General features: G+C 41.7%; 1 protein-coding gene across 1 annotated transcript; it reads right to left on the minus strand.

Moving 5' to 3' along the window:
- Nucleotides 1–11,229: 11,229 nt before the first annotated feature.
- On the minus strand, nt 11,230–238,406 carry LOC140206387 (BMP/retinoic acid-inducible neural-specific protein 3-like). Its single transcript, XM_072274752.1, has 7 exons — nt 238,174–238,406; nt 135,692–135,882; nt 132,753–132,931; nt 99,099–99,204; nt 63,285–63,521; nt 45,936–46,158; nt 11,230–12,448 (listed from the first exon to the last, which is right to left on the minus strand). Exons 1-7 carry the CDS (start codon nt 238,404–238,406, stop codon nt 11,335–11,337), a joined length of 2,283 nt encoding a protein of 760 aa, XP_072130853.1. The 3' UTR covers nt 11,230–11,334.
- Between the last annotated feature and the right edge of the window lie 515 nt (nt 238,407–238,921).

A 238,921-nucleotide genomic window follows, 5' to 3' on the forward strand; every position in this document is an offset into this window, starting at 1 on the left:
TTTATTGCATTTATTTTCCATACACAATTTGTGTCATAGCGCTGTAAAGTAAATGTAGTATTAGATGTGTGTTGTTCTGTGGGAAAACATTCAGCTTTGGTCTCTCTAGGAACGTCCAGCTGCCATTGACTTTCAGTTTGCTGCTTCTCTCAAATTCCCACTCACCATGTTACTTTGCAAATTAATTATTGCAGCTCATTTAATTTCAGTGAGGGGACAATGGTACCTCAGGCCCTGAGATTTGACAGCATCGCTGGTCTCCCCAAAGTGCAGGCAGCCAGTCATATGCCTGCAACAGTTCCTATTAATAATCTGGACCTTTTTCATGATCATGAAACACTTCTACTCCTTTAATGAGCAGGCTGTTGTGGATTAAGAGAATCCCTCATGCTGAATGCAATGTTATTGTGAAGCATGATGGTTTCTACTCAGCCAAATCTTTTCCACATCCTGGGGAAAAGTCCTCCAACCACTCTGGCAAAGCACAAGTACAAAAAGAACCAACAATTGACTCTATAATTGTACAGTGAGAGGGGAAAGATTTAAAGAGAATCTGAGGGGCCAGTTTTTCCACATACAGAGTGGAGGTTATAGGGAACCAGGTACTAGAGCAAGTGGTACAGGTGGGTACAATTACAATTTTCAAATGATATTTAGACATCTACATGGAAAGGAAAAGTTTCGAATGCTGTATGCACAACAGACAAATGGGATTAGCTCTGGAAGGAACCTTGGTCAACATAGGCAAGTTGGGCCAAAGGTGCTGTTTCCATGTTGGGTATAACTATTGTCTCAATGACAACAGGTGAAAAGCACTGAAGGTTATTGAAGAGAACAGTCCACTGCCTCCATCAGCGCAGCACTTACTAGGAGTGAAGACTACAATGTCCTGTGTCTCAGGAAATGTAGAGGAGGCTTGACCCAAAAGAAGAGCAGCAGAAACAATTTAGCCATGAGTGAAAACTTTAATAATCCACTGCAAAATAACAACCCACAAGGGGCCACAAAAAAAAAAGAGAGAACTCACAGGTAACAACTGGCTGAGGCTGGCTGGCTTGCTGAGTGAACAAAGGCCGTGAGCTGGGTTTAAACAGCCTACAGATGACGCATTGGAAATGAGTGGCAGGTGATGAATTGGAAATGAGTGGCAGGTGACTCCTGTTGGCTGGGTGGAGACTGAGATTGCAACCCTGCCCCCCCAACCCTACAGGTGTACCTCAGTTCCCAGGGCAATCCTGGTGGGTCTGGTGGAACTCCTTGATGAATACTGGATCCAAAATGCATCTGGATGTCTGCCAATCCCTCTCCTCTAGGTTGTACCCTTCCCAGTCTACGACAATGTGAATCCATCAGCCAGCCAAACGTGTACTCTGAACAGCCTTCCAACATCCCAGGTGCAGGATAATTGGTCTATCGACAATGAAGCAGAACACATGGAAGGTTGTGTTGTGTATTTAATATCTCAGTAATATTTGTGTAATATTGTAAATATATTCTTTGATTAGGCATTCTTTCTTTGTTTACATTATTCATTATTCATTATATAATAGAACTAGGTGAGTGGTATACATCATTATGCCACCATGTCACATGTGGGTGCCTCACTATAAATAAGAAGAACAAAGTAGACAAGTATCCCGGCTCGTGTATTTTTCTTTCAATTAGTTTCTGGAATTATAAAACATAACAGGTAGGTGTGATCCTGAGGGACAGTGGGAGCTGGAGATGGTAAGGGACTGGATGGATGTGATGGGTAATTTTGAAGGGACCGATGAACTGGGGCGAGAGCTTGTGGGAATCAGTACACGGGGCAAGTCTTGGGTTGACAGCCAGACATTGCCCTCAGGCCTGCATAGTCTGGATGGGTGCTGATGCCAGTTGGCCTGGCAACAGTAGGCGCTATTGGCAGCCAGAATGGCCCTCCGTGCCTTCTTCAATGCACTCCAACAGCAGTAAACCAAAGGTCTGCCAAACAGGACCTCCACCGTTAGCTCCTCCATTGGGAACAATAAGGGTTGGTAGCTATGAAGGACTTCAAAGGGTGACATGCCCATGGCAGAGGTGGTGTGTACATTGAGAGACAACCTTGTAGAAGGGTTAGAAGCAGAAAAGCATCACAGAAACCTCTCCACTTGCTGATTGGCTCTCTCTGATTGGCTGTTGGTCTGCGGATGATACCCAGAGGACAAACTCACTGAGGTGCAGATGAGGAAGCAGAAGGCCCACCAGAAGCAAGAGGTGAATTGTGGGACCTGGTCTGATGCAATGTCCTGTAGGAAACACATGGAGGAGAACTGTATGTTGGGTCTGCCTTCTCAGCAGCTGACAAAAGCTAGGGGAGGCCTATAAAGTGGGCCACCTTGGAGAACCAGTCCACCAGTGTCATGATCACTGTGGCTCCATCAGAAGGTGGCAAACTTGTGATGAAACTCTTGGCATGTGTGACCATGGGCGGCGAGAAACCATAAAGGCCACAGTGGAGTGCTGGTTGCAGGAATTGGACTGGGCACATTGAGGGCAGACAGCAAAGAACTGATGTATATCTTCAGTCACGGTGGGCCACAAGAATCAGCAACACAGAACGTCCAAAGCCTGTCATGTGCCTGGATGGCTGGAGAATGATGAGGAGTGGGCCCACTGGAGAGCCTCGAAGCACACAGATCCCGGCATGTTCATGCGGTTCTCAGGTGCACAGGCTGGAGCAAGCTCATGCTGAATGGCCTGGCAGATCTGGTTCTCAAGGTCCCAGACAACTGGGGTGAGGATCTGCAGGGATGGAATGATGGGTCAATCTCCATCTCAGCTGGGTTGAACTATCTTGACAGGTCGTCCACCTCAGTGTTCTTGGAGCCAGGTCAGTAGGAGATGGTGAAGTTGAATTGCTTGAAAAAGGAGGCCCAGTGAGCTTGCCGTGGGTTCAGCTGATGGGTTTGTTACATGGATATGAGGTTCTTGTGTTCGGTCCAGATCAGGAACGTCTCACTGTTTCAGACAATGTCTCCATTCCTCCAAGGCCCATTTAACAGTGAGAAGCTCACTGTCTCCTGCTCAATAACGGCACTGTGTGGAGTTGAATTTGTGGGAGAAGAAGGCACAAAGATGTATCTCTCCACCTGGTCCTAACGAGTGGTAGGTGATTCCTGTTCACTGGGTGGAGACTGGGAGATGCCTACCTTGCCTGTGCAGGCCTGACACTGTGCTGCATAATACAAAATATGAATATAGACAGCAACAGCACCAGAGGAAGAGCAGCAAGAAGATTGGGAACCTGGGGACCATGAGGCAGAACCTAAAAGCAGCAGGAGGAAAGTGGTAACTACGCAGACAATATCTCAGCTCAGCATCCATTGCCTCATCTCCTAGCTGAGCAGCAGAGAGGAGAATTGCCTGCAGTGTAAAGGATGTATTTATAGATAGATGATTCTCTTAAATGAGCCTGAGAAATCATAGACCCCCTTGCAAGCCAATTCACTCTCAACATGGGGCACAAATAATTATGCATAGGTGCTGAGGTAATGATCCCTCACATGCTGCTTTGCAGCTCCAGCTGTACAGATCATTGGGCAGCAGTGGAGAAAGCATAGTGACACAACTGGAAAGCTGCTTCCTCATCGTTCCAGAGGCATACGTTCAATTCTAGCTTCACACACAGAATGCTGGAGGAACTCAGCAGGCCAGGCGGCATCTATGGAAAAAAAATACAGTCGATGTTTTGGGCTGAAATTCTTTGGCAGGACTGAAGAAAGAAAGCTGAAGAGTAGATTTGAAAGGTATGGGGAGGGGAGAGAGGCAATAGGTGAAACTTGGAGGGGGAGGGATGAAGCAAAGAGCTAGGAAGTTGATTAGTGAAAGAGACACTGAAGAAAGAATAAAAGCCGGGGGTGGGGGAGAGGAGCACCAGAGGGAGGCAATGGGTGGGTAAGGAGATAACATGAGAGAGGGACAAGGGGATGGGAAACGTTGAAGGGGTGGGGACAGGCATTACTGGAAGTTTGAGAAGTCGCTGTTCAGGCCATCAGGTTGGAGGCTACCCATGTGGAATATAGGTCTTGATCCTCCAACTTAAGTGTGGCCTTATCCCAACAGTGGAGGAGATAGCAGAATGGGAAGTGGAATTAAAATGGGTGGCCACTGGGAGATCCTGCTTGTTCTGGTAGATGGCGCGTAGATGCTCAGCGAAGCGGTCTCCTAATCTACGTCAGGTCTCACCAATATGTAAGAAACCACATCAGGAGCATTGAGCACAGTATATGACCCCAACAGACTCACAGGTGAAGTGTCGCCTCACCTGAAAGGACTGTTTGGGGCTCTTGAATGGTAGTGAGGGAAGAGGTGTAGGGGCAGTTGTAGCACTTGTTCCACTTGCAAGGATAAGTGCCAGGAGGGAGATCAGCGGGGAGGGATGAATGGACAAGGGAGTCGCAAAAGGAGTGATCCCTGTGGAAAGCAGAAATTGGGGTGGGGATGAAATGTGTCTGGTGGTGGGATCCAGTTGGAGGTGGCAGAATTTTCATAGAATTATGTGCTGGACATGGAGGCTGGTGGGGTGGTCGGTGAGGACAAGGGGAACCCTATCCCTGGTAGGGTGGTGCGAAGATGGGGTTAAAGCAGACGTGTGTGAAATGGAAGAGATACAGTTGAGGGCAGTGTTGATGATGGAGGAAGGGAAGCTTCTTTCTTTGAAAAAGGAGGACATTCCCTTCATTCTAGAATGAAAAACCTCATCCTGAGGGCAGATGCGGTGGAGCCAGAGGAATTGAAGGAATGGGATGGCGTTTTTACAAGTAGCAGGGTGGGACAAGGTATAGTCCAGGTAGCTGTGAGAGTCCGTTGGTTTATAATAGAAATCGGTGGATGAGCTCGCTCCATTGGAGGGTTGAAGATGGGGTGGGGGGGGGGTCATTGATGGGGGGTGGGGAGTCCTTGCCAAAGAAATAGGCTCGGGGATGGAGGCACCGGAAGAAGAGCTGAGCATCTTGGCAGGTGTGCAACTCACTGAGGTGTGGGCGCAGAGGGACAAAAGTGAGGCCCTTACTGAGGACAGAAGGTTCTGTTTCAGAGGGGGGAAGGTCGGAGGGAATGGTTGACAAAGGTGAGGCCCTTACTGAGGACAGAAGGTTCTGTTTCAGAGAGGGGAAGGTCAGAGAGAGTGATGAAAATCCGGCATGAACGAGAGCTGGGATTGGAGGAGGGAAGACGGTTGGTGGTGTCTGAGGAGAAAGGGAGGATTGGAGTGTTCAGGGATCATGAGGGAAGGGGAGACGGGGGATCCAGTGGCGGTGGGTGAAGGCCTGTCCTGGAGGTCAAGGCCGGAGTCGGAGGCTGTGCAATCAGCACCTTGGTGCTGTCCGAGGTCATTGGAACCTGTATTGATGCTGGTGGAGTCCAGGTTTTGAGTTTGCTCTGGAGTGTTACAGCCCTTGAGATCAGCAACAGGGATCGCGGTCTGGAGGCATCCAGGCCTGTCGGCATTAGAGTCAACAGGTTCTGTGGTCTGTAGACGGGCAATCTTCCATTCCTTGCAGGACTTGAGAAAGTTAAAGAACCGATGATTGAAATTGTGGATCTGCCGGAGGATAAAGAAGCATACAGGTCCATTACAAGTGGCGGAGAGAGAATCCCGGAGTGGTGGAAGTGACTGGCATAGGGACACCAGGTAAGTCCTCATGGCAGAAAGCGTGGCACGTAGAACGCGGTGGGAGAAGCAGTCAATTGAATGTGAGTACCTGGGGTCCTTGGAGAGTCCAAATTGAGAAGCTTGAAAATGAGGCTGGAAATTGTGTGGCACAAACTGGCAGCGAAGGCATGTTCCCAGAAAGGATACATGGCTGTAGTAGCGGGTCCGGGTAAGTACGTAGTCAATGAGTTGGAGAGCAGCAGGGATCACAGAGGGGGAGCAGTGAGAGAGAAAGTTTCACTGAACTCCCGTCAAAGGGAAGATGCAAACTTCTTCAGGGTAGGCATCCTGGAAGAGGCTTTGCAGTGTAGTAATCAAATCATAAACAAGAGAAAATCTGCAGAGGCTGAAAATCCGAGCAACACTTACAAAAAACTGGAGGAACTCAGCAGGTCCTATGCTGTCTGTGTGGAGTTGCACATTCTTCATAACCTAATGGGATTCCCCTGGATGCTCAACGTTCCTCCCACATCGTAAAGATGTGTTCATTGGTCGGTTAATAGACCTAGTGTTCAGATGAGGTATGGATTCTGTGGGGAGCTGATGAAATCAAGGGGAGAATAAAATGGAATTAATGTGGGATTAGTGTAAATGGGTGATTGATGGTGTGTAAAGGCTTGGTGGGAAAATGGGCTTTTTCCCTGCTGTACCTTGGTAAGGAACTGTGACATTTGTAGATGAATTACTAAAACAGACCACTTTAAATGTGTTCAATAGTTTGCAGCTCACACTGACATTTTTTTTTATGAGGATATGGAGTTTTGTTTGTGCTTTGCTCAGATGAGTACAGATTCTCACACTAGGAGCCACTTCCTGACAAGCACTTCCTGTGGTGAATCTTCTAAACTCTTCACTCTCTGTATCTTCTACCTGACATTTATCACACCAAGGGGATGTCCATGTTTCATTCAACAAACTTAAGGCTGATTTCCTCTGTCAGCTGAAGTGCATACAGCTTGGCTGCTGCGATGTATGTCGACATCCTTTGTGTGACAGATGCACCACAAATGTTGGAACCCAGTTTATTTAAGTACTTTCCTATCAGTCACAGCATAAGTCCTAGTTCATTGCAATGTTTCTGCATGTAAACCTCCTTTGCAGTCTCAGCTGTCTCTTTTACAATTTTATATAGAAGCCCCAACATGGTGTTAATGCAAAATTTAACAATGGTTTAACACACCAAATAAAGGGTGAATAATTTCTAGTAAGTTACTTTTATGTTTTTCGTTCGGGCGCTGGACACTCGGAGAGATTTGCCAGGGGGTGGGCGCTCGGCTGGGGGCCGTGGTCAAGTGTTCAGTGACTTGGGCCGGCTCCCCCACTGGACTTAGTCTGGTGAGGAGGGCATGAGGACACCCAGCAGGACTAAAAAAAACAAGACCTGACAAAGGGCAGATGAGCTCTTTGTGAGCCAACGGCCATCTACCATGGAAGAGATTAAAGCCTCACCATGTATCTATGAATCGTACGCTATGCACCTAGTTAGAAGAGACATGATGAACTTGGGCGCTGCACCGTGTGCCTGGACCTGCCCAAGGCCTCCGCCTAAGGAAGGGCTGAGCTCAAAGAAGCGGCTGCAGCTGGAGCCCGACACGGCCTCATGCTCGAGTTTGGTGGGGTCGGCGGCAGGCGGTGCCAAGGCGGCCAGCGAGAACAAACTGGCGGACAGGCTGTACTCGGTGCTGTCACGAGATCAAAGAAGTTGGAGGTGCATAGCCACCAACCCCGGATTCGGGACGGCACCTACTGACTGACTGACTTTTATGTTACTTGCAATAAAATACACAAAAGGATGAAGTTAGAGAGCATTGGTTAAATAAGATTAGAAGGCATTTGTTATATAGGATAAATCTGCTTGATTTCTCACTGGCAAATTTTATGCTTTCCGCCATTTCTGTCCACAATTGGTGACATAGAGAATTTAGTGCTTTAGAGGACACTGAACTTCCTAACTCAGGGGCTGTGATCCTGTCATCTGCATCATACCTGGCACCACTTATAAGGAATAAGGTCTCAAAATTATCAGCAATACAAAAAATTGGACAATGAAAAATTTTCAAGGGACTTCATTGTGGCATTGACAGGTTAGTGTAATATCTGGAGAGATTGCAGTTGCATTTTAATGTGGATAAATGTGTGTTACTACAAAGGAAAGAGACTGCAGGCTGGGAATCGTTAGAAAGGACCGGGGGCTCGAATTTAGAAGTCATCGAAAGCGAAAATACTGGCAGATAAAAACTTGACATTTACTGAAAGCATTCTGGATTATACTTGGTCAGATTGAAAGAGTAAAGGAGTAATTGTATACACATGTGTAGTTTGGGCTGTACTCTGAGTGCTTGGTGCTGTCTACAGTACTTCACGCCATATAGGCAAATGTAGACAAACTGAGCATGTGGTACTGATTGACTCAAAGAGTATCTTCTTGCAACCCCAGCAGCTGTGACGGTCAACCCTACTCTCCATTCACTGAGTAAACTAACTTTTATTATGCCTGTCAGTGGGAAAATCCATGACTTTACTGGAGAGACACAAGTGGGAGAAGGCCAGAGATTAGAAAGCTGGTTCTGTGAGGTGCTACTCTGCCACCCGTGAGACAGAGGTGATTAGTGACTAAGATTTAATTCACATTTGCACTGCTTAACTTTCAATCTAGAAATCAATATACAGTTCACTTAGTCTCATTGACTTAAAGGAGCCTAATTTTTGAAACAAAATAGAATGCATGGCTGCAGATCAGGGATAGATTTCCAGGCATGGATATTACACAAGGAATATTATCAATAAATGGTTGAAGTAAGGGAGTATGAGGCTATCGTGGAAAGGACAGGAATGGAATAAATGTTGTATTGTTAGAATCCCAAGGCTTTGTGAGTTCCCTCTCTGCTGTTATCCTTTTGGCTGTTAAAACACCAAATATCAAACATTCTAGCAAAGTACACGTTGTAAAATTTGGATATAGTGCACTAAAACACATGTATGTAGTATGAAATGGAGTAACCCTTCCTCTCTGCAGGGCTCAATGTTAACATGGGACACAAGGAAACACAAATACACAAAGCAATCCCCAGGGTTCCAAATGTGGACTTTTCATCCAGATTTAATAACCAAAAATTAAATGCCCAAATCCTAGATAATACCAGCAATAAAACAAATACAGATGAGTTCTGTACACTCAATTAACAACGGAGCCAGAATCAGTCATTAGAAATATACAAAATGACAGCGCACTGCACCTTTAAACAGCCATTCAACAATCGAGAATGCTCCTACCCTTAAAGATACAAATAATATTTTGCCTCATGTGAAAGTGACTTTACTTTTTAAGGAGATTTCAATATTTCAAGTCTGCAAGTTCTTTCTTTCAAAGGAGTGTTTTGGAAATTTAAGGCCCTGATACCAGATAGAGTGCACACTGCAGAATGCAGTGACAGCATTGCACGTCACCATCAACTAATTTACACAGAACATCCGAGGAGCAAACCACTTCCCTCATTACTACATGTACAATTCCGATCATAGTCTCTTGTGGCCATTCCAGTGAGACCAAATAAAAAGTAACTCAGAGTAAAGGGGCACTGTCTATGTTTAATTAAATTTAGGGAAACTTTATTTTGCCAGGAATGAGACAGACTACAGCTTTGAAGAAAGACCAGAAGAAACCCATTTTTGTCTGTGAAACCATTTTTTTTTCCATTCACTGAGGAGACACTACACTTGTAAAGTTTGGATTTGCCAACCAATCCACCAACATTTTTTGCAGGAATTGGGCCAGAATTGAACCTTCCAGCACTGCGATATAATAATTTCACCTCCCGTTCTTCAGTTCTTCTGTTGTGTTATTCTGCTGCTGCTGCTTTTGATCACTTTCCACTTGTGTTGTCACACACCTTCCAGTTCAAGAGGCAGGTAATATCATTCATCTGCAGGGAAATTTGACTGAGACTGAATTGGGGGCAATCCACAGTGTCCCACAACAGCATAAACAAAATACAAATTACATTTTCTGTTTCACCAAAATGTAACAATTCCTCTTTGAAATGGGAAAACACAGCATAACAGCATACAAAAAAGTTTCTGAATACAGACTTTAATTCAGATGTATTTTGTCAGATTATTCTCCAGTAAGCTTGCTGTCCATATTGTACTGCCCTGGCTAGTGTACTGGCTTGCTTATCACACAGACAGCTGAGATGCAACATCCACGGTTGATCCTGACCAAAGGGGGGCTTCACTCTCCAGTAGCGGGAAAGGCAGCATAAACTAGGAAACTGACTGCACAAGACCTGCCCCTTTTAAGGTAAAAAGTGAAATCTTATATCCAAGGCAGCACAGTAGAGCACCATATCGCACCAGAATGGACAGGTTAACATCCCAACCATCCTGAAAAGCCTCAAATCCACCAAAAAAAGTAGACAAGGTCATCATAACAATTTCGAGACCTGCTGAACCTTTTGCTAACTGGAGTTTAACAATGTAAAAGAACTATCCAACAAAGCTAGCAAAAAAACTCTGTTTAATAAGAAATATTTTCAATAATGCCGTGTGCTGTTATGGAAAGGGAATTGGATTAAAGTATGCAAGTTTTCAAGTCAGTGCTCGAGAAAGAGCACGGACTAACTGGTTCTTTCAATGAGTGAGCTCACGCTTAATGGACCACTTGCCTTTCCTCTGAGCTGCTTGTAAACTATGGCAGCATGCTACCTCCTACCGTCCCTGCTTTCAAAACAAGTTATTTGCATTCCACCAATTCTGAAAGGTGCCACACTTTTGCAGATTTTACCTGATATGATTCTACCAATCTCACTTTCTGTTATTCTGCTCTGTTTAGCACAACCTGAAGGGAACATTAGCAGAGTAGGGAATGGTTACTGTGTGGAGTTTCTCCAAAGTTGTCTACAGCCCTCTAGACATATGGCCTGAGCCAGTCAACGCACATCGGGACACCTTCCCCCCTGCACTCTACCCTTCCGTCCCCTCCACCCTCACCCTGCCCAAATAAAAGGACAAAATAGGCGCCTTAGTGTTCAACTCTAGATCACTTTGCACCATGACTGGGCTCACCTAGAAAAAGGAAACATTACTGAGCAACCACAGCACGCAAGGCTTTCATGTACAGTAAAAACAATACCATTGAAAAACATTAGTCCTTCAACACTGATTATTAATAAAATAATTATACAACAAAAAAATGCATCAACTCATACCAATTTGTTTCTGCGCTGGTGTTTGCTACAGGAACATGGGTCAAGAACGTCATCACAGACGGTGTCATTTTGTTTTAACCACCACATTTTTAAAAAATATAATGGGTGCAACGCGCTACTCCTCATCCTCGCTACCGTTCAGTGTTAATAGTTCCCGTCTGGGAGGGTGCACGGTACAATAATTCTACTTGCTTTTCCAGAGTCCTGGGAACAAGGTAGAATAGGTATATTTGTTGGATAATGAGGCGCACGCTGAAGAGGCTGGATAGTCAAAGGGCTTCAGGTCATTGGTTTGCTCCTGCGATTTGGTGCTTCACCAACTAACTTAGAGAATAAGGACTGGTGCTTGTTGCATGGGAAAATCCATGGTTGAATCAAACAAGTTGTACACAAAAAAACATCAAGGAAAGAATTACCAATTTCATCCCTGGTACTAAGGGGTGCTGGCCATTAACTGCATAATTTGGTGGTTTCATTTTCGACGGGGTTGACGAGTTTGGCATTGAAGGCCTGGAGGGAGGCTTGAATTCTGACCACCTCACTGGTGGTCAGCTTCAGCCGATGGCGGAGCAGGCAGGTGAAGAGGTCCAGCCGCTGGTGGCTGTAGGGGGACAGGCGGTTGACTCGGTCTCGTATCTCCAGCAGCTGCAGCAGGGCGGAGTCCTGCGAGCCCTGGGTGTACGGGTAGTCCAGCTGCAGGATCAAATCCCGAATGGCGTCAGGGTCGAAGTGCATGCTGTAACCGAACACCTGGGCGTGGCTGATCTTCATGTAGCCCAGATTCCTGGAGGGGTCGATGAACTCTAGCGGCTCATAGAACAGGCTCTCATTGCCACTGGACTTGATGCGGCTCCTCAAGTAGATGTGGACCGTTTCAAAGAAGGTCTTCCACTTGTTGCCCAGTATCAGAGTCCAGTTGTAACACTGAAGAGGCACATCCACCTTAGTCCGCTCCCAGTCTGGGTAGTTGTCTTCATTGACGGGCATGAACCAGCTTTCTGAGTGACTACCTCCAAAGGGATTCACATAGATAGCCAGCACTGGTTCCAAGGTACTATTTTTAGTCAAACAGATTTGTATGGTCATGCCCAAGATCATATGGACAAAATTGGTCTTGTACTTGTTGCTCTTCAGTGTTAGGAGCATGCGCTTTCTCCAGGACGGATCGAACCAGCTGTTGAGGCGCATGTCATTGCTGATGAAGATGGCCGGCACGATGATCTTGCTATCTCGCTTCTGCAGCAGGTACCTAATCTCCGTGTCCCGCAGGTCCTGCTCAGTCTCAAAGCCAATGTACTGCTCAGTGGAGTCTGCCACTTCCGGCCGGCAAGCCCCCTGGGCCAGCATGTAGCCCTCGTTGCAGCCGCCGCAGCGGGTGCGATTATCGGCCGCACACACCACACAGGATGTCCCCTCACCCACCACACACGGGATGGGCTTCTGGCAGCTCAGCTGGTCGTAGGGGCAGGTGCAGCTCCGGCTCTCCTCCGAGAAGATCCCGGCCAGGCTGTTGTCTGTGCAGTACAAGAAGGACTGGACGCGGTTTAGCCAATAGGTCATGGCCCTGTGGAGAGGAAACACAAACCAAACACCATGTTAAGATAAAAGTGCACATCATTCGAACAGCAACTTGTATTGGCAAAGCTCCTTTATACCCAAAAATAATCCAACTTGTCAGGAACATCATGAAATGAAAGTATTAGTGTTTTTATTTTTATTTTATTTAGAGATACATCATGGAATAGGCCCTTTCAGCCTTCGAGCTCTGCCACCAGTAATCCGTGATTTAGCCATAGACTAATCATGTAATAATTTACAATGACCAATTAACCTAGTAACCGATACATCTTTGCACCTTGGGGGGAAACCAGAGCACTTGGGAGTTTTTGGGCAGTATTCCCTAAAGATTAACTTGCAGGTTGTGTCGGCGGTAAGGAAGACAAATGCAAAGTTGGCATTCATTTCTGAAATGAGATGAATACAAAAGCAATGATATAATGCTGAAGCTTTATAAGGCATTGGTCAGACTGCATGGTGTAGTGTAAGGAGATTTGGGCCCCTTATCTAAGGAACAATGTGCCGATATTGGAGAGGGTCCAGAGGAGATTCACAAGAATGATTCTGGGAATAAAAGAGTTAACATATGAGGAGTGTTTGATATCTCTGAGCCCATACCTGCTGAAGTTTAGAAGAATGTGGGGTGATATCATTGAAACCTATTGAATATTGAAAGGCCTAGATAGAGCGTATGCAGAGAGGATGTTCCCAATAGTAGGTGTCTGCAGCACCAGACAGCACAGTCTCAGGACAGGGGGACATTGACTTAGGACAGATTTGAAAAGGAATTTCTTTAGTCATGGTGTGCTGATTCCGTGGAATTCATTTCCACAGACAGTCATGGAGGCCGAGATGTTGGGTATATTTAAAACAGAGGTTGATAGGTTCTTGGTTAATCAGGGTGTCAAAGGTTATGAGGAGAAGGCAGAAGAAAGGGGTTGAGAGGGGGAAAGGATCAGCCATAATGAAATTGCAGAGCAGACTCGATGGGCTGAGTTGTCTAATTCTGCCCCTATGTCATGTGGTCTTATGTACACATGCAACTTGATGGGCTGGATCCTTCCAATGTTTCTGTTTTTGTTTCAGATTCTGGTTTCTTTGGTTTTATTGGTTTTCTAGAGGGAAATATTTAAGGAATCCATACAGAGGCAAGAGTCCCGGCTAAGGTCCAACTGCTCATACTGGAGAGATGAAAATCAGGTAGGTGCAAGAGATTGGAATTAGAGAATGGTGGGATTGGAGGAGAGAAGGGAGGGGTATGGCTACCCCTGCAAGCACACAGAGAAAAACTAGTAAGTTGTAATGCCATTCAGAAAGGCTTAATTTAATCATTAGTTTAAGCAGAGCTTTTGGTTTCTAATAATTCCCATTATTTCTTTATGCCATTGGAAACCATTGCCAACCTTCAAAGCAATCCCATCGATCCCAATCCCCCACTTATAGCCTGTAACCTTTGCTGATTCATGTGATCAATATCCACCGGCACTAGGATCATTTACAGTAAGCAATTGACCTACCAACCAGCCTTTTTGTGATGAAGGAACCAAGGCGTCTGGGGGAACCCACGTGGAAAATGGAATAAAAGTGCAAACTCCTCCCAGGCCGCAGCCAAGGCTACAACTGAACTTGGGTTTCTGGAACTGCGAGGCAGCATTATTGTGCTCGGCTAGAGAGGGCACCACAGTCTGGCTCAGCTGCCACCCAAAAGAAAGAGAAAGATTGACTGTGACTCCTGCACCAGCCTTCTGCCCAGACAATCCTTTGCTGTTCTCATAATCTAGACACTACAGGAAGACTGGTCTGAAATCTGCTGGGACGCCACACTCATTCAGCAGCTTGGAGACACTTATTCAGTTTATAGAGCCATACATAAATGATAGAGTTTATTGTTGTCACAGGCTTACATGCACAGGGTTTAAATGCCATGAAAGTGTGCTTTTTGTCGCAGCAGCCCAGTATATTACAAGATGAAGACAAACATAAGTTGACATAAAATAAACAAAATTTACATGCACGTCGAATGAACAAAGACACCAGTATAAGATTGAGTATGAGAGAGAATAAAATAATCTAAGGTAGTGTTAAAGTTTTTCAGGTTAGTTCAAAACAAAGATGGCAGTGGGAGAGAAGCTGTTGTTGCACCTTGAGGTGTGGGTCTTCTGTCTCCTGTACCTCCTGTCTGATAGCAACATTGGAAAGAGGGCCTGACCAGAAACTGTTAAGGTAGGGAACCCATTAAGAACTCCAAAACCATGAGGGGAAGCTTTTAGATGTACATAGATATTAAAGACTAGAGTGAAAAATGTCGTAGTATGATCTGATTGCATGTTTGATTCTGGTTTTGAAAGCTGAAATCTGAAAGACCTAATGCTGTTAATTTTACCTCTGAAGAGCCTGGAAAACAATAGCTACACTCTTGTGAGCTGCATTTGGAAGTATTCATGCTGATTTCCCAATGGTTATAATTTCACCTTGGAGTAGTCATGAGTAATCATGAGTGCAATCTACACTATTTATGCTGAACTAATCTTCTGACCAAGTTATAGATAAAGATGCATGTGCAAATGGGTCCAATTTTTAAGTTAGCAATTGTAAGATAATGGACAGGATCTACCAGTCTATAAGGACAAGGTGTCAAATACAAATCCAAACAGTACTTAGGATTCAAATCCATCTATCTCCCAGCATAACATAGTGCTATGATGCACGTCCTCTTAAGTATAGACAGCACTGCAATGCAGAGATTGCTGATGAATTGTTGAACAAGACTAAACAATATTAAGCTAAAATACAAGGGCCTTTGACAGCTGCAGAGGCTGTGCATTAATAAGTTTGGTATGACAATCTATTTTCTAGTCCAAAGTTTGAAAAAAGCCATTGATAAATTGTGTAAATGGCATGAAATCAATAAGTTCTTTGAAAGAGGTGATGAGGCTGGTTAGTTCTCCTCTATGGAGGAGATTGACAGGTATCTAATTAGTCAGGGTATCAAGGGATATGGGGAAAAAGCCGGAAATTGGAACTAGATGAGAGAACAGTTTAGCTGATGGGGGAGTTGTGGAGCAGACTCGATGGGCCGAATAGCCTACTTCTGCTCCTTTGTCTTGTGATCTTGTGATCTTGTGAATGTAGAGGCAGGGTTAAAAGATGAAGTTCTGCTTTTCTCTGTTTTGGTGTCATCAGGTACATGACTGGGGCAAAACAGAGACTGCGTTACTGTGTATCAGTTCATGGTTCACTTGCTTTCCACAGGGCACAGTACAAGAATCTTTAATCTGACACAGCTGATGCCCTGGCTATGGTCCACTTAGTGTTGACAACCAGTGATAGCCGTAGAAGTCCTGGGATTCATCTTATCACAAGCAAGGAAAAACCTGGCCTCCGTTCCCTGTCCCGAAAATAATTCCTTGTATTTGGAATGGAACAACACACATGCAAGCATGGATGTACAGTTGCACAGACATAAACAAACAAGTACATAAGTTTGTGCTCTGACAATGCAGGTTGTCAGGGACAAACTAAAAAGGTGAACTGAACCGGTAGTCTTAGGCTTTGTGCATTTGCATCAGCTGCTTCCACTTACTTCCAGAAGTCTGGCAGGTATTTAATGGTGTGGTGGTTGACACAGGGGAGAATTTGGAGAAAGCTAAGGGTAAGTGTAACCAGGGATAGTCAAGCTGAAAACCATGCTTACGTTTGTAACCTTGCATTCATGGTAATTCAGTATAGAAACAAATTCAGCAGCAAAGGGTGCATGCAAATCAAGGTGGAATGTTGATAGAAGTGAAGTGGGGCAGTGGGCAGGTAAAATGAGTCTCATTGTTAATAATGTAGAGCACCGCTGTGCAATTAGTTTACCATTAGAATCAGAATCAGGTTTATTATCAATGCATGTGTCAGAATTGTGTTGTTTTGCAGCAGCAGGACAATGTAATACATTAAAATATGCTACACGATACAATAAGTACAGTATAGAAATATTAAATTAGTGCAAAAAGACAGCTAAAATATTCAGATGGTGTTCATGGGTTCATTGTCCATTCAGAAACCTGATGGCAGAGGAGAAGAAGCTTTTCCTAAAATGTTCAGTGTGTGTCTTCAGGCTCTTGTACCTCCTATCTCATGGTAGCAATGAAACCAGGACATGTTCTGGGTGGTGGGAATCCTTAATCCACCTTGTTGAGGCATTGTAATTTGAAGATGAGCTTAATGGTGGGGAGGCTGGTGCCCATGATGGAGCTGGCTGAGTGACCAATCCTCTGCAGCTTCTTCCAATCCTGTGAAGCGGCCCCTCCATACCAGACGGTGATGATATCAGTCTAAACCAGACAGTGCAGATTCGGTGGGCTGGCAGGCCAGATTCTGCACTGTATCACTACATGCCTCTATGACCTTCCCTTTAGTGATACAAGATCTGAATCTATTGGGCTTTTAAACCAGTTGTGGAAAGTAGGGAGGTCCTGTAAATTTTATGACCAGTAAAGATTGAGGCAATAGACCAAAAACCAAACCAAGAAGTATTCTGAGGAATATTTCTGCTCAATTCCTTTCCCCTCACAGATGTTGCTCAACCTGCAAAGTTTCTCCAGCGGAATGCTTGTTGCTCCAGATTCCAGCATCTGCATTCTCTTATGTATTCTGGAACCAGTGTGTTGTTTAACCGAGAAAGGTGGAACAGGGTAGACCTATATCAGCTCAAGTTTAGCAGCACAAGAGTAGGCTTGAAATAGAAGATCCTAAGGCAGGAGTTCCCAGCCTGGGATCCTCGGATAATGGTAGGTGTTCATGGTATAGAAAAGGCTGGGAACCCACATCCTAAGGGGTCTTGACAGGATGGCTGCAAATGCGATGCTTCCTCTTGTGAGAGATGCAAGAATTAAGGGTCATGGGCTCAAATAAAGTGTTTCCTGAGAGAGTCTTTAGAACTCTTCTGCAAAGGGTAGTGTAAGTGGGGACTTGGAAACATTAACTATTTTCAAAGCAGAATTCAATGGATTTGTGATAAACAAGAGCATGAAGTTTGTGATGTGCAGGTGGAACTGTGTGGTTTGTTCTATCCCTATAAATTCCTATCCTCTTACACACACGATTACATTGGCCAGCCCCTTATCCCCTTGTCAAGGTGCTGAAGATACAGTAGTAACCCAGATGGGAGGAGCAGAGAGAACATCTGAACTCTGTGAGTTTGATGAACGGCTGGAGGGAGCTCCGTCCTTCAGAGTGGCAGCTGCTGATTTATTGATTTGAGGTTAGACAGGTGAATAAACTCCAAAGAGTGTGACATGGTCATGGTCATCAGTGATAAAGGCCTTGTGCTGGAGACAGCCTCATTGCTTAATGCAGGGGTTTCCAAACTTTTTTGTGCCATGGACCCTGACTATTAACCACATGTGGGGAACTCCTAGCCTGATGGCTCTTACTCAGTTTAAACTAAAAGAAGGGTCTTCATTTCATTCACAGCTCACCAGCAAAGAGCACGGTAGGGAAGTGTTAAAGTAATTAAAGAGACAAGGCAGCTACACAATATAACTTCACTGATTATGTTTTGTTTAGTTCAAATCACGTGCTCATGTCAGAATAATGGGATCAGAGAGTGCAGAATGACATTAATGATTGCAAGGGAGAATGATAATGGCAATTGAAAAAAATTAGAACATTAAGATATTACAATAATTATAATACAAATTTCAAGGGTCATATACAATCCATCTGTGAAATGAAGTACAGTGTATAATTAACAGGAGACACAGATATGATCAGAAGTACTTGTAGCAGAGTACAGCCATCATGGGGTGTTCCTGACAGCACTGTCCCACAGGGTGTCAAGAGACTAAGCAACCAGGAGCAATGAGCTATTATTACAGGAGATAAATAAACAGTACAAACTGAGACTTCAACATTCAAGAGAGATGCAGAAAAATACCTCACAAAAGAAAGTTGCTTAAGCTCTCAAGGAATGTGCTGACTTTTTGGTGAATTAATCCCACTGTCCTATCCTTTTTCCTACTCCAGCATCTCTCTCTACTCAAATTTCGTTTGATTTGTGCTGATTTCAGATTTAACACTATCTGTGGCAAAACATTCAACATCAGGATAGTTGAGTGCTCCTCTTGCAGGATCTGGGAAGGCAGGGAGACCTGCATTGTCCCTGACGTCCACATCTGTGAGAAGTGCATCCAGTTGTAGCTTCTAGCAATCTGCTTAGAGGAGTTGGAGCTGAAACTGGAACTCTGGAACATTAAGGAGGCTGAGAGGGTGATGGATAGGACATATAGACAGGTAGTTACACCCAGGGTGCAGGACAAAGAAAACTGGGTGACAGTCAGGAAGGAGAAAGAGGTTAAGGAGCCAGTGCAGAGTACCCCTGTGGCCCTCCCTCTCAACAACAGGTATATCATTTTGCATACGGTTGGGGGGGGGAGTGACTTAACAGAGAAAAGTCACAGGTCTTTGGTACTGATTCTGTCTCTGTGACTCAGAAGGGAAGTGGGGGAAAGAGGCACACTGTGGTGACAAGGGATTCCTTAGTTAGGGGAATGGACAGGAGGTTCTGTGGGCGAGATCGAGATTCCCAGATGGTATGTTGTCTCACAGGTGCCAGGGTCTCGGTTACCTTGGATTGAGTCCTCAGAATTCTTAAGTGGAAGGGTAAGCAGCCAGAAGTCATGGTCTGTGTAGGTGCCAATGACATGGGTAGGATGAGTGACAAGGTTCTGGATTGGGAGTACAGGGAGTTGGTTGCTAAGTTAAAGGGCAGGACCCACTGGATTGTGATCTCAGGATTGCTATCCATGCCACGTGCTAGTGGGGCTAGAACTAGGAAATTATACAGGTTAATACGTAGCTAAGGAGCTGGTGTAGGAGGGAGGACACAAAGTTTTTCAATCATTAGGCTTTGGGCTCTCTTCCAGGGAAGGTTGGACTTGTACAGAAGGGACGGTTTGCACCTGAACTAGAGGGGGAAAGTTTGTTAATGCTACACAGTGGGATTTAAACTGGGGGTGTGGGGGATTGGAACCAGAGTGCCAGAACAGTTAGTGGAGAGGTTGTGTAGGCAGATGCTGATAAGACCTCAGATAAACTTGGGAATGAAAAGTTTGAGTTGCAACATAAAAGCTGGACAAAATTGAAAGGGGTAAGTACAGGACTGAATGTGCACACTGTAATCCTGAGCTTCAGCCAGCACGTGTTTGTCTAGGGAAAGACAGCCTCTGGCCCAGCCAAACTGAGAAATCTCGTTTGTGTGGATGCTATGTGATGTGTTGCCCGGTTACAAATCAGAACTGCAAAATATCAGACAGTACACCGTATGCAATTAAATGATTGAATTTTATAAATCTTAATCTGTCTATAGGGTGAGGAAGGAAAATAAGAAGAAAAAGGGCCCATTTTAATGAAATAGTCTAATGTGCGCGTTGGAGCTCAGGAATTCGTCCATTCGTCCCCCATCGACCTCCTCCAAGCGTCGCTGACCTTCGGACCCTCGCTCCTAGTCCACTCCGTCTGGTGGTCTACCAGCTCTCTCCACTCGCGTCTTCCCTTTTCATCTCTCGCCCACAAAAGACTGCAAAATCACTGCTCCCAGACCCACAAGAAAGAACAATATGCCTCTCATTGGCTAGCATTAATTCCAAAGCCCCCATTATCTCTAGTCATAACTCAAACATTGCTGCTACAGAGAAACCATTACATTAGCAGTGAAACCTTACAGCGTGTTACACTCTCCCCCTACCAAATTTAGCCATGTCCTCATAATGTTGAGATAATTCGCCAACCATTCCTGCAAAACACAAAGTCCAATCCAGGTGCAAAAGGCAGTGACATGGCTCCCCAAAACAGTAGTGGTTCCACTGTATTCCCCAAGTGCTACATAGTCCAGCCTATCCGGTGGTGTCCTAATTCTCTGAGACCGCCATTCCCTCTCACCTAACTCTTGAGGTTCAGACACTGCTGGGGATACTTCCAGTCTACCTGATGAGGCCTTACCCGACCTATCACTCGTGCCCACCTGCAACTCAGACCCCTCTGTCCCGTGACCAAGCCCCGTTTCCCTCCCTGCAGGGTCCCGCTGCAACCCAGGCTGCCCACAGATAGCACCCCCCCCGCCACATCACCTGACTCAGCGGGAGAAGGGATGTGAGTCTCTTCCTCAATCAATGAGGAGTTAACAAAAGGCAACATATGCCATACATCCAGGTCCTCATCCTCCGAATCAGTATCACTCTCAGGGGTGGGGGCCAGCCTAACCTCGCCTGCTGTGGGCCCTGCAGTTGCCCTGCGTTTTCTCAGAGTCTTCTTACTAGGTGTAGGCTCCCATTCGGGCTCTGGGTCTACCTGCACCTCTTGACCCAGGGCAACAGGTGGTACTTGTTGTAATGTGAGTATTATTAAAAGTAAATTAATACTAATTAGGATAATGGGGGATTTACTTCCATTCTTTTTACTTCTGGTGTGCTCCGTATATAGTGTTCCTGCCATGCCGTATGGGTTGTGAAAGCCTCTGTGTAAAAAGACTAAGGAGCTGGTGGTAGACCTGAGGAGAGCTAAGGTACCGGTGACTCCTGTTTCCATCCAGGGGGTCAGTGTGGACATGGTGGAGGATTACAAATACCTGGGGATACGAATTGACAATAAACTGGACTGGTCAAAGAACACGAAAGGTCAGAGCCATTTCTATTTCCTGAGGAGACTGAGGTCCTTTAACATCTGTCAGACGATGCTGAGAATGTTCTATGAGTCTGTGGTGGCCAGTGCTATCATGTTTGCTGTTGTGTGCTGGGGCAGCAGGCTGAGGGTAGCAGACACCAACAGAATCAACAAACTCATTCGTAAGGCCAGTGATGTTGTGGGGATGGAACTGGACTCTCTCACGGTGGTGTCTGAAAAGAGGATGCTGTCTAAGTTGCATGCCATCTTGGTCAATGTCTCCCATCCATTACATAATGTATTAGTTGGGCACAGGAGTACATTCAGCCAGAGACTCATTCCACCGAGATGCAACAGAGAGCGTCATAGGAAGTCATTCCTGCCTGTGGCCATCAAACTTTACAACTCCTCCCTTGGAGGGTCAGACACCCTGAGCCAATAGGCTGGCCCTGGACTTATTTCATAATTTACTGGCATAATTTACATATTACTGTCTAACTATTTATGGTTCTATTACTATTTATTATTTATGGTGCAACTGTAACGAAAACCAATTTCCCGCGGGATCAATAAAGTATGACTATGACTATGACTATGACTATGACTATGGCTATATACACAACGGTTTTGACGTTCGAGATAAAGTTGTTTCTTTGGGCATGAAGTTGTCGAGTGTGCCTTTTCAAAGTGGAAGTTACCACAGTTCTGATGGAGAATCTTGACAGGCCCATTCCCATCCTTTGGTTTCACCTGGAAAACTGGTAGGTCTGACATTTGACTCTCCACCACATAGGGCGTAGCTGCCCAACGGTCTGCCAATTTATGTTTCCCAGGCAGTCCCAAATTCCTTATGAGGACTTGATCTCCCAGCAGGAGTTGGGAGAATCTCACCGTTTGATCATACCTCCTCTTATTTCCTTGATTGTGCCTAGCAGCCGTGACCCCAGCTAATTCATAAGCCTTTTTCGGTCCTCTTCTCATGTCAGACACATACTTCAGATAAGTCCTCGGTGGTAAGTCACCCTCATCAGTCCCAAAACAAAGGTCAATGGGCAACCTTGCCTCGTGCCCAAACATCAGATAATATGGCCAGTACCCAGTAGCTTCATTTCGAGTACAGTTGTAACTGTGAACCAAATGTCCAATATGTTGACTCCACCTGCTCTCCTTGCTGATCTCCAGGGTCCCAAGCATGTCTAGCAAGGTCCGATTAAACCTCTCGGGCTGGGAATCACCCTACGGGTGATAGGACGTGGTCCTCGACTTCTCAACTCCAAGCATGCCCAGTAACTCATGGATGATTCTGCTCTCGAAATTCCGTCCCTATCACTATGTATCCGCCTGGGAAGGCCATAATAAATGAAGTACTTCTCCCGTAACACTTTGGCCACCGTAGATTCCCTCTGGTCCTTGGCAGGGAAAGCCTGTGCATATGTGTTATAGTAGTCCGTGATGACTAAGACATTCGCCGTGTTGCTGGCATCAGGTTCTATTGACAGGAAATCCATACACACCAGGTCCAGCTGCCCCACACTCTGCAAGTGGGACAAGGGTGCTGCCCGCGTAGGCAGTGTCATCCGCCATATACATCAAGTTCAAGACTTGCAGTTTTCTTCGACCTCCGACTTCATCCGGAGCCAGTAAAACCGATCTCTGAGCAATCCCTCAGTCTTTTCCACCCCCAAATGTCCAAAATCATCATGAAGTGACTTCAACTCAATCCTCCGATACTTCTCCAGCAGAACCAGCTGGCAACGCCAAGGTCGGTCCGGGGGTGACGTGACCCGGTATAAGATCTTGTTCTGCAACTCCAGCTGAGGCTATTCTCTCAGTAATGGAGGCCCCAACGCGTGTTTCATGTTCTCCGCCTGAGTCATGTCTCCTTTTTTGACTGCTGACCAAATGGCACCTATGCCTGGATCATTTCACTGAGCAGTTGCCACTTCCCCAGACCTCAATTCCGGCAGCTGATTTGTCTTCAGAGCAGTTACGTTATAATAAACTTGGGGGATGGCGTCATCAGAAGCCCCCAATTGATCCATCAGCCAATCCTGCCCCTCCTTTCCCCTGCCTTCACGGTAATAGCAAACTGACACAGGGCCTTCACCCCCGGGACAGGAACGCTCTCCCACTCCTCGTCCCTGACCAGTCCCTCATGCACCCATCGGGACAAAGCATCAGCATCAATGTTCCAACTTCCCGGCCGGCACTTCAGGCTGAAATCATAGGCAGACAGCGCTGCCAACCACTGATGACCTGTGGCATCCAACTTTGCCGAGATCAGGAAATAAGTTAGGGGGTTGTTGTCTGTCCTCACCTCAAACTTGGCCACGTAGAGGTAGTCACTCAGCTTATCCACCACCGCCCATTTCAATGTCAGAAATTCCAACTTGTGTGTGGGATAGATTTTCTCGGAGGGCAACAGACTCCGGCTGACAAACACAACGGGCCTCAACCCTTAGCCCTGATCCTGATACAGGATGCCATCCCACCAAGCCCTCTTGACTGGCATCCGTGTGCAGTACATATGGCAATCAGGGGTCCAAAAAATCTAGCACTGGTGCCTGAGTCAGTAGCTCCTTCAAGGACTGAAAGGCCTCTTCACATTTTACACCCCACCTCGGTCCAAAGGGCTCCGATGGGCTAAGATACTCTCCACCCTTCTGTCCTTTTCTCCCCCTCCCTTTTTCCCCCAAAGGAGGGTAACTGCACAGAAGCCGATTCAATGGGTGACTCACTTTTGTGCAGCTTTTCAAGAACCTCCGATAGTAACCACAGAACCCGAGGAACAAGCGCAGAGCGCTCACAGTCTGGGGTCTTGGCCAAGTGGTCACCACCTCTATCTTAGATTAGTAGCTGCTCCATTTCGTGAGACTATGTGCCCAACGTAGCTAACAGACATTTTGCAGAACTGGCACTTGCCCAGGGAAAGTTTTAACCCTTAAGCTTTCAAGTGGTCAAGCACCTTCAGTAGTCTCGCTTCATGTTCCCCCAGGGTGAATCCAAACACTATGAGGTATTCCAGATGCATCAATACCGCAAGAAAGTTTATATCCCCCGTTGTTTTCTCCATGACCCGCTGGGAGGTTGCAGGGGCTCCCGATATGCCCCGAGGCACCCTTTCGAACTGGAGGATCCCAGGGGATGTGTAAATGCCGTCTTCTCTTTGTCAGCCTCACACTTGGGGATCTGGTAATATCCACTCCTCAAGTCCAGCACATTGAGCCACTTCGCACCACTCAGACAGGCCAGCGTGTCTTCAATCCTTGGGACAGTATACTGGTCAGGGATGGTGTGCCTGTTCAGAGTCCTATAGTCCACACACATCCGAATCTTCCCATTCTTCTTTCGGGCCACTACTATTGGGGACGCATAGGGGCTTCGGGACTCGGTGATGATCCCAGCTTCCTTCAACTTACACAAGTGCTGCTGAACGTCTTCTATGTCTGCAGAAGCCAGTCTCCACGACCTCTTTTTAAACAGGGTGTCCTCAGTCACCCAGATAGTGTGAAGAGTGCTCATGGACCAACCCACATCAGACTCAGCAGTGGAAAAGACACCTTCCAGCTTCAACATCTGCTCCACCACCACCCACTTCCAACCCAGCGGCACCGGGGAATCCCTGAAGTTGAATGACTCAGCGATCAACTTTCCCACTTTTTCCAATAGTTTCTCCCCTGCTTGTCTCACAGGGACACTGGACATTATGGTCTCCAGGAACAGATGCACCGGGGCATCCTGCGCTTGAAGAAAACCTTCCTCTTCGTAGTGTTCCTAATAATCACTGCCATCCTGCTCGCCTGTACAACCGAGGGCTTCTACAGCTTGGGCCTCACCAGTACCCCAGCAGGAAATCCCGACTCCCTCTCGTGGTCTTTCGGAGCGTTCATTAAGAGAGCCCTCCCCTCAGGCACTCTGGAAATTTGGGGGTCACCATCACTCTCGCTACTTCCCCGGGCCGTACCACCATTAGCTTCGACTGGGTGAACCACACAGTTCCTCGTCTAAATTCAGTATCGAGCCTGATGCTGCCATGCACTTCCTCAAAAGCAGCTCGAAACTCCAGGTGCACGGACAATGTTCCCAGAAAGCTCTCACCAGCCTTCTCCTTGCAGGCCCCCATGAGCTTCCTCACAAGAGGGGTGTTGGTCCCCACCAGAACTGAAATGCCACCCTTCTCAATGGGGTCCGGACAAACCAGCACTAATGTATCAAGGACCTCGGCTACTCCCACAGCAGACTCTGAGAATCAGCATCACAAATAAATAACCGTCATATGGATAATCACCGGCACTGAAACCCCAGATCTCCAGTGCACTGATTGGTGTCAATGGTAAATGCTTCAGATACCAGTTGTAAAGCAAACAGCACAACAGTGTGATCTGCGACCTGGTGTCGAGTATGGCTTTAGTATAAGTACCCTTTACCCGTAGCAACACACTGGAGCATGGTCTCACTAAGCCTTCAGGAATAGGGTCTTTTGCTTTCAGGAGTTCCTTGGTATATTGCTGGGAACATGTTCCCCCAGAGACACTGGGCCGTTTCCTCTCTGGGTCTCCAAGTTTCCTGATGCCTCTCCCTGCTTGGGTACCCGGGGGCTCACTCTCCAAGGGGCTTCCCGCTGCTCACAATCCTGCCTGGTGTCACTCTTCACCACAGTTATAGCAGACGATATCGCCGCCCACCTCCCCCCCCACTTCTCGCAGAACCCCGGCCACCCACAGCCCTCTGCGTAGTCTGTCCCTTTAAGGGGTTCCCCTCTCTACCAGTCCTATTATACGGGGGTCCACACCCGCTGTTAACAGCCGGGGCATCTCAGTTATCAGCTGTGCCACAATCTTCTTCACCATCCCTCGGGTTGGGCTAGCCATGGTCACTTCACCACAAGGGGCTACTACTGAGGACTGTACCCTGCTGACAGAGCCCTCCCACGCCTCCGAAGCGTTCTCCTCCTCCCGCATCTCTCTGATCAGCTCAACAAAGGAGGGAGGGAGGCGCGTCTTACGGGACTATTGGAGACTCCAGGCAATCATGTCCTGGGACTGGGCCTCCTTGGCTATCTGGTCCATTCATAATTTAACCACCCCAGCCGCCTGAATGATTCCTCTGCGCTGCAAACAATTTAGCTGCCTCTCGAGCCGAAAAATGTAAGCAGAAAGCTTTTCCCCCTTCTCCTGGTGCGTGTCCTGAAACCCCACTATGAGATCCAGTGGGATCCCTGTTTTATCAAAGATGCCCAGATAATCAGCAAGGTTTGCTGAGGGTTAGCGTGTTTTCACAGCTCTCACCACGTCAGTGGCCAACCTCCTCAAACTTTCAGACAACCCCTGTTGCTTTACATCACCAGGGCACTGCCACTCATCTAACAACTGATAGATCTGCTCCGCCTCTTCCCCCTCGGGGGTGGGTGTTACTCTTAGCTTCCGGAGGGGATCCTCTGCCTGTGCACTGCGTCGCTTATTCACCAGAGAAGTAAGGGCTGATGCCAACTCAGAACTCTCACTCTTCACTGAGGGATGGGGACTAATTAGACATTCCAAATCCAACCACTCCTTCCCCTCACTCCTCAGAAACGATAGAACCCTGTCTTTGATGTCTCCCCTCCCGGCAACGGGAAACTCGATTTATGACTCGGCCCGCTCCTCTACTTTCACCTCCTTCCTGACGGTATGTACAGGCCATGGCCCTGCCTCACCTGGGGCACCGATAGAAGCAGGCAGTTCCACTGCGGTTATGTCAACACTATATAACCATATAACAATTACAGCATGTAAACAGGCCATCTCGGCCCTTCTGGTCCGTGCCGAACTCTTACTCTCACCTAGTCCCACTGACCTGTACTCAGCCCATTACCCACCATTCCTTTCCTGTCCATATAGCTATCGAATTTAACTTTAAATGACAACATCGAACCTGTCTCAGCCACTTCTGCTGGAAGCTCGTTCCACACAGCTACCATTCTCTGAGTAAAGTTCCCCCTCATGTTACCCCTAAACTTTTGCCCTTTAACTCTCAACTCATGTCCTCCTATTTGAATCTCCCCCACTCTCAATGGAAAAAGCCTATCCACGTCAACTCTATCAATCCCCCTCATAACAGTGAAAGGTTTCACTGCTAACGTAATGGTTTCTCTGTAGCTGCAGTGTTTGGGTTATGACTAGAGATAACGGGAGCTTTGGAATGTGCGCCATCCAGTGAGAGCCATGTTTTTTCTTTCTTGTGTGCCCGAGAGCAAGGGTTTTGTGGTCTTCTTTTTTGGCGGAAGATGGAGAGAGAAGATGCCAGAAAGGAGAGGTCGTAGACTGCAGGACTGAGTGGAGTTGGAATGGGTCTGGGAGTCAACGATGCCTGGGGGAAATCGATGGAGAACTAACGGACAGGAAAATCGTGAGCTCCAACGTGTGCATTAGACTGTTTCATTAACATGGGCCCTTTTTCTTTTTGTTTTCTTTACTAACCCTATAGTCAAATTAAGAACTATAAAGCTCAATCATTTAATTGCATATGGTGTACTGCCTAATATTTCGTGGTGCTGCTTTGTAATAGGGTAACACATCATGCAGAATCTACACAAACTAGATTTCACAAGTTTGGCGAGGCTGGAGACTGTCTTCCCCTGGACTAATGCTGCCCGCTGAACCTAAGGGTTACAATTGCATTTCCAAATCTTCATTTCCACTGTAACATTCAAGATGATTGCCGATACTTACAAACCTTCATACCTCCTAACTTGTTGAAGTAGTGAGATTGTTTCATTTTCACTCCTGCTGAGTTCTGGCACCTCCAAGCTTCAATGCTTGAAACCGCAATGACAAAACAAATCTGAATTGTTTTACTGTTTACTTCTTGTCAACTATCAGTGACAAAAATCACTGCACAAGCAACTGACACTATTTCAAATTTCAAAGTAAAATTTATTATCAGAGTACATACATGTCACCACGTGCAGCCCTGATATTCTTTTTTCTCTGGGCATACTCAGCAAATTTATAGAACAGTAACAAAACAGGATCAATGAACAGCAAACTGTGTAATGGAAATATCAATAAATGGCAATAAATAAATGATGAGAGCACGAAATAACAAGATAAAAAGTTCTTAAAGTGAGACCATTGCTTGTGGAAATACCAGAAATAGAACAAGTGTAGTTTTCCTCTTTTGTTCAAGAGCCTGATGAGCAGTAGTAACTGTTCTTGAACCTGGTGGTGCAGGTCCTGAGGCATTTGTACCTTCTACCTTACGGCAGTAATGCGAAAAGAACATAGCCTGGGTAATGACAATCTTTGATGATCGATTATGCTTTTCCATGGCAATGTTTCATGTAGATGTGCTTAGTAGTTGGGAAGGCTTTACCCATGATGTACTGGGACGAATCCACTACCTTTTGTAGGATGTTCTGCTCGAAGGCATAATGCAGCCAGTCAACTTAATTTCTACCACCCCCCTATAGAAGTCTGCCAAGGTTTTTGATAACATTACCAAATCCCCATAGACTGCTGAGGAATTAGAGGTGCTGTTGTGCTTTCTTTGCAATTATACTTCTGTGACTGTTCCAGGACAGGTCCTCTGAGATTGTGACACCAAGGAACTTAAAGTTACTGACCTTCTCCACCGCTGATCCTCTGATCATTATGGGCTCATGGACCTCTGGTTTCCCTCTCCTGAATTCTACAATCAGTTCCTTGGTCTTATAGACATTGAGTGAGAGGTTGTTGTTATAACGCCACTCAGCCGAGTTTTCAATCTCCCTCCCGTATGTTGATTCATCACCCCCTTTGTTACGGCCCACAACAGCGGCGTCATCAGCAAACTTGTATGTGGTGTTGGAGCTGTACTTAGCCACACAGTCATAGGTGTAAAGTGAGCAGAGCAGGGGGCTAAGCATATGTCCCTGTGCTTCTCCTGTGCTTATGGAGATTGTGGAGGAGATACTTTGCCAATTCAAACTGAGGAAATCCAAGATCCAATTTCACAAGGGGGTATTGAGGCCCAGGTCTTGGAGTTTACTGATTAGTTTAGAGGGGATGATGGTATTAAATACTGAGCAGTAATCGGATAAAGAGCATCCTGATGCATGCATCTCTGCTGTCCAGATGTTCCAATGTTGTGTGAAGAGCCAATGAGATGGCATCTGTTGTAGACCTGTTGCTGTAGTATGCAAATTAGAGCAGGTCCAAGTCATCACTCAGACAGGAGCTGATATGCTTCAACACCAGCCTCTCAAAACACTTTGTCACTGTGGATGTAAGTGCCACTAGGTGATAGTCATTGAAGCAAGTCACCACACTCTTCTTGGACATCAGTATGATTGAAGCCTGCTTGAAGCAGGTGGGTACCACACGCCACCGGAGCACGAGGTTGAAGATATCCATGAACACAACAGCCAGTTGGTCAGCACAGATCTTCAGTATCTGGCCAGGTGCTCCATCCAGACTGGAGTCTTTGGATTCACACTCTTGCAAAGAGCCTGTATGTCACCTTCAGATACTGAGGCCAAAGGATCACTGGGCGACATGGGAGGTGCAATGGTTCCTCCCTGTTCTGGTGGTCAAAGCGAGCATAGAAAGCTCTGAGCTTATCTGGAAGTGAAGCTCTGCTGTCCCTTATGTCACAAGATTTAACTTTGTAGGAGGTTATCGCATTCAAACCCTCCCATAGCTGTCAAGCATTCCTTGTTGATTCCAATTTCCACTTCACCCATGAGAAGACTTTCTGGAGATTATACCTGTACCTCTTGTAACTTCTTGATCTCCAGACTTGAATGCCTTTGATCAGGCTCTCAGCGGGTTTCAGATTCCATGATTCATCCAGGGCTTCTGATTGGGGTAAACCCTGAACGATTTTGTGAGAACACACTCAACCACACCTGTTTTAGTACAGTCTGTTATGACCCAGGTTAATCATTCAGGTCCTCAGATGAGTTCTTGAACATGACCCAGTCCACTGACACTGAATCCTGTAACCATCCCTTTGCCTCCTGCAACCATTTCTTAGTTGTCTTGATCTCTGGAGCCTTGATTTTTAGGCTCTGTCCGTATGAAGGTAGTGGGAGTACAGCACAATGGCCCGACTTGGCAAAATGCAGTCTTGGGAAGCCCTGCCCAATTATTACCAGCATGCAACCTGTTTTACTAGGGGTCCAAACACACTAGGCCACTGCTACTCTACTGAATCTATCTCTTCATGTATGGAGTGGTCAGTGTACGCCACCTTAATCACCAGCATAGGAAATCTAAAGTGCTTAAAAAAAGACAAGGTTGCCAAGGTCTGGGTTGGAGACTGCAAAAAGTGTTGTCCTATGGGTTGGAGCCCACTTGAAGTATTGTCAGTGTCTGGTTTGGACCCCACATGAGGTGTTGCCCTGGTCTACATTGGAGCCCGCATGAGTGTTGCCATGGACCAGGTTAGAGCCTACTTAAGGTATTGCCATGGTCTGGGTTGGAGCCTATATAAGGTGTTACCATGGTCCAGGTTGGAGCCTACATGTTGGAGCCTCCAAGAGATGTTGCCATGGTCCGGGTTGGAGCCTATATAAGGTGTTACCATGGTCTGGGTTGAAGCCTATATAAGGTGTTACCATGGTCTGGGTTGGAGCCCACATGAGGTGTTGCCATGGTCCAGGTTGGAGCCTACATGAGGTGTTACCATGGTCCGGTTTGGAGCCTATATAAGGTGTTGCCATGGTCTGGGTTGGAGCCTATATAAGGTGTTACCATGGTCCGGGTTGGAGCCTATATAAGGTGTTACCATGGTCCGGTTTGGAGCCTATATAAGGTGTTGCCATGGTCCGGTTTGGAGCCTATATAAGGTGTTGCCATGGTCTGGGTTGGAGCCCACATGAGGTGTTGCTATGGTCCCACATGAAGCACAGGAGAATTTGGTAAGTGCTGTTTAAAAAAAATGAATTCTAAAATGTGCGTAATTGTACGCGCGCGTGCACGTGTGTATGTGTGTATAAAGAACTCCAGTAGTGTACATATTTATACATTTTGGACCAAAAGCATTGTATATGTTGAGAATTATATTGTATGGTGGAATAAGTGACTGTTGTTAGAGAATGGAAAATGTGAGAAGACTGTAGAGTGGCCTGTGTTTATTTAGTGAAGATGTGAAGTGCAAACCGTTTGGATGAATCCTGTAAAACGCAGAGTAAGTCAGCAAAAGTTAAAGAAGTAAAAGACACAGAAAAAACAGGCAAATGTTAAGTGTCCACCTCAGTATTTGAAAAGAAGCACTAGCAGCTGAAGATGAACTGGGTGCTGTACCCTGTCTTTACTAGGCATGGTTACAACAAGGCCCATGCTAAGTGACAGCTCTTGCCTGCTTAACATTACCTGCTTGTGACTGGTAATTTTTGTTTTGAACAGTGTAGATAAAACTATTCTAAATGTGAAATAAATTCTCAGTGGGTTTTACAGTTCTTTGATCCAACAAACATGGAAGTGGGACAGCGGTCATGGGGATGCCCATGAGGGGCATGTTTTTGTTTGCAGACAGCCTGGCCACTGGGTTCAAAGATGCCCTTGGTGCCAAGGCAACTTTAATGGCAGTTTCTGCCTCCCTCTCCACCATCACCATAGACTATGCAGTTTACTTCAAATTATTTGTTCAAGCATTTAACCATTTTTGCCTTAACAAAAGCCTGCTCTGTTGCAGCAGGGACACTGATTATCATTATGCCTTTGGAGTAGCACATGACAATGGACAATTAAGGAAACTACGTGAGTTTCTCACCTCTTGGAACTCTGATAAAACACGGTGAACTAACTCTGAATCTTTTCTTGCTTTTCAATTACTTACTACAATTGCTGTTATAATTATGTAGCTCATACAAATGGGAATGATGAAATAACTAGAGGGAACAAACAAGCTGACTCATTTGCTAAGGCAGCAACAGCAGATATTTCTGGCCATGTAACACTCCTGTGAGATCAGGCTGCCAATACTTCCCAAAATCTTTTGATGAACTAGTTTAATTACAATGTGATGCATCAGAGGCTGAAAGCAATTTATGAACTGAAGCACACTATGCGCAATATCATGAAGGGTCAGGGGATAATCGAGAATGAGGGATTCACAAGAAAAGTAGCAGCAACTGTATGATTTGCCAAAGACATCATCCCAAAAGACAGTGCTGGTATCTGCTGCCAGCCACTGGGCCCTCCCTCAGGAGGTTATCTGTGCATCTCCAAATGAACTTCATGGGGTTATCTAAATGTATGCAGACATCCCACCCTACAAAAGTTCATTTCAGGGAGAAAAGTTCATTTCCTGAGAAAAATCTTGTGATAATAGTCCTCACTTTACAGGTAAAGTTATATAGAAATTAACAAAGGCCTTGTATTTCACCTGCCCTTACCACTGTCAATCTTACAGGGAAGCTGAAGGACAGAACGGGGCTCTGAAAACAGGTTAGGCCCCAATGACAATGCTCTGTGCTCCAAATTGCGTATCAGGCCTATCTCCGCATGAGATAGTTTGGGACATCTCATGCGCCTGCCAGTCACCCCACCCTTTTAATTAAACAGATGGACATCCATATTATGAGCAAAGGCATGTTGCATTATTGTATAGTATTAGCATTGTATAGACGTAGCGCGCCAAGGTTTAAAAACAGACCGCCATATACAGCGGCCATCGTTGTAGCAGCCATCATCGGAGTGCACTGAGTCAGAGTGGTACGGCTTTGGCTCAACAGGCTTTGACAAGAACAGGCAGAGACCAGGGTAGGTTCCCGTAAGTTTTTTGTTCAGATTGTTTAGAGTAGAGAGAATGCCAGGCAGGATGTTGCAACGCTCCCCTTGCAGGACGTGGGAAGTCAGGGAGACCTCTGGTGTCCCTGACAACGACACCTGCAAGAAGTGCATCCAGCTGCAGCTCCTGACAAAGCGCGTTAGGGAACTGGAGCAGGAGCTGGATGACCTGCGGATCATTCGGGAGAATGAGGAGATTATAGATCGTAGCTACAGGGAGGTAGTTACGCCAAAGGAGCAGAGGACAGGAAATTGGGTCACTGTCAGGCGAGGGAAGAGGAAAGGGCAGGAAGAGCAGGGTTCCCCTGTGGCCATTTCCCTCAACAACAAGTATACCGCATTGATACTGTTGGGGAGGTGACTGGTGACTTACCTGGGACAAGATGCAGTAGCTGGATCTCTGGCACTGAGTCTGGCTCTGCAGTGCAGAAGGGAGGGTGGAAAAAGAGGAGAGCGGTAGTGATAGGGGACTCGATAGTTAGAGGTACAGATAGGAGGTTCTGTGGTCATGACAGAGAATCCAGGATGGTTTGTTGCCTCCCAGGTGCCAGGGTCAAGGATGTCTCTGATCGATTGCATGACATTCTGAAGTGGGAGGGTGATCAGCCAGGTGTCGTGGTGCACATCGGTACCAATGACATAGCAAGGAAGAGTGAGGAGGTCCTGGAGAGTGAGTATAGAGAGCTTGGTAGGAAGTTGAAAAGCAGGACCTCCAGGGTGGTAATCTCAGGATTGCTACCTGTGCCAGGTGCCAGTGAGGGTAGGAATAGGATGCTCTGGAGGATGAACAAGTGGCTGAGGAACTGGTGTAGGGGGCAGGGTTTCAGATTTCAGGATCATTCGGACCTCTTCTGGGGCAGGTGGGACCTGTACAAGAGAGACGGGTTACACTTGAACTACAGGGGGACCAATATCCTTTCAGGGAGGTTTGATAGTGCTATTGGAGAGGCTTTAAACTAGATTTGCAGGGGGATGGGAACCAGAGTGCCAGAGCTGACAGAGTGGCTGGGGTGAAAATAAATGATGTTAAAGGTTCAAGCAAATCCGCTAATAGAAAGGTTGTGAGTGGTGGTAAAAATCTTCTGAGCTGTATATATTTCAATGCTAAGAGTATTGCGGGGAAGGCAGATGAGTTGAGGGCGTGGATTGACATGTGAAATTATGACATTATAGCAATTAGTGAAACTTGGCTACAGGAGGGGCAGGACTGGCAGCTTAATATTCCAGGGTTCTGATGTTTCAGATGTGATCAAGGCAGAGGAATGAAAGGTAGGGGAGTAGCATTGCTTGTTAGGGAAAATATTACAGCAGTGCTCAGGCAGGACAGATTAGAGGGCTTGTCTACTGAGTCCTTATGGGTGGAGCTGAGAAACAGGAAAGGTATGGCCACATTAGTGGGATTGTATTATAGACCACCCAATAGTCAACGAGAATTGGAAGAGCAAATCTGCAGAGAGATAGCAGGCAACTGCAGGAAATATAAAGTTGTGGTGGTAGGGGATTTTAATTTTCCATACATTGATTGGGACTCCCATACTGTTAGGGGTCTAGATGGTTTAGAGTTTGTAAAATGTGTTCAGGAAAGTTTTCTAAATCAATATATACAGGGACCAACTAGAGGGGATGCAATATTCGATCTCCTGTTAGGAAACGAGTTAGGACAAGTGACGGAAGTCTGTGTAGGGGAGCACTTTGGTTCCAGTGATCATAACACCATTAGTTTCAACTTGATCATGGACAAGGATAGATCTGGTCCTAGGGTTGAGGTTCTGAACTGGAAGAAGGCCAAATTTGAAGAAATGAGAAAGGATCTAAAAAGCATGGATTGGGACAGGTTGTTCTCTGGCAAAGGTGTGATCGGTAGGTGGGAAGCCTTCAAAGGAGAAATTTTGAGAGTTCAGAGTTTGTATGTTCCTGTCAGGATTAAAGGCAAAGTGAATAGGAATAAGGAGCCTTGGTTCTCAAGGGATATTGCAACTCTGATAAAGAAGAAGAGGGAGTTGTATGACATGTATAGGAAGTAGGGAGTAAATAAGGTGCTTGAGGAGTATAAGAAGTGCAAGAAAATACTTAAGAAAAAAATCAGGAGGGCTAAAAGAAGACATGAGGTCACCTTGGCAGTCAAAGTGAAGGATAATCCAAAGAGCTTTTACAGGTATATTAAGAGCAAAAGGATTATAAGGGATAAAATTGGTCCTCTTGAAGATCAGAGTGGTCGGCTACGTGCGGAACCAAAGGAAATGGGGGAGATCTTAAATAGGTTTTTTGTGTCTGTAATTACTAAGGAAACTGGCATGAAGTCTATGGAGTTAAGGGAAACAAGTAGTGAGATCATGGAAACTGTACAGATTGAAAAGGAGGAGGTGCTTGCTGTCTTGAGGAAAATTAAAGTGGATAAATCCCTGGGACCTGACAGGGTGTTCCCTTGGACCTTGAAGGAGACTAGTGTTGAAATTGCAGGGGCCCTGGCAGAAATATTTAAAATGTCACCGTCTACAGGTGAGGTGCCGGAGGATTGGAGAGTGGCTCATGTTTTTCCATTGTTTAAAAAAGGATTGAAAAGTAATCTGGGAAATTATAGGCCGGTAAGTTTAACATCGGTAGTAGGTAAGTTATTGGAGGGAGTACGAAGAGACAGAATCTACAAGTATTTGGACAGACAGGGACTTATTAGGGAGAGTCAACATGGCTTTGTGCCTGGTAGGTCATGTTTGACAATCTATTGGAGTTTTTCGACGAGGTTACCAGGGAAGTGGATGAAGGGAAGGCAGTGGATATTGTCCACATGGACTTCGGTAAGGCCTTCGACATGGTCCCGCATGGGAGGTTAGTTAGGAAAATTCAGTCGCTAGGTATACATGGAGAGGTGGTAAATTGGATTAGACATTGGCTCAATGGTAGAAGCCAAGGAGTGGTAGTAGAGAATTGCTTCTCCAAGTGGAGGCCTGTGACTAGTGGTGTGCCACAGGGATCAGTGCTGGGTCCATTGTTATTTGTCATCTATGTCAATGATCTGGATGATAATGTGGTAAATTGGATCAGCAAATTTGCTGATGATACAAAGATTGGAGGTGTAGTAGACAGTGAGGAAGGTTTTCAGAGCCTGCAGAGGGACTTGGATCAGCTGGAAAAATGGGCTGAAAAATGGCAGATGGAGTTTAATACAGACAAGTGTGAGGTATTGCACGTTGGAAGGACAAACCAAGGTAGAACATACAGGGTTAATGGTAAGGCACTGAGGAGTGCAGTAGAACAGAGGGATCTGGGAATACAGATACAAAATTCCCTAAAGGTGATGTCACAGGTAGATCAGGTCGTAAAGAGAGCTTTTGGTACATTGGCCTTTATAAATCAAAGTATTGAGTATAAGGGCTGGAATGTTATGATGAGGTTGTATAAGGCATTGGTGAGGCCGAATCTGGAGTATTGTGTTCAGTTTTGGTCACCAAATTACAGGAAGGATATAAATAAGGTTGAAAGAGTGCAGAGAAGGTTTACAAGGATGTTGCCGGGACTTGAGAAACTCAGTTACAGAGAAAGGTTGAATAGGTTAGGACTTTATTCCCTGGAGCGTAGAAGAATGAGGGGAGATCTGATAGATATATAAAAAATAATGATGGGTATAGATAGAGTGAATGCAAGCAGGCTTTTTCCACTGAGGCAAGAGGAGAAAAAAACCAGAGGACATGGGTTAAGGGTGAGGGGAGAAAAGTTTAAAGGGACCATTAGAGGGGGCTTCTTCACACAGAGAGTGGTGGGAGTATGGAATGAGCTGCCAGACGAGGTGGTAAATGCGGGTTCTTTTTTAACATTTAAGAATAAATTGGACAGATACATGGATGGGAGGTGTATGGAGGGATATAGTCCGTGTGCAGGTCAGTGGGACTAGGCAGAAAATGGTTCGGCACAGCCAAGAAGGCCCAAAAGGCCTGTTTCTGTGCTGTAGTTTTTCTATGGTTTCTATGGTTTCTAATAAAAGCTCTTAAAGTTTCTCATTAACAGGTACTTGAAGCCCAGAAGATCATGCTTGCTGCAGAGTGTCAGATCTACCAGTCAGGAGTTTGTGTACTGGTAAGAGTCTACTGATGAAAGAACTGCCTGTGGGAAAATCCATTCCAAGTGTTGCTGACCACATATAGCGCTTTAAGGGTCCATGTAAAGTCATTGTGGATATATGCCTTGCACGTTAAGCTAACAGTGCCACTGGACCTGGAAGCAGGTGGCTGGAAGAACCATGATGATAAGGACGAATGGACTGAACTCTTGAACTTTGCTAGTTGCCACCACCATTAAGTAATCACTATGCATTACAAGTTTCGGGTAATCTGGACATCTACTTTCTGCCTAAATGCAGAAGTACCCCAAGACACGACTGCTCCTAAAGTTTTTCTTCACCTTAGTTATGAACATGTGTCACATACTAATTGGCCAGGTTGTTTGGTGTGCTCTAGAGAATGTCTGTACATTCAGAACGTAGATTGCCAATACATTTAGATTAGATTAGATTATGAGGACTCTTTTATTGTCATTTAGTAATGCATGCATTAAGAAATGATACAATGCTTTTCCAGAATGATATCATGAAAACACATGACAAACCAACTTAACAACTAACAAAAACCACATAGTTATAACATATAGTTACAACAGTGCAAAGCAGTACCATAATTTGATAAGAACAGACCATGGCACAGTAAATGTTTCAAAGTCTCTCGAAAGTCCCATCATCTCACGCAGACGGTAAACATCCAGCGCCGCCAACTTGCCGATGCAGCATCCGACCACAGTCCAACTCCGAGTCCGTCCGAAAACTCTGAGCCTCCGACCAGCTCTCCGACACCGAGCACTGAGCACCATCTCTGCCGAGTGCTGCGACCCCAGCCCCGGCAACAGACAATAGGCAAAGCCGAGGATTTGGGGTCTTCGTCTCCAGAGGTTCTCGATCGCACAGTAGCAGCGGCGGCGAAGCAGGCTTTTCAGAAGTTACTCCAGGCGTTCCTCCGTGCTTCTCACGGCTGTCTCCATCAAATCTGGATTGTGCACGGCACCCTAATTACACATACAATATTCATTCGGAATGGCCGCGCGCGCTGCGTCGTGCCACCATCTTCTCCTCCCTCCTGCAAGTGGGAAAATCCTCCTTACATTTATACCCCTGGATCCTAGTGAATTTGATTCTGTGTTATACTTTAATAACAAAATTATTACTGTAAGGAGTTGCAATGATTGAATAACCCCCCTGCTCTGAAGTTGCTATATGGGGATGGAGGTGAAACGTGTTATTGTAATCTTCAAGGGACGGGACTAGACTTAGGTAACAGTAAGTACAATGTCTATACTACTGGTGACCCTCTGAATCCCATTAAAGGTACTTACCAGCTATGTGGATATCACTGGCTGCCAAGTTACCCTTTCTATAATGGGAGTTTTGGTCCAAACCAAAACCATGGAGGGGTAATTCTGCTGGGCCTGTGTAGTACCACAGATGTACCACCGGCCCACTCTCTTTCTACATTCTAATGTGGGTTGCACTCAGAGGACTATGGAGACTGAGTGTCTCTGGATTGTAGCGTTCCTGCTCTGGGAACTCAACAAAATGGGTCATGAAAGCATTAACATTGCCTCAGCACTGCTGGAGAAACTGACTACTAACATAGCCTTAGCACTACATGACATGAGCCAGTTCATCAATTATATCAGCAAGGGAGATGAGGCTGAGTACAGGGCTACGGTAGGAAACTTTGTCACATGGTGTGAGCAGAATTATCTGCTGTTTAATGTGAAAAAGACTAAGGAGCTGGTGGTAGACCTGAGGAGAGCTAAGGCACCGGTGACCCCTATTTCCATCCAGGGGGTCAGTGTGGACATGGTGGAGGATTACAAATACCTGGGGATACGAATTGACAATAAACTGGACTGGTCAAAGAACACTGAGGCTGTCTACAAGAAGGGTCAGAGCGATCCTTATTTCCTGAGGAGAATGACGTCCTTTAACATCTATCGGACGATGCTGAGGATGTTCTACGAGTCTGTGGTGGCCAGTGCTATCATGTTTGCTGTTGTGGGCTGGGGCAGCAGGCTGAGGGTAGCAGACACCAACAGAATCAACAAACTCATTCGTAAGGCCAGTGATGTTGTGGGGGTGGAACTGGACTATCTGACGGTGGTGTCTGAAAAGTGGATGCTGTCCAAGTTGCATGCCATCTTGGACAAATGTCTCCCATCCACTACATAATGTATTGGTGGGCACAGGAGTACATTCAGCCAGAGACTCACTCCACGGACATGCAACACAGAGCGTCATAGGAAGTCATTCCTGCCTGTGGTCATCAAACTTTACAACTCCTCCCTTGGAGGATCAGACACCTTGAGCCAATAGGCTGGTTCTGGACTTATTTCCTGGCATAATTTACATATTACTATTTAATTATTTATGGTTTTATTACTATTTAATTATTTATGGTGCAACTGTAATGAAAACCAATTTTCCTCGGGATCAATAAAGTATGACTACTATGACTATGACTATATGACTGACGAAATGCGGCCAGTCCATGATGTGGCACCCGAAATTGACTTGCACCTGACTTTGTATTGTCTAAGAGAGGTGGTCCTTGTACCAGGTGTGTTGCACATACATCCCTGATACCAACAGCACCCTGTCCCTGATGAAACTGTCAGAGAGCTTCAGAGACTGTGCTATTGAAATTCAGCAAGATTTGTGTTGTCCTCAGGACGAAGAGGAGGGGGAGGGAATGTGCAAGTTGCAGTAAGCAAAGGTTAAAGCAAGGATGGCCTGAGGCAGTTGTAGCAACTGAGACTTTCGAAACAAGACCACCAGAGACTCCTCTGCTTACTACTGATGAAATAGGCTGGGTTCACTGCGACAATGTGTACCCAAGCCCGATGAGTGAGGCGACTGTAGTTGCGACCCTTACAGAAAGATCATCCTAAAACATAGCATTCCATTACACATTGAAGAGTGCCAGAGACAGACAAGATAACAGAAGGATGTGAAACATATCTAAAAAACTGAGGCTGTTTTGTCGTTACCAACTTCAAAATATCCTCGACTGTCCACTTGAAGTTTGGATTGACTTTAACATCTCTAGTGTAATGGCGATTGATTTTATGAATTCACAAATATACAATTTACAATGATCAATATCCATAACTGATAAGCCAATTCTGTATAAATATTGCGGTTTTCTGTTCAGATTTCAGAACGGTGTGGTGACAGAGTCCATGCTGTTCTCCTTGTGCATAAGTAAAATAAAAAGAATGTTTGAGTTGTAAGAGTCTGGGCCTAGTTATTTTAGCTACTTATTTATTCATTTTATTAAGGGTGATGACAGCTATATCAACACTTTCAGGAAGCAAATGGTGCAGTGGCAAAAATTAGGGAGCACCTTTTGGATATTTGCAGTTAACTTCATGTCTGTTCCTCACCTAAAGATTACGTAGCATTTATACAAAATCTACAGTAAGCCCCATTACCCTTGTCACTACTTTGGCAGCAGATTATAGCCTGCTGCACAAAACCAGTGAGAAACAGTAAAACATTAAAGTAAAATGTTAAGAAATATTTGAAATGCTTTTTTATGAAAGAATATGCCAAGGAACATTTACCACAGTAATGAACATTTCTCAGTCTCATATTGCAAATGAGGGGTTAGGGAGGCATTCAAAACATTCAAAGATAAAAGTGGAGGAATAACTGAGATTTAAGACAAAGCAGTAGAATTACTTGGCTATTCATTCCTACAAACGTTCACAAGGGAAAATAAATCCAATTGTTACACAAAATAATCAAGGACAGCGCACTTGATATGTTAGGATGAAGATCAGCAATGCCTGGACTAGATATTGATGAAGCATAATGAAAACATCATTCAATTGAGGTGCTGCAGAGTTGACAGAAGCAACTGCAATATGTGCATTGATAAAGATGTGCAAATTCTGTGCAAAAGGTGGAAATCAGCTGAAGATCAGAAGCAGTGAAAAGAACCACACCTAAGTGGGGATAATAATGTGGTGTTCATTATTAAATGTTAGCAGGCTTTCTAGGTCTTAGAAACAAGGTAGACACTGGAAGCCTGTTTGATATAGTTCTGCATGAAAACCTACCAGTAATCTTGCAGAAATATGGGAGAGGATCAGTATCAGACCAAAGAAGCTGTTGTTGGGGCAAGGCCAGCAGGAGTCAGTGCCAATTGGTAGCCAAGCGATGCTTGCTGCTTCCAGATCTACTCCCACTGGTTGTGGGGCAATGTCCCCTGACTGCCCACTCCCATTCCCTGGCTGCAGGGCTAGCTATCCCATTTGCCAGGCCGTGTGTCCAGACAGTTCTTCCTCACATTTCTCTTATTTGCAGTGCTTTTTATTTATATCATGTGACTCTGCCTTCAGTTATTTTACTTCCTCTTTCGAAAGGATCAGATTGGATGTAACTACTACCCCTGTACCACCAGACTGATTCATTCTAATTGCTACCCGCACAGCCCACTGAAGTGTGATTGTCGGTGTCTTACTCAAATCACTTGGGCAGGTTTGATGTTTAATGACAAGGATTCACAAAGGTCAGGCAAAATCCCTTACAACGTTCCCAAAATCATGACCGTCCCCCCCCCCACCATCTTGCATGAACTCTCTAGCTTAGAGAGAGTTCACATCAAATCCAGGCCTATATTTCCATGAGACAGGATCTTTTGAGACAGCTAGAAATACCAAGCAGTTGGATGAGAAGTTCATGTTTCTGCCTGAAGCAAAATGCACCACTAGGCAGTTACGAGCAGCCTCTCTTCTCCCAGCTGGGATATTTAAAGAGTGCATGCAGTCATACAATCATAATCAATGGGAAAGGAGGGCTGGCTCCAGGAATCAGTGGAAACAGAATGAATTATTCATCAGTAAGCAGCTCCTAAGGAAAACTACGCATTTTTTAAAAACTGCCACTCAGCCGTTAGCCTGACTATAAATATAACTACACAATCCTGCAAAGCGCTCACTGGGGACAATGCTCATGGCATTAACCAATGGTTTAAAGATAGGCAATTCTTCCTCTGAATGCTGCAGCTCACTGTATTACTGACTGACGTGTGGCTGCAAACAAGGAATAGAATATTTATTGCAGTACTCAATTAGTGGGCAATCAGTCACTATGTAAACACTTCCAGGAAGGGTAGTAGATTTGACCTTGGGAACATGACCAACAAGCAAACAAGAAAAAAAACAGTGCAGTCGACAGTATCGATGTCAAACTTGGTGCTTCTGAATAAACCAGCTGTGCCACTCAAACAAAGCAATTTGAAAAAAAGGTTTGTCTGGGTACATGTCAGTGGCTCATCTAGTAGAGCCACTTCCCTCAGTACCAGAGACCTGAGTTTGATCCTGACCACAACTCCTTGGTTGAAGTCAATTTGGGTTATGGCTGAGCTGGGCTTTGTTGGACCAATCTGCCACTAGAGTACATATTTATTCACCTCTCTCAATGGCTCCCAGCTACTTTATGTGTGTGGTGCCAATTTGCCACCAGAATAAATATTTGTTTCATCTCACACTGGCTCCAAACTACTTTCTGTGATTATAATTCAGCATGATGTTGGAAAGCATGTCAAGTTTAAAATTGATCTTGGAAGCATGTTGGGCCCTAACAAAGGTATGATACAGGCCCATCTTGATTTATTTATTTATTTCATACTGTAGATGGCTTTACATTGATCAAAGGTCAAAGACCTTTAAGCAAGGTAGTACAGTTACCACCATAGTCCTAATCTACAGTGTTTATTGTTTACTGTTTATTGAGAAACAACATGGAATGGACCCTTCCAGTTCATTGAGCCACCCTGCCCTGGAATCCCCTGATTTAATCCTAGCTTAAACCTGAGACAATTTAGAAGGACCAAATAACCTACCAACCAGTACATCTTCGGACTGTCGGAGGAAGCCAGAACACCTGGAGAAAACCCATGCGGTCACGCGGAGAACGTACAAACTCCTTACAGGTAGCGGTGGGAATTGAATCTGGGTCATCTGTACTGTAAAGGATGGTTGCCAACCACTATGCAATCTTGCTGCCCTATTTATTTATTGAGATACAGTGCGGAATTAGGCCTTCTGGCCTTTCGAGCCACAACACTCAGCAACCCCTGATTTAACCCTAGCAAAACAATAGGGCAATTTACAATGACCAACTGACCTACCAACAGGTAGGTTTTTGGACTGTGGGAGGAAACCGGAGTATTCGAAGCAAACCCGCATCGTCACTGGAAGAATGCACAAACTCCTTACAGGCAGTAGTGGGAATGGTTAGGTTCATGTAAGTTGAAGTTTGGAGAAGACAGATTTTGACCTCTTTAGAACAGTGGCCGGTTAATCGACCTACCTGCATATCTTTGGGACATGAGAGGAAATGGGAACATTCTGGAGAAAACATCATTTTAGATGAAACCCACAGAATCACAGGGAGGATCTGCAAACACAACATAGACTGCACTGATGGTCAGGATCAAGCTCAGGTGTCTGGTGTGTGCCACTGACAAACCTTTTTTTAATAGCTTTGATTGAGTGGCAAACCAGCAAAGGCACTGCCCTACAGCGCTAGACACCTGGGTTCAGATGTTGCCTGTGGGGGTGGGGGGATTACAGAGTTTTCTATTATTGCACGTCCTCCTTCTGGTGTCCCTGTTTCATCCAACACCCCAAAGAACAGCAGGTTGATAAGTCACTGCATTTGATCGCTGTAAATTGCCCCTAGTGGGTAGGTGTGTGACAGAATTCAAGGGGGAGAGGATGGGAATCAGGAGAGAATATAAAATGGGTTATTTATGATTAGTGTGAATTCAGCAGGCTAAAGGGAATGCTTCTGTGCCATGTATCTTTGTGACTTAAGGTTCACTTCCTGACTCACAAATGGAAATTGGTGGTGGACTGTGTTTCAATTCTGAACGTGATGGCTCTTCCCAATGCAAGTACTATGAAGGACGCAGGACATGGCTGTCATGTGTTCCTTCAATCCCTGCTACTAATTCCCAGAGAAAGACTTGTGGACAGGCTTCTGTAGACGTTCTTGTAGACAAATTATCACCAGGTTTAGACCACTTGGAATATTGCTCAGAACTGCTGGTAATATTACAAAAGAGAAATGCATGTAGAATAAATAAAAATGAGATTTTTATGGGATTAGTGTGAATCATAAAGCACAGAAACAGGCCCTTAGCTCAACTGATCAATACTGAACAAGATTCCATTTAAGTTAACCCCATTTGTTCATACTTGAACCATGTCCCTCTAATTGCTCCTATCCATGTACTTTTTCAAGTACCTTTCAAACGTTGTCAATGTACCTGCCTCGTCCATTTCCTCAGCAGCTCATTCCATATATTGACCACAGTCTGGATGGGAAAGTTACCCCTCGGGTTCATTGATTGTCAATGTGGACGTGGTAGATTGAAGAGCCTGTTTCTGTACTGCCTGATTAAGAGAGTATGTTTTGTGAGGAAAGGGTGGGTGAGCTAGGGCTTTTCTCTATGGAGCAGAGAAGGATAGGTGGTGACTTCTGATCTTTAACAATGATCCTGTGTGACATTTCATTCTTTCCATTAAGTAAACTTTCATCAGGAAGATAGTTAAAAAAAAACTCTAGTCAAGGAACCTTTGGTGGTAGTGTAGTTATATGGGAACACAAAAGCACCCTTTGACTATACCACTCACTGGAGCTTGTTTTGACTGTCTAGTGATATTCAAATAACTGTTATGCAATGTTGTGGGGAGGGCAGAATTGGACAAAAATAGCTTTATGCCATATCTTAGATCTTAGTTTAAAACTTAGCTTGTTGTGGCAATTCCTGAATTTAAATGTTGGGAGAGCTTTCCTTTCAGGCAATAATTTCTGGATGCAAATTTTTAAATCCTCAATCCCTCCTAATCCATCTGTCAGTGAATTTAAAACTCTGCCACTTTGTTATTGTTTTCTCTCCTAAAAGAAATAGATATTTCCAGTTCAGTCAATCTTGCCTCCAGTAACTTAACACACTTAAGTTAATTCTCCCCTCAGCTTCTTGTGTGCAAAAGACAACAACTCCAGTCCTCATAACTCCATTTCTCCCATATCTAAATGAATCTCCTCTGCATCTCTGCAACTTTTGCAGTTCCTTCCTTTAGTGTCATGACCAGATCACACCTGACACTTTAGATAGTGCCTAACAATTGTTTTATAATCTCCAGCATAACTTCTTCACTTGGCCAAGTCCCATGTGTCTTCTTTAATCACCTTACCTATCACTCTCACTACCTTCAAAGAGGTACTGGAAGTATTCTTTATAACATCTATCATTTATAGTCTATTCCCTCAAGTGCATTACCTTGAACTTCTCTGGAATGAATTCCACTAACTACTTCTGCAACCAGCCCTGCAGAGTAGAATTCAGTTCAAAGTTGCACAAACAAAAGCTAGTTGAAAAGTGATTCAACAAAGCAATATACAGTATTTTTGGGTCCAGCTGTGAAAATGCAATTGCCAGAGATTGGGTACATTAGAAAATCATCAGAGGTAAGGGATGAGGCAGTATACCCTCAAAACTGTAAGCAAAGGATTGAATGAGGAAATATATTGAAACACGTGTATTTTCATGCAGTCAGAATGAACAAAATGTACAAAAAGATATCAGTTAAAATATAAATTTCAAAACATTACAAGGTTTGGCAAACCTCTCCCCTCTTGTTCAAAATAAAAGATGCAATAAATTTTCAAGGATTTTGTTTACTTTCAAGTTTCATATATGAATATTTATTAGTTAATACTATGTATATTGCAGTATAATACCATTAATACTGTAGTTGTTAATGGAGAATATTCATTACAGGTTGTCTAGTTCCTATGAATGCAAATAAATACCTTTCAATTGATTATTTTATGGAATAATTACAAGATCTGTTACCTGGTACCAACTATTCATTTCTAAGCCAAATCATCTATTTTTCCAACCTTATATTATGTGGCAAAGTCAAGTCTTATCCTTCAAACCTCATAGCGAGTCAATAATGGAGGCAAAGTTATTTAGTTACTACAGTTTGCTGGGTGTGAATATCATGTACCTTTCTCTGGGGAGGACGAATTTCGGTTGTTTCTGGCAGCGCTTACTTAGGCTGAAGAGCTTTCGGACAGTCTTCTGTGCCTTGGTGAAGAGCACCTTCAGAGTGGCCTCCAGTTGCTCATAGCGGTGCTGGAGACTGAAGTCCATTGTCCAGAGCTGAAGGATGGTGGAGCTGTTCAGGAAATACTCAGTCGGCAGCTTCTTCAGAAAGGTCTTGAACTCATCTGTGTGAGGGACCACATCAGAATTGCTTGAATAATTGCAGCAGGACCAACAATGTACCCAAAAAAGAGAAAAAAGCGACAGCACATACTGGAACTTGAGCAATAAACAATCTGCTGGAAGAACTTAGGAGATCAAGCAGCACCTGTGAGGGGGGAAGGGTTGAAATGCTGCAGCAAAACAGAGTAGAAAGGTGAGAGAGTCTTTATAAAGATGAGCAAGGGAGGGATGAGATAAGTCACAAAGTCAAAATAAATGTATTGTCAAAGTAAACACAAAAGATTCTGCAGATGCTGTAAATCTAGAAAACTGAGCCTAAACAGCTGAAGGAACTCAACAAGTCAAGCAGTATCTATGGAGAAAAATAAAGTCAATATTTTGGACCAAGACACTTCATCAGGATCTGATGTCCAATAAGATTGTAGAGGTAGCACTCCTGGGATCTGATAAGTAATGAAGGTGATAATGAGAACAATTAGGTGAGATCTGGAGGTCAGATGGAATCACATAGGGGAAGGGGGGTACATGGTCAATGAAATGTGTAGATAGTAGATGGATTCAACCAGGAAAAGTGTCGGGGGGAGGGTGTGGTGGAATGCATGATGAGGTCTGGGAACGGAACAACATAAGAAACCCTTATGTGATAAGAGAAAAATATCATAATCTGCAAACATCGCTAGATGTATGATGCAAAATCACGTTTGCAACTGCCAAATCTCAACCTACATCTTTTCAAACTCAACTGCCGATCGAAACCAGCTTTTGAAAATTATCTATCTTCCACCATTCAAAGAGCTTTTGCAGGCTCTATGATCCTTTGGCCATGGAAAACATCCAGCCCCTGTATGCTGAAGCTGGACATAGCAAGAAATAGATCCCACCTACAGTCTGTCGCATTTTGTCTCATTATCTATATAGCTGAGGAGGGGCGGTGGGTGGTGCTGGAGATGAGAGTTGTGAGAAAGACAGACAGGCAGAGAAATGTTGGATATATGGAAAATGGAGATAACTGGAAGCGAGACAGATAGCAGGAAGCAAATGGTAATGGAATAGTTGAATGTCTGAAAGAGATATATGAACATCAGGGAGCCATTGACTGTTCAAGAAATTACTATATCAGCAGAGAAATATTTAAAAGGATTAAAAAAGTAGTTTTATTTGTCACATGTACATTACAACATCAACGCATACAGTGAAAAGCTTCAATTTGTGTAAACCTGGGGGCATCCCACAAGGGTCAGCACACTTCTGTCACCAGCAGCAACTTACACCCTAACCCATATGTCCTTGGAATGTGGGAGGAAACCAGAGCACCTGGAGGAAACCAGAGCACCTGGAGGAAACTAGAGTACCTAGAGGAAACCAGAGCACCCGGAGGGAACCAAAGCACCCAGAGGAAACCTGTCAGATTTTGAAATATAGCCCTGGTAACCTTTATCCTGATTGTTCTGCTGACTTCAATTCTGATGGGACTGCCATCAAATTTAAATGGAATTTTAATTTAAAATTAAAATCTATTTAAATGGATTATATAAGGAGAGCAGCCATTTTTTTTGGTGGGGGTTTTCAGTCAGACTGAAACGTATTTACACAATCCTGTTTTGCCTTTCCTCTGACTGAGCCATCAAAAATAATCGTCTGTAAGGTTTGGATTAGATCACAAAGGAGAATGCTGCCTGAGCAATACTGAGCAATATTTTGTGTTAAGATTATGTAAAACTTTATTCCCAATTATCTGTATAGTGTTCAACCAGCCCTGGTAATTAAATGAATGCTTAGATGATATTAATCTTCTCGCATACTTGAAAACTTAGCAGCTCATGTTCTGCATAATTTTGGATATTTTACATTTAAATCTAGCTTCTTATGTTTCTTATTTTTTTTATGAATGTGTGACTTAATCATCCTAAGTTTGCTGCATTAAGTGCTTATGGTACTTTTCTGGTTCTTTCTCTGTTTCACCCTTACTCCATTGAATGTGTGTGTGCTGCCCAGACAAAGCACCTGGAGCTTGGATGCAATACCCTGACTCCTGTGTTCGCTTGAGTGGGGTTTGGCTTACTGCTGAATTGTGTACTTCCCACTTCACACACAAAGAGATAGGTACAAAACCCATGAGGTCATGGGGCGAATATACGGAATAAACCCCAATCGGTGAGCACTGGCTCTGTAGTGAATGTGCTGTCTACTGCGCTACTGTGCCACCCCAAGATAAAAGTATAAATGCAGCGGCAGAAAAATAATGTTCTATAATGTAGGAATCATTCTTAAAGTTCAAAGTAAATTTATTATCGAGGTAAATGTACATATACAACCCTGAAATTCATTTTCTTGCAGGCATACTCAATAAATCTATAATAGAATAATAACCAGAAGAGGAAGATCTTTGACAGTCTTGTGCTACTCATTGCCTACATGCAAGACATGGGGGTGGATACCTGCCTGGTCATCCTGGACCAGGAGAAAGCCCTTGACAGGATATCACACGCGTAAAAGATGAACGTATTCTCCAAGATAGGATTTGGGGATGGAGTCAGGAATTGGATCCAATTGCTCAACACGGACATCTGTAATCAATGGGTGGGAAACAAATAGCTTCCCCAACATGTCTGCCCACTCTCCCCTGTCCTGTTCGTGTCTTGTATCGAACCCTTTGCTGAAGCCATCAGGAAAGGCCAAAACATGAGAGGGGTGACGCTGCCAGGCAGTGGAGAAACCCAAGTGAAAATGTCCCTGAGCATGTTTGAATTCATTGTCTTCTGCTCGGATCCGAGGTCAGTTGGCAGATTGATCAACGTTTATAACCAGTTTGAGCTGGCATCAGAGGCCAGAGTTAACCATACAAAGAGCAATGCCATGTTCTTCAGTAACTGGGCCGAACAATTGGGATTGTGGGGAGGGCACTCCCTATCAATAACTGGGAAGAATCTGATCATCAGGTGTGAGGTGCTCGGGGCTGGGGCACTTGGTGCAGGTGCAGCCCACCCCCAACTCTTCCAGCTTGGGAATCACCCATGCTGTCTTCAACTTCATCGAGGGATCCAGGATGGAGTGGGTCAGACAAGTCACAATGCACAAGTTCCTGGACAATGATGGCAAAAATAGACCCAATGCTGCCCTCATCCCGATAATCAACTTCGTGCATGGCTGCATCAGGCTGTGTGTGAACCTAAATACGTGGCACCAAGTACCACGTACCAAGGTTCTGTCTGTCCCCAGTGTTGCAAAGGACAGGTCTGGCACAACTGCTGCATAATGTCCCAGTCAGCTGTGTGTTGCCACACTACCAGGTGTTGGTCTGGAAAAGTTCTTCCAGATTAAAACCTTTGACTACAAGTCCATCAAGCAATGGTGAACACAACAAATCCTGGAGACACTGTGGACGATTGATGCGATGTACCCAGTAGGGTGGTTCCCTGAGCAGACAGTCCGTCTGGCAGAATGCCTCATCACCAGGCCTCACCAGGAAGTACCAATACCTTGTCTGGGTGCATCACTCTCACTGTGCACTGCCCAGGGATTGACTGTAATGAGGAATAGAGAGCAGCTCACCTCTTTGTGAACTGTGGATTTGCAAAGGGGGTGTGGAGAAAAACGCAAGTGCTTGTGTCGCACTCATCCCAAGCAGTCACGAGCTCTCCCCAGGGACACACAGGGAGACGAACATCATGTTCTGCTGTCAGATCATCAACTCAGTAAAAGATGCTCTTTGGTCTGTCTGAAAGTTGTTGGTCTGCTACCACATCGAGATGTCCGTGGAGGAATGCCGCCAAGTGACACATTCCAGGCCGCAAGAGGGCATGCTGAGGGATGCACTGAAGCTCGGTGCAGCCACCGCAAAGCATCGGCAGGGAAGGTCCACAGTGTAGAGTTCTCCTCCTACTGTAGAAGGAGTTGCCAGACTGGGGGAGGAAGTTCCTCAGTTATTGTAATAGGATACCACGGCAAGGAGCCACATGTGTGGCAGCAGCGTTATTGATTGCTTGATATGTAGGAATGTAATAGAACAGTATGGAAAGCATTGACCTTGAATGTAAATCACGGAAAGGCATGGCACGATTTATTCTTCTAAATATTTTTAGTCTTTAATGTGTGTCACTGAAGTTTATTTTGTTTTACAAAATTGCTAAGGAGACTTGCTTGTGATCTGAAGGCAGAAAGGTATTTGGGGTGATGAGGTTAGTTTTGGCGGGAGGGAAGGAGTGTGATAGAAGAGTGAAAAGGTATACCCGGACAAGGCAAAGCTCCATGAGTGTACAGAACCATTGTTCTTAGGCTATATGTCACGTATCAAAATGTCTACACATAGAGACTGCATCATAGGGCATCACAGTAGAAGCGGTATAGATTTGAGAGCAACATCAAAGTGTAAAGGAACAAGCATTTCGAGAAAGTGAGAGAGAAGACTAAAGTGAAGGAGAAGGCATTTGGGAAGTGAAGTCTGGCAGGGAGATTGAGTCATAAGAAGCTGTGGCATTGAGATACAGGATGGAAAGGATACATAAAATAAGAAAGTTGGGGCCAAGTACAGAAAATGTGAAGATATACAGATAAGGGCAAAGAAACATTATAAAAACAAAAAATACTGAAAACACTCAGCAGGTAAAGCAACTTCTGTGTGAAGAGAAAAATAGTTAATGTTTCAGCTCGAAGACCTTTCCGTAGATGCTGCCTGACCCATTGAGTGATGCCTGCATTTTGTAACCAATCCAGACTGAATTATACTCAATGTAATATATAGTCAAAAAAGAACATATCATATTGTGTTCTAGCTAAAGCTCTTAACCAAATATTAGATGTTCTTACCTCACTTGAGTTGGCCACCAACATCTCTATATTCCTCAGAGGACTTTGGCAGTGATTATGATGAGAATCATAGACACAAAGATTGGTCCCTAAAGCCTTCAATTACCTGATCTTTCAAAGATGTGTCTACCTCCACCTTAAATACTTCTAATGATCCAGCTTCTGGGACAGAGAATTTCAGAGATTTACCTCCATCTGCACCCTCCTCAGTTTTATTGACCAGCCCCTTATCACGATACTATATCCCTAAGTTCCAGACTTTAACATGAAAACATCTCATCATCTGCTCTGTCATGACCCCACCCTCCAGATTCATATTTTCAGCATTCACCCCCTCATTCTTCTAAAGTTCAGAGGATCCAGAGAAATCTGTCTAGTGTCTCTAAGCAGGACAATCCTTTCATCTCAGGAATAAGCATACTGAAAATCAATTTTGGATCACCTCCAATATAACTATATCATTTCTTAGGCAAGACGGCGAGTACTCCAGATCTGACCTCACCAATATCCTGGTATAATTGTAATAAAATGTTTCTATTTCTAAATTCCAACCTTTTGAAAATAACAGCCTGATAGTGATCATATGCATAGTGTAATCATGGAATAACTAAAATGAGAACCAGTCTTCAGCAAATAAACCTGCATGAAATTTAACTTCCAACTGATACTTTGTTGCTAGTGTAACCAAACATATAGGTTTGGGAAATTGTGATTCTCTCCCATTGAACCTACATGGGGAAAGACAATAGATTAACATTCCTGCTATTAATACATTGTTAAATACGTTGAAATTTAAAGAGGTATCCCTGTCACTTAATGCACGGTTCAGGACAGGTCTGTTTTGTGACTCCACCTTCTGGTTTGTTGTATATTTGTGGAGCTCTCCTTCAACATTGTAACACAAGACTGGGTGTCTGCAGTTTGTACTCAGTGGCTTTTGCAACAAACACAGAACTGAATATTGAAAGAGGTTCTGCAAGTTAGGATGTGTTATAATTGTAATTATGTAATTCTGTAAATTTACCTGAGTATATTCAAAATGTTAAATAAGTGACTGTAGCAATTGAAACTGTTATTAGACATTTATTGGTATCTTTGTGTTGAAGAAGTATTAAACGTCATGTCAGGGGAATGAGACTCCCTTGCATCCTTATGGACTCTCTCTCCCCCCCCCCCCCTCTCTCACACCCCTGAAGGTTTGCTCTGAATAAAAACATTAATATTTCCCAGTAAGAACCTCTGTGTGGCTTAGTTTAATCAGGCACAACCGTCAATGTGCCTACTTGCTGTAGATGCCTGCCATCTTTTTTTTCAACATGCACAAGAAGACATGTGATGTTCTTACAGTATATTAGATCAGTTTGATTCCTGGACTCCTGTCTCTCAGTTCAAAAATGATGCACTTGTGCATATGTAATTGCACGTATAGTTTGACGAGGTTTGTGCTAATATAGAAGTGTTAAAATGGCAAGTTGAGAGTTGACATCCTGGTCTTCTACCTTCTCTACTCTCTTGTACCTCCATCACTTAAGCACTTCCAGCTTAAAATCCACTGAAATCTCTTCAAACTTGCCTTTTGATTAGTTCACTTGTATCACCTTGCTGGCCATGCTTTCAACTGTCAAAGCTCTTTGCTCTAAACCTCTGTCTTAATACCTCTCCTTCCTTTTTTAAGATGCATCTTATGACCTAGTTCTATAACAAAGCATGTGATCATCCAGTCCCAGTGTTTTCCTTAGTGTAAAATTCTGGGCGATTGCATTACTGCAAAGCATCTCTTGACAACAGGACAGGGAAGCAACAGAAAAATAAAAGTCCTTGTACTTGGCCACATACTGTAAAGTCAGGGCATGTGGGATGGCAGAGAGGGTGGTGAAGAGCATGCCAAACTCTAGACGAGAGGGAGCATTTATTTAGTGGTGAATCTGTGGACATGGTTGCCACAGGCAGCTGTGGAGGCCAAGTCTTTATGTATATTTAAGACAGAGTTTAATAGATTCTTGATTGGTCACAGTATGAAGGGATATGGGGAGAAGGCAGCAGATTGGGGCTGAGAGGGAAAAGGGATCAGGAACAGCTTTAACCAGCATAGATCGTGAAATTTGTTATCTTTATGGCAGCAGTGCAATGAAATACTTGATAAATAAATATAGAGAAAACACTGAGTTATATTAAGTATATATGTGTCTACTCAATATTTCAGTTAAAATAAGTAGTTCAACAAAGAACAGAAATAAAAAAAGTAGTGAGGTAGTGATCATGTGTTACAATGTCCATTTAGAAATCAGACGGCAGAGGGGGAAAAGCTGTTCCTGAAATGTTGAGTAAGTATCTTCAGGCTTCTGCCATGATGAAATGGTAGAGCAGACTCGATGGGCCAAACTGTCCAATTCTGCTCCTATATTTAACACACGTGCAGCACTGGTCTCATCTTGTGTGACTGACTGCCACACTCTATGAGAAAATCAAATTACATAGTATATACTAGGTGTTAGTAGACCATCAGAAACTCCATGTATCAGAAGGAGGCAGTGAATAGAAAAGACACACTGCTGGAGGTAAGTTTTGTTTATAAATGTTAGCAATATAAACAAAATTTTACATGAATACAAACAATTCAAAATTCCAACATTCTGTTTAGGTTCCAAATTTTAGATGTCAAATAAAAAACAAATTCCTTTTTAGTTAGAATCAGTGAGATTCATTAGAATAACCTTTATTACTTCTGTTTCTCTAACTAATTAGATCTAGTGCTATTCCCTATTTAAGGATTACAGACTAACATTTCCTTTTTATTTATCCCTAGTAAGTTAAGACAACTAATTGAATTCCCATTGTTAAGTATGATAGTTAACTTCAGGCAACACACACAAAATGCCGGTGGAGCACAGCAGGCCAGACAGCATCCATAGGAAGAAGCACAGTCGACGTTTTGGGCTTAACTTAACTTAAGTTAACTTCAGTTTCAGTTCAAGTCAATATGTCTACAAATTCATATTAGAATTCCAATATATTTACAGCTTAACTCCTTTCTTGACAATCCACCAATATCACAACTTTTTAACAAAGTAAGTCTCGTCCAGTAACTTACCAAATTCTTTGCAAAAATAATCAGTTCTTGCCGAAAATCAAATTCAGGTCCTTTGAATGAAAATAAACTTATATGTCCAACTGTACTAAATCCTCTACGTCATTTAATATTTTGTTCCCGCACTTGTTCTTCAATCTTGGGTGGTTCGCCATCTTGTTTCTTGGTTCATTGGATGAAATAGTTGATCAGCCACAGAAAGTCAATTCACAATACTTACACAAAAAAAAAACCTGACAAATTGCTTGGTATGATTTTTTATAAAAATCGGTAAACCTTGTCTTCATCCCTCCACTGGTGGAGCTTTCTAACGTTAAATCTTTGGATTTAATCCCTGGGTTACATATGGTTTTATGGTCTTACCCAGATAATTTGAGATTGATGTTACAACTGTTTCAAAAGCTTGCCATTGCTCTAACTATGCATTGCTGTTTTGGCAAGGGAACAGATCAGTTCATGCTGAAGGTCATGGAAAGGAGGTAAACAGAAATTGTTTCTCAGCATTGTAAAGTTTTACAGCACTGATACACAGCTCATATTTATTACTGAGGCCAAGAGACAGGACAGAAATATGGACATTTGAGATTCCAGAGTCAGAAAAACAGAATGAAAGCTTTAAATGAATAAAATGTTAACATAAAGTGGTGAAAACCTTATGAGTATCAGCAACAACTAACGGGGGTATTGGTGCAGCAATGAAATGGTCTCAGATAATAGGGTACTTAAACAATCATTGACACCATGCCCTGTACACAGAACAAAAGGAAGTTGAAAGGTGGTCTGAAGGTGGAAAGTGGGCCAGAGAGGCTGAAAAATTGTATGGAGAGAAGTGCACAGCTTGAGAATCATTAATGACATAGCCGATCCAGTCTAGCAAGCACTACTTTTCTTTCTTACTTTTCTTTCTTTCTTTTCTTTATCAATCTTATTATTAATTTTAAAAAAGTACATATATACTAACAAGAGGAGGATTATCTCAGATATCTATATCCATAACAATACATATAAAAGGTAAAAAAAATTATCAAGATCATACATAGTGTTAATCTAATAGTATATAATAAAAAATAAAATACTTAATTCTCCTCTAATCATTTCATAAAAAGAAAAAAAAGAAAGAAACTTTTATAATTTTATATAGAGAGAAAAAAGCACTATTCTCTATAAACAAAAATGAAAAATAATAAAAAGAAAAGAAAAAGAAGGGGACTGGGCAGCCCATATTGAGAGTAAGGCAAGAAAAAAGAAAAACTTTCTGATCAAATCCAAAGTTTTGAGAAAGTAACTGGAAGAGCAATAAGTCAAACCATATGAAAATATAGAATGAAAGGTCACCAGGCTTCTTCAAATTTAAAGGATGCATCAAATGTCTGACTTCTTATAGAACATAGAACATAGAATAGTACAGCACAGTACAGGCCCTTCAGCCCACAATGTTGTGCCGACCCTCAAACCCTGCCTCCCATATAAGCCCCCACCTTAGATTCCTCCATATACCTGTCTAGTAGTCTCTTAAACTTCACTAGTGTATCTGCCTCCACCACTGACTCAGGCAGTGCATTCCACGCACCAACCACTCTCTGAGTAAAAAACCTTCCTCTAATATCCCCCTTGAACTTCCCACCCCTTACCTTAAAGCCATGTCCTCTTGTATTGAGCAGTGGTGCCCTGGGGAAGAGGCGCTGGCTATCCACTCTATCTATTCCTCTTACTATCTTGTACACCTCTATCATGTCTCCTCTCATCCTCCTTCTCTCCAAAGAGTAAAGCCCTAGCTCCCTTAATCTCTGATCATAATGCATACTTTCTAAACCAGGCAGCATCCTGGTAAATCTCCTCTGTACCCTTTCCAATGCTTCCACATCCTTCCTATAGTGAGGTGACCAGAACTGGACACAGTACTCCAAGTGTGGCCTAACCAGAGTTTTATAGAGCTGCATCATTACATCGCGACTCTTAAACTCTATCCCTCGACTTATGAAAGCTAACACCCCATAAGCTTTCTTAATTACCCTATCCACCTGTGAAGCAACTTTCAGGGATCTGTGGACATGTACCCCGAGATCCCTCTGCTCCCCCACACTACCAAGTATCCTGCTATTTTCTCTAAACTTAGACAGGACATAATGGAGGAAAGCCAATAAAAAAACAGTAGGTGGATTAGTACTTCTGTTTCAAATTCGTGGAACAGTTGTATTCCCACTTCTGGATTAGCTTCATGAATGAGCAGGAGGCAGAATGGACGGAGTAAAGTTATGGGAAGATGCTGCACCAAATTGGAATGATAATGGTAGACACTGATATAAAATGATTAGAAAGAAATAACTGTGTACAAGTGTACAGCAGCAAGGACAAAGCCATTGGAGCTTGGTGTGAGAGTATGAGTCATAACACAAACAGGCCTGGTCCTTGCAATTTCTTTGTTTACTTGTACAACATGTTCTCTGTAACTGTAACATTATGTTCTGCATTGTTTTCTTTTCTCCTCATACTATCTTGATATATTTATATATAGAATATCTGAAAGAATGGCTTGCACACAACAGACAACCCACCCTGCAAAAACTCATTTCAGGGAGGTAGCAACATCAATTTGAGGGAGACTCCCGGAACTTCTGGGAGAGGTGGGACGTCTGCAATAGAGTAGCTCCTTGGCAGCTAGCCAGCTAGTTTAAATAACGTTAGCTATGCTAATAAACGAATGACACCTGTTAAACTCACCTCAACATGTTTATTACAGTCTTAACCCACAATGAGCAATGAGTCACTGTTGCAAACAGTGCAGCAAACAACACTGTCATTATTTTGACCCCTATTAGGCAGGGGTACACTTTAGGGTGGTCTGGGGTGACATATGTTTTATATTTTGTTTTTTTGGAACACTCTGCAATGGCGCGCTCTCGCTTGTCGTCATCATGCAACATGATAATGATAAATGGTGAGTTTGGGATCAATAATGCGGGTAGGAAGAAAATTTGATCACAGGGGTTCCAACAAGTAGGATGGAATGATTTTTAGGAGAAAGCAGAAGGTTCCAGAGAGAAAATCAGCTTCAGACCAAGAACATCACATTTCCCAGGACTACTAGTAGATCAGAATTTTGTGAAATACACACACACACTCACATAATTAGTTTATATACTTTGGTGATCTATCCATTGGACAGGGTAAAACGTATTGGAATTTTGTTCTTTGATGAGAATTTTAGAACACAGAACTACAAAGCACAGAATAACAGGTCCTCAGCCCACAAAGTTGAGACAAAGTATATAAACTAATGATTCCTAATCACACTAATAACTTCTGCTTGCACATGATCTGGATCCTTCCCTTCCCAGCATATTCATGTTTCTATCTAAGAGACTCTTTAAAACCTCTGTTGTATTTATCTTTACAATCATTTCAGGCACCCGTAATTCTCTGTGCAAAAAAACTACCCCACACATACCCTTCAAGCTTTCTCCCTCTCATCATAAATATATTCAGTCTAGTATTAGACATTTTAACCCTGGGGAAAAACATTGTCCATCTAGTCTACACACATAAAAATTGCTAGTGAATGCAGCAGGCCAGGCAGCATCTATTGGAAGAGGTACAGTCGACGTTTCGGGCCGAGACCCTTTGTCAGGACAAACTGAAAGAAGAGATAGTAAGAGATTTGAAAGTGTGAGGGGGAGGAGCAGATCCAAAATGATAGGAGAAGACAGGAGGGGGAAGGGATGGAGCTAAGAGCTGGAAAGTTGATTGGCAAAAGGGATATGAGAGGATCATGGGATGGATAGGAGGCCTTGGGAGAAAGAAAGGGGGAGCAGGGAAGCCCAGAGGATGGGCAAGGAGTATAGTGAGAGGGACAGAGGGAGAAAAAGGAGAGAGAGAGAGAGAGAGAGAGAGAGAGAGAGAGAGAGAGAGAGAGAGAGAGAGAGAGAGAGAGAGAGAGAGAGAGAGAGAGAGAGAGAGAGAGAGAGAGAGAGAGAGAGAGAGAGAGAGAGATAAATAAATAAATGGATAGATAGGTAGATAAATAATGGATGGGGTACGAAGGGGAGGTGGGGCATTATCGGAAGTTAGAGAAGTCAATGTTCATGCCATCAGGTTGGAGGCTACCCAGACAGAATATAAGATGTTGTTCCTCCAACCTGAGTGTGGCTTCATCTTGACAGTAGAGGAGGCTGTGGATAGACATATCAGAATGGGAATGGGACGTGGAATTAAAAGGTGTGGCCACTGGGAGATCCTGCTTTCTCTGGCGGACAGAGCATAGGTGTTCAGCAAAACGGTCTCCCAGCCTGTGTCTGGTCTCGCCAATATATAGAAGGCCGCATCGGGAGTACAGGAAGCAGTATATCACCCCAGCCGGCTCACAGGTGAAGTGTCGCCTCACCTGGAAGGACTGTCTGGGGCCCTGAATGGTGGTGAGGGAGGAAGTGTAAGGGCATGTGTAGCACTTGTTCCCCTTACAAGGATAAGTGCCGGGAGGGGGATCGGTGGGAAGGGATGGGGGGGACGAATGGACAAGGGAGTCGCGTAGGGATTGATCGCTGTGAAAAGCAGAAAGTGGTGGGGGGAGGGAAAGATGTGCTTAGTGGTGGGATCCCGTTGGAGGTGGCGGAAGTTACAGAGAATAATATGTTGGACCCGGAGGCTGGTGGGGTCTATGTTTCTCATAATTTGATAAACATCATCAGATTGCCAGCCAGTCTCCTCTGCTCCAGAGTAAAATACAAACCAAGGTTGTCTAAACTGTCCTCATAGCACATGGCTTCTCATCCAGAGCCCTGGTAAAGCTGCTTCTGCACCCTCTCCAAAGCCTTCTGTTCTTCCACAATGAGGCAGCCAGAGCAATACTTCAGATGCAGCCCAACTAGAGTTTTATAAAATTGCAACATAGCTTCTTGGTTCTTGAACTCAGTGCCCTGACTATAAAGGCAAGCATACAATCATTTTCCATAAACATCTACAGACACTTTGAAGAAGGCAAATGGAATGTTTTAATATTGTAAAGACCATATTTATCTGAAAATGAGTGGCAGCAGAGCCACAAATTATTGAATGGTTACAACAAAAACAGAAGCATTCAGGCAATCATGACTATACTTGTTTCTCTACTAGAGCAACCTTCCAGTTCCACTCACAAAACTCGTCTTCATAACCATGGAAAATGGAAAATGAGCACGAGTGATATGAAGAAACATAATTAACCAGTTACCCCTTGCGCAGGTAATGTTTTCCAGATTCTGCATTTAGTAGCACTAAACTCACAAGATCCACTCTCAGCTTCCAGAAAGAACCTGAGGGCTAAAATATAATGCACAATTGTGATTACATTGCACATCTAGTACAATCAGTCTAGAAATTTGTGGATGATTACCTTTATTGAACTCATACAGCCACAGCTAGCCAATGTGTGCCAGAGGGTTTTATTAAACTTCAAAATTATTGCCACATTGGAGAAATTCAGTGTCATAGCTTAAAATATATAATAATAGTTATGTTGCAGGATGTCCAAGTTTTATAATAAAGAAGAATGATAGGATATTTTGAATTACCGTAATAAAATTATGTAACATATTCCATGAAGGAAGGGATCTGACCATCAATCCCCTTATCCTCAATTCCATTTTTAATGAAAATGACGTGATTTAGCAATGCACACAGAACACTGGAGGAACTCAGCAGGTCAGGCAGCATCAATGGAAAAGAGTACAGTTGACGTTTCGGTCAGATAGCTTTGTGGAGTTCTTGATTTCAACACAGTCAATCTTGAAGGTTTACACATGAGGATAAAATTGGGTGCGCGCTGTTCTTGTTTTGGATTCAATGAGTGCTGGTGATATATTGCGAGTTGATGTGATCATTGTATTCAAAGGAAAGTTGGAAGGTTTGTGCAAAGGCCTGATGGAAGCTTGTAAAGAGTGAAAAATCTCAAAATCAGTCAATGCAGTTCACCAGTCTGACAGCAGTTCCACCATTGAAAAGCGCAAAGGGGCAGGGTGCTATTGACTGTGTTGAGGCATCTTGCCAACTTTGTCATGTATCAGAACAGAAAGAGCTTTCATTACCTTAATATTCAGTAAGTTTGCAACAATAGATATTGAATCAATCAAATTAACCTTCGTTATCCTGGCCACAATTGAGATATCTTCTGTGAGCAACCAGCATTTCAGGTACTGGACAAATGGAGTGATGAGTACTAGATAATTAAGCTTATGAGGTTCAAAGTTCAAAGTAAATTTATTATCAAAAAAATATATGTCACCATATATAACCCTGAGATTTATTTTCTTTTGGGCATACTCAATAAACTTATAGAATAATAACCATAACAGAACCAAAGGAAGACCACCCATCTTGGACATTCATCCAGAGCGCAGAAGACAACAAAATGTGCAAATACAAAAATAAAGAAATAATAAAAATAACAATAATAAATAAATAAGCAATAAGTACCAAGACCCTGAGATAAAGAGTCCTTGAAAGTGTTTCAATTCATTATGGGAACATTTCAACGATGGGGCAAGTGAAGTTGAGTGGTTATCCCCTATGATTCAAGAGCCTGATGGTTGAGTGTACTAAACCATCAGGCTTTTGAGTTACTCTACAGATTAAGACACTGCTTGCTTATGCTACATTGGAAGCAGTGACATCAGTCATCAGAAGCTGTGCCACGCTTGGGTCCACAGATGTTTGCATGGAAAAGACAAAGCTCTGTTCCACACTGGTGCACCTTTCTGGACCCTTTCCAAGCACCACACATTTTTGATCTTCCTTCTTTGGTCATCTCATCAAACCCTTATTTGCATATCTCTGCCCCTGGTGAGCAGACACCCTCCTCACCCTAGAGCTGGTTCATGGTAAATCACCATGCAGATCCCATATTTTCAGATAACTTCTGTGTTGCGTGAACTGTCAGCACCTTTGATTGTTGCTGTGAATGTAGAGTTGAGGAAGAGCATTGCTTTGCCTTTTTCTGATTCATAACAACATTTTTGTAGAAAAGAAGGACCTCTTGCAATAAAGAAGAGGGAGATGAAGGAAGTGTGCATAAAAAAGTGATTATGCATTTAATATCTCATAGAGAAGGACTGTGGAGAAGAATGTCAAAGGGATAATTAGATATGGGAGTATCTTTGTTATTATAAGACTAACTTCAACAATAAGTGTACTGTGACAATGTGATAGCACTGTATTGTAACAGCCAGGTGGGTAGGAAAGGTAAAGGGCTAGAGAGGAGACTGGACTATAGGAGAAAGGGAAGCAGGAGGGCACCCAGAGGAGGTGATAGGCAGGTGAGAAGGGGTAAGAGGCCAGAGTGGGGAACAGAAGAAGAGGGGAGGGCAAGGGAATTTTTTTAAACTGGAAGGGGAAATTGATGTTCATGTCAACAAGTTGGAAGCTACCCAAATGAAATATAAGGTGTTGCTCCTCCACCCTGAAGATGGCTTCATCATGGCACAAGAGGAAACAATGAACTGACATGTCAGTGAATGGGAATCAGAATTAAAATGTTTGGCCACCAGGAAGTTCCGCTTTTGGCAGATGGAGCAGAGATGCTCGATGAAGCAGTCCGCCAATTTATGACGGGTCTCACCAATGTACAGGAGGCCACACTGGGAACACTGGACACAATAGACAACCTCAGCAGATTCGCAGGTGAAATGTTGCCTCACCTGGAAGGACTGTTTGGGGCCCTGTGGGAGGTGAGGGAGGAAGTGAATGGGCAGGTGTGGCACTTCGGTTGCTTGCAGGGATAAGTGCTGGGAGGGGCAAATGGACAAGGGAATCATGGAGGAAGTGATCCCTGTGGTGGAGAGAGTGGGGTGAGGTAAAGATATGTTTGGCGGTAGGATCTCTTTGAAAATGGTGGAAGTCGTAGAGAATGATGTGTTGGATGTAGATGATCATGGGATGGCAGGGAAAGACAAGAGAAACTCTATTATTCTTAAGCAAGGGGGAAGATGGGGTGAGTGCCAATGTTCGGGAAATTGAGGAGATGTGGGTGGAGGAAGGGAAACCCCATTCTTTGAAGAAGGAATATATCTCTGATTCCCTGAAAAGGAAATCCACATCCTGGGAATAGATGCTGTGGAGGTGAAGGAACTGAGAAAAGGAAATAGCATTTTTTCCGGAGATAGGGTAGGAAGAGATACAGTCAAGATAACTTGGGAATCGGTAGGTCTCGCCAAGATGCCCCTTCAGTTCAGGAGCACATGCTCATGTTAACTGGTGCTTACTATTCAGCAGGATGGCCCTTGGCCTGTAGTTAGAAATAATATACGGGAGGACACAGCACTGTTCATGTGCTTTTCACTGAATAAGTGAGGAGTAATCCACAACTACTTAGTGAAATACATCTTCATCAGCTATCGAGTTCAGTCTTCAACTAGTGCAATAAACTTCTATGAACATACTGTAATTAAACCTCATATTTCATGGGATTTAGCCAATTATCATCCCAAAGCTGGAATAAAATCCCTAATCACCCAAGATAAAACAATAATGTGCATTGTATTTTTGAAGAGCAAACTACTCTGAATAAACCAAGGAGAATTAAAAAGCAAACTGTGAATCATAAATTTCATTGGTGAATGGGGATATATAAAGTTTCCAGGTTTGACTCATAATCTCTTGGAACTGAAAAATCAGCCAGTCATACTTCAATCAATACCAGGTCAAAGGTTATCTAGAGGAAATGCAGAGACATTATGCAACTACAGTGATGGAGACACATTTGTTCATGCATTCCCATATGACAAGCTGCCCAGTCCTGCACCATTTGGGAAATTTCCAAGTTGAAGCATTCTGTGGAAATGTATTGCAAATAACCCACAGTATGACAACAATAGAAATGCTCCAAAAAGGGGGAAAAAAAATAAAGAGACAAAAAAAAAGAGCAAGTGTTGGTGATACACAGGAGATAAGGTAGTATCTGTGAAGAGACACAGAATGAATGACCTGAAAAAAATATAATTTCCTCTCTCCAGAATTGCTGCCTGATCTGCTAGGTATCACCAACTTTTTTTTTCAGTGTTTATTTCAGGTTTCCAACATCTGCATTATTGTGCTTTTCAAGAAGAAAACAGTTCTACGTTAAATCTGATTTCAATTGTCTTCATCACCTCAAAGCCTGGTCTTTGTCCTTTCCCTTCTCACACTGCCGGACAAAGAAATCAATATGTTTCCAAAAAAAAAGACCCTGGGGGAGGAGTATCAAGCCATAGAAATGAGACTGCTCACCCGACACCTCAAATTCTTTGTTGTGGTTGGTCCAGCTGTCTGTTATCCACAGCAGATTGTCCTCCATGGCTTGTATGTCCAGAAAAGGGCAGTTGCATTCTGGATATTTGGCTGTACACTGACACCAGCAGTCATGGTCCTTACAGATGAAGCTGCCTTCGGAGTTACAGGCAATGTAGCTCAGAGCTGCCTCAACAAACCGTTTCCGCAGGTGCACTGGCAAAATAGCTTGAAGGCCTAGAATAACAAAGAACAGACAAAGGTTAGGTATCTACTCAAGTACCCCCAAATCTGAAAACCTGCATTTACCTATGCCAGGCACTAAATATATGAAATTAAACTACAGGTCGACCTTCTCTAATCCAGCACCATTGGCACCTGAGGAGTGCTGGATTAGTGAAAATACCGAATTACAGAAGGATCATATTAAACATAATTAGTGCCGGATTATCGAAGGAACGGGATTACAGGTAGTCGGATTAGTGAAGGTTGACCTGTATATGTTTTGGGAGTTCAAAATAGTATTAGGATTGCAAATGGTTCTGTACTTGGAAGAAGGTGGAGGGTTTATCGCTATAATAAAAATATATCATGTGGAAATCAGGAAAAAGCAGGAATGGATGCAACTGGAATAAACCTCGGCATGGTACCTAATCCCAGGTATAAAATGATACCGCTGCCTGTGATACCTAAATTGGTCACTCAGATTGGCGAATGCCCTGCACCAGCACAACTTAACAATGGCCACAAGTTATTCATTAAGTCCTGCTGCTTCCAGCACCCAGCACAATCTTAGCTCTCAGTCCAGAGATCTGAGAGCAAAAATTTAAACTGACTCTTCAGGTCACTACTGAGGAAGCACTTCTCTGTCTATCAGATGAAATGTAAAGGCGAGGCATCCAGTGCCTCAGAACATGGGACTACTTCAAGAAAAGAGGCTGTTTCCAGTGTAACACACACAAAAGACTGGAGGAGCACAGCGGCCAGGCAGCACCCATGGAAATACAGTAGATAAACAGTCGATGTTTCAGGCCAACACCCCAGAGGGAATTTTTATATACTTACTATAATTCACAGTTTGTTTCCTCTATTATTATGTATTGCAATGCACTGCTGCCACAAAGACAACAAATTTCACGACATATGCCAGCGATATTAAACCTGATTCCAATTCTGATTCTGAACTGTTCATCATTAATGCTAAGGCACTTTAAAGGCGATGCAGAGATACAATATGCAGAGTTTTCTATCATTCAGTCTATGCAGGACAGCAGAAAACAACTTGAATCACAGCCAGAAGCAAAATTACTTACATTAACAATCTGCCTTTAATGAGGCATTCCATAAATATTCTCAGTGTGGGTTTCATAATTTAAAACACTCTAGATTACTTTTGCATTTCGTACCATACTAATAGGTGCTATACAACAGCAGCTGCTGCCTTTTAGCTTGACACAGTTTATCAAAGCTCCCACCATTCTTGCAACCAAAACTCTGTTCAACAGAAGTAGACCATGTCCCCTTGTATCCTGCCTGATATCCGTCCCCACAAACAACATTAAATAAATAAACTAATTGATAGATTTTATAATTCTGTTTGATTTTCTTCCATGTATCTGCAAATTGCAAAAGTACTCCATAAGCTGTGCAATATTTGGGATGCGCAGAAGCTGTCAATGACTATATCCTGGTGCATGTTTGTCCTTTTCTCAGTTGTGAATTTTTACGAGTACAAATTTTCAAATGAATTTTAGAGGGCAGAATTACTAATAACATTGTAAGATATTTCCTCTAGAATAGTGAGCAAAGTTTTCCCTTCAAATTAATACTGAGACCATTTTAGGTATATATTAGATATGGAGTGCAAAATACAATTTCAAAAGCTTCAATACACAAATTTTGGAGGAATAGCAAACAATGCACAGAGTAAATGACTACAAGAGGACATAAATTGGCAGATTGTGCAGGCGAGTGGCAGATGAAGTTCAATAAATGATGATGAATTCTTTTTGGAAGAACGTGAAAGTCTTAGCAAAGATGCAACAGAGTAATTATTGGAAAGGTTCCAATGATGAGGGATTTTAGCAATAATTTGCATCCATCCAATGCATAAGCTAGAATGAAGGGAATCTGGGTGCACAATGCATAACTACTTCAATGTGGCTAGATTTGTTGAGGGAATGGTTAGCAACATTTCAGGGACTCAGTTCTCTTCTTATGGAGAGACACTGAGTACAAAAACAGGGAAGCAACATTGAACCTATATCAAACACTGGTTAGGTTATCAGCTCATTGTAGAAGAACGTGAAAGCTCGAGGAGGACATTCATAGAAAAAGGATTTTGGCTAAGAAGTCAGTCTGAAGAATCCAGGAATGTTTCCCCGGAGCAAAGAAGTTTGGGAGAAGATTTGACAAGTATGGGCAAAATCATGAGAACCTTCAATTAAAGGTGAGCAGGAAGAGTCAGAGAGGACAAAACGGTGGACAAAGACCATCGAGGAGAATATGATACAAAATTCTTCTTAATACAGACACAAAGTCAATCAGGACTTTCAAACAGACATCAGTGGGCATTTGAGGAAAGATAAGCAGGGTTGTGGGAAAAGAGTTGGTGGGGGGAGGTGGAATGGGATGAGCAGGTTCAGTCTACTAAGACTAACTGGATTCTCAGGGGCAAACTGCCTCCTTTCACATCTTAGCAACACTGTAATGCTGACACCACAGCATCAATGTGATATGGAGACTTGGTAATCATACTTACAGGTTAAATGGGTAGAATGGGTTGGTTGGGTAGTCTGAGTTGCTACAGTAACCAATGCAATGCACTGTCAACGACAGTGACTTTAAATGAAATAGTTGATACTCACTTATTCCCATTTTTGGCACTGCCACTGGGGTGATTTAAGGCAAAGGTACAGATATAAAGGAGAGATGAACATGGCTTGTTTAAAATAAAGTTAATGGGAGTATGTTTAGATTCAACACACGCTTACAATAAATCAAAATGGTGCAAACTGACCTACATGTCTAGAGACATGGTAAGCCATAGAGTTGCCGGGTAGAGGACATTGCAAGCTTTCTCTTCTGGTGGAAGGATAAATGATAAATGAGTTTCATTTGGTGATATATTCATCATTGCTGAAGTTGGACAAGATGCTGCATTACCACTTACAGGTAATGGACTGAGTGCAATAATTCCCAGGGGAGACATATATTGTAATACTATTTTCATCAATAGGCTTCAAACTAAATCAGTGCACATTACTTCCTTAGATATCAGAAGTCCAGAGGCTTGTGCAAGGATTCAAAATTGAGCCTCTGCGGAATTGCTTGTGGATAAGCAGCAGATAATAACTTTGTAATGATTTAGTATCTGCAGGAGCTGCACAGGACCAAAGGATTGTTCAATCGCACACCTCAGCAGCATCTTCCTTTTAATGTAACACAGATGATAGAACCACTTGCTAATAGCATTCAAGTAGCCAAGTCAGCCACAAAGAAAGTAGAGAGCACAAGAATAGTCTCACAGGGAACATCTTGCAAGCGAAAGCAAAAAAACGTACTGAAAGATATGCTGGAAACACACACATTTCTTATTGATAATGGAAGGAATAATCTGTAGGGCAAGAAAAAAACAAGATATATCTGATGTTGAAGTTAACCAAAGGCATTGAGATAGATACTTCAATAGACAAGGCAGAGAAGGATCCACTCCAAATCAGAGCAAATGAAATTAGTGTGGATAAGCACAAAGGTCAGCATGGATGTGTTGGACACAATAGGTCAAGGGGACCATTTCTGTGCTATACTATGACTCTAGGAAAGGCAGGTCTGCCTATTTTAGAACCATCCAGTTTATCACGTACTAGAAACTATTAATCCCTTGGTTGTTTAGAGCAGGGGTTCCCAACCTTTTTTATGCTGTAGACCACTACCATTAACTGAGTGGTCTGGGGTCCCAGGTTGGGAACACCTGTGTTTAAGGCATTCCTTTTCTTTGAGAACTTTTTTTTTCTTCAGGCATCTATTTTTCTGGTACTTCAGAATCTAAAATGTTAAGCTATTTATTCAAGAGGAATTTTCTTTTTGCTGAATTTGTTTGAGCGTACCACACCATTCGCCACCATTGTGAATTCATTGTTGTGCTCATTTCCTCATCTACTGGAGCAGAACAAGTGCAGGAACAGCAGCCTGCATTCCATTCAGGACCTCTAGAGGTATAGCAATTCAAAGTCAAAGTCAAGTTTATTGTCACCTGCACAAGCACATGTATGCACGGGTATAATGACAAACTTACTTGTCGCAGCATCACTGCACATACCATAGGAGACATGTTAGAGCAGTGTTTCTCCAGCTTGTTTAATCCATGGACCCCTACCATTAACTGAGGTGTCTGTGGACCCCCAGTTGGGAACCTCTATATTAGAGGGTCATTGTCCTTCCATAAACAAAGTACATATGTGACATTGACAGTTCAAGAATGACAGTGAACCAGTTTGGAAAATTCCCTTTAATAGTACAATACCCTCTGGAGTATAAATTTCTTTGTGGACTACTTTTAGTTCATTTGTGGAAACTTCGTGCTTTGCCTGTTTTAATCCAAGTTAACTTCTTGGATTAATTTTAGGTCCAAGTTTTTGGCCATGTCCCACTACGATATCAACTGTTTTATATGACTGTAGTGCCTGCATAAACCATGCTTCCATCATTAACGAATATCATTTTCAGGCCTCCCATAAGGATCGGATATTAATACAACATTAAATTATGAGAGAGTAACACAGAGCTTAATTGATATAATTGTTGAAGAAAGTGCAAAAATGAGTCTACCTATCAATTGCAAAAAGACAGAATGTATGGTGATATCCAAAAGGAAGGAAAATCCTATCTGCAGGCTGAGAATAAATGGGGAAGACATAAGACAAGTACAGAACATTTGCTACATAGGAAGCTGGGTGACATCAGATGGCAGGTGCGACATGGACATCAAAAGAAGAATAGGGATGGCAAAAGACACCTTTATGAAAATGAAGAGTATACTGACCAACACTAAACTAGGTATGACCTCCTGCCTCAGAGTACTGAGATGTTATGTTTATCCAGTTATGATATATAGCTAAGAATGTTGGACAATATCTGGTAACATGAGGAAACGAATTGAAGCAGCAGAGATGTGGTTTTTGAGGAGGATGCAAAGAACGTCATGGACAAAATGAATATCTAATGAGGATGTCATGAACAGAGCAAACACAAAAAGAGAAATAATGTATGAGATCATGAAAAGGCAACGTAACTTCATTGGACATGTGATTAGGAAAGAGAAGTTAGAGTGCATGGTAATTATGGGAAAGATTGAAGGGAAGAAAGCAAGAGGAAGACAAAGACAAATGATGATGGAAACAGCAGCCAAAGACCTGGAAATGAATACCAATGAATTGATCCACTTGACCCGAGACAGGAGTGTGTGGGCCATGGCAGTCAAAGCTCAAACTGGGCATGGCACCTGATGATGATGATGAACACAGAGCTCAATAAAACTTTTCAGACATCCACACAGAGGCTGCAAAAACATAAATATATTACCAATCGGCTTGTGACCAAGAGTAATGCTTTTGGATTTGCAAGCCATAACAAAGGGAGTCTGAACAGCAATTAACCACAAGTTTACAATGACTACTCCAAGATCAAAATTCCCACCAGCAAAACCCTCCCACCAACTATTTCCTGCACCACCCCAGTAATCAAACTGCATGACCACCATCACCCAGCTAGGAGTATCATTTACTTGTCCATTATGCTACCAACAGCAGCCCACTTAATCCTTAAAGCAAACAAACTTCTAGAGAACTGTAAACATGAGGAATTCTGCAGATGCTGGAAATTCAAGCAACACACATCAAAGTTGCTGGTGAACGCAGCAGGCCAGGCAGCATCTCTAGGAAGAGGTACAGTCGACGTTTTGGGCCAAGACCCTTCGTCAGGGCTAAATGAAGGAAGAGCTAGTAAGAGATTTGAAAGTGGGAGGGGGAGGGGGAGATCCAAAATGATAGGAGAAGACAGGAAGGGGAGGGATGGAGCCAAGAGCCGGACAGGTGATTGGCAAAAGGGATATGAGAGGATCATATTTTAGAGAACTACAGAACTGCTATCAATTGCTTGCATGCTTTCTCCACCCTGTCTTCCCAAAAACTGAGATACTTTTGTTTAGAAGTATAGATTGTCCCAAATAGGCTGCTTTGCCCCCTGCAGAGTTGTGAAATTCTTAAGATCCCACAGAAGGCTATGATCCATACACTAAGCCCTTCCATAAACAGTCCTCTCCTGTATCTATAGTGCAGATTTTAAGTGTTGAAATGATCCTAAAAATGTAAGCAATAAACTAATTCTTTCAGAGTTTCTCTTTCAATGCTTAAAGAAAACTGCCCAAGTTCAACTAAACAGGCTCTCATGGATTGGTTCGGCTGTTGGAAACAACATACCTCCATTGCCACAAACTATGTGTCAATATCCAATCCAATATTCAATGTGCAGCACCCAGTTAAAACGCTGACACATTCACTCTGAACTATTTGAGATGGATAAGCTTCTTCATATAAAATCTGAGTTTAAATGTAAAAGCTAATACATGCAGCATCTGATCTGATCTGATCTGATAGTGTATAAATAGAGTCAGCTGAGAGTTCTAAAAAGGTACAAGAGGTAACTGCATGACTTCTGTTATATCAGGTACATTATGTACCATTTCATTTGTAGGCAGTTACTGTTCCCATATACATTTGATTTCTATCGCACATGAGCTCTTTCACCATGCGATTCAGTGTATCATTTAAACAACGAATTGTTACTGAAACTAATTGCATCTTTATATGCTGCAGTAGTACAGTACAGAGTAGAACACTTCAGATTATACTACAGTTATAGATAATAATGGTGCACTTTACATAATGGAACTTGGACTATATTGTTTTTAATGTTGCAATGTACTCTAGAGTATAAATTCCTTAGTGGGCTACTTTTAGTACACGTGGAAAATTCTTGTTTGGCCTATTTTAATCCAAGTTAATTTCTTGACAATAAAACTACCGCACATAGTATTGAACACTATGTGGAATTACACAGAATATATAGGACAGCAACAAGCCTTTTACAGCAGAGTCATAATGAGAGACAGTGAAACAGCATGAAAACAGGCCCTTCAGCCCATCAAGTTCCTGCTGACCATCAACCATCCTTTTACAAAAATTCTATATTAGTCCCAAGTGGGGTTTATTCTCCCCATTTTCTTATCAAATCCCCAGATTCTACCAACTTGCCTAATAACTAGGGGTAATATTCAGTGTCCAACTAACTGACTAACCTGTGTGTCTTTGGGAAACCAAAGAGGAAACCCAGGCAGTCACAGGGAGAGTGTACAGATTCAACAGCCAGGACTCAACCTGGGTCTCTGATGCCATGAGGTAATGACACTTCTAGCAGCATCACTATGCTGCACCAATAAAGCACTAAAGGATTGATTTTTTGACTTTATTAACATAGACTACAGCCTCTGATATTGTGTACTTATACTTGTAGATATGTTTATTCTTCTATACCAGTTAGTTTCTTATTTTCAAGTAGGGCCCATAAGTTAATTGGAAAGTGACATATTTTTGGTGGATGTACTCAAAAAAAGTTGTGCACTGGATTATCAATCTTCTCTCAGTCATTTCCATTTCAGAAGGTTGTAAATTTCACTGGCATGAATGAAACTTGAGAGCAAAGTATAGTCACACCATTGGAGCTACTATCTGTCAGGTCAGACATTAAAAAACAGAGGAAAACATAACAAAAGCATTACTAAAATTAGATGCAACACACATCAAAGTTGCTGGTGAACGCAGCAGGCCAGGCAGCATCTCTAGGAAGAGGTACAGTCGACGTTTCGGGCCGAGACCCTTCATTAGATTATCAGGCCACTATCTCATTGCTCTTTGTAGCTGTTTGCTTTATCTGCACTTTCTCCCACATTAAAGTAGTAATTAATGATTTGTGAGGTCTCCAGATTGTCAAAGATTAATGCACGTCTCTCACTCATTGTTCTTTAAGTGAATTAATTTAGAGATTAATTGTTGAATCAAATAGAAGTTAATCCAAGCCGTTGTAAAGTGTGTATGCCAACACTAGCATTGAACAACATCTGCTGGAAGAACTCAGTGGGTCAAATAGCATTTGTGAGAGTAAGTGAACTGCTGACAATTTATTTGAAAACCCTGCACGGGGCATTGTGAACCTGGAGGACTATTATTACCCGCACTTGTTTTGTATAGGATAAAGCACCACTGTACAGAGAGGCAACGCCCCTTCAGTTCAAATCCACACTAAACATTGATCACCCATTTATTGTACAATAATCCCATTTCATTTTCCCTATGCTACCATCAACAGCCCATAATTCAACATTCATTATATGCTAATAAAGACAGTGAGAGCTGATATTATATAATGTACAAATATAGTCAATAAGCCATTTAATCTAACCACATGAGACTGCAAATGCTAGAAACTGGAATGACAAACAACCTGCTGGAGGAATTCAACAGCTCAAACAACACCTGTACAAGAAAAATAATTGTCAGCCCTGAGTTTCATTTTGAAACATTGACAATTTCTTTCCTCCTGAAATGCTGCTCAGGCCATTTAATCCCCTGCATATATTCTACCATCTTCATGGCAATAATCTAATCTAAACACATTCTCAGTTTCATGTCTCTGACCAAACAGAAATGTCTCAGCTGTGAAGCTACAAATGATCTAATCTCAATAGGAGTATTCACAGGGATGGTGAAGACGGGAAACGGATCCCATTGTCGAAGCCATTTCCATTCCTGAAGATGAGCTTGCCAGGAGCTGACAGGAATGGGGGGAAAAAGGTGTACAGTTAATGAGGAAAATGAGGAATGGGAATAACTTCTAGAGTTAATCATGTAGAAGGAGGAAGAGCAATTGAAGTTTATCTAGCACAATAGACAGAATTTGCTGGAAGAGCTCAGCAGGTTAGGCAGCATCGTCGGTTTACTTCCATCCATCAATGCTGCTCAACTTACTGAACTCCTCCAGCATATTATGCACATTGCTCTAGATTTCCAGCATCTGCAGTACCTCTTGAGACCTTGAAGTTCCTCTAGCCATGATTGGATAGGCAAGGATAGGCAACCTGTTTATGATGATGATGAAGAAATAGTCATTAGATTATGATGTCAAACCTGTAAAGACTGCAGCAAGATCAAGGAAAATGAGGAAGGATAAGAAAATATGGCCATGTTTTTTTCTCTGAGGTTACAGATGTGTCATCCTTATACAAGAATGGGAATTGAGTTGGGAGGTATAACTACAAAGTTAGGGAATTTGCCCGAGAGGTACAAGCATGAAACTAGGGTATAATTAGCCATTAGTTTGGGAGATGATGGCACTTCATAAATATTAGGAAGACAGCAAGATAAATTTAGAGATTGAAATGGAGAAATACTCAGGATTCATTTACAATGTCAGCTAACATACAGAACAGATAAAAGGCTGCAGTTCAGAGGGAAATAGTGATCAAGGAACACAGGTTAACATGAGAGAGGCAAGAAAGACCATGGAGAAGATAGGAGTCCATGCCAGGGAACAGGAGGCTGAAAACGTTGGCTGGATGGGAATGAAGTATATTTGTAATACCAAAAATAATGGAATTAGTGGTTTCAAACCAAACATAAAGTACAACTAAAACACCAATCTTTGTAAAGAATCTACTCCACCACTTCAATGTGACTGAGTATTTATAACCCAATCTTGAATCTGTGGACTTTATTCATGCTTGGGTATCACATTCCACAATCTCACAAGTTACTTTGTGATATATAAAAGTCAATTGGCTCATGTCATATTAGATTCAGAAACATAGAAACATAGAAAATAGGTGCAGGAGTAGGCATTCGGCCCTTCGATCCTGTACCGCCATTCAGTATGATCATGGCTGATCATCCAACTCAGAACCCTGTACCTGCCTTCTCTCCATACCCCCTGATCCCTTTAGCCACAAGGGCCATATCTAACTCCCTCTTAAATATAGCCAATGAACTGGCCTCAACTGTTTCCTGTGGCAGAGAATTCCACAGATTCACCACTCTCTGTGTGAAGAAGTCTTTCCTCATCTCGGTCCTAAAAGGCTTCCTCTTTATCCTTAAACTGTGACCCCTTGTTCTGGACTTCCCCAACATCGGGAACAATCTTCCTGCATCTAGCCTGTCCAATCCCTTTAGAATTTTATACAAACCCCATTTTCAGAAAAGTTGGGATATTTTCCAAAGTGCAATAAAAACAAAAATCTGTAATATGTTAATTCATGTGAACCTTTATTTAACTGACAAAGTACAAAGTACAAAGAAAAGGTTTTCAATAGTTTTACTGACCAACTTAATTGTATTTTGTAAATATACACAAATTTACAATTTGATGGCTGCAACACTCAACAAAAGTTGGGACAGAGTTAAAATAAGATTGAAAAGTGCACAGAATATTCAAGTAACACCGGTTTGGAAGACTCCACATTAAAGAGGTTAATTGGTAGCAGGTGAGTCCATCAAAGGCTCAGACTTTGCAAGCAAGGATGGGTCGCAGCTCACCCCTTTGTGCCAAAATTTATGAGAGAATTGTTAGTCAGTTCAAAAGGAACATTTCTCAACGCAAGATTGCAGAGAATTTAGGACTTTCAACATCTACAGTACATAATATTGTGAAAAGATTCAGAGAATTCAGAGACATCTCAGTGTGTGAAGGGCAAGGTCGGAAACCACTGTTGAATGCACGTGATCTTCTAGCCCTCAGGCGGCACTGCCTAAGAAACCGTCATGCAACTGTGACAATTATAGCCACCTGGGCTCGGGAGTACTTCGGAAAACCATTGTCACTCAACACAGTCTGTTGCTGCATCCAGAAATGCAACTTGAAACTGTATTACACAAGGAGGAAGCTATACATCAACTCAATGCAGAAATGCCGGCGAGTTTTCTGAGCCCGAGCTCATCTCAGATGGACCGAAAGACTGTGGAACCATGTGCTGTGGTCAGATGAGTCCACATTTCAGCTAGTTTTCAGAGAAAATGGGCGTCGAGTTCTCCGTGCCAAAGATGAAAACGACCATCCAGATTGTTATCAGCGAAAGGTGCAAAAGCCAGCATCTGTGATGGTATGGGGGTGCATCAGTGCCCACGGCATGGATGAGTAGCATGTATGTGAAGGTACCATTGACTCTGAGGTGTATATTAGGATTTTAGAGAAACATATGTTGCCATCAAGGCGACGTTTCTTCCTGGGACGTCCATGCTTATTCCAGCAGGACAATGCCAGACCACATTCTGCACAGGCTACAACAGCGTGGCTTTGTAGACACAGGGTGCGTGTGCTTGACTGGCCTGCTGCCGGTCCAGATCTATCTCCTATTCAAAATGTATGGCACATCATGAAGAGGAGAATCAGACAACGGAGACCACGGACTGTTGAGCAGCTGAAGTCTTATATCAAGCAAGAATGGACAAAATTTCCAATTGCAAATCTACTACAATTAGTATCCTCAGTTCCAAAACGATTAAGAAGTGTTATTAAAAGGAAAGGTGATGTAACACAATGGTAAACATGCCTCTGTCCCAACTTGTGTTGAGTGTGTTGCAGCCATCAAATTCTAAATTTGTGTATGTTTACAAAATACAATTAAGTTGGTCAGTAAAACTATCGAAAATCTTTTCTTTGTACTTTTGTCAGTTAAATAAAGATTCACGTGAATTAACATATCACAGATTTTTGTTTTTATTGCACTTTGGAAAATATCTCAACTCTTCTGGAAATGGGGTTTGTACGTTTCAATAAGATCCCCCCTCAATCTTCTAAATTCCAGAGAGTATAAGCCTAGTCGATCCAGTCTTTCATCATATGAAAGTCCTGCCATCCCAGGAATCAATCTGATGAACCTTCTTTGTACTCTCTCTATGGCAAGAATGTCTTTCCTTAGATTAGGGGACCAAAACTGCACATAGTACTCCAGGTGTGGTCTCACCAAGGCCTTGTACAACTGCAGTAGTACCTCCCTGCTCCTGTACTCGAATCCTCTTGCTATGAATGCCAGCATACCATTTGCTTTTTTCACCGCCTGCTGTACCTGCATCCCCACTTTTAATGACTGGTGTATAATGACACCCAGGTCTCGTTGCACCTCCTCTTTTCCTCATCGGCCACCATTCAGATAATAATCTGTTTTCCTTTTCTTGCCACCAAAGTGGATAACCTCACATTTATCCACATTAAATTGCATCTGCCACGAATTTGCCCACTCACCTAACCTATCCAAGTCACCCTGCATCCTCTTAGCATCCTCCTCACAGCTAACACTGCCGCCCAGCTTCGTGTCATCCGCAATCTTGGAGATGCTGCATTTAATTCCCTCATCCAAGTCATTAATATATATTGTAAACAACTGGGGTCCCAGCACTGAGCCTTGCGGTACCCCACTAGTCACTGCCTGCCATTCTGAAAAGGTCCCATTTATTCCCACTCTTTGCTTCCTGTCTGCCAACCAATTCTCTATCCACATCAAAACCATACCCCCAATACCGTGTGCTTTAAGTTTGCACACTAATCTCCTGTGTGGGACCTTGTCAAAAGCCTTTTGAAAATCCAAATATACCACAGCAGGTTTATTATCACCAGCATGTGACGTGAAATTTCTTAACTTAGCAGCAGCAGTTCAATGCAATACAGAAAATAGAAGGGGAAAAATAATAATAAATAAATAAGTAAATCAATTACATTACATGCATATTGAATAGATTTAAAATGTACAAAAAACAGAAATGCTGTATGTTAAAAAAGTGAGGTATTGTCCAAGGATTCAATGTCCACTTAGGAATCGGATGGCAGAGGGGAACAAGCTGTTCCTGAATCACTGAGTGTGTGCTTTCAGGCTTCTGTACCTCCTACCTGATGGTAACAGTGAGAAAAGGGCATGCCCTGAATGCTGGAGGTCCTTAATAATGGACGCTGCCTTTCTGAGACAAAGCTCTCTGAAGATGTCCTGGGTACTTGGTAGGCTAGTACCCAAGATGGAGCTGACTAGATTTACAACCCTCTGCAGCTTCTTTCGGTCCTGTGCAGTAGCCCCTCCATACCAGACAGTGATGCAGCCTGTCAGAATGCTCTCCACGGTACAACAATAGAAGTTTTTGTGTGTATTTGTTGACATGTCAAATCTCTTCAAACTCCTAATAAAGTATAGCTGCTGCCTTGCCTTCTTTATAACTACATCAATATATTGGGACAGGTTAGATCCTCAGAGATCTTGACACCCAGGAACTTGAAACTGCTCACTCTCTCCACTTCTGATCCCTCTATGAGGATTGGTATGTGTTCCTTTGTCTTACCCTTCCTGAAGTCCACGATCAGCTCTTTTGTCTTACTGATGTTGACTGCCAGGTTGTTGCTGTGGCATCATTCCACTAGTTGGCATATCTCACCCCATACACCCTCTCATCACCACCTGAGATTCTACCAACTATGATTGTATCTTACAATGAGGGTATTGTGTCAGGACCTTGCCATTAATCTGATAGAAATCATGTCCAGTATTCTGTAGATGATTTATGCTGAAAATACTGTGGAGTCATTTATAAAGTTCTTAGTGTGATGATTGTGAGGTTGCATGGAGCAAGATTTAGCTTAGGTAATCAGCAGGATGATACAATATTGATGAAAAATGTATTCCCTGCTGCTTTGCACTACACTTTGTGGTGTTAGGCAATTATTTTCTTTTACCAGTTTTCCTGATCCTTGATGAGCTTCCTGTTTTCCATTTGAGATTAGATTCATACCATCTTTACCACAATCTATTGGATAAGATGCTGATCCATGGGTTTTCCAACTTGGGCTCCACAGACCCCTTGCTTAATGGTATTGGCCCATGGCATTAAAACAGTTAGCAGCTAAACCAAGCTTTGTTACTTAGAAATTCATAACAAAACCAATGAAAACAAAAAGTCCCACCAGAGTGAATTCAGAATTTCCAACAGAGCAGTACCAGGTTATTGACCTCATCTCCTTTAGTAAATCCTTTTTACAGGAAATTGGTTGACATTTTGTCTCTATAGTGGAGCATGCCAAGACCTAAATGTAACTATTTCTTTTTCTGTACGTGTACCTTCATGGTTCTGTTCTTTTTGCCCATGAACAATGAAGTGGTAAAAATTCAGAAATACAGGAAAAGAGTCCAACAGGAGTAATGAGGGTGCCCTGGTAGTGTAGTGGTTAGAGTGACACTATTACAGCTCGGTCTGTCAGATTTGGGAGTTCAATTCCCACATCATTTGTAAGGAGTCTGTACGTCCTTCCATGGGCTTTCTCCGGCGGTTCCAGATTCCTCCCACAGTCCAAAGACATACCAATTAGTAAGTATGTTCGTCATTGTAAATTCTCCTGTGGGCAGGCGAGGGTTAAATCAGAGGTTGCTGGGTGGTGCAGCTCAAAGTCCAGAAGGGCCTGTTCTGTGTTGTACCTCAATAAATAAATAAGTATGAACGTTCAGAAAAATGTGTCAAGTACATTCATCAGCAATATGTAACATCATTCAGATAATCCTCAATTTAGAATAAATTTGGAACTAAATACATTAGGAGAGTTTACCTAAAGTTTACAGACTCACACACTCAGCATTCACTATTAGATTAAACCTGTCAGTTTGACTTTAATCTCTTTAATCTCAATTGTTTCCTCTGTACTGTTTATGCATTTTCAATTTTGCAATAAATAAATCCACTTCTGCCACTTGATCTCTGGTTCGACTACTACAGCAAAGAAGCATTAAATGAAATCATCTCAGATAAACACAAGAGTTTGCGAAACACAAGAGTTAGCACTGGCAATGAGGAGTACCATATAGACGGGATTAATGACAAGAAATTACAGCAAACATGTCAACACAAAAAGTGAAGTAGTGGGAATATCAATTGGCTACTCTGATACTACTGAGAGTCATCAAAGAAATTTACAGTTATTATTAGGCAATATACTGCGATCAATTGGAAATACAGCAAGAAAATGAAAGAACACAAAAACTAAGAGCAGAAGTAGGCCATTTGGCCCCTCGAGCCAGTCCTACCATTTGATACGTTCACAACTGATCTACCCAGATCTCAACTCCTCATGTGCTAGTCATGATGACGAGGAGGCATACAGGAGTGAGATAGGTCAGCTGGTTGAGTGGTATTGCAACTCAACATCTGTAAAAACAAGGAATTAATTGTGGACTTCAGGAAGGGGAATTTGAGGGAACACACAGCAGTCCTCATCGAAGGATCAGCAGTGGAAAGTGTGAACAGCTTCATGTTCCTGGATATCAACATCTCTGAAGATCTACCCTGGGCCTAATATATTGATGCAATTATAAAGAAAGCATGACAGCAGCTATATTTCATTAGGAGTTTGAGGAGAATTGGTATGTCACCAAAGACATCCGCAAATTTCTACACATGTTCCATGGGGAACATTCTCACTGGTTGCAACACCATCACACCATCTCCAACACCATCACACTGGGCATGGGAGCCCCCCAGGGCTGTGTGCCCAGTCTACTGCTGTTCACTCTGCTGACCCACGACTGTGCTGCAACACACAGCTCGAACCACACCATCAAGTTCGCCAATGACACGACCGTGGTGGGTCTCATCAGCAAGAATGATGAGTCAGCATACAGAGAGGAGGTGCAGCGGCTAACGGACTAGTGCAGAGCCAACAACCTGTCTCTGAATGTGAACAAAACAAAAGAGATAGTTGTTGACTTCAGGAGGACACGGAACGACACTCTCCGCTGAACATCGATGACTCCTCTGTAGAGATCGCTAACAGCACCAAATTTCTTGGTGTTCACCTGGCAGAGAATCTCACCTGGTCCCTCAACACCAGCTCCATAGCAAGGAAAGCCCAGCAGCGTCTCTACTTCTGTGAAAGCTGAGAAAAGTCCATCTCCTACGCCCCCCATCCTCATCACATTCTACAGGGGTTGTATTGAGAGCTTCCTGAGCAGCTGCATCACTGCCTGGTTAGGAAATTTCACCATCTCGGGTCACAAGACCCTGCAGCGGATAGTGAGGTCAGCTGAGAAGATCATCAGGGTCTCTCTTCCTGCCATTACAGACATTTACATCAGATGCTGCATCTGTAAAGCAAACAGCATTATGAAGGACCCCACACACCCCTCATACAAACTCTTTTCTCTCTTTGCCATCTGGCAAAAGGTACCAAAGCATTTAGGCTCTCTCAACCAGACTATGTAACAGTTTCTTCCCCCAAGCCATCAGACTCGTCAATACCCAGAGCCTGGACTGACACCAGCCTACTGCCCTCTACTGTGCCTATTGTCTTGTTTATTATTTATTGTAATGCCTACACTGTTTTGTGCGCTTTATGCAGTCCTGGGTAGGTCCGTAGTCTAGTGTAGTTTTTGTGTTGTTTTACATAGTTCAGTGTAGTTTTTGTATTGTTCATGTAGCACCATGGTCCTGAAAAACGTTGTCTCGTTTTTACTGTGTACTGTACCAGCAGTTATGGTCGAAATGACAATAAAAGGTGACTTGACTTGACTTTATGTGGTATGGAGAGACCACTGCACAGGATCAGAAAGAAACTGCAGAAAGCTGTAAACTCACCCAGCTCCACCACGGGCACTCGCCTCCCCAGCATCGAGGACACCTTTAAAAAGCGATGCCTCAAAAAGGCTGCATCATTCACTAAGGACTCCATCACCCAGGACATACGCTCTTCCCATTGCTACCATCAAGTAAGAGATACAGGAACCTGAAGACTCCTCAGTGCTGTTCCTCAATGTTTTAAGACCAGCTTCTTCCCTTCTGCCATCAGATTCCTGAATGGACAGTGAACCTATGTACACTACTCACTGACTTTTTTTCTGTTTTGCTCTCATTTTGCACTACTTTGTAATTTAATTTTTTTTTCTTATTGCAATATATAATTTTCTTATTATCTTGTATCGCATTGTACTGCTGCCACAAAACAGAAAATTACACAATATATGTCAGCGATATTAAACCCGATTCTGATTCTCCTGAGAACCCTCAATTCCCTAATCTTTCATAAATTACAATTTCAAAAGTTCCTGTGATCCAGCATCTGCAACTTTCTGGGGCGCATTCTTGAGATTAACTACCCCTTGGGAAATAACATTTCTATGCTTCATTTCTCTTTATCATGTACCTATGTCCCCTCATTCCAGACTCTCCCATTAGAGAAAATATCTCAGCATCTACCTTGTCACATCATGCTAGGATCTTGCGGCAAATAATTTCACTTGTCATCTTTCTAAACCACAAGGAATACAGGCCCAAGCTGCTCAGGATCTCTTGAATGTATAATTCTCTCATTCCCAGGAATTAACCTGGTGAATTCCCTTTGAATTGTCTCCAGCATTACCATAGGCATTTCTTAAATAAGGCAAGCAAAACTGGTATTGCCTGACCAATACCCTATAGTAAACACAAAATAATCTGCAGATGCTGGGGTCAAAGCACGTCGACCGATCTTTTTTCACAGATGCTGCCCGACCTGCTGAGTTCCTCCAGCGTGTTGTGAGTGTTGTCAATACCCTGTAGGATTGTTACAAAACTTCTCCATTTCTAAACTCCAGCTGCCTTGCAATAAATGCCAATAATACTGTCCCCTTCTTAAATATTTGATGTACGTTCCTGTAACGTTTCTGACTTGTGCACTAGAACACCTCTAGATCCCTCTGTGCTTCACTTATTTGCAATCTCACTCCACTGAGACAATAATCTGCTTCTTGATTCCTCACACCAAAACACATGATGTCACACATCTCAGCATTAAAATTCATTTGCCAAAATTTTCCACACTTACTCAATCTGTCTAGATCCTGCAGTAGAATCAGGAAAACTTCACAGTAATGTGTCCTTCCACCTACTTTTGGGTAATAAGTATATTTAGATATTTTATATTCAATGCACCTTACGCACTGCCACAAGAAGGGCACATCCATCACCAAGGGGCCCCCAACATCCAGGGCATGCTCTCTTCTCTCTACTACCATTGGGCAGGAGGTACAGAAGCCTTAGGTCCCACACCACCAGGTTCAGGAACAGTTATTACCCTACAACCATTAGGCTACTGAACCACCATGGATAACTCCACTCACCACAACTCTGAACTGATTCCGCAACCTACAGACGAACTTTAAAGGACTGCCTGTACAACTCATGTTCTCAGTATTAATTAAATTTTCATTTGCACAGTTTAATTTATTTTGCACATTGGCTGTTTATCAGTCTTTGCTCATGTAATTTGTTATTCTTCTGTAAATACCTGCATGAAAATAAATCTTAAGGTAAAATATGGAAATATTTATGCATTTTGATAATTACTTTGACTTTGAAATAGTAAATCATTGAGTGTCAAGATCATATACCCAGGCCATTCCACTACATCTTTCCAACCTGAGAAAGGCCTGTAATTCTAACTTTGGCCTTCACTTTGATAAAAACAACTATCACAATGACAACAAGGATAATACAAGGACTCAGTGGTTGGATAACAACATCAATGATCATCGCTGTTAAGCAATTGTTCCTGACCGGGGCCACTGAGATCTGTTGGTTCTACTGGAAAACAGATGTGCCTAATCAGTGCCACGTGGGGCAGACCACTTTATATCTAGATATGGAAGTTTGCACAACTTGAGGCCAACTCACTGGACTAGTTACAAGTACTGTAATTTGAAGAATTCCACCAGTCTCTGTGACACCAACACAAAATTGCCCTACCAAACACAATGACACTGACAGGAATAGGGCAAGGAAATTCCATGCATCACAGCATCATTGACAATTATAGAGTGAGGAAATTCTATCAGTCACAATAATAAAGCAGCTCTGCCCAAAGTAGTACAATTGATAGAAATAATACAAGAGAACTCCATCAATTATCATGTCAAGAAAGAAGAAGAATATTGTATTGAAACTTCACCAATCACAGAACTGTTGATAGGAATGATACTGGGAAACACTGTGTGGAAGACTGATTGGAACAGTCCAATAGAACTTGCCGAATGTTGAAAAAACTGATTGGAATTATACACAAAATTGAAAAAAATTCTGAGTCATTGATAGAAATAAGCACCAAATTCCATCAATAAAAATGTTACAAAAACATTACCACATAGGACGTGAAATCCTCAGAGAAACAACACCTGTTAAAAGTCTGAAATAGTAACATTGAAATTTGGAAATGGTCAGAGGTTCAGCAGGCAGAGCACAGTTAACACCTGAAGTACTCTCTCTACAGATGCTGCCTGAACTGCTGAGCTTCTCCAGTCTTTCCCCTCAGTACAAGGAGGGTTTGATAATTACAGTGACAGTGATAAGAATATTCCATAGAATCCCCACCAATCACAGCGCCATTGGTTGGAATGATAATAATAAATAAAAATAGATGGTCTGGAATAAAGCAAGGAAATTCTTAACAATTGCAGAGCCAGTGATAGAACTGAGCTAAATATTAAAAACAACACGTGAGGCAGAGCTAAGCAAAGCCATAACCAATGGATTATATCAGGAACAAACAAGAGAAAATCTGTAGATTTTCAAGCAACATACACAAATTGCTGGAGGAGCTATGCAGGCCAGGCAGCATCTGAGGAAAAGAGCAAACAGTCAATGTCTTAGACTGAAACCCTTCATCAGAACTGGAAAAAAAAATGAGATATCAGAGTAAGAAGGTGAGGAGCAGGAGGAAAAAATACAAGTTAATAGTTGATTGGTGAAACTGGGAGGGGGGAGGTGGTAATGTAATGAGCTGGAAAGTTGATTGGTGAAAGGGATAAAGGAGGCCCTTGCAAGTGGAACAAGTGCTACACCTGCCCGTACACCTCCTCCCTCAGTATGATACAGTCCTTCCACATGAGGCAACTCTTCATCTGCAAGTCTGTTGGGGTCATCTACTGCATCTGCTGCTCCCAGTATGGCCTCTTGTATATCAGTGAGACCTGACGTAGATCGGGAGACTGCTTCACCAAGCACCTACTCTTCATCCAGTAAAAGTGGGATCTCCCAGTGGCCACCCATTTCATTCCTACTTCCCATTCCCATTCTGATATGTCAGTCCATGGCCTCCTCTACTGCTGCAATGAAGCTACACTCAGTTTGGAGGAGCAACGCCTTATATTCCATCTGGGTAGCTCCAACCTGATGACATGAACATTGAATTCTTGACCTTCTGATAATGCCCCCCTCCCTCTCCTTCCCCATTCCCATTTCCCTCTCTCATCTTACCTCCTCACCTACTCATCACCTCCCTCTGGTACTCCTGCCCCTTCCCTTTCTTTCTTGGCCTTCTGTCCTCTCCTATCAAGTTCCCCCTTCTCTAACCTTTTATCTCTTTCACTACTCAACTTCTCAACTCTTTACTTCACCCCTCCCTATCTTCTGGTTTCACCTATCACATACTACCTTGTATTCCTTCCTCCCCTTCCCCCACCTTCTTACTCTGATTTCATATCTTATTTCTCTAGTCCTGCTGAAAGGTCTTGGCCTGAAATATCAACTGTTTACTCTTTTCCATAGGTGCTGCCTGGCCTGCAGAGTTCCTCCAGCATTTTCTGTGTGTTGGTTGGATTAGATCAAGGTTCTGCAAACCTTCCTCAGCTAACGGTGGAAACAGACAACTGAACAATTAGCAGGAAGAGGCTAGAAGAGCATCCTCATTCTCAATGAGGTCAGGGCAAGAATATGAACACTGAAGACAAAGACGAAGCATCAGCGACCTCATTCAGCTCGATGTGGTGAATGATGATCTCACACTATCCTTCTGAGATCTCCATCACCACAAACCTGACCTTACAGGGTGGCACGGTAGCACAGTGGTTAGCACAATGCTTTACGGTGCCAGTGGCCCAGGTTCATTTCCAGGCACTGCCTGTAAGGAGTTTGTACATCCTTGCTGTGACCAAGTGGATCTCCTCTGGGTGCTCCAGTTTCCTTCCACAGTCTAAAGGTGTGCTGGATGATAGGTTAATTGGTCATTATAAATTGCCCCATGTTTAGGCTAGGATTAAATTGGAGGATTGCTGGGCACTGTGGCTCAAAGGGCTGGAAGTGTCTATTCCACGCTGTATCTCAATAAATACATACTGTATATAAATAAATAAATTACAGCAAATTCAATTCATTCCTCATGGACATCAAGAAGTAACTGATAGCACTGGATACAGGCATGTTTTAGGGTCGAAACAACTTCCTGGCTGTAGGACTGAAAACTTGCTCTCCAGAACTGGTCACATCTAAGCAACTCCCTAGTGCAGTTACCAGCCTGAATTTACCTAACATTGTTGAAAAATGGAGACACAAGTGATGCTGGAATTTGGAAAAACACACATGATGCTGGAGGAACTCAGCGGGTTAGACAGCATCAACAGGGGCAAATGGATAATCATCTGGACTGACGAAGTCTCAGTCTGAAATACTGATTGAGTTTTCCTTCACAGATGTTGCCTGTCCTTTGGAGATCCTGTAGCATCTTGAATAAATGTGGAAAATTACCTCAACGCAACCTATTCCCAAATTTCAGAATTAAGTCCAGTCAGACCAGCTACTATCCAGTCAATCTACAGTTATTGATCAGCAGTGTGACATGCAAGGTATCACCAAAGGTGCTCTCAGTTGGCATTTATTCAGTAACAATCTGCTAACAGATACCTAACTTGTATGTTGTCATGGCAACAGATCCAGCTAGCCTTGGTCCAAACATAGAGCAAAGAGGTGGATTCCAGAGCTGAGGTGGAATTAACTGCTCTTGATATCAAGGTAGCATAATATAAATATAAACAATATATTATGAATACCAGAGTGGTAGGATGGGTGCTACATGGAATTCTATACAACAATTCTTGGGCCACAGTTTGAAGATAACATCATGTTCTGGTGACTACTGTACAGGAAATTTATACTTGCACTGGAGAGGGTTCAGTGGAGATTTGCAAGGATGTGGCCAGGACTAGAAAATTGACAATTTAAGGTTGTTTCCTTTGCAACAGAGGATGCAAAGGTGAAGCTTGATTGTGTCATATAAAATTATAAGGGGCTCAGATAAAGCTGGGCACATGGCCAAGTGGTTAAGGCATTTGTCTAGTGATCTGAGGGCCGCTAGTTCGAGCCTCAGCTGTGGCAGCGTGTTTGTGTCCTTGAGCAAGGCACTTAACCACACATTGCTCTAGTCTGTGCGAGGAGTGGCACCCCACACAGACTTCCAATCTGCGCCTTGTAAGGCATGAAAATGCCCGATGCAGGCCTCTCATGGTCTGAGTCAATGTTCCCCTCCTCCATATAAAGTAAATAGGAAGAATTTATTTAGGATAATATGGAGATTACGAAAAGGTTCCTTCATCCTGAAACTGGAAGAATGTGAAGCTCACTCCCAGCAAGGACAACAGATCATCACCTTCATCACTTTACTTGGATATATTCTTCAAGAGGTAGGATCTGCCTGTAAGAGTTAGTGGTGTACTCGTGTAAGGAGGGATAAGGATGGCACTGACACCAACCTAATAACCTTCTTCTGTGTTTAAAATTGCCTGTGATTCCACCACTGATTTGAAGAATTATCAGAAAATTCTATCAATCATAGTGCCATGATAAGGAATAGTAGAAGGAAATAGAACCAATCACAGCAGAACTCAGAGAGGCAGTGGAAGGAAGCTCCTTATTTCATACTGATAGAGATTAGAATAACAAGAGGGCTAAATACAAATAGAATTTATACAAGTTAACTCCACCAATCAGCATTGCAGTCAAAGAATCTATGGCAAGTATAGAGCCATGATTGGGAATGATACATCCACAATTACAGTGACTTTGATGGGAATGAGAATTTCAGCAATCAAGATCATTCCGATTTGGAATAAAATTGAAAATGAAACAAAAAAAAGCACTTTTGTTAGAAATAATGTAGGAAAGTCCACCATTCAGATTAGCATTGATTGAAATAACGCCAGCCAATCAAAGTTACAATCATAGAAGGAAAATCCACCTATCAAAATGACCCACATACTCTACTACGTTCAATGGCACTGCACAGAATAATGCAAGGTTCACTTACAGGAACAGTAGAGAAACTCCACCAATCATGGGGACATTAATAGGAATAAGGAAAGTGCATCACGCACTGTGCCATTGACATGAGTACAGAAGGGAGCCTCACCAACCAAAGTTACTCTCCCAAGCAGCATAAGGACATAGCGATACTGTAGATTAAATCAATAGAAATAGTAGGAATAATACAAAGAAACATTCCAAATCACAAGAAAGGAATAAGACAATTGAGTTTCCCCACAGTGATGCCCATTGATCAAAACAGGTACCAAAAGCAAGCTTATTTTTAAAAGTAAACTTTATTCATTAAAATTATTATATAAGAAATACAAAAGAGTAGTGTGTGGTTTTATTAAAATTCATAGTGTTTTTGTACCGTACATTCATCATGTATCATTTCCATACATTTATAGTGATAGCACATTGTGCATAAGGAGCACCATTGCCATTCATATAGTCTCCTGGGAGAGTACAAACACATGTATTTGAAAGGCTTTGACACAGAGCTTAACTACTCAACATCTGGTGGCAGAAGGACCTCAGAAGGCATAGTCTTTGTGTTGGCTGCAGCAAGCTTCTGTGCATTGCTTGGCATGTACTCCTGCAGTCAGGAATGTGCCAGTTGGCAAAATTCCCTTATGGACATCTCACTCTGCTGGAAGACAAAGTGAGTCTTTAACTGATTTGATGATCTTGATGCTTGTTTCAGTATATGTCGGTATACAGTGAACAAACAAAATCACAGTATCATCATTAGAAATAATACCTTAAGACTATAATACCACAGCACATACAAGTGGAATTAAGCCATTCAGCCCATCGAGTTTGCTCTATCATTCAATCATGGCTGATTTATTATCCCTCTCAACCCCATTCTCCTACCTTCTCCCTGTAACCTTTGACACAATTTCTAATCAATTATCAACCTCTGCTTTAAATATATGCAATGATTTGGCCTCCACAACAATCTGTGGCCATAAATTCCAACCTCTGGCTAAGTAAATTCTTCTCCATCTCTGTTCTAAACAGACACCTTTATATTCTGAGGCTGTGCTCTCTGGTCCTGGATTCCCTCACGATAGGAAAAGTCCTCTCCACATCCACTCTAACTAGGCCTTCCAATATGCAACAGCTTTCAATGAGATTCCCCCACATTGTTTGAATCTCCAGTGATACAGGCCCAGAGCCATCAAACTCTGCTCATATATGAACTCTTTCATTCCCAGGAACATTCTCGTGGGCAACTTCTGGACCCTTTCCAATGCCAGCACATCCTTTCTTAGATAAGGACCCCAAAATTTTTCACAATACTCCAAGTGTGGTCTAACCACTGTCTTATAAAGCCTCAGCGTTAGATCCTTGCTTTTATATTCTAGTCTTCTCAAAATGAATGCAAACATTGCCTTTGCACTGACTCATCCTGCAAGTTAACTTTTAGGGAACCCTACACAAGGACTCCCAAATCCTTATGCACCTCTAATTTCTGAATTTTCTCCCTGTTTAGAAAATATGGAGGTCTTATTCCTTTATTCCTTTACTGAAGTGCATGACCATACACTTCCTTACAGTATATTCCATCTGCCACTTCTTTGTTCATTCTCCTAATCTATGTCCTTCTGCAGACTCTCTGCTTCCACGATACTACCTGTCCCTTAGCCTATTTTTGTATCATCTGCAAACTTTCCCACAAAGCCATCAATTCCATCATCCATCATTGACATATAATGTGAAAATACATCAGATGACCATCAATCACAGTGATATTATAGGTATGATACAATAAACTCCATCAGTCACATGAGACTGTTGGGCTCTGCAATCATATTCCTACAATAGAAATATTCTAAGAAACTGCACAATTTACAGTGAAACTGACAGGAAGAAGAAAAACTTCACCAATCCCAGCAAAAGTGATGGAGCACATAAAAAGAAACTGTACCAGTTACATTAACACTTTAGTCCACAGGATCTCCACAAACAACAATCATAGAAATATTTCATGGCAACACAAACATTTCAATTTCCTATGATATGAAAGGTAGAAATAAAATTCTCAAAGAACAGTGACCTGAATATTAGTTGTAAAAAGAGACTCGGCCAATTACAGTGTCTCCTCTGAAAAAACAAGAAAACCCACCCAATTGCAGTGACACTGTCAGCAGTATTGCAGAAACCACCATCAGTAACAGCAACGCTGTCATGAGCTATGCAAGGAAATTGAAGAAGTCATTGTGGCTTCTTAACTTTCTGAAAATACAGCAGGAGACCATCAATCACAGTGATGTGATTGAATAAGACCAATTGCACAGGATACAGGACAGGTATGTTCTGGTAAGAAGGAAGATCAACGATGGCAAGGTTAGCGAGACATGGATGTTGAAAGAGGTGATGAATTTAGTCAAAAAGAAAAAAAAAGAACATTATGCAAACCTTAGGAAACTAGAATCAAACAGAGCCCTTGGGGATTATAAAGAAGCCAGAAAAGAACTCAAGAAGGGAATTAGGAAAGCCAGGAGAAGCCATGAAAAGTCCTTGACAAGTAGGATTAAAGAGAATCGGAAGACATTCTATACATACAGTATATCAAGAGCAAGAGGATAACTTGGGAGAGGGTAGGACCACTCAAGGATAAAGGGGCAGAGGAGGGGAACACTTGCTTGAATGCAAGTGATGTGGGTGAGGTCATTAATGGGTACTTTACATCAGTATTTATCAAGGAGAAGGACTAGAGAATAGGGGAATCGGTACTGAGCATATGGACATGCTAGAGCATCCCAACATCTTTTGAGAGAAGAGATTGCAGAGGCCTTGAGCAATATCTTCAAGTCCTCTCTCTCTATAGCCACAGGGGATGCCCTGGAGCACTGGCAAGTAGCTAATGCTGTTCCATTATTCAAGAAGGGAAACAGATAATCCTGGAAAACATAGACTGGTGAGTCTCACGTCAGTGGTAGGGAAGATATTGGAAAGAATTATCAGGGATAGGATTTATGAGCATTTGGGAAACCAAAGCCTAATTTGGGAGAGCCAGCATGGTGCGGGGAAGTCATATCTTACTATCTTGATTTGAGTTTTTTTGACAAGTTAACAAGCATGACTGATGAAGGTAGAGCTGTGGATGTTGTCTACATGGATTTTAGTAAGGTGTTTTACGAGGTCCATCATGGGAGGCTCATCCAAAAGATTAAGATGCATGGGATCCATGGTGAATTGGCCGTATGGATTCGGAACTGGCTTGCCCATTGAAGGCAGAGGGTAATGACTGAAGGGACTTACTCTAGCAGGAGGTCTGTGATTGGTGGTGTTTGACAAGGATTTATGATGGGACCTCTGCTGTTTGTGATGTATATAAATGACTTGGATAAAAATGTAGATGAGTGGGTTAGTAAGTTTGCAGATAATATGAAGATTGGTGATGTTGGAAATGGTGTAGAAGACTGGCAAAGAATACAACAGGATATAGATCAGTTGCAGATATGGGAGGAGAAATAGCAGATGGGATTTAACCTGGCCAAGTGTGAAGGGTTGCACTTTGGTAGGTCAAATGTAAAGAAACAGTACACTGTTCAGGGGAAATCCCTTTTCATTGGTGATGAGCAAAGGGATCTTGGCGTCCAAGTTTCATAGGTTGCTGAAAGTGACTACACAGGTTGATAGGGTGGTTAAGAGGCCTTTATTAGTCAAGGCACTGCGATCAAAAGTCAGGAAGTTATGTTGCAGCTTTATAAAACTCTAGTTAGGGTACATCTGGAGTATTGCAACACACACAAAATGTTTGAGGAACTTGGAAGGCCAGGCAGCATCTATGGAAAAGAAGTTACAGTCAACGTTTCAGACCCTTCAGTAGGAACTTCTGGAGTATTGCATACAGTTCTGGTCATCCCATTATAGGAAGGATGCTGAGGCATTGGAGAGAGTGCAGAAGAGGTTTACCAGCATGCTCTCTGGAATACAGGGCATGTTCCATAATGAGAGGTTGGACAAACTTGCACTGTATTCTCTTGGGTGGCAGAGGCTGAGGGGAATTCTGGTGGAAGTTCATCAGGTTATGAGAAGCATAGATAAAGAAGACAGGCAGTATCTTTTTCCCAGGACTGAAATGTCTAATACCAGAGGACATGCACCTAAGGTGAGAAGGTGTACTTTCAAACGAGATGTGAGGAGCAAGTTTTTTATGCAGAGTGGCGGGTGCCTGGGGTAGTGATAGAGGCAATAACACTGAGACTTTTAAGAGATGTTTAGACAGACACATGAATGTGAAGAAAATGGAAACATATAGACATTGATGTAGGCAGTAAAGATTAGTTAGTTGGTTGTTTGATTACTACTTTAATTGGTTTGATACAACACTGTGGGCTGAAGGACCTGTTCCTTGTGCTGTATTTGGTCTATGTTTTATGTTCTATGAAATCATGCAGATAATCCCCATTAATCACAGAAATCTCCATCAGTCATAAATAATAAAAGGGAAGACAACCATGCAGAACAGAGACCAGTACAGCACAGGAACAGGCCTTTTATTTCATGATATCTGCACTAACTCTGATGTCACTCTTCCTAAATCTATCTATCTGTACATAGTTGATGTTCCTCCGTTCCCTGCCTGTTCATGTGCTGATGTAACTGCCTCTTAAACATTGTTCTTGCATCTGTTTCTACCGCTTCCCCTGGCAGCAATTACAGGCCTCATAAATCTTTAAACTTTCATCCTCTGATCTTGAAGCTATGCCCTCTAGTATTTGACAGTGACATTGTCTGGAATAACAGTAGGAAGCTCCACAATTGCAGAGAGAAAAAGGAATAGTACCATAAAACCCAATGACACAGAGTTCGTAATTGAAGTAATAGAATCATAGCTAGGTACAGCATAGAAAAAGGCCCAAGAGTCTACTGAATCTCTGCCAATCACCCCGCCTACCTGTAGTAACTGCACTTGCCTGCAGTAATTACAAAAGCATTGAATGGAAAATACGCCAAATGCAGTGTAATTACTAGAAACAGTTAAAGGGAATAACATACATTACAGTGCAATTGAGAGGAATAAACTTCACCAATGGTATTTTACGTTCACAGAAATAACACAAGGAAGCTCAGACCATCACGTTGCCAATAATAACAATGAAACAAAGTAATCCCGGTGACACCAATGTGACTGATATAGAGAAACAATGCCAATGTTACCGACCGCTTAAGATACTGTTGAGGGGATGATGTAGCAGAGGACAGACACAGTGGTCAAGGCTCTGCACCGAGCCTGACTCTGTGGTTCAGAGGGAAGGGTGTAGGGCAATGTAATTAGTGGAAAGTACAGAATTCTCAACCACCAACATTGGGTTGGGTTTCACTCTAACAGGCTGGTCTGACATGGTGAGGTAATTACGAAAACAACTTTTGTGTTCATTTTCTGGTTTTCAATAAGTGAGTTGCTACCATTTTTTCTTTTTTTTTTGGCGTGTGCGTGCATGCGAGCGTGCGTCCATGCGTGTGCGATGTTGGCGGGACTATGTCTTTTTTCATGCCTTTACAAGGCATGGAGAAAGAGAGAGAGAGACTGTGTGGAGCGCCACTCCTCACACAGACATTTCACAGTATTTTTCCCTTTTATTTTACGAGATCAAGTTGTGATCTCGACACTCAACCTGGCACTGATGGAAAGCGTACTCAGGAGTGGACCCGACTGGGTTCTAAACCAGGAACCTCCGTTCCAGAGTCCAGCGCTGATATCATTGCACCACCAGCCAGCCCACTACCATTTTTTCTTAAACATAAAACACCTTTGCACTTTTATTTATGAAAACCCGATACTGGTGATGCCAATGCTCTAGGACAATTCCCGAGTTATTGAACATGATAGCCAGTGCAATTGTTTTGAAACTGTCAGAGTTTTGGGACCAAAATGCTGTTGCTTTGTTTGTTCAAGTCAAAAACCACTTCACACTGTGAGAAATCTCTGCCGGCAACACTAAATATTTCGATGTGGTAACGTTGCTCAGCAACTCCATAACTGCGAGTGTGGTGTGTCTACCAGAGCACCCGTGTTAACGTGATAAACACCAATTGTGAAAACTCACCTTTCACAGACTTAAGGACTATCAGAGTCTGAGCACGCCAAACAGTTGCTCTCCTTGCCCAGACTCGGCAATGGTAAGCCATCAGAGCAAATGGGAAATCACCACTCTTGTTTTATTTTTAAAGAACTCTTCATGCCTGATCAAGTTCGTATAGCCCTCGCTAGTGCACACATGAAGGGAGCTTGCTAAAGTTGCTGACAGTTTATGCTGTGCAAGGCAGTGGTCCATCATTCCTACTTTCTCGACTCCAACTTACGGATGCTTGCAGCTGCGAAACAGATGACGCCAGGCTTTTAGCTCTCTCACTTTGCTACGAAGACTAGGATGTGCTGACCCCTTTGCAGCTTTGACAGTGCCAGTGCTTTGGGACATTGGAGGTCTGAGAACGCCATGGGTTCCAGCTGCCAGAGTTGTCTACTGCTCAATATGGACACCCTTTCAGGGCGATGTTTCCTGTGCAACACAGGTACTCAAGTGTGATGCCAGCATCCCCGATTGACGAGAAGGCAAGGAGTGATGAAACCTCACTGGAGGCTGCCAATGGCAGCAGGATCCAGACTTACGGGACACAAGGATTGGCACTCTTCTTCAGTCAGCCGTGTTACACATGGGACTTCGCCCCAGCTCAAGTGGCTAGACCTCTGATTGGTGTAGATTTCTTGTGTGCTCAATCTTAAAAATTGCTAGCTTGTGGATGTCAAGACTTTCGGTTGTTACCCTGCTCCCCCAGTAAGTCCCCCACATTGACTCTGTCAAGTGCGTGCACCACCGCGTGGGAGTTACTCAGCTGCTGGGTGAATTCCCAAACCTCACCGAGCTCACGTTCTCCACCACAGTCACAAAACATGGTGTTGAGCACCACATTCCTAGAATTGGCCCAGCAGTCCATACCCGGATGCATAGGCTAGACAAAGAAAAGCTGGCAATTGCAAAAGCTAAGTTTGCCAACATGAAAGACTCGGCATTGTACACTAGTCGAACAGCCCCTGGGATTCATCCCTCCATGTGGTCCCTAAATCCATTAGTGGCAATTACTGATGCTTTAACAAGGCCACCACTCCTGATCATAAGCCAGTCCCACACATCCAGGACTTTTCACCACGTTTAGCCGGAAAGTTATTTTTTTCCAAAGTTGATCTAGTTAGGGGCTACCATCAGGTGCCTGTGTGCTCAGAGGACATTCCCAAAATGGCTGTGATAACTACTTTTGGTCTCTTTGAGATTCTGCACATGCTGTTTTTGGGCTGAAACATGCAGCACAGAGTTTCCAATGGCTGATGGACACCGTATTAAAAGATTTGAAATTTCTTTTTGTTTACCTGGATGACATACTTGTTACTAGTGCATACAAATCCAATCACGTATCTCATCTCCGCATACTTTTTGAGTGCTTAAGCCAATACGTGTTGATTATTAACCCTGCTGAATGCCAGTTTGGGTTGTCAAGCATTGATTTTCTCGCCATCGCATCTCTGCAGAAGGTGCAAAACCTTTTCCATCAAAAGAAACTGCTATTATCAATTTCCCACCACACCACACTACTAAAAAACTACAAGAGTTATTAGGCATGGTGAATTTCTATCACTGCATCACTCTGTGAGCTTCTGAACTCATGGTTCCCCTGTATAGTGTGCTTAAAGGCAATACCCTTAATCACATGCTTGACTGGTCAGCGGACAGGACTAGAGTATTTGATAATGTCAAACAAACTCTTTCCAAAGCTCCCCTTTTGGCATACCTACTCCCTAATGCAGCTGTAACCATTACTACTGATGCTTCAGACTATGCTGTGGGTGCTGTGCACGAACAGTTGGTCAGAGGCGTGTGGCAGCCGCTCGCCTTCTTCAGTGGGCAGCTCCAAACCCCCCGAAAGGAAGCACAACATATTTGACCGTAAGCTTCGGAGTCTCTATCCGGCTGGCCACCATTTTCGTTTTCTTTCAGAGGGTTGCCATTTCACAGCATTCCTTGATGACAAACCTGTCGTGCATAGCACACATTTAGTCTACATGGCTACAAGGCACACAATATGTGAAGTAAGGTAGATGAGTTTATACTCTGCAAAAAATTGGCTGGTATGATATTGTGGGCACCAGGGGGTTGTGGTTGAATGTAGATCGCAACTGTGACCAAAACATCCAAGGACACACATTGTATTGATATGTCAGACTTCTGGGCGGAAGGGCATGGGGTGGCTCTGTTGTTAAAAAATGAAAATGTAGGAGTAGCAGACCGCACAACCTAATTTATATCGGTGGTGCACAAGTGGAACAGGTCAAAAGCTTTAAGTTCCTCGGGGTTAATATCACAAATGACCTGACTTGGTCCAACCAAGCAGAGTCCACTGCCAAGAAGGCCCACCAGCGCCTTTACTTCCTGAGAAAGCTGAAGAAATTTGGCCTCACTAATTTTTATAGATACACTGTCGAAAGCATTCTTCTAGGGTGCATCACAACCTGGTATGGAAGTTGTCCTGTCCAAGACCGGAAGAAGCTGCTGAAGATGGTGAACACAGCCCAGCACATCACACAAACCAATTTTCCAACCTTGGATTCACTTTACACCGCACGCTGTCAGAGCAGTGCTGCTAGGATAATCAAGGACACGACCCACCCAGCCAACACACTTTTCGTTCCTCTTCCCTCCGGAAGAAGGCTCAGGAGCTTGAAGACTCGTACAGCCAGATTTAGGAATGACTTCTTTCCAACTGTGATAAGACTGCTGAATGGATCCTGACCCAGATCTGGGCTCTTCCCGCCAAATATCCGGATCTGCCTCTTTTCTATTTTCTATTTATGATCTATAATTTAAATTTTTAATATTTACTATCGATTTGTACTCCAGGGAGCACGAAGCGCGGAATCAAATATCGCTGTGATGATTATATGTTCTAGTATCAATTGTTTGGCGACAATACAGTATGAAGTATAAAGTATAAAATGTATCCTTAGGAAGAATTGACAAAGGATCAGAAGATGTAAAATCCTTGTCAGTAGAGTGAATAAAGTGCAAGAACGAAAATATGTTTGCAGGCTCTTAAAAAGAGCTTTGTTGTAAGAAAGCAGCATCCATCATTGAGGACTCCCACCATCCGGGCCATGCTCTCTTCTCACCGCTGCCATTGGGAAGAAAGTACAGGAGCCCATACCACGAGGATCAGGAAAACTTATCCCTCAACCATTAGACTGCTGAACCAGAGTGGGTAACTTCACTCACCACAATACTGAATGATTCCACAATCTAGGGACTCCTTTTCAAGGACTCAACAACTCATGTTCTCAAGGTTTATTACTTAATTTATTGCTATTATTTTGTTTTTTTGTATTTATACAATTTGATGTCCGTTCCTCATTAGTTGTTTGTCCATCTTTGTGTGCAGTTTTTCATTGGTTCTATTTACTGTGAGTGCCTGCAAAAAAATGAATTTCAGGGTAGGATATGGTGACATTTATGTACTTTGATAATAAATTAATCTTGAACTTTGCACGTTGAACAAGGACTTAGGACAGTATATATAGGCTTCCCAATGGTAAAGAAGATGCAGAGTACAAATTACAACAGAGGATAGGAAAACACGTAAAAGGGCAATGCTATGATCACTGTTCCCTCTAAACTATATGGGTGCATGGCTGCACAGTAACTGAACTGCTCCCATGCACGTGGCCTTTGTTGCCGTGCAGCTGGAATTTTTAAAAATATAGTTTTATATAATTGCCACAGGTTTTTAAGGCTGTGTAAAAATGGAATTCTGGTGTTATGCAATGATCCACATTTGATCAGGGGGCTTCAGATAATAGTTACTAGGCAGTGACCATAATATGATAGAATTCACCCTGCATTTTGAGAGGGAGAAGCTAAAATCAGATGTATCAGTATTAAACTGGAGTAAAAGAAACTACAGAGGCGTGAGAGAGGAGCTGGTGAAAATTTATCAGAAGGGAACACGAGGAGTGATGATGGCAGAGCAGCAATGAAAGAAGCTTCTAGGAGATGCAGAGTCAGCTCATCTCAGAGAAGAAGAAGTATTCTAAAGGGAGGACAAAGCAACCACAGTTGACAAGAAAAGTCAAAGACAGCATAAAAGTGAAAGAGAGGGCATACGATATTTCAAAAATTAATAGGAAGTTAGACGATTGGGAAGCCCTTAAAAACCAACAGAAAACAGCTAAAAAGTAATGACGGGAAAAAATATAAAGGCAATAATATAAAAGACGATAACAAGATTATTGTTAGTGTTTTTCAGATACATAAAGAGTAAAAAGCATCATTGGACATTGGACCACTGGAAAATGATGGTAGCAATGGGGAACAGAAAATTCTTGATGAACTGAATAAGTATTAAGCATCAATCTTCATTGGGGCAAACACCAGCAACATGCCAGAAATTTGAGAGTGTCAGGTGTCTGAAGTGAATATAGTTGCTATGATGCAGGAAAAGTTGCTTGGGAAGCTGAAAGGTCTGAAAGATCTGGTTCACCTGGACCAAATGGACTACACCCCAGAGTTCTGAAAGTGGTAGCTTGAGATTATGGAGGCAGTAGTAGTGATCCGCAAGAATCACTAGATTCTGGAGTAGTTCCAGTGGTCAGGAAAATCACAAATGTCACTCCACTCCTCAAGAAGGGTCGGGGGGGGGGGAGGCAAAAAACAGGAAACTAGAGGCTAATTAGGTTGACTTCAAGTGGGTCTTTTCTGATTGCCTGTTGGTGACTAATGGTGTTCCACAGGGGTCACTCAGGTTCACTAATTTCCATATGATACGTTAATGTTCTGGATATGTTGATGATACAAAAGGTAGGTGAGGAGCAGGCAGTGTTGAGGAAACAGGGAGGACAGATTAGGAGAAAGGACAATTAAAGGTGGTAGATTGAAGAGTGTAGAGAAGTGCATGGTCATGCACTTTGCTAGAAGGAATAAAGGTGTGGTTATCTTGCAGATTGAGCTGGTGATGAGGAAGGCGAATAGAATGTTAACATTCATTTGAAGAGGATTAGCATATAAAAGCAAGGGTGTAATGCTGAGGTTGATAAGGCATTGGTAGACTACAGTTGGGGTACTGTGAGCAAGTTTGGGCCCCATATCTAAGGAAGGATGAACTAGCATTGGAGAGGATCCAGAAGGAATTTACAAGACTGATCCAGGAATGAAAGAGTTGATGTATGATGAGTGTTTGTTGGCTCTGTGCCTGTCCTCACTAGAGATTAGAAATTTAAGGGGGATCTCATGGAAACCTACCGAATATTGAAAACCCTGAAGACAGTGGACATGGACTGAGGTTTTCAATAGAGGGCACAGCTTCAGAATAGAAAGATGTCCCTTTAAATCAGAAATGAGGAGGAATTTCTTTCACCAAAGATGGTGAATCTGTAGAATTCACTGCAACAACCATCTGTGGAGGCCAAGTTTTTGGGTATATTTAAGCAGAAGTTTATAGCTTCTTGATTAGATCGGTGCCAAATGTTAGAGAGAGAAGGCAGCTGAGTGGGGTTGAAAGGAAAAATAAATCAGCCAAGATTGAATAATGAAGCAGACTTGATGGGAAGAATGGTCTAATTCTGCTCCTATAGGCTTGTTATTAATTTTCAGAGAGTCTCAGAAAATACAACCGAATTTATTAGCTTCAAAGTTTAAAGATCAAAGTTCAAAGTAAATTTATTATTAAAGTACGTATGCAGTCTGTCACCATAGACTACCTTGAGATTCATTTTCTTGCAGGTATTTACAGAGAAATAAAGGAATGCAGTAGAAATTATGAAATTCTGTGAAGAACAAAGACGGATGAGCAATCAATTTCAAAACAAGGCAAACCATACAAATAATTATAATAAATAAATAAATTCTGATAACATGAACTGTAGAGTCCTTGAAAGTGAGCCTATAGGTCTTGGTTGTGCTAAGATGCAACAAAAATGTGTTTCAAAATGCTTCTATTATACTATATTTTAACTTACTAATAAACCAATAAATATACCTTCATATACCTTTTCTAATTTAAATCATTTTGCTGATTGGAATTTGGTTGGTAGTGTGTTTGAAAATATTAAGTTTTCTTGATTAGCTTGGTTCCAAGCCGTCAAGTTGGCAGCTTCTTTTGTATGGAGGGCATGTTTAAAAACTAAAATGTATTCAAAATTTTACATTACAATGGCTCATGATTGACTCACAGGTGTGCAGTGACTTTTAGTAAGATCATGAAAAAAACAAAATGGGTGCAACTGAGGGCACATTTGCTCTAGAAATCGCAAGCAGAAAGTAACAGTACAGAAATTAATCAAAGCATGAGTTTCCTGTAATTGTGCTACTCAGATACACATTGTATTGCTATAATCCTGCACTTTTAGTATTATAATATATCTTATGAGTCCCTGAATTATTCATGGTTATACATGGGGACTCCAGCAGTTGCTGCTGATGTTATAGGAATAATACTAAGTCACGCAACAGCCAGTTTTAAGCATGAATAATTGAAGAAGGCTCCAGCCACTGCAACTAGTCATAAGGGAGTAAGGGACAGTGCACATCAACTGCTACAGGGATAAAAGGAGAAATTTAGCAGCCGCACCTGTACTGACCTTGTAAGTGAATTTTGTTCTCGGGGCTTTGTACCAGAACTGAACTAACAGAGTCCAGATTGTCATAGTTACTGCATCCAAGAGGTCCTGTTCTGGTTTCCGTTACCTGGACAACCGGAAAAAAGAGACAATTTGTCAGTGAAAGCCTTGTAACATTTTATTCCTTTGCCTTTGCCACAAATTTTCACTTAGATAACATGGTTTGTACATTCAATTCATTGAGGAAATTTTAATTTTTAATCCTTAATGGTGTATATAAAAATGTAGCTACGTGGTGAACCATCTTCTATTGTACACATTTTTAAATAACCGACCTTTCAGTTTTTGCTGTTGACTTTAATTAGCCTTTAATTCATTTGTATTTTTCACTCTGCTTATAATGGAACAGAGAGGGTTAATGCAACCTTTTATTTATAGTGCAAGCATTATCAGCCTGCAGTTCACAGCTCACCTTTGCAGTAGATAGGTAGAATAGACTGTAGATCCAGACCACCTGTTTTCAAACCTCTCCATGGTATGTCCTTTCCTCGGTCACTCAGCATCCTATCTATCTGAGATGTCTCTTGATTCTCCATTCCTGACTAGTTAAGTATGCCCAAATTTAACCATTCCATTATTGGAAATTTTGCCTTTAGCTTCCAGACTTGAAATCTTTAAAATTTCCTCCTCAAGCATTGTTAGGTCATTCCTTCCATGAGATATTTCCCTTCATTTTCTTTGTCCCTCCTCACTCAGAATTTAAGAAGGGCAGAAATAATAGGGGCAGGAATCAACCATTCGGCCCCTCAAGATTGCTCCAAAATTCAATAAGACATTCAATGACCGGCTACATCAGCAATATTTCCCCACGTCCCTCGATGCCTCCCACATCCAGAAATCAATAAAAATTAGTTCTAAATGCAATCAACAACTCCATGGAGCTCCACAAAATATTCTAAAAATTCATACCTTCTGATTGCAGTCCCAGATAGACCTATCCCTCATTTTGAGACATGGTTCTAGACGCCAAAGTCGGACAAGCATATTTACTTTCTATATTTACTCTGTGAATTCCTCCAATAATTTTCCATGTTTCAGCAGGTTTTCATTGTTCATTTTACTGATTTTCAAGGTATAGAGGCTAAGCATCACAAAATGAAAGATCTGCTTCCCAGAACAAGTCTGTTAAATCTTCAGTGCACTCCTGTAATAAGTATGTCCTTATGGGATATGAATGTCAGAGTGAAATACAATACACTAAGTGCAGTCTCACCAAAAAATATATCTTTACTCTTGTTTTCAAATCCTCTTGCAATAAAGTCTAATGCTGGAGAACTGGAGGATAGCTGCTGTTTAAGAAAGGCTCAAAGAATAAGCCAGGAAATTATAGGTGGGTGAGTCTGACATCAGTAGTGAGCAAATTATTGGAAGATATTCTAAGGGACCAGAAATATAAGCATTTGGATAGACACGACTGATTAGAGATAGCCAACATGGCTTTGTTCATATTCAAATTCAAAATAAATTTATTATCAAAGGACAAACCAATCTTATGGAGTTTTCGAGGGGTTACCAGGACAGTTGAAGAAAGAAAGGCAGTGGATGTTGTCTACATGGACTTTAGCAAGGCCTTTGACAAAGTCTCACATAGGAGGCTGGATAAGATAATTCAGTCACTTGGTATTCAGGATGAGTAATAAAGCCGATTCTTCATTGGCTTTATGAGAGAAGCATGAAAATGGTTGTAGATGGTTGTGCATCTGACTGGAGGTCTGTGACTAGTGGTGTGCCACAGGACTGGTGCTGGATCCATCGCTGTTTGTCGTCTGCAGTATATCACCCATCTGGATGCTGATGTGATTAACTGGATCAGCAAATTTGAAGATGACACCAAGATTGGGAGGGGGGGGTGTTAGAGGACAGTAAGAAAGTCTATCAAAGCTTGCAGTGAGATTTGGACCAGCTGGAAAAATGTGTTGAAAAGAAGCAGATGAAATTTTATGCAGACAACTGTGAGGTACAGCATTTTGGGAGGACAAACCAGAATAGAACTCACACAGCAAATGGTAGGGCACAGAGAAGTGTTGTGGAAAAGAGGGATTTAGGAATACATATCCATTATTCCTTTAAAGTGCTGTGACAGGTAGATCAGGTCATAAACAGACGTTTTGGCACACTGGCCTTCATAAATCTAAGTATTAAATTCAGGAGTTGGAATGTTATGTTGAAGTTGTATAAGACCTTAGAGACACCAAATTTGGAATACCGCGTGCAGTTTTGGTCACATTCCTTTTGGAAAAAGGAATTTGACAGAGGTATACAAAATTATGAAGGGCATAAATAGGGTTAATGCAAGTAGGCTTCTTCCACTGATGTCGGCTGAGACTAGAACGAGAGACTAGTCCTTTTACTGTACTGTAAATGCCCGGGTGGGATAGAATTTGTAAATGTGCTCAGGAAAGTTTCCTTAATCAGTACGTAGCAGTCCCCGTGAGACAGTGTGCAATACTTGCTCTGCTATTAAGTAATGAGACAGGGGACGTGACAGAAGTTTGTTCAGGGGAACACTTTGCAATTAGTAATCAGAATGCCATTAGTTTCAAAGTAAATATGCCAATAGATAAGTCCTGTCTGCAGGCTGAGATTCTAAATTGGAGAAAAGTTAACTTTGATGGTATCAGGAAGGATCTGGCGAGTGTGGATTGGGACTGAATATTTTCTGGCAAAAGTGTACTTGGTAAGTGGGCAGCCTTCAGTAGTGAACTTTGCCTCTCTGATTGGAGGCTTATGAATAGCGGAGTGGCACAGGGATCAGTGCTGGGTCAGTTGTTGTTTGTCATCTATATCAACAATCTGGATGATAATTTGGTTAACTAGATTAGCGAGTTTGCGTATGACACAAATATTGCGAGTGTGGAATGAGCTACCAGAAGAAGCGGTGGGTGTGGGTTTGACTGCAACATTAAAGAGAAGTTGGGGTAAGTACATGAATGGGAAGGGTATGGAAGTGTATGGTCCAGGTGTAGGTTGATGGGATTAGGCAGAATAACAGCTCAACATAGACTAGAAAGGCCAGAGGCCCTGTTTCTGTGCAACAGTGCCCTATGGCTCTACTCTCTAACTCTATTCTTTACCTTCTTAACTGCCAGGTATGATAAGATTCAGTGATTTGTGTACAACATAAAATGTATTGTTTGAAAAGTAAAACATGCAGGATTTCTAAGCTCAGAATTAATGTTTCAGATCTTTGACCTGATCATTTGCCCACTTCCTCTCTCCACAGATGCTGCCTGACCCAACCTTCTTAGTTAGTTTTTTCTTCCTTTCAGATTTCTTGCATTTTTATTGACTTTTGAATTCTTAAGACATCACTTTATAACCATTGGCAATTGGCCCTAATGTCATTTGAATTGTTTTGGTGTCAATCTCTTCAGCTTCAAAATGCTCCTGTGAAGTGCTTTGAAGCACTTTTTGCTTTGTTAAAAGTGGCAAAGAAATGAATTGCTGTTAGTTTTGTAATGGAGGGAAGATTCTTCTCTAATGAGATTATTTTGGAAAGAATGTCTGTAAGTTTTCTCTCCGAAGACACACCTGGCATCTTTATTTGATTAGCTTCCTGAGAACATTTTATATAAATACTTAACTCTGCTTATTATCTAAGCAAAATGGTTCCACACATTTACCAAGTAGTTGTGAGTTTCAGGGCATATTTCAGAAAATATGCAAGATCTAAGTGATCAACAAATTGACAAGCTTCTGTACTTAACTCTGAAAGTGATCTGTGTAAATCACAACATTCAACCTTCTTCCTGAACAGTCCTCCAAACGTTAATCAAGGTCTCCCTGAGATTTATTGCTTACATAAATAAATGAAACTTGGAATGACACAGCATGGAAGCATGCCCATTGGCTCATGAGTTTGCATTGACCATTAACCAGCCATTTACACTAATCCTTCACAAATCTCACTTTTTTCAACTCTCATTCACATCATGTGTTCATAGAGTCACACAGCACAGAAACACACCCTACAACTCAATTGGTCCATGCCAATCTTCAATTCCTCACACTCATCATCGATGATACGCCCCTTCAGAATGTAATTCCTCAGTAAAAATCACCTCCTACTCAACTCCAATGAAGATAAAGCCATTCTACTCAATCATTGCTCTTGTCTTAAAGCAGTATATTTTCATTCAAATGTCTCCATTGCAGGTATATCCCACCTTGTTTAGAAAGACCACACACTTCTGCAGTATGCCAAATATTGACATGCAAACCCTCTTTCTTTACATTTCAATTTTTTAATTCTATGGTATGGTATTTCTGATCTAAGGATATTTTCTACTGCTGAACTCCTGATTATTCTGTCACTGTCACTTCAGCATTTATTTCTGCACTTCTTCAGATTGCACGACTATCTTTACCCCATTCTCTGGTTTTGCACTTGTTGCTGTATTTAATACTACCATGGATAATGTTTATGCTCTGAGCTTCATAGGCAAGGAATCTCATTGCATCTTGGCATATGTCACAATAAACTAATCTGAAACAGTATCTGCACTGATCTTATCTTTACTAATCAGACTAACCTCTCCCCTCTGCATCACTGGGTATCCAACCAAACTGAAATACATCACAGAACACTTACATTTTCAGCTTCGGTCACTTGGCAGCCACATCTCTGTCTTGGTTATTGGATCAGGGCACTAGTTTCTAGTTATGCAAACAGTTTGCCTGTTTTGTTGTGTATCGTGTGCATCTCCGATCATAACACTAGTGGAAGAATGAGGTTATGCTGCAGAGGGTGTAGAGGAGATTCACCAGGCTGTTGCTGGGATTAATTATAGGTAGAGATTGGATAGGCTGGGTATTTTTCCCCACAGCGAAGTAGGCTGAGGGATTTCATGACCTAGGTATGTAACATTATGAGAAGAATAAATATAGTAGATAGTCAGAAACTTTTTCCCACAGCAGGGACATCAAAAACAAGAGGGGATAGTCTTAAAGTGAGAGGAAGGTGTATTAAAAGGAAACTGAGTGATTTCTTTTGTTTACACAGAGAATGCTTGATTTCTGAAATTCATTGCTAGAGGAGATGGTGGAATTAGACAAAATCTCTGTATTAAGAAGCATTTGGACAGTCACTTTATGCAAGGTATAGAAGGATACTGTTCTAATGCAGGCAAATATGGTTAATGTTGATGTGCAAAATGGTCAGAGCGGACACGGTGGATCAAAGACACAGTGGATGTCTTTGGGCTGTGGAACTTGATAACCCTATGTATGCTGTGTTTATTCAAATACAGAGCCTTTAGCTTGGTCAGTTTAATATTTTCCCTTACCCTGCCCCTTATGTTAAAACATCATCTCCCTTTCTGTTACAGTGTACTTCCCAATTGCCAATATCCATATCCCCATAATTGCCTTGTCCTTTTACTATAACTTTCTAAAATTCCCTGTAAAAACCTAAATCCTTGTTCTCCACCTTCAAGTGTGTAGTGCAAATTCAATTTTCCAGCAGGCAGATCACTGCTCGAATGAAGCTCATCTCAATGGAGCAGCTTCTCCTTTCCCTAGTCCTAAAGAAATGAAACCCACTTCTCTCACCCCTTTCTCTGAAATTGTTGAGTCAATCCAATTTTCACACAGTTCAGAATGGTTCAAACAGTAATCAGGAGATAACCCTTATGTTTTTGCTTTTTAATTCAGACCCTAGCGGGCCACACCCCATCAGCAACCTTCTTTCTTGGTTTTCTAACAATGAAGTTGACCCTTAACTGGATTATGAAATATGGATCTTCGCACCTAATGTTCCTACCCTGCCTACTGCTGCCCCTAAACTTGGCACCTTGTGGAGAAAACAGCCTTTTTGGACTAACAATGATGGACGTAGAGAACAAGTTATAATCCCCTGTACCACTATTAAAATGCCACTCTGTAGTTTGTAAGATGCTCTGGGTACTTTGCTCAAACTGCTTGCAGCTCTTGTACTCTTTCACATAGGCTGCAAAAACCTTGCTCCTCTGTGCCACTGCGAGAGGCAAGGTTCCCCCAGTTGTATCTCCCCCATATTACATCGCACCTCTTGTCCCCATCCGTTGACCAAAACTTCAGTACTTAACCTAAGAGGTGTGACTGTCTCCTGGAAGGAATTGTCCATTTACACTCCCCCTGTCATTGATGCATTACAGCTTCTGAATTTCAGACTCTAGACAATAAATTCCAACCCAAAGTTCCTCGAGATGCAGGCACTCCCTACAGATTTAGTGTCTGTAGACCGCATTAGACTCCACCCGATCCCACATGCTGCATCTACAGCATGTCACATGTTCAGCCGTATCTATTATCATTTAGTTAAATTAACTTTTGGCAGCACAGTGATGTCTCATAACACCAGAGACTCAGATTCAATGCTGACGTTGATTGCTGTCTGTGAGGAGGTTCCATATTCTCCCTGTGACTGCACAGGCTCCCTCTGGGTGTTGCAGTTTCCCTTCACATCCCAAGATATACAGGCTGGGAAGCTAACTGGTGGCTGTTAGTTTACTCCAGTGTGTAGATGACTGGCAGCATCAGACAGGAGTGGGACAACATAGGGTGAATGAAATGTCTTTCAAGTAGGATTAATGTAAATGGTCAGTGCAAACTTGGTGGGCTGAAGGGTCTGTTTCTGTGCTATATTTCTTTATGAGGCAGTAATTTGATCATGGTAATACTGTATTGGATAATGCTTTGCACTTTAGTTATACTTTTCTTTATAAATTATGAATTAAAGCAACCTGCTTTAAGAGGGGAAAAATATGCAATGCTCACTTGCTTGTTAATGCCGTACCTCTCAATTAAATCTTCTACACCTCCCCTCCCTACATATCAAGCTCTGACTTTGGGCTGACATCACTGGTGTTTACCAATGAATCTCTGTTTTAGCTCTCTCTTTGTACAGAGTATCTTTCCCTCATTTTACCTAATGTCTATTCTTCATCAAAACTGACCTCTGCACTTTGTCAAAATGCTGCAATGTATAAATATGTACCAATCCATCTTTATTTCATGCATTGATGCTCAGGCTGGTAATAGCTGTGTTCACCATCTTGATAATAATCAGTTGAATCATAGACCTAAGAGGAATGTGGGAGGATTATAATTATTCTTGGTATATGTTACAGTGGCATTCTATGGGATTAATTTAGCAAATTCTTCTCTTTCAAATCTTGTAAATTATCTATTGATATAGGCTGCATCAGGTGTGACTACTTTTATATTTGATACATAGCATATGAAGATGTAGTCTGCAAAGCCAAACAACATGAGCCACACAAGGATATAGATATAATCAGGTATTGATAGACAAGCAACAGATGAAATTCAGTGTTGAAAAGCATACTAGAAGATGGATGTGATGACTCTGGCGAGGGTGTGAAGATACTCATCAGGATGTTGCTCAGATTGGAGGGCTTTAGTTATGGAGAGAGATTGGATAGGTTCAGCTTGCTTTCCCTGGATCAAAGAACACTGAATGGTATATCAAAGTGAGAGGCACCGATAGGGCAGAGAGTCACAATCTTTTCCCCATGGTCATGGTGTCAGAAACAAAAGGGGATAGGTTTTAGATGAGAAGAAGTTTTAAAGGAGAACTACATTCTTTCTACACAATAGATGGTTGATATTTGGAATATGCTGCCAGTGGACTTGGTGATCACGACATTTAAAAGACATGGAGGCATTTGAACAGGCAAAGCCATAGAAGGACAAAGGGCTAATGCAGGCAAGTCGGATTAGTGTAGACAGACAAGATGATTGACATAGATAAGATCATAAAACAGAGGAGCAGAATTTGGCCCATCGAGTCTGCTCTGCCATTTGATCCTGGCTGATCTATTTCCCTCTCAACCCCATTCTCCTGCCTTCTCCCTGTAACCGTTCCTGCCCTAACATCAAAAATCTATCAAGATACAGCAGGCTGAAGGGCCTGTTCTGTGCTGTAAGTCTCCACAACTTTAGAACAAACTAAGGAAAAAACATTAGGGATCCTGTTATAGAGACGCCACTGTAGTGTAAAGCGTAGCGGTTAGCACAATGCTTTACAGTACCGGGGACCCAGGTTCAGCTCTCACTTCTATCTGTAAGGAGTTCATACATTCTCCCCCTGACCGCTTGGGTTTCTGGCTTCCTCCCACAGTCCAAGGATGCATAGGTTGGTAGGTCAATTGGTCATTGTAAATTGTCCCGATTAGGCTAGGATGAAATCGGGGGATTGCTGGCTGGTGCAGCTTGAAGGGTGGGAAGGGCCTACTCTGTGCCATATCCTAATAAATAAATAAATAATGGGAACAATATGCACGAATAAAGCAAGGAAATCAGGGATGCCAATGAACTGAAGATTTTGCAAGAATAGTGGCAGCAAGCAGATGGTGCAGTGTAATAAAAGGTCAATATGAAGCTGAAATATTGAGGTAATTTTGGCACTTTATAAATCATGTAGCAGTCTGTGTTCAGCATAGTGCAAAAATATATTTCAGCAATTGAAAGGACAAAGGAAAGATAAGACAAATTACTGGGACAGAGGCATACGGTTATTATGTAAATTAAGCATAGGGAAGAAGGATGAGCTGATCTAATTGGTGTTTCTTCAGATTCTAAAGGAACTGGACAATTTAGATCATGACAGCTGAGTATAATCAATGGATATTATCTCCACATGAAGAGAGTAACATTCAAAATTAACCTATGGAAACAATATTTCATGAAGTGAATTATTAACCCATGGGACATATTTCACAATGATTGTGGCAGCGATTAACATTGATTTAGTTACGTGCTGATCAGATATTTTTCATTCATGAAGTAACATATTGAAAGCAGTAATTGCAATATGATTAATCCAAGATACAATATGTAACATTGGAGCATGCCCATTAATGTTGGACCTGATTAGCTTCCCACCTCTCCGACTAACAGCTGTTCTGCCTCTCTCTCCAGCTCATCCATCTTAACCAATCCGAAAGCCTGCTCCATCCACCTCTCCGACCAATTTCATCCAATAGCATGCTCTCCAAACTCTTTCATCAAATGCCTTTGCCCCACCTGTATCTTTAACAGCCTGTCAAGCTCATCCTTCATTTCCCTGCCACCCCACATCCAGCCCCTGTATATCAGCCTAGCCTATTGATCTTTCAATCAAACAACCTGATCCCAGCAGCTCCATCTGAGGGGCCAGCCACACGCACCCCCTTCTGTCATCCAGCCCCACACATTTCCTTTCCCCAAGCCCATTCCATCTGTCTTCATCTGTCCCTGCCTATCACCCCATTCAGCAGCCTGACCAATCATCTTGTATCAAACTCTCCTGAACCATCTCTCTACATAGCAGCCTGTCCAAAACCATCCGTGCCTCCCCGCCAGCAGGAAGGCATGATCGAGCACCTGGAAGAACTGCTATCTCACAGCTCCAGGAATTCAGTTTCATCCTGTATCGCAGTGTGGCCAGTGGGCAGACCACATCTCCTCCCTGCGTGCCCTCGTTTCCTCCTTCATTTTGAAAATCAAGTTGATTGTTCAGTTAATTGATCTTTATTAATTATCAATGGTGTGGATGACTGAAAAGAAAATCTGAGGGAGTGAGTAGGTGACAGGAAAGTAAGTGGAGAGATGGGATGTGTTGTGTTTTTAATATTTCAATAATATTTGAGTAATCAGAATCAGGTTTAAAATCACCAGCATGTGTCATGAAATTTGTTAACTTAGCAGCAGCAGTACAATGCAATACATGATAATAGAGAAAAAAATAAATAAGTATATCAATTACATTAAGTATATATATGTATATTAAACAGTTCAATTAAAAATAGTGCAAAAACAGAAATAATATTTTTTAAAAAGTGAGGTAGTGTTCATGGTTTCAATGTCCATTCAGAAATCAGATTGTGGAGGGGAAGAAGCTGTTCCTGAATCAGTGAGGGTGTGCCTTCAGGCTTCTGTATCTCCTTCCTGATGGTAACAATGAGAAAAGGGTATGCCCTGGGTGATTGAGGGTCCTTAATAATGGAAGCTGGCTTTCTGAGGCACCGCTCCTTGAAGGTGTCTTGGATACTACGGAGGCTAGTACCCAAGATGGAGCTGACTAGTTTTACACATTCTGTAGCTTCTTCCGATCCTGTGCAGTACCAACCAACCCTTTACCCCCCCATACAAGACGGTGATGCAGCCTGTCAGAATTCTCTCCATGGTACATCTGTAGAGGTTTTCGAGTGTTTTAGGTGACAAACCAAATCTCATTAGACTCCTAATGAAACATAGCCACTGTCTTTCCTTCATTATAGCTGCATTGATGTGTCGGGATGAGGTTAGATTCTCAGAGATCTAACCAGGAATTTAAAATTGCTCATTCTCTCCAGTTATGAACCATTTAAGAGGATTGGCTTGTATTTCCTCATCTTACCCTTCCTGAAGTCCACAATCAGATCTTTGGTCTTACTGACATTGGGTGCAATGTTGTTGCTGAGACACCAATATATATACATCTTATATACAGTTTATATATTATTTGATTAAGTATTGTTTGCTTAAATAATTGATATATTTAATTATAGGTTATATGTAAAAACACATTAATTGTACATGTCATCATTCTACGTCAGGGGTCCCCAACCTTTTTTGCACTGCGGACCGGTTTAATATTGACAATATTCTTGCGGACCGGCTGACCCGGGGGTGGGGGGCGGGTAGGGTTGCCAAAGGACAAGAGTAGCAGTGAAATACATTGTGTTTGCCCAGAGAAAGACTACAATGACCATGAAGCCTTGCACAGGCACCAATGCGCATGCGTGTATGCGCCGATTTTTTTCCTCTCTGCAAGTCATTTTTGTTCTTTCTGTTCGGGGGGTGGGGGGTGTTAATCATGACCAGAATATAGGTGATAAGTGGCTAATACACTCAATTTCATTTCTAAAAGGGTTTATTTAACGAATTTGATATTAAACACACAGCACATATTTTCCTTGCATGAATATAGTGATAAGTCAATTATCATGGGAGGACAGGGGAGCCTGAAGTAAGTGTTTAATGAACTTCCAGTAGAAGTGGCAGAGGCAGGTTCGATATTATCATTTAAAGAAAAATTGGATAGGTATATGGACAGGAAAGGAATGGAGGGTTATGGGCTGAGTGCAGGTCGGTGGGACTAGGTGAGAGTAGCGTTCAGCACGGACTAGAAGGGCAGAGATGGCCTGTTTTCATGCTATAATTGTTATATGGTTATATAAGTCACTTATAAGTCAATAGCATCATAACATTTTAAGTAACATTTGGATATTAAACACACAGCACATATTTTCCCCGTATGAACATATAAAATTATTGGAACACACCAATATCGCTAAATCAGTGGGAGCCCTGGGCTTGTTTCCCTGCAACAAGACCGTCCTATCGAGGGGTGATGGGAGACAGCAATACTCGAAGGGGGTTCCTTATGTCCAGTCTGTTCCGCAATTTAGTTTTCATTGTATTCATTGTGGAAAACTCCGCTTCGCAGAAAAATGTTGGAAATGGAAGCAATGTTTTCAGTGCTTTCGTGGCTATCTCAGGATACTTAGCCTTGACTTTGATCTGGAATGCCAGCAGAGATGTTATGTCAAACATACTTTTCAGCCCGTCGTCATTTGCAAGCTCGAGGGGTTGATCTTCTTCCCGCGCTGACATGGATGACGAGCGGGTAATGACCTTGCATGTGTAATGGCTCAACAGTGCATGACAGGGAATGAGGAAAGGTGCAGCTGACTCATATCGCCAAATCATATCGCTTCCTCGCGGCCCGGTAGCACATGCTTTGCGGCCCGGTACGGGTCCGCGGCCCAGTGGTTGGGGATTGCTGTTCTACGTGATACGTGCATGACTTCCTTAATCCAAATACAAAGTTACACCCATATTTTCGAACTCCCATGACTTTGTTTGAATTAGTTTAATGCTTTGAAGTTACCAAACATAATATTGGTGATGAGGCAGTTTCAAAATGAACCTGAAACAGCTACCGAGCTGTTGAAAGTACAGTGAGATGTTTGAAATGAAATAAAATGCAGTGAGGAATGGTCGAATTATGAGATGAGTGTGTTCTTCAGAAAAGAAGATTTGAGTGTTTAAAAAAAATGTAAGAAAATGGAAAAATTCACAGGTTTTTAAAGAGTGAGTACTGGATGATAATAATCATTTAAAAAATCAACATGGCTGTTTATATCTGAAAGATTGACAAGTTTCATTACACAATGGGTAATTGGCTCATGTATACTGAACTATTAGAACAGTATTTTGAAGCCAATGAAAAGTCAGTGCCAATTTTGTTTAGTGTATTTGGTTTAAAGGCGTGCAGTTTACTTTGAAGTTTGACTTCTCCAACCAAACCATCAGAATTGAGCTTTGGTACTGTTGTCAAAGTGATGCAGGAACACTTAGAACAAAAGCCATTGTTGATTGTAGAATGCTTTAGATTTCACCTGCATAATCAAAAGAAAGGGGAGTCGGCTTCAGCATATGTGGCTGAATTGAAGAGATTGAGCATCGTCAGTTCGGTAATGGGCTTATTGATACATTGTGAGATTGTTTAGTTCCAGGAATCTTAAAAAAAAGTACTGTATTTAAAAACAACTCCTAACTGAAGACAACTTATATTTAAAAATAGGTGGAAATCACTGTTTCAATGGAAACCACAGGCGGGGATACAATTGAGTTGCAGTCGGGAATGAAAGTGAGTGTGAACAAAACTGCAGCATCTAAACAGAAACCTGCTTCTCTGAACACATTGTGTTACCATTCTGTCATAGGTGCACATATACAAAACAAATGCAGAATTAAAGGCAAAATTGCAGAAAATGCAACAAAGTAGGACACAAAGAGCACGTCAGGTAGTCAAAAATAAATGGCCTGCACAGAGAAGAGAAAAAGATAAAAAATCATGTTGCAGTTTCAAAAAGAGCTGTTAAAAATCTGATGACAAGAGTGCCACAGAATTGTGCAGCCTTGAGATTTACAGTGTGAAAATGAATAATAGACAGTAATATAGCTTACATCAAAAGTGAACGGCAAATGAATTAAAATTGAATTGGACACTGGCTAAGTCATTCAACAAAATGAATTTTCATGGCAATTCAAAGGTATTAAACTGAAGCCTGCAGATATCCAATTAAGAACTTATACTGGAGAAAATTCCCATGGGAATGACATTTGTAGTTGTGAAGTACAACAACCAACAAGTCACATTGAGCTTGTGGTAAAAACAGAAGGACCATCATTATGAGGGTGTGATTGGCTGAGACAACTATACTTCATTGGAGATTCATTCACAATTTGCATGCCACATCCCCTGCAATGAAACCACATGAAAGTGATTTAATGAAAGGTACTGGATGATGCATAACTGTCTCCACCCTGAACTGTTCTCCAGCAGAGGGAAAGCAGGTGTTGGTGCCAGCCTCTATGCCTCTGGCTGGAAAGCATATTGGACTAAAGAAAGACCATGCTGCTCAGAGGAAGTGTGAAACTAATGAAAGCAATGGTCTGACTACAACAGTTTTTGTAGGCAACATATCTGAGATAGCTTCTGATACGTTAATCAGGCAGTTACTTGCAAAATGTGGCTTGGATTTAAGCTGGAAGAGAGTTCAAGGAGCTTCAGGAAAGCTGCAAGCATTCGGCTTTTGTGAGTATAAAGAACGAGAACCTATTCTCCATGCATTAAAATCATTGCATGAACTTCAACTGGGAGACAAAATGCTGCTTGTAAAAGTAGATGTGAAGATCAAAGCCCAGCTGGATGAATGGATGGCGAAAAATAAAGGAGTCAATGGAGATAGGAAAACAGAGGATTCATGAGATGATGTGGGTGAGGAAATCAAGAGAAGAGATCAGAACATAAAGGGAGCGATAGAAGGATTAATAAGAGAATATCTCCAGTAAACTAAATTTACCTTCCCAAGATCAAGATGCACAAACCAGAAGAAGAAAGGTGGCTACCACAGTCAGAACTCCTTCCTACTGCCTCAGTTAACTCCTACAACCACTGTGGGGAAGGTTCCAGAACCTGAGATTGCTTCACAGTAACAACTCTCACCTGTCAAGCAGAGCGATTCCCCATGTCATGAAAGACGTTATCCCACAAGAGTAAGAAATCCACCACAGGATTAAATCTTTAGGCCTGAATGGGACAATTTAAAATTGGCTATGCTGTGAATGTATTAGTATGGTAGTTGTATTATATAACATACTGTGTATATAGTTGAGATGCATTCTCCATTGAGTTGGAGTTTAAAGCTAAGCAGGAAGAGTGCTGTGTATTTAATATTTCAGTAATATTTGAGTAATCTTGTATACATATATATTAAGTATTCTTGTTTGTTTAAATAATTAATGATAAGTTATATGTAAAATACATTAATTGCATATGTCATCATGCTACCACGTGATACATGCATGCCTCATTTAAAGTAAAACTAAGTTACACCCATATATTCAGACTCCCGTGTCTTTTTTTGAATTAGTATAATGTTTTGAAGTTACAACATGTAACAAGACTTAATGGGCCAAATGGCCTCTTTCTATAACACTAAGTATGTAAGGTATGGGACACTCTTCCCCATCTAACAGATTAATTGCATCCTCCAACTGTTTAACTCTACTGATCTCTTAAACAGGCCCCTACTACTCTCATCTAACTTCCCTATCTAGCTCTTTAATGAACAACCAGTTGCACCTGCCCTCCATCTAACAACCTTCCTCATTCACCTTTCTGTAGAATACACTACCTCATCAATCCACCCCCAACCTTTCACCATTTTACTCCCAACCCATTGCCTTACCCAGTGTTGTGTTCACACCTCCTGACAAATTCCCCACAACACATTTATTTTATTAAATTATCATTGCTTTATCGTGCCTGTTTGAGGTATATAGTATTCTATTATCTGACTCAGTCAGCAACTTCTAGGCTGCTGGGAGTTAAGAGCCACGTTATTGCTTTTTAAAGAACAAAACACAAAGTTATTTTTAATGGGGCACATTATTTCATAGGGTGCAGCTTCTCAAACATGGCACTTAATCCATCCAGGCAAGTCCCTAAAGACATCAGTTCTTTAAGCAATTCCCCTTGCACTGCTTGTTCAGCTATGTTCTGTGAGGCTGATAAGGATATCATCAATTTCCATCAGTCACTTTAGCTGCATTTCACAGCAACCAGCAACAAAGGCCACAATTCTATTTATCAAAATTCAGAGATTGAAAAGTACTCCCAATGCTTTGGAAAATACACAGTTCATCACGTTTCATTTGTCAAACAAAGTACAAAAGTTCAAAGTTCAATGTTCAAGGTAAATATATTGACAAAATACATATACATTGCCATACATAACCCTGAGATTTGTACTCTTGTGGACATACACAGTAAATCTAAGAAACAGAGTAGAATAAATGAAAGACCACATCCAACAGTATGGACAAATAACTAATGTGCAGAAGACAACAAACTGCGTAAATACAAAAGAACAAATAAATTAGCAATAAATATTGAGTCCTTGAAAGTGAGCCCATAGGCTGTTGGGACAGTTCAGTGATGGAGCGAGTGAAGATGAGTGATGTTATCTACTCTGGTACAAGGAGCCTGATGGTTGAGGGTTAATAACTGTTCCTGAACCTGGTGATGTGGGTCCTGAGCTCCCTACCTTCTTCCTGATGGCAGCAGCGACAAGACAGCATAGCCTGGATGGTGGGGGCTCTTGATGATGGATACTACTTTCCTGTGACAGTTCTCCATGTAGGTGTGTTCAATGGTAGGGAGGGTTTTACCCATAATGGACTGGATTGTATTCACTACTTTTTGTAGGATTTTCCATTCAAGAGCATTGGTGTTTCCATACCAGGCCCTGATACAACCAGTCAATATACTCTCCACCATACATCTACACAAGTTTTAGATGTCATGCCAAATCTTCACAAACTTCTAAGGATGTAGAGACACTGCCATGCTTTCTTCATAATGGACCCAAGGCAGATTCTCTGAAATGGTAACACCAAGGAACTTAAAGTTGCTCATCCCCTGATGAGGACTGGCTCCTGGCCCTCAGGTTTCCTCCTCCTGAAGTCAATAATCAACTCCTTGGTCTTACTGATATCAAATGAGAGGTTGATCTTGTGGCATCACTCAGATAGGTTTTCAGCTAATTCATTACCACCTTTGATGAGGCCAATGACAGTGGCGTCATCAGCAAACTGAAAAATAGCATTGAAGCTGTACTTAGCCTCACAGTCATAAGTATAAAGTAAGTAGAGCTGGAGGCTAAACACACAGCTTTATGGTACACCTATACTGATGGAGATTGTGAAGATGTTTTTGCCAATAAGAACTGACCGAGGTTTGCAAATGAGGAAATGAAGGATCCAATTGCACGGGGGTATTGACGTCAAGGTCTTGAAGTTTATTTATTAGTTTTGACTAATGATAATGTTGAATGCTGAGCTGTAGTCAATGAAGAGCATCCTGACGTAGGCACCTTTGCTGTTCAGAGGTTCCAGTGTTGAGTGAAGAGCCAATGAAATGGCATCTGCTGTGGACCTGTTATGCCAGTAGGCAAATTGGAGTGGATCCAAGTCACTTCACAGGCAGGAGTTGATATGTTTCATCACCATGTTCCCAAAGCACTTCATCACAGCTGATGTCAGTGCTACTGGACTCCAGTTACTGAGACAGATTGCCATATTCTTCTTAGGCACTGGTATATTTGAAGCCCGCTTGAAGCAGGTGGATACCTCAGACTGCCAAAGCGAGAAGTTGAGGATATCAGTGCTCGCTCCTGCAAGCTGATCAGCACAGGTCTTTACTATTCGGCCAGATCCCCCATCTGGGCAGCAAATACAGTCACTAAGTAAAGAAATTACTTTTGGTGTTTGTGTCCTTCTAATTAAGTTTGCACTGAATAAATATTCAGCTGATCAGTGAGACAATGTCAGCTTATTACTTCAAATGTGAAACATGAAGAAAATCATTCTTAATAGAAGCTGACACTTATCTGCCTTATTTTGGTTAGCAACCACCCAAAATAGAAAGTAATGGGGCAATGCAAAACCAATGAATTGGGAGTTTTGGTTTGAATGTAAAATGCAAAGGGCCTGGTAAAATCACACATTACTTTTGGTGTTGGAACAGCACTGCAGGTCATCACTTTTTGTTAAAGTTGTATTCTATCACTCACGTTGCAGTGCTCCTTTTTGACCTTTGGCCTGTTGTAGCAGGTATGATTTATGAAAGGCAGCACTTTAAGGCCAACCTCAGAAAGAGGCAAAAGAGAAGTGTTGCTTCTAGATGTTACATTGATGACGGAGGGGATGATGGTATGATCAGAGAGGGTCAGATAAACCATGACAGGGTGGTGAAAATCAGTGCCCTCAGATGGCATATTGTTTGCTTACAGGGGCCAGTAACATCTTCCAGTGCTACAAGGGAGATCTCTGTGAGGACAGGGGAACCATTTCTGAATGCCTGCACTTTGGGGAGTCTAGAATGAAGAGAAATGCCCCTGTATGCTCTACCTGCCTCTGTGTACTTGTTCTTTCCTTTGTATGGAGCCTTCCTAATGCAGCAGTGAGCAGCAAACTAACATTGAAAATAATATTTTGAGAACTTTTATTTTTGGAATCAGGTACTGTACCCAAATCTAAATTGCAAATATCTCTTTGTTATTTTAAGTAAATCTCAGTAGTTTAAATTTACACTGTGATTTCATAAAGATTTACCTTGACTTGAAATATTAACTGCTTAATGTTAATCCATTATCAGTTTCATTAATCAAATATCACCACTCTTAAATATGCTAATAATTTTTTTTTTCTAAACTTGCATTTCAGAACCTTGTGCCACTGTATAATATTACATTTGGCAATATGCAGAAGACTCAATGGCAATTCAAGGGGAAAAATCATTTTTCAAAAGGGGGGCATTTTCAGGCGCTATTGATCCTGACTTGCTGATTGTTCCCACAGTTGGCTCTGCCTCTGTAGAACCTGGTTGCTTTAAATTCCTACAAATTACTATTGGTCATGTTAGCCCATTAATATTTAACACTGAGTGTTAACATTCTTTTGTCTACTATTTTAGTTGAGCTCTTACAGATCCATCTACAATAATCACCCGCAATAACTTCTGAGCTTATATTTCTGTCACAGAATAACCTTGGTCTGCTTAAAATGGTAATGACAATCTGTTTTCTGCTAGCTAGTTGAAGAGAACTTAAAGAGCATAACATTGATCCCATAAATTGATCCCTTTATCGTGGGTAACTTGAGTTCATAAAGGGACCTGGGAGTCCTGGTGTGGGATTCACTAAAGGTTAACTTGCAGGTTGAATTGGTGGTGAGAAAGGGAAATACAATATTAGCATTCATTTTGAGAGGACTAGAATACAAAAGCAAGGATGGAATGCTGAGGCTTTATAAAGCATTTTTCAGACCATACTTAGAGTATTGTGAGCAGTTTTGGGTCACTCATCTGAGAAAAGTTGTGCTGGCACTGGAAAGATTCCAGAGGACGTTCACAAGAATGATCCCAGGAATGAACAGGTTAGCATATTAGGAGTGTTTGATGGTTCTGGGTCTGTACTCACTGGAGTTTAGAAGAATGGGGGTGGGATTGATCTCATGGAAAGCTATTGAATATTGAAAAGCCTAGATAGAGTGGATGTGGAGAGGATGTTTCCTATAGTAGGGGAGTCTAGGACCAGAGGGCTTGGCCTCAGAATTGAGGCATGCCCATTTAGAACAGAGATGAGGAAAAATTTATTTAGCCAGAGAGTGGTGAATCAGTGGAATTCATTGCCACAGGTGGCTGTGCAGGCTACGTCAGTGGGTGTATTTAAGGCAGAGGTTGATAGGTTCTTGACTAATTCTGGCATCAAAGGTTACAGGGAGAAGGCAGAATAATGGATTGAGAGGGATAATAAATCAGCCATGATGGAATAGTGAAGCCAGCTGAATATGTCAAATGGCCTAATTCTGCTCCTGTGTCTTATGGTCTTATAAAGAATGAATGCATATTAGAATTAATAAGGTAGTAAACAGCTTTCTTTAGAGTGGATATTGCATCATGCGATTATTCCACAGTAGACCAGTTGCATCACATATACTGCATTGCTCAGCCATGCTGGATTCTACCTGCTTCACAGCAGGGAATGCCAGCATCACAGTGGATCATAAATCAGTGCCACAACATGGAGGATTAAAACATCAATCTGCATTGTTCAGGATTTGATCTCCATTATGATTCTCTGTAGGCGGGTAAATACAGAACACAAGCACAAAGCAAGTAAGTCAACAAGGGAGTTGATTTTCCACTAATTAACCAAAGAAACGATAGTTGAGTAATATGAGACAAAATTCTTATTCAGCTCAGTAATCCAATTGTTAGTACATATATTTTTATAGACCATATCCATTTTCATTCAAAACTATTACAGATAATTTTGTATGCTTTTCCTCTTGTAAACTTAATTAAGCTCAAATAGTATACTCCTTTTCCCTTACAATTTTTATTAATGATATTAACTTCATGAGATTTCCACATTAGGAGTAACTTTAGGAGCCTTTCTAGTAACATAAACCAATGGTAGCCATTAAGTTCTGTGAAAGTTGTTAATCATTGCATCCACTGAGCTCATGGATGAAGTAGCATAAAGATAAAAGGGAATGCACAAGTTGCAAAAGAAAGCTTTAGTATCTCTTCCTCTCTGATAGTACCTTCAATGTATAGGTGGTAGCATTGGCTCATGCAACTCTGTTGGAAGGACTAACTTCCAGTTGTACCATTAGGCTGAAATACGAACATGAGAAGTTCTACAGATGCTGTAAATCCAAAGCAACATATACAAAATGCTGGAGGAACTCAGCAGGTCACCAACATCTATGGAAGTCAATAAACCGTCGATGTTTCAGGCTGAGACCCTTCTTCAGGACCAAAAAGGAAGGAGGAAATGCCAGAATAAAAGGGGAGAGTTAGAGCGAGTGGAAGGTGATAGATGAAGCCGGATGGATGAGAAAGGTAAAGGGCTGGAGAAGAAAGAATCTGATAGGAAAGGAGATTAGACCACAGGAGAAAGTGAAGGAGGAGGGGACCCGGGGGGAAGTGATAGGCAGGTGAGAAGAGTGGGGAATAGAGGAAGAGGGGAAGGGGAGGGAATTTTTTTTCATTGGAAGGAGAAATTTATTTTCATGCCATCAAGATGGAGACTACCCAGATAGTGTATAAGGTGTTGCTCTTCCACCCTGAGGATGGCCTCATCTTTGCACTGACATGTCATAACAGGAATGAAAATTGGAATTAAAATGTTAGCCACCAGGAAGTTCTGCATTTGGTGGATGATGCAGAGGTAATCAACAAAGCGACCCCGCAATTTACAATGAGGAGGCGCAACAAGAACACCAGACATGATAGACAACCCCAGCAGGTGAAGTGTTGCATCACCCGGAAGGGCTATTTAGAGCCCTGGATGGAGGTGAGGGCAGAGGTGTATGAGCAGGTGTAGCATTTAGGCGGGCCGTAGGGTTAAGTGCCAGGAAGGATGAATAGATGAGGGATTCCCAGAGTGAATGAACCCTGCAGAAAGCAGGAGAGGGGAGGTGAAGATATATTTAGTGGTAGGATCCTTTTGGAGATGGCAGAAGTTGCGGAGGGTGACGAGTTGGATGTAGAAGCTCATGGAGTGGTAGGTAAGGACAAGAGGAACTCTATCACTGCTAAGGTAGCAGGAAGATGGGATCAGTGAGGTTCTTGAAGAAATGGAGGAGATGCAGGTGAGGGCAGCATTAATAGTGGAGGGAGGGAAAGCCCATTCTTTGAAGAAGGAGGTCATCCCTGATGACCTGGAATGGAAAGCCACATCCTGTGAACAGATGCAGTGAAGGTGAAGGAACTAAAAAAGGGAATACCATTTTTACAGGAGATAGAGTGGGAAGAGGTAGAGTCAAGATATCAATCTTTCACCCTCTTGCTTTGACATCAACTCAGCCTTAAAAATATTCAAAGGCATTGTTGTCACTACTTTTCAAGTATGAGAGTTCCAAACTCTCACAACCTTTTGAAAGAGAGGATTTTGCCTCATTGCCTTCAATGGGCGACTCAATTTTTTAAACAATGACACCCTACTTCTCGATTCTCCCATGAGGAAATAACCTATTTCTGCAACCATTCTGCAAGACCCCTCAGAATGTTAAATATTGAAAGCAAATACCGTCCTAATCTTCTAAATTCTGGTTCTACAAGACTATCTTATAAGAGCTTTCTTCATAAGACATCCCAATATTAGTCTAGTAAATCTTATCTGAACTGCTTTACCCACATTAATATTCTACCTTTAATAGGACAATTAAAATTGTGCATATTACACCAGACGTAATCTCGTCATTGATTTATATAACCAATGTATAATCTTCCTAGCTTTATGTAATTCACCTAGTAATAAACAATTATCGTTCATAATTCCTTGCTGTGCCTACATACAAACCTTTTGCAAATCAGAACTTATTCCCAGAGCTCTACAATCCCTTACTATTTAGATAATATTCTATTTTGTCTTGCCAAAATGGACAATTTCATATTCTGCTATATCGTATCTCATTTGCTAGATTTTTGCTCACTCACTTAACTTATCTATATCAGACCATGGCTACCTTATGTCACAGCGTAACTTATTTTTCTGGCCATCTTTGTGTCATCAGTAATCGTACTCTTTCTCCCTTTACCCAGGTCATTATACATTGTAAAAAGTTAAGGCCCTAGCATCATCACAATTGCACACCACTTATTGTCTTGTCAACCAGAAAAAAAGACCTAATCGTTTTCGTTTATGGTTAGCCAGCTAATCTTCTCTTCACACAATAGTTCACCTCCCACACCATAAGTTTTTATGAGTGAAACGGTACTCTGCAGAATTGTCCCCAAGATCTACCACTTGAGGGCTAATCGCTATTCGTAGTTTGCCCATTTGCAAGGATGGGTACCACAGGAGACCACAACCTCAATTGGGCTAGCAGGGCTTCAAAAGATGAATGCCTCAGCAGGAATTGTGTGGCGTATGTATTCAAGGCATGGATAAAGACCACCATGGCTTGTTAGCATCAAGACAGACCTGCCCACTCAAGCTCCCATTTTGAAGTGGAGCAGGAGAGCTCTCTTGGTTTTATTTAAAAAGTTGTCATTACAAAGTTGCAAAGTACTCTGGAATATCCTGACATAGAAATATGCACACTTGTTTTGACTTCTTCCGTGTTCAGATCCCTGAAGATAGCAGGATGGGTAGAGAGATTCAGGAAGATTATCCCTCTGTTGTGAGTGCAAACAGTTTGAGTACAGGGACTTAATACTTAAATAGTATTAAGCAACACCAACAGAGTGGAACGCCACATCAAAGCGGATGTTATATAGTCATAGAATGAGAATTAGTCTCAGGTTATCTATCATTGACATATGTTAAGAAATTTGCTGTTTTATGACAGCAGTACAGTGCTAGATATAAAAATAATTGCTATAAGTTGCACTAAATAAATAAGTGTTCAGGGACCATTCAGACACCTGATGGCACAAGGAAAGAAGATGCTCCTAAAACACTGAATGTGAACCTTCAAGCTACTTTACCTCTTCCCTGATGATAATAAATGGTATGTCACGGATGATATATGTCCTTAATGATGCAAGACACGTTCTTGAGCACAGGATCTTGAAGATGTCCTGGACAGTGGGGAGGGTTGTACCCACGAAGGAGCTGACCCAGCCTACACCACTCTGGAGCCTCCTTCAATACTCTGATGCAACCAGTCAATATTTCCCACATACATTTGTTGAAAATTGCTAGTCTTTGGTAATATACCAAACCTCTTCAAACCCCTAATGAAGTAAAGTCACCAGCATGCCTTCTTTGAAATTGTGTCAAATTTTTCAATCCATTGAGTCTACACCGAGGATTAGTTACCCATTTTATACTAACACTATAATAGTTCCATTTCCCAATATTCCTTCAACCTCCCTCCCCCCACCCCTCTATCTAGATTCTACCACTCACTTACACAGCAGGGGTGATCGATCCTACCAATCTGCAAACGTTCAGAATATGGGTGGGGAATGTGCATACTCTATATAGACAGCATCGAAAGAGAGGATTAACCCTGCCCTGCCACTGGAGCCCTAGAGCTCCAAGGCAACATATATAATCGTCATGCCTCTGTGCTGCAGTGACATTGGACAATGTTATCAGCCAAAGATGCAGGGAGATCTTGCAACACTCACAACACACTGGAGGAGCTCAGCAGGTCGGGCAGCATCCGTGGAAAAGATCTGTCGAGGTTTTGGGCCGGAACCCTTTGTCAGGACTGTAGGGGGAAGGGGCAGAGGCCCTATAAAGAAGGTGGGGGGAGGGTGGGAAGGAGAAGGCTGGTAGGTTCCAGGAGAAAAACCAGTAAGGGGAAAGATAAAGGGGTGGGGGAGGGGAGGCAGGGAGGTGATAGGCAGGAAAGGTGAAGAAAGAATAGGGGAAAACACAATGGGTAGTAGAAGGAGGCGGAACCAAGAGGGAGGAGGTAGGCAGCTGGGGGAGGGGGCAGAGTGAAATAGGGATAGGGGAAGGGAGGGGGAGGGAATTACCAGAAGTTGGAGAATTCTATGTTCATACCAAGGGGCTGGAGACTACCTAGACGGTATATGATGTGTTGCTCCTCCAACCTGAGTTTAGCCTCATCATGGCAGTAGAGGAGGCCATGTATGGACATATCTGAATGGGAATGGGAAGCAGAGTTGAAGTGGGTGGCTACCAGGAGATCCTGTCTGTTTTGGCGGACCGAGCGGAGGTGCTCGACGAAGCGGTCCCCCAATCTGCGTTGGGTTTCACCAATGTAGAGGAGGCCACACTGGGAGCACCGGATGCAATAGATGACCCCAACAGACTCACAAGTGAAGTGTTGCCTCACTTGGAAGTTCTGTTTGGGGCCCTGAATGGTGGCAAGAGAGAAGGTGTAGGGACAGGTGTAGCACTTGTACTTACAGGGATAAGTGCCAGGTGGGTGATCTGTGGGGAGGGACGTGTGGACCAGGGAGTCACGGAGGGACCAATCCCTGCTGAAGGCGGAGGGGGGTGGAGAGGGAAAGATGTGCTTAGTGGTGGGGTCCTGTTGAAGGTGGCGGAAGTTGTGAAGGATAATGTGTTGGATCCGGATGCTAGTGGGGTGGTAGGTGAGGACAAGGGGAACTCTATCCCTGTTGTGGTGGCGGGAGGATGGGGTGAGAGCCGAAGTGCGGAAAATGGAGGAGATGTGGGTGAGGGCATCATTAATGACAGCAGAAGGGAAACCACGATCCTTAAAGAAGGAGGACATTTGAGATGTCCTGGAATGGAAAACCTCATCCTCGGAGCAGATACGGTGGAGACGGAGGAATTGGGAATAGGGAATGGCATTTTTGCATGTGGCAGGTGGGAAGAGGTATAGTTGAGGTAGTTATAAGAGTCAGTAGGCTTGTAGAAGATGTCAGTGGACAGTCTGTCTCCAGAGATGGAGACCGAGAGATCGAGAAAGGGGAGAGAAGTGTCCGAGACAGACCAAGTGAATTTGAGGGCTGGGCGGAAGTTAGAAGTAAAGTCGATGAAATTGACAAGCTCAGCATGGGTGCAGGAAGCAGCACCAATGTAGTCGTCAATGTACCAAAGGAAAAGCTGGGGAGCAGTACCAGAATAGGTTTGGAGCACAGACTGTTCCACATAACCAGCGAAGAGGCAGGCATAGCTAGGGCCCATGCGAGTTCCCATAGCTACATCCTTGGTCTGAAGAAAGTGGGAAAAGCCAAAAGAGAAGTTATTGAGTGTGAGAACCAGGTCCGCCAACCGGAGGAGGGTAGTGGTGGTGGGGAACTGGTGAGGTCTATTATCCAGAAAGTAGCAGAGGGCTTTGAGGCCTTCTTCATGGGGAATGGAGGTGTATAGGGATTGGACATCCATAGTGAAAATGTAGCGGCTGGGACCGGGGAACTGGAAGTTATTGAAGAGGTGGAGGGCATGGGATGTATCCCAGATGTAGGTGGGGAGAGACTGAACTATGAGTGACAAAATGGAGTCCAGGTAGGCAGATACAAGTTCGGTGGGACAGGAGCAGGCAGAAACTATGGGTCTGCTGGGACAGTCAGGCTTGTGGATCTTGGGGAGGAGGTAAAACCGAGCAGTACGGGATGTGGGAATTATGAGTTTAGTGGCTGAGGATGGAAGGTCTCTGGAGTTGATAAGGGCGGTGATGGTACGGGAGACAATGGTTTGATGTTTTTCGGTGGGGTCCTGTTCCAGGGGCAAGTAAGAGGAGATCTTGCAAGTACATAAGTAGGGTTGGAGAAGCTTAGTGATAAAAAACAATTTTTAAAATTGCCAAAACACCGGAGGATTATTGGTCTGAAATGTAGGTTCAGTCGACCTCTCTGTTGACCTGCCTAAGTGGATGAGTGTTTCAATCATCTTCTAATGTTCTTTCATATTTTATGCATCACTTTCTTCACAAGTGTGATTGAATAACCTTGTTGGGGCTTTCCCTTTGGAGCAATAGGGAGATGCAGTGAGGATTTAATGGAGATATATATGAAGCTTGGATTGGGCAATTAAAAAGGACCAACTTCTCTCAGTAGAGATAACTATATTTCGTGAAACAGACAAAACAATGAAAGGGGAGTTGAGATATTGTTTTCACCATTATAATATGAGTCAGGAATTTTCTACACAAAATGGTGGTGGCAGCATAAACACTCATCATGTTTAAAAAATTGCATTTGCTGTTTCATAATCTATAGGGCTACAGTAGGAGGTGGAAGTTGGGAATAGTCCAATTAGTTATATGTGTTTTAGTCAGCGTTTGTTAAATAGCATCCCTTTGTGTGCCAGGAATTTTTCTTCTTGTGCACATGAGTCAATGAACAATGCCAAAATCTGCAATCATTTAACTGATTTGGAGAGCTTTAGCAGAGAAGTTAAGCACTGTAGGAACGTTTTATAAGTCACAGGACTAATGGATTTTGACAAAGCTGGAAGCAGAATATCCTCCACATCTAATTGAAGCAAATCACCCTCTCAGATCATCAGCAGTGGTGCCACTCAGCAAACTATTTTTCTAGCACTTCATGGGCTATAAAAACAACATCTCCAGGTTCTTGGCACTGATCAGTGTGCTGTGCAGAACATATGCCAAGACGTTTGCACTTTCAGTCCCTGGTGTGTGCTGGCTCAACTGATCTTCACTTGGTTGCTGCTGCATTTACATCAGTCTTCCTTGGTTAGTGAGGTGAAAATTCAGCCTGGTTGCCTATGACAGAGTGAGAAACAGAATGGTGGATAAACTTGGGGGGCGAAGCAGTATTGGTGGAGGCCAAATGTGTAGGTTAGGTCAAGACCATATATCAGTGCCTGTCTCAATTTTTACTCTAGAAGCTCATAGCATGTACTGATTATTTTCTGGTTGAAAAAGTTGCCCTTCATGTCCTTGTTAAATGTCTCCTCTCACATCCTAAAGCTATGTCCTTGGTTTTCAATACTCTAACCTGTTTGTATTTTCACCCTTTCTATAGCCCTCATGAATTCATTAACATCTATAATATCTTTCATCATTCTCCCACACTCCAATTAGTAAAGTTTCAGTCTGCTCAACCTCTCTCCATAACTTAGACCCTCAAGTCCCAGCAGTATCTCTGAATTAAACTCCACTTGAGGTTCCATAGCCAACTTACCCACCTGATCAAAATTCCCCTGTAATTCCTGATAACCATCTTCACTGTCATGACACCTCCAATTTTAGTGACATCTAAAAGCTTCCAAACTATGCCTTGTGCAGTACGTAGAGATGGCCCCTACAGAACTTCCATCAAGCCCATTTGCAAGATTCCCTGTTATCCAGCCATGACAACAATAACCAAGTTTAACAGTGATTGTACAGCCCTCCATTTAATGTCAACAATGAGTCCTGCCAATAGAACCTTGAACATTTTATTTCTTTTAGAGATACAGCATCGTAACAGGCCCTTCCAGCCCAATGAGCCCACATCACCCTAATACACCCAAGCAATCAAGTGACTTACTACCTTTTGTGTTTGGAAATTGGGAGGAAACCCACGCAGCAATGGGGAGAACATGCAAACCTCTTACAGACAGCAATGGAATAGCTGGTGCTGCAATAGTGTTGCACTAACCACTGCGCTATCATGCCAACCAGTGTAAACAAATTCACTGGCTCCTTCTGGATTCCAGCTAACTCACTGGCAATCATCAGCTAAGTGAAAGGTGCTGTTTGGTCTGCTGGAAGCACAGCAAGGGAATGTTGTCAACTGCAAAAGCACGTGCTGAGGAATGCACCAAAGCTTGGTGTGGACAAAGCAAAGGCTCAGAAGGGGAACGACCACAGTTTAGACCTCTTCTGCTACAGAATGTGGAGGGGCTCAGTCGGGTGGGAAGTACGTCAAACAACAAAAGAGTGTATTAACCTGGGTGGCCACATGAGCAGCAATTGTGCTATGTTTCTAAAATTAAGTTAACACTAAGTAAATGTAAAACTTCTGCACTATATTTATTCTTTTGTATGTACTTTTTATTCTAAATAAAGTTTATTTTTGAAATTAAAAAAAATATTGAATGACAGCCCAGATCTCCCCAGCCATTGAGATCAAAAAACTTGATATTCTAATGCTTGGTCTCCCAACAGCCTCGGTAAAGGCACATACAAACCCTTGCTAGATATGACAGCCCACCAGCTTGGAGGAAAGCATGGTGAAATCATCACCAGAAATAAATGCCTATCTCAAAATATAGAACATAGAACAGTACAGCACAATAATAGGGTCTTTCAGTCCAACATGATTCCAATCTAGCTGATCTGATCTGTTTGCAAATGGTCTATATCCCTCTGTTCCTGGCTGTTGTGGGCATGTGGAGCAAGAACAACAGAGTAATGCGATTAAATATTTTTACTGAGTTACACTAGTAGCTGTACACGTTGGGCAATTTACAGTGCAGGACCTATGAACTGAACCCACCAAGATGAAAACATGCTCATTTGAAAGCCTGTGAGAAAAGAGAAGTCCTCCATGCATAGGATGCTCAACTGAATCACTGCATGATCAATCAGCTGCACTCTCACAATCGATCTGATATGGATCACCTGATTGTTTAAGTACCTCTAAAACATGCTGTCATATCTGATTCCACTAGGTCCCCGGCAACATGTTACAGACATATACCATTATCTGTGTAAAGTAAGTAACTGCCTTGCAAATCTCCTTTAACCTTGCACTCAACACATCAAAGTTGCTGGTGAACGCAGCAGGCCAAGCAGCATCTGTAGGAAGAGGTGCAGTCGACGTTTCAGGCCGAGACCCTTCGTCAGGACGAACTGAAGAAAGAGTGAGTAAGGGATTTGAAAGTTAGAGGGGGAGGGGGAGATCCAAAATGATAGGAGAAGACAGGAGGGGGAGGGATAGAGCCAAAAGCTGGACAGGTGATAGGCAAAAGGAGATACGAGAGGATCATGGGACAGGAGGTCTGGGAAGAAAGACAACGGGGGTGGACCCAGAGGATGGGCAAGAGGTATATTCAGAGGGACAGAGGGAGAAAAAGGAGAGTGAGAGAAAGAATGTGTGCATAAAAAGATGGGATACGAGGGGGAGGTGGGGCCTTAGCGGAAGTTAGAGAAGTCGGTGTTCATGCCATCAGGTTGGAGGCTACCCAGACAGAAAATAAGGTGTTGTTCCTCCAACCTGAGTGTGGCTTCATCTTTACAGTAGAGGAGGCCGTGGATAGACATGTCAGAATGGGAATGGGATGTGGAATTAAAATGTGTGGCCACTGGGAGATCCTGCTTTCTCTGGCGGACAGAGCGTAGATGTTCAGCAAGGCGGTCTCCCAGTCTGCGTCGGGTCTCGCCAATATATAAAAGGCCACATCGGGAGCACCGGACGCAGTATATCACCCCAGTCGACTCACAGGTGAAGTGTTGCCTCACCTGGAAGGACTGTTTGGGGCCCTGAATGGTGGTAAGGGAGGAAGTGTAAGGGCACGTGTAGCACTTGTTCTGCTTACACGGATAAGTGCCAGGAGGGAGATCAGTGGGGAGGGATGGGGGGGATGAATGGATAAGGGAGTTGTGTAGGGAGCGATCCCTGCGGAATGCAGTGGGGGGGGAGGGAAAGATGTGCTTAGTGGTGGGATCCCGTTGGAGGTGGCGGAAGTTACGGAGAATAATATGTTGGACCCGGAGGCTGTTGGGGTGGTAGGTGAGGACCAGGGGAACCCTATTCCTAGTGGGGTGGTGGGAGGATGGAGTGAGAGCAGATGTACATGAAATGGGGGAGATGCGTTTAAGAGCAGAGTTGATAGTGGAGGAAGGGAAGCCCCTTTCTTTAAAAAAGGAAGACATCTCCCTCGTCCTAGAATGAAAAGCCTCATCCTGAGAGCAGATGCGGTGGAGACGGAGGAATTGCAAGAAGGGGATGGCGTTTTTGCAAGAGACAGGGTGAGAAGAGGAATAGTCCAGATAGCTGTGAGAGTCCAAATAGTAGACATCAGTGGATAAGCTGTCTCCAGAGAGAGAGACAGAAAGATCTAGAAAGGGGAGGAAGGTGTCGGAAATGGACCAGGTAAACTTGAGGGCAGGGTGAAAGTTGGAGGCAAAGTTAATAAAGTCAATGAGTTCTGCATGCGTGCAGGAAGCAGCGCCAATGCAGTCGTCAATGTAGCGAAGGAAAAGTGGGGGACAGATACCAGAATAGGCACGGAACATAGATTGTTCCACAAACCCAACAAAAAGGTAGGCATAGCTAGGACCCATACGGGTGCCCATAGCTACACCTTTAGTTTCCAACAAAAAGGCAGGCATAGCTAGGACCCATACGGGTGAACTTAAACTTGCACTCTCTCATTTTAAACTTATGCCCTCAAGTATTTAACATTTCCACGTGGGAGAGAAGTTCTCACAATCTACTCTAACCCTGCCTCTCATAATTTGAAACACTTCCTTCAGTTTGACCTGCACTTTCCGATGCCGCATGAAAGCAACCCAGTGAAAACATCTTGGTGATCCTTTTCTGCACCCCTACCAAAGCCACTTCAATATTACTATAGTGTGCAATCATATTCCAAATGTGGCCTAAACAAAGTTTTATACAGCTTCCTGCCATTGTCTGTAAGGAGTCTGTACATTCTCCCCGTGACTGCATGGGTTTCCTCCAGGTGCTCCATTTTCTTCCCACAGTCTAAAGATGTACCGGTTGATAGGTTACTTGGTCATTGTAAATTGTCCCTTGATTAGGCTATGGTATTATTTGGACAGCATGACTGGAAGGGCAAGAAAGGCTTATTCAGCACTGCATCCCAATAAATAAAAACATTGCTTCCTGAATTTCTTAATGCCTTGAACAATAAATGCAAGTAGGCTGTATGCCTTCTTTATCACCCTATCCATTTGTGTTGCCCTTTTAGAAAGTTAAGGATTTGCTTCCCAAGATATATCCATAGGTCAATTCACCCAGTGGTGCTGCATTTACTGTATATTTTCCCCTTGCATTTGACATCCAAAATGCTTCACCTCACAGTAATCAGCCATTTCTCACATAAATTTGCAGCTGATTTATCTCTGCCATAATAACCTTCGTGGACATCCACAGCCCCACAAGTTTTGTGTCGTCTGCAAACTTGTTAATCGCTCTACCTACAGTTCCATCCAGATCATTTATACATATCACAAAGAATAGATTGTGGCAATCAAGTCCCCCACCACTTTTGACCTACAAAACAGTTTCTTAATTGGATCCAAGACAGGTATGGCCACTGTAGTTATTGATACACAGTGGGTGGTTCAGCACAAGACTGCAATAACTCAGGTTATGCTTTGAGGTAAATTAAAACTCTGTGCTCTCTTTACAAAATTTAGTGGTGATGTTTGAGAGATACATTTCCTTTCCTGAAGATTACTTGATTAGCTAACCAACCTTAAACCAATCCTTAGACTTATAATTGTGGCTAGATAGAAGGAAAATTAACCAACTACAAAATCAGATCTGCACAAATGCCAACTTCATGAATGGAGCATCAATTCAATGTCTGTTATTCTGTCAAGTCAATAATGAGACGCTTTATTGGTTTTCTGCTGAACAGATCTTCTGATTAATTCAGATTGATTCCAATTCTACAAAATTTCACCAAAGCCATATTTAAATGTACTGATCTGCTTTAAATGGTCAGCTGTTGAGTTCAAGTGGTGGTCAGCAAGTTTCGCCAGATTTCAGAGAGCAAGGTGTTCATTCAGTTTTAACCTTGTTCATGCCCTGAATATATAGGCTGATTAGATCCAGGACCTCTGCTTACTGAACAGTAAGTGCTTTAATCTTTAACCTTCAAGTGGACTTTTGGACACTGGAGTGTCGCACTGTTATCCCTGTGCATGATGCATTGTTCAGCAATTTGATACAAGCTGGTTGATTATAGTTGGCTGTAAAAAGTAAGTTAACATCTAGTTTCCTGTGACTAAAGCCCTGGGACAATTACTGATATTAAAGTAAGTGTTCATTCTCTCAAAATGATCAAGCTTTCGTGTTGAATCCTTTTGGAGTCCATTGGAATGAAGCCACTATTTTATAAGAGGCACACCAGTAACTGCATTAAGAGTTTGAGGAGGTTTGGGAAGTCACCAACGATTCCAGCAAATTTCTACAGGTGTACCATGGGGAGCATTCTGATTGGTTGCGCCACCTCTGGGTATGGAAGTACCAAGGCACGGGACTGAAAAAAGCTGCAGAGGCGTGTCAACTCAGCAAAACGCCATCATGGCACCAGCCTCCCCATCATCAAGGATACTTTCAAAAGGCTTCCTCAAGAAGGCAGCATCAGCCTTGAAGGAGCTTCATCATCTAATACATGCCATCTTCTCATTACCACCATCAGGGAGGAGGTGCACACTCAGTATTTTAGAAAAAGCTTTTTCCCCTCCACTATCAGATTTTGAACAGTCCACGAACCAATGAACAATACCTTACTATTTTACTCTCTTTTCACACTATTTATTTATTTTTAAACATATTTATTTTAGTAACTTATAGGATTTTTTACATATTACGTTGTACAGCTGCCACAAAACAATGAAATTCACACCATGTGTCAATAATAATAAACTTGATTCTAATTCTGATTCTGATCGAAGCTAATCTAATCATTGCAGGTATTATTAAACAGAAAAAAAAAACACGAGGATTCCAAGGGACCTCAAGGTGGCAGATACTTGTTCCTGTGGGAGCATTGAGAAATAGGTGCAATGTTTGAAAATAAGGGTGGTGAGCTGGGGGGAGGGCTTTGCACAGGGAAACAAAAATCTTCTTTCAGCAGAGAGTCTTTGAACATATTTTCCTCAAAAGCCCAGTGGCAGCAGACATTTTGAATACAGTTCAAGGCCGAAAAACAGAGATATTCTTGAAAACCAATGTAGGGAAAGGTTACCAGAGTTAATTTGCAATGAGATAACTCATTATCCAGTACTGATAAGCTGGTCTGAGGGAACAAATTACCTAAATCTGCTCCTTAGTCACATATTCAGACCTCTTGGCACTAAAATATCCTTAATTAATTCAATGTAAATTTTCTGGGACTAACTCCAAGAAAAGCAAAACCGATACCATTGAATTAAAAAAAATTATGTGGAGAGGTGATGTGACAGCCTGGTGTGAGAAGCAACTTCAGGAGCATTCGAAATGAGCGGTATAGAGGGTAGAAGGAACAAAAGCATTTGACTGTTGACTGTCTTCTTGAGGAGGGCCATGGTGTGAATGGAAGAGTCTGAAGGAGAAGAGCTTCCAGATGCCTTCCACTTGAATTCACCCTCCTATTCCTATTTTGAACCTTCTGCTTGTCGTCTCCTTTACTGGAAACAAATTATGCAAGCATATAAAAGCTTAATCTGTTTTCAAGTGTCCCTTATTACCACACTTCCTGTAGATCTTCCAGTCTCAACCTGTTATGAGTTCTATCCCTCCACATTGACCCAAACTCTCCACTTTCTCTTCTACCTAGTCCAATTTAGGCAGAAGATAGACAAGCACATATCCTTAGGCTCAAGAACAGCTTCTATCCCACTGTTTTAAAGGCATTGAACAGTCTCTTCTATGACAAGATGTAATGAAATGATCTGTATGAAATGCTATGCTAAACAGAGCTTTTCATGGTACTTCAGTGTGCGTGACAATAATAAACAAATTTACCAATTTACTAGTTTACTAATTTCCCTTTTTCCCAGGTCCAAATATGGCTCCTGGCTCTAAAACTTCAACTGATTCTCTTTCCATAGATGATAGAGTGTTTATATTCAGATTTTAAGCATTTGTGATTATTTTATTTTTCAGTGGAGGAGACCATGATTTTTTTTGTGTGGAGTATCTTGTAACTGCCAAGGAGTTGGATAATAATTGGTTCAATGCAGGAGGTGGCAATAATGGCAAACAAGAAGATGTTCTCATCAGTGTGTAGGTCAAAGGTTGACGGTAAGTCACACAGTCAAGGAAAGCCACTCTCAAAGAGGGGCAGCAGTCTGACCTGTAAAGAGAGTGAGAGTGCTAAGGGGAAAATGCTGCACACATGTGATAAAACTAGAAATGCTCACCTTGATTGCTGAAGATGCAATCTGGATTTCATGGAGTTTGCGTAATGTCGTCTCTCGGTCAATGAAATAGGAAGCAGCCAACTGGTGAAGGGTGTCCAAACTGATGGCAGAATTGTTATTGAGTTCAGTGTTCTTATTCAACTTCTGTTTGTCCACAAATATAGTCAGTGATTCTTCCCCTGTGTATTAACAAAATAATTAGCAGTTAGCGAGTACCTTACTAGTGCAACTTGACAAGTGGGTGAGTTACATACACAAGAGTAAAGCACATTGACATTTTATCTCTGGAATCTAAACTAAATTTGCTCCAAAGCAAAAAAGGAAAATAATTCTATCAATAAAAAATTGGGGAGTGTTCTCCTTTTTTATCTCATCCTCCCTATGCCAGTCCTCTATTCATCTTCCACTACTCCTGTTTCTCTTTGCTTCCCTTCCCTCTCTATGCCTCTCCCTCTCCATTTCTCTCTCCAGATTTTCATGAGTACAAATATTCTCTTAAAATGTTCAAATGTCTAATTTCTGTTCAACCTAAAATAAAACCTTCTCTTCCCATGGCTGGTTCTATTGTTTGGAAGTACAAGATCTACATTTGCTTTCTGTTACTTCTGAGATTTAACACCAGAAACCATAGGCTGAGCTTTGGAAAAAAAACAGAAAATGAGAGGAATTAGTTACCAAATTTCAGAAATATTAGCAGAAAATTTTAGTTCTATTCATCCAGCCAAACATCTAATCATTTTTTAAATTTTTCTTTTCCAGTTCTGATAAGCCTGTATAGAACATTCTTAACATCTCCCAATTTGATATCACCATTTCCATTTTTCTCCTCAGTCATAGCACCATCGGGCAGAACCACTCACTCAAGTCTCACAAGAACCATCTGATCTCTCCCTTCACGACAAATGTAGCAACCCCTCAACAATGCTGTAGGGCTGCTGCTTAATTTTTATTGGGCTGACTTGATTTGGGAGGGAATGAAGTTCAGGAGGTGTCAGTGATGGATCAGATTGAGTTTTGAGCACTGTTTCACTTAGTCAGTTTGTTGGCTCAGGAGAAATTACCCCTGACCTTTCCTGCTCATTAAAAAATGCTGCAAAGACAGCATGTAGCTGGAGAATTCAGTCCTTCTCTCCTTGTTTTACCTTCCACTCCTAGAGGACAATGAAATAAAGCCTGAATAAAAGATTCCAATGATTGGCCTGCTTCTTGAGGGCAAATTGCTGACCCATCCAACATTTTGCCCAATGACTATTAACATCAGGAGTGGGTAGTTCTGGTCCTGTTTGAAACTTTTAACATCTTTGCCTCTCACTTAATGAAAATTCACCATTTTTGTAGAATTAAAATTATCCCAAACAAAGTTCAGAAACAAATAGTACAACGGCATAGTCCTCTGACTCAGTTGCAGAATTGCTGTCTGCAATTACAATAGGATGATTATTTGCTAGTTGCCATTATAATAGCATATAGAGGACCTTTACCCTGATGCATTTGATGGAGGTATTCTTTCACAGTTCCAGTGATCTGAGTTAAATCCTGATCTCAGTTGCTATCTGTTAGCTGTTTGCATGTTCTCCCTATGACTTATGGGTTTCTGACAGTTTTCTCCCATATCTCAAGGACGCAAGTGAATTTTCCGCTATAAGTTGACCCTAATATGAAGAAAAAATGGTGTAATTGAAGGAAATAAAATGGGGGTAGTGGAGGGTTATTGTAAATTGGTGCTTGAGGATCAACGCGGATCTGATAGGCCAAAGGGCCTGTTTCAGTGTTGTATAACATCATGATTTCTAAGATGCAAATGCATGTTGATTAAAGCGTCATAGCTATTAAGCAATATAGCATGGAAACAAGCCCTTCAGCCCAATTCATTCATGTTGACATCCCTGCAAAACCTTCCTGTTGATGCACTTTTCCACATGGCTTTTAAATGCTGCTATTGTAATTGCCTCAACAACACCAATTCTTTCATCCTTCATTTTAAACCTATGTCCTCTATTTTTTAATTCCTTTTCTCAGAGAAATCTCCCATGTTCCAACAATAATTCCAAGCCTGCCCAACCTCTGCCGAAATCTCAAGACCTTCAGTCCTTGTTAATCCTCTTTGCATTCTTTCCAGTCTAATGATGTCTTTGATTAAATAATTAAGCTTTTTGAAGTTACTATAATTTCAGTCGATTTGACCACTTTCACAATAAATAAATTGGTGCTAACCAGAGCTTCCAGGAAACAGGACACTTCACTCTAAGTATGGTTACAAAAGTCCTACATAATCTTGGAAGCTAATGCAGCTGTGAGGAAAAGAGTGTTTAAGAGAGCTTACACTTGAGATTATCATTTGACTTTAATTTGAAACTAAAATCTAATGGAAACTGAAAGGCCTCAATAAAATAGGCATAGAGAGGATGTTTCCATTTGTAAGAGTGTCTAGGTACCAAGGGCTGCGCCTCAGAATAAAAGGATATTCCTTTAAAATTGAAATGAGGAGGAATTTGTTCAGCTGGTGAATCAATGGAACTTGTTGCCACCGAAAGCTCTGGAGGCCAAGTCGTTTTGTGTACTTAAGGCTGAGAGTGATGGTAAGGAGTTTAAGAGTTCCCTGAATTGTATGGGTTTTGGGTTACATTTGACATCTATAAAAATCCTTTACAATTCTGATTCCTGTCAAAGGCAGTCAGTGCTGGAGCTCTCAACTAAATCAGCTGAGGACTGAGGTCTTGGTACCAACATCTAGAATACGATCAGATCCTTGCTCCTCACCTGGCCCATATGAGTCAGGGAGTTAAGAGGAAAACAACATTCCAAAAGTATTATGCACAAAATGGAATGCACCCACCCCAAAAAGCATTCACTATAAAGATGACAAGACAACACACTCAGCTGTTCATTCATAACTGCAACATTACGAATGCTCTGAAATCAGAATTGGTGTACTTTACCTCCAAGTGTTCCAGATATTAAGAAATGTGTGCCATACTTCTTGATCAAATTATCGATTATCTGTTGTGGACTTGGTCTCCGTCCTAACAAGCGGATATTTCTGATGAACTCTGGAGCTAGAGGCAAATCTGAGCCCAAAAAGTCTCTTCTTTCCACTGCTAAATTATTTACCTTCCATCGACCAAACTCTCTGCCAACAAAAAAGCACATCATAAAAGTAAATAAAGTAAATCCATGATGGAAAGGACAGATCATCTCCAAATAATGCAATGCTCAACATAAAACTTCCATTCTGGGAAGTTGAATCAGTAGATCTGCACATTGAGAAACACCATAGTTGGGAGATGTACTTTCCTTACACAATATGACCAAGGAGTAGCAATATATTGTATGTTGGGCAGATTAGACATAACTCTGCACATGGGAGCAGGTCAGGGAAAGATTCAGGAGGCTAATTCCAGATTGGCAAAGGTTCCTGTATCCCAAGTGGATGAAAAAGTTACACACATCAAAGTTGCTGGAGAACACAGCAGGCCAGGCAGCAGCTGTAGGAAGAGGTGCAGTCAACGCTTCAGGCCAAAACCCTTCGTCAGGACTCCTTACAATGGCATAAGGATGCCCTAACCCTAACCCTAACCCTAACCCTAACTCCTGACGAAGGGTCTCGGCCTGAAATGTCGACTGCACCTCTTCCTACAGCTGCTGCCTGGCCTGCTGCGTTCACCAGCAACTTTGATGTGTGTTGCCTGAATTTCCAGCATCTGCAGAATTCCTGTTGTTTGGATGAAAAAGTTAGGTGTGTATTGATTGGAATTTTAAAAAATTGAGGGATGTCTTAGTGAAATATATAAGATGGTAAAAGAGGCATAATAGGGTAGAGGTCAGTATATTTCCAAGACAAGAGGAGTTTAAAGTGCATGGAATAGTCATTCAAAACTGATTGTTTGAAAGAATCTCACAGAGGATGATGAGTCTCTCAAATTCCCTGCCTTGCAGGATTGTGGAAGGTGTATCACTGGGGGTATTTAAAAATTTAAACTGGAGGTAGATACATTTTATGAAAGATAGGGAAATTGAGGACTATGTGGAGCTGCCGTAGAGGGGGAGTTGAGACCTAGGGCTGATCAGATTAATAGCAAAGCAGGCTTGAGGAGCATTATGGCATACTCCTGCTCCAATTTTCTTTTGCATCCTTATGCCATTGTAATTTCTCTGAGTAGGTTTTTCCATTATTATAGCATGTTACAGAAAATGCTGAAAATATCCAAAGTCAGATGGAATCTGCAGAGACAGAGTTAGTGGACTGGATCTTGTTGATATCATTGTACATGAAAAAAAGCTTGGGATTGTTGTCCATGGACATCAAAGCCTTGGGAATTTGCTGAACTGGTTTATTGGTTGACAAGTGTTCCGCTCTTGGGCTCTGAGGCATAAATTGAATGAGATTCCACAGCACCAGTATGGTGGGGAATCTGCTGCACGATTTTTGAGTTCTTATCTTTCGATGGAGATGCTACTGTTAGACCGAAGGGTAAGCATAAGGTATATTGCTTTGCTCTTAGGTATTTGTGCATTTCTTTTAATATTTAAATGTAACCGAACATTTTAGTTGTTTTTTATTTTGTAAAGATTTGTTCTCTTTTAATGAATTGTTCACTCAGTTTTAAAAACCTTTTATGTGTCAGCAACATTGGGAAGCTTAATTTGACAGATGGCAAAGCTGGGGACTGTGGCTTTGCTATCTGTCAAGGGCTTTCTCTGCAGTTTTGTAGGCGAGGCTTGTTTTGACCAAATTTTGTGGCCCAGTTAAATTGTGCAAGATTCTGATTGATCACATCCAGCCTTACAGATATGCACAGGACAATGGGGAATCTGGGGAACATTGAATAATTTTACAGGTTGATACTTCTTTGTCAGAACCATAAGAAAGTGAAAACAAATTAATTTTAAGTTGAAACGTTGGCAATAGTGTCTGTCCAAATCATATTGGCAAAGTTAAGGAGAGATCTTAGGATGTGACATCCAGAGACACACTCAGAAATTGCGGAACATGTAGTCAACCCACGCCTTGAGGTTGATGGGAGCCTCAGAGCCCTGCAAGAATGGTGACAATGATGGGTGAATGTGGATCAAGCATAATCCCACTTGCTCAGTGTTCCTCTCTCTGCAGATTCCACCTGTGCTGCTGAATATTTTGTACCTCTACCATTCACAGTATTTTATGTTGTACTGCTATATCTGTTTTCCCTTGAAGACCAACTGAATGGTATGTTCATGGCTTAAAACTTCCAAACCTAGCCCATACTATAAACCAAATATGAATCAAGCTGCAAGGTTCCTCAAGTTGTACTGTTAAAGAATTCACTCATGACCACTTTTTGTAATTTAAGTATTTTTTTCTGGTTTGATGTTACTTTTTCATTTACTTGTTTATTTATAAGAGAATGGGCCTTTCCAGCCCTTTGAGCTGTGTCATCTAGCTACCTCTGATTTAACCCTAGCCTAATCACTGGACAATATACAACAACTAATTAACCTCCCAACAGGCATGTATTTGGACTGTGAGAGGAAACCGGAGCTCCCAGAGGAAACCCACGGGGTCCGAGTGAAAATGGACAAGTCCTTTACAGATAGCAGCAGATTTTAATCATATGATAAAACAGAGCACACAATACGGTTGAGATCAGAATGGTTCTGCAGCTTCAGTGTTAGCAGGTAATTTTTATTTTTTGTGTGGCGTTATGGAATTTATAAATCTACAGTTGTATTAAATCTGCAATCTACAATAAGATTGAAGCTGATAAGGTCTCAAAGAGAAGAGTATGAATCTGCCTACAAATAAGAAAGATGAGAATGGAGTTGCTCGTTGAAGGAGAAGAACGTCACTTTAATCCTGTATAGAGATGGAAACCTATAACAGACAAGAAAATGTTTGTAGAGGAGAATGGAGCTGGCAATGTCAATATAAAAGAAGGATGAGCTTGAAATGGGGTTGACGGCTCTGAAATAGAAAACAAATAACAACTGTAATTAGAAGTGAATTGGGAGGGGTCTGCACTGGAAGTGTGAGAAATAGAAAACAGCATTCCCTGCAGAGTAATGTCAATGCTCATTTTAGCACCACAGGGAAACATAGGTATGATCGATACCAAGGCACTGGTTTTCAATTCAACACGGATTCCAATAGACATGGTCAGATTGCTAGGCAATGGAAAACAGGGAATTCAAAGTAATTATCAAAGATATTTTCATGCAATGTTTAATGGATTTCATCATGTAGAGAAGATGAGAGATAAAATTTGCAATTCATTTCTTAGATTCCTTTCTTAAATTGAAAAGTGGTCCTGTGGAAAAACATTGCAAATGATAATAATTATGGTCTGAATCACTCAGTTCCACCCCCCACCCCTCACCCCAACTGTAACCTGACTAATAAATTACAAGTAGACCGTTTGGGTATTTGATCCTCCACAATATTCCACGTGGCTTTGTATCTTAAGCTTTGTTATGGAAATGCTGGATAGAAATGCATAATCAACAACTTGGAGATCAATTCATATTACATACCAATCATCTAACGGTCCTTAGAGTTACAACCTTCCTATATTGGAGGGAAATTGCTGTATCAAAGGGAAATGCCTCATTTGCCATGGACTTTGTAATTCACACATGGACAAGTATGTCCCCACAAAATCGTTTGGTCCTCCCCAATCAGAAGAGCTGGATGAGTGGCACTTAAGACTGGTGATCTGCAAAAGTACAAGAGGTCCAGGTATGACCTTCAGATGGTAATTTTATTTGGAAAGTGGCAATTCTGAACTAAATTTGAATCATAGAGAAATTGTCAAAGGCTGTGGCAAGGTTGAATTATATCACCTTCTACAAAGCAAAACCACACAACATGGAAATAAGATTATGCTCCCAGATGAGCTCAGTGCCTTTTATGCTCACTATGGCAGCACCTTCATGAACTCCCACAGCCCCTGACAACTCCGTGATTTCAGTCTCTGAGGTCACTGTGAGACAACACACACAAAATGCTGTAGGAACTCAGCAGGCCAGGCAGCATCTATGGAAAAAGGTACAGTCGACGTTTTGGGCCAAAACCCTTCTGCAGGACCGGAGAGAAAAAGCTGAGTACTTTTTTCCAGTGAGTGTGCTGTTTGCATTTCCAGCATCTGCAGATTTTCTTTTGTTTGTCAATATGAGAAAGTAGACAGTGTGGAAGGTTTTCAGAGCCTGCAGAGGGACTTGGACCAGCTGGAAAAATGGGCTGAAAAATGGTAGATGGAGTTTAATACAGACAAGTGTGAGGTATTGCACGTTGGAAGGACAAACCAAGGTAGAACATACAGGGTTAATGGTAAGGCACTGAGGAGTGCAGTGGAACAGAGGGATCTGGGAATACAGATACAAAATTCCCTAAAAGTGGTGTCACAGGTAGATAGGGTCGTAAAGAGAGCTTTTGGTACATTGGCCTTTATTAATCAAAGTATTGAGTATAAAAGCTGGAATGTTATGATGAGGTTGTATAAGGCATTGGTGAGGCCGAATCTGGAGTATTTTGTTCAGTTTTGGTCACCAAATTACAGGAAGGATATAAATAAGGTTGAAAGAGTGCAGAGAAGGTTTACAAGGATGTTGCCGGGACTTGAGAAACTCAGTTATAGAGAAAGGTTGAATAGGTTAGGACTTTATTCCCTGGAGCGTAGAAGAATGAGGGGAGATTTGATAGAGGTATATAAAATTATGATGGCTATAGATAGAGTGAATGCAAGCAGGCTTTTTCCACTTAGGCAAGGGGAGAAAAAAACCAGAGGACATGGGTTAAGGGTGAGGGGGGAACAGTTTAAAGGGAACATTAGGGGGTCTTCTTCACACAGAGAGTGGTGGGAGTATGGAATGAGCTGCCAGACGAATGGTAAATGCGGGTTCTTTTTTAACATTTAAGAATAAATTGGATAGATACATGGATGGGAGGTGTATGGAGGGATATGGTCCGTGTGCAGGTCAGTGGGACGAGGCAGAAAATGGTTCGGCACAGTCAAGAAGGGCCAAAAGGCCTATTTCTGTGCTGTAGTTTTTCTATGGTTTCTATGGTTTCTATGAGATAATCCTGAAGGAGGGTGAACCCACAGAAAGCATTTGGTTCAGATGGTGTACCTGGCTAAGTACTGGAGACTTGTGCTAATCAACTAGCTGGAGTGTTTACTGACATCCTTAACCTCTCGCTTTGGTAGTCTGAGGTACCCATCTACTTCAAACAAGCATTAGTCATACCAGTTCTCAAGAAAGAACATGCAACCTGCAACTGTGACTGTTGTACAATAGCACTTATATCCTTCATGATGAAATGCTTTGAGAGGTTACTCATGAACTGTATCAGTTCCTTCTTGAGGAGTGACCTGAATCTGGTGTAATTTACCTATTGTCACAACAAGTCAAAAGCAGACTCTTCACTCAGTCCTGGAACACAAAGTACAAAGTAAATTTATTATCAAATTACATACTGTATATGTAACCATTTACAACCTGAGATTAGTTTTCTTACAGGCATTTAGGGGAGGAGGAAAAGGTGGCGGCGCTACGCAGCTTGCGCGGCCACTCTGGTGAATGATATCTGTAATCTGTCAAGTAGGGTGCCATGTACAATCCTGATCTGATGGAGACAGACGTGAGAGAAGGGAGGAACATCTGGAGAAACTTCTGAAATGCCTTTCTCGCTGCCGCTGTTACTGTGTGTGATCCAGAATCTCCAGAGGGCAAGGCCTCGCATCCTCGGCTTTGCTTGTTGCTCGGCGGCCGGGATGGGGTCGAAGCGCTCGGCAGAGATGGTTCTCGGTGTTTGGTGCTGAAGGGCTGGTCGGAGGCTCAAAGTTTTCGGATGGACTCAGAGAAGGCTGTGGTCGGGTGCTTCCAATGCATCGACAGTTGTCAGTGCCTGGAGATTTATGGCAGAGAGAGTTTCTCCCTTCTGCTGCCTGTTATCAGGGACTATCAGGAGTCAATTGGAACTTTGAGACTTTTTTTTAATCGTTCCCATGGTCTGCTTTTTATTAAATTATGGTATTGCTTTGCACTGCTGTAACTATATGTTATAATTATCTGGTCTTGTCAGTGTTAGTCTTCGGTTTGTCTAGTTTTTTTTGTGATATCACTCTGGAGGAACATTGTATCATTTCTTAATGCATGCCTTCATTTCTAAATGACAATAAATGAGGACTGAGTGTCCTCATAATCTAATCTAATCTAATCTAAATCCAAGAAACAGGATAGATTAATGAAAGACCGCACCCAACAGGATGAACAAAGAACCAATGTGCAAATGGGAACAAACTGCAAATATGAAAGAGAGAAAAAATAAATAAATACATAATAAATATCGAGAACATGAGATGAAAGGTCCTTAAAAGTGAGTCCATAGGTTGTGGGACCAGTTCATAGATGGAGAAAGTGAAAATGAGTAAACTTCCCCCCTCTGGTTCACGGCCCTGATGATTGAGGTATAATAGCTTTTCCTGAACCTGGCAGTATGAGGCCTGAAGCTTCTCTACCTTCTTCCTGATGTAAGCGATGAGGGGGGAGCATTGCCTGGTGGTAGGGGTCCTTGATGATGGCTGCTACTTTCTTGCAAAAGTGCTCCCTGTAGAATTGCTCAGTGGTGGGGACGGCTTTACCAGTGATGGACTTGACGGTAGCCGTTACCTTTTGCGGGATTTTCCATTTAAAGGCATTGGTCTTTTCACACCAGGCTGTGATGCAACCAGTTAATCACACCACACATCCATAGAAGTTTGTCAAACTCTTAGATATCATGCCAAATCTTCTCAAACCTCTAAGGAAGTAAATGCATTGTTGTGCTTTCTTTGTAGTGGCACTTAATGTGCTTGGGCCCAGGACAAATCCTCTGACATGATAACACCAAGTATTTTAAAGCTGTTTACCCTCTTTCCATCTCTGTTCCCCCATGAGGACTGGCTCATGGAACTCTGGTTTCCTCCTCTTGTAGTCAATAATCAACTGCTTGGTCTTGCTGACATCCCTCTCTAACACTTTTCATGATCAAAGTTGTTTGTTCATTTAGAATTAATTGACAGCAATTTGGTGATGCATTGCTTTTCACCTTTTGCCAATGATTCATTGCTGATGCTTGTGTCCAAGTCTGTCCCATGAACTTGAAGTCAATGGCTCACCATCTATGTGAATTTACAGAACACTCCCTAGTTTAATCCAAGAACATGGGAATGGGATGAGTCAATCCTGTTCAGTCATTCAGCTATATCATGGCTGCCTTGTCAACCCCAACCCCCTTCATAGAAACAGAGAAAAATAGGAGCATGGACAGGCTTCAGTTGTCCTCTGCATTCTATCCTGGCTGACTTCCTATCTCAAAACCATGTTCCCATTCTTCCCCCTTACGTGGATAAGAAAGGTTTAGAGGGATACAGGTGAAACAAAGGGCAAATGGGGCTAGCCTCAATGGGCATCAGTCTGCATGGGTGAGTTGTGCTGAAGGGCTTGCTTCCATGTGGTATTCATCTGTGACTCCATGAACTTTTGATGTTTCTTGTGCCTAAAAGTGAACCTACTTCTTTCTCATATATTCATCAACCTGATCTATGCAACCTCCTCAGGTAAATAATTCCATAAGTTTGCTGCTGTAGTGAAGACATTTTTCTTTATCTCAGTCTGAAATGCCTTACCCATTATCTTGAGAGTATGTCATTGGTTCCCAACGTCCCAGCCAAGGCATGAAAACAATCTTCTATCCTGTCAGAATTTTGTGCATGCATTCTTTAGTAGTTGGAACCCAGGCAAAGAATCCATACTTTCACAAAGCTGGTAAGTAGAGTTCTTGAGTGGATTCAGGCTTTGAAGAGATCCAGATTTTCATCAACTTATGTGAGTCACTCTGATAAGGTTCATCTCGAACCTTTAACTTTATGTCTGAAGTGGCACTGGTGATATACGGTGATGATTTTCGGACAGTTCACAAAACAATACTTCTTCTGGACTACGATAACTACAATCCACAGCCTGTAATTTCTCTTTGGGAGGTGTGCTTTTGATCTGTCTGAATGATCTGGCATTTTTGCAGTATGCTGAGGGATTCGGCAAACTGGACTGTTGTGAATACAGGCACAGCCAGTCTTCAGGACGGATTGAAGCATTGAGGCCCAACAGAAGAAACAAATCAATGTTTAGCCAGTTTAAGCAGTAAGCCTGATTAAAAACTTATGGTGTTGAGGCCAAGGGCAAAGGTCGAAATGGTGTTCAGCTCACTTCTCTGTGTCAGCCAAGATTCCTCATCTGAGTCTGTTCCATCTGCCTGGGTTTGACCCATATCCTTCTCTTCTCGCGACTACTACTGGATGGGTGTTGCAGGAGTCTTGGGTCCATGACACCAGGATCAGAAGTAATTGTTGCCCTGCAGCCATAGGGCTCTTGGTCTGGTTTCACTCGCCTCGGCGTTGAATGGACTTCGCAGCTGTGGCCTGTAGCCTTCAGGCATGCTCAACTGGCTCCGTGGATTCTGCGGTTCGTGTTGTATGTGTTATTTGTTTACTTTTTATTCTTGTTTGCACGACTTGTTCTTTTTCACACATTGGATATTTGTCAGTCTTTGTTACATGGGTTTACTTGTGGATTCTCTTGTGTTTGTTTTGTGGCTGCCTGCAAGAAGATGAATCTCAAGGTTGTATGTGATATACATACTTTGATAATAAATTTACTTAAATCTTTAAACTTATATATTTGAATCCAGCAAGAAACAGTTACCCTTAGTCCCCACCACTGCCTTTTTGTCATATTGTTTCTACTTTGAGGATTGATCACAAGTATTGTGTCAAATAGATTTGTGGTAGAGGTTGGTTGAGTCATGCAGTGTTCTACAGAAAGAGGTCTGGCTTGAGTGACATGGAGGTTTCCATATTAAGACAGAGAAAAGCAGATTAAATTAGGAGCATAGTTTCACCCATAATAGGATTGACAATGTTTTCTCAATTGAAAGGAAATGCATTATTAAGTAACTATTTACTTAAATATTCTTCCCTACATTTCTGTGTAAAATGCAGTGCTATGTAAAAATGCCTTAGCAAAAGGTTTAGTCTGTCTGGCAACATTCACAGTTCTTAACAGCCTTTGATTGCATGGTGCAAAATTACTTCTAAGTACAGTAAAGACTTGGTTACAGTGAGATAATTGTTAGGTACAGACTTAGAAATGATCTTTTGCAAGCAAAGCGTACCTCAGAGGTGTACCTCACCACATCACAAGAGAAAAGTACCACTAACTGGTGTGGCTGATCAAAACCATTGAGAAATTATGCACTTCATTGCAATTAAAACATTTTAACTTCTCTCTAATTAAACCAAAATCTCAGCTTCATAACCACTTGAAAACTGGGTAGAGGCAAACAACAAGAGATTATAACTTGAGCAGATTACGTAGCAGACATCCTGTCTCAAAAACAATCCTTGTCCAACTTAAATAAATCCATAAAGTCCAAACACACTGTGTAAACCATGGTAACAGTGGCACAACCATTACAGCCACTGGCTCACAGCTCCAGGTATTTGGGGTTTATCCTCACCTTAAGTCCTGTCTGTACAGAATTTCCCTATAACCATGTGGACTTCGTCTGGGTGCTCTAATGTTCACCACCACCCAAAGATGGGTAAATTGATAGGTTAATTAGCTTCTGCAAATTGTTCATCGTGTATGGGTAATTAGGAGAATTTGGGATTTATTGGAATGTAGGGAGATTGAAAATTAAATTAATGTTGGTAGTTGATAGTAACCATAGACTTAATGAGCTAGAAGTCCTGTTTCCATGATGGAGCTCTCCACTGTAGGAGACATCTTCACATTTGAGCCATGTCTAAGACTGGTTAGTATGCAATTTGTGGTTCTTACGAACCGATCACTAGCTTTCTTACTGACAAAAGTATTTCAGCCTATTCCTCTCCACATTTCATTCTTCAATACTTTTGATTTTGAGCATTTCCACTCAAACCATTCGAATGCTGTTTCTTCCACTCATCACATGAAAACGTCCTCAAAAATAATGGGGGCTTTGAGGAATAAACACAAGAAGAGAAACTTTCCGAGGTACAGGATCTCCAATGGACGGTTTCCACTTCCCATTACTGATTTTGACCGGACTGTGAGTGGTTGAAGATAATAGTGCACTTCTTATGGCACTAACTGAATGGAAGAAGACACAGTATTTTACATAATAAGTGTGCCAGAGTAATAAAAAGCATCCCCAAAGGTCTCAGTATGAACAGATGGATTTTTACTGCAGCTTGTAGACAAAGGAAAATGCATGCAACAATCATCACACAAGTTCACAGAAATAATGAGATGCTAAGCATGGACTCAACACCAACCCACTGTGCATTCTACTGCACTTAGCCCGGTGATGCAAAGCTTGCGATTGCTTTCCTTCTACAGTCAAGCGGAGCAGGGAGTACTGAGTGCTGTGCAAAAGGATTGTTATATTACATTAATAAAATATTAAATTGGCAACATGCTGCAAAAGGCTGTATGGTCACGATTGAAACCTCTTTTGAAATGGCCCATGAATAAATCCATTAAATGAGTTCATGCCCTTAACCCAATAAATTATTATAGAGCAAGATAAGCTTACAGATAACAAGCAGCCTCTGAATAGCTGAGCTTTAGCAGGCAGATATGAAAGTTATTGTAATTATGGGTTTGGGAGGCATGCTTAATGGTTCTGTACAACTTGAGAATTTGTTTTATGTTTGAGTAATCCACCTTTGGGAGAAAGGGGAGAATGGATGTTGCAGAAACGCAAGAGAGTGCAGATACTGGAGTGAACTGTTGAAGGAGTCAGGCAGCACCTGTGGAAGCAAAGATGGGGTCTACATTTCAGGTCAGGACTCCGTTTTGGGACTGAGAACATAAAGAGGAGATGACCATGACAAAGAGGAGAAACCAGAGCTGGCAATCAATTGACAGAGCCAGGTGAAAAGGGGCTAATGGCAGATGGAACCTAGTGAGAGAGGAGAATGAAAGGGCTGGGAGGAAGGAAGTGAAATGATGAAGATGCCCAAGTGGACCTGGGTGGATCTGAAGGAAAGAGAAAGGAAATATTGAGCATTGCTATGTGTCTAATGGCTGGTCCAGATTGTCCTTGGAAATATAGAGAAAGGTAACTTAATTTTTGAAACGTTTGTTACACTGAAGAGTCCTTATTTAAGGAATACTCCTAAAGTAGAGTTTCCTAGATTTCAATATCATCATTTAATAATATCCCACAAATAATTCAGAACTTGAACAAAAACATTTCTGAGTAAAGTAGGATGTAGGGAGATTTAAACAAACTTATTAGAAGTACAAATGAATACTCCATTCAGTGGACAAATGCAGAATTGAAAGAATTGCCATATTTTGCCCCTGACAATTAGCAAAGATTAACCTAAAGAGAAGTTTCGACCAATTCCAGGAGGTACATTATCATCTTTTTCTACTCTATGATGTCTGCTCAGAAATTAATCACTTTCCACTTTCAACTCACACTGACTTTTTCCACTATCATTAGTCAACTTGAAAATATTCCCTGTCAGATATAACTATATAACAGTATCTCTGATTCATACAAAAAGAAGTGCAAAAGATTCACAGCAGTGAGTTCCATTTGTCATTCAATTATTGCTAGACATTTGTTCAGTTATTATATTCCTGCCATCTTTCTTGAGATCCTAGTGTTCAGTCATCTAGGCACTTTTCTCCAAATTTAATACCCTACTTTCCTTCTTTACTTTCTCCAGATAGTCCCATTTCACTCTCTTAACACATTAAAATAGTCATTCACACTCAAGGGGATTCACCATGGTAATTGAAATAGGTGCTTCAACTAACCTAGCCCTTGTGACATTTTGGAGTTTGGGGGAAAGCCTGAAATTCTCTCCTTAAGACACATTTTACTTTTGCATATTTATCATCTGCATTTGAGATGCCTGCCTCATGTTTTCCATTTTGATTGTTTTATTTGTGTAAAGTACTTCTTACATTGGCTATCTCAGTCTATTGTCAATTGTCTCATCTTTTCAGTTACTGTGTTCTTCCCTTCAAAATAAGTAGACCTTCTCCAATTCAATTTTATTTTCTGAAGTTCATGAATATGCTATCTCTTTCTCATTCCCTACCTATTGTGTCCTTGTTTGAATCCTACTCTTCATGACACATCAGTGTCGATATTGAGAGCGCTAATATTACCCAGTGCTACATTCTCACTCTCTTGGATGCATTTTGGAAGCACAGCATGATGTTGAGATACATCCGAGGACACATCATTAACGATGTAACCTGGAGGTCTTTGAGTGTTTAGGGTCTTTCAACATCAAACACCCTCACCCAGGTGACCCAGCCAGGGTTGATCAGGCCCTAGCTTGTGTCCCAGCAGCACTGGACCAGGGATCACACCTCTTGATCCATAGCCAACTGAAGGCTTGTTCTGCAGCCTCTGTGATGTTCCTAATGGCTCCTTCTTTGCGGCCCCCATTTAATTCTTGAAACTGCCTGTAAGGAGTTTGTACGTTCTCCCCATCATTGCATGATTTTACTCTGGATGCTCTGGTTTCCTCCCACGGACTTACCGGTTGGTAGGTTAATTGTTCATTGTAAATTCTTCCGTGAGTAGGTTAATTGTTCATTGTAAGTTCTCCCGTGAGTAGGCTAGGGTTAATTTGGGGGGTTTGCTGGATGGTGTGACTTGAAGATCCGAAAAGGTCTGTTCTTTGCTGGATCTCAATAAATTAATAAATTATTCAATCAATAAATAAATAAATAAACGTGTTGTTATAAAAAAAATTGTATTCCTAAATTCTAGTGAGCTGATAAAGAGCAGCGCAGCAGATGTTCCACTTGTTCTTCTTCATCTCAGTGAAGAGCAGATCCTGCATCACATTCCAGGCATCCTGCAATTTAGTTCCACAAGAGACTATAGATGCTGGAATGTGAAGCAACAGAGCTAGAGAAACTCATCAGATCAAGCAGCATCTGTGGGAGGAAAAAAATGCTGACGTTTTGAGTTGAAACCTTGCATGGGTAGACTCCAACCTGATGGCATGAACATTGACTTCTCAAACTTCCGCTAATGCCCCACCTCCCCCTCGTACCCCTCGTACCCCATCCGTTATTTATTTATATATACACATTCTTTTTCTCTCTCTCCTTTTTCTCCCTCTGTCCCTCTCACTATACCCCTTGCCCATCCTCTGGGTTTCCCCCCTCCCCCTTTTCTTTCTCCCTGGGCCTCCTGTCCCATGATCTTCTCATATCCCTTTTGCCAATCACCTGTCCAGCTCTTAGCTCCATCCCTCCCCCTCCTGTCTTCTCCTATCATTTTGGATCTGCCCCTCCCCCTCCCACTTTCTTACTAGCTCTTCTTTCAGTTAGTCCTGACGAAGGGCCTCGGCCTGAAACGTCGACTGTACCTCTTCCTAGAGATGCTGCCTGGCCTGCTGCATTCACCTGCAACTTTGATGTGTGTTATCAGGACTGATGGATGACCAGACAGAGGTATATACAATTATGAGAAGCTAAGATAACTTAATAGTCAGAATCTTTTTTTTCTCCTTGGTAAGGACACAACACGTCAGGTCACTCCTCAGTCCTGATCTGGGGTTTTGACTCAAAATGTTGGAACAGCCCAGTCCATCACAAGCAAAGCCCTCCCTACAATTGAGGACATTTATACGGTGTGCTGTCACAAGAAAGGATCAGGTGCCTGAACCAGTGTAGATAACTTAACTCACCTCACCTCAACTCTGAACTAATTCCACAATTATGAGACCTATGGACTCACTTTCAAAGGCTGTACAACTCAAGTTCGTGGCATGATTTATTTATTAATTTATTTATTTATTTTTAATTTGCAGTTTAGCTTCTTTTGCAGTTTGTCAGTCTTGTATGTAGTTTTTCATCCATTCTATTGTATTCCTCTATTCTACAAGAAAATAAATCTCTCAGTAGTATATGCTGTATATGATATACCTTGATCATAAACTTACTTTGAACTTTGCACCTATCCTTGAAGATCTTGAAGAGAAGATGAAGATACTGAAGAGCTGTAAGGCATGCCATGCATCTTCATTATGATAATTGAGATAAATCTTACAATAAAATATAATGACTAATTATTGCTATCAATACAAAGCCCTCTTTCTGTAGCAGGAGTTCCCAACCTTTTTTATGCCATGGACCTCCACCATTAACCGAGACTTCCGTGGACCCCAGTTTGGGAAGCCCTGCTTCTCATTTTTATAGGATGACGTCAAGCCCATATTGCTTGCTATCCCTTAACACTCTGTTAAGGGACTTGCAACTCAGCATGATATAAGAAGTAGATTACTATGAAAATGTGAACTCAATATATTTGATCAATGATAGTACTATATCTGTATCATTGATCCTGAAAGAGCAGTACAGATTGAGTACCCCTTATCCAAAATGCTTGGGGCTGAAGTGTTTTGGATTTCAGAATATGCAATGAGATAGATTGGAATTACCATCATTTCCGACTCTGAATTTAAGTGCTACCGGTAAGCAGTCTTTGTCTTATCGGTAAAAATTATTACATAACATCAACATAATGAAAATATAATGTGCACAGGATAACAAAAGCAGCACAGCAGTATCAAGAGAACACCTGAATCATTACTGAACAACAACAAATAAAGGCAGGCTTTCAGTCTCCATTACAATGCCCTGTTTAAATTAAAAGGTTACAGTACACTGTATTTGTATTTTAATTTCTTGGGGGGTTGATATAAGGTTTAAAAACAATCCACATTGTAGATTTGATCTGGTGTTAGATTTTCATCAGCAATGATTTTCATACGTCAGGTAACTTCCCAGAATTGTCTGTGATGCAGAGATCTGTGTGTCACCTGGGAGGTTTTCCAGTGCCTTGTGGGATTTTCCATTGGTGACACCATGTCAGCACTCAAATTTAGGAGGACTTCGGATTTTAGAATTTTGGATAAGGAGTATTCAACCTGTATTTGCAAAGGACATGATGCAACACATAAACCTACAAATAGATTAAAATCTCCTAATTAACTTACGTGGCAAAACACGTGGGCCAAAGTAAGCTAAGAAGAATCGTCTCTCTACATCTGAATGATGTTATGATTAAGCACAAACTGGCTCAAAGGTGAAAGAATGTTAATGGTCTGAAATTTCCTGGGAGCAGTGTATTACCAATACTCACTGACTCAGTAAACCTTCCTCTACCTCCAACAGGTTGTACAACAGAAACTTTCTTGATGAACTTCGGTCAACAAGGCTACTCAGAACGATGGGCTACCAACTATTACTCCCATACAAAGGAAATGGAAGCCAACTATTTCCAAAATATCAGTCAATGCTGCTGGAAACTTGTGAATGCTATCAACATTTGCAAACATTCAAAAACTATTACATTGTAAGCATACAATTAAAATCAGATTAAAAGAATATAAATACAACTGGAAGCACTTGATAAAATATGCTTAGATTAAGCAAGTCACACAATTTAAATCTCCTGAAACTTGCTTCTCACACTAGCAACCAGTTCTCCCTTTTGAAGATAATGGCATTGCTGAACCCGCATCAGGTCGATCCCAGTTTCGGTGCAGGATGGTTGTGTCACATTGGTGGAATCCATGGGGAGCCTAATATTGGAGTGAAGTGAACTCAGCAGTGACAATCAATTGTGTTTATTGGTCATTGAAAGATGTGCCCTTCGACTTCCAGTGATAATAACTGTTGCAGGATTTTAAAGTACTTTGGTTTTCAAAAAGATATGTAGTTTATCAGGATTAGGTACAGCTGGCAGAATTAGTACTCATCCTCAGTCTATTGCGAAGGTGGTGATTAGCCACTTATAACTAACTGAATGGTTTGCTTAGCCAGTACGATCTGTGGAAATAAGGACAAAATCAACGTTAGGTAGATGACACATTCTGATAAAGAGTTATCAAACTGAAACATGAGCTCTGTTGATTTATCCATACATGATTCAGGAACAGCTTCTTCCCACTGCCATCTGTTTTCCGAACCCATGGACACTGTCTCACTACTTTCTAATTTCTATTTTTGCACTACTTACTTAAGGTAACTATATAATATATATTTAGTGTAATTCTGTTGTTTTCTATTATTATGTATTGCATTGTACTGCTGATGCAAAATCAACAAATTTCACAGCATATGCTGAAGATATTAAACCTGCTTCCATAATTTTGCTTTTATTTCAGGTTTTCAGCATTTATAATTCTTCGATTTTCATTGAGGCAATCACCAATCACATGGGCTGGGATTGGAGTATTTCCACTCCTCAAGAATGCTAGTGAACCGTGTGTGTGTGTGTGTGTGTGTATATACACACACACATATGTATATGACAATACAATGTTTTTTGTGGTAATCGGTACAAAGAATAATTGTTATTTACCTTAATTACTATTTATTGAGTGAATTTTACTTCCACAGATGTCACAGCGAGAATTGAACTTTGATCTCTCTACAATGCTAGATTAGATGTACAATACTAGTTCAGTTCTGGTCATTACTTGTCCAGTAGTAATCTACATGATGCATTTATTCCCATCCAGAGATGTTGTAGTGGAGTTGACTTTGACATGTCTTAAAATAACTTTGGTAATGTTATACTACAGTATTACAGTCATTCATTTATACTTAAGAGGAGCATTTGTTATTTGTAGACCATGCTAAAGAGAAGAGAGATAAAATATGTACCAGGGGTTTGCAAGCAAAAAATTCTTCCAGAAAAGGGATTTTCCGAATATGATAACATTTCACTAAAAAGGCTTCAAGTAGATTTGGACAAATGGAGTGAGTGGGCAAGAATACAACAGCAGCAATATAATGTGGTGAAATATTGCTATTTGCTTTGATGCATGGAATAGAAACACAAGACTATTTGTTAAAATTGTCAGAGATTGAATGATGTTCATGATCTTTGAAGGAACCTAAGTGTCCTTCTACACGGTCACTGAATGCTAACATGCGTAAAGCAGATCAGAAGGCAATATATAGACAGCACTTCATGCACAATTCTGTCCACATTAAACTATAGTTCCCATAGGGAATTCATCATTCTCATTTTTGAGGTGGTAAGTTTGCAGTATGAGGTGAGGTTGACTAGACCAGGCCTATCTAAGACCATATGATATAGGAGTGGAATGATCTATTTAGCCCATTGAATCTTTCCACCATTCAGTCATGGCTGATTCTTATTTTCCAACCCACATTCTCCTGCCTTTTCATCATAACCTTTAAACCCTTTACAAATCAAGAACCTAGCACTTTACTGATATGAGTCTTCACCTATCACCTTCCAGCTAACCTTCTTCCCCTCCTACCTATTTATTCTGGTGCCTTTCCCTTCCTTTCCAATCCTGATGAAGGGTCTCGGCCTGAAACATTCACTGTTTGTTCATTTCCATTGATGGTGCCTGACCTGCTGAGTTCCTCCAGCATTTAGCATGTGTTGCTTTGGATGTCCAGCATCTGCAGAATACCTTTTGTTTCAGAATTTATCAATCTCTGTATAACAAGTTACCTTGCTTCTACAGCCCTCTGGCAATAAATTCCATAAGGCCATAAGACCATAAGACAAAGGAGCAGAAGTCGGCCATTCGGCCCATTGAGTCTGCTCCGCCATTTTATCATGAACTGATCCATTCTCCCATTTAGTACCAGTACCCCGCCTTCTCAACATAACCTTTGATGCCCTGGCTACTCAGATACCTATCAATCTCTGCCTTAAATACACCCAATGACTTGGCCTCCACTGCTGCCCGTGGCAAGAAATTCCATAGATTCACCACGCTCTGGCTAAAAAAATTTCTTCGCATCTCAGTGGGCGCCCTTCAATCCTTTCGTACTAGACTCCCCCATCATGGGAAACAACTTTGTCACATCCCCTCTGTCCATGCCTTTCAACATTCGAAATGTTTCTATGAGGTCCCCTTCATTCTTCTAAACTCCAAGGAATACAGTCCAAGAGCGGACAAACGTTCCTCATATGTTAACCCTCTCATTCGCGGAATCGTTCCAGTGAATCTTCTCTGTACCCTCTCCAATGTCAGCACATCCTTTCTTAAATAAGGAGACCAAAACTGCCCACAGTACTCCAAGTGAGGTCTCACCAGCGCCTTATAGAGCCTCAACATCACATCCCTGCTCCTGTACTCTATTCCTCTAGAAATGAATGCCAACGTTACATGCGCCTTCTTCACCACTGACTCAACCTGGAGGTTAACCTTAAGGGTATCCTGCATGAGGACTCCCAAGTCCCTTTGCATCCCAGAACTTTAAGTTCTCTCCCCATTTAAATAATGCCGGTTTATTTCTTCTGCCAAAGTGCATAACCATATACTTTCCAACATTGTATTTCATTTGCCATTTCTTTGCCCATTCTTCCAATCTATCCAAGTCTCTCTGCAGACGCTCAGTTTCCTCAGCACTACCGACCCCTCCGCCTGTCTTGGTATCATCAGCAAACGTAGGTACGAAGCCATCTATTCCATAATCCAAATCGTTGATGGACAACGTAAAAAGAAGGGGCCCCAACATGGACCCCTGCGGAACACCAACCAGAATAGGATCCCTTTATTCCCACTCTCTGTTTCCTGCCAATCAGCCAACGCCCTATCCACGTATGTAACTTTCCCATAATTCCATGGGCTCTTATCTTGTTAAGTAGACTCATGTGTGGCACCTTTGCAAAAGCCTTCTGAAAATCCAAATTTAAAACATCCACTGCATCTCCCTTGTCTAGCCTATTTGTAATTTCCTCAAAAAATTGTGATAGGTTTGTCAGGCAGGATTTTCCTTTAAGGAATCCATGCTGAGTTCTGCCTATCTTGTCATATGCCTCCAGGTACTCCGTAACGTCATCCTTGACAAACGACTCCAACAACTTCCCAAACACCGATGTCAAGCTAACAGGTCTATAATTTCTATTTTGCTTCCTTGCCCCTTTCTTAAATAGCAGAGTGACATTTGCAATCTTCCAGTCCTCCGGAACCATGCCAGAATCTATTGACTTTTGAAAGATCATCGTTAATGCCTCCGCATTCTCCCAGCTACTTCCTTCAGAACACGAGGGTGCATTCCATCTGGTCCGGGAGATTTATCTACTCTTAGACTATTCAACTTCCTGAGTACTTTCTCTGTCGTAATTGTGACTACGCACACTTCTCTTCCCTGCCACCCTTGAGTGTCCGGTACACTGCTGATGTCTTCCTCAGTGAAGGCTGATGCAAAATACTCGTTCATTTCCTCTGCCATCTCCTTATCTCCCATTACAATTTCTCCAGTATCATTTTCTATTGGTCCTATATCTCTACTCTCACCTGTCTCTTACTCTTTATATACTTGAAAAAGCTTTTAGTACCCTCTTTGATATTATTTGCTAGCTTCCTTTCATAGTTCATCTTTTCCCTCTTAATGACCTTCTTAGTTTCCTTTTGTAAGCTTTTAAAAACTTCCCAATCCTCTGTCTTCCCACTAATTTTTGCTTCCTTGTATGTCCTCTCCTTTGCTTTAACTTTGGCTTTGACTTCTCTTGTCAGCCACGGTTGCATCCTTTTTCCCTTCGAAAATTTCTTCTTTTTTGGAATATACCTGTCTTGCACCTTCCTCACTTCTCGCATAAACTCCAGCCACTGCTGCTCTGCCGTCCTTCCTGCCAGTGTCTCTTTCCAGTCAACTTTGGCCAGCTTCTCTGTCATGCCACTGTTATTTCCTTTACTCCACTGAAATACCGACACGTCGGATTTCAGCTTCTCTTTTTCAAATTTCACAGTGAACTCAATCATGTTATGATCACTGCCTCCTAAGGGTTCCTTCACCTCAATCTCTCTAATCACCTCTGGTCCATTACACAATATCCAATCCAGTATAGCCGATCCCCTAGTGGGCTCAACAACAAGCTGTTCTAAAAAGCCATCTCGCAGACATTCTACAAATTCTCCAGTGCCAGTGCCAGTGCCAGTGTCAGATCCAGTGCCGACCTGATTTCCCCAATCCACTCACATGCTAGAATCCCCCACAATTATCATAATACTGCCCTTCTGACAAGCCTTTTCTATTTCCTGTTGTAATTTGTAGTCCACATCACTGCAGCAGTTTGGAGGCCTGTATATAACTGCCATCAGGGTCCTTTTACCCCTGCGATTTCTTAGCTCAACCCATAAAGATTCTGCACCTTCCGATCCTATGTCACGTCTTTCTAATGACTTGATATCATTTCTTACCAATAAAGCCACGCCACCGCCTCTGCCTACCTTCCCATCCTTCCGATACACCGTGTATCCTTGGACGTTCAGCTCCCAGAGACATGCATCCTTTAGCCACGTCTCAGTGATAGCCACAATATCATACCTGCCAATCTGTAGCTGAACGACAAGATCATCCACCGTATTCCTTATGCTGGGTGCATTTAAGTATAACACCTTAAGACCAGTATTGGGTACTTTTTGCTTTGATTTCACTGCAATTTTATTGCACTGCAACTCATCCCAATGGCTACAAACTTGCCCATCACCAGCCTGTCTTTCCTGACATCTTTACTGCTCACTACCTTAGATTTATTTCTGTTTTCCCCTTCCTCTGCTCTATCATTCTGGTTCTTATCCCCCTGCCAAATTAGTTTAAACCCTCCCTAACAGCTTTATTAAACCTTCCCGCTAGGATATTGGTTCCCTTCGGGTTCAGGTGTAACCTGTCCATTTGAACAGGTCCTACTTCTCCCAGAAGAGATCCCAATAATCCAAGAATCTGAAGCCCTGCCCCCTGCACCAGTTTCTGAGCCACGCATTCATCTGCCTGATCCTACTATTCTTGCCCTCGCTAGCACGTGGCACAGGTAGCAATCTCGAGATTACTACCCTGGAGGTCCTACTTTTCAGCTTCCTTCCTAACTCCCAGAAATCTCTCTTCAGGACCTCCTCCCTTCTCCTATTTATGTCATTGGTACCAACATGCACCAAGACAACTGGCTGCTCGCCCTCTCCCTTCAGAAGATTCTGGACCCAATCCGAGACATCCCGTACCCTGGCACCTGGGAGGCAAAACACCATGCGGGTATCTCTATCAGGCTCACAGAATCTCCTATCTGTTCCTCTGACTATCGAATCCCCCATGACGACCACATTTCTCTTCTCTCTCCTTCTCTCCTGCACAACAACGCCAGGCTCAGTGCCAGAGACCCAGTCACCGTGGGTGTCCCTTGTCAGGTCACCATCCTCTGCTGAAAAAATTCCACTTCTCATCCTTTTATGATAGTGCTGTGACCTCATATCATAGACTCTCTTACAAATGAAAACATCCGTTCCATGCCACTCTGTACAGGCCTTTCAGTATCTGCTAAGTTTCATTGAGATACTTACACATATTTCTGAACTCCATTGAGTACAGATTCATTCAAGATTCAAAGATTCAAAAAACATTATTGACATTCTAACCGTACATTTAGCTCTGCAGGGCAGAATGAGACAACGCTTCCCAGGAGCAGTGCAATCATAACATAACAAACGCAACACTAAATAATAAACATAACAATAAATAGTAAAACACAACAGCCACGTGTCAGTTAAAATCAAGCTATAAGTGTCCAGTGCAAGTTAAAATTGTCCAAAGCAGAGTCAGGTGGAGCAGCTATTTAGCGGTCTGACTGCCTGTGGGAGGAAGCTGTTTAGTAGCCTTGTGGTTTTAATTTTGATGCTCCTGTAATGTTTGCCTGATGGCAGAAGAACAAACAGTTCATGGAGAGGGTGTGAGGGGTCTTTAATGATGTACCGTGTCTTCTGGAGGCATCCACTCTGAAGGAGGTCTTGGACAGAAGGTAGGGAGACCCCAATAACCTTCTCTGCTCCCCTAACCACGCTCTGCAAGGCTTTTTTGTCAGCAGCACTGCAGCTTGAGTACCAGGTTGTGATGCAAAAGGTTAGCACACTCTCAACCACGCCTCTGTAGAATGTAGTTAAGATGTTACTGGGGAGTGATGCTTGTTTAAGCTTCCTCAGAAAGTGCAATCTCTGCTGGGCCCATTTCACAATCCCAGTTGTGTTCCTGGACCAGGTGAGATTGTCTCAGATCTGCACCCCAAGGAACTTGATGTTTTCCACTCTCTCCACTGATGCTGAGGGGTGTGTGCTCAGGCTGAGACTGTCTGAAATCAACGATCATCTCCTTGGTTTTGGTGACATTAAGCATCAAGTTGTTATCACTGCACCAGCTCTCTAGGTGTTTGACCTCCTCCCTGTACATTGTTTCATCATTTTTGTTGATGAGTCCCACCACTGTGGTATCATCAGCAAATTTAATGATCAGGTTCTCCTTGAATCTGGCTGCACAGTCATGTGTTAGCAGTGTAAACAGCAATGGGCTAAGCACACAGCCTTGTGGGGATCCAGTACTCAGTGTGATGGAATCAGAGATGTTCCCGCCAACACAGACTGACTGTGGTCTCTCTGTCAAGAAATCCAGAATCCAGCGACACATGGCAGTGCTAAGGCCAAGCAGCAACAGTTTCTCCACTAGTCTCTGCAGGATGGTGGTATTGAACTCTGAACTGAAATCAATGTACAGAATTCTGGCATAAGTGTCTTTGTTGTCCAAGTGAGAGAGAACTGTGTGCAGTGTGGTGGATATTGCATCCTCTGTAGAGCGATTTAGACAATAAGCAAACTGTAGAGGACCCAGCGATGAGGAGAGGCAATATGAGGCTTGACAAGCTGTTCAAAACATTTCATCACTATGGGGGTCAGGGCAACGGGACGGTAATCATTCAGACAGGCTACTGCTGATTTCATTGCTACAGGGATGATTGTGGAGGTTTTGAAGCATCCGGGGACAATGGCTTGATTAAGGGAGATGTTGAAAATGTCTGTCAGGCCCAGAGAAATCAAACACCACTCATACATTAAGCTCTTAAGAATGCATAATAGCACTAGAGATCAGAAGAATGGGAGGACATCCCATCAATACTTAGAAAAATTTTACAGGGCTTAAGCAGAGAAGTATTTCAAAGCTATTACCCTGGGCTGAGTCGTCCAGAACCAGGGGCTACAATCTCAAAATAAGGGGCAGGCTCTTCAGGACTGAGACGTGGAGAAATTCCTTCACACAGAGACTGGTGAGTCTTTGGAATTATGGTTAAGGTAATGGGGTATATCATTCAAAAGAAAAATAGGAACATTTCTGTATATAAAGGGAATCAAGAGATAAGAAATAGTACAGGGAAATGGCATTGAGTTAAAAGTTCAGCTGCCATCTTGATGGATGCTGCAGCAGATTTAAAGGTCCAATTGGCCAACTCCTGCCCTGATTCCTCACATATTCTGCTTCCTAACTTCACTAATAATTGGTCCTCATGTTTAAAAAATGTAATTTGCAGCCTTATTCAAAGTTCAAAGGAAATTTATTATCAAAGTACAAAGTACATCTACTGTATAGGATGTCACCATATTCTGCACTGAAATTCTTTTTCTTTTAGGCATTCACAGTACAACGAAGAATACAATAGAATAAATTAAAACCTATACACAAATACCGACAAACAAGCAACGTGCAAAAGAAGACAAACTGTGCCAAAAACAAAAAAAAAGAATAATAATAGAGGGGTTCCTTGTGGCAATACAGGGCCAGGTGGTTAACATAAACAAATGATCAAAAATAAATAATAAAAGACCAACAAATTCAAAACAACAAATGCAAAAAGTGCCAGGAGAGACCAGAAACAATCTAATACATTATAGGATCATGCAGCAGTTTGATGACTTACACAGGCACACTCAAGTAGTAAACACCATTCACCAAAATCTTCCTTTGAAATACACTCATTAAAAGACACCCTACCTTTACTATAACTACAAGACTGATCCAGTGTTAGGGTCAGAGTCCTACAAATTATATCATGACTGATCTATTATTACAGATAGTACAATCCAAAATAACCACCTGGGCATCATATTACAGGTTAAGCAAGGAAGAGCAACTTACTTAATAGACATAACCATTCCAAACACACGTAACATACAAAATCAATAAGTGAGAAACACAAGAAATATACTGAATTAAGAGAGGAAATTGAAAGACTATGGAACATGAACAGGGATGACATTGTCTCAATAGTAATATCTACATCTGGTATCATCCCAAAGACACTACACAACAGCATTAAACAATTAGGCCTACACAGCAATATTTATTTAAATCTCTGGAAAGGCACAATACTAAACCCCACTAGAATAGTCTAAAAGTTCCTAGCAATGGAGAAATGAGGGTGCATGGCAATGCCCATACCTCAAGTTTTACCAGCTTGAGCTGAGAAAAAAATACAAACACAACAATAATAATAATAATAAATAGTAAATCAATAATACTGAGAACATGTGTTATAGAGTCCTTGAAGGAAAGTCCCCATAGGTTCTGGAATCAGTTCAGTGAAATCAGTTGAGTGAAGTTATCCATGCTGGTTCAAGAACTTGATTGTTGAAGGGTAATAACTGTTTCTGAACCTGGTGGTGTTATTCTTGAGGCTCGAATATCTTCTTCCCAATAGCAGCAGTGAAAAGAGAACATGGCCAAGATGGTGGGGGTCCTTGATGATGGATGCTGCTTTCTTGTAGTTGTCCTTGTCCTTGTAGTTGTGCTCAATGAGGAGGGCGTTTCTTGTGATGGACTGGGGCTGTATCCACTAGTCTTTGTAGACTTTTTCATTGCTGGCTATTGGTGTTTCCATACTAATCTGTGATGCAACCAGTCAAGATATTCTCCACTGTGCATCTATAGAAGTGCGTGAAAGACAGATGATTTGCTGAATCTGTACAAACTTCGAAGAAAGTAGAGGTGCTGCCATGCCTTCTTTGTAATAGTGCTTATGTGCTGGTCCTGGACAGATCCTCACTAAGAGGCAATTGAAAAGAGCCCATTGGGATCATTTATAGGAGACTATTAACTTACCTTTGCATTTTTTTTGCCATGGGAGGAAACCAGAACTTTCAAGAAAAACCCACATGGTTACAGGGAGAACATGCACACTCTAAGACAGCACCAGACCAAGTTTGAACCTGGGTGCCTGGGGCTATGAAGCAACATCATTAACTGCTGTGCTCACGTCTCACCCCCTTCCCCCCATGAAATAAATTAAATCTATTTCCCTGTAAATACTGAATGGAAGGTTTTCCATTTAACAAATTAAAGGAAATGCTCAAAAATTAAAAGAATTCAGAACCATACATAAGAGTATTATTCCTTCTTGATCCATGACCCATACTAAGTGAGGAAACCCAATTATCCCCCACCAAATTATACTATCCATTCTTCTTCTTCTCGACAATGCATAAATTAACCCTCCATAAAGGTCAAGATGTATTTGAAGTCACAGTCACAGCTGTATCTGTGGAGTCTCCACATTTTCCCTGTGACCACATGGATTTTCCCCATCTGTTCTGGTGGCCCCCACATTCCAAGAATATATCGAAGGATTAATGATAAAGAATCCTATGTACTTCGAAAGAACAATGGCATTGCTATTTTGTGTAATTAATGCACAGAGTACCACATGGAACAACTAAAGGAAATGCCAAGGACAAATCATAGGAACTTAACCGAGACACAGTACTTACATAAACCAATTCTATCAACAGTGAGAGGGGGCCCTTTCAATGATTGTTGATTTTGATTTAAGGTGGTAATATTACATATAATCTATGAGAGGCAATGGTTAATGTTATGCCTCATTAACATATACCACCAGGCTTCTATCCACCATTATGAGACACTTGAATGGATCTCATGTACGATAAGGATGATCTCTTAATCTAGTTTGTTATGACCCTTGACCCTTGCACATTACCTACACAACACTTTTTCCGTAACCGTAATTCTACATTCTGTATGCATTTGTCTTTCCGTTTGTACTACTCCATGTTTGGAATAATCTATCTGGATGGAACGCAAAAGCAAAGCTTTGCACTGTACCTTTTATACATGTACAAATACTAATTCAAGCATATATTTGTGACATGGACTCAAAGGCCTAACAATTACTTCCAAGGCCTGATTCTTCATTTCACTTTGCAGCCCAAAGTACTTGCTATCTGTCCACATGAGACGGCAATATCGTGATGGACAAAATATCCTTGATGGGATCATCATCAGAAATGCAAGGTCTTGATAAATATCAAGGGTAACACTGTACATGACTTATCTTATTTTGCTGCCACCTTGAGGCTTCAAATTTTAAAGGTTATACAGATGGAACCTATTATTAATATCCCGTTCTTGACACTATATATTTACAAATGTATAAAACTAGGGCACTCACAAAGGCAGAGCTAATAGTTTTGTCACTGTCGCACCAGAGTTTAAATCCTTTCTTCCTGGCATTGCACCTTAAATGTCAGCACAGCCCCAAGTTGAAGACTAAACCCTATTTAAGTGATAGAGCAGAACACAGCTTGTTTATGCACTTGCTGTCAGCGGCAGTGTCACACGTTCATAATAGACCTGATAAATGGAGTGTTTTACAGCTTTACCACATATTGAGAGAGGATGAAAAGAACAGGCCCAGCTCCTGAATTGGTTCCTTTGTGAACACCCCACTCAACATGATGTCGACTCTTGCAGGGAGCCAAAGATTACTTAGCTTCCTGGTAAAATATCAAAGTAAGTAGGAACTTCAGATCGAAATATTTTATTTTACTTTCTAGGATGCAAGAGTCAGTGGTGAGCCCAGCGTCAATTGTTCATCTGCAGTTGTCTTAGAAAAGGTGCTGGTGAGCTTCTTCTTGAATGACTGTAGTCTTTCTGGTGAAGGTAGTTCCAATGTATCTCACGGGAGGGAATTCTAGGACTTCCTCCAAGTAATAAAGAAATAATGTTGACATATTTTCAACCTGGGATAGTGTGAGACTTGGAGGGGGACCTGCAATAGTCTGCCTGCTGCCCTCATCATTCTTGGTGGTGGAGGTTGAGTTTTAGAGATGCTGTTGGAACAGTCTCACTGAGTAACAGCAATGCATTTTGTAGATGGAATATACTGCAACCTCAGTTCTAAAGTATAGATGCTAGTAATTGAATGAATTATGGATGATGAAGCCTCTTTTGGGTGTCTGGAAGATGCATTGTCGGATCTAGTCTTGTAGCTACAGAATTTATCAAACTGGTGCAGTTGGGTTTCAGGTCAACGGTGACATCCAGAATATTGATGGAGTTGAAACTTGGCAATGGTAATGCTACTGAATGTCAAGTGCAGATGATTAGACTCTCTCTTGTTGGATATGAATACTTATTAGCACTTTTATGCATGAATGTTTCCTGCCACTTATCAGTCCGTGCCTGAGTGTTGTCTAGGTCTTGCTGCATGCAGGCATGGACTATTTCATTTGCTGAGAAATTGCTGATGGAAATGAACAGTGTATAATTGTGACTTTTTGATGGAGAGATAGTCATTAATGAAGATGAAGACAGTCCTACTCTGTAATCATTTTTGGGGGTAGGGATGATTGATTTCAAACAACCACCTTCCTTTCTGCAAAGTATAATTACGAACATTCATTCAAGTATTTGCATAAGATTAGAAGGTAAAAGAGCAGAATAATGCCATTCAGCCTATCAAGACTACTCCACCGATTTTTTTCCAAAGCCATTCTCTTCACTTTGCCCTATAACCTTTAACCCCCTTACTAATCAAGAACCCATCAATCACTGCCTCAACTATACCCAATGAATTAGCCTCCACAGCACTCTGTGACAAAAAATTCTGCAGATTTACCACCCTCTAGTTAAAGGAATTCTTGCTAATCTCAGTTTTAAAGGGGAAGTTCCTTTATTCTGAAGCTGCAGCCTCGGATCTGAGGCTCTCCTTTGAAGAGAAGCATCCTCTCCACATCCACTGTATTTGCTAGGTTTCAACAAGAAAGTTTTTACTCATATTTTCTCTCATCAGTCTGCCTTGTCCTGCTTACCTCTACCCTTGGTTATGGACAATGATGAAGTTAGTGGCAATAAGAACGTGGTGATAAACTGGTAACTAATGGTAAGTAACCAAAGGACAATGGCAGATGAGGGTAACGAATGGAATGAGTAATGTCTGAGACATAGAAGGTTATTATGGTAGAGGATGATCAATATTTGAACAAATGAAAAAGAAGAGAAAGTGCCTGGATTGGCCAAGGCTGTGGATGAGAAGGAGAACGCCAAAGCTGAGGATAAGTATCCGGGAAGAACGCAGCATGCACGGCCTCTCCGGTGAAATTATATTGTATTTGTTAAATAGGGGGCATGCACAATCCTGATTTGATGGAGACAGACATGAGGAGCATGGAGGAACATCTGGAGAAACTTCTGAAATGCCTGGTTTGCTGCCGCTGCTACTGTGCGATCAAGAATCTCCAGAGGGGAAGGCCCCAAATCCTCGACTTTGCCTGTTGCTGGCAGCTGGGGTTGGGGTCAAAGCGCTTGGCAGAGATGGTGCTCGGTGCTTGGTGTCGTAGGGCTGGTCAGAGGCTCGAAGTTTTCAGATGGACTGAGAGTTGGACTGTGTTCGGGTGCTTCCAGGGTGCTGCTTCAGCAAGTTTGCAGTGCTGGAAGCTCATGGCAGGGAGAGTTTTCTTCCTTCTACCATCTATGTGAGATGTTGGGACTTTCGAGAGACTCTGAGATGTTTTTTACCGTGCCCATGGTCTGTTCTTCTATCAAATTATGGTATTGCTTGCACTGTTGTAACTATATGTTATAATTATGTGGTTTTTGTCAGTTTTTTCAGTCTTGGTCTGTCTTGTGCTTCTGTGATATCACACTGGAGGAACATTGTATCATTTCTTAATGCATGCATTACTAAATGACAATAAAAGAGGACTGCGTGTCCTCATAATCTAATCTAATCTAATAATCTAATAAATAGGAAGATGAGGAAGATTGACAAATGAAAATTAGGTAGAGGAAACATAACAAGAAGAATGATGAAGGTGAAAAGAAGGCAAGGGACAAATTTAAATGACAAGACAAATATCCAACAAAATTGTCACAGAAATTAGTTGTCAAAATGAGGACCAGGAGCAGACCAAGGAGATATTCGATAGCCTGCTTAAAGCACTAGAATCGGGAACAAGACTAGCAAATTGCAGATGTCATAAATCTGAAATAAAAATTGATAATGATAGAAATTGTTTAATAGTCCCATAGATGTAATGTTAACTGAAGAGGCAACAGACTGAAGATTTTGGAACTGGAGCAACAAACATGATTCTGGTTGAACTCCTCAGGTTAGGCAGCATCTCTGCAACGAAAGGAATTGTTGATGATTTGGGTCGAAATGTTGACAATTCCTTTCCTTCCACAGATGCAGCTTGACCCATTGAGTTCTTCCAGCAGATTCTTTGATGAAACCGTTTCCCTTTCCACAAATGTTCACTGGCCTGCTGAGTTTTTCCACCATTTTTGTTTTCTGTTCTTGTGTTTTAAAGTGCTTTTAATCTACTCACTGAATCAACCACTTTAAGAATGATTTCCTGGCACAAAGCCACAAGCTTCCCAATTCTGCGGGTGTCCTATTTTGACTGAGAGAGAGGAAGGGTGACAGAACAAATGGAGATATAATAGAAATGGGGTAGTTATAGCAGTGATGAGATTATGTTAAAAAAGTCAAAAACAAAAGAATAGTTTCTACCTGGAAATATAGAATTCCAGTTGGCTTGCTTACAAAGTGACCTTGACATTCCTTGTACCTAAGCCACAACAGAAACTTCTGGACCCAAATGTTTCGATTGTGTAATTACAGGGATGATAAACATTTCAGTGAGAAGTCTATTCATCCCACGAGTCTCAAGCCTTTGTTAAGTGAGATCTATTAGTCTTCCTCATTTTTTTTTGTTTAGTTTTTTTTCCTTTGACAGAAGCACTCAGCCCAATCTAGAAAATAAGTAAAACACAGGACACCTTTATCTGCACGCCACTGGATTATACACTGATATTCAGATACAGGTCTTGTAGTCAGAGCTTTCTGACTCAGAACCTAAGGCAGTGCCACCATCACTGAGCTGGTGTTTGAATACAGTAAATAGCCTTCAAAGGAAAGCTGAGGATTTCTGACTCCTGTGTTACTGAACAGCCCTTAATCTGCAGCCATTTTTGTTTCATTTAATTGTGAACATATAATCATCTTATATCAGGTACCTGCTGTGAACTGCCACTGTAATGAATGCACTCGTGGAGCAAAACATTGGCAACAACAACTTTGTCTTGGAAGTCCGATAATCCTGAGGGGCAGAAGCTGCTTAAATATTTGTTGCTTTTTAGTTACTATGAATTTTGTTTCTTTTTAGTTGATGTGACTCCAACCTCTCTAGACCTGGTAAAGTTGTTTTAATTTCCTATTAATTTAATTTGATTTCGACGGGAAGCACTAACTGTGCCAGACTAAAGCAAGGGTAATGCTCTTATCAGCATGCAATGCCTAGCTTTTCAAGCACACTGATGTGGAGTAGCTTCTAATTTGCTCACTTAATTTGAACATGTTCCCTTTTATGCTGCAGGACTGGATTGAAATCTTCAGTTTAGCATTCATCTGTCCGCTTTTACTTCAGTTTACCAGTATTCATCCTGTGCACTGTGCAAACAATAAAGCAAGCACATGCTGATTTTTTTTCAGTCACTTAAGCTTTTCAAGCAAATATTTGGCAAAAGCAACTGACAATATGAAATCATTACCAAAGAACAATTTTCCTGCCACTCGATAATGCTTTAAGCCTCTCGCTGCCCATCATTTTTTTAAACTGCAGCTATAATATGACAATTTTTAAACATAATTTGGAGTACTGTGTGCAGTTCTGGTCGTCACACTTATAAGAAGGATGTGATTGAACTAGAAGTAGAGCAAAGGAGATTCTCCAGGATGCTTCCTAATTCTGGAGGGAGAGTGGATCAGCTGGGATTATTTTCTCTGGATAGTGGAGTGCTGATAGAAGCATGAAAGATTATGGAAGGTTTTAATAGAATCTTTTTCCCCATTAGTTGTGGTATCCAAATCAAGAAGGGCACAGGCTGAAGGTGAATGGAAGGAGCTTCGAAGGGGACCTGTGGGTTAGTCTTCTAATTATAGAAGGTGGTTGGTATTTGGAAAGTACTACCAGGGGAGGTGGTGGAATCAGATACAATCACTAAAATTAAGAGACATTTAGACAGACATGTAAAAGAGGCCAGGCACAGGAGGGTGTGATCCTAATATCTGTAAATAGGATTAGAGTAATTTATGAGTAATCTTTTCCATGTTACATGTCTATTATAGTTCATTTTTGTGTTTTTCTTCTGTTTACCTCATACTTTATTGCTAGGGTCTCTTCTACTGAACTCCAAGAATCTCTGGTTTACCGCCCTTCCAAGCAAATTTATGAACCTCTTCCTTGGATTAAATCAATCTTTACTTCCTCCTCATAGAGACCACAGATGAACCATTTTACCTATTTGTTTCTGATCCCTATAAAGGACTACTTATCTTTTGTAAACTGTCTTACTTCGTTGAATGCTGGGCATTGCCTATTCAGTCATATCTTCCACTATCATGCTATACCAGCTATTTATACTAACACAACATTAATCCCCATGTTTTATTCTTCATACAAGGGGTAGATGCAGACCAGCCTGTCATAGCCAAAGCCCTCCCCAGAATTTATTTAACTGTCACAAGAAAGCAACAACCATCATCAAAGAACCCCACCATCTAGACCATGCCCTCTTCACACTACTACCACTGGGCAGGAGATACCGAAGTCTGAGGTTCCATACCATCAGGTTCTAGAAGAGTTATTACCCTACAGCCATCAGGCTACTGAACAGGCTTGGATAACTTCAATCACCACTACTCAAACATACAGACTCACGTTCAAGGACTCTTTATAACTCTTGTTCTCAGTATTATTTTTTTATTTACACAGTTCGTCTTCTTTTGCTCATTAATTGTTAGTTATTCTTTGCCTGCTTATATATAGTTTTTCATGAAATTCTATTCTATTTCCTTTTTATCCTATAAATGCCTGCAATAAAATGAATCTCAAGTTAGTGTAAGGTAACATACATACTTTGATAATTAATTTTAAACACAAAATAATCTGCAGATGCTGTAAAAGATCAAACCAACACTTTCAGTACGCTGGATGAACTCAGCAGGTCGGGCAGCATCAGTCAGAAATGATGAGTCGACATTTCGGGCCATAACAAAGCGTTCCGGCCCAAAACGTCGACTCATCATTTCTGACTGATGCTGCCCGACCTGCTGAGTTCATCCAGTGTACTGAAAGTGTTGCTTTGATAATTAATTTACTTTGAACTTTGAACATTCTTATAAACATCTCCTATATTCTACCATTCACCTACTCACTGGGGACAATCTGTGCACTCTTGGGATGTGTGAGGAAACCAGAGCACTTGGAGGAAACCAATGTCATCGTTGGGAGAACATGTAAGCTCCACTCAGGATGATCCTAGGTCTTTGGTAATGTCAGAGAGCATCTCAATTAACTACACCACAGGCACAAGAGAGTTATTTTATTTTATTTATTTTTATTTGGAGATACAGCATGGAATAGGCCCTTCTGGCCCTTTGTGCCACACTGCTCAGCAACCCCTGACAACCCCAATTTAACCCTCATCTAATGACGGGACAATTTACAATGACCAATTAATCTACATGGCATGTCTTTAGATTGTGGGAGGAAATCGGAGGACCCAGAGAAAACCCATGTATTCCAAGGGGACTCCTTACAGAGGAAGCAGGAATGAACTCTGAACTCCATCACCTGACCTATAATGGGATCACACTAACGGCTCTGCTACCGTGGCACCCCAGCTGATGTTTAGGTGTATTGGAAAAGGTCTAGAAGCAATTATGGAAAGAAAATACCTTCTACTTTCTTGTCATAGCTGAAAGCAATGCTAGTGCAATACAGAATGGACATTTCTATGTCAGGACCATAAACGATCGATCTTAGCCTTCTCAAGACCCACCTTATGTTACACTATTACAGCATTTTCCTGTTCTATTCCCATCAACCTGCAATGCTTACCTGTGTACTCCCAGGTTTCATTGATTAATTACACTAATATTGTGATCAATTATGAAGTAATTAAGTTGTTTTCAGCATTTATTGCAGATAATAAGTACAATCCCAATGAAGTCATGTGGCAACCGTGTGAATGCAAAGCTGCAGAAGATTTAGAAAGAGGCATTTTAGTGTAATATCTGTGTTCTTTTGTGTACATGTATGTGTACATGCAGGACCAGTGCTAACATAGCATGACAGTTGAATGTTTTTGGTCCTGAACAGGTTTTCACCTTTATATTTTCCCAGTTCTAAATTCCCAAAACTATTCCGACAACTCCATATCTTCTGTTGGTTTGCTCTCTCTCTTTCCGGTTCCATTACTATCCCACCCTACCCTCACTCCATGTCTCCAACTTTCCCTGCAGCCCTTCTCTCCAGTCATTTTTGGTTATTGGTCCTTAGAGTGAGGTTGCCCTTCTCCTCTCCTGCCCCACCACCTCTGGTTGTTCTCCACCTCTCTCCGCTCTGACTCAGTAGCAGAGCCACCCAACCTCTGCTGCCTGGTGTAGCAATGAACCCCTTTCCCATCTCCCAATCTCTCCTGAGGTAGGGGGAGGTTGGGGTTTTGGCATACTGTCTCCTCCCAATCTAACACCAATGGATAACAGCACATCATCTCAAGAAGAAACAAATGTTTTAATTCCAGATTGGATTATTTGAGAACTCCGCCTGCACATATTGTTGCTTCATAGGAAAATGCAAGGTGTAAAATCTGTAGAAAAATTGAAGACATTCCAGACCAAGAAAGCTTTGGCATCAAGGCAGTGTTGTAGGTGAAGTAGGTGCCCTGATGAACTGCGAATGGACAACAAAGTGAGTCCAGGATTAATCTGTCCCAATTCCCTGACTCTCCAGAAAAGTGTTCATGACCTACATTTTAGACAAGTACGTAACCTTAAGCAGCACTGACTCGGTGGAATCAAAATTTCCATTTCTGGCCTGTAACAGGTGACCTGTCAGGAGTGCTGTTATGTGCTATACAATGCACACATCAAAGTACAAGCAACAATTTGGCTTTAATGGGAGATAACCTCAGAAGAGAAAATACTTCGGTAAAAATCTAACCACAAATACAATGCGACTTTCATTTACTACTGACACCAGCAAGGTGTGCATGTCAGAAGCAGTTATGTAATATACAGAGTAAATTGTAATTACACCTAAACACACGTCAATAAGCTCAGCTGCAGGTGTTCCTGAATCTTATTTTAGGTCCAATCAATACTTTGTGCAACTAATTTACCCAAGGGCAAGCGATAACCTCTACTGAATCTCTGTCCCTTAAAATCAATGCAATTCTCTTCATGATACTTGATAGCCTGCTGGATTCTCCAGTGATGTGTCCTTCACTAGCCTCCAAATTTGTCTGCCGTTAACCTATTCACAGCTTTTCTCTCATTTAACTGATCCTAAATTGGTTTTCTTGTGTTTTCTTCTTCCAGATGTTCAACCTTCACCATTGACTTCTCCATTTTACCAAAGTCAAGTGTTCGATCAACAGCCCAGCTAATGAATCCTACGGATGATTAACAACCTGATAATAAGCAAGGTGAAGCTCCCATCAACAACATTATATACAGGTCCAGAACTTCTCTCAGCAGAGCAGCCCATCAGTCCTATTTATTTCTCTGTACTTTGAGGCCCATTTCTCCCCACCATTAAAAGTACCTATATGAGACACTGCTTCAAGAAGGCAACATCTATTATCAAAGACCCCACCATCTAGGCCATGTCATCTTCTTGCGGGAGGTACAAAGACTGAAGCTCCACAACACCAGGTTCAAGAACAGCCACTCCCCTTCAACCATTCAGTTCTTGAACTGGCCTGCAAAACCATAATCACTAGGCTAGTATAGCAACACTAACCACCTTGATAACTTTGCACTAAGTTGAACTTTCTTAAATTGTTCTAATTTTATTCTTTCTTCCATAATTTTGTATTCATTATGTTTAATTTATTGTAAAAGTTGTGTCTCTGATGTTATGTGCCAGTGATAAGGCTGCAAGTAAGTTTTTTCATCACACCTGTGCATATGTGTACTTGTGCATGTGGCAGTTAACTTCACTTTGACTAACCACTGCTCCTCCTTCTGTCCATCCACCTTGCACCTGTCTACTTGTCTCCTTGATATCTGCTTCCTCCTGTGCTGTCTGCTTCTCACTTGACACTTCAATGTCTTTTTGCATCCTGCCTAGTACCCAAGAAAGAACTTGTTGGTATTCAGTTGCTCTTACATCACCTCGTTTTCAAGATACTTCATGTTGTTAACAGTCTATACGATCTATATAGCATTAATGAAACAATACATTACTAAACATATATCCACCTGCTACATGAAAGCAGTTAGAAGGCCAAACCAACAGCCCAAAAATAACAAATTCAGCTAAATTGCAGGGGTTGTCGATTGAAATCAAGATAAAACCAAAAAGGCTCTAAATACAATAACAGCTACGGATGAATAAGATATTTTGGAGAGATGACAACTCTTTGATCTTTTTATCGTATTTTAACATTGTGAGTGTTCAGATCAGTCAGCCCATCAGGTCTGTACCAGCTCCCAGTAGAGCGATCCCCACTTCTATTCCATATTCTATTTCCCCTTTCCTTCTCCTGTGTGCCTGCAACTTAATCAACTCCTCTTCGATTCATTTTGTTATTAGTGCATACCAAGGGTGTCGATATCCAGTTTCCAAATAAGCTTCCAGCAAAATTACAGAGTGTGTTTAACTCAACAGGGCAAGTTCTCAAAGGGTACGCAACACAGCTGGCTGGTGTGTTTATGGACATTTTTAATCTTTCCCTCTCTCACTGTAAAGTGCCGTCCTGCTTCAAAACATCCACCATTGTCCCTGTACTGAAGAAAGTCAAGGTAGCATGTCTGAATGATTGGTGTCCTGTCACACTCACCTCAATCATAAGCAAATGTTTTGAGAGGCTGGACAAGGACTACATCTGCAGCATGGATCCCCTACAATTTTCCTACCGACACACCGATCGACAGATGGTTCCATAACCACAGCGCTACTCACTCACTCACTCACCTGGAGAGGAGGGTTGCTTATGTTAGATTGCTGTTCTTGAACTACAGTTCAACATTCAACACCATAAATCCCCACAGGCTTAACAAGAAGCTCAGAGACCTTGGTCTGCACCCCGTGTTGTGCAGCTGGAACTTGGACTTCCTGTCGGATCACTGGCAGATGGAAAGGTTGGGTACCCTCACCACTGTCCTCTGACCCTCAACCCTGCTCCATATACATTCACAACCATGTTGCTACGCATAGCTCCAATCTGCTGATCAAACTTGCCATTGACACGACATTGATAGGCCTTATTTCCAACAAAGATGAGACAGCCTGCAGAGGGGAAGGCAATGCCCTGACACAGTGGTGCCAAGAAAACAACCTCTCCATCAGTGTCGAAAAACTGAAGGAGTTGATCGTGGATTATAGGTGGAATGGAGGCAAGCTAGCACCTATTAATGTCAATAAGACTGTAGTTCAGAGGGTGAGCAGTTTCAAATTCCTCAGTGTACACATCATCAAGGATCTCACCTGGACTGTACATATCGACTTTGCAGTGAAAAAGCACAACAGCGCCTCTTTCACCTCAGACGGCTGAAGAAGTTTGGCATGAGACTCCAAGTTCTCAGGACTTCTACAGGTGCACCACCGTAAGCATCGTGACTGACTGTGTCATCACCGGTATGGAAATTTACTACCCTCAGCTGCAGGGCACTGCAGAGAGTGGTGCAGACAGCCCAGCACATCTGTAGATGTGAACTTCACTCTATTCAGGATACGTACAGCAGCAGGTGCGTTAGAAGGATCATCAGGGACTCCAACCACCCAGCCACAAATTGTTTCATCTACCTCCATATGGCAAATGTTAAGGGCAGGACTAGCAGGCTACGGGACAGCTTCTTTCAGTGGGCCATAAGAATTATCAGTACACCTTTACCCGATTGCAAATCTGACCGTATATTGTATCTGACTGTACACACATGCAAACAAAACAATTAGTGTATAATCCTCCCACATTTTTACTCCTTCATGTTGTGAGATAGATGCAAGAAATTCAATGCTAATTTTAATTCTAAATTCTAACTATCTGACCAACATTGGAAACCTGTGCAGTCACAGAGAGAAGATACAAGGTTCATCCACGTTCAGGATTGAAACTGAGTCCCAGCAATGTTGATGCAGTGGTACTAACTCTGCAACTAAACTGCAACTGTACAGCTCCAAGTACACCTTCCAAGCAACCATACCAAGGGTTCCTTCAAATAATCCCAAGTATTGGATTCACACCTCTGCACCCAATTCTGCACATCTTCCACATGATAAAAAATGGACAATGCTGATAACAATAACAGTTTTTGACACTGCACTATTAGTGACAGAATCAAGCCTCTTCCTCATCATTACTACCAACACCAAACAAATTAATCAGAGCCATTGCTCCATTATCACAGCCTCAACCCATTCACTGAACTACTACTACAGCTGTTCATCATATTTCCTGTGGAGGTACTTTGCTCTATTAGAATCATAGATAGAGCACTACAGCACAGAACCAGGCCTTATGGTCCATCTAGTCCCATTGATACGCACCTAAACCATAAACCTCCATATTCTTCCCATCCATGTACTTACCCAAATTTCTCTTATGGAGTAATAAAGTGCAGAATTAGTAGTTTGCAATTGGACTCATAGTTGCTCTTGGACTTGAATTTGCATTAATTGCCTACATCATCACCCCACAATGTTTTTAATTTCATTAGCACTGGAGTAGGGACACAGTTGTTATTTGATAAGCAAACAAGACGGTTCTTCTGCCCTATGGGACGGGATCCTGAATTATCCCTATGAATGTGACACCTGGAAATACCTTCATTTTAGTGGCACTGGGTGGCAGCAATTAAAAATTGGGTATGAGATCTATGGTGCAGCTTTCTTTTCTTTGGATTGTGAGCATCATTAGTAAGGTGAGCATTACTGCCCACCCACCAGTAATCAATAGAAGATTTATTGCACTGAAGGAGACCAGACTGTGACCGATCATTGGAAATAAAAATCACTTTGGTCTCATGTTTCTGCTCTTTCCCCATGATCATTAAACATTTTTTTGTCAATTATTTATTTATTCAACTTTCTGTTGCTAAATTTAGATGCTCCATTACATTTGGCAATGTAACTCCTGACCTTAACCACATGTTGTGGCTTCTGTACACACTTATTGTGATGGATGTTGTATCATTAGTCTGTCCTCTACACACATTCATTAAGGAGCATTGGACCAGACAAATGGCTGTACTTATTTTCCTTCACAGCTGTGTGCATTCACTAGTGGATGCCACTTCAAATCCAACAAATATTGATTACAAACAGTTACTTCACCATTGCTGCAGTCCCTGCAGGCAATCAGTGTGAGGAATGATTCTTCATTGTTGTAGCCCCACCACACACCGTTGCACGTTGTTATTGGAGGGTCTACATATATTTCACATACGGGACAATGTATCAGTACTGCATCTACTGCAGACTCTCACGTACAATCACAATGCACATAATAAAGATCTCTACACCATTAAAGGGTGGCAGGGTGAAGATACATCCCTACTAAAGGAAGCGCAAGGGGTTCCTTCTCTCCGCTAGCTCGCAGGTCACCCTTGGGCAAGGTGTAGCACCTGCTTAGCCCCCTAATCAGGGTCATGTGAAGCTATGGGAGCCAGTGGTGGATGGTCATATGACTAGCTGGTGCATATCACAACTCCTGGTTATGCGACCACTGACACCAGGCAGGCAATCTCTGAAGAGTATTGATAATGGCTGGGGTCACCCGTCTTCTAAAGACACTGCCCAGAAGAAAGTGATGGCAAACCACTTCTGCCAAGAGTAATCATGGTGATGAAAAAACTATGATCGCCCATGTCATATGACATGGCACATAACGAATGAAATGAACACCATTAAAGCAACCTCCACAGACATCCACTCAGAGTTTATGAATCACAGTACACGTCCTACATGCACTCACTATGAAGGAGACTGAGCCATTTTACTCCCTCTCCTGCACACATTCACCATAAATGAAGATTACCAGATTACCTGTATGTGTGAGACATTGTTATACAAAACATTCCTGCATCCCTTACAGGTATTCACCAGGAGTAGTGAATACATTCAGTAGAGGGGATATAGGAACGTTTTGTATACGTATACACAGAATGATAGTAGCACACCACACACTTATTATCAGGAACATTGTTCCATTTTTGTGGTGGTACATGAATAGAAGGAAGGAATATTAGAGCCATCAAATAGTGTTGACACAACTATGCGACCCAAATACAGATTGATAGACACTGAAGCAGATGACCAGTTCATTAACTTTAATAGGAACTGTGCAGAATTAAAGGAAAAACAATAAACGCTAGGCCAACAGAGGCACTAACTAGAACTTTCACACTAAATCTAACGCTGATACAGTGGCTCAGCAGTAGTAGCTTAATACTAAACAACATGTCTAAATGGTATTCTTCTTTCCCAGAACCAGGACAATGGTAAACAGGGAGCATTGCTGTTATTCTGCTCTTGGTAAAGTCTTGACAAGACTGGAACAAGAGGAAGGGAGTTGCATACCACCACAACAAAACATTAATTGGTTGGAGCATACATATTCAGGAGCGTGATTGCTGAACCCGTCCACAGTCTGCCTGCATGTCTGAGGTTGTGAAAGTGTAGCGCAGATTGAGGATGCGTTCTTGACCCAGCACCTTTGATATTATCAATCTAGCCAATTCTGTTTTCTGGATTTTTCTACAAATTCCACGGTTATACACATATATTCAGAAGGTGCCAGAGAAAGGCCAGTAGCATCATGTAGGATCTCATCCACCCTGCTCATGGACTGTTTGTTCCACTCCCATCAGGGAAGAGGCTACGTAGCATCCATGGCAAGACTACAAGACGCAAAAAAACAGTTCCATTCCCCAAGCAGTAAAGCTGATCAACACCTCCACCTACAATCCCGCCCTTCCACACTCCCAACCACCATTCCTGTCAGAGTCTCATTATGGACAGACCCACATGCGCCTAGCATCCACTTTATGGACACACGATCAATCTATGTATATAAGCTATCTAAAGTATTCATATTTATTGTGTTTTTTTTAAACTTTTGTGTTCTTTATCCTGTTGTGGTTTTGTTTTGAGCTGCATCAGATCCAGAGTAACAATTATTTCGTTCTCCTGTACACTTGTGTGCTGGAAATGCAATTAAGCAATCTTGAATCTTTAAGTCATCAATGTACCCTGTCTGACAGGACTTCTTGAGTTACTTGTTGTGATCTCTGCATGCACTCGCTGAACAGGTTTACAGAAGGTGCAAGCATTCACTGGTAAAGACACAGCAGCATTACTACAGCAGACACATTTGTGACTGTGGATATTGCAAAGACACCGTAGAAAATACAAAAGTTCACTACCAGGGGCTGGGCACCATTACTGCTTCTCCTGCCTGTACTCATCTCTTCTGCTAATGAAATGAATCCATGAAACATTTACTACTCATTAAAGCCCCTCAGAAATTTATATATATATAGCCACCTATAAATACAATCACACAAAAATAGATGAGTCATTCATGGCGTTTTGTAGCAATTCTCCTCCTGACTCCCCACTGCCTTTGCACTATATAAGACTCAGGTTGGAGTCACAGTGCAATATTATTCACAGAGCAGCATGAGTACATAATATCTTCCAAAAGTGTGACTTCTATCACTAGGGCAGCCGGGTAATGAGGAGGATGTACCATTTTTTATTACCTCTGCGGACATCCCACCCTGCAAAAACTCATTTCAGGGAGGTAGCACCATCAATTTGCGGGAGACTTCCAGGAGAGGTGGGATGTCTGCAATAGAGTAGCTCCTTAGCAGCTAGCCAGCTAGTTTAAATAACGTTAGCTATGCTAATGAATGAATGACACCTGTTAAACTCAACTCAACATGTCTTTTACAGTCTTAACCCACCATGGGCAATAGAAAAGTCATTGTTGCAAACAGTGCAGCGAGCAACACTGTCATTATTTTGACGCCTATTAGGCAGGGGTACACTTCAGTGTAGTCTGGGGTGACGTACGTTTTTTTTTGGAATACTCTGCAATGGCGCGCTCTCACTCGCGCTCTCTCTCTCTCTCTCTCACTCATGGTCGCTTGTGTGCTCTCAAGCGCTCTCGCTCACCCTCTATCCCTCTCTCGCTTGCACGCTCTCACTTGCTCTCTCTCGCTTTCTCTCTCGCTCGCTCTCAAAAAAATTGATTTCTGTGATATTGTATATAATTTGCAGGCATCAGGGAGCCGCTATTAATATGCGGGAGACTCCCGGAAGTTTCGGGAGAGGTGGGATGTCTGCCTCTGAGCTGAATTTTTGCAGTAAACTGTGTCTGTAACTATTATCACCTGAAGAAGTACGGTTATTTCAGAAAGCAAACTACCACTGCCTTCCCAGGGTGGAATTAACAATGGGTAATGCATAACGTCCTTGCCATTCAGTAAATAAAAGAGACATATTTCCCTAAAGGCATATACACATTATTATCTAAGCTATGCAGGTCTGTAACCAAGCACATTGCATCATTTACTGTTAGTAGTTCTGCAGCATCTGCACATACACATATTCACAGACTACACAGGTTCAAAATCAGCAACTGCACTGTGCAAAAGACTCAGGCACCTGCCAGATTTACAAATTCACTCTCCACTCCACATTGACAAATAGAGAATTGTGCAAAAACGTTCGGCACCTGAGCTATATCCATGTGCACCTGAGACTTTTGTAATTGCCTTTAACTATTCTGTTCTTGAACCAACCTGCACAACCCTAATCACCACCCCAGTATAGCAATACTTAGATCATTTTGCACTAAAATAAGCTTTATTTTGCTTTAATTGTGTCCTTTCTTGTACAATTTATGCCTAATTTATGTTTATCTTGTGGATCTTGTATCTCTAATGTTATGTCCCTGCGATGCTGCAGCAAATTTTTCTTCACATCTGTGCATATGGCAACGAGATCAACTTTGAGCATTCAGAGGCAGATTGTATGCAGTAAGCACACTGCAACTGACAAACATTAACCAGTGATCCATAAGATTACTTTAGGAAATGACATGAATAGCACAGGTGCAGCAAGAGGTATTTACCTGGGATTTAGTGTAAGAGCCAACACAGTACCCAGATTACAGAACAAGTACTTAATGCTGGCACTTATGCTCCATTTGAGCCTCCTCCTATCTTTCCTCAGCCAAATATATTGTTGTAAATCTTTTTTCCCAGCTTTCTCACCTGCTCATCCTGTCTCCTCATAAATGCAGTACCACTGCTAGCTAAGAATGCCAGAAAACCAAAAAAAAAATGCAGATGCTGGAAATCTGAAAGAAAAACGGAAAGTGCTGGCGGTCAGGGAGTATCTGTGCATGGAAGAAACAGGGTTAACTTTTAGACTCAATCATGAGCAAACAACCTGAGGCTGAGTTACTACTACTGGATCTCTCTCTGCTTTGAGGGATGGCTGCAGTACAAGACCTCGAGCTCAATTAGACTAAAAGGGCTGCAGAAAGTTAGTGCAGCTGCCAAGATTGTACAGGGGGCACAAGTCAGGCTTGGCTAGGCTGAGGGTAATCTGCCAGTAATGAACTTCAAACCAATTCCTGTATTGCTACTTCCATTTGCTCTGAAATAATGTCCCAAAAGGTTTTCTTCCTTCCCTGTGCACCAATAAAATAGAATCAGAATCAGAATCAGGTTTACTTTCGCTGACGTATATCATGAAATGTGTTTTGTGGCAGCAGTACAGTGTGATATGTACAATTATGGTAAATTACAATAAGAATATATTTTTAAAATAAGTCGTGCAAAAAGAAAGCAGAATTATGTGGCAGTGTTCATGGGTTCATGGACCAATCAGAAATCTGATGTCGGAGATCTGATCTTTTTTCTAAGACTGAATGTGTGCCTCCAGGCTCCTGTACTTCTTCCTTGGTGGTAGTAATGAGAAGAAGGCTTGTCCTGGATGGTAAGGATCGTTCATGATGGATGTCGCCTTCTTGTGCATAGCTTTTAAAGACATCCATGATATGCCATATTTTGGTTTTTGGTTCTCTGTTGATTTTAGTATTCATCAATTTTATTTACCACTTTTACCGCTGTACCATTGAGAGCATACTCACCAACTGCATCTCAGTGTGGTATGGCAATTGTCCCGTATCAGACCGCAAAGCACTCCAGCGTGTGGTGAAAACTGCCTCGCGGATTATCGGCACCCAATTGCCCACCATTGAGAACATCTACCATAAACGCTGCCTGGGCAGGGCGAAAAGCATTATCAGGGATGCATCTCACCCTAACCATGGACTTTTTACTCTCCTCCCATCCGGTAGGCACGATAGGAGCCTCCGCTCCCGCACCAGCAGGCACAGGAAGAGCTTCTTCCCTGAGGCTGTGATACCGCTGAACCTCTCATTACAGCGCTAAGCAGTATTGTATCCGTATTGTACTGTCTCAGTACTTTTAGATTTGTGTGCTGTAGCACTTTTTTATTCGCAGTTATTTTGTAAATAACACTATTCTTTGCATTTCTGGTCAGATGCTAAATGCATTTCATTGGCTTTGTATCTGTACTCGGCACAATGACAATAAAGTTGAATCTAATCTAATCTAAACTAATCTAATTATTATTGTTTGACCTTATATATTATTTTGATTCTTATTTCTTCCAATGGATTTTTAATTACTCACTCAGTATTAAAGCTTGGGCTCTTCTATAATGTAGGTATGTTACACAAAATTTTGCAGTGTTAAATACAACATGGAGCACAGAACAATACAGCACAGCAAAAGGCCCTTCAGTCTATAATGACTGCTGTTTGGTCTGAACAACAACTGGACCTCTTCGTCGTGTCTGTAATGCATTGTGTTGCTGCCGGATGATTGGCAGTTTAGATATTTGCAGTAATGAGCAGGTGTAAAGTTGTACCTAATAAAACGATAAAATGCCCATTGAGTGAATATAAAGATCCAAAATGTAAGCTAATTGTGATTGGGCACATAAGGAATAAAAGAGATAAATTAATTTCGGTAATTTGATGTTGAATGTGACATTCCTGCAAAGATTAGAAACCTATACAAACTGAAAAAATAAAACACAAATGGCCAAGTTGGCATAGAAAATGCTTTATTCTTACTCATCATACAGATTTACATAACATCATATGAAGCAGGAGTAGGATTAGGCTGAAGATTTGCTTAAGCCTGCTCTATAATTTCACAAGATAATGGCAAATCAGATCTTGGTCTCAGCTCCACTCTCCTGCTTTTTTCTTATAATTTTTAACTCTACAATAGACCAAAAATCTTTCTGTCTTGCCCATGAACATATTCAATGTTTCAACCTCCACATTTTAAATACTTTTTTCTCATTTTCTGGTCCATCATGAATCTTCCTCACATTTCAAGCCTTTTCTGCTAATTTCTTTAACTTATCTTCCAAAATCATAGATTCCAGAACGTGGTCTCACAAGACTATAGTGCGGTAAAGAATGCCTATTATTACAGCAAGATGAATCAAGGCACTGAGTTCAAGAGTCAGAAAGTTATATTGCTCTTTATAAAACTCTGCTTAGACCATATTTATATTGTATTTAATTCTGCATGTGGAGGCTTTGAAGAGGGTGCAGAAGACAGTTATTAGGATGCAGCCTGGATTAGAGGATATGTGCTATAAGAAAAGTTAGACAAATTAGGGTTGCTTCCTTCTCACTAATCAAACAAATTTACATAACATCATATGAAGTAGGATCAGGATTAGGCCTAAAATCTGCTTAAGCCTTTAGCCTGGTTGAGCGGTAGACACTGAAGGGTGACCTAATAGAATATTATTAAATTATGAAATACAAACTTGACAGCCAACATTTTTTCCAGGGTTGACTTTTCTAATACCAGAAGGCATGCAATTAAGGTGAGAGAGGATAAGATCAAAGGAGACATTTGAGACAGGTTATTTTTAACACAGACAGTTGCGGGTGCCTGGAATACTCTGCTAGGGGTGTTGGTAGAGGCAGAAAAGAACTCAACCCTTTGGCCCACGGAAGGGCAGCATTGGCCCTTGCTGATCATATTGCCCTCTGCACTAACCCCATTTCCCCGCATTGGGTTTGCATTCCTCTTGGCCTTGCTTTTTGAAGTGCCAGTCTAAATGTTTCTGGAATGTGGTGATGTTGTCTGGTTGCATCACTCCTCTGGAATGTGTTCCTGATTTCAACCACTTTTTGCATAAAAAAAAACTTCCATCAAATCTTCCCTTTTATAAACATATGCCCTTTAGCTTTTGACACAGCTGCCCAGGGAAAAAATATTTCTCTCTATCCATCCTCTGATAAGTTTATTTACCACTCTCCGGCCACGTCTCAATCTCCTTACTCAAGCCCAGTCTATGCAATCCCTCCCCATAATTAAAGTCCTCCGGTCTGGGCAACATCATACCATTTTAAAAAATACTTACTTGTGTTACCTTCTTAGCAAATTCCAGTCATTTTCAGTTGTTTATGAAGAAAATGAATGGCAATAAAATCAATTCTTTGCTAATTGAATGAGGATGTACCTACAGTGTTTATAGTAGTGACAGGTTAAACCAAAGATCCATTTTATTGTAGACTTACACAAGAATTACTTACTCCCTTTTTAACGTAACTGCTATGAGGGATGCCAATGAAGATTCTGTATGTCATATAAAAAACAAGGGTTGATTTATTATCAGGCTTTTTCACTGTATAAATCGGTCTTTACCTACAATTGCTGAGTTTTATTGGTATATCATTCACTTTTTCTTTACCAAATACAAGCAATGTAAAAATCAATCATAATTCTTTAAAAAAAACAGAATTTTTGTGAGGAAAGGTCACTAAGAAATGCTGATACTGTTTCTGTCTCCACAAATGTTGTCTAATCTGCTGAGGGTTTCTGCTTTTGTTTCAAATTCCCAGCCTATACAATTTGATTTTTTCCCTTTCTTCAATTGTCATTCATTCGTGGCTCAATGGGTTGTGGGTTCAAGGTAGCTCTGAGGACTTTAATACCAAACAACTGATGCTTCTGTATGGTGGTGTGCCACAGCATTATAAGTGATGTTTATCAACTGAGGTATATCGAAGGGGTTGTTAAAGGTCTTTTGTCACTGTTCCAAAGGACAATTGACATCACTTATCTCTGAATATCCAGTTGCTACTTCACTGTTTGCTGCCTTTTGTGTGTAAGCTGACTGCCAAACACAGAGAGGAAGAGCAGGAGTAGAATATTCACCCCTTTGAGCATTCTAATCAGTACCCTGTTCCTGCTTGACATGACGACATGTCAATCAATGTCATCCTCTACTGCTGCGATGAGGCCACACTCAGGTTGGAGGAGCGACATCTTATACAGTATCCATTTGGGTACAGTCCAACCTAATGGCGTGAACATCGAGTTTTCGAGCTTCCAGTAATTGTCACCTCGCCCTTCACTATTCCCTATTCCCATTTCCCTCTCTCACCTTATCTCCTTATCTGCCCATCACCTCCCTCTAATGCTTCTCCCTCTTCCCTTTCTTCCATGCCCTTCTGTCCTCTCCTATTAGATACCCGCTTCTCCAGCCTTTATCTCTTTCATGAATCGACTTCCCAGCTCTTTACTTTACCCGTCCTCCTCTCCCAGTTCCATCTATCATCTACAACCTTGTACTTCTTCCTCTTCTCCCCAGCGTTCTTCACTTGACTTCTAATCTTTTCCAGTCGTGGCCGGAAACGGTGATTGTTTACTGAGGTGTATCAAAGTAAACAGTCAGAGTGTTTTCTGAATTCCTCAGGCATTTCAAGTGTGTTACCCTGCTTTCTCCTCCTTTCTCTTGACCTTGTTGACCATTAGAACACTAACTCCTCCTTGAAGGTATTTAATATTTTGGTCTCATCTGTTTCCTGTGTTAAGGAATTCCTCTGATTTCCCCTCTTTGGTTGAAGAAATGTATCCTCTTCTTGACATTGAATAGTCTATCTTTTATCTTTGAGCTGTAATGCCCTTTTCTGGACTTGCCTACAATAGAGGATATCTTTCCTACACCGAGTCCTCTCAAGATTTTCTAACGTTAATTGAGCTAGCACCTCAGTGGCTTTAATGCACATTCAAATGTTTTGAGGTGAAAAACACAGCACATTCCCACATTATGAAGAAGTTGCATCCCAAGAAAATAGGGTGATTTTCCCTAATGCAAACTCTTGACGAAATTTATTGATTCTTTTGCTTTTTGTCTTTAGTCTTTTGTCTTTTTACTCATATAAATTCTGCAAAAGTGAATTTTTATTCTGTGGCTCACATTTTTTGTAGAGATTTGTGAAATCTGTAAGGTAAATTAATAATAGGCATCCGTTAGTCTCGTGACGGTTTCCTGGGCGCAGGCCTGGGCAAAGTTGTATGGAAGACCGGCAGTTGCCCATGCTGCAAGTCTCCCCTGTCCATGCCACTGATATTATCCAAGGGAAGGGCACTAAGGCCGATACACTGGTGTCGTCGCAGAGCAATGTGTGGTTAAGTGCCTTGCTCAAGGACACAACATGCTGCCTCAGCTGAGGCTCGAACTAGCGACCTTCAGATCACTAGACTGACGCCTTAACCACTTGGCCATGCACCAACAGGATAAATTACCTGCCTGTATAATACTAGAGTACACAGAAGCCATATGAGTACATATAATTTATTTAGCTTTTAAATTTGCCAGATGGTATCATGCCTTTCTTGTCTCTTTCCTATTTTAATTGTTATATTTAATTTAGTCCATCTTCTACTTGCCTTTATAATTTGACATATTCAGTAAATCTAGGAGCATCACCATACTTTTAATGAACAATGAGGATACCAAGGGACTGAATCCAGCCACTATAGATCGCATTAGTCACTGTTTCCAACAGGGTTTTGTCATTTATCATATCTTCCATTCTTCATTGGGAAAACATCTTTATGCTGGATGTCACACAGTCATTAATCTCCTATGCATTTATCCACTTAGCCAAAAACTCAGATGCTTTTATCAAATGTTGTATAATATATATATAAAAGGAAACACATATTGTGAATAACCTGAGCCATAAATTTTGTCATATCCTCAAAAACAATATAAGTTGCCAATCCCCTAACCTGCGTGTTTGCTTGGAACATCTGAATTCTACAAACAGTGATTCACTCATCCCCATTTTAAACCTTTTAATATTGCACTGTCAATGCATATTTAAATTTCAGTTTTAAAAGGAAAGCTAAAAAGGTGGAAAAGACAACTGGATCTTCAGCAGTTAATCAAGCAACGCCTTACTTAAATGTTTAATTAAAAGTCTCGCCCAGCTCTTGTGTCCAGTTCACAAAAATGTTCCACCTTATTCCGAGTGTAACACATGCAAAATGCCGGAGTTGACATTTTGGGCTGAGACTCTTCATCAGGACTGGAAAGGAAGGGGAAGAAGCCAGCAGAAGAAGATGGGAGGAAGGAAAGGAGTACAAGCAAGAAGGTGTTAGGTGAAGCCAGGTGGGTGGGCCCAGATGCCTAGCTTGCTCCTCCAAATCTAAATCCCTCGACTTTTCACAGAGACACACTTTTCTCCAGTCTTCTAACTTATGCTGCACACTATTACAATGTCATACCTTTCCTTCCTTACAATCCAGCTCATTTTCACACCTCACACATGGTTATTTATTAAATTCCTCAGCTACACAAACACATTAAGCCTATCTTGTAAAATAGCTGTCCGTGAGAATATTACTCATTTCCCACAGGATTATATTCTCCACAACCACAATTATCTCTCCCAGTTAGAGTACGTTGACACTTTGTACAAAGAAGTATCAGCCAATCGCTGTCATCCAAAATAATTAGTTTAAATGTGTGAAAATAATGAAAGTGTATGAGAGATTATAGAGCAGCATATCAAATTGAAAATATTACCCAAAAGGAAATCCATAAGTAATGCCCCCATTCTGGAATAGGTGGCTCCACCATTAGGCATAACATGTACAATTACTGATCTGACTAAATCAGGCACACCGAGTAAAATAGTCCACAATGATTCTGTCCATGAATGCATATTGGACATTGGTTTCCTTCTCAGTAATCTTGAGTGGCTGTAGAAAAATAAGAAATTTCTGTGAATCTTGGTGTGACAACAGAATTTCTGAAGTTGGTCATTCCTGATGCTCAATCCAGTTAGCTGTTTTGCAGATTTTACTTCTTTCTGGCAGAGAAAAATCAGCTTTGAGAAACACCCAATATAAATTTGTTTGAATTTTTAAACTATCTTCAAAGTTAAAAATAAATTTAAGTAGGTCATAAGTCTACTTAAATCCCTGCCACCAACCCCATGCTTGTCTCATCACACATGAAGTGCCAGTAGCATTACATTGTTTACTTTTAAACTTGTGTTGAAAATGTGCTTTATTATTTGTTAAATTAATAGTAGTAATATTACATTGTGTCTTATATGTGTGAGTTCTGTGTACCTCGGTCTGGAGGACGGTTGTTTCACTTGTATACTGCTGAATGACAATAAACTGAACTTGAAATTCAATTCATGCAATCTGATTAATATCAGTTAAGTACATTTTTTAAATATCACTCAGCTTCACTTATATGTTCACAGGCGCAAGAGATTCTGCAGATGCTGGAAGTCTTGAGCAACACACACGATATGAAAGAGGAACAGATCAGGCAGCATTTATGGAGAGAAATGAACATCTAAGTGACACATAAAATTCTGGAGGAACTCAGCAGGTCAGGTAGTACCTGTGGAGAGGAATAAACAGTAGATATTTCAGTGTTGACTATTTATTTCTGTCTATGGCTGACCCTGACCTGCTGAGATGCTCCAGCATTTTGAGTCTGTCACTTAAATGTTCCCTGTAGGTCAAGGATTCATTCCAATGAATAGGGCCATTCTAAATGCATCAGGGAGGGAGCTGGATATTAAGTGTATCCAATCCCTGGGTCCATTTCCTCATGGAACTACTTTTGGGCGTAAGCGTGCAGTGAATGGTCAGAGAGGTCTCTATCTGAACCCAAACGTGCCCCATAACCTCTGCACTGTCATGAACAAATGTGGTATTCATGAATCCTGAAGCTAGGTTTTGCTTCCATGCAGAATCACTCGTTCACCATGAGTGCAGTACAGCTCAGTAAATGTAGGAGTTGATGCCCATTGAATGCATGTGCTTCAATCTGACAGAGACATTAATTGGAAGCCTTGGAACAGTTTCTTTTAAAGAAAGAAGTTGCATCCCTTTGGAACATTTCATAGAGTGGGGAACTGTCATCACAGCTGTATCACATTGGATAAACACATTGCTTGATGAGATCCTATTCCATTTCATACCAACATCTCCATCACAATGAGTGACACACTAATGCAATGACAGGAGCCACTGCTTCAGAGCACCAGAGAGCTGGAAGTAATCTTGACCTTGGTTACTGTCCATGAGGAGGTCATATGTTCCCCACATGAATGACTATGTGACTGGTTTTACCCAACATTCCAAAGATGTGCAGGTTGGTAGCTTAACTGGTGACCGTAAGTTACCTCCAGTGCAAGGGTTCCAAACCGTTTTCTTACGCCATTGAGCCTTACCATTAACTAAAGGGTCAGTGGGCCCTCTGTTGGGAACCCCTGCTCTTGTGTGTAAATCTGAAGAATAATTTGGGGAGAGGGGTGGTGAAATTGAAGAGAATGTGGAGAAAATGGGATTAATATAGAATTAGAATAAATAGGTGGTTGATGTCCAACATGGACTTAGTGCTTCCTTCTAAGCTGTGTCGCTCTGTGACAAGGCCAGAAGGTACATTTATATGACTAGTTCCCATTTTAAGCTCCTGTTAGTTATGGGGTTGTTATAACAATTCATTAGCACTCTGGTGGATTTTGCCTTTGGCGAGACCCTTCCTCAATTGGATGGATACCCTGCAATTAATCAAACTAATTTACTTAGGTGTGATGCTCTGGAGAATATCATACATACGTAACAATCTATACATTCCATTGTTAATGTTATGTGCTCACTAAGTGCTTCCTTTTTGCACAAAATAAGATGGTGGTGCGACTGCGAGCAAATAATATCCATTCAATTATTAGCAATTCAAGAGCTAGAGCAACTTATTCCAACAAGTGTAGGACAGTTCCTCTAGACCAGGGGTTCCCAATCTATTTTATGCCATGGACCAATGCCATTAAGCAAGGGGTCTGTGGATCCTAGGTTGGGAACCCTGGCCCAGGTAAAAAATGAAGCAAATAGACTGATTCTGCATATAAAATCAATCTCACTCACAGTGTGGTCACCAAACTTGGTTGACCAGGAAATTTTACAATCATTTCAACTCTAGTCTGCAGTAACATAATCTTGTAATTATGCTATAAGATCATAATAACAGGGTCCCACAGAAATTAATCCACTATGAATAGCACTAAACACATTTTACAGTTTAAAGCTCACTTCCAAAATTTGTCTCTGTTCAGAAGATTTATCAACTTCAGGACACTATATTGTATTCACCAAATGTGCCACAAAAGCCCTTAATATGTACAAAAATCATTACACTTCCATACAAATCATGTTTTGCAAATTCAATACAACACAGGTTCACATATGGCCACTTAATTAACCTACACACATCTACACTAATTATACAAATCAATAATGTGCCCTTGAGTTCATGGAATAAATAAATCCTGTAATTTAAACCCAACCAACATTTGGACCAACCATGAGCTCACTGAAGCCTGTGCAACAGTGGGTTTGTATTACAGACTACAGGACTGAGAAAAATCCTGTAAATTACTAAATATCACAGACCACTAATCCACTGGACCTGAACACTGGATGTATATGATAAGACCATGGAAAGATAATTAGTAGTCAAATTATAAAATTTCAAACATATAACACTTAAAAGACATTCTTCAGAAAAGTAACAAGAGGCAGTTTATTTCCATATTTATAAAAATCATCCTTTGTTTCAAACATATGCAAAGTCAAATAACATTTGGAAACCAGCACACCTGAAACAACAGGTAGATGCATCAGCCATCCTGAGATTGCACCTGTTGCTTTTAGCACCATCTGTGTGCAAATATGAAAGAAATCCAATTATCACTGTCACAAATGTTAAGGGATATGAATCTGGGCAGTTTCTGACAGGCAGCTAATTGGCACTAATTGAAACAAAATGGGCAATTCCAATCTAAGTCACCACAAGGTGGCTCTCTTGTGAACCAAAAAAAAAGACAATGCATGCAAATTGGTGTCCCAATTAAGGTATGTAGAGAAAGGATTTGTATTTATAGGGTGCCTTATGTAACTCTGGGATGGCCACATGTACCAATCAACAATTTTGTAGTTTCAATGTTAAAAAACATTGCAATCAAGTTTGTGCATGGCAAGTCCCCACAAAAAGCAATGTAGTAACAATGGATATTCAGTTTTTGTGATGTTGGTTGGAGGAAGCCTTCTTATTTGAAACTCTCATCTGAAAGTTGGCATTCCTGAGTCCATCATATGCATTGAACATACAGATATCTGAATCAGAAGCAGAAAACGACCTACAGAGGTATATTTGATACCCAATACACCTCAGTGTACTCCCACATTTGTTCGCAGTGTTAGTAGATTACTTTCTACATAAAATGCTGAGCAATATATTTAAAAATTGTCATTTAATTTGCTTCACAATGTTGTAAATTGTTTAAAGCTAACCAAACTTTTTTTTCTTCTAGTGTTGAAATGAACTGAAGTGTTTTAATGCATAATGCAAAATCCCACAACAGCATCGTGCTGAAACCAGATACTGATGCAGATATTCAGACAGATTGTTGGTACAACTTTATGCTCAAAATTTCCAATCTATAGAGTCAAACTAATTGAGAAATGGGATTGAGAGTGTGAATGACATGAACTGTAATTTTGGTTCATGTGCCCGTATTTGCATTCATTCATCAGGGAGGTCAGTCGTCACTCAATATATGTTTGGAGACCCAAGAGTCTTCAGGAGCTGGGATCTGCAGTGACACACGAAATACTGAAGAAACTCAGCAAGTCAAGTTGAAACCAGATCTTTATCCAGTCTAGGTGAAGAATCATGAAACAAAATGTGGATTATCCATTCCCCTCCAAAGATGCAATGCCAGTTTAATGATGTTGCTGCTGCACTGAACTACAAAAAACATAAAAAGATGCAAATAAAAGGGACAGACTTTACTTGCATTACTATCAGGGAGTCTGCTCGAGAAGACATTGATGAATTCATCTTGGGTGTCACCAATGCAGCAGATTTATGATCATCATTTTAAAAGATCATAAGACTATAAGACATAGAAGCAGAATTAGGCCATTCAGCCCATCCAGTCTGCTCCGCCATTCAATCATGGCTCATTTATTGTCCCCATTCTTCTGCCTTCTTTCCTTTACCTTTGATTCCCTTTCCATTCAAGTGAGGCCTTCTGTGTTTTGCAGAGAGAGCAGCAGAAGTTGTCCCGAGCGCCCTGATTCAGTCCCTCAGTGGCTAAATCTACCAGTCCTGTGCTGAAGAAGGAACGTTCCTGCTGATGAGTTCTTTTGCCACCTCTCCTGACAGCTCTCCCCAGGCTGATTCACCTCTACCAGTTCCAGACCACCATTTTGAGGTCCAATTACAGTATAACCGCACACAAAGTTGGTCAACTTCCCCTTTAGACATGATCATCAACCTTGCATACAGTTAATGCATGTTGCCATGCAAAAGAACCACATATCTCACAGCTTACGGGGCCAAGCACTATCTACACTCTCTAAAATGATTCCTCAACAGTCCATTATAAAATTAAATGAACTTTTGCAGGAAAGTGACATTGGGATATTTGGAGCAAACAACCAGAAAAAATGGATTGACTGGACTGAATACTAGTTTTCTCTATTCTAACGGCATGGTGGGAACACAGTGCCACATATATATTAACATTTACGTCAGAGCTTTTAAAACATGTGTGCATGTGGAATTGACCGGTGTGTGAGAGTAACACAAGGTAGCACTGCCGGTGGTGGAAGCAGATACAATAGTATCTTTTAAGAGCCTCTTAGATAGGTACATGGAGCTCAGAAAAATAGAGGGCTATGTGCTAGGGAAATTCTAGGCAGTTGCCAGAGTAGGTTGCATGGTCAGCACAACATTGTGGGCCGAAGGGCCACAAGATAATGTTCTATGTTTATGCTGCCAAGATAACAGTGAAGCTTATGGTACATTTTAAGCTGTTATTTAAATGAACATTGTACAGCAACTTCAGTGGAAGATGATGTCAGGTTAAATACCTAGGGCTAGAATTTTTTGTTTGTACAGCTTTGAGGAAAATGGCATTGTGTTGTGCATTGAAAGTCTCTTTATGTCAGAGGAGAGCAATGTTATGTCTTTTAATGAATGTCTCTGCTGGGTGAAAAGTTTGTTTCTTCCGTTGTTGGAACATTCACATTCCCAAGTATCTGTTCATGCATCAAAATCTCCAAATGAAGCAGTCCAGACATAAAGTTCATAGAAATCCAGCAAAGAAACAGACCTTGAGTCTGTGCTGATCATCAATGCCATGTGCACAGTTGTTGTGTCAACATCTGTAAAGCTGGACAAAGGCCCAATTACCTGTGGAAATCTGATGAGATCCGTTGTTGGACAGACTTTTAAATTTTTGCAAGCCAAGTCGGTAAAAGAGCAAGTTGATAAGTTCACAGTGAGGAACACTGGCACCTGAGACCTACATGAGTAGATCAAGATACTGTATACCTCTTTAACTAATCGGCAACTTACCTTCTGTGTGTTGTCTAAATCTACACGCCCATGATGCTGCAGGTATGTTTTTCATTGTAGCTGTTCATTAAGGTACTTGTACATAAGACTAAACTCAATTTATCTCAAGTATTGAGATATACTGTAGTTAGACCACAACCTCAAATCAGATAGAAATAACAGACAAGTAGTTGGATTAAAAGGCAGCAACTGAAAGCAAATATATTTATAATTTGATATACTTCAGGAATAAGATTCAACGCATCTAATACCACTTAATGTTGAATGAGATAGCTTGGAGTAATTAACACATCCTCATAATTTCAAGGGTACGATTGTAACTTAAATAGTGCCATTTGGTTCATATTTATTGAACAAGTACAACTGGTTCACACCATCTTGCAGGCGGTCAGACGGGACTATGGCATTCTGCAAAATGTGGAGAAACAGTCTCCTGCCTTGTGCAGAGCGTGGAGAAGAAGGGGTTCTGAGTGTTCCTGAGTCTGCCCTTATTGACACCTCCCCTGATGGCCACAAAAGCCAATCCACTTCTTTCAGCAACAGCTTCAGTTCTGAAGCGTTACTTTAATAGCTCCAATTATAGCTGCAGATAAAACAGGTCCTCTTCTTGTTCATGCATGGCCACCAAACCCACACAGTCAATGAATGTAACCATGCAAAAGAACTACAGGTCTTAAAAGAACACCACTCATGGAGCCTTGCATTGAGGGCATGCACATGAATCATTCATAAAGTCATAAAACACTACAGAATTGAAACAAACCCTTTGGCCCATCAGGTCTGTGCTGAACAATTATTCTGCATAGTCCTATTAATCTGCCCCGGACCATAGCCGACAATACTCCCCCCATCTATTTACCTATCCAAATATCTCTTAAATGTTGAAATTGATCCAGTATCCACCACTGTTGCTCTCCCGCTGACAGTTCATTCCACAGTCTCAGCAACCTCTGAGTGAAGAAGTTCCCCCTCATGTTCCCCTTTAAAATTTCACCTTTCACCCTTAATCCATGACCTCTATTTCTAGTCTCACTCAGCCTTAGTGGAAAAAATCCTGCTTGCATTTAGTCTTTGCAATCTGATAAATCTTTCCTGTAGGTAGGTGATCAAAACTGCACACAATACTCCAAATTAGGTCTCACTAACATTTTATACAACTTTAACATAATATTCCAACTCCTGTACTCAATACTTTGCTTTATTAAGGCTAATGTATCAAAACTTTTTTTTAACGACCCTATCTACCTGTGACACTACTTTTAATGAGTTATTGGTTTGTAGTCCTAGATCCCTCTGTTCTACTGCACTCCTCAGTGCCCTATCACTTACCATGTAATTTCTAACCTGGTTTGTCCTTCCAAATTGCAACACCTCACAATTGTCTGCATTAAATTCCATCCTCTATTTTTCAACCTGTTTCTTCAGCTGGTCCAGATCCTGCTGCAAGCTTTAATATTCTTCTTCTCTGTCCACTACATCCCCAGTCTTCTTGGTATCCACAAATTTCATGATAGCCATCCAGATCATTGATATCGATCACAAACAAAAATGGATACAGCACTGATCCCTACAGCTCACCACTAGTCAGAGGCTTCCAGTCAGAGAGGCAATCATCGACTACCACTCTCTGGCTTCACCTGCAAATCCAATGTCTAATCCAATTTACTATCTAATCTTGAATGCCAAGTGACTGAGCCTTCTAGACAAACCTCCCATGTGGGACCTTATCAAATACCTTTTTAACACCTGTGTAGTACCAGTCTTATCACACGTGACTAGTCGCAGCACTCTGCAAAAATCAAATTACACTATGTGCTAGTAGGCCATCAGAAGAACCCAGGTATTGAAAGGAGGCAGCGAATAGAATCCACGCACTTCTGGAGATAACTTTTGTTTATCAGAAAATAACAATTTGTACAAAATATTTACATAAACATGAACAACTCAAAATTTAAACATTCTGTTTAGTTTCTAAATCTTAGATATCAAACCAAAACAAACTCCTTTTCAATTAGAATCAGTGAGATTCCTTTATTACTCAAATCTCTCTAATTTATTAGATCTAGTGTTATTCCCTATTTAAAAGTTTACAGACTAAACTTTCCTTTTTACTTACCCCTAGTTAGTTAGAAAATGAAATATAATTCTTATTTTCAAGTATTCTAGTTAACTTCAGTTTCAGTTCCAAGCAGTATATCAACAAGTTTAACTTAAAATTCAAAAATTATATATACATGACAATTCTCCAACATCACATCTTTTAAAATAAGTAAATCTGATTCAGTAACTTATCAAGGTCTTTGCAAATATAATCAATACTTGCAGAAAATCAAATTTGGTTTCTCCAAATGAAAATAAACTTGTGCATCCAACCATATTAAATTGTCTGTGTCTACACATTTCATTCCCCCGCTGGTTCACCATCTTGTTTCTTGGTTCATTGGATAAAATAGTTTATCATCCACAGAAAGTCAGTTCACAAACTTGTACAAAAACTTGACCAAACCCTTTGGTGTGATTTTTAAACTAATTCCCGACTACACGGTAGAGATTTTGGAGATTGGTCTCTGCTGATGTTGTCTCGTTAAAGCTGCTGCATGTTAGAGCTGTAGCTTCAATAAATCTTTTATTGTTATTGTCTCTCCTCCAGGGGTTTCACCCTGAGGGTTACAAGTTAGTAGGGTAAAAATGCTCACTACTAATTCAACTCTTAACAGTTCATGTCTTCAGCTTCTAATCGTTGCTGCATTTCTCTCTTTATCTGTCCTGCATCAGCCACGCTCTGCCCTCGTGTAGTGTGTTTTTCAAATTCTCCATTTTTAAAAAATCGGTAAACCTCGTTTTCATCCCTCCGTAGGTAGAACTTTGCAACATTACAACCTTGGGGTTAAATAACCTGGGTTATATCTTGCTAAAATCCATGTAAATTACATCCATTGCCTTACCTTCATCAACGTTCCTGGTATAAAATTGGTTCTATAAAATTGGTTAGACACGACCTACCACATACAAGGCCATGTTGAACATCCCTAATTAGTCTCTGTGTATCCAAATACATACAGAATATCTGATCGCTTAGAATACCTTACAATAACTTACCCACTCCTCTAATTCCTGTGCACTGTTGGTGGTCTAAAATAAAACCCCATGAAAGTGGTTATCCATTTCTTATTCCTCAGTTTCATGCATAAATCTTCAGTAAGTGAGCTCTCCAGGCTGTCCTGACACTAGTTGACTAGTAATGCCACCCCTCTCCCATTAATCCCTTGTGCCCTATCATGTCCAAAGTAATGGAACCCCAGAATACTGAGCTGCCATCCTGCCTCATATGCAACCAAATCTCACTAATGGCCATAATTCCATGCGCTAATCCATGCCCTAAGGTCATCCTCCTTTTCTAAAATACCCTTTGCATTCAAATATATGTAACTCAGAACATTACTCCCACTATGCTCAATTAACAACATCCTTCCCCACAACCACTCCACTGTCTGTTCTAGCACTTTAGTTCCCACTTGCCTGCAACTCTAGTTTAAACACTCCACATGCAGCACTGGCAAACCCTCCCTCAGGTATATTAATAGTCCTCCTCCAGATCACATGCAAACCATCCTGGCTAATCAGCTCCCACTTTCCTGGTAGCGAGCACAATGATCCAAAACTCTGAAGCCCTCTCTCCTGCACCATCTCCTTAGCAATATGTCAACCAGTATAGTCTTTCTATCTCTGGACAGGTTGGACAGATAGCAATCTTGAGATCACAACCCCAAAATCAGAATCAGAATCAGCTCTAATATTCCTGGCATATGTCATGATATATTTTGTCTTGTGACAGCAGTACATTGCAATACATAATAATAAAGACTATAAATTAGATTAGATTCGATTCCACTTTATTGTCATTGTGCCGAGTACAGATACAAAGCCAATGAAATGCAATTAGCATCTAACCAGAAATGCAAAGAATAGTGTTATTTACAAAATAACTGTGAATAAAATGTAAGTGCTACAGCACACAAATATAAAAGTACTGAGACAGTACAACACGGGTGCAATACTGCTTAGCACTGTGATGTGAGGTTCAGCAGGGTCACAGCCTCAGGGAAGAAGCTTTTCCTGAGCCTGCTCATGCTGGAGCGGAGGCTCCTGTAGCGCCTACCAGATGGGAGGAGAGTAAAAAGTCCATGGTTAGGGTGAGATGCATCCTTGATAATGCTTTTTGCCCTGCCCAGCGTTTATGGTAGATGTTCTCAATGGTGGGCAATTGGGTGCCGATAATCCGCTGGGCATTTTTCACCACACGCTGGTGTGCTTTGTGGTCCAATGCGGGACAATTGCCATACCACACTGAGATGCAGTTGGTGAGTATGCTCTCAATGGTACAGCGGTAAAAGTCCGTCAGTATCCTGGGACAGAGGTGACTTTCTTGATGCTCCGCAGGAAATAAAGGCACTGTTGTGCCTTTTGATCAGGATGGAGGAGTTCAGGGACCAGGTGAGATCCTCGGAAATGTGGACACCAAGGGATTTGAAGCTTGATACACGCTCCACTACAGCTCCGTTGATGTAGATGGGGACGTGAGTGCGGCTCCGAGCATGCCTTAAGTCCACAATGATCTCCTTGGTCTTCTGTGTGTTAAGGGTCAGGTTGTTGTCGGCACACCACGCGGCCAGGTGCTGGACCTTGTCCCTGTACCCCATCTCGTCATTCCCTCTGATCAGGCCAACCACCGTGATGTCGTCAACAAACTTGATTATGGAGTTAAAACCATGTACAGGAGCGCAGTCGTAGGTGAAAAGGGAGTACAGAAGAGGGCTCAGCACACAGCCTTGAGGCAAGCTGGTGTTCAGGGTGAGAGTGGAAGAGGAGGGGTCGTCTAATTAACTGATTGGGGTCTGTTAGTCAGAAAGTCCAAGGTCCAATTGCAGAGGGATGAGCTGATACCAAGCTGGCGAAGTTTGGCAATCAGCTTGGAGGGGATCACAGTATTGAATGCCGAACTAAAGTCAATGAATAGCATTCTGACGAAAGAGTTGGGGCTGTCCAGGTGGGTCAGGGCAGAGTGAAGTGTCATGGAGATGGTGTCCTCTGTTGATCTGTTGGTGTGATAGGCAAATTGATGGGGGTCCAGGGTAGTGGGCAGACAAGATTTCAGATGTGATAGAACCAGTTTCTCAAAGCACTTTGCAATGATGGCGGTGAGTGCAACTGGGCGGAAGTCATTCAGGCCCGTGGCAGTGGAATGCAGTTACAATAAGTGATGCAAAAAGAAAGTAAAAAATAATGAGATATTCTGCATGGGTTCATTGTCCATTCAGACATCTGAAGGTGGAGGGGAAGAAGCTGTTCCTGAAACATTGAGTGTGTGTCTTCAGGCTCCTTGATGGAGGCAATGAGAAGAGGGCATGTCCGAGGTGACGGGGCTCATTAATGATTAGTGCTGCCAGTTTTTGAGGCATTGCCTGTTGAAAGTATCCTGGATGCTAGATGAGACTAGTGTCCATGATGGAGCTGGCTGAGTTTACAACTTCATGCAGCTTTTTCTGACCTTGTGTCGCGCTCTCTCCGTACCAGATGGTGAGCAGTTACAATGCTCACCACAGTACATCTGTAGAAATTTGCGAATATCTTTGGTGACATACCAAATCTCCTCAAACCGTTCATGAAATACAGCTGCTGTCGTGCCTTTTTTGTAATTGCGTCAGTATGTTGGGCCCAGGATAGATACTCAGAGATGTCGACACCCAGGAACTTGAAACTGCTCACTCTTTCCACTTCTGATCCCTCAAAGGTGTGTATTCCCTCAACTTCCCAGTCCTGAAGTCCACGATCAATTCCTTGGCCTTAGTGACATTAAGTACAAGGTTGTTGCTGTGACGCCACTCAACCAGCTGTTCTAACTCGCTTCTGTACGCCTCCTCTGCAGCATCTAAAATCCTGCCAACAGTAGTTGAGTCATCAGTCAATTTAGAGATGGCATTTGAGCTCTGCCTAGCCACACAATTGATAAAGTTGAGCAGTGGGATAACATGCATCTTTCAGGTGCGCCAGTGTTGACTGAGGCAACGAGAAGATGTTATTTCTGCACCGACTCTGGTCTTCTGATGAAGAAGTCAAGGATCCATTTGCAGAGAGATGTAAAGATGCCCAGGGTCTGGAGCTTGTTGATTAGAATTGAGGTTGTAATCCTGCAGGTCCTGTCTTTTAACATAGCACCTAACTCACTCTGCAGGACCTTGTCACTGAGATGTCCCTGACCTGAGCACCTGGGTGCAACATACCATCTGGGAATCTTGTTCTCATCTACCGACCCTCCTGTCTGTTCCTCTAGCCATTGAAACCCCTATCACTATTGCTCACCTCTTCTCTTCTCTTCCCTTTTGAGCTGCAGAGTCAGACTCAGTGCCAGAGACCTGATCACTGTGGCTTTCCTCTGCTAAGTCATCCCACCCAACAGTATCCAAAGCAGTATTCCTGTAATTGAGGGAAAGAGCCACACAGGTACTCTGCACTGGCTGCCTATCCCCGTTCCTCCACCTAGCAGTCATCCATTTACCTGTGTCCTGCACTTTGGGTATAAATATCTCCCTGTATGTTCTGTTGATCAACCCCTCAGCCTTCCAAATAATCTGGAGTTCATCCAGCTCCAGCTCCAATTCGTTAATATCTCTGTAAGGAGCTGCAGCTGAATGTAGTTCTTGCATGTATAGTCATCAGGGACACTGGAGGTCTCTCTGCCTTTCCACATCCTGCAAGAGGAGCATTCCACTCTCTTGCCTAGCAACCTCACTTCTCTAACGTGCAGTATTAAGGCATCCGTTAGTCTTGCGAAACAATGGATCTGCACCTGGAAAGTCTTCACTCTCCAGGGTGCAGGCCTGGGCAAGGTTGTATGGAAGACTGGCAGTTGCCCATGCTGCAAGTCTCCCCTCTCCACGACACCAATCTTGTCCAAGGGAAGGGCAAGGGCTGATACAACTTGGTACCAGTGTCGTTGCAGAGCACTGTGTGGTTAAGTGCCTTGCTCAAGGACACAACACGCTACCTCGGCTGGGGCTCGAACTCACGAACTTCAGATCACTAGCCCAATGCCTTAACCATTTGGCCACGTGCCCACACTGTCAACGTGCAATATAAAAGAAAGAAAAAAGCAAATTTCACCAAAAGAAATCTACCTACAGCCTCTGCCTTGCCAGAGCCTCTATGAGCCAAAACCTGAACCCTCCACTTTAACACTGACCCAATCACACATAGGTGCTGGGTTTAAACCTCGCTTCTTTATATTGACCCTTGCCAAACATAAAATCCAACATCTCCTCAGGAACTGTGGTGCACAGTATGCTCCTACTGCTCCCTCCCACTCCTTTTGAACTCCCTCTCCCGCTACTTGATCCAACATCTCCAAGGAAACTGTGGCACACAGAATACCCCGACTGCCTCCACTTGCTTCTTTTAAACTCTCTCGCTAGGCAATCCAATGTCTCCTCAGGCACTGTGGTGTGCAGGATGTGCTGACTGCCCTCAATCACTTCTTTCGAACACTCTCTCCTGCTGCTCGATCCAACATCTCCTTGGGAACTGTGACATACAGAATGTCTCGACTGCCTCCATTCACTTCTTTCTCAGAAATACCAGATAAAACCTCCCAGTCTTGGACTTTGAATCTGCTCAAAACACTGTTTTAACATTAAAATAGTGGTATACTGTTTCTGAAACTTGAATAGTGAGGTTCTCTGAACAGTATCGTTCATATTCCCTGTGTGACACTGCACTGAAACACACATCCCTATTGACGTGTTGCTAGTTCTCACAGTAGTCAGCACGGAGCACTGCAGGTATACTCTTAACAGAACACACCACAATACAAGCACTGTTGGAGCGACCTGCAGTGACACTCATTGTGGTGGGTGCCCCTAACCTTCCTGGAAGTTTGAAAAGAGTGGGAAAGAACTGTGCTTGCCAGGGGAATGTTTTAGATTAGGCCAGCATAGTGGTGGAGCTAATAGATCCCCTGTCTCATGGCACCAGAGAACTGGGTTCAATACTGACCTCAGCAAACTGCTGCAGTTTGCCAAGCTTGCACATTCTACCAGATTGTGAAGGCTGGTAGCTTAAGTGGCCTCTATTGTTTGTGTAGGTTAGTGGAAGAATCTGGAAAACATGGGAACAGAGGAAGAATAAAAAATGTAAATGTTGTTTCTTTTGATGACTTCATGTTGGGAACCATGGAAAATCACAAGGGGTACAGACTGATCCTCCATTCACAGTTGAGCAAGGAAGTATCACAAGAATGAGGGAGTTGGGAATCCTAGTGCAGGGTTGCCTTAAAGTAAACTTCCAGGCTGAGATGGTAGTAAGAAAGGCAAATGCAATATTAGTATTCATCTCAAGTTGACCAGATTATAAAAGCAAGGATATACTAATGAGGTTTTATAAGGTGCTGGTCAGACTGTATTTGGAATGTTGTGAAGAATTTTGGCCCTATATCTAAGGAAAGATATATGGACCATGGAGAGTGTCCAGAGGAGTTTTACAAGAGTGATCCCAGGAATGAAAGGTTTAACATATGGGAAGCATTTGATGACCCTCAGCCTGTACTCGATCTTGATGGAGGTTCGAAGGATGAGGCATAGGAAGCAAACAAAGCTCAAGGTTGTATAACTTATAAAATTTTTGATAATAAATGCACTTGAATCTTTGAATCTAGGGAGTGGTTTCGCATTGAAACCTATCGATTACTGAAAGGCCTGGATCAAGTGGATGCAGAGAGGATGTTTCCATTGGCAGGAACGTCAGGATATGAAAGCACAGCCTCTGAATAAATGGATGTCCTTTTCAGAGTAAGATGTGAAATTCTTTCAGCCAGAGGAGGCTGAATCTGGAATTTATTGTCAAAACGTACTGTGGAGGCCAAGTTATTGGATATACTTAAGGCCAAGATTGCTAAATTATTGATTGGTAAGGGGAATTAATGGTCATAGAGAAAGGATTGGAGAACGAAGGTAAAAATATCAGCCATGTTTGAATGGTGGAGCAGTTTCAATGAGCCAAGTGGCCTAATTCAGCTCCTACATCTTATGGTCATGTTCTCTCTACAAATTTTGGGCAAGCTTGCAAGTCCTGTGAATCCTCAGCCTACTAGTCATAGTCATAGTCATAGTCATACTTTATTGATCCCGGGGGAAATTGGTTTTCGTTACAGTTGCACCATAAATAATTACATAGTAATAAAACCATAAATAATTAAATAGTAATATGTAAATTATGCCAGGAAATAAGTCCAGGACCAGCCTATTGGCTCAGGGTGTCTGACCCTCTAAGGGAGGAGTTGTAAAGTTGATGGCCACAGGCAGGATGGACTTCCTATGACGTTCTGTGTTGCATCTCGGTGGAATGAGCCTCTGGCTGAATGTACTCCTGTGCCCAACCAGTACATTATGTAGAGGATGGGAGACATTGTCCAAGATGGCATGCAACTTGGACAGCATCCTCTTTTCAGACACCACCGTCAGAGAGTCCAGTTCCATCCCCACAACATCACTGGTCTTACGAAGGAGTTTGTTGATTCTGTTGGTGTCTGCTACCCTCAGCCTGCTGCCCCAGCACATAACAGCAGACATGATCACACTGGCCACCACAGACTCGTAGAACATCCTCAGCATCGTCCGGCAGATGTTAAAGGACCTCAGTCTCCTCAGGAAATAGTGATGGCTCTGACCATTCTTGTAGACAGCCTCAGTGTTCTTTGACCAGTCCAGTTTATTGTCAATTTGTATCCCCAGGTATTTGTAATCCTCCACCATGTCCACACTGACCCCCTGGATGGAAACAGGGGTCACCAGTACTTAGCTCTCCTCAGGTCTACCACCAGCTCCTTAGTCTTTTTCACATTAAGCTGCAGATAATTCTGCTCATACCATATGACAAAGTTTCCTACTGTAGCCCTGTGCTGCCATGGGCTGTAGGGACAGTAGATGTTATCTCCTCTGCTTGTCTACAAGTACAGGTTGAGTGAAACAGAATAAGTAAGCCTGGATGATCTGTAAGTAAATACCATTTCACTTCTGGCCAGGGAAGTTGAAAATATCACTGCAGATGTGTGCCAGTGATGCAGCACGGAGCAACCCAGCAACCTGGGTTCAATCCTGACCTCTGCTGCTGTCTGTATGGAAGCTGTGTGTCCTCTCTGTGACGGTATGGGTTTCCTCTGGTTGCTCCAAGTTCCTCCCATGTCACAAGACATGCAGGTCTGCCATTAATTGACTGCTGTAAGATAGACATCCCACCCTGCAAAAGCTCATTTCAGGGAGGTAGCACCCCCGCCTCCCGCAACCCTATATCCCTCCCCCCCTCCCCAGTCGACCTCCAAGGGTGTATGTAATACTTTGTTTAGTAATTTTGTCTAATCTGTAAACCAAGTTGGGTATATGCAGCAAATGTGACATTAAAATATGTACTTATATTATATTATCATGTTTATTCTATTACAAATTTAAGCAAGTCTTCAGGGAGTTTGGCTTCATCATGTAGGACATCAATAGCGTAGCTCCTTGTCAGCTAGCCAACTAGTTTAAATCAAGGGTCCCCAACCTTTTTTTGCACTGGTTTAATATTGACAATATTCTTGCGGACTGGTTGACTCGGGTGGGGTGGGGGGGGTGCGGTTTGGTGTTAAATTCGACCAGAATATAGGTGATAAGTCAACTATAAGTCACTTCTAAGTGGCTAATACACTCAATTTTGTTTCTAATGGGGTTAATCTAACAAATTTAATATTAAACACACAGTGTATATTTTCCTCGCATGAATGTAGTGATAAGTCAATTATAACAGTGGTCCCAAACCTCCGGGCCGCGAACAATGCAGCGGTACAGCGGTAGCCAGAACGCACCCAGCACATCTTTAAGAAAAAACCCGAAATAAACAAGCTAATTAATTAGGTGCCACTTGGCACATAAATGTCGGCCCAGATCAGAGACGACGCAATCGGCAATCGCCTCTGATCTAGTCCGACATTTACATGCCGGGCGACACTTAATCAATTAGCTTGTTTATTTTGGCATTTTTCCTTAAAGATATGCTGGGTGCGTTCCGGCCGCCGCTGTATTCTTCGCAGCCCGGAGGTTGGGGACCACTGAATTATAAGTCACTTATAAGTCAATAGCATCATAACATTTTAAGTAGCGTTTGGATATTAAACACACAGCACATATTTTCCTGCTATGAATCCTTGCAACACACTAATATCGTTGAATCAGTAGGAGCCCTGGGCTTGTTTCCCTGCAACAAGACGGTGCCATCGAGGGGTGATGGGAGACAGTGATACTCGAAGGGGGCTCCGTATGTCCAGTCTATTCCGCAATTTAGTTTTCGTTGCATTCATTGCAGAATACTCCGCTTCGCAGAAATATGCTGGAAATGGAAGCAATGTTTTCAGTGCTTTCGTGGCTATCTCAGGATATTTAGCCTTGACTTTGATCCAGAATGCCGGCAGAGATGTTATGTCAAACATACTTTTCAGCCCACCGTCATTTGCAAGCTCGATGAGTTGATCTTCTTCCCGCGCTGACATGGATGATTCACCGGGGACATTCACAAATGGGTCACGGACCCATTCCTTTGCACGTCTTGGGTGACTGATGACCTCGCGTGTGATAAAATTCAACAGTGCGTGACAGGGAATGAGGAAAGGTGCAGCTGACTCATATCGTTTCATATCGCCAAATCATATCATTTCCTCATGGCCCGGTGGTTGGGGACCACTCTTTGCACAAAGGGAGACCAATCAGGATGCTCGCTCTCCCTCTCCCTCTCAAAAAAATCTATTTCCGTGATACTGTATATAATTTCCGGATGCCAGGGAGCCACTATCAATATGCGGGAGACTCCCGGAACTTCCGAGAGAGGTGGGATGTCTGTGTAAGATGTCTCTAATGTATGGAAGTGTGGTAGAAATTGAGGGGATGAAAAGTCAAAGAAATTAAAATGAGTTAGGGGAGGATCTGTGTAAAAATGAGTGCTTGATGGTCAGCACAGACTTAATGGGCTTAAGGGTCTGTTTATCTGCTCCATTTCTCCATAGATTTCACACACAGGCCTGCTGATGATGACACTTGGGGAGTTTGATGTCAGAAAAAAGTTCCACGGAGTGCCAAAATTCCACCAAAACAACCAAGAAGACAAATTTTTCACCAAAATCAAGAGAAAATCTGCTGATGCTGGAAATCCTAGCAACACACACAAAATGCTGGAGGAACTCAGCAGGCCAGGCAGCATCTATGGAAACGAATACAGCCCACATTTTGGGCTGAGACCCTTCAGCAGGACTGGGAAAAAAAAATGAGGAGTTAAAAGGTGGGGGAAGGGAGGGAGAAACACACGGTGATAAGTGAAACCAGGAGGAGAAGAGATGAAATAAAGAGCTGGGGAGTTGATTGGTGAAGCAGATACAGGGTTCGAGAAGGGAGAATCTGATAGGAGAGGACAGAAGACTATGGAATAGAGAAAAGGGGGAAGGAGCACCAGAGGGAGGTGATGGGTAGGCAAGGAGATAAGGTGAGAGAGGGAAAGGGGGATAGGGAGTGGTGAAGAAGGGAAGTCATTACCAGAAGTTCAAGAAATCAATATTCATGCCATCAGTTTAGAGGCTACCCAGCCGGAATAAACGTATTGTTCCTCCAACCTGAGAGTGGCCTCATTTCTCACCAAGCTAAAGCTCCCAGAAAAAGATTCAAAATATCTGTCTTCTGCTTTGAAGCAATGTTCAATGCACAACACAATGCCATTTTTCTTCCAGAATTATATGAATAAATTTCTGGCCCTAGGTGTATAATACTGCAGTTGCTTTAACTGAAGTCAATGTACAATTTACACTTTAATAAAAGCCTGTGCCGTAAGCTTCATTGTAATCTTGACAGCATAAACTGGTGATTGTGTTACTTCCATACACCTGTCAATTCCACATGCACACATCATTCAAAAGCTTAACATGAATGTTAATCTGTGGCACAGCATTCCCACCATTCTCTGAGCTAAACTACGGAATGTGAACACTGTATCTATATATTCTTAAACTGCTGAACAATGCTGCTCAAGAAATTTCATCTAATGACTGGTGAAGCAATAATGTTTTTCCATAATGCATTTAAAAGGACTAATAAAAATTAATTTGGAAACACACATCACGATCTTAAATATGTCAAAAAATATACTGTAAGTAAATTTCATCTTCTCCAATGACCCACAAGTTAGTACGGTTTGGTTTGGTGCTTTTAATTATAAGTTGTCAATTATGTTTTGCTGCAGAGAAGCAAGTAGTTATTATCTTTCTCCCTCCAAAGAGAGTTGTCTTGTAAACTAAGTACAACTACAGTATAACCTTATCTAACACAGCTTACCTCACCAGGCCCCAAGTGAAATCACTCCTTACCTACCATCCAAAAGCAAACACCCCATGCACACTCTTTCAGCAATACTTAACTCCCCTCCACAATAAATTACCTGATATAAATGATGATTAAACATAAGAGCAGAGAAGGTTTTAAAAATTCCAAGCTTATGTGTTTGCGAGGTGATTCAAATTAAATGCGTATAAGCAAAAAGAACTGGAGAAGAATGGATATCTTGAAGGGGTGTAGGTTTTACAGGAAATTACATTTTTGGTTCCTTTATGTGAGAAAGGATACACTTGCAAGGGAGGCAGTCCAGGATCTATTTTTTTTGAATTCCTGAAAGAGGTAATTGTTCTATCATACCTAAAGAATCTGGATCTGTTTTCTTTGATATTTTGGTGGGGGGGGGGCAATCTTACGGAACTACATGAAATTCCAAGTGGCAAAATAAAGTAGAAATTGAGACATTTCCATTAAAAACAGTTTCTCAAATGAAGAGAGGCATTTTCAGTATAGGAGGGCACTCTTTAGAACTGAGATGCATGGGAATTTCTTCTTACAAGTGGCGAATTTCTGGGATTCACTATCCTAGAGTGCCATGAAGACTCAAGATTCATGATGAAGTATCTGAAGAAGGATTAGATACACTGTTGAAAAATCAGGCATTTTTGGCTTGAAGAGCTGAGTGTGTTCTTCTTTGCAGTCAGAGAGATGGAGGAAGGGTCACGCCACAAAGGGGGAAGCATCTTGGGTGAGCCTCAGTAACTACCAACTTCCCACCTATTCTCAAACTACAAGCAACACAACATCTCTGTTCTAGTTAAAAACAACACCTTAACTACACCTTACGGCTGGAAATATCTTACCTATGCTCCAATAACAAGCAATACTTCAATTGCACTCAATCCCCTCAGCTATCCACCAACAAGACCAACTAAAATCTTATCTACCCATCAATACCAAGTAACGCTTCAACCAACCTGCAGAATGGGAACTGAGGAAGCCCTTCTATTTGATAACCTAAATGGTTCATGCAGAATGTTTGTTTCTCATGATCAGTAAAGCTTACATAAAGACCTGAAGTGCAAGTCAAATTTGGAGGGTGGTTCTGAATAAAATGAAATGAAAAAATATATGAGCAAAATCCTCTAGTGACACTGGAGCTACAAACGTGACAAAGTAAAGAAGTTTTTTATGACTATTAGAAATTTCTTGTTGGGAGCCCTGGTAAAACTAAAATCAGTGGTAACCAAGAGGAAAGCTTTCCTCTGGCTGGAGTCATCCTTCAACCAAAAAAAAGGCTTTGTTGGTCGGAGGCTCATTGCTGTAAACCCAAAATATTATCTCAAGGAGTTACCGCAGCAATGCCCCGAGCCAACATTTCCTTTGCCTCCATCAATGACTTTCTAATGTTTCCAAATAATTGTCTTCAGTTCTATTCTCAGCTCCTTTTATAATGCATCTTTACCATTTGCAGCAAGACCTGTAGAACATTTAGGCTGGAAGGATAAGTGGCCATTATTATTTTATGCTGCATCAAGTGTCTTGCCTTAAGTATCAACAAGGAGAGAGACTTACCACTCCTTGTAATAATTGATAACATTGGCAATGCCAAAAAACCCCAAATTTTGTTGGTGATCATTGATCAGTAATATAACTAGAGTAGCCACTGTGACCGTAGGAGGCTGCAATAAAGCCTTACCTCCAGATTCCATGAAGTTTTTGATCTTCTATAAGGCATAAGAAGCATAATAGATTATTCTTACTGGAATGAGCATGTCTCTGGCAAAACTCAAGAAGTTTGAAACTATTAATGGCACCACCCTAAATATCCATTGCTCCATCACAACCTCTTCATGGCTGACATATGAACCAACCACAAAATGCAGTTCAAAAGCTCAACAATCCGTCCCAAACTCGCAACTTCAATTCCAAGAAAAGGTGAAGAATTTTGGAATTCATTGCCATGGATGGCTGCGGAAGTCAAATCTTTGGGTATACTGAAAGCAGAGGTTGATAGGGTTTTGATAGTAAGGGTGTCAAACATCATGGGGAGAAGGCAGGAGAATGGGATTGAGAGGGATAATAAGTCAGCCAAGATGGAATGGTGGAGCAGACTTGATGGGCCAAATGGCCCAATTCTGCTCCTGTGTCTTATGGACTAAGAAGAGCAAGGACAGCAGGTGTAAGGGAACACTGACATCTACAGGTTCCTATCTCTTTTAAGTTTCATCTTCATTTGGAAATACAATACAAATCTTTTATCATCTGTGTCATGTTCTTTGTAATTCTTATCCAACAGGATCATTGTCTCTTCACCAAACTCCTATAAGTTTCACAATAGTGTGGAATATCATCTTCTCAAAGATGGTGAAGTATATGCATTAACAGTTCAGCTTTGTTGAGGATTTCTGCAAGCCAAGATATTATTTCAGTAAAGGTGTAAAGAATCATAATCTCTTCCTAAATGTTAAACCATGAATACTGCAATTTCGTCATATAACCCGTATAACCCGTACAGCTAGCTATGTGCTTGAAAGAACTATCTGGATAGAAATTGTGTTAATATTGTGTGTTATGTAACTTGTAAAATTAGAAATGGAACAGAAAGCAATTTGAATCATTAATCTCCTAATGTAACATTATGAGTTAGTTATTGGCCAAAATACCACAAAAACAAAGAATCTGGATCCATCTCACTCAGCAAATTTGGAACGTGATATGTTAAATAACTCTAGAATCTTTAATCAAAGGCTTAAACCATGAAGAGCAGCAGCAACATCTACTGAATAGACGGGAAAGAATAAGGTTTGATCTGACGGATGCAACAGCCAAATTAGAAAGGGTCAGGGCAGTTCTAGACTGTACCTTCAAATGCTTTAGAAAAAGGATTGTGCCAATTTTGTAACCAACTTCTTTTTCAACAGTTGAAATGCCTTTGTTCACTATTTTTAAAGTGAATGCAAGAGTTTGGCATGAGTGCAAAATAATTCCATGATGCCATGAAAAACTCATCTGTTAAGGCAGCATTTTACATCTAAATTTCAATATTTGCTTTCTTTACTGTTTCCTTGAACAATACCAAGTAAGATAATGTTATGAATGTGATCTGAAAATATAGTTTGTAGTCAGACTGAGCCCTAATAAAGGAAAGGCCTCCCACTAATTGAACATTAATGGCTTGTATTCCAGTGCATGTCATTTGGATGACAAAGCTACAGAACAACAGATCTAGGGACGTTATTGATGAGTATGTAAAAATGCCCTGTCATCCTCTCTTCAGTCACATTGCTACCAAATTATTCATAAGTTTCTGCTTGAAAAGGTTATTTGGCACACCTGTATTCTGATGCTTCAGTGATATTTATTTAGCAGAGATGATATCTATGTGAAGTTATTGACACTGGAAACACTAAACTCTTTCACTCAGGTTAGTCAAAAGAATCAAGGGATTTTGGAAATTAAGGAAGTATTATTCGTACTTTTTACAGTAAGTCAGAGCCTAGTGACTTGTATGGTACATGAATATACATGTTGACCAATGTGTCAGATATCTAACAAATAACAGTTCAAAGTCAGATCAAATTGAGCTGGACAATTCTTCATAAATAATTTTATTTTGGTCTAGTCATATGGGATACAGTGAGGTCAACTGTCCACCAACAAAAGGCAGGGTGCAGGTGGTAAGAGAAGTGATTCTCATTCTCAGTTTATAGTTTCACTCTAGAACAGGGGTTCCTGACCTTTTTTACGCCATGGATCCTTACCACTAACCGAGGGCTCCTTGGATCCCAGGTAGGGAACCCTTGCTCTAGAGCTTGGCTCCATGATCCTGAAAGACTGTCATGGCCCGGTCTGTGAAGTCCGTATTCCGGTTCACGGTCCGGTCCATCGACCCTTGCTCCCGGTTTTCCTGTCTATCCTGTTTCTGTTCTTGTTGAGCTCTAATTGAGGCAGCTGATGCTCGTTGGGGCTGGCTGCATAAATACCTCCAGAGACCAGGGCGTGGCTGCTGGATTGTTCTTGTCCTTACTCCTTGTATCCCTTCCCCTGCCTTCTGTTTCTTTACCCGAAGCCCTGCCTTGTCTTGCCGGTAACTCTCGCCTCACCTGAAGTTCTGTCTTGCTTTGCATTGCCTGAAGCCTTGCCTTGTCTTGCTGTTTTGTCCTGGAGCCACCCCGTACCTAGCTCCCTTCCTGTCCTTTGCCTCAGCTGGGTAAGTCAGGCTGTCTTGCCATTACCCTGCGGTTGGTTCTGTCCCTTCCTCTCCCTAGTCTCCGTTGGGTAAGTCAGGCCGTATTGTCATTACCTACAGTTGGTTCTGTCCCCTCCTAACCCTTGCCTCCGTTGGGTAAGCCAGGCCGTCTTGCCATTACCTGTGGTTGGTTCTGTCCCTTCCTGTCCCATGCCTCCATCAGGAGGAGTACCGTGCCCTGCCCAGGAGGAGCCTGCCTCACCTCAAGTCTCTAGCCTCTAGCCTCAAGCCTGAAGACTCCAGCCTCCTGCCTCCTGCCAAGGCTCGCCTCTGGTCTTTGGCCTCAAACCTGAAGACTCCAGCCTCCTGCCTAGCCTCAAGCCTGAAGACTCCAGCCTCCTGCCAAGCCTCGCCTCAGGTCTCTAGCCTGTAGCCTCAAGCCTGAAGACTCCTGCCTCCTGCTTCCTGCCAAGCCTCACCTCAAGTCTCCTGCATCCTGCCAATGCTCGCCTCAAGTCTCCTGCCTCCTGCAAAGCCTCACCTCAAGCCTTAAGGCTCCAGACTCGTCCTGCCTGCCAGCCAAGCCTCGTCCTTGCCTAGTTCTGGGGTCCAAGCCAGAGGCAAGACCCAGGTACTGGGTCCGTGTCCAGTCTCTGGCTCGGAGTCCAAGCCCGGGCTCCTAGCTCTCTTGTCCAGTCCTGTTCCAGGTTCCCAGTTTTCGTGTCCATGCCGTTGCTCTCACCCTGTATCCTAGTCCTGTCCCTAGTCCTTCAGTGTCTGTGTCTTGCACTTGGGTTTGTTCCTAGCCACCTCCTTATGACAAGGACTGGAATATACCTTAGCATGCAAAAAAGTTTGAGTTTCAGCCTTCAGGGAATTTGATTGTTTTTTTCAAAGCCTGCTCACTTTTCATGTTTGCAAACACAACCTTTACAGAGATCAACCAAAATGGCCTCACCAAATCTCAAAACAAAGACTTAAAATAATCTTCCATAAGCATGATGACTCCTTGTGGCTTAGAGTAGACCAGCTGTCAGTTATACACATTCAACTGTATATATTTCATACAAAGCTTATACATGTATAATAAATACACACTAGTGTCAGATTCAGCTCAAGTATCAAGGAAAGATGTGTATGTCTTTGAGTTTGGGTGGGGTTTGAATTGATTGTACTCGTATATGGCTGAGATTAAATTTACTTTGTATCTGAGCAGATCTCTCCAACAAATCCCTAAAAGCTCGAGTACTAAAGAAAACTTTTGTAGTAGAAGGGTAGAGACATTTCTATTTTGAGCACAAATCTGCAATCTAGGCAGACAAATTGATCACAAAATTGTAATGCTTTTTCAAAGTGAAATTAAGTTGTATGTCAATCAATGCCTAAATCCATAGTTCCATGAAAGGGGTCACAGAGGTAGATAGGGAAGATAGGAAGACCTGTGGAATTTTTACCTTCGGAGGAGGGAACATTGTGTGTAACAGAAAGGAAGTCATTTTGCAGTTATGTCAAACCTTGGTTCGGCTGAACCTGGAGTATTGTGTGCAATTCTAGAAATTACAGGAAGAATATAGATTATTTTGAGAAGGGTACAGAAGAAGTTTACTAGGATGCTGCCTGAATTAGAGCCTTTGAGTCATACAAAGAGGTTGGACAAACTTGGCTTGTTTTCTGGAGGTTAAGGAAAGAGCTGGTATTAGCTTATAAGATTGTGAGAGGCATAGATTGGGAAGAAAATCAGAATTGTTTTCCAAGAGTGGGAATGTCAAGTACTTGAAGACATCCATTTCAGGTGAGAAGATGCTAATTTAAAGGAGACATGCAGTACAAGTTCTTTTACACAGTGTGACAGGCACCAGTTATGGTCACCCACTGGTAGTGATGGAAGCAAATAGGATGGTGGCACTACAGAGGCTGTTAGATAGACTCATGGATATGCTGGAAGAGGAGGGAAATAGATCATGGTCATGCGGAAGAGATTTAGTTTAATTAGCATCATGTATGGTGCAGACATCATGGGCTGAAGAGCCTGTTCCTATGCTGTGCTGTTCTATGATCCACGTTCTATGCCTGTAGAGTTGTGTGACGACAAACATAATATCATCCATTAGGTAAGGTGGCATCTGTGCGAAGAGGAGCAAAGTTATGGTTCCGATTAGGTCCTCCTGATTGAGTCTTTTAACAGAAATATTAACTTGGTCTCTCTCCCCACAAATTGTATCTGACCTGCAAAACGTCTCCAATGTATTCAATTTTTATTTCAAATTTTCAATATCTGCTTTTTCTGTTTATAATAATTTTCATCTAAAATCTCCCACCAGCCAGAATGAATGGTTCACATTTTAGAATGCAATGCTTCTCTCTCTATATTAATAAAATAGTCTGTGATGTGTTGACACTATTTTCCACAGAGTGGAAATGTCAAATACTTTTTGGCATAACTTTAAGGTAAAAGTTTATAATACGTTTATGAGGCAAGTGCTATTGTTTACACAGAGAATAATAGGTACGTGGAACATGGTGCCAGAGGAGTGGTAGAAGAAAATTCAATAACAACAATTAAAATGTATTTTGATCAATACAGAAACATATAAGGAACAGAGGGATATGGACCTTATGGGATTAGTTTAAAGTTGTTTCATGGTCAGTAGAGGAATGGTTGACCAAAAGGCCTGTTCTGTACTGTTCTGTGATCTATAAAGTAGCAATCCATTCCAATTTTATTTATAAAGGTAAAAACTATTATATCACAGAAAGTCTACATCTCAAATAATGAATGCCTAGACTACCATGTGTCATTAAACAATACTTAATATTTAAAAAATCTTCAAAAAGCCATGCAAAACACTTATATTTGTATGAAGTAATCTTCTTTACAGTAAAACTAATATTGGGTGTTAAAACATGTGCCAAACTCAGTCCTTACACTTAAGATGTACAGCTACATTGCAAAATCACAGCAAACCGACGGAACTCACCATACTGCATACTGATGACAGCAGTGCACGTCTATGACCAGTTTTCCCGGGAATGGTAGTTTTCAATACCATATTTTATGAAGCAGCATAAAAGTTCACAAAATTTCATATCCTATATTATATAACTTCCTCAAAAAAGCTGAAGTGTGCTGCTTTAAATCTGATGTGCTCATTCCTTTGCCGTATTTCCATTGCTCTAAATTTGGAAAGTATATTTTTGATGAGAAGAGATGCACCAGAGAATATATGCTCCAGGAGGTGGAAATTGGAGAAAAAAAAATTCAGAAAAAGATTCAGCTAAAAATTTATCTAATTCATGCAACAGAAGACATGAAATGCAAATTTACGAAGGGTCCAAGAATCTAGTATCTCTATGGCACAAAGTGAGTGATAAACCTAAGTAATTTATTTAGGAAAAATGTTTAGGTGAAAGATTAATTACCTTTTTGGCTCTGTTGATGAATGCATATATGTCAGGGCACTAATCCCAGAGTTATTATATAAAGGTATTGAGTCACTCAGGGAAAGTAGCCAATATTGCAATTGTACATCTTTTCCTATATCTTTAAAAGTACATTGGTATTTGCAGCTGCATCTGAAATAGATTTTTAAAATATTAAATGAATCAAGGGATGTGGGATTAATGCATGAAAGCGACATTGAGGTAAAGACCAGCTGCCATAATTTACTTTATGGAAAAGTTGTGATGGGGTATCAAGTTACCTCCCCTGGTTTTACGTCTTATGTTTAATCAGCTTTTTCAAAATTTGCAGCTTCCCCTATAGGCATCTGAGACTGGTGAGAATGTGTAATGAACCTGCATGACTCCCGAACCAATCAAATTGCAAAACTTATTATGAACTTGGCAGGAAATTCCACTTGGAATACTTAACTCAGTGCCAGATCAGATACAGAAGGCGAAATAAATAGGAAGATTTAAGACAGAGGAAGATAAATGTCAAAAAGGCAAAGTACTGTTTAAATCTCTCTGAGGTGAAATTGCTTTTAATTCTTAAAACAACAACTGCATATCAGAATTCTAGCTGTTTTGGAACCAGAGGAAAACAAAGAATTGTTCATCCTGATGTTGTGAAGTTTGTACTAGTGGGAGATGATGTTCTGAAGTTTATACCAGTGGGAGATGATGTTTAAAAGCTTGCAATAGTGGGAGATGATGTTCTGAAATTTGTACCAACGGGAGAGTCACAAACAAGAGGACTTAGCCCCAAGCTAAGGGCTGGCTGTTTAAAACTCAGATGTACAGAAATGGTAACGAGTCCCTGGAACTTTCTGCTCTGAAGGTGACTGAGGCGGGATCATTTGACATACAGTATTTAAGGTAGAGATACAAAATGCGCAAAAGTCTTTAGGCACATAGATATAGCAAGGGAGCCTAAGACCTCTTCATAGTATCAAAGTAATTTTATGTATTACACTATACTGCTGCAAAAAAAAACAAATTTCATGAGTGTGAGTGATGATAAACCTGATTCTGATATGGGTCACCATTGTGGACAGAGAATGGGAAGAGGGCAGGGAGAGGGGAATCATGGTTGGGAAAAGGGGAAGGGAGAAGGGAGGAAGCAGGAAGCACCAGAGAGGCATTCTGTAATGATCAATAAACCAATTGTTTGAAATCAAATGACCTTGCCTGGTGACTCTGAGCTGGGTGTGGCTGCACGCACGTCACCACCACCCCTGGCACTCCTTCTCTGTCACCTGTCCCACATCCTCACCATTCCCAACACCTTTTGCTCCCACCATATTCACAAACTCACTCTCCATTCCACATTGAAAAATACAGTACTGTGTAAAAGTCTTAGACACCCTCGTTATATTATGTGCCTAAGATTTTTCACAGTACTGCAGAATTAACATTTGCAAGATTGAGGAACTGAGACAGTGGGGAACTGATATAGGTAAGCTAGCATTGATCAGTGATGATTATATTGAATACTGGAGTTGGCTTGAACTACTACTGATCTTATGAGCTGGTGTCCTTGTTATATTGCACCAACATGCTGAAGCATACAGCATTTTGGTTATATTACATTTGGAAGAAAAAGATTTGGTTGCAAGAGATAAGGCGTGTAATAGTACCATTTGGGGAATTCATTGCTTGAACTTTCTTACATTAATCTGGTCAATTGTTGCAAAGTGGGGTGATTGGGTGATCTTGTGATGTGGAATTGTAGGATAAGGATGCATTCTTGTGTTCAGATCAAAGGGGTGGTGCAGAGGAAATGCTTAATGTTGCAACACTAGGAGCCTGGATACCCAGACTCGCAGAATATACAGGTATGCTGGGATTTGAGACTACTGAACACAGCAACCTGAATATGATCCACTCTGATGCACAAAAACATGAAGGAAATTCGTGTGGAGGGATTGTGAGTGTTACAAAGAAAGAATGCCAAGGATTTGGGATTAAAGTGGAAGGGGGTGGGGGGGGAGGTGCAATGGAGGTAGACCTGCATGCAAATGAGCATGCAAGGTCCACTCTAGTTGAGATTAAAGACGGTTCCATGACCACCTTTCTCCAGGATCGTCCAACTGGTTAGGAACGTCAAGCTCAGTGAATTATATCCAAATGTAACTTTGCACAGTGATTAAGTAAGAAATAAAAGCAAGAAGCAGAAAGTAACTGGAGAATATAACAAGATGAAATGTTTACATTTCAATGTTATTCATTCCACATCCACATTGCACTTCCATCCCCATAAAGAATGATATCCTTTCCTATCAAGGTAAGCACTTGAATAGCTCAGGCAAACAAGACTACAGGCCAAGTGCTGGAAGATAGGATTAAATAAGCATGGGTCTGCACTGGTTGGTCTTGATGTTGTGGGCTGAACGTTGGAAATTGGAACGTTATACAGTGAAGTTTGGATCCTGGGGAATATTGTGGAACAGAGTGACCTTGGAGCACAGGTACATGGTTCACTGAAAATGGTATCACATGTAGAGGAGGGTGGCAAAGAAAGCCATTTGGCATGCTAGTCCTCATCAGCCAGGGCATCAAGTACAGAATTTGGGCCATTATGTTGCTGTTGCACAAGACTCTGGTGACACTGCATTTGCAATGTTGTGTACAACTTTGCTCATCCCATTGTAAGAATGTCATTAAAATGGAAAGAGTACAGGAGAGATCTACGAGCATGCTGCCAGGACTCGAGGGCCTGAGTTGTATATAGGGAGAGATGGTCATGCTAGGACTTTATTCTTTGGAACGTAGAAGAACAAGGAGAGGCGAGTAGAGGTGTATAACATCATGGGGACAGAGTCAGGAAAAATGCCCACAGTTTTTTTCAAGGGGAGGGAGAATGAAAAACTGGAAGGCATAGATGAGAGGTGCACAATTGAAAAGCAATATAGGGGCAACTTGGTCATGCACCTCGGTGGTGTGCACATAGAAGGAGCTGCCAGAGAAAGTGGTTAATGCAGGTACAATTACATCATTTAACAGACTTTTGACTAAGCTCTGGGATAGGAAGGGTTGAGGGAGATATGGGGCCAGATATAGAAGCTGCAGGAAATGTAATATTCGTCAGCTCCATCATGGATACTGGCCTCCGTAGTATCCAAGACATCTTCGAGGAGCAGCGCCTCAGAAAGGTGGCGTCCATCATTAAGGACTACCCACCCAGGGCATGCACCCTTCTCATTGTTACTGTCAGGAAGGAGGTACAGAATCCTAAAGGCACACACTCAGCAATTCAAGAACAGTTTCTTCCACTCTGCCATCTGATTTCTAAATGGACATCGAACCCATGACAGTACCTCATTATTACAGTATATATATATGCTTTTTTTCTATATTTATTATGTATTGTATTGTACTACTGCTACTAAGTTAACAAATTTCACAACATATACCGGAGATATTAAACCTGATTCTGGTGTGGGCAAATGGGACTACCTTGGTGGGCACCACAGTGGACATGGAGAAGTTAGACTGACTTCTAAATTGGGTGACTCTGGGATTCTAAGTCTCTGAATTTCTTTTGAGGTGTAGAAATAATTATGTAAATATGAATTCTTTCTGAACTGAATTGTGAAGACAGCTCACCGGTTGTTCAGCATCTTCATCCAAGTGTAGTTACTGGCGCTTCTTCTGAAGATGTTACATAAAGCTTGAATCTTCTGTTAAAATAAAATTGCCTGGCAATGTTTGAGATTGTGAGATTATTTCATATTGTAAGAATGTGGCTAATTCTGCCTGGGATTTTAGATCATTGGAAAAGGGAAGAGGTTAACACGACATACACATGCATGTACATACTCCGTCATCCCCAACAGCACCCCTCAGCCCCACCTCCCCACCCCACCCCACATGCACACATACATACATGAAAAAAAAGATGCATTCTCATTTCTAGTTGTTGGTATCAGAGGTGTGGAGAAGGCATAACTAAGTTGCCAACAAGGAGCTTCATCCAGTGATTGTAAACACAATCCTCTACTGTTTTATACATTTATTCATTTACTTCCATGTAAAACTAACAGTGGACCTGCAGTTTCCGTGCAAGAGGTTTATCATTACAGGTATCCTAAAGAAAAATATGGAAAACAGCGTTTAGTGAATTGAAGTGAAATTAAGATGGGAATGGTGTAACATCTTCCCTCATGTATGCTGTGCTCTTTCCTGAATTTATCCAAAAGCACTGTGAGATATCTTTCAAGAGGACTGAAAGAAAAATATCTCTCTTTTAGTCCTAACATAACCATAACCTCAACTTCACTGGGCATTTTTAATTTCTACAATGTGTCAATATGTGTCTACTATATGTGCAACGTAGAGAGAAAGGCAGTTAGAGAGTGTGTGTGTGTGTGTGTGTGTGTGTGTGTGCGTGTGTGTGTGAGAGAGAGAGAGAGAGAGAGAGAGAGAGACAGGGAGAAGAGAGAGGAGGTGCTAGAGTGTGTGTGAGACAGAGAAAGAGAGAGAGGGTTAGAGTCTGTGTGTGTGTGTGTGTGTGTGTGTGAGAGAGAGAGAGAGAGAGACAGGGAGAAGAGAGAGGAGGTGTTAAAGTGTGTGTGTGAGACAGAGAAAGAGAGAGAGGGTTAGAGTCTGTGTGTGTGTGTGTGTGTGTGTGCGTGAGAGAGAGAGAGGAGGGAGAGGGGAGAGAGGGGGTGTTTAGTGTGTGTGACAGAGAGAGATGGGGAAAGAGAGAGATAGAGAGGGAGAGAAAACATTCTAACTGTTGCAACAAGCAATGTGCTGAAGGAACTCAGTGGATCAGGAAACATCCATGGATGGATGCTGCCCGACCCACTGAGTTCCTCACATGCAGACTCCAGTCAGTTCAGATTGATAACAACATCTCCTCTACCATCACCATCAGCACAGTTGCACCAGAAGGTTGTGTTCTTATCCCCCTGCTCTGCTCACTTTACACATGACTGTCAGACTGAGCACAGATCCAAAGCCACATTTAAGTTTGCTGATGACACTGTTTTTGGCAAATCAAAGGTGGTGAGGAATCAGTATATCGGAGAGAACTTGAAAATCCAGCTGAATGGTGCCACGACAAACTCTCAATTAATATCCGTAAAACCAAAGAGCTGGTTATTAACTACAGGAGGAAGAAACAGGAGATTCATAAGCCAGTCTTCATCAGGGAATTAGAGGTAGAGAGTGTCAATGACTTTATACTTCTTGGCATTATCATGACTTAGGTCCAGCACATGTGCTATTACAAATAAGGCATGGCAGCGTCTCTATTTTCTTAGACATTTGTAAAGATTCAGCATGTCATCTAAAACATTGGCAAGCATCGATAGATGAGTAGTGAAAAGCATACTGACTGCTTGCATTCTGGCCTACTATGGAAACACCAATACACCAATACCCATGAATGGAAAGACCTACAAAAATAGTGGATACAGGTCCATCAAAGGTAAAGCCCTACCCACCATGGAGCACATCTCAAGGAGTGCTTTTGCAGGAAAGCAACATCTATCTTCAAGGACCCCCACCATCCAAGCCATGCTCTCTACCTGCTCCTGCCATCAGGATGGAGGTACAGGAGCCTTTAAGACACACACCACCAGGTTAAGGACAGTTATTACCCCTCAACCATCAGGATCTTGAACCAGAAGGAATAACTTCACTCAACTTCACTTTCCCTTTACTGAACTGTTCCCCCAATCTATAGTCTCACTTTTAAGAACTCTTCATCTCATGTTCTCGATATTTATTGCTTATTTATTTATTATTATTATTATTATTATTATTTTTCTCTTTTGTATTTGCACAGTTTGTTGTCTTTAGCACAAAGATTATCTGCCCTGTTGGTACGATCTTTCATTCATTCTATTATGGTTATTGGCTTTCTTGAATACGTTCACAAGCAAATTAATCTTGGGGCTGTATATAGCACCAAATATGTACTTTGATAGTAAATTTACTTTGAACTTTAAACAATGGATTCACTTTTAAGGGCTCTACAACACATGTTTTCAATATTTATTGCTTATTTATTTATAATTATTATTTTGCCTTCTTTCTTTTTATATTTGTATAGTTTGTTGTCCTTTGCAGATTGGTTGTTTGTTCATCTTTCTTGTGTGTGTTTCTTCATTGGTTATATTATGTTTCTTTGTATTTACTGTGAATGCCCACAAGAAAATGAATCTCAGGGTTGTATAGAGTGATGTGTACATAATTTATTTGATAATAAATTTAACTTTGACTTTTGAATTTTGGAAATGGACAGTCCACATTTCGGTCTCTTCATCTAGTCCAGAAAAGTCGACTGTTCTTTTCCTTCCACAGGTGCTTTCTGACCTGCTGAGATCTTACAACATATTTATTTATTGAGAGACAGCACAGAATGGCCCTTCACAAACACTCCAATCCATTTCACTGGCAATCCACTCATTTAACCCGAGCCTAATCATGGAACAATTTACAATGGCCAATTAACCTACTGACCATTATGTCTCTGGATTGTGGGAGGAAACCAAAGCACCTCCAGGGAAGACATACAAACTCCTTCCAGAGGATGCCAGGATTGAAATCAGAATTCTGACACCCCAAGCTGTAATAGTGTCATAACAACTGCTAAGCCACCATGGTTTTTTGTTGCTACACATTCTCTTGTGTCTCCTCCTCTAACTCTTCCTCCAACAGACATTACTGGACCTGGCCAATGAGTTTAATCAGAATTATTTCTCTCCCTACACTTAAGTTCTGAATCCTGCAAACTTGATACTCACTCTCATCAGCTGATAGCCGCAGAGCATGCACCCCAGCCATTTACCTCCTTGTGAGGAGTTCTGCCATTGCAAACATTCATACATAAAAGTTCCCATCCCATTACTGTCTTTTTATCTACCGGTTGTTGCACATGTATTAGGATTAGTTGACACTGTTGTGGAGAAGAGCCCTGCATTCATTTATGTTCTGATTTAAATATAACATTTTATGCAGTCTTTATATGAGACATGTTTAAAAATCTAATCACTGTTCATTGAAAATATTACAAACAGGAGAAAATCTGCAGATGCGGGAAGTCCCAGCAACACATACAAAATGCTGGAGGAACTCAGCAGGCCAGGCAGCATCTATGGAAAAAAGTACAGTCGACTTTCAGGCCGAAATCCTTCGAGAGGACTGGAGAGAAAAGGCTGAGGAGTAGATCAACTTCCTAGCTCTTTGCTTAACTCCTCCCCCTCCAAGTTTCACCTATCACCTGGTGTTTCTCTCTCCTCTCCCCCACTTTTCAAATCTCCGCCTGTTGAGTTCCTCCAGCATTTTGTGTATGGTGAAAATTAAATTAGCCTACTTTGTTTTCCTAATTAACTCCAGTTCTTTATGTTCCCTGAAAATGCTTCTTTTATGTCTTAGATATCTGTACCAGCATGAACTTTCTTTATTCAGCTTCCACTGAACATACATGTCTGGTAATGCACACCCATTGCGTTAATCTTATCTGGTGAGAAGCAAGGGGAAGGATCTTCCTATTTTGTCAATTCTTAGTAGAGTGAAAAACAATGAAATAAAAGGTAGTAATACATTAATAATAGAAGGCGGGGCGGAAATACTGCAGACTCAATCAGTCAATCCACTAAGACAGTGGTCCCCAACCACTGGGCCGCGGACCGGTACCAGGCCGCAAAGATGTGCTACTGGGCCGCAAGGAAACGATATGATTTGGCGGTATGAAACAATATGAGTCAGCTGCACCTTCCCTCATTCCCTCTCACACACTGTTGAACTTGAACACCCAACCCCACCCCGTCGGCCAGTCCGCAGGAATATTGTCAAAATTAAACTGGTCCATGGTGCAAAAAAGGTAGAGGACCCCTGCACTAAGAGATATTGGGTTATATTTAACCTGACTGCAAATGAAACCACTAGTGTTTGGCCTTTTACACAATTTGGGACTTTCAGGAGTATGTCATCAAACATGGTGTCCCAAAAGTATGAGTGGATTTAAAGGCCCAAATACAGAAAAGCATGGGTCATCTCATTTAACTCAGCCCAGCTTATCCTGCTTCAAGACCATTTCTTCTTGGAATTTTTCATGCACTGTGTTGGGCAAATCATTTCACAGATCCTATATCAGTTCTGATGAGACACAGTATCCAAAACACCTTTGATTTCAATGGGGATTGATGGGCTCTATATTAGGAGGCCAAGGGCAAAGTGAATTAGTTCTGTTTAATTATTTCACTTCAGATTAATGTCTGAAATTATTCATGTTCTGTAAGGCTTTTTATGTTTCCTAATTGTTCACTTAAATTTTAATAAATATCAAATGTCTCTGAGTGCCAGACATAATTAGCCAACAACTAAGTTACCCACACAGTATTTGTAATAGGCGAGATTGGGGACGGAGCTTTCTGAGGCATTTCTGGCTGGTGGTGGGGGTGAGGTTTTTCTCTCACTGATCTCTCAGAGATGCAGCAAGGTATGTCCTCTATAACTGGACCTCACAAGCATGGACTGGTGGTGACTCTAGATCAGGAATTCCCAACCTGGGGTCCATGACATAAAAAAGTTTGGGCACTTCTTTTCTAAATGGAGAACTAAGTCAACAAGTTCTGTTCTGTGGACAACACAGGGCTATTTAACTAGTCCTGTTCAATCCCACATGTTGTTTGTCTAACTCTTAAGTTGTCATCCTCAGATTCTATCCAAACCTCCAAAAACTCTTTATGAAATCAGCTTCCACTGCCAGTTTGGACAGAGACTCCTAGATCTGAGAAGTGAAAATGCTGCTCACTTCCATTCTGAATCAATAGCTATTAACATTAAATTTAGTTCCCCTCATAATGAGCTACTTGCAGAACTTCCTTTCCTCTATCAAAACTCAAGATCTGAAACAAAGCCAGATGGACCACTCCTTAACCCGCAGTTTTTATCATTCTCACGAAAGAATATTATAAACTTCACTCTAACAAGAACGTTCTACAATAGTGCTCCTCCAGTTGGTTTTTCTCTGATTCCCCTCTCATGCAACTGGATTTTGGACAGGAGTCAAGATTCTGACAGTGAAAATCAAGACTAATATTTGTTTGCATTTATTTGCCCATAGGCATATGTAACACTGAAATTTACAATGTTCATTTGAGAAATAATCCAAAAAGCATTACAGATATTCTTTCATAATCAAATAATTAGATCAACTCAAAGCACAACACAGTCTGTTAGATAATATATTTTTAAGACTACACCATTCATGAATTTTATAATTTTATTGCTTACAAATTTCTTTCACTGAAATAAAACAAGTGCATTCACAAATTTTTGTACTCATGTGAACTGAATACAAACCAAACTATTGGACTCAGGACCATGCAAAGTAATAGTACTGTATATTGTTAAACTTCTACAAAATGGAGAGACCACAGTTGTAATCCTGTGCTGGCTTCTATTTGACAGAATGGATAGAGTCACACAGAATAGAAACTGACCCTCCATTTGCCAACTTCCCATCAACCATCAAGCACCCATTTACATGAACCACATTTTATTATGCCAATATCGCCACCTCTCCTCTCTAGATTGTACCACTCACATACCTGCCGGGCTGATTTCTAATGATCAAGTGTTCAGATGAATAATAAGCAGACTCCACATAAACAGCACCTGAGGTCAGGATTAAAACTGAGACTGGAACTGTGAGGCAGCAGCTTAGGTGCATGGCCTCCTTACTGTCCAAAGTGCACAGGTACAGAAAAAGACATAAGGATTATACTGTATCTGAATGATTAATTAAGAAACTGACACTTCAATTCCTTCAAGAAAAATCTATGGGTTTTGATGTAAAGAGGAATTTACATCAAATTATTAGCTGTTTAAATAAGACATTCAGCAAAGAATGGCTTTGCAGGCTGCATTGGCTAGTGGCGCAGTGCTGAGCTGAACTAAACTCAGTGCTGCTGGTTTGATGTTTGATATTCTATCTGTTGTTCGTTCGCGTTTTGCTGTTTGCTCAATTTGTTCTTTTTCACATATTGGTGTTTGATGTTTTCTTGAACGGGCTCCATGGTGTTTCTTTGTCCCGTGGCTGCCGGCGGGGGGGGGGGGGGGGGGGGGCGGTTGAATCTCAGAGTGGTATTCTGTATACATACTTCAATAATAAATCTACTCTGAAACTGTAAACCTTCGATGTAGAACTAATATGATATTGGGATTAGGAAATGGGAAATTTACAATAAATATCTCCACTCAAAAAGTGATAGAAGGTAAACCTTTCTATCAGTTCGAGTCTTTATCTCCAAGTTAATTTGAAGTATCAAATTTATTGTCATGGGCATACATACCCAGTGTATGACTTCCATGAATATGAGCTTTTAGCAGCAGCAACACAGTGCATTTTAAACATGACAACATAAATGATATAAACCTAGATTAACAATTAGCATCAGAGGAGCTCATAGGGGTGAGGAGCACTGATCTATTACAGATGACAGTAGTTATATTCATGAGGGCAATATGGAGGGTCGAGGTCTAGTGTTGGTAGACTGAAGTGACAAACACTGTTTCGACATAACCGTGACAAGCAAGTTATGTCATTAAATTTACACAAAATGATGGAGAGATCAGTCATACAGGATGGAAATAGGCCTTTCCACCAAGTCCACGTCAACCATCAAGCATGCATTCACAGTAAACTAATCCCATTTTATCCTGTCTATGAACCCCCCATAGATTTTATCACCCATGTACATACTTGGGGCAATTTCAATTAACCAAACATGCACATCTGTTTATAGCACCGAAGCAGACTGTAAGCAATGATTTGTTTCAGTGGGTAAACTCTGTGATATTTAATCAAAGTGAAAGGACGGCATGAGATATAATCACAGAAATTTTACAATGTCCATTTTACTCTCTCCCAAAGAGAGAGTAAGCACAAATTCTACAGTACAATATTCATTCATGGTATGGAAGATCACAGAGTGGTGAATTGAAACATTTTGTTCCAAAGATAATTGGAACTCTTAATAATGCAAAGTGAATCTATGCCAATTATGTTAGAAATTAGTTAGCTTGGAGATATGAATACTCTTCATAAGTAAAACTTGAAGTTTGAGAAAGAGATCAGAGGAGAGAAGTTTGTTAAAGGCTGAAAGTGAATGACAAATGCTGTGTCCTACCCAGGTTTGGTTAATTTGAAAATCCTTCTGTTCATCACGTCTGGTATTGCATTGTTATGATAATCTATATCTAACTACTTTCCACTGGAGAAATTATTCTACTTTTGTGGGGAAAAGTAGTTTCTGGTTCTTCTGCTCTCTAAATGAACTATATTTGCAGAATAAGCTGTCTTTGCCTGCTCTGAGTTCATGGACACTCTGACCTGGATATTCACAGTGCAGGGGGAGGAGTTCAATCCTTTTCATAACAGACACCCTCTACAGCAAACTTCAACCCAAAAGCCAACAAGCCAAACGTCCCTCCCACTCAATCAGTCACTTGGATTTGAAAGATATCTTCCCTCAACATTGATTCTGGGATTCTGAGGTGAACAATTGATCCCACATGGATCAATCAGACTTTGCCACAAGTGGGACAGGTGGGTGGTTGTTTGGGTCACCATGTGCTCCTGCTGCTTAGGTTTGGTCTCCATGTACTCCTGTTACAGAGCTCAATGCCATCAGTGCTTTACTGAATGTTCCATTGCTTTTTACAGGGCAGATGACAGGGCTGTCCACAGGTTAGGCATTGTCTTGGGGATGTTACACTCCTTTGAATGAAGACTTTTTGAATGTCCTATAAGAGCTCTCTCTGTCTTCCTGGAAAAATTTTCCCAAGATGCAGCTCAGCATAGAGAACTTGCATCACTCTATCACTCTCCAAAGACATTGGAACAAGCTAAGTGTTCAAAGCTTCAGTGCTGACATTGTTCACCAATGTCAACTAATGGATTTGGAAGATGTTCATGCCACCTCTCTTGTGGTTTGACATGCCCACTGTGAATTGTCTGATGTTGGGGAAAAGCTTGCTGCTCGCTTAGTTTAGTATTTGATCTGAGATCATTAATGTTTGAGCAGTCTTTTCCTCAGTCAGTTCCATACACACTTCAGAAACTTTGAATTATGTACCCAGAAGGGAAAGTATCAAATTAATCCAGTGTGATGCAGAAGGTAACTTATCAGTCTGTATAGAAAGTTGGCCAGTGAACATGAAACAAAAAGTGTTTTTTTCTTATGGGGAGAGGTAAATAAACTTAAATTTTAGAGTTTAGAAGAGTGAGAGGGGACCTAACTGAGAAATAATGCCTTGAGAATTCTGAGAAAGGACGGATATGGAGAGGATGTTTTACAGAGTTGGGGAATCGGGAATTAAAAGAATGGGGGTCACCTGCATAAAGCAGGTCTGAGGTGATCTTTTTCCCTCATTGGGCCCTGAATCCCTAGAACCCTCTTCCTCAAATGGCGTGGAAACAGAGTCATTGAATATTTTTTAAGCAGGAGAAGTTAAAAGATAAGCAAAAACTACCACAGGGAATGCAGAGGTGAAGTCATGATCAGATCGGGCGTAATCTTAATAAATGAATGCGCGAATGTGATGGACCCAGGGAACTCACCAAGTCCACATTTCTATGTTCCTATGTAATCTGCTTCAGGGAGTTGCAGAGTAGAGAGGCTGGCAGTTAGAGGATAACTCATTTTGGTGTTTGGATCACCTCCAAATTTGGGGTCAACAGATGGATCAAGGATTCAGCAGGATGCTGGGGATTGACTGGTCAGAGTGGAGAATTCTCTTTGGAATCAGATCAGGGCCTCTGTCAGAGTGAATCAAACCAATGATCAGACTGGAGACTTGGCCAGGGGCTTCATGGGTCCATTTAGGTGTTGGTTCAGAGGCAATTAGGAATGAATTAGTGAGATAGGGCAATCAAACTCAGAGGGTTAGGATTTATGAGAATACCTATTGCAGGAGAGTTGATATTGCGATGGAGACTCAAAAAGTAAACAAGCATAGCTGAGAAGGGCTCGCCATACTGGAGATGTATCAGAGGGAGACTTCCAGCCCAATGTTGGGTCCTATTACGTGTGAGGCCAAGGACATGACATCTTGGAACAACCTGACCCAATTCCCTGAGATCATCTTGTGGAAATCATACTACTGGCACAAGCCTGGTTTATCAGTGTGTCAGGTTAAATGTGAAGCTGCCTACTGCTGAAAACAGGTCTATTATCTCATCTTCCTGAGCTTAGACATCTCTGAAACATGTGGACAGTAAAGATACCTACATTAGGCTATTGTTTATTGACAACAACTTCACCTTCAATATTATGATTCCAAGCAATATAAAACCAGGATAAAGAAGAATTTCTCCTCAGTCAGTTGGAAGGTGTTAGAACCTCTTAAAAGAGAGAGAGCTATAATGTCTAAGCCCTTAGAAATAGTTAAGGTGGATATGGATAGATTTCTAATGAGTTGGGGAAGCAAGGAATCAGCAGGAAAATGGGGTGAAGGAATGTTGGATCAGCCATGATCCTAATAAATGGCAGAACATCTTAAGAATATTAGATTGGGAGACCATTTCCCTGAACATCTACGTGCCATCCGCCAGAAGAAGCGGGAACTCCCAGTGGCCACCCATTTTAATTCCACTTCCCATTCCCATTCCGATATGTCAATCCATGGCCACCTCTACTGTTATGATGAGGTCACAGATTGGAGGAACAACACCTTATATTCCATCTTAGTAGCCTCCAACATGGCATGAACTACAATTTCTCGAACTTTTAGAAATGTCCCCTCTGCACCCCGCCCCACCATGTCACCATTCCCCATCTCCTTTTTCCCTCTCTCACCCTACCTCCTTGCTTGACCATCACCTCCCCCTCTGGTGCTCCTCCCTCTTGTCATTCTGCTATGAACTTCTGTTCTCTCCTATCAGACTCTCCCTTCTTCAGCCCTGTATCTCTTTCACCAATCAACTTCGCAGCTCTTTACTTCACCCCTCCCCTCCCGATTTCACCTATCACCTTGTGTTTCTCTCTCTCCTCCCCTCACCTTTTAAATCTACGCCTCAGCTTTTTCTCTGTTGTCCTGCTGAAGTGTCTTGGCCCAAAACGTCGATTGTACTTTTCTCTATAAATGCTGCCTGGCCTGCTGAGTTTCTCCAGCATTGTGTGTGTGTTGCTTGAGTCTTAAGAAGTGAATTGTCTGACTCTTGGTCTTATAAGACTACTTATGGTCTTAACAATACTAATTGAACCTGGTTGCCATCCTTATCTAGGTTCTGGAATATACTTTCTCCTACTTGAACAACTTCCAAAAGAAAACTACATTTTAATTTAAAAAACACTTCAGCCACATCAATAATCATTAACAGCATCGTCGTTTTAGTGTTCAAAGATAAATTACATTTTTGTTTGTGAAGCAAGTACAGATAATTAAACTTTCCTTGTATATCTTCGCACTTCCTGTCCCTTATCAGTCACATGGAGTGAAGAGAAATGCCCTCATTAAGCTGATGGGTACAATAATCTAATTTTCATGTAGGACAAATCCCAACATTAAAATTTGCAAAGTGAATTTTTACCTGTGAGTCCATTCTGAGAAGTGACCATAAAATCCAACACGAGGAAATCTACAGATGCTGGAAATTCAAGCAACACACACAAAATGCTGGTGGAACGCAGCAGGTCAGGCAGCATCTATAGGAAGAGGTACAGTCGACGTTTCGGGCCGAGACCTTTCATGAGGACTAACTGAAGAAGAGCCAGTAAGAGATTTGAAAGTGGGAGAGGGAGGGGGAGATCCAAAATGATAGGAGAAGACAGGAGGGGGAGGGATGGAGCCAAGAGCTGGACAGTTGATTGGCAAAAGGGATACAAGGCTGGAGAAGGGAGAGGATCATGGGACGGGAGGCCTAGGGAGAAAGAAAGGGGGAGGGGAGTACCAGAGGAAGATGGAGAGCAGGCAAGGAGTTATAATGAGAGGGACAGAGGGAGAAAAAAGAGGGGGGGGGGGAATAATAAATAAATAAATAAATAAATAAATAAATAAGGGATAGGGTAAGAAGGGGAGGAGGGGCATTAATGGAAGTTAGAGAAGTCAATGTTCATAACTTCCGTTAATATCCCTCCTCCCCTTCTTACTCCATCCCTTATTTATTTATTCCCCCCCTTTCTCTCTCTCTTTTTTCTCTCTGTCCCTCTCACTATAAACCCTTGCCTGCTCTCCATCTTCCTCTGGTGCTCCCCTCCCCCTTTCTTTCTCCCTAGGCCTCCCGTCCCATGATCCCCTCCCTTCTCCAGCCTTGTATCCCTTTTGCCAATCAACTGTCCAGCTCTTGGCTCCATCCCTCCCCCTCCTGTCTTCTCCTATCATTTTGGATCTCCCCCTCCCTCTCCCACTTTCAAATCTCTTACTGGGTATTCTTTCAGTTAGTCCTCACGAAGGGTCTCGGCCCGAAACGTCGACTGTACCTCTTCCTATAGATGTTGCCTGGCCTGCTGCATTCCACCATAAAATCCAACAGCTTATCAAATAAAAACAAATAGTTCATTCATGCTTTTCAAAGCTCATTTCCAATCCAACACTGTTTAGTTCAAGCTATTAAGTTTTGGCAATAAATGTTCTTTACCAGGGTCTTGGAATAAAAGTCAAATCCCCACCTCAAGGGTGGAAGTGCACACTTCTTAATTCAGTGTAAGTAACTTCTGGCCACCTTACATCTTTATATTCTGTTGGTTAAATGGTAAAGATTGCTTGCTTTTGTTCTCACTACCACAAAATTAAGCATTAAATGTATTGCAAAAGTAAGCTTCATTCATAATAAATATAGAAAATACAAAAGAAATAGATACAAAAACTTTTACTTTCATAGTCTTTACATTCAGTAGCATTAACTTACTTTTTAATACCATTGCACCATTAACATTACGTGGCCCCCTGGGGTGATACACATTTCGTTGTTTGTGGGGCTTTGTCACCTGACTCAGCCCTTCCATGTCCTGTAGAGGCAGGAGCTATAGACTGTGACCCATACCCAGTAAACCTTTTGCATTAGTAAGTTTCAGTGCACCCATCAGTGTGTACTCCCGCAGCCCTGAGTGTGCCAGTCGGCAGAATTATTTTAAGGACATCTCACTCCTGTGAAAGATGAAGAAGTTTTGGGCAGACCAATGTGTGCCTTTCACGAAGTTGATGACGGTCCAGCAGTACTTGCTGTCAGTCTCAGTGTGACCCCACACGCCACACTTACACCCCCAGGAACAGCATGTAGATCAGAGAGTCCTCTGGAATGAAATTGCTGTGGATGAATTGGTTCATAGGCCCTTGTATTTTTCTCCACACCCTCTTAGCAAACCTACAGTTTGCTAAAAGGTGAAGACTGTCTCTTTCCCACCACAGCTGCCACAAGGGCAATGTACACTGGGGGTGGTACGTCATCTGACCAGGAAGGATCTGAATGTGAGGCCCTCTCACATCAATCAAGTGAGATCTTGGTGCTTGTTGGTGAGTTCTTGCAACGAGGCATTCTGCCAGATGATTTGGACAGTTTGCTCAGAGAACCATCCACAGACTCTGAAGAGTCCCTATCCCACAGTGTCTGCAATACATTTTGCATTGACCTTTGCCTGATGAACCTGAGGTCAATGGTGCTTAAATGGAAGAATCCTTCTACAGTAGTGGAGCAATAGTCAGTTGATTGGGACATTGCGCGGTAACAGAGCCAGACCTGTCTCCTGCAAGAGCAGAGGCAGATATAACCTTTGTACAGAGTGACATATTATGCCAGTATACTTTGGATCATTGCACAGCCACACACAAAGGTGATCATTACAATGAGGGCAACATTGGGCACAATTTTGCCCTGTACTCTGGGAACTTGTACAACATGATCTCTGGGACTCACTCTACCTTGGACACATTGATGAACTGGGGGAGGCCTGAATGACTACCAAGGTGGAAGATTGGGGAACAGACCACACCTGTGCAAAGTACAACAGCCCCAAGTGTATATTGCACCTGATGACCAAATTCTTCCCATTTCCACAGGCCTATCTTTTTATCTTCACGATCCTCTCCAGCTAACATTTGTTGCATAACTCAGCCTGTCAGAACCATATCCTCAGCACCTAGAAGTTATCAGACATGACAGTGAAAGGGACAATAGATCAGTTGGACCAGATGCTGAAGATCATGGCCTCACTCCTATTTTGGCCCCAGATGCCAAGTCAGACTGGTTGCAGATGATGATCAATCTGCAAACTGACCATGGATCTGAGCAGGAGATAGTAATATCAATAATGTACAAGATGGTTTTAACCAGGGTGCATCCACTACTTGTCAATGTCACCCCTGTTATGCTCTTGTCCTTTCTGATGGATCCAGCAAACAGTTCTATGCCACACACAAACAAGAGAGGACAACGCTACCAGACTCCAATCTTGATAGAGAAGATATCTGTCTCCCACCCATTGATTTGGTACTATGAATATCTGCATAAAACAACTGGATATAATTGCTGATTCCATCCCCAAAAGCCCATTTTGAAGAGCTCATCCATCGTGTACATGTGTGATACCCTGTCAAAGTCCTTACCTTGGGTCAAGCTGACCAGGCAGACATCCAAGCCAGTGCCCTGCATATAGAGGTTGGTATCCCTGAGCACCAAAAGGCTATCAAACTTTGCCAGTCAGATTAACCTGTGCTGGTTGGTGGGTTAGCAGAATGCTGTAAGTTGCAAAGGGGGGGAGGGCAGGTGATGGGAATGTGGGGGGACTAAAAAATGGATTAATATAAGATTAGTGCAAAGAGGTGTTTGATGGTCGATAAGGACTTGGTTAGCCAAAGGACATGTTTCAGTGCGAGATCTCTCCATAAATCTATTTGTGAAAAACACAGTTGGCCTGCTCGCCAAGGGATTTTCTTGGTTGCATCAGCCCAGGGGAACCCACTATGCTTTTTTATTATCACACTGTGCAAATTTACAGATGTTGTTGGAGGCACAGCAAAGAGTCCCAGAACTTGAGGGGCAGGAGGCAGAGCCTGGAGAGCAGCAGGGGCAGGAACAGCAAAATAAAGCATGTAGTGAGAAATAAAATGTCCCGCAGAGATTTGACAAATTCCCCTACCAGTGTAGGGGCAGGTACAAGCTACCTGTGATACATAGGAATCCCTGCTGGAGAGGTGATTGCATATGGAATCTATAAACTAAATTTTCCAGTGCCAACCAAGAATTCAAACAAAACAAAAACAGATGCAGCGTGGAAAGAATGCATTCAGGGATAACTATGTCACACACAAATTCTTCGACCTTCCATGAACACCCAAAGTTCCAGTGCATTCCAAGCCAAGAATACAGGTGATTTTATCAAGGACAGAGAAGCAATCTATATCCAGTGGAAGGCACGTTTTGGAAGAGCTCATTCCAACACAAGATCTCATCCCTTGATCCCAACACAAAAGCCTACTCAAGCTAGTCTGTAAGGATCTTCCCTCTGTTAGTGCAATCAGTGGCACTAACGGATTGCACTAACAGTTGTGAGATCATTAAATGTCCCTTTATTAGATGGGGATATCACTGCTGGATGGGGTAAGTGCAGCCACTATAAGGCTCTTCTCATAATGGGTCTCCTGGCCCTTTGGAGCATAGAACGTATTTCATCAATCAGAATAAGCATGATCCTTTAAGTGAATGTGGAAGCTGTCTTTTTCTCTCTCTGCCCATGACAGCCAGCTTGTTCTCCCGCCACCTAGCTGCTATAGAGATTATTCCCTGAACAGATGATATCCTCCTCTGTTTGCTGGGTGGTAAAGCAGCAGATGATGCATAAAAGTCAGTTGTTTGCATAAAGAATCAATCAAGTCCTATCTTCTGGGTATAAATCAGTATTTTGGTTCTAAACTGGCTTCTGGCTAATTAAGCATTTTGTTTTTTTTTAATGTGGGATGCCCAGTTAGGCCAAAGGGTTAAACACAATGCACCAAAATTGGCTGCAATCCAATTTCCAAGCACTTACATATGTAGTGCAAAAATTGCTGCATAAACAACACATGTTGAGATGTTACATAGCTCCTTTCACAGCTTAATAGAAGTATACTATCTCCTTAGCAAATTAGAAATCTCAGTGATCTCATGAAATGTCCCCCATAAAGCATTCTATAAAATCCTGCTCATTACATTACCAGAGACCTCACTGAGTCATATATTGTGCAGGACTGGCAAAGCCCCTGAATGGAAGTAGTCCCAAACCAATACAAAAGTTATCATCTCAAAGCTTTGAACAAAAATTATTGCCCTCTTTTAATGGAGGTCATTAAACCTCTGGCTACTATACAAAGCTACTAAACTCTTAAAGTTATGCACAGAGCCTAAGACTAAAAATTCTTCCTCATATCTTATTAAACAACATATCACAGTCATCTAAATTAGGAAAGATTCCAAAGTTATTAAATTGAAGGGATTCTATTTAGAATTATTAACTGTGATTTTTGTAATCCTCAGAGTAATAAAAAATACAAAACAAACTGCATTGGAGCAATAAACCTCACATTCCACTCCTCACAATGATTTATTCTACAATATGTGATTTAATCTCTACATTGCTCTTCATGCCTAGATAGGAGAAAATATAATTAAATGAACCAGAGCGATAGAATATTTGCTAGAAATATCAGGACTAAGCTATTATTTGTGTTTTCTATTTTTTGTGGGGGGGGAGGGGAAGGAACATATTAAAAAGACACCTCAATTTGTTAACACCCACCACACAATGTCTCAAGTTGTTTCATTAAGGTAAAAAAAAGCAAAGCAAGAAGGCTGGGGGTGGGGGGGGAGGTAAGGGGTGGGATAAAGTGAAGCAAAGATACAAGGAAGAATATGTAAGCATGAAGAGGAAAGGACAAATAGTTCATGGGTCATTGAATGGGTATATTGAATCAGCACCACTTGTATTCCAGGTAGAAATGAAGAGAGGGTCACATTGGGAATGTATGAAAAACTAAATAGTATTAATATTTATTAAGTATAAATTAAAAGACAGTCATCCAGAATTCTCTCTTCTTATCTTATCCAGTCAGAATGGGGAAAGTTTTGATGCCACTCATGTTAAATACGATGTTAGGGAACAATGCATTGCCTGATGCATCGGTCATGAAGCAGTTGGATGGAAGACTTGAGCTGGATTCAGAAGAAGTTAGACTTTCAGGCCAAGAAGCAAACACAGAAGAGCAAATGAAAATAAATAGCATTTCCTGAACTGCTCAGATGCTTGATTTCATGTGATCATTTTACTGGTGTAATTTGTTTTTTTTTTAAAGTAATGCAGATGCAGAAGTTCAGAGCCGTCAATTTTGGAACTTAGAGCAGATGAACAGGAGGATTAATAAGAACGGAAGTCAAAAATAAAACCAAATATATTTTAAAGGAAACTTGGAGCAAGGTAGAAAAAGTATGAACATGGTTTAAAAAGCAATGAAATCATAGTGAGTGAACTGAAAGTCCACCCACACCACCAATTTGTTTAGGAAATAAGGAATAACGAACAAAAAAGGTACTGAGATAACAGCAAGTGACACAGCAGATGGCAGCGAGGAAGTTTTAATTATTGCATCTGTAAACAAGCAATCGAGTGAAGGATTTATGGATTGAGTTGCTGAAAATCATGCAAAACCAAGAATAATGAGAATGTGATAAGTAAATTCTTCACTAATGGAGGTCATGACCAATTTGCTTAATCAGATGGGAATGGAAATGTGCAATACACCAAGATATTACTAATGTATCAATTATAAAGGAAATCAAGGAATATGGTTTCTATAGCAAGTGGTAATGGAACTTGGGTAGAAACTGGAAAAAAAACAAAGATTTTTATCTTGGGAATCTATGTAAAGGAGGTAGACTACTATATTCAAAAACACAAAACAGAGTAGATGGGAATCAGGAAAATATATAGACCAGTTAGTCCAATACTGATAGAGGGGAAATATTTACCAAATGAAAACCATCAATTCTCATTTAAAATGTTAAGAGTCGACAGAACAATTTTATAAGCAATCAGAGATGTTCCATTTGTCTGCTAAGAGATCTTTGAAATTATGATTCCATTTGCAAAGAGACATTTGAGTGTTATAAAGGCATTTGATGATGACTAGGATGCAATGTTTTAAAACAAATCTGATGTAATTAATGATAAATGAAAGAGCTATTCCTTTTACAATTTAAAACAGATGATATAAGAATAGCAGCTTTTGCCTTGGCACTTAATTTATCTATACTGGAAATAGTGCCTCTCATTCACATGCTGTTTGGTTTAGCGTACAAATTAAACAGAAGGGATATAGAATACCAAAAACTCTGAACAGCGATAGTGCAAATAAGGTTGATAACTACTAATGATCCAATTAAACTGTGGGACAATCTATATAACAGCGAATACTGATATGATTAAACATAAAGTAATCCAAGTATCAAAAACATTCACATAGGAGGCATATGAATGTAAATGGTAAGAAGCATTTAGGTGTAGTGAGATGCCATGGAGTTCACTCAGTCGATCAAAGATGGGACAGCATTATGAAGTTAAAATATTCATACTTTTGACATGAATTTGCATTAAAGTAGAATGACATCCCTTCTTAGCATCTAACACTCCAAATTCAAGCATCTCTCTGAACCATAGAAATATGAGTTTCATTTGGTAAATATTTCACCTTCCCATCTCAGCTATTGCTTTGTTAGCAGAGGCCATTAAAGATAGCATGTGAATGAAGTGTAGTTTCAAAATCTCATTTCACATCAAACCCATAGAACTATTTAAACTAATTAAGGCTACTGACGATATCATATGGGTTGCTTTTTACAATTCAGTTCCTCTATCCAGCTCCCTTGTCCCTTTAAGAGAAGAATTTCAGTTCTTGGGATCAGAGAACAGCATGCTAACCTACTTCTTTGCACCATTAGTAGCTCATTGGTCACATCTGTAGCATCAGGGATGTTCCATCTTGAAAAAGGGCACTGATTTTTCATCAAGAGCTCAAAAAAGGGGAAGAAAGATAATCCCAGCATTTAACATTTTGAGAATTGTTCGAAGGCTAAACACAAATTAGATATATTTAGAATCTGCAAAATAAAAATGGTGTCTAGATGGTGAGGAAGTGCCAAAAACATGAGTAAACCAAAAACAGCAGCTGCAAGAATGTGCATGGTCTTAAAGTTTCTGTAATTGATAGAGTTAAGGGAAGTCTTTGACATTTTCTTGAAAACAGCACTGGTTGTTTTGAATGTTTCCTTTGTCAAAACATCCGACGTAACTAATTGTTTGCTCAAGTGTTAAATCTTAAATTAGACATAAACTCTGGAATGCATGAGTACAGGTACAACAACTATGTACATTCAAAGAGTACTTTAATATTCTGCAGTTGAACTTACTAAAGTCCTTCATAGAAGTTCAACTACAGATACAATACTGTGCAAAAATCTTAGATTTTTATATGGCTTCAGATGGTCTGGCCTTCACAGAGCCCTGATCTCAACATCACCAAGGCTGTCTGGGATTACCTGGAGAGACCAAAGCAAGAGAGACAGCCAAAGTCTGCAGAAAAACTGTGCAAAGTTCTTCAAGATGTTTGGAACAACCTACCAGCTGATCTTCTTATAGAACTGCATGACAGTGTACTGTACCTAAGAGAACTGATGAAGTTTAAAAGGCAAAGGGTGGTCACACCAAATATTGAATTGATTTAGTTTGTTTACTGTTTACTGCTCTTTATATTATTTTTTGATATTTAGAAACTTTTTGTTTCATTATTTTTGAAAGCATCTTTACAGATTTGTTTTCTATGTGCCCAAGACTTTTGCACAGTACTGTAAATAGAAATGCAATCAGAGATCCACAGCATTCTTTGGACTCACATGCAAGCAAATAAACAGAATTTCTACACTTCCAACCAAAGTGATCATCTGTGCCTCATTGGATACGTTAAAAAAGATGTTAGATAGATGGCTGTTTAAGGAACATATTTCAAGGGTAAGAGAAAATGTACTGACACCGTGCTCAAGAACATAACAGCTGCAATACCTTTCAGATGTTTGAGATGTACAGTATCTCTAGGTTTCAGTCACTTAGAATTGAATAACATGATAAAATATCGGGCTGATAAAGTATAGAATTACGAGTAAGCAAAGAGACAGTATACATTTTTTCCTAGGAAGTTTATATGTAAAGAGAGTGTACAATAGATCAAACTACAAATGCCTTTCAGAAAGAATACTCTTGAATCCTATTTCTGAATGAACACTGAACCCATGAACACTACCTCACTACTTATTTATTTCTATTTTTGCACTACTTATTTATTTTAACCATTTAATACATGCACTCTTACTGTAATTCTGTTTTTTTTTATTATTAAGTATTGCATTGTACTGCTGCCACAAAGACAACAAATTTCACGGCACATACCAGTGATACTAAACCTGATTCTGAATACTTTTGCATTCTATATTTCCATATGGTTTTAAGTTGTTATAAAATAGTCTCTGCAGCCCAGCATTCCCCCTGAACATAGTGCTCATAAAATAAACTCTACATCAAATTTAAATTGATAAGATCTCACCACAAACTGGCCAAGGGGTTAAAATAATTTACATGGCATAATAGATAACTGTGAATGATGGAGGGAGCAATGAGCTCAAACCTGGTTGATGGGATTAGATGAGTTTACAAGACCTACATATAAATTAGCTATTCAACCATGCATAACTCTCATTTCAACATTGACAGGCATTCACTGTCAAGCCCCACATTCTGGAATTATATTCACAACCTTTTTGCTTCTCCTAACTCAAAACCATTATCCTTTGACCAAGTTTTTACTCATTTTGTTTTTCAAATAGCTTCACCTTTGCCTATACTTCTAAATATTTTTATTTCCCCTTCTTTCTCCCAAGGATTTTTTTTTTTTTTTGCATTAACAGGCACTGTATGAATAGAGGCTGTTGTTGCTGAGTTGTTCAGATATAATTTTGGATCCAGAGCATGTTACAAGTTCCTAAGTTCTGCCCTTGGAAAGAGGTTGCATTATCAAAGCTTAAAAAAAAGCAGCAAGAAGTAGCATCATGACTTCTTAAGTAAAATAATGGAAAAAATAATTTGCAATGAATAAACAAACAATGAATGAATAAATAAATGAAAAAAAATGATAATTACACCTCTAAAAGTAATTTATGTAAATTCATACCTTATGAGCTGTTCAGGTAAGTTATGTATTATAAAAAGATAATGAACACCTGATATTAATTAAGCTCAGATTTGAATCTAATTAGCATACCTTGGATTGAATATGTGGTTGAAAATTTCAAGATTTCACCACTGTATGATGCAAAATTGTCAATGTTATTGTCATATCTGCAAATTGTTCTTCCTACTAGTGAGAAATTACCCATGCTCCTGTCAAGCTTAGTGCTACTTAAAGGTTTGCAATTTGCCACTCAAGTTAAATTTGCGTGTATTTTGATATTTTACTTTTTTTTATTGAAAAGAGGAAAACACTTATTTTATACAAGCACTGAAAACTTGCAAACAATAGGCAGTCACCAAGATTTTTTTAAACCCAGTTAACTAAGGAATCACATTTAGAATTCCAACACTTAACATTTTGGCTGGAATGGCAGAAGACAAATTAAATACAGTTCCAACTTTGAAAGGAAGATATTTGGCGTTGAAGTTGTTACCATTATGCACACTATCTGGTTTCCAATGAGTGCTACCATGAGGAATATGTGAATACACATATTAATTGGCAGTAATCGTATACTGTAATTCGATTTCAAGTACTGAAATGGTAAATAATGAAGTCAGTATTTGTTGCTAACATTTATATTTGATATTTTGCGGTATGATTTGTTAAGGATATTTGGTTGCAAGGCATGGTACTTACATCAGTTAAGTAGTGCGTTAACCCTTACATACAGCTCATATTCTATACCTTCATAGTATGGTCCGGGTCAATTTTGACCCGTCCCAAGAATTCCCTCATAACAAGTGTCTATATCAAATCTTGAACCACAGATCTATTTAGAATGTATAAATAGCCTATCTGATATTAATAAATGGGTGATTAATCCTTAATTAACGTTTCAGAGATGTAAAATCCATTTTAATAGATACGGGTCAAATTTGACCCAGAACAGCCTCAATGTACAAAAATTTGTAGCACCTGTACAAAAGTATAAAATTTTAAAATATTTCCATTTTTGCACATTTTGGGTCACTTTAGGAAAAATCATCAAGTTTCGGCTAAAAAAAAATGGCATTTATGGTGTTTTTACTGCTGCAAATATCGAAACGGGTCAAATTTGACCCGAACAGTATGTAAGGGTTAAATAAAATGTGCGGTAAGTGGAATGAGTGCGTATCGTTATAAATCCATTGTGTGCAATGTAGCTGAACAGTAGTTAGTCTACATAATACCCCGATATTTGGGAGTGCGAGGTAACTTTCTCTAACAAGCGGGATTGGATATATCGTGGGTGGAATTTGGTGGATACGAAGAACATGGCCAATTATAATTTGAATGAGACGGCTGAAGGTTTAAGATAATGAGTCACCTGGGAAGTATTCTGGAATCCAACCCAATCCGCAGCGGATATGTGGCACTTACAGAGCGGCGTGTAACTCAGTAAAATGGCAGAGTGAAACTTAGTTTAACATTGGTACTGTGTTCAGATTCGTAACTCTAATATGTCTACGGATTTTCGGGTGATCTCCATCACACCCATGACTATTTTCCGCAACGGGAGACAATTAGTTCACTCAGAACTATCCGTGTAAAAGACATTCTCGCAGAAAGAATGATGCTGATGTTGATTAAGTGAAGTATGTTATTGACTGTGGACATTTGTGTTTTGCAATTCTAAATTGTACTTCTCAGCTGCTTTTTAAGCACGTTGGTTCCATCTGGGCTAACTGCCCCGTTCCAATTTCAGTGACAACAGACCCTATATACAGGAAAGATTCTCTAGCTTGCGGCGCTGTAGTGTGGGGGGGTGGAATTGAGGTGGTGTGTTTGTGTGTGTGTGTGTGTGTGTGTGTGTGTGTGTGTGTGTGTGTGTGTGTGTGTGTGTTTCGGAGAGAGAGAGAGACCAGCATCTCTTCGGCAGACTAGGGACTGCAAAACCCGATCTCTTCATCAGGGGGAGATGTGAGCACACAGCGCTGCAACCTGGTAACACCAGCACCCACGGACACACGGGCTCTTAAAGGAACACATACCCGACGGTTAAAGTAACATACACTATTTAATATTAAAGTAAACGAACAATAGTCATGTTAAATACCCGTACATGTTATGCTGATTTTAAATAAATGAACACATTTCGTGAAAGGAGTTAAAAAAGAAAGCGGTTCCACACTGTTCGCTAACTTCCCGGGGCAGCTCTTGTTGTCTCTTACCTGTAGATCTTGTATCTGGTAGTAAATCCCTGCCGGTATCTATCCAGGAAATTGGAATAATCCCGGGCCCGGTGGAAGGGCCCCTTATCCGAGAGGAGCCAGTCGAGGGGGCTGGTGACATGTTGGTGTTGGTGATGAGAGGAAAGCACCAAGAGAGCCCAGCAATGGAGAGTAAGAGCCAGCCGGTCCCATAGGAACAGCAAAGAGACGAGATCAACAAGCCGCCAGTTCATCCTTCCATCTGGGACTCCTCCTCTTCATTCTCCTCGCACTCCCTCAAGACCTGTTCCATTAAAACAGAAATTAAAAACAGGAACATCACCGGGGTGGTGGGGGAGAGAGACAGACGTCAACGCCCTTTCTAAACGCATTAATCGTTGGGGAAATAATGGGGCGGGGGGAGGAAGGCGTGAACGGAAGTCTTATTGGCATGATAAACCATAAACTCCAAAACTGCTGGCGTTGTGCATAGGTTCACCCACGGAATTAAGGGTATAAACTATCCTGTGTACCAGACCCTCTAACATATATACGAACATACACTGTCGAAAGCACCTCCAGGCACGAACAAGCAGCGAGAGTATGTATGCACACACAAAGAGGGTCAGAGGAAGCCTATATGAACCGAGACACGCGCTCAAGAGCAGATACAAATCACTGTGTATACATACCCTCAAACATATAGGTAAAGAAGTTACGTTCATAGTATCTGTGAGCAGTTACCATCCTGCGCGAATATAACGCAAGA

The sequence above is a fragment of the Mobula birostris genome, chromosome 12 (assembly GCF_030028105.1).
Source record: "Mobula birostris isolate sMobBir1 chromosome 12, sMobBir1.hap1, whole genome shotgun sequence".
In the NCBI taxonomy this organism is placed as follows: domain Eukaryota; kingdom Metazoa; phylum Chordata; class Chondrichthyes; order Myliobatiformes; family Myliobatidae; genus Mobula; species Mobula birostris.

Coding starts and splice junctions, on each gene's coding strand:
- LOC140206387 (XM_072274752.1), bottom strand. CDS start 238,406: ATGAACTGGCGGCTTGTTGATCTCGTCTCTTTGCTGTTCCTATGGGAC. Junction 132,932..135,691: donor AATATCTGGAACACTTGGAG/GTAAAGTACACC, acceptor GTTAATACACAG/GGGAAGAATCACTGACTATA. Junction 12,449..45,935: donor TTCGTCCTCCCCAGAGAAAG/GTACATGATATT, acceptor TCCTCTCCACAG/GGCCATGACCTATTGGCTAA.